Below are 288,358 nucleotides of genomic sequence, written 5' to 3'. Positions count from 1 at the left end.
CAGAGAAAGAGGTGGGTATTCAGGACCACCAGTGTGGCACCGTTTCAAGCCAATATCATCTAATATTTGTTCAATGTCTGTTTAGAGAAGAGCCTGAGCAGTGTGAGGGGGAAGGGCTAGAGGGACCTATCTGCTGAGAAATGTCTTCTGCTTAGTAGATACAATCTTTCTGCAGGAAGACAAAATTCTGCAGTTCATGGAGCACGCCCTCTTGAAAGGCAGCTTGAACATGCCCTAAGGCATGTCACCCTCACCACTTATCAAGTGTTCCCTCATCCACAGAAAGTGGTCTCTTTAAAGGTCAAGAGAGTACAGTCTCTCATCTCCTGATAGTTGTAGAGTTTAAGAATAGGCAGGTCTAAATCAGGCTGCACTTGGTAATGCCGGCTGCTTCCAATTTCAGACATAAAGTTGTTGTTTAGTCACTAAGTCACGTCCGACTCTCTGAAACCCCATGGACTTCAGCACAATGAGCTTCCCTGTCCTTCACTATCTCCTGGAGTTTGCTCAACTCATGTCCATTGAGTCAGTGATGCTATCCAACCATCTCATCCTCTGTTGTTCCTGTCTCCTGCCTTCAATCTTTCCCAGCATCAGGGTCTTTTTCAGTGAGTCAGCTCTTTGCATCAGGTGGCCAAAGTATTGGAGTTTCAGCTTCAGCATCAGCCCTTCCAATGAATATTCAGGGTTTATAACCTTTAGGATTCACTGGTTTGATCTCCTTGCTATCCACGGGATTCTCAAGAGTCTTCTCCAATACCACAGTTCAAAAGCATCAGTTCTTCAGTGCTCAGCCTTCTTTATGATCCAACTCTCACATCCATACATGATTACTGGAAAAATCATAGCTTTGACTATAGCACCTTTGTTGGCAAAGTGATGTCTCTCCTTCTAAATACGTTCTGTCTAGGTCTGTCATAGTTTTCCTTCCAAGAAGCAAGCAGTTTTTAATTTCACGGTTGCAGTAATCATCCACAGTAATTTTGGAGCCCAAGAAAATAAAATCTGTCACGGTATCCACTTTCCCCCATCTACTGGGCATGCAAATTTGCAAAACTCAGCAGTGACCACAGGACTGGAAAAGGTCAGTTTTCACTCCAATCCCAAAGAAAGGCAATCCCAAAGAATGCTCAAACTACTGCACAATTGCACTCATCTCACACGCTAGTCAAGTAATGCTCAAAAATCTCCAAGCCAGGCTTCAACAATACATGAACCGTGAACTTCCAGATGTTCAAGCTGTATTTAGAAAAGGCAGATGAATCAGAGATCAAATTGCCAATATTCTCTGGATCATCGAAAAAAAAAGAGAGTTCCAGAAAAACATCTATTTCTGCTTTATTGACTATGCCAAAGCCTTTGACTGTGTGGATCACCACAAACTGTAGAAAATTCTGAAAGAGATGGGAATACCAGACCACCTGACCTGCCTCTTGAGAAACCTGTATGCAGGTCAGGAAGTAACAGTTAGAAATGGACATGGAACAATAGACTGGTTCCAAATAGGAAAAGGAGTACATCAAGGCTGTATACTGTCACCCTGCTTATTTAACTTATATGCAGAGTACATCATGAGAAACTCTGGGTGGGAGGAAGCCCAAACTGGAATCAAGATTGCCGGGAGAAATATCAATAACCTCAGATATGCAGATGACACCACCCTTATGGCAGAAAGTGAAGAACAACTAAAGAGCCTCTTGATGAAAGTGAAAGAGGAGAGTGCAAAAGTTGGCTTAAAGCTCAACATTCAGAAAACTAAGATCATGGCATCTGGTCCCATCACTTCATGGCAAAAAGATGGGGAAACAGTGGAAACAGTGGCAGACTTTATTTTTTTGAGCTCCAAAATCACTGCAGATGGTGACTGCAGCCATGAAATTAAAAGATGCTTGCTCCTTGGAAGGAAAGGTATGACCAACCTAGACAGCATATTAAAAAGCAGAGACATTACTTTGCCAACAAAGGTCTGTCTAGTCAAGGCTGTGGTTTTTCCAGTAAGTTACGTATGGATATGAGAGTTGGACTATAAAGAAAGCTGAGCACCGAAGAATTGATGCTTTTGAACTGTGGTGTTGAAGAAGACTTTTGAGAGTCCCTTGGACTGCAAGGAGATCCAACCAGTCCATCCTAAAGGAGATTGGTCCTGAGTGTTCACTGGAAGGACTGATGTTGAAGCTGAAACTCCAGTACTTTGACCACCTGATGTGAAGAACTGATTCATTTGAAAAGACCCTGATCCTGGGGAAGACTGAAGGCAGGAAGAGAAGGGAAAGACAGAGGATGAGATGGTTGGATGGCATCACCGACTCAACGGACATGAGTTTGGGTGAACTCTGGGAGTTGGTGATGAACAGGGAGGCCTGGCGTGCTGCAGTCCATGGGGGTGCAAAGAGTTGGACATGACTGAGTGACTGAACTCAACTGAACTGATTGGCCATGAAGTGATGAGACTGGATGCCATGATCTTCATTTTTTGAAAGTTGAGTTTTAAGCCAGCTTTTTCACTCTCCCCATTCCCTTCATCAAGAGGCTCTTTAATGCCTCCTGGCTTTCTGCCATTGGGGTGGTATCATCTGCATATCTAAGGCTGTTGCTATTCCTCAGGCAATAAAGTGATTTGTTTTGGCTTAAAGATGACCTACCCAGCCTCACCCCTCCCCTCTTACAGCTTGTATACACGGTGTCTTGTCTGAGAGGATGCAAGCCTTAGAGATGTGGAAAGATGGTGGGCTGTGAGTAAGAGGCCCTATCCAGGGACTTCTGCTCCCTAGGCTTCCAGCCCACTCTCATCCTTGCCATGATGAGTGATTCTCAAAGGACTGCATATTCCCCAGGAGACAAGGAGACAGACATAAAGTGAAAGCAAGTTTCTAGGCTTTTTCCCCTTTGTATTCACCCCAGAGAATTTTGTCACCTGGATTTCTTCCAGAAAGTTCTGACACCTTTAATTATTCCTGCTTGCCCATCAGGAGCAGACCAAGTGCTACTGATGGAAGGTTTAGGGCTTTGTATTTGCAGCATCCTAACATAAGGCAGCCAGTAGATTCCTTTCAGGGATGAAGGATTCGCTCTCTATCGACCTGCGTGACCCCTGCCAGCATCTCCCCTCTGGAACAGATGATGAACCGTTTATAGCTGAGATCTCATTTCTTCTCTTCCTTTTTCTTGGATTTCAGCTGGGACTGGCATCTTCCCCTGAGTTTCTAGCGGCTGCAAAATAAAACTCCAAAATGGTGTTTGGCCCATTCTATAGAAGCCAGTTGGCCAAGTCTGGTCATTCCAAGGTGAGGGGCAATTGTGGTGTCAGTGATGCTCATTCTGGGGGTATCACGTATCATCAGCAAATCGGGGGCTTCACCCTCTTTCCAGTGGAAGGGTGGGAGAGTCACTGTCTTTGTGTTAAGAACATTTCCAAGTCTTCTCCCCAGGCTCAGTTTATAGAGTGTTTACATTTTAGTATACTGCCCCATTCCCAGTGAAAGTGGCCATCTTTGTTTATTACCAACTTCCACTTTTAGCTGAAACATGATTCTCCTGAGTTTTACAACCTCATTCCATGATATCCTATCATGCAATGCTGTAAAGTGAGATGAGATCATGTAAGTTAAAGGGGTCATTCTAAGGAAAGAAAGTATTTGTATTCATACCAAGTTTATATTGGACTCACTTTTTTTTTTTTTTTTTAAACATTTCAAAAACACTTCATTTGAACCCTTGGCAAGAATGGATAGTGGAGCATTGTATGAATGCTCTGGATGACAAAATGAAAATGATAGGTAAGATAGCTTCTGTGAAGAAAAACGATCAAATGCTCTAAAATGTTCTCCACTTTTGTTTTAGTGATATCAAAGTTTCAGTTAATGTGTATAATTCAATATCCCTCACCTTCTCCTGAGACTTTAAATTTAGGGCTTGGTGTTTTGGGAAACGATCATCATGTGCTTTACAATTATAACTTTATCTTCATATCCAGGGGCACCTGTGTGGTCTTCTTTTTTAAATACAATTTAAAAGTTTTGAGTGTGTGAGCTCACGTAGTACATACAGCTATAGAACCAAATGGGAAATTTCTGAGGCAAATGGGCCTTTTGTTTATAAGAGGAAAGGATCAGACTCAATAAACAGATCTCTAGCTCTTGAATAAATCACACTAAGGGTTGCTGTTGAACCTGAGGTGGAAGATTGGAATAAACCACATTGATCCAGCAATGATACTGAAATACTCTCTCTCCCATTTCCCCTTTCTCTTGTGGTATCTCCTTTCATCCATTTGTTCACTGATTAAACAAATATTTATTAATATTCCAGAGAACCAGGCACCAGCCAGTCAGATGCCAAATAGACAAGGTCTAAAAACTATTCATCATCCATAAGGTAATAAATAGGTGTATAATCCTTATCATTTCCCAAGCCTACCACCTAAAAATATGTCCAAAATACTTGGTTTTAGCTTTGAGTAAATTCACTCAGCCCAGAATTTTGCAGTCACACTTAAGAGAGACAAACCCAGTAACACTGTCTGGAAAAACAAGTTCCCCTTCTCACCCTTTCTGATCTAAGATTCTATAAGCCAGAGCTTAGATATTAAGGTATAGTCATTTTATCAGACAGAGTACTTATGACAGCAAATAATAGAAAATGTACTTAAATGACAAAGGGTATATATTTACTCATGGAAAGAAAATGCCCAAAGATAGGTTTGGCTTCAGGCACAGATTTTTAACCAGGTCCCCCAGAGACACTGTATCTCTAGAGAAATGTATGAGAATATAATTTCACATTTTTGTTATATAACCTACAGTGTCCACACTTAGTTCTTTCCTGCATGTCAGATCCTAAACAAAAGAAAACCAACAACTAATAATAATTATAAAAGTAAATATAACTCAGAAATTCAATTGGAAAAAGTAGAAAAGAAGAATCAAGCTAAACCATTAATAAAAGTTAGAATATTAAACTGATGGTGTTATTTGTAAAGACTGTGCCTGTGTGTGTATGTGTGATAATTTCAGGAAAAATCCATGTAAACTATACACTCTACTTTATGGAAATTATCTATATCACACTTGCTAGATGGATAAATGGTTTATTAAAAAAAATCTGTTAGTTTTACTTCCTAAAGTTCATTTTTCCTTGTGCTGTCATATAATAGTTCATCTTCAATAAGTATCTGTAATGTGGGACAAGAACCTCTGAGGGCCAGGCACATAATTTATAACCATAATGGAAATGGCATGCTTAGCAGTGATAGTCAGGGGACCCCTGTGTGTTTGGAGGAAAGGAGAAGTTATATCACCCATGAAAAGGCTAATGAGATAGGCAGATTTCAGGGGAAAATGATCTTATTGTCCTGGTCTTAGACCTTGTTCTACTATTGAGACTCGTGTCTGATACATAATGATTCCAGCATGTTCTAAGTATAACGTTATATGGCGTACAAGGCAAGCTATGCAGAAGTCAGAGCCCTCACCAATAAATGCCAGCTTCATTGCTAAGTCATTTCAGTTGTGTCCGACTCATTGTGACCCCACAGACTAAGCCCCAGCTTCACTGGATGCCTTAATTATGTCACCTTCCCTACCAGGACACACCCCCAGGGACAGACCAAGGATTAGTTTTTGGTTTGAAATCTGTCTCCTGGTCCCCAACTCTCAGTATAGTCTTTAGCTATTGTCTTCTGCAATTCAGGAAATGTTTGTATATTTGGCAGTTGGAAATGCAATTCTGAAGCTCAGGAGAGGTTGCAGGGGAAGGAATAGAGATCTGAGAGTTGAAACACGTCTAACCCAGGTTGGCCTGTTTTACAAGGCCATCATGACCCCATTCCTCCTCTTTACTCAGCAGCTGGGAGTCAACCATCTTGAAGCAGGTGGAGCGGAAGGATGCTATTGGTCCTCTTCCAGCCAGCAATTACTCCCCTTTGTATCCAGATGTTGCTGCACTGCAGGACTGTTTCAAAAGGACCAGAGAATTTGTTATTGTTTCAAGTTTTTCTGAAACTTTAGGATCTTAAACTGAAAGTCATTCGCCAGGCTTACAATGTGTGAGCTGGTGGGACACAGGAACTAATAGGTGGGGGTGGGAGGAAGGGGCATTTGGGATACATTAGAAATTCAATATCAGCTTTGTGGAGTTGTTAATAATTAGCCACAGCTTTTGTCTCTACCCCTGCAGCTAGTGACATGAAAGTGCTTAGGTTTCTAAAAAACAGATTAAGCTTACTAAATGTATTAAGTAACAAGGTTTTTAATCAACAGCTTATTGATTCCAGCAGGACAGTTGTGAGAGCAAAGAGCTCTGAATGTTGGTGGAATGAATTTGTAGCCCAGTTCACTGGTACTTAGAAAAATCAAAGTAAGAGATATTTTAGAGGAAATTAATTCTACCCTCCCCCAACCCCACCTTTGGTAATAACTCCATGACAAGTGGAAAAGTTACCATATTATTCAAAATAATACTCTAATATAAAACTAACTTTGTGCCTCTCCTTCTTCCCCCTCTTTTCTGATTTACATTTTAGATAAAAGAGGTTAATGATGTGCTACTTTTAGAATCAGTATTCAATAAGCATTTCTTGAGATTTTCAATTTGAAGTAATATTCCAACAGAACCCACCAAAATAACTGAAAACTCAGAAATTAAAAAAAAAAAAAATTTGCAACCATACTAAAAATGACAAGAAACAGGATGTCTGAAATCTATAAGCAACACAATGCCTGAAACTTGAAGGATTATCCCTTAACTATGAAGAACTGAATTGAGAAAGACAAGTGCTGGCTTTTCCACATGAAGCACAGTCCTCCTGCAAACAGATTGGAAATTCAGGGCCATACTGATCAGAAGACCAGATGGCCATCCCCTTATCAAATGGGTTTTACTTTTTGAGACTTTTTCACCATTGGTCGCCATGTTTATCCTGGGCCACTGCCTGCATTCATCCTGCATGGACTCCAAGTATTTCTAAACAAGTCATCAGCAGATTATGTTTCTGAAATAAAATGACATTTTCACCCACAACTGTGTTTCTACAAAGGCAAAGGGATTTCATTTTAAATGACTCTCTTCTTGCTGAAACTAGAGCAATCAACAGCTGGGAGACTCATGGAGTCCTGCGTCCATTTGTTTAGGGATGGTAAACATCTGCCTTGCAGCACCAATTTCCACTTAAAATTTGGGCCAGTGCCTAAACACTTCGTTTTCCAAACACATGCCACAAATCATTGTTTAGAGAGCTACATTTTTACATTTACCTTGGAGATCAGTCAGTAGTTCCCTGTGGCAATCTCCGAGGTGCCATTCGCAAATGCACCTTTGTGGAAATGGAAGATACATCAAGAATTTCATGCTGTTACCAAATATGAATACTTTTAAAATCCCTTCCTTCTTTCTTTCATGTTTGGTTGTGCTGTTTTTGCTTCTGCACACGGACTTCCTCTAGTTGCAGAGAGTGGGGGCTACTCTCTAGTTGTGATGCTCCGGCTTCTGTTGTTGCAGAGCACAGACTCTAGGCACACCAGCTTCAGCGGCTGCGACATCATTGGGCTTAGTGGCTCCTTGGAATATGTGGAATATCCCAAGACCAGGGATTGAACCCATGTCCCCTGCATTGGCAGGCAGATTACTATCTATTGCACCACCAGGGAAGCTCCCAAATACTTTAAATTCAGCATTTGGATACTGCTGTCATGAAAAACGGAGTTTGTGTAACTACCTACCAGGCCCAGGTTGGGGGATACAGTAGCAGATTCTGACCAAAAGTTGAAGACAACATTGAAAACAAAAAAGAAAGCTTAGGCAAAGTAGAAGGGATACTGTGCCATAATGTTACACTAGATTTCTTTTCAGTTTAAAGAAAACCCATGATTGCCTTCAGGAGCCATGAAGACAAAGAGAATAATTTCTGTCATAGAAGAAGAAAGTGCAGTTTTATGAGGTCTCTGAAGGGAACTGGGGAATTCTTTTTTGGGCGGGAATGAGGTAAACATGGACTTTGCAGGTGGCTCAGTGGTAAAGAACCTGCTTGCCAATGCAGGTGACACAGCGGACATGGGTTCGATCGCTGAGGAAGAGGGGAAATGGCAACGCACGCCAGTATTCTTGCCTGGAAAATGCCATGGACAGAGCAGCCTGGCGGCTACAATCAATGGGGTCGTAAAGAGTTGGACATGACTGAGTATGCATGCATAGGTACTCTTGATATTTTACAGTTTAATAATTCCCAGTGGAAATCAGTTCTGGACCTCCAGTTCTACCTTTATTTGACTTCTGAGTTTTGTGTTTCTCAAGAGCTATATCTTTTTCTTAAACACAGGAAAACTTAACGTAAGTTTATAGTTGCCAAGTGAACAACTATTTTCTTAAAACGTTATTTGGAAATTTTTATCATGCTCAAGCTAGAAGTTCAGGTAGCCCTTGACAGTAGTTAGTGACAGCTCTCTGGACATGTGTGTTGGTTACAAACATTAGGTGGTGATGAAATCCCTCGTCTCTTCCCATCCCAACCACCTCTGCACACAGACAGACACACCACACAATACACTTAAGAATTCTTAAGCAGGAAAACCCAAATATTTGGGGGAGGGAGGGAAGAAGGAAGGAAGGGAAGAAAAAGGAAGAAGTGTCCTTGAAGGCAGAAAAAAAATAAATATACTTAGCACATGCAGCACAGAAAACTAAAAATCAAATCAGATTTCAAACACATATATTTGAGTAAAATTAGAAATAAATGACTAGGTGAGAGGATTTAGGTTTCATTTTCAAAATAGTAAAAAATTACATATCACTAAGGTGTACATATTCAATAAAACGAACCAGACACCTTCAGATAAGTGATAGTTGTTATGAAGGTAGAAGAGAAGGAGGAGCAATTGATTTCAAAAGGAAGGACTGAGAAATCTTCATGCAATAACTAAGGAATGGAAGAGCCAAAGCAACTAAGTTTTACTGAGTATGTTCAAAAATCTACACTAGATATTTTCATAGGCATTAACACATTTTTTTCCTAAGATCTGTCTTACAGATTTAAATAATTTAGTCAGGAGAAAGGGCTTCCCAGGTAGCTCAGTGGTAAAGAACCCATTTGCCAATACAGGAGACACAGCAAATGTGGGTTCGATCCCCAGGTCCAAGAAAATGTACTGGAGGAGGAAATGGCAACCCACTCCAATATTCTTGCCTGAAGAATCCCATGGACAGAGGAGCCTGACAGGCTACAGTCCATGGGGTCGCAAAGAGTTGGAAAAAACTTAGCAACTAAACAACAATTAGGACAAAGGGGATAATGGTGGCCTGGGAGAAGGAAAGTGCATCAGTGAAAATATTTTAAAATCTACTATTCAGGAAGGAAAATCGGATTTGTCTGCATTATAGGTCTATAGAAGCGTTGTTCTTTTTTGGAAATGTAAACCAAAAGGTGGGCGATAGCGTAATTTGTAATTTATGTCCATCCAGCATCTTTGAACATGCATCCTAGTTTTGGCTTATTTTTCACATTAAGCGATATGCCCAAGGTAGAGTCCAGAATACTTGCATCTTCACCTAAATTTGTAGAAAGGATACAGATGGCAGATGGGGAGAGGGGGTCTAGGTTTTACCAACTGAAATCATTAAGAAGACCTTGGAAGCCAAAAGCAATTTCAAGAAAAGTCAAAAGTGATGTCCATACAGTCACGTCCTAGCAGGCATGATGCAGAGTGTCCAGCTCCTCTGGACAGCAGTCCTAGGACTCTTGGTATTCAGCCTGGAGTTATGTATTTTCATACCTTTCATAAAAACGGACTCTGGCTCTCCAGGAGAGTCTCAAAACTTCTTAAAATCCTTTAATAAATGCTTCTGCATAAAGAAAGCATTGAGGATTATTTCATCTACAAATAAAAACCTCAAATTGTATATATTATTCTTGCATAGCAGAATGTACAATAGTTGCTTAAAAATGTGCTTTTCAATTTTTAAAAAATGTGTGTGTAACAAAATACACAAAAAATGATATTTGGGGCTGGGGGGGACTTCCCTCGTGGTCCAGTGGTTAAGACCCCACACTCCCAATGCAGAGGGGACCGGCTTCAATCCCTGGTCAGGGAATAGATCCCACATGCCACACCTAAGAGTTCGCATGCCACAGCTACAGATCCAGCACGCCACGGTGAAGATCCCGTATGTTGCAAAACAGACTTGGCACAGCAAAATTTAAAAAATATTAATAAAAAATTTAAAAAACCTGTAGAAATCTGAGTGGTATCATTTTGTTGTTGTTTTGTTGGTTTTCACTAAATTTTAATTTCTTATCATTAAAAATTCACACAAAGCTGTAAGAAATAATATAGAGAGATCTCTTCTACTCTTCACCCAGTTTCCCCTAAAGATAGCATTTGCAAAACTACAGTACAACATCACACCCAGGATACTAAAAACCATACAGCCGGTAATCTTTTTGGTACTGGCTCTTCTCACTAAGCATCAAGCCCCAGACACTCATGATTTGCGGAATTCAATAGTCTCTCCTTTTTCCTGCCGAGTAGTGCTAATATTTCATGGTGTGGATGGACCACAATTTAGTCATTCACCTGCTGAAGGGCATCTGGGTCATTTCCACTTTGGGGATATTACAAATAAAACTGCTAAAACTGCTACAGTCTTTCAATGTGCATCATTTTGTACATAAACATCAGTTGTCATTTTTCTGGGATAAATGCTCAAGAGTATAATCACTGGGTTGGTGATCATTCTGTTTAGTTTTATAAGAAACAGCTCAACTGTCTGCCAGAGTGGCAATACTATTTTACATTCTCACCTGCAATGCATGAAGATAGTTCCTCTACACACTAACCAGGCTGCGATGTTGTCAGAGTTCTATGTTAGCCATTTTGATATGTATGCAGTGGTATCTCATTATGGCTTTATTGTGCAGAACCTGGGCCCAGTCATCTCTTTATCCCTCTCTGTCTACTCTCCCCAGCTCTATGCTCCAGCCACTGAACTTTTAACCATTTCTTAATCTACCCTTTTCCCTGGTGGCTCAGCGGTAAAGAATATGCCTGCCAATGCAAGAGTGCAGGAGATGTGGGTTTGATCCCTGGGTCGGGAAGATCCCCTGGGGGAGGACGTGGCAACCCACTCCAACATTCTTGCCTGGAGAATCCCATGGACAGAGGAGCCTGGTGGGATACAATCTATGAGGTTGCAAGGGGTTGGACATGACTGAGTACGCACACACATAGGTGTTTTCTAAAGGAGGAACGGACTTGGAGGGGAGACAGAGAAAGATAAATACTGTGTGATGTCATTTATACATGGAATCTAAAAAATACAACAGACTAGTGAATATAATGCAAAAGCAGCAGACTCACAGATACAGAGAACAAACTAGTGGCTACCAGTGTGGAAAGTGGGGAGGGAGGGCAGTATAAGGGTCAGGAATTAAGAGGCACAAACTATTAGGTATAAAATAAGCTACAAGCATATATTGTACAACATGAGGAATATAGTTAATATTTTATAATAACTGTAAATGGAGTATAACCTTTGAAAAGTATGAATGACTGTATTGTACACTTGTCACTTAAATAGTATTGTACAGCAACTATATTTCCATTAAAAGTATATACTCCAGGGGATCTTCCCAACCCAGGGATCGAACCCATGTCTCTTGTGTCTCCTGTATTGGCAGGCAAATTTTTTACCACCTGGGAAGGCCTCAAAAAACACCTACTCAGTCTCAGATCTCAGCTCAAGGATCACTCCTTCTCGGATGCCTGTCCTCATTCTTGCTTATGCCTGACAGAATTGATGCTAACCTTCTTTGTGAACTCCCTGAAACTCGAGCATCCTTCAGGCCCTGCAGTGGTCCCAGGCTCTCCTGCTGGTCCAAGGAGCAGGGAGCATGTGTTTCTTTACATCATTCTCAGCATCTAAAACAATACCCATCTCACTCTATCAAAAGCCCTTGGTAGTGCTTTCCACAAATACACACAGAGTCCAGGCAGAGAATCTGGGTGTCCCCCAACATTAACGCCAGTTACTGTCCCAACATCAAGCTCTGTAACAATGGGCCGTGCAGAGGACAGCATGGCACACACTTTCAGGTAGGGGGACAACACTCTGCAGGATTTTCAAAACATCTTCAAAGTGGGACCAAGTGAGGGGCTCCCCTGGTTGTCCAGTGGTTAAGAATTTCCCTTGCAAAGCAGGGGATGTGGGTTTGATTCCTGGTCTGGGAGCTAAGATCCCACTTGCCGTGGAGAAACTAAACCTGCAAACCACCATTCCTGAGCCCTCACGTCACCATTAGACAGTTTGTGTTCTGTAACAGAAGATCCAGCATGATGGAACAAAGACCCCGAGTGCCACAACTAAGACTCGACACAGCCAAATAAATAAATGTTAAAACACACACACAAATCAGGGCTTACCTGGTGGCTCGGTGTTAAAGAATCCACGTGCCAATGCAGGAAACAGGCTCGATCCTTGGTCCAGAGATATCTCACGTGCTGTGGAGCAGCTAAGCCCACGAGCCACAACCACTGAGCCTGTGCTCTAGAGCCCAGGAGTAACGAGGCAAGCCACCACAACGAGAAGCCCGCAACTGGAGAGCAGCCCCCACTCTGCACAATTACAGAAAAGCCCATAGAGCAACGACAACCCAGCACAGCCAGAAATAAATAAATAAATAAAATATAAACATTTAAACACACACACACACAAATGAGGTCAAGTGAGATAATGCCCCCCACACACACACACAATGATTTGTCCTTGAAATATATATTCACATATTTCCTTAATTCTGTCCCTGCAAAATTTCTACAAGATGGGTATGGGTTCATCATCATTTTACTAATTAGGAAACCGAGGCCCCAGCACTGACTAAGATCATTGCTAATAAGGGGCAGAGCTGTGCTTCCCCCCCATGTCCACCTGATTCCAAAGCCCATTTGTTTTTTCTTTGCCACACTGTCTTCTGCCCTGGAATTGACTCTCCTTGAAAAGTGAGACGTAGCCCAGGCCACCGAAACTTCTTGAGTATCAGAAGCACATAAAACAATTCTCCATGGTTGCCTGTCTTGAACGGTGATACCATTATCCTCTTACGGATCGATGGGTGTGAAATCAGATCCAGCCTGGGAGCAGGAGAAAGAAAAGAAAGGGACGATCTGGCTCCAAGCTCGGCAAGACACAAAAACTTACTGGGGTTCTGCGGAGGTCTGTTCAAAGTCTGGGTATATTCTGTCATTTGGCAAGAATTAAATAGAGCCTTGTGTCTACGAAGATGATTCTGTTACCTTCAGGATTAGGTTACCTGTCATTATATTTAACCTATGGGAAAAAGCAACACAAAGCTGTGCTAAAGATGTAATAGAAAACATACAATAAAGGGCCCTCGTGTCAGAGACACACACGTTTCCCACAGAGAGCTGGTGCTGAATGAAGTCTTTCTGCTTCGGCCTTGCATTCCCTAGGGGAATGCAGCCTCCGAGGCCCAAAGGGATGCAAATAAAACAGCTCTGACCCCCCCACCCCGGACAGATACAGGTGCTCTGGTCTTATTCATCCGTGAGGTGACTGCACAGAGGGGTGCAGGAAGAAGAGAGGGGAGTTCAGAGCAGACCTTATCTTGCTTAATCTGTTAGAATTCCAGAAGGCCCTGGGGAACCTGAGATTCCTAGACTTTTTCCCTTCTCACGTTTCCTCCTGGAAACCCCTCCAGCTGGCGGGATGCTAAAATAAGGACCATTTAGCTAGCCGGTTAATGAAGTCCATATGCAATTGTTAGAAACATAACTGACACTTCAGACTTGGGACCTACATTTTCCTTTGTGAGGTCTTCTCATGCCCGGCGCGGCTGCCTGCTGCGATCGCTTCTGTTTTCCAAGCTTCTTGGCCCTGGCTGGAATTAAAAGTAGACGCTTGATGTGCTAATGTCGGGTTAGAATAATACCTATCTGTTATGCTGATTAAATAAAATAACATTTGTAAAGCAATATGCCAGACACAAGGTGGACACTGTCTAAATCAGACCGTATTTACAGCCTGACCCCTACCCAGCTTCTCCTTTCTCAAGTCTTCATCCGGCCCCTAAGGCCCAGCCCAGCACACCTTACTGTCTGTCTGCACTGAGATGGTTGTTGTTCCCAGCCTAACAGCCTGCCACAGAGAATGCTGTGTGGACCCATGATTCACCTCCAGAACAATAAACTCAAGATGCGTGAGGGTCTGAGAACAGTCTCCACGAATTTGGACCCTCTCTGTAATACATAACCCTTTTGACTTTGGGGATAGAGTTGGTACTCAATAAGTGGTTGTCAAATGAACGAACACATAAAGGAATCAGACTGCAGCTCTCATGTATCAGTTTTCAAGTCATTTAAATCATCAAACACAATCTCCCTGAAAAGTACAGCTTGGCTTAATGCACAGGGTAGGACATAGATAGCTTGAGCCAGCAGTCTGGCTGTATTCCTACGTCTTCCACCTTCCTGGCACCAGAGGTGCCACCATTGTCCCTCTAGAATAAAATACTCATTTACAGAAACAAAATAAATGAAACACATAGAAATAAACTTCAGAAAATGCAATCTCTCAAAGACAAATGTTGTATGATATTGCTTATATGTAGAATCTAGAAAAATGGTACAAGATGAACTTATTTACAAAACAGAAATAGAGTCATAGATGTAGAAAACAGCATTGTTAATCAACTCTACTCCAATATAAAAAGATAAAGAGAGAGAGAGAGAGAGACTGTGTTATCAATATAAATAGTATATTAGTTGAATTTGGTACAAGATCGGCAAGCTTTGGGGCTTCCCTGGTGGCTCAGTGGTAAAGAACCTGCCTGACAATGTAGGAGAAGCACAGGTTTGATCCCTGAGTCGGGAAGATCCCATGGAGAAGGAAGTGACAACCCACTCCAGTATTCTTGCCAGGGAAATCCCATGGACAGAGGCGCCTGATGGGCTACAGTCCACGGGATTGCAGAGAGTCAGACATGACTTAGCGATCGAACAAGAGCAGCAGCAAGTTTTAACAAATTGTTCCTTTGTCACTGCACAATCCAACTACTTTGAACTTCTTACAAAATAAACACAAAATAAACATGTAACTAAATTAAGTGCATGTTGAATTTAGTATTGTTTCAGCCCCAGCACTGACCAGTGTTTTTCACCTCAAAATGTCTTAATTTCCTGCCTCACCTGCATTGCACCTGTGAACCCAGAAGCACATTATCTATCTTAACTCTCAAACACTTAACTCATACAAAATAAATTACACCTACTTCTTAAGCATAAAAAACCCCCAGCACTTCCAGACCTCACTTGTGGACATTATTTAATGAGAATTTAGAGGTGCCAAAATCCTTCCTCTTATAAACCTTTGAAAATACATTAATAAAATTATATATTAATAACCATTTTATCCTGAACTCATAAACATTTTAGGAAATACAGATTAGCAAAATAAATAAATCAAAAGAAATCTAAATCCTGCTACGTATTCAATATTATTGTGCATGCGTATCTTCCTGGACTTCAGGTGCATATTTATCACTAGATTATCTCATACAAATCTACATTCCAACTGTAAATAACAATCTTTAATTTTCTTTTATCATTTCAGAGGATATCAAGTCTTCCCAGGTCATGAAAAGTTTGCAATCTCTTTTTTTTTAAGTAAAAGACTAAAAAGCAAGATTTTTAATTTATTTAAATATATATGTTTCATAGACTGTTTAATCCAAACTTAGAAGTAGGTAAACCTTCTTCCATAATCTTAGAGTTATAATTGTTATTGCTACAATTATAATCAGATACATTACTATTTACCTTATCATATACACTTGTTGCCAGAAATACCATCTGTAAATGCTTGATGCAATCTCAGTTAAATGGCACAGAACAGCAAAATAATAGATGCAGATATAGGTGCAAAGATCATCATCTATGTGTATATGAAGGCATACATGTATAAATATATAGGTACAAAATATATACAAAATATAAATATTATTTAACATATGTATATAGAGACAAATCTGTTTACATATACTGTGTAAAGCTAGGCTTCATTTTAAATAATCAAGCCATTAATCTTTTATAATGTCTGTTTGTCCTTGTGATTAAAGTTCTATGCATATGTTAAAATACAAAATGACTATAGCTTTTTCAATATATTTTAAATCCATCTAACAACTGCTTCTGGCACCTGCTGGGGAAAAGGCATTTTAGGTGCTACCAAGATGGATCAAAAACAGATGCTGCCACAGGCTCTCAGTCAACTCTGAGACAGGTGTGGGCACAAAGACTTCTGAGAGATAAAGTGTTATAATTATTATACCAAATGCTAGAAAAGCAACAAGAAGAAAGCAACCATACTCTCTGGAGGTAGAGAGAAGGATCAAGAAAGTTATCACAGAGGGAATGGCTTTGCACAGATGTTCGATGGGTGGGGAATGAGAGGAGAAATATTTGGGCTAAAGGAAAACATGAGCAAAGACACAGTGAAGTTGAGTCCCAGGGAATTTATCCCCAGATGAAATCTTTAGTCAGTTTAGTTCCAAATGCCACGACAAAGCAAAGTGGTTCTTGAACAGTGCTCAGTAAGAGACACCAGGTGGGCAAAAAGCACAAAAATCTTTCACGACGCACTTAAGACTGTACATACTGTGACAAACCCTTCATTGAGGCCAGTTGGCTTCTCTGACAATACATCCTTTCTTTGGAAATATTAAAAGTGTGGAATAATACCCACCTTTGGTTTATCTTTAGGTGGCCAAGGAGACGGAGTTTGGTATATCTGCGCCTACCCCACCCCTGATGCTAATGACTGGACAGAAATGTGCTTGCTGGAATTCTCAAGCCATCCCTGAGTTCGGAGTGTAACTAAATTCCCTATTAGAGAGCCAATTTGTTGTGAGGGAAATTAAGTTATTATTGCCTCTTGAATGTCAGCTGGCAGGCTCCATCTCTGGCTAATGCCTGTAATTATACCAGCAGCCTGCTGAGCACACCCCGTATGGCAGCTGCATATGGCATTTACAGTTGTTATAACAGCACAACAGCAAGCCGAGAAGCACAACACAAGTACACCTCTAACCTGCAAGTGACCTGCTAATTAGCAGCCATGTGGGGTTAACCGACAGAGCAGCTCATGCAGGACGATGTGTGACCAGGGTAAACAGGGACCCTGGTAAGTGGGAAAATATATGCCAGGAGGAGTCTCCTTGCTCCCTGACTGCGCTGGTCAAACAATTGAGAAAAGTGCACACTCGACGGAGAGAGCCTCTAAAACGAATACCGCGCTGAGAAGAGGGAACCTGCTGTCCTTTCCCACACCACTCCCACTCCCCTGAATCAGAGCCGTGGAATCAATCTTTAGGTTTGGGCACTGGAGTTAAATACAACCTTTCCCAAGACCCACTCTCTACCCTAGCTCTGATGATGGCTTCATCTCCCATCCCCTCGGATGCTTTCAAAAGCTTCTTTTGTTTCCCACACAGAAGTTGTGTGTGTTTTGTTTTCTGTGCTCAGAAGACTGTTTGTATAATTGCACTATCACTGAAACCCATAATGAAAAGTAAAATGCCTCCTGATATTTCTCTTCCTCCCATCCAACGACTTCAAAAACAAGTGTATCTGCTTCAGTCTGGTCCCTTCTAGGTCTAATTCCAGATTCTGCTGGAGTCAAACATTTCAATGTTATTCTTTATAACCGTCATTGACAAAAGTCATTTGTAAACCAACTTCTGAGGTAAAACACATGTGGATCACAAGTGCTGCTGACGGGCCCTCCGCTTCTCATATTTTGGGTTTTATATACATATATATATATATATTTCTCATTGCAGCACTTATTTTCCCTCTTGAACTTTCTTCCTAACAAAGTTAAACTCCTTTCTCCGTTCCCTTTTACAACTTTTATCACTTATCATGTGACAAAGTAAAAGGGTATCAAATTAATATGTATATGTATGGCTGGTTCACTTTGCTGTGTAGCAGACACTAATATAACATTGTAAGGCAACAACAGTCCAATTTAAAAAAAGATATTGTTAATAAAATAATCAATTTTGGCAAAAAAGAGAGGATGTTAAATTACGTGATCATCATTAACCACAAAAACAAATGTTTACTGGGTATGCAAGTAGTGTCAACTTAGATGATAATCATAATCAATGAAAATAGCAATATTTATTAGGCTAGATCACTTATAGCCCTGTGCTGAGAGCTGTATAATCTGATTCTATCCTCACATCAACTCCAAGACGCATGTTCTGTTTCCTCATTTTATAGATAAGAGAACTGGGTCTTAGAGAAATTCAGTACCTGCTCAGAACCTCCCAGCCTACTGGACCCACTCATTCCAAAATCCAAAGACCTGAGTCAGTTAAGGGCTCTCTGCTCAGAGCCCTGGTCTTCTTGTGTATTATTTATAGAGAAGAACAATTACACGAAATGATTTCTACAAGAAGGTGACTAAGATTACAAAATGCAGTCCTCAAATGATTTCCCATCTATTTATGAATCAGATAATGAAGACAAATTAGCAGGTGTACTATTTTGTGGTGTGAGCATCTTATTTATAAAGTCTTCCTGTTTAAAAAATGACTTGATGCTTTCATTTCAGAGGAGCAGATCTGTCACATGCCTCTTCTTCCTGTTCTCTCTCAAAGCTCGGGGAAATGTGGGTAGAATTACACTCCAAGAAAATAAATTCACAACCAGAGAGAGAAGGGAAATGGCAGTTATCAAGGGATGTCCAGGATGGTTTCAGATGTCGGAAACAGATGGGACTGTGCTAAGGAGAAAGCTTCGAGGTAAGGGAGAGCCCAGTCAACAGAGAGATGCATGACAGGCTCCCAGTGTGGAGGGGGCAGGTACGGATGCTGGCGTGGGACACAAGGAAAGATGGGGATGACCAGGAGGTTTAAGCAAGACTGGCAATGCCACTTGCCCCACCCTCACCCTGAACCCAAGAAACCTCCTTTCTCCTGCAGTAAAAAATATACAAGTCTCTCCTGCAAATAAATAAAGCAAACTGCCAAGAAAGAGTTTGCATTACTGGGTGTTCCTGGTACAGAGTATAACCCTTCTGATGCTGTATTTGAATGACCTTAATCTCACAGGTAGTCATCTCCCTTCTAAGGCACCTTGAAGGGAAGCCAGCCTGCTTCTCAGAGCCTGCCAAAGTATTCAAGAATCTCACATCAACTCTAGCAATCATCAACATGGTCTTCATCCTTAAATATAAAGAGACAACCAAGAATTACAAGAGATATGAAAAAAAATCAGCAAGAAAAAAAGAAAAAATAGCAACCAATGAATCAGATGAGTAAAAAGATAACAGATAAGACAGACATTTTTTTAACCTCAAATTTGAGAGGAAAATTATCTATTGGGAAATAGGATGTTGAGAAGTAAGGTAATCAGAAAATATGAGTTCTCAGAAATTAAGAATAACATTGCCAAAATAAAAAGTGTCAATAGAAGGACTGGAAGATAGAGTAGGATACCTCTTCTAAACATAGGTCAGAATGATAAAGGTAGACAGAATGAAGAAAACAGTCACAAGTAGGTTCCATGTAGTCCAGCATCTTACTGATGGAAGCCACTAAAAAGGAAATCAGAGAATGCAGAGAAAAGTAACAAACACAAAATGAAAAAAAACTCAGACATGAAAAAACACAACATTCTTCAGAATAAAAAGGCTATAGTGTGATGATCAAGATAAATGACAGAAGACCACATCTAAAAGATTGTCATGAAACTTAAGAACAGTCTGGATTTAACAAAATAAATAAAGTCTGAAAGCTTCCAGAGGAGGGGGGAAAAAATCTTATCTCCTCAAAGGAGCAACAATCTGATTTTTCATGAAGATCACTGGTTATAAGATACTACCTTCCAGCTTCTGGGGGTAGTTAAAAAAAAAAATACACTGTGTATTTCAGAGTTCTTGTGGATATACAGAACTGAGAAAATAGCATAGGCAGTTCCCATAAATCATCTTACATCAAAATGGTACATTGTTAGAATTAATCAACCAGTCCTGATACATTCTTATCCAGATTGGCTTAGTTTCTAGCTAATGTCCTTTTCTGGGATTCCACTCAGGGTGGAATCTACAGGACATCACCTGTAGTTGTCCTATCTCTTGAGACAATTTTTTTTCATTTTTTTTTTTTAATGTGAACCCTTTTTAAAGTCTTTATTGAATTTGTTACAATACTTCCTCTGTTTTATGTTTTTGGCTTTTTGGCTGGGAGGCATGTGGTATCTCAGTTCCCCAACCAGGGATCAAACCAGTACTCCTTGCATTGGAAGGCAAAGTCTTAACCACTGGACCACCAGGGAAGTTCCTCTTTAGGTAACTTTTGACTGTGATGCTTTCTCAGGCTTCTCTTGTTTCTGATGATGGGAACAGTTTTGAGGAGCTCTGACTGGTATTTTGTAGAAAGTCCCTTTATTGGAACTTGTTTGCCGTTATTCTACTAGTCTGCAGTTAGGTGTTCCAGGGAGGAAGATCACAGAATCAAGCACCAGTCTCATCACAGCAAGGGTAAATACCACCAGCATGATTTATCACCATTGATGCTGGCTTTGATCATGTGCCGAGGTAATGCCTGCCACGTTTTCCTAGCGTAAAGCTGGTCTTCCTGCTTTCCATACTGTCTTGTGCACAACCCATATGTCAGGCCTGGGGGCGTATGAAAGCAGAATATCCATGCTATTTTTCGGAATATTTCTCCGTGGGGGGTTTGTCTCTCCCTCTCCATCAATCAATCATTTCTTCACATCACTATGGATTCATGGCTGCTTTTTCTCAACCTTTTGTTTTCTATTGGAATATAGCCAATTAACAACATTGTGGTAATTTCAGGTACACAGCAGAGAGACTGTCACATATACACATGTATCCACTCTCCCCCAAACTCCTCTCCCATCCAGGCTGCCACATGACACTGAGCAGAGTCCCCTGTGCTATACAGTAGATCCTGGCTGGTTATCCATTTTAAATATGATAGTGTGTACCTGTCAAGATGGATGCTTATTTTGTCCTTTGGGTCATAATTCACTTTATTTTCTGGCTTGCATTGTTTCAGTTTTGGGCATAGAAGCTCTTTCACTTAGCTACTGTGTCCTTCAACATAATGTGGATGGGCTGTGGTTTTATTTTTGTATTTTTTTAGTTCTCCCTAACTTCCTGTCACTATAAGATGCTCCAGGCCCATCTTTGTATATCTTCTGCCCAAGTCCTAGAATCCACTATTTCTCCAACGCCCCCTTTTTTGGAAATGGTATTAGAAACCAAAATCTGAGTGAGAAGTGTATTCATAGATACTGAGATGTCACTGCTTCTTGGCTCTTTAAGCTGACAAGGCAAGGATATATGAGTTGTGTTTACTAACACATATGTATACACATATTTGGAAATAGGGCTTCCCTGATAGCTCAGTTAGTTTAAAAAAAAAAAAAAAAGTGCCTGCAATGCCGGAGACCCCAGTTCAATCCCTGAATTGAGAAGATCCCCTGGAGAGGGGAAAGGCCTAGAGAATTCCATGGACAGTATAGTCCATGGGGTCACAAAGAGTCAGACATGACTGAGTGACTTTCACTCAAGTAAACATGAGTGTGTTTACTAACACATATGTATACATATATTTATAAATATTTCTATATGTAAATATCTGGGTCTAGGTTACACGGAACATGAGTTCATACTGCTGTCTCCAAACATAACCCATTAGCATATGGATTATTCTAGCTCCCTTCCCTTGCTTATCTGTAAAATATGACTCTCACAGTAAGAAACTTGACTCCTCCCACCTTCCATTCATCCACTTAATTGTTCAATTCCAGTATATGCATACGTACACAGTGTCAGGATTGTTCAATCATACCTTCATGGGAAAGAACTTCAACAGTTAGGATATAGCACTTACGTGCAGCTCCTTTTGCCTTGATGTTTGCAGACTCCACTCACTTCCAGGGTTACTTAAATCAATACCTTTTCCTCTGGTTGAATTGTTCTTTCATTTGTATACATGAATATTCATTATGTACTATAACAGTCTATGGTTTTGACAACTGCATAATGTCTTGTATTCTGCATTACAGGATCATTCAAAATAGTTCACCACCCCAATAGTTCACCACCTCTTGTGCTTCACCTAGTCAACCTTCCTCACTTCCCCCTAAACATCTGGCAAACAGTAATCTTTTTACTGTCTCTGTAGCTCTTCATTTTCTAGTGTGACATGTAGCTAAAAATCATACAATATGTAATCTTTCCAGACTGACTTGTTTCCACATAGCAATGTATCATTAAGATTCCTCAATGTGTTCTTACAGCTAAATAAAGCATTTCTATTTAATGGGAAAAATAGAAAATGATAGATCATTTTGTTTAATTATTCAGTAAATACACTAAATAACATTTTGCTGTATGGGTGATACACAGTTTCTTTATCTATACTTAAGGACATCTTAATTGCTTCTAGTTTTTATAGATTATTAAAAAAACTGTCATGAACATTTTCATGCAATGCTGGATTATATGGTAAAACTGTAACTTTGTAAGAAACTGCCAAACTGTCTTCCAAAGTAGCCTGTATCATTGTACATTTCCAGTTTCTCTGTATCCTTTCCAGAATTTGGCATTGTCCACGGTCTGGACTTGAGTCATTCTAGTAGATGAACAATCCCTGATGTCCTAAGGTTTCTCTAAGCACTCCTCCTTATATAAAGTCTGTTATCTTGCAGCTCTTTCAGTTTTAATACATGGTTATTATACTAGAGCCACTACTGATGTGGTAGTCAGATGTGGGGGAACAAAAGCGTTCTGTACTCTTATGATTAAATCTGTCTTTCAGTGGCCTGTCCCTGGGTTGTGACTTTCACAAATGTTTCTTAGTATTCTCCTTTCCCTCTTAGGTGAAACAGAAAGACTAGTGGGGGTGGGAGTGTGTAAATGCCTCTAACCTAGGTTTTATAAGGTTCTGGTGACATCTTTCTCCTTGGATAGTAGGTCTTTGCTATAGAGACAGCTTTGGGCATCTTCCAAAGTTTGCTTTCCCCTCTCTCTACCGGTCACCAGGGGATCTTTCTTAGCTCTTCATGATGAGCACCTGGTGGGGCCCCTGGAAATAAACTCCATGATTGTGGAGGAGGACACACTAGACTGCAGGCTCTAGGAGGTTTCCACTTCAAGCTATTCTACATTGTCTCCAGCAAATCATCAAAATTACCATGTCATTGCTTCTACCAGTTTAAGGCTCTAGTGACTCCTGCTCTATGAAACAGATGTCAGCTCTGGATTCACCATTCCTTCCAGATTCAAGAGTAGCAATCTGCCCTGAGACCTCAATTCTCTAATGGGCCTGAGAAAAGCATGATTTTTCAGTGTTTCAGCACTTTTCCTGTTATAAGGACAAGAATGATGACCTCCAAGCTCTTTAAATTTTGGAACTAAAACCAGAAGTCTGGATCATTTATTTTGAAGCTATATTCAATACCTAAGCAAACCAAATGGTGACTGCAGCCATGAAATTAAAAGATGCTTGCTCCTTGGAAGAAAAGCTATGACAAACCTAGACAGCATAATAAAAAGCAAAGACATTACTTTACCAACAAAGGTCCATCTAGTCAAAGCTATGGTTTTTCCAGTAGTCATGTATGGCTGTGAGAGTTGGACCATAAAGAAAGCTGAGCACTGAAGAATTGATGCTTTTCAACTGTGGTGTTGGAGACGACTCTTGAGAGTCCTTTAGACTGCAAGGAGATCAAACCAGTCAATCTTCAAAGAAATCAGTTCTGAAATATTCATTGGAAGATCTTGTGCTGAAGCTGAAGCTCCAATTCTTTGGCCACCTGATGTGAAGAACTGACTCATTAGAAAAGACACTAATGCTGGAAAAGGCAGGAGGAAAAGGGGACTACAGAGAATGAGGTGGTTGGATGGAATCACCGACTCAATGGACGTGAGTTTGAGCAAGCTCTGGGAGTTGGTGATGGACAGGGAAGCCTGGCGTGCTGTATGTAGTCCATGAGATCGCAGAGTCGAACACAACTGAGCAACTGAACTGAAATGAATTGAAGCAAACAGTCAAGTTTGAGAACTAAATAATGACATTTTTAGATGTGAATCAACTGAGAAATGTCCAATAATTGAGGAGTTCTTTCATGAGAGAATGAAGTACAGAAATAAAAAATTGGAAGCCATTGGATCTGAGAAATAGTAGGTTTACTTTAGCAAGCAGAGATGGGTGATCTCAGGATGACAGCTGATGAATCTGTGATCTGTAGAGAAGCAGAAGGTTTGGGGAATCTCTAGGGAGTTGCTATGAAGGAAGCAGGTTCCATATAGATAGGCTGCATAATTTGAGAATATGGCAAAGACACACCATTCTCTTGTCAACAAGAGAAAAGAAAGGCAAATTAGAAACTGCGCTGCAGGGCTGGGAACTGTTTAAGAAGGTCATGGTTGGCTTCCAGTTTCAGCAATAACCTGAACAACCATCCAGCAACAAAATATCAAAAAATGATTATTTAACATGTGTGCCTGAGCTGGCAAGAAAATAAGGGAAAATCCTCAGAGGCCAATTACAGAGCAAATGCATGGAAACCAGCAACGTGAGCTCTGAAGCTGTTGACTACCCAAAGAGCACCCATGTCACTCTGTTACCAAAATACTCGCTTTTAACAACTGTCCAGGGAAAGGAGACAGCCTCTAGGAATGTTCCTTCCCAGAAAATGTCCCTTGCCAGACAGAGTAAAGAATTACATACAAAAATTCCTGTGAATATAGGACATCTTCAGTGAGAGAGAGAACTGGTATCGGGGGTGAGCAGGAATACTGAAATACACCCACTAAAGCAGATACCAAAGAAAATTTCCCATCATCTCCTTATCTCTGGGCGAAATGAAAACAAAAATCTTTCTTCATAATTTGCAACTATGAACTGGCTTTTATATGGATTTGAGGTCCACATTTATGTTGTAGTAGTATTATAAAAACAAGCAAAGTAAATAATAAGCTAAGAAGTTAGTTTAAAATGATTCCATGAATTTATAATGCCTGCAGGCAGGATCAAGCGAAATTTTTTTTTTTCAAAGAAATTGTCTTTAACTTAGACCTCAAAGAATTCTCACTCTCCTACTGATAAATTTTCAATGAGTACAAGTCCAGAATAAAAAACAAAATAATACATAATGACAAACCATACAAGGAAAAAGACAACATGAGTGCGAATAAGTCAATATAACAAAGAACAGAATTATATCTGAAAAGACTTCAGATAGGAAAGTTGGATGAAGGTGGCCACAAAGGACAAATTTCCAATTGTAAGATAACTACTGGGATGTAATGTACAATATGATGACTATGGCTGACCATGCTGCATGGTACATTTGAAAATTGCTAGGAGAGTAAATCCTAAAAGCTCTCATCACAAGAAAAAAATGGTAACTATGTGAGATGACAATATTAGCTAAACCTACTGTGATCATTTTGCAAAATGTATGTATGTCAAGTTATTAGGCTGTACACCTTAAACATATACAGCATTGTATGTCAAATATACCTCAGCAAAACTGGAAGAAAATAACAAAATAAAAAATTATGATTGTATTATAAAATATTTTCAAATTCAAGATGTGGTTAAAACAAATTCTATTTAAATGCAAATTATTTTTAAAAATGACTTCAGAGGTTATTTTTATTAGATATAATAAGAATATTTTAAATGATTGTAGAAATAAAACTGGAATAAAAAAAGTATGAGTAAGGAAGAAAAGATTAACAATGACCAGAAGAAGGATAATAAAAAGAAACAGCTAGGACTTACATAGAGGCTTCCCTTGTGGCTCAGCAGTAAAGAATCTGCCTGCCAGTGCAGAAGATGTAGGTTCAACCCCTGGGTCAGGAAGATCCCCTGGAGAAGGAAATGGCAACCCACTCCATTTCTTGTCCAGGAAATCCCATGGGGTCCTAAAAGTGTTGGACACAACTCAGCGACTAAAACAACATCTTATATAAGTGTGCTGGGGTGGGGGTAGAAATCCTGATTTGTTACTTGGTTGTGAACTGAGACAGCTGGTCTACTAAAGACCTATAAAGTTTGGGCCCAGGAACTTTTACCACAAAACACGCCAAATTAAGCTGAATGGAAGGCTTGGTGAAAACTGTGAGTGAGACACTCAAGCCGGTACATGTGGAAGAGAAGAGTTTGGCTCAGGCCAAGCTTGCAGTGACCTGCCAAGGTCGTTAACCTGGTTTTCTACCCTACTCGAGGGCTGTTCTGGCTGCAGCAGTGGCCACTGCCTGGCTCCAGCTCCAACATTCCACTGATGGTCAGCACCACCAACCTCCCAATCCCATCACTGCCCCCACCACCTCCCAGGTTTCTCTTCAGACCAGTGTTGCCAACCCAGTTATCACTGGGCCCTTCTCAACTCAGTCACGTTCACAAGTCTACCTCCTAATCATGTTTTCGTCTCAATGACAATCTCCTCCAGCTACTCAAGTCAGAAAGCTGAACCATCCATCTTTCATACTTTTCCCCCTCCCCTAAATAGAAATCACCAAAACCTATCACTTATGTTCCCCCTTAAAGGAGAGCTATAAAGTACTGTATTTATGTTAATTCCAAACTCCTTAGTACAATACATAAAACAGATAACCAACAAGGACCTACTATATATAGCACAGGGAACTATACTCAACATCTTGTAATAACCTGTAAGGGAAAAGAATCTGAAAAAGAATTATATATATATGTCTAATAGAACAATATTAGACATATATTATAAATAATATAACAATATAATAATTGATATATTAATTAATAATTAGTATACTAATTAACAATTATTGGGCTTCCCTGGTAGCTCAGTAGTAAAGAACCCACCTGTCAATGCAAGCGATTTGCATTTGATCACTGGGTCAGGAAGATCCCCTGGAGAAGGAAATGGCAACCCACTCCAGTATCCTTGCCTAGAGAATTCCATGGACAGAGGAGCCTGGAGGGCTACAGTCCATGGGGTTGCAAAGAAGGTGACAGGACTTAGTGACTAAACAGCAATAATAATTATCAATTAACATATGTATTAATAATTAATTATATTATCAACTATATTAATGATTAACTATATATTATTAATATATGTCTGAATTGCTATGCTATACACCTGAAACACAACATTGTAAATCTACTATACTTCAATAAAAAGATTTTAGTTAAAAAAATAAGAGATACAAAAATCAGATATGCCTTTGTTTTCATTCGCAGGGACCCACCTTAGGTCAGAGCCCCACTGAGGTGTCTGTGTCTCCAGGCAGGATCCCTTCAGCCCGTCTTCACCTTGGCCACCCTGCAGCAGATGTTCTCTGAGGCTGGTAAGGTTTGTTTTGTGGTCCCTCATTTGCACCAGCCTCTGCCAAGACTTGGAAAGAGCCCTGGTAGTATGCCCATTGGCCCTGTGCTTTGTAAAATTGTGCAAAAGTAAGGTGCTGTAACCACAATCGGTTAAGACTGTTGACACTCCGCCCTGCTTCTCCTCCATCACACTTCTTTTGTTTTGGGTGGATTTGGGCATTGAGCCAAGGAGAAGTTAAGCTGGGATTACACTTGGAGTTTAGTTAGATACACGTACATGGTTTGTAGTCACTTCCACATAGAGGTAAGTTACTGTTCACGGCTCCCAAATAAGAATGACTTCCAGAAATATCAATACTACTACTATCTCTGTGCCCACTGTTCCAGTATCATGACATAAAGCCATCAAAGAAAAGGTGAATAATTAGTCATCCATTCAAAGAGTATTTATATTAGTAACCACACAAGAAAATCTGATATGCTGTGTCAAAATCATATGGCTCATAATACATACATAACTTTGAGAGGTTTTCTCAGATTTGATAAACAAACCTAGAAACTTATATAAGACCACCGGTAAACTATAAAGATGAAAGAAACTTTTAAACTCTTAATAATAAATAAAATTTCCATTAACCATGCTGGAGGATAAACTATCTTTCTATTCTGTCAATGGGAAGTGATGTAACAAAATTACTGTCATGTGAAGAGGTGAACCAAAGGTTGAATTCTGCTAACATAGAAGTGTGTTGGCAGTAAATTAATAAAATATGTTACTTTCCCAATTTTCGTCATTTTTCTCAGCATTTTAAAATTTATAATTTGTTGTGCTTTCTCTCTCATTCTAAACACATATTCACTTTTATATCTAATTTTGTATTTGTAATTTTTTTTTTTCTTAAAAAGAGAACCTCCCCCATTACAGAACGAACTTTTGATTATCAGAGATAGGGGAAAGACTGGGGGTGGAAAGTTTGAGAGTTTGCGACTGACATGTCCACGCTGCTATATTTAAAATAGGTAACTGACAATGACCTACTGTATAGCACAGGGAGTGAAGTGAAAGTCACTCAGTTGTGTCCGACTCTTTGTGACCCCATGGACTATACAGTCCATGGAGTTCTCTAGACCAGAACACTGGAGTGGGTAACCTTTCCCTTCTCCAGGGGATCTTCCCAACCCAGGGAATGAACCCAGGTCTCCCTCATTGCAGGCAGATTCTTTACCAGCTGAGCCACAAGGGAAGTATAGCGTAGGAAACTGCTCAATATTATGTAATGACAACCAAAACGGGAAAATAATTTGTAAAAGAATGGACACACGTAGAACTGAATCAGCTTCCATACACCTGAAACTATCACAGCAGTGTTAGTCAGCTCTACTCCAATATAAAATTATGAAGTTTTTTAAAAAGGCTATGTGTTCAGTATTTTTGTTTTTATTAAGTGAAATGTCTTCATCTTAAAAAGACTCCATAAACCAAGCTATGGTTTTTCTAGTAATCATGTATGGATGTGAGAGTTCATCCATAAAGCAGGCTGAGCACCAAAGAATTGATACTTTTGAACTGTGGCGCTGAAGAAAACTCTAAAGAGTCCCTTGGACTGCAAGAAGATCCAACCAGTCCATCCTAAAGGAAATCAGTCCTGACTATTCATTGGAAGGACTGTTGCTGAAGCTGAAGCTCCAATACTTTGGCCACCTGATGCTAAGAGCCTGCTCATTGGGAAAGACTCTGGTGCTGGGAAAGATTGAGGGCAGGAGGAGAAGGGAGCAACAGAGGATGAGATGGTTGGATGGCATCACCAACTCACTGGACATGAATTTGAGCAAACTTCAGGAGATAGTGAAGGACAGAGAAGCCTGGCGTGTTGCAATACACAGGATCTCAAAGATCTGGACACTACTTAGCAGCTGAACAACATCATCAAAACTCATCTTTGGAGCCTGGCACCTGGGGTGTGCATGTGACCTGCTTAGCTTGGCTTTCCCTCCCTCACCCCTGTGTCTTCATGGAAGTGAACTGAAGTGAAGTGAAAGTTGCTCAGTTGTGTCCAACTCTTTGCGACCCCATGGACTTAAGTCCATGGAATTCTCCAGGCCAGAATACTAGAGTAGGTAGCCTTTCCCTTCTCCAGGGAATCTTCCCAACCCAGGGATCAAACCAAGGTCTCCCACATTGCAGGCAGATTCTTTACCAGCTGAGCCACCAGGGAAGCCCAAGAATGCTGGAGTGGGTAGCCTATTCCTTCTCCTGGATCTTCCTGACCCAGGAATCAAACTGGGGTCTCCTGCATTGCAGGTAGATTCTTTAGCAACTGAGCTATGAGGACTTTCCCAATTAACCTGTCTATATGCAGTACCTTCCTCTGGGTTCTTCCCCACAACACATTTCTTTCAGGTGTCAATCATTTATCACATTCATCAACGTTATATTTGTTTTCACTTTGATTTTCATGTTTTCCTTAGTAGATTTCAAACTCCCTAGGAGCAGAGCTCAGAACTGTCTCAGTGTCAGTACCTAGCATACAGCAGGTACTCCATAAATACTTCTGGGATGAATGAAGTACAGGGCTGTGGGTGTGAAAAGATAGTGTAAGATGAAGTAGAACTAAACAAGGTTCATTTCAGGAGGACTTCCTGAGCAGGACTTGAAGCTAAATAGCCTGAATAACTAGTGAGCCAAGTAGTTGTGATTTTACTATACTCTCCAACACCACCCCGCCCCCCCCCATCCCCCCAGTGTTCTATTCTTGAAGAAAAAGTGAAGTCACTCAGTTATGTCTGACTCGTTGCAACCCCATGGACTGTAGCCCACCAGGCTCCTCTGTCCATGGGATTCTCCAGGCCATAATACTGGAGTGGGTTGCCATTTCCCTCTCCAGGGGATCTTCCCGACCCAGGGATCGAACCCGGGTCTCCTGCATTATAAAGAAATTCTTAAAGAAATGCCTGGGGAAACAAAACACTAATGAATAGAAATGCCAAATATCACTGATGAACATAGAGGTAAAAATTCTCAACAAAATTCTAGCAAACAGAATCCAACAACATATTAAAAAGATCATACATCATGACCAAGTGGGCTTCATTTCAGGGACGCAAGGATTCTTCAATATTCACAAATCAATCAACGTGATACACCACGTTAACAAATTGAAAGAAAAAAGCCATATGATTATCTCAATAGATGCAGAGAAAGCCTTTGACAAAATTCAACACCCATTTATGATAAAAACTCTCCAGAGAGCAGGCATAGAAGGAACATACCTCAACATAATAAAAGCCATATATGATAAACCCACAGCAAACATTATCCTCAATGGTGAAAAATTGAAAGCATTTCCCCTAAAGCCAGGAACAAGACAAGGGTGCCCGCTCTCACCACTACTATTCAACATAGTTTTGGAAGTTTTAGCCACAGCAATCAGAAAAGAAAAAGAAATAAAAGGAATCCAGATTGGAAAAGAAGAAGTAAAACTTCCACTGTTTGCAGATGACATGATCCTTTACATAGAAAACCCTAAAGACACCACCAGAAAATTACTAGAGCTAATCAATGCATACAGCAAAATTTCAGGATATAAAATTAATACACAGAAATCCCTTGCATTCCTACACACTATGAGAAAACAGAATGAGAAATTAAGGAAACAATCCCATTCACCATCGCGATGAAAAGAATAAAACACTTAGGAATAAATCTACCTAAAGAAACAAAAGACCTATATATAGAAACTATAAAACACTGATTAAAGACATCAAAGATGACACAAATAGATGGAGAAATATACCATGTTCATGGATCAGAGGAATCAATGTATTGAAAATGAGTATACTACTCAAAGCAATCTATAGATTCAATGCAATCCCTATCAAGCTCCCAACAGTAATTTTCACAGAACTTGTAACAGATAATTTCATAATTTGTATGGAAATACAAAAAACCTCGAATACCCAAAGGAATCTTGAGAAAGAAGAATGGAACTGGAGGAATCAAGCTGCCTGACTTCAGACTATACTACAAAGCTACAGTCATCAAGACAGTATGGTACTGGCACAAAGACAAAAATATAAGCCAATGGAACAAAATAGAAAGCCCAGAGATAAATCCACACATCTATGGACATGTCATCTTTGACAAAGGAGGCAAAAATATACAATGGAGAAAAGACAATCTCTTTAACAAGTGGTGCTGGGAAAACTGGTCAACCACCTGTAAAAGAATGAAATTAGACCACTTTCTAACACCATACACAAAAATAAACTCAAAATGGATTAAAGATCTAAATGTAAGACCAGAAACTATAAAACTCCTAGAGAAGAACATAGGCAAAACACTCTCTAACATAAATCACAGCAAGATCCTATATGACCCACCTCCCAGAATATTGGAAATAAAAGCAAAAATAAACAAATGGGACCTAATTAAACTTAAAAGCTTTTGCACAACAAAGGAAAACATAAGCAAGGTGAAAATACAGCTTTCAGAATGGGAGAAAATAATAGCAAATGAAGCAACAGACAAAGAATTAATCCCAAAAATATACAAGCAGCTCATGTAGCTCAATACCAGGAAAATAAATGACCCAATCAAAAAATGGGCCAAAGAAGTAAACAGACATTTCTCCAAAGAAGACATACAGATGGCTAACAAACACATGAAAAGATGCTCAACATCACTCATTATCAGAGAAATGCAAATCAAAACCACAATGAGGTACCATCTCACACCAGTCAGAATGGCTGCTATCCAAAAGTCTACAAGCAATAAATGCTGGAGAGGGTGTGGAGAAAAGGGAACCCTCTTACACTGTTGGTGGGAATGCAAACTAGTACAGCCACTATGGAGAACAGTGTGGAGATTCCTTAAAAAACTGGACATAGAACTGCCATATGACCCAGCAATCCCACTCCTGGGCATACACACCGAGGAAACCAGATCTAAAAGAGACATGTGTACCCCAATGTTCATTGCAGCACTGTTTATAATAGCCAGGACATGGAAGCAACCTAGATGCCCATCAGCAGATGAATGGATAAGAAAGCTGTGGTATATATACACCATGGAATATTACTCAGCCGTTAAAAAGAATTCATTTGAATCAGTTCTAATGAGATGGATGAAACTGAAGCCCATTATACAGAGTGAAGTAAGCCAGAAAGATAAACACCAATACAGTATACTAACGCATATATATGGAATTTAGAAAGATGGTAACGATAACCTTATATGCAAGACAGAAAAAGAGACACAGATGTATAGAACAGACTTTTGGACTCTATGGGAGAAGGCGAGGGTGGGACGATCTGAGAGAACAGCATCGAAACATGTATATTATCAAATGTGAAACAGATCACCAGTCCAGGTTGGATGCATGAGACAAGTGCTTGGGGCTGGTGCACTGGGATGATCCAGAGGGATGGGATGGGGAGGGAGATAGGAGGGGGGTTCAGGGTTGGGAACACATGTAAATCCATGGCTGATTCATGTCAATGTATGGCAAAAACCACTACAGTATTGTAAAGTAATTAGCCTCCAACTAATAAAAATAAATGGGGAAAAAAAAAAGGCATTGTCGATAGCCATTGCACAATTAAAAAAAAAAAAAGAAGCATGCATGTCTGCATGCTCAGTCATTTCAGTCACATCCAACTCTTTTGCGACCCCATGGACTGTAGCCCACCGGACTTCTCTGTCAATGGGATTCTCCAGGCAAGAATACTGGAGTGGGTCACCATCCCCTTCTCCAGGGGATCTTTCTGACTCAGGGATAGAACCCCCATCTCTTAGATCAGCAAGAGGGTTCTTTACTACCAGAACCACTGGGAAGCCCATAAGAAGCATACCCTCATCTATTGAATACATTCAAGGTTCCTGTTTGATTCTATCATTCACTCTGGAGCCTTTAGGAAAATCCACTGGCCTTGGACAATGAGTCACGGGACATCTTTCTGAAGGAGCTTTGTCTCCTGTTTGTCCTGCCACAGGATAAGGGAGGGAGAAAAAAAGGGGAGGAGAGAAGGAAGAAAGAAAACCGTAACCTGTTTGATAATGAAGATCACAGCATTCAAGATCTGAGCTAAAAGGCATAGATGAAAGTTTAAGACATATTTTCTGAAATATTCTATACATCACATGCATTGAATTGGTACCGCAATCTCCTAGGCACTGTCAGCAAAAAGGTGGAAGGGGAAGCATTGAAACGAGACTAAATGTTTTTCTCCTTGAGGCCTATTTCTACACTGAGAATGCCCTTGGATAAAGCTGCCTTTAGGAGACCGCAAAATCAAACAACTGGGAAGTGCCTCAGGGGAGCATTTGGTCCTATTCATTGGATGAGCAAAGATTCAGAGAGCTGAAATGATATAGCCAAGTTCTCAGAGCTAGTGAGTGTTAGTCACTGACTCTTTGTGACCCCAGAGACTGTAGCTCACCAGGCTCCCCCGTCTAGGAAATCCTCCAGGCAAGAATACTGGAGTGGGTTGCCCTCCCATTCTCCAGGAGATCTTCCCGACCCAAGGATCAAACCCAAGTCTCCTGTACTGCAGGCAGATTTTTAACTATTAACCACCAGGGAGGCCCGGGGTAAGAGCTAACCAGAGGCTCCCCAGCTCCCAGGCTGACTTACTTTGCACAGACCAGGATCACTGATTTGTAAAAAAAAAAAAAAGAAAAGAAAAAGAAAGAAATCTTGAGCAGCAAAAGGAACATCAGGAGACCACTTGGTAAAAATGGGCAAGCAGAGTGACTGCTTAGACTAGGAAAAGAAACATAGTTGCCAGAATCACCAGATGGAAAGAGAAGCTATTAAAACTCAATTTTACTATTCTATTGATTCTAGCAAGAATATAGCAGCAGGATAGGTTTGCCCAGAGATGCTCAAGCTACGGAATTACTAGAAGAAAGTAGCCCATAACGTAAATGCTCATTTTGCACAAACTCAAAAGAGAACTGATTTTCACTGCAATCTGTTAAGGAAACAAAGAGATTACATTTTAGCATTAGCTGCCATCAGCTACAAGTACTGATATTCTGGAAAGGATGTAAATGATTGATACAGCAAAGCCCCAGATTGGAATGCGTCCTGGGAGCTTAATGCATTCTGTGACTTGGTTATTGTTAGGTAGTTAGAATAGGGAAAAGGAGTCCAGAATGGCGGTGGCTAAAAGACCTGGAAGGGAAAAGCCCGTGAATACAGAACAAAGGAAGGTCCGAGGACTGGAGTGAGAACCTCAGGTAAAACAAACAGCACTCAAACACCTGGCTGGTCCAATTTACATAGGACAGGCCCAGGGAGAGAGAAACATATAAAAAGAGGAGCCAAAGCTCTCTTCTCTCTCTCTACCGCGCGATGGGGCACTCTTCTCTTCCCGTCTTTGGATCGACATGCCCTCACGCCTCGAAGATGGATTTTCCTGCTATTATCTAAATAAAATAGAGCTGTAACACTGATTTATTTAAGAGCTATAACACTGTCCGTTCGAGACCTGAGAGGTATAACACGGTCTGTCCAAGACCCGTGCCCTGTGACACGCCGAGGGGGGCTTTAATGTCCGTCACTCCAAATCTTTGTTGTGACAAGACAAAAACCGAGGAGCATACACTCGCCTGACAGTTATGACTTCAAGGAAGTTGTCCGCATGTTCTAAGCAAATGGCTCACAGGGCAACACATTCAGGATTTATCAGGGTTAGGTTGCTAGGTGTAAATTGTGTCAGTCAGTCAGTTCAGCCGCTCAGTCATGTCCGACTCTGCAACTCCATGGACTGTAGCACACCAGGTCTCCCTGTCCATCACCGACTCCCGGAGTTTACTTAAATGCATGTCCATTGAGTCGGTGATGCCATGTAACCATCTCATCCTCTGTCGTCCCCTTCTCCTCTCGCCTTCCATCTTTCCCAGCATCAGGGTCGTTTCAAATGAGTCAGTTCTTCACAGTTAGTAAATTGTGTAGATGTTTGCAAATGCTGATATGTGTATGAGTTCTTCGAGGACAAGATGGAGATTAAAAAGAATGGGTACACTGACCAATGGATGCAGGCAGATCTTAAATTTGAAATTAATACAATAGTCCTAGATGTCGCGGTCCCAAACAATGAGATTTGGTTGAAGTTTATCAACAGCATTGCTAAGCTGCCATATTTCTGAGCCATGGATCAAAATCTATGCTTTTTTTGTTTGCTTGTTTATGTTCATTTTTGAGTGAAGAAATAGGTCTTCACATGAAACTGTTTTGTACTGTGAAATGGAATACCTCATGCCATATCGATAAACAAGCATGTCACACCTATCTGTGATTCTGACCCTCCATGTGTAAGCCGGTGAATCCTAAGGGAATTCAAGAAGAACCTGCTGGCAAGCTACAGTCTCTACAGACACTCTCAACAGACAGGTGGGGGTGGGGGTGTAAAAACACAGGATGCTGGCCCCAAATAGCTGAGATGCATATAAAAGAAGTGATTTCAATAAACCCAGAGGCTTGCATTTCCCCATACACAGAAGAGGGCTAAATTCTTTGAGATATCTGGTTTTCCTTAATTAACAGTAATCTTTTGATATTCAGACTGCCTGCCCCTTGCTGCAAACTTCTATATAACCTGACTTCTTCCCCCATCTCCTCAGAGCAATTTCTCAGGGCTACCTGAGTGGCTGCCTCCTGGGCTTGAAGTTCTAAGAATTCCTGCTGAATAAAACAGAACTCTTAACTTTCTTCTTGGGCTTCCCTGGGGGCTCAGTGGTAAAGAATCCTTCTGCCAATGCAGGAGACACAGGTTCAATCCCTGGTCCGGGAAGATCCCACATGACGCAGAGAAGCTAAGCCCATGTGCTGCCAACTATGGCAACTGTGCCCTAGAGCCAGGGACCCACAACTACTGAGCCCACATGCATAACTACTGAAGCCTGCACTCCGCAACGAGAAAAGACACTGCAATGAGAAGACTGCACAGCGCAACAGAGAGTAGTCCTTACTCAACACAACTAGAGGAGAGCCCACGGACACCAACGAAGACCCTGCACAACTAAAAAATAAATGAAATTAAATAAAAAGAGCCTGTGGCTAAAAAAAGAAGAAATAGGTCTTCTTGACATGGTTACAAAATTTTAAAAAATGGGCAATTCAGAAAAATTCCCTGAAGAGCACCTTCCTATCCGCAGCGTGCTGGTTACTTAAATAAGTGAATAGGTTTCAGGTGGTCCTAGCATTGCTGTTATTGGAGTCACACCACCAAGCAAGACCCTGGAGACCAAGCTTCTCCACACCCTTGGCAGAAGTCCATTCACAGTGACTGCTGACAGTGTGTGTTTGTGAAGACTGAGCAAGGGACCAGAGACAGCCAGCTGGAATATTCTGAAAGTAAACGCTTTCTTCAAAAGACATCAAATACTAGCAAAATATATCAACCCGGCTACCACCGTGAGCCCCCAAATATTCGTTCACTCTTTGGTGTCTCATTTTCATAATCAAAGCCTTAACACCATGTTGAAAAGAGAATTTGCTGGGTAGGATTATAACAATAAGGAAAATTTTAACAGGAGCATAAAACCTTAAAACTCCTATAAATCTGCTGGATACTGAGGTCAGGACAAAAGAGAGAAAGGAATGAGGAGAATTTGCCAGATACTCGATGCAGAGACGAAACACATCCAGGAAAAGTCTAGGGCGTACTTCATTCTCTTGTGAAAAATATCCAATAGAGGGCTCAAAGAAGATTCTAAACAGAACTCATTTGACAATTTTTGCAGTAGGCAAAATACCTTCAATTAATTAGAAAGGCAAAACCATGTGTGCACATATACAAACTGCAGATGTGCAGAAATAAATACCATCTTGGGCTGGCCCATATCCAGGTAAACATGGGCCCTGAAGACCTCCCTAATTTCAGTGGACTGAAGTCTGGAAAAGTGATTAACTATCTAAATGCAAGTGTAACTGCTCCATGCCCCCAGAGAATGCGAGGAGAGAAAGGAAGGCTCTTATATCCTAATTAAAAGTCCAAGCTTTTGCCCCATGGAATGCAAGACTGCTTTGGACACAGGAAACTGTTCTTTATCCAGCTACACTCATAAAGCTGTCAATAAGTTGAGAAAGTGGCCTTGATGGTGTGAAAAAAAAAGAAAGAAAGAAAAAAAACTTCTTTTAAAGCACTGGCTGTAATAAAATTCTTTTCTGTTCAATGAAGTCCAGCAAATCATCTAGGATCATATAAATAGCAAATTTAACAGCAAATTAGCAAGGCTTATAAAATATATGACCACTTAGGCAGCAAGGAAAGCCAAAAATCAAGGTTGGAGAATTACTAAATTATGGTTAAAAGATATCTTTCTTTCTTTTGATGCCTTTCATTGGAAGTCTTTAAAAATCTATTTTGAGAGACCAAACTGCTTTTCAAATGGGACATTATTAAACTAGCTGTGTTTGACAGGGTCAGGACCTCTCACCCTTGATAACCACCCAAAAAGAAGTGATGACCTGCACGGCGCGAGGGATCTGTGCAGAGCATCCAAGCCTGCCCGGGTCCAGTGTACCATCTTCTGGTTATCTGGTAATGGATTTTAGACTTTTGCACAAAGTCATTGCGGTTATGAAGAAAACATGGCCCTGTCTCTACATTTTCTAATACCTTCAGAAAAATAAAATAGCTACTTCCCTTTATGAAACTGGCAACCATTTAAAGAGTTTCTGACAAAACGAGGAGTCAGACTCTAAAGAAGTCATTAAAACAATTCATACATTAATACCTGGAGATCTAGCTTAAATTCTCAATTTTCATCCCCCCCCCCCCCCCCCCCGTTAAAGAGATTCTCATTAGTTATGCCCTAGAACACACGTAGGGTCATTATTAAACTGGCCCCTTTCTAATGTTTCATGGAAGGTGATGGAGACTCTTTATTTATGAGGACCAAATTCTCAGAGCTGGTAACTTTGCAATAAAAAGTTCTTTTCACCAAATCTTGGCACACACAATCTCTTCTTGGCTCTGAAACATTTTTAGAAAAATTTAAAAAGGGAAAAATTCAACACTTTTGAAGTTTCCATCTTTATTAAGAATTGGAATAGTTGATGTGTTGAAGGTAAGTTCTCAGCTGGTTATTCTAAGGTATTGCTATGATTCCCAAACTTTTAGTGACTTAACATAATGATTAAACTTAACACATATACTGAAAACTTGTCGTTGTTTAATGACTAAGTTGTGTATGACCCTTTGCAACCCCATGGACTGTGTCCCGCCAGGCTCCTCTGTCCACGGGATTCTCCAGGAAAGAATACTGGAGTGAGTTGCCATTCCCTTCTCCAGGGAATCGTCCTGATTCAGGGATCGAACTCATGTCTCCAGCATTAACAGGTAGATTCTTTATCGCTGAGCCACCAGGGAAGCCCTGAGAACTTCTTAAGAGCCCCCAAATTATGCTAAGTGTTAGGGATATAAAAGCTCCCTAGGAGATCCATTCTTGGTTGAGGGGAACATAGAAACAGAAAAAAGTTGAATAACAAGGAAATAAGCATGTGATTAGCCACCAAAATGAAGATGGGAAGAGTAGAGCCAATGACCAAGTTAGAAGAAACAGACCAAACAGACCATACTGCAAATTCAGAGCATATCACAGTTCAGGCTGCTATAATAAAAATGCCCCAGACCGGGTAAACTTCTTTCTCACAGTTCTGGAGGCTGAAAGGTCAAGGAACCAGCAGATTGAGTGTTTAGTGGGAACCCATTTCCTGGTTCATAGACAGCTGTCTTCTCGCTGTGTCCTTGTGTGGCAGAAGGGGTGGGGGAGGTCCCTGGGGTCCCTTTTCCAAGGGCACTCATCCCATTCATTAGGACTCCACACTTATGACTTCATCTCCAAACGCCCAACCTCCAAATGCCATCACTTTGGGGGGTTAGGATCTCCACTTATGGATTGGGGAGGGATAAAAACATTCAGTCGATAACAGGTGGTTTCCAAAATCATGCTTTGCTGCTGTTCAGTCACTAAGTTGTATCTGTGTCTTTGCCACCTCGTGGACGGCAGCATGCCAGGCTCCTCTGCCATTCACTATCTCCCAGAGTTTACTCAGAGTCATGTCCATTGAGTCAATGACACTATCTATCTCAACTTCTGCCACCCCCTTCTCCTCCTGCCCTCAATTTTTCTCAACGAGTCAGCTCTTTGCATCGGGTGGCCAAAGTATTGGAGCTTCAGCATCAGTCCTTCCAATGAGTATTCAAGGTTGATTTCCTTTAGGATTGACTGGTTTGATCTCCTCACAGTCCAAGGGACTCTCAAAAGTCTTCTTCAGCACCACAATTTGAAAGCATCAATTCTTCATCAGTTCTTCAAAATCATGCTTAGGTCTGATAACTCATTGAAAGCTGTTACACTCACAGTTATGATTAATTACAGGGAAAGTACACAGATTAAAATCAGCCAAGGGAAGGAACACCAAGGGCAGAGTCCAGGAAATTTCCAAATGCAAAGCTTCCAGTTATCCTGTCCCTATTCACTTCTGGATGGAGTCAAATCCTCCCAGTTGCTGTGTGTGATAATATGCCGGGTGTACAACCAACCTAGCATGCTAACCTCAGCCTTTGGTGTCCAGAGTTTCTACCGTGACTCAATCCCATGCCACCTACACGACTGACCTTTACTACCCAGTTTCTCCCTGAGGTGGGGGCACTCCCTTTGGTCTCCAGCCCCTCCAGGGGCCAGAACTGATGCCACATAAGGCCTCAACATGAATCACATTAATAAGACTGTCCAGTGGCCAGAGCCCCCAGGCAAACAAAGATACTTCCATGAGGCAGGATATTCCAGATGCCCAAAGATCACTTTCCAATAGTTGAGGGCAAAGGCCAGACACCCCTTTGGATAAGGTTATATCGTCCTTAACCACAAAGGTACAGAAACTCAACTATGGAAAGATCAGGGTGGACTGGAGTGATTAGAAAGGATATAGAAATTCCGTTCAGTACTTTAAACATTAAAGTGAATTACATGTTAGTAAAAAATGGAAAAAATTTAGAATCATTGAGCAAGAAAGCAGGAAAACAGCCAGTAAAAGAGTATTTTTAGAAGATTAAAGTGATCATGAAGTCCACTTTTCTGTCTCTCTCTTTCCACTCTCTTCCTAGGAAATCAGGTGTAGCCTCTCAGTCTCTTGTTAAACAAGTTCGCAGGGCTCTAACTGACATGTCTAGACTTGAACTCCACCTAGAGCTGATCTAAAACTTCCACTGGGATGTCAAATGGACATCTCAAGAGAACTTGTCCTATGTATCTCTCATCTCAATATGGTGCCATGAGTGATTCACCTGCTCAAGCAAAGATACCAAGCCATCCTTAATTCCTCTTCCTCTCTCAACCAACATCTATCTAATCCAGAAGCAGTGACACCCCCAATTCAAATTTTATCTTAAATTCAACCATAATAAGCCATAATAATGTGGCAATTCCACTGCCACAATCCAAGCCAAGTCATCATCATCTCTCATTTAGAGAGATGCTCAGGAGGTGCCTTCTTTCCCTTCACAACCCATTTATCCTCTGCACAGCCTAAGTGATCTCTATAGAGTATAAATCATATCATGTTACACCTGTACTTAAAGCCCTTCAGTGGAAGCTCCCAACTCCTTTAAAATAATATACAAACTGCCACTATCGTCCTCAAAACTTTGAAAGGCTTGACCACCTTAGATTTCACCGTGCATGGTTCTTTGCTGTCTACCAGTCACACTGGCCATTCCTTGAACACAATGAGCTTCTTATAGTTGGGTATCTACAGGCTATCTTCTCTCTCTTTGGAACACTTTTCTCTCGAATCTTCTGTTGGCTGGTATCTTCTTATCATTTGGGTCTCAGGTCAATGATAAACTCCACCAAGAGGTCTTCCTTGGCCATCTAATCTGAGTGGCAGCCACTTTCAATCACTATCAGAGCACCCTGTTTTAATTCCATCATAGCAAGCATCACTTTATTGACTCATTTGTGAATTTTGTTTGTTTACATGTCTATTGCTTTTCTCTCTTACTAGGATATAAGCAAGTAAAAAGTTGTCCATTTTGCTTACTTCTCTGTGTCCAATTTCTACTACAGAGATGGACACATAGTATCTGTGTTCTCATCAGATCCTTACTGAATGAACAGGATACGGTATTTAAGATTTATCATAGGCATTCAAAATAGTTAAGAAGGAAAAGCCTGTTTTTTTTACACTCCCTCCTTCTTTGAATTCTTAGTTTGGTGTATGATTCCTCCTCTTTAACAGTAAATTTTAATTACTTTTACCCTCCACCTTATTGTGACTGGCTCCTTCAAAGAAGCTAAGGCATCCATTTACTCTAAAATGTAAATGACTGATAAAGTTAAATGTGTTAAGGCCTTTGAAGTTGGAACAAAGTATGAAATCAGTGATTTTCAGACCATGACATTCCCAGACCATGTAAGGTGAAGTTCTCAGTCCCTCAATTCATCCAGTTTGGTTTTTTTTTTAGTATTTTTTCATGCTGAGCTTGCCAGAATACCTAGTTGCCTCATATCTTTTCAAGTTAATGTTGATTACAGAAGTGATTTTACAGACAAGTATCAATGGAATAGACCCTCGATGATACACTTTGTAGCCAACTCAGGTGGGGAGTCTGGGATCTTCCTCTGTATCCTTAAAACTGTGTCTACCTGAGTACACACAGCCCTAGTCAGGGGACTAGGAAAAACAGAAGCACAAAGTATGTTAATACCACTTTTGGAGGCCTAGTGAGATTCTAGACTAAACTTTAGGAAGTAGTGGGAGTCAAAGGAAGGGGATATTTTAAACAAACAACTGCAAAGGGCAACTGCTTGGAAACAAAGGACAACAAATAGAATAATCAGATGTGAGGCCAAGACACTGAGCCTTGTTGCAAAATGAACAGTAGAAAGTTTTGATGAATGTAGAAACATTGAGATGCATAGATAATCTTGTTAGGGAAAAATGTATCAAGATGGAAGTCGTGGCAGAACCACCGGCCATAAATGTCAAACAAGCAGTCAGGAAACATAAGAGTGGAGTTACATGAAGCTTGAGGCTAGAGATCAGACACTGGGAAACCCCCGGCCACACCTGCACATGGAAAGCCCCCAAGTGATGTACTTGAGAAATTTCTAGGTCCTGAAACAGGCACAACCAGAAATATCATAACTTGTGCTACAGACACAGAAAATTGTAGTCCCATAAATATGAATCACCAAGTATTTAATGACCTGAGACCCAGACATGAGGCTTGGGTGACATCATGTTCCGAGCGGCAAAATCACCATGGTAACAAACTATTTCTAGGTCCTGATGTGGCTATTCCAACAGGGTAGATGATAAAAATCTGGGAGTCCCTTTGTTCAACTCTCTTCAGATCCACTAGCTTCAAGTGGGCAGCCAACTGTCACAACTACCCTGGGTGCATACATGCCCATGAAGCACAGCAGGAGCACTGAAGGCTCCTGCTCACTAAGACACAGTCTTTCTCTAGGCTGGTTTCCTATCATTTTTGATTCTTAGTAAAGCTGATGCATAGACATAGAAAGTATTTCAGTCTCTCATTTCTAAAATACTTAAAACCCAGTGTTTGTGTTCCAGGATTCAAGCCTAAGACACTAAAATTTTATATTAAAAGTAATAAAACACTTTTATATGAAAAGTAAAAAAAAAAAAAAAAAAACCACATAAAATCTTCAGAAAAGAGAGAGAAACAATAAACCTACACCCTCAACTTTCTCAAATGGGATTATATTAGAAGGCATGGGCTCCTGCCAGCCAATGAGGTAAAACTGACCCCATTCAAATGGAACCCTAGCTATTTCTGATCTTTTGCTGTCAGGGATTTCAAAACACTGCATTTAGGTTTCTTCACTTTGGCTTTCTTTCTAGCTTCACTGCTTATTCTAGGCTGATGACCACCCTAGGAGAATGACCCTCTGATGAGCCAATGACCTGTCCGAGACCATGGAGGAGGCCCCACTGTCTCCTTGAGTCCAAACTTGAGTTTCAGTTGCCTAGACCACCCACCAGTGGAGCTGGAAGTCAGAGTTCATGATCCTGGAGAGAGCTGCCCAGAAACTGCTTCCTGGGAGTGGTTGACTGACACATCCCTCCCTCGGCTTCTGGCAAAGAGTGAAAGATGGAGGTCTCACTAAGTTACCATCCTTGTGCCTAGAGTAGGAAGCTACTCCTAGTCGCAGACTAAAGGTCTTGTCCCAGGACTGAGCACATCTTTGAGTGACTATGGATTGATGAACACTACCCTCTGCCCTGAAAAGAGAACCCCACCCTAATCCCTGGAACCTGGGAAAGTCACCTCATATGGCAAAAAAGACTCTTGAGAGTCCCTTGGACAGAAAGGAGATCAAACCAGTCAATCCTAAAAGAAATTGACCCTGAATATTCATTGGAAGTACTGATGCTGATGCTGAAGCTGAAGCTCTAGTACTTTGGCCACCTGATGTGAAGAGCTGACTCCCTGAAAGAGACCCTGATGCAGGAAACGATTGAAGGCAAAAGGAGGAGGAGGGCAACAGAGGATGAGATGGTTAGAAAGCATCACCAACTCAATGGACATTAATTTGAGCAAACTCTGGGAGATTGTGGAGGACAGTGGAGCCTGGCATGCTGTCATCCATGGGGTCGCGGAGAGTTGGACATGACTTAGCCACTGAACAACAACATGGAAGAAAATGGATTTTTCAGATGCTATTAAAGATCTTGATATGACCAGATTATCCTGGATTAAGAGGATTTAGGGGTGGGCCCTAAATACACTATAAAAGGGGAGCAGAAAGAGATTACAGCACAGAAGAGGGGAACGCATGTGACAACAGAAGCAGAGATGGGAGAGATGTTTCCACAAACCAAGGAACAACCACCACCAACCACCAGCAGCCAGAAGAGATGATAAACAGATTATTCCTTAAAGTCCCCGAGGGAGGGTGGCCCTTCTGACACCTTGATTTCAGCCCAGAGATACTGATTTCAGACTTCTAGCTTCCAAATCAGTGAGAATATAAATGTCTGTTGTTTTAAGATACTAAGTTTGTGGTAATATGTTACTGCAGACAGTGTATTGAATATAGTGAATACAGGTAAAACAGTGATTGAAACAGAAACAAGATGTACCACTTCAAGAAAAATGCCTTCCCTACCCAAGCACCCAGCAGAACAGACACAAAATTATCCAATACCTGTATGTTATTCAAGGGCAAGGCTATTCAATTCCAGCTATGAAAAGAAATACATGTGTAAGTACCCAATGCTTAATGTACATTATAAGGATTTTTTCCCAAATTTTTGCAAATAGAACATAAATATAATCTTATAAAGATATTTGGTATTTAAGATTTTGACTTTAATATAAACTACCTAAAATAGCCAGTAGTGGTGCAAACTTGAAAAAAGTACTACTTTTCCCCCTATTTTTATGATATGTGTATTGAGAACTACAGAAAAGCTCTAAAAAAAATAAAAATTGACACCATAGGTGATTTCTTTGCCTTGAAATACACAATTAATTAATTTTTTCTCCACTCTTTGCTCCTCCACTCTTTGCATGTATAAATATTTTTATTGCACAATAAGGATTGTAAGATCTTCTACAATCTTTTAGTTTAGGGATTAATAATGTGACATTTTGTGATTATTTTCCTTTCTCCTTAAATTCTCATCTAAAGCATGTTTTCATAACCACATAGAGTTTTTCATCTTTGGATCTTACCATGAGGATTTTAATTTTTACATAATCCCTCCATTGGTCTATTTACATATCTATTTACCTTTGAAAATATGCTTAGAAGTCCATTACACTCTCTTTTAGTATTTTATGGTGTCTGGTCTGTTAGAGTGTTAACCCACCTGGAATTTACTTTAATATATGATTTGGCAGCATGATCTAATCTTCCCTCCCCCAAATGGCTCAGTAGTTATGAGTCAACAAGTTGTGAGATGACTTTTTAATGAAGGACGCTTTCTCCACTAGTTTGACACATACTAACTTCTGATTTATGTTTCCAGGCTTACTCCTGAAAGTGAGTTAGTCGCTCAGTCATGTCCAGCTCTTTGTGACCCTATGGACTGTAGCCTGCCAGGCTCCTCTGCCCATGGAATTCTCCAGGCAATAATACTGGAGTGGGTTGCCACTCCTTTCTCCAGGGGACCTGCCCTCCCCAGAGATCGAACCCAGGTCTCCCACATCATGAGCAGATTCTTTACCGTCTGAGCTGCCAGGGAGGCTTACTCCTGATATTGTATCCTGCTCCACTGGCCGTTTTGTGTGTTCCTCATTATAAAAAATTACAAAACAAAAACAAAAAAAAAATTACAGAAACTTTATATGATGGAACAACTCCCTCCTCATAACTGTTATTTTTCAAAACCATCCCAGTTCTTCTTAGGCATTCAATTTGGTCAAATTCAACATTTTAAATGATGACATTTTAATGAAAAACTACTTTTTAATTGCAGAGGTTCACTTGGAGATGACAAAGCATATTTACAGATCCTGTTATCTAAGTATAAGTTTTCTAACCAATTATGAAGGATCTCTTTTCTTCTTCATCCTCAAACATTTTCCCCCAGCAATAAGCTCCTCTCTCCAGCATAAGTAATTGACCCCTTCCTGGATTATTTTAATCAGCAAATAAACACAATTTACTTTCTATCTTCCTTGGGGAAAAAAAAAATTATCCCAAACTCCACACTCTCATATCTCTCTTTCCTTGCACGTTAAAACCTTTGGGAGTAGAGTCTCAGATGTAGAAAACAAACTTTGGCTACCTGGGGATGGAGGGAGGGATAAATTGGGAGATTGGGACTGACATATACGCACTACTATATATAAAACAGATACTTAACAAGGACCTCCTATATAGCCCAGAGAACTCTGCTCAGTACTCTGTAATGGCCTATATGGGAAAAGACGCTTTAAAAAGAGTAGATACATGTATACATATAACTGCTTCACTTTGCAGCACACCTGAACTAACTCAACATTGTAAATCAACTAGACTCCAATAATGGAGAAGGAAACAGCAACCCACTCCAGTATTCTTGCCTGGGAAACTCCATGGACAGAGGAGCCTGGCGGGCTACCGTCCCTGGGGTCGCAAAGGGTTGGACATGACTTAGCGACTAAACAACAAATACTCCACTAAAAATTAAGAAAAAAAAAAAACAACCTTTGGTGAGAGCTGTCTGCAGTCTGCAATAGCTACCACTTATTCACCTCTCATTCACTGTTTAACATACTTAAAAGGAGATTTTTCTCCACGAAATCACTTTGTTAACACCAGAAATTAACACAACGTTGTAAATCGATTATACTTCAATTTAAAAAGAAAAAAAAAGTTTTAAAAAAGGTAAAAAACAAAAAAACTTTAAGATTCTTCTCACGACGGTCATCCACCATGATTTCTGAAAGGACATCAAAAACCTCCTCATTTCTGACCTCCCAGCAGTAGGCCCCTGGCTGCTAGGAAACGCTCTAGCTCCTGCTCCTGGAGTCCCACAGCAATGCTCCTCCTCCGGCCTCATCACTGGCCAAGCCCATGAACAATTCACGGGAAATAAACATAGAATCTGGGTAATAAAATAAAAGTCTTACCTTTCTTTCCCTCTGTGCGGAGTCTAGTCTCTCTGGCTCACAGCGGGCAGCTTGCAGCAGAGGCTCGGATCCGGGTCTTCAGTCCAGACTTCCTGGTGCGAAACAGGCTACACCTGCACCTTAGCTACGGAGTGGGGCGTGTGCAGAAGCTCCGCCCACAAGGCTCCATCCAAGATGGCGGCCACGGGCAGTGTGCAGAGACACTGCCTGGCACTGAGATCTCGCCCCAGCTCACGAGAACCCAGTCGACTCTCCCAGCCTAAAGGCAGAAAGACCCTGGTGGAGAACCGACTCAGGAGGGTCAGTAACAAAATGCTGACACCCTAGATGGGACAGGCTGGCCTTATTCACCTGCACTCCTCCCTAGGTTCCAGGCCCACCCTGACTCCAGCGGGGAAGATAGCGGAGGTTTGGGGAGCTTCCTCTAATCCCAGAGGACACTGTGACTGAGTGGAATGCGGCTGCCTGGGGCCAAATCCAGAGCAGCTCTGCCCAGGAACCTGATGCTAGGGTGTGGAGCACACACGCCTTAGACCCCAGTCCCCCTTGAGGGGACCACATTGTGGCATATTTGGGGTTGGAGACTGAAATGACATGACTGCCACTGCCTCCGGCTGGCCTTCCCGTGGTGTCAGCCCCAGGGGCGGAGGGAACCAAGGGCAAGAGGGAGACAGGGCAGCCTCGCCTGCAGTATCGCTGGGAGTGTGGTAGTCTCTACCTTTCTATGCCACACCAGTGCGTTGTGTCCTCTTTGCTCACCTCCAGGGGTCAATGGTAGCATCCTCCATGGTCACTTCTGGTTTGGTGAAGGATGGGACAGCCCAAGAGCCGAGAGGCAAAACTGGGAAAAGGCCCAGGTAATGGGGACACCTGACAAAACGGAATAAGGACTCTTGATCTGAGTTCGGGAAATGACATGGGGATGCCCAGGGCAGAGGGTCCCAAGGTGGGTACAGACCTATGAGGTGGCCCCACCCAGGCAGTGCTGGTTTCTCAGAAGTGAGCTGGGGGTCCTGGGGGCCCTGGGAGCCCCTCAAAAGGCCAGGGAGCTGCTGGCAAGAACAGGAAACACTCATCGGCCAAGGTTCCTGGGCTCTTCTCCCAGAATCAAAACAGGAGGATCCCAGCTGCCCTGGTGATCAGGTGAGTACCACGGGGAACCCCCAACCCCACCCCATACCTTTAGCTTTCACCTGGCAAGGGGTCTGAAAACTTCTCCTTTTCGACCCAAAGGAGGAAAGAGAAGAACTCCCCCCCACCCCCATCTGATAGCAGTGCCACCCCCTAAGGGACCAAGCTGGTCAGGAACTACAGAGGCCAACCCTCTCTGGCCAGATGTTCTGACTGAGGAAGGACTAACTAGCTCAAGCTCCAACCATTACAAATAGAGGGACCCCAGTTACATCAGAGTTCACACCATTTGGACACCTCCTATTTGGATCTTTTGAGGAATCCATTAACTGTTTGCTGCTGGGTCCAAATGTCCCAAGCCAGAAATCTTCTCTGGGTCTAATCTTATGGCATTTGTGTGACGACAGGTCAGTCCAGCTGGCCCCCTTGGAAACAAATCTAACATAGAGCATCTAAGGGATGGGGCACCAAGGGTCCACTGAGCTGAAGGGTCGCCCATTAGGGTCCATCAGGAAGAAGCATCTTACCATTCTGTGTGGTACAGCCTGGGCCCCAGACAGGCTGGGAGATGGGAAGGTGGACCTGGCAGTGGGTAGCAAACTTGGGTGACCCACCTCAGCTTCATCCTCACGGAAAGCTGGAGAAGCCACTCCAGAAAGGAACCAATCCATTTGCAGCCTCACTCCTCCTAAAAATGGAAGACAGCCTAAGGGTGTCCTGGGAGTGTCCGGGTCCTGAGCATCTGGGTCTGTAACTATGGCCTAACAGCTGGGCCTCTAGGTGGCAAGTTGAAAGGAAAGGATAATGATCTTTTTGAATAGAATTCAGAATGCAAAGGGGCCTTTGGAGAATTGAAAAAGCCATTAAATCCGGCACTGACCTTCTCAGATGGAGCTAAACCCTTTGACCTTTACTTCGAGAGAGAATGGGATCATCATGACTGTCTTCATATGTGTTAATATATGATCTTTGTCTTTTTCTGACTTACTTCACTCTGTATAATAGGTTCCAGATTCATCCACCTCACTAGAACTGACTCAAATGCATTCCTTCTTATGGCTGAGTAATATTACATGCCACAGGCCTGGAAAAGATCAGTTTTCATTCCAATCCCAAAGAAAGGTAATGCCAAAGAATGCTCAAACTACCACACAATTGCACTCATCTCACACGCTAGTCAAGTAATGCTCAAAATTCTCCAAGCCAGGCTTCAACAATACATGAACCGTGAACTTCCAGATGTTCAAGCTGGATTTAGAAAAGGCAGAGGAACCAGCGATCAAATTGCCAACATCGTCTGGATCATTGAAAAAGCAAGAGAGTTCCAGAAAAACATCTATTTCTGCTTTATTGACTATACCAAAGCCTTTGACTGTGTGGATCACCACAAACTGTGGAAAATTCTGAAAGAGATGGGAATACCAGATGACCTGACCTGCCTCCTGAGAAATCTATATGCAGGTCAGGAAGCAACAGTTATGTCCAACTGGACATGGAACAACAGACTGGTTCCAAATAGGAAAAGGAGTAGATCAAGGCTGTATTGTCACCCTGCTTATCTAACTTATATGCAGACTAAATAGTGAGAAATGCTGGACTGGATGAAGCACAAGCCGGAATCAAGATTGCCAGGAGAAATATCAATTAACCTCAGATATGCAGATGACACCACACGTATGGCAGAAAGTGAAGAAGAACTAAAGAGCCTCTTAATAAAAGTTAGAACTGAACGTGGAGCAACAGACTGGTTCCAAATAGGGAAAGGAGTACATCAAGGCTGTATGTTGTCACCCTGCTTATTCAACTTATATGCAGAGTATATCATGTGAAATGCCAGGCTGGATGAAGCACAAGCTGGAATCAAGATTGCTGGGAGAAATATCAATAACTTCAGATATGCACACACCCACACTTATGACAGAACTTAAGAGAACACACTTATGGCAGAAAGTGAAGAAAAACTAAAGAGCCTCTTGATGAAAGTGAAAGAGGAGAGTGAAAAAGTTGGCTTAAAACTTAACATTCAGAAAACTGAGATCATGGCATCTGGTCCCATCACTTCATGGCAAATGGATGGGGAAACAGTGGAAACAGTGGCAGACTTTATTTTTTTGAGCTCCAAAATCACTGCAGATGGTGACTGCAGCCATGAAATTAAAAGATGCTTGCTCCTTGGAAGAAAAGCTATGACCAACCTAGACAGCATATTAAAAAGCAGAGACATTACTTTGCCAACAAAGGTCCATCTAGTCAAAGCTATGGGTTTTCCAGTAGTCATGTGTGGATGTGAGAGTTGGACTATAGAGAAAGCTGAGTGCCAAAGAATTGATGCTTTTGAACTGTGGTGTTGGAGAAGACTCTTGAGAGTCCCTTGGACTGCAAGGAGATCCAACCAGTCCATCCTAAAGGAAATCAGTCCTGACTATTCCTTGGAAGGACAGATGCTGAAGCTGAAACTCCAGTACTTTGGCCACCTGATGTGAAGAACTGACTCATTAGAAAAGACCCTGATCCCGGGAAACATTGAAGGCAGGAGGAGAAGGGGATGACAGAGAGTTAGGTGGTTGGATGGCATCACCAATTCAATGGACATGAGTTTGAGTAAACTCTGTTAGTTGGTGATGGGCAGGGAGGGAGGCTTGGCATGCTGCAGTCCGTGAGGTCGTGAAGAGTTGGACACGATTGAGTGACTGAACTGATATGTATCACAACTTCCTTATCTATTTATCTGCTGATGGACATCTAGGTTGCCTCCATGACCCAGCTATTAGAAATAATACTGCATTGAACACTGGGGTACATGTGTCTTTTTTCAATTATGGTTTCCTTGGGGTATACCCCATAGTGAGATTGCTGGGTTATATGATAGTTTTATTCCAGAGGTTTTTGTTGTTGTTTTAAGAAATTTCCATTTTGTTCTCCACAGTGGCTATGTCAATTTGCATTCCCAACAGTGCAAGATGGTTCCCTTTTCTCTACATCCTCTCCAGCCTTAATTATTTGTAGATTTTTTTGATGATGGTCATTCTGACCGGTGTGAGATGATACCTCATTGTAGTTTTGATTTGCATTTCTCTAATAATGAGCGATGATGAGCATCTTTTCATGTATTAGGATTCAGTGGGGGAAGGGAAGAGTGGGGTGAAATGAGAGAGCAGCACAGAAACATACACATTACCGTATGTAAAATAGATCACCAGTGGGAATTTGCTGTATGATGCAGGGAACCCAAAGCTAGTGCGCTGTGACACCCTAGAGGGGTGGGATAGGGAAGGAGGTGGGAGGAGGGTTCAAGGAGCGGGGGACATATGTATACCTTTGGCTGGTTCATGTTGATGTATGGCAGAAGCCATCACAATATTTTAAAGTAATTATCCTCTACTTAAAACACACACACACACACAAAAGAGAGAAGGGGAATCGCCCTTGGGTGTTAGCTCAAAAAGTGAGGCCCCTTACTCAGGTGGTTGCTTATTTCCCTAAACAATCACATCGATTGATAAGGAATGGTGTCTGCCTACGGGCAGTAGCAGCTACTACAACCCCACTAAGGAGGCTGGAAAGTGAATGGTTTGCTCAGCTGATAACTATATGGACTCCACTCTGGGTCCAGGCTTTGGTAAGTTCTAAGGGAACAGGATGACTATCCCCAGAAAGTCAAGTTCAAGTTCAGACTTGAACCCAGTGGCTACCTTAAAAACGTGTGTGTGTGTGTGTGTGTTAGTCATTCAGCTGTTCCCAAATCTTTGCAACCCCATGGACTATAGCCCATCAGCAGCTCTGTCCATGGGATTCTCCAGGCAAAAATACTGGAGTGGATAGCCATTCCATTCTCCATGGGATCTTCCCAACCCAGGTATCAAACCTGAGTCTCCTGCACTACAGGCAGATTGTTTATCATCTGGAGCCACAAACTTGTCACATGCTAAATCCTGCTATCCACAGAAATGGATATATATACTAAGATATATATGTCAAAGAAACAGAAGATTTTATTCGAGTCATGTTTGAGGATTATAACCTGGGGAGAGCATCTCAGAATGCTGAAGAACATTAGAAATCCAGGCAGTTATAGAAGTTTTTTTGAGATGGAAGGTTGAGCATTAACTGATGTGTTATAGATAGTTTACATGATTCAGATCTGCAAGTACAAAGTGGTTGGTCATCGTAATCCCTTATAAGAACAGAAGGAGTGTTATCTTTTAAGTTGAGTTGTTGTTGTGATGAGAATGTTTCTCTTTATGGTTGAGCAGGTGTTTCTGCCAATGAGGGAGGTTTGGTCAATACCTAATGCAGACACAATACACAGTGGGGAGAGGAGAGGCCAAAGGGCAAAGAAAATTTCTTATATTTAAATTATTTTTGTCTTGCCATAAAATATGAATTTATTTCTCATATGCATGCCAAGTCACTTCAGTTGCGTCTGACTCTTTGCGACCCTATGGACTGAAGTCCACTAGGCGCCTCTGTCTGTGGGATTCTCCAGGCAAGAATACTGTAGTGGATAGACATTCCCTTCTCCAGAGGATCTTCCCAACTCAGGGATCAAACCTGTGTTTCTTGCGTTGGCAGACAGGTTCTTTACCACTTAGTGTCTGTGTGTGTGTATGTGTGTGTGTGTGTGTGTGTGTGTGTGTGTGTGTATACGGGTATATATAGTGGTATATTTGTTGGCATTTTATTTAGAATATTTGATTTTGCATATGAATCAGTCTCTCTATTCCATTTTTTATCCTATATATGTTAGGCTCTATGATCAGAGATATGAATTTTTTTCATTTCTTTCTAAAGATTTGGCTTGCTTTGTAACATAAATAACTGTTTCACAAAAAATGAAGTACTGACCCCATAGACTATCTGTAGTTAACTCTTTTTTAAAGAGGATAGAGGTTTGGGTTTTTGTCATAAATATTTTTTCTTTACTGCATTTCTAAATTCAGCAATCCTGTTTGTTACTAGAAAAATTTCTGATCTCATGTCAGCTTTCATTCCCTAGTTTTTGTTCTGTTTCCATTTTTATAGGGTTATTAAAATCACAAAGATTAACTTTGATGTTTTCCCTTTCCAACAAAAGTCTAAGAGTCTGATTATTCTTTGAAATGTATTTAAGATGAAAAATATTTTCATATGCTTTTATCAAGATTACTTCATTTGCTCCTTATCATAAGCCAGATAGGGCAATTTATATAAGATAAAACTTAGAAATGCATGAAATATCACAGCTTGGACACGAATTAGTTTGATAAGAATTTAGGAAAATGAAAGAGGAAGTGAGTTTATAGACATGTGTAAAAATGGAAAGTTTAAAAAAGTAAATGATTAAGTCCAACATCTGGAATACTATGCAGTTCAATAAATGTTATTGAATGAATGGACAAAATTCCCTTAGCTGTTAAGTCAGTTGGATTTAGCAGTGGAAGATAATTAAGCCTCAGTCTGACCTCTTATTTGGGATTAGTATTCACATCATGAGCCTCTTGTGAAAAGCAGAAATTTGAAAACCCAGATAAATACACCCAGTAGAAAAAGAAATATTTCTTTAAGTCTTTTACAATTTTCTTTCTATTATTGGTCTTACTGTATATTTCCCTTTTCCATTTGTCTTCTGTTTTATTTCTATGACAAATCAGCCTTCATTTCTGGACAAATTGGACTTCACTGTTATCAATATTGTTTTTCCATATTTTCATTAACAAGCTTAAGGGCAGTGATGAGATGCGAAGTAACCTTCACCTTTGGACTGAAAAAATCAGGTTTGCAATAACCGCTCAATTTCAGGTTCATCCTCTCCTGCAGTCAACCTGGAGAGGTGATCATGGGTCTGCATTGGGGGCAGCCTGGAGGGTGGTCTGCGAGAGTGAGGTTGGGGTCATTGCAGGGGCAGGGTGATGGGTCAGGCTTTCCCTGCTGCACCTGGAGGATTTATAAATGGGGATATTTTAGTCTTGGCACAGGCCACTCCTTAGCCTGAGAGAGCACAAATATTTACAGAAGGAAAACCAAATAAGAGCACACTGCATTGCTGGGCTGGGCTGCTGGACTTAATGACGGGTTTCTTTCCCCCTATGGATTTCAAAGCAGCCTGCACTAAGGATACCAAAGCAAACAGCATATCTGAGATTTAATGGAAAGGAAAACAGGCGTGTGGCATAAAAGCCCCATTATCATCCCTTAGCACTTAATTTTGGGTGAAGTGCGTTGCGGTGACTTTTTGATGCACCCTTCTGTCCCCCTGCCTCTGAAGCAGCCCAGCTCCTCAGGCAGTGACTGGGTTTGATGGCATCCATCACCAGCCTCAGCCTATTGAGGACCAGGAAGCGGTGATGTGCACCTAGGCTGGATGGATTTATAGAGCTACAACACCTACCAGCAGGGCCAGGGAGCAAGCCCTGGAGCCTGCGGTGATCTCAGAGAACCTGTCAGCTATGATGAGAAAGCCAGGTCTGCCAGGTGCCCTATAGTTTTGGGACGTAACTTGATAAATTGCTTTTTATCCCCCTCTCCTTTAGTCTTTATGTTTTTGATTGGCATAATTAACAAGTAGTAACAAACGTTACCACAGCACAGAGCAAGATAGAAAATATTTCCATTTCCCCAGAAATTTCCTTGAGTCCTTTCTCACCAATCCTCCCCCAAAACGAACCACTATTCAAATTTTGATGACCAAGGATTACTTGTGCCTCTGCTGGCATCACACAACACACACTCTTTAGAGTCTGGGCTTCTTTCAGTCAATGTAGTGACTGAGATTCATCTGTGTTGCTGAGTGTAACAGTAGTTCATTCTTTTTATTACTGAGTAATATTATTTTGTACAAATGTGTAATAGTTTACTCTCCTATTGCTAGATGTTTGGGTTGTTGAGTTTAGGCTTTTAAAACAGCTGATTTGAACTGGTTTTGTGAGAATATCTTTTGATAACTTGTATACGTGGAACAACAGACTGGTTCCAAATAGGAAGAGGAGGACGTCAAGGCTGTATATTGTCACCCTGCTTATTTAACTTATATGCAGAGTACATCATGAGAAACTCTGGGCTGGAAGAAGCACAAACTGGAATCAAGATTGCCGGGAGAAATATCAATAATCTCAGATATGCTGATGACACCACCCTTACGGCAGAAAGTGAAGAGGAACTGAAAAGTCTCTTGATGAAAGAGTTGACTCATCGGAAAAGACCCTGATGCTGGGAGGGACTGGGGGCAGGAGGAGGAGGGGACAACAGAGGATGAGGTGGCTGGATGGCATCAACGAGTCGATGGACATGAGTTTCAGTAAACTCCGGGAGTTGGTGATGGACAGGGAGGCCTGGCATGCTGCGACTCATGGGATCGCAAAGAGTCGGACATGACTGAGCAACTGAACTGAACTGATACCTTCTTTGCATACAGTTTGATTGAGGTTTTTTGCATATTTTTAATTGTGTTCTTTGTTTTTGGTTTGCAGGATTTATTTTTCTTTATCATTCTGGCAATGAGTTCTTTGCTAAATATAATATTTAGTAAATATCCCTTAATTTTGTACTGTAATCTATCAGTACAGTTCAGTTCAGTCGCTCAGTCCTGTCTGACTCTAATCTATAGAACAGGCCTAACACTGCTAATGAGGTGTTATGTATGGTGCCTAGTATCATTAGGCTACATTTCCATAGCCCTGAACACAGCTTCCAGGACAACAAATCTTGGGTATAGCTTCCCTGGTGGCTCAGATGGTAAAGAGTCAGCATGTGATGCAGGAGAGCCAGGTTCAATTCCTGGGCCAGGAAGATCCTCCAGAAGAGGGAATGGCAACCTACTCAGTATTCTTGCCTGGTGAATTCCACAGAAATAGGAGCTGGGCAGACTATAGTCAATAGGGTCACAATGAATTGGACATGACTGAGCGACTAACACTTTCACTTTCCCAACACTCTGCTGTTAGATGGAGAAATTATATTAGATATAAAATATATCACAAGTTATTTTTCACTCAAATAAGTATGACAAAAGGAATCAGGATGCCGAGCAAGTGCTCAGTCAGTGTTGTTATTGGTGGTGTCATTGCTGCTGTAGCTGTGAACATCGTCAACAGAATAAGGCTTCAAAACTGCCTGTTACACTTAAGCATGAGAGAAAAGGTTGTATTTTCAGTAAGTTATTGTTGAAAGCTAACTATGTTACCAATTTCCAAGTAATATTCCAGAAATATTTTAATTATAGTCATTAATTCTCTTATTTATTTAAAAAAAAACACTTGAGCACTTACTATGAGCCAAATACTAAGGATTTGGTAATAGAGATTTCCTCAAAATAACTTTGCCATCATAGGGTTTTTCATTCTATTTGGAGAGATGGGGAGGGAATTAAAATGTAAAAAATGTAAGTAACAACAAGTGTTACAAAGGAAAAATATCAGAAAAAAAATGGGTTTGAAATATTAATGTGGGGGTGGCTTGAAATATTAGAAATAGAAATGGAGGTCAGGATAGCCCTCTCTAAGACAAAAACTTTTGAGTCAAGACTTGAAGAAATGGGATGAACTGCCTATGTGGGTGTCCTGAGAGGAGCCCTCCAAGAAGGGACCAACGGCAAAAAAAAAAAAAAAAAAAAAAAAAACCTGGAAGAGAAAAGATGCTCGTGAGGGATGCCATGAAGATTCCTATGGCTGGAGCAAAGTGGATGGAAGTGAGGAGAGGAGCCGTGGTTCTTCAGGTCCCCTTTAGGTCTCTGCAGAAGATGGGAAATCCTTGAAGGGCAGAAGAGACATGTTTTAAGAAGAATAGCCCTGTGTTGACAACAGACAACCCAGAAGCAAGTACAGAAGCAGTGAGTCACCTGGAGAACCATCTCGGTCACCCTACAGGAGATGAGGGAGATGTGGACCCAGGTGGTGGCGATGAGACTGGTAACAAGAAGTCATTTCCCAAATATATTTTGAAGGTGGGTGGTGGTGGTTTCATCTCTAAGCTGTGTCCAACCCTTGCAACCCCATGGACTGTAGCCTGACAGGCTCCTCTGTCCATGGGATTCTCCAGGCAAAAATACTAGAGTGGGTTGCCATTTCCTTCTCCAGGGGATCTTCCTGACCCGGGATCTTCCTGACCCTGACCCAGGTCTCCTGCACTGCAGGCAGATTGTTTACCAACTAGCTAGGAGGGAAGCCCATTTGAAGGTAGAGCAGCTCTAAATTTATTCCCCTGTCCCTTTCTAAAATATGTAGCATCAAGGTATATTGTTCTAAAACAGCCTTTTAGGTTTCATAATGTATTGTGGCAAATTTTTCCACTTGAGTAAATGAAGAGCTTTCTCATCTTCTTATGCTTATGCTTTATTCCATCATATGAGTGTTGCCATAATTTATTTAAGCAGCCTTATACTGATGGATATTTGGATCACTTTCTGACTTTTGGCTACCACTCTGTGTGCTGAAATGAATAATCTCATATATGTGTCACATTAGACATTTGAGAATGTGTTGACAGGATAAATTCATGGAACAGAATTTTCTTAGTCAATGAGTTCTTGTATTCATAATTTTGACAGATATCTGACCTAATGATTGCCATCCATTAAAATTGTTCAAGATGACACTCCCACTAGAATGCAAGAAAGTTTCTGTTTCTCTAGAAATTTGAGACTAGATCCAAGATCATAGAGGTTTCTTCTGGCCCCACCTTAGCAACAATGTAACAAAGATTTTCTAGCTTTTTGCTCCATGTATTTATGAAAACTGAGTATTTATGTATCACTGTAGGGAATTCACTTAAAGATTGTCCACAATGTTGTAATACAAGTTTGACATTTGATAAAATTCAGTATTCATTCCTGACTTAAATCTTAACTCAGAATAAATGGGCATTCCTTGTACTTAAAAAAAGATTTTCTTGAAATTGAAAGTAAGCACAGTTTTAATAGTGAAATACCTGAAGTATCCCCACTGAAGTCAGAAACAAGGCAAAGATGCCCTATATTACTGCTCAGAAAGTCCCTGACAGTGCAAAAATAAAACACAAGAAAGTAAAAGAAAGGAATCAAATCTGATTATTTATGAGTAGTGTAATGATCTACATAAAAATAACATCAGAGTAAAGCTTTTAAAAGTTCCTTCTGTCAAAAATGAAATATCTGACATTATTACAAATTCTATTTAAATTAAATTTAAAAGTTAAGTATTTAACATAAAACAATTTAGCTTACAGTGATTATATGGATAACAAATTATGGTGCTGCATCAGTTCAGTTCAGTTCAGTTCAGTTGCTCAGTCGTGTCCAACTCTTTGCAACCCCATGGATCGCAGCACGCCAGGCCTCCCTGTCCATCACCAACTCCCAGAGTTTACTCAAACCCATGTCCATCGAGTCAGTGATGCCATCCAGCCATCTCATCCTCTGTCGTCCCCTTCTCCTCCTGCCCCCAGTCCCTCCCAGCATCAGGGTCTTTTCCAATGAGTCAACTCTTTGCATGAGGTGGCCAAAGTATTGGAGTTTCAGGTTTAGCATCAGTCCTTCCAATGAACAACCAGGATGGATCTCCTTTAATACGGACTGGTTGGACAGTAAAGCATCTGCCTGTAATGTGGGAGAACTGGGTTCGATCCCTGGGTTAGGAAGATCCCCTGGAGAAGGAAATGGCAACCCACTCCTTCCATGGATGGAACAGCCTGGTAGGCTAAAGTCCATGGGGTCACAAAGAGTCAGACACGACTGAGCAACTTCACTGATTCACTGGTTCATTGCAAAACTGAATTCAAAGCCATGACATTATATTAATTGAAATTGAAGCTGTGCTTGCCAAAACTTACCAATGTTTAAGATAATTTTAAAGATTAAGTCACATTGAAAAATACATTCTCAAGGAAAATACCAGTGGCAAGATATTACAACAAGAGATGGCTAAAACATTGGTCATATAAATATGTATCAAAATATTCATTGTGTTTGTTTGTTTTAATTTTCAAATAATTTATATTTGTTCTGCTCTTAGAGGACTCTTCCCAGGCATCTTATTTTTCAGTTTTCTCCTGCACACTAACTGCCCCATAGTGTAGGATACACCTTCATTAGATTCATTGATCTCTTCCTAGTTTCCTTCACCGTAGTCTCTCCTGCTTTTTGAGAGGTCTTTGGTTTGAATTTCTTGGATGTGTAAAATATGGACAAAGAATATGGATAGACATTTCTCTAGGGAGAATATAAAAATGGCCAAGAAGCACATGAAAAGATGCTCAATGTAATTAGTCAGCAGGGCAATGTAAATCAAGACCCCAATGAGATACCACTTCTCATCTACTAGAATGAGTCAAATCAAAAAGTCAGATAAGATGTAGGGAAATCAGAACCATCATACACTTGTATGAGGGGATGTAAAGTGGTCCAGTTGCTTTGAAAACCAGATTGGCCATTCATCATCTTATTCATGGTCGAACTCTACTGGCAGGTGCCTACAGTCACCTGAGTTGTCTTCATGCTCACCTGTGGCACTTACTCTCAGCTTTAGTATACTCAACATTACCAAAAAACAAACAAAACCAAAACAAACAAAGCAATGTTTCCTGTATGAATTTGTCTTGTAATTCTGTCTTATGTATTATAAGTCCTGTCCCATTTTCACTTGCATTTTAATGTCCTCTACATAGTAAAATATGACCACAGGGAGTTGAATGTGACCCCAACAAAAGACACATCCACCTCTTGAGCCCCACCCTCTGTCCGTATGACCTTATTTTGAAAAAGCAACTTTGTAGATGTAATGAAGTCAATGGTCTTGAGGTGGGAATCATCCTAGATTATCCACTGGGACCTGATACCAATGACAGGTGTCCTAATAAAAGACAGAAGGTGAGAAGACAAACACAGAAGTGAATGCCATGAAGATGTAGGCAAAGATGGGGGTTAGGCAGGTGCAAGCCAAGGACTGCCAGGAGCCTCCAGAATCTAGAAGATGCAAGGAAGTATTCTCCATCTTGAACCTTCAGAGGGAGCATGGCCCTGCCAACAGCTTGACTTTGGACTCTTGGTCTCCAGGACTATGAGAGAATAAATTTCTGTCCTTTGTGAGAATTTGGTATGGCAGTCCAAAGAAACTAAGTGACATTCCTGCTATGGCCATCTACAAAATCAACTAATCTCTAGACTGACTTTGTTGGCCCTGCCTTGCAGCATGCTGGATCTTAGTTCCCCAACCAGGGATGGAACCTCTGCACCCTACATTGGGAGCTCAGACTCTTAACTGCTGGACCACCAGGGAAGTCCCTACTAATCTCTAAATTTTTGCAGTCATGTATATGTGTTAGTCACTCAGTCATGTCCAACTCTTTGAGACCCCCATGGACTGTAGCCTTCCGGGCTCTTCTGTCCATGGAATTCTCCAGGCAAGAATACTGGAGGGGGTTGCCATTTTCTCCTCCAGGGGATCTTCCCCACCCAGGGATCGAACCCAGGTCTCTTGCATTGCAGAGAGATTTTTTTACTGGCTGAGTCACCAGAGAAGCCCCTTTGTGCTCATAACTAAGTTCAATTTCTAGCAGCTAGAGATATTCTAAGCTAGACCAAGAGAGTCAATATGAGCCTGTTTTCACATTTTTACATCAAAATGAATCCTGCTCTTATTCTACGTCCATGATCTATTCCACTAATCTTCCAAACTGTGGATTCAGTTCAGCTCATTTCCCACTTATTGATCCAGGACAACAGCTTTATCAGGCTGAGTTCCAAATTCAGATTAATTTTCCTTTTCACTAAGCCTTTTTAAATGGAGTTTAATGATAGCAAAGTGCACTTTCCAAACTCCTTTTGAAAATTTTAACTCCATACCTAGTTGGGAAACCCGAGAAGATTTGAACAAATTATCAATAAATATCCCATTTTCGGCCATGGTCCATCCCTATCCTGTGTCTCACAGCTGGTTTTCACAGTTTAGAAATCTAGTAGTCATTTGCTTTTTAACCCAAAATTTAGTGTATCCCCACAGTCACGTTCTGATATGCTTTTCCCAGTGGAAAAAAAGAGACACCTCAAAATTGTTGATATTTATACAGAAGTGTGTCCTTGTATGGAGCTTCCCAGGTGGCTCAGGGGTAAAGAATCCACCCACCAATGCAGGAGATGACGGCTCGATGCCTGGATCAGGAAGAGCGCCTGGAGGAGGAAATGGCAACCCACTCCCATATTCTTGCCTGGGAAATGCCATGGACAGGGGAGCTTGATGGCTACAGTCCAGGGGATCGTGAAGAGTCAGACACAACCTAGCAACTGGGCATACATACAAAAGTCATTGTGAGATCATCTTTCTCACATACCTGAGAAGAAAGAGGGTGGGGAACCAGTGCTTTATAGAAAACCACTGTGGCAGGAAGAGGAAATGCAAGAATTTAACCCTGGCTTCTCCATGACTTGTGTAATCTTTGGGAGGTTTCTTGAGGCCTAGCTTCTTCATCTATAAATGAAGTTGGTAATAACTGTCTTGTAGGGTTGGAGTGGATTAAATGGGATGTTCATGCAAGCAACAAGGACCAGTGACTGGCACATTATAGGCCTTTAAAAATGACAAGGCTTCTTCCCCGAACTTCATTCCCTCTTTTTCTCCTTCCCAAGCCTTTCTGAAGTCCTTAAGCTTGAACACACATGGCTCCATTTGTAGACTTAGTGCTGAGAAACTCAGTCCTGTCTGACTCTCTGTGACCCCATGGACTGCAGCCCACCGGGCTCCTCTGTCCATGGGATTTCCCAGGCAAGAATATTGGAGTGGGTTGCCACTTCCTCCTCCAGGGGATCTGACCCACCCAGGGATCAAACCCACATCTCGTGCATCTCCTTCATTTGCAGGCAGCTCCTTTACTCCTGAGCCACCTGGGGTTTGTGGACTTAGTTTCCTTTAATTCCTAATTGAAGACCATCAACATCAGGACTTATAAGTCCCTCACCAACCTCATTGTTTTGGAATGAAATCACCCTACCAGATCTAGGATCCAGCCCCAGAATTCTTCTAGACCACCAAGTTGACCCAGAATCATTCCCTTTCCACCCCCTCCACCCCCTGCCATGGTTCCTTATCCACTGGAGTTTTTACTGCTTTCTCTTTATAGCATTCCAATCCATGCCCTCTCCAAACTCCAAAGTTGATTGGCCACCAGAAAACTACTAGAGCTAATCAGTGAATTTAATAAAGTCATGAGTTACAAAATTAATACACAGAAATCTTATATTACTCTACATTAACAGTGAAACATCAGAAAGAGAAATTAAAAAAAATAATCCCATTTATCATTGCACCAGAAAGAATAAAATATCCAGGAATAAGCCTACTTAAGGAGACAAAAGACGTGTATGCAGAAAACCATAAGATACTGATGAAAGAAATCATACGACACCAACAGATGGAGAGATACACCATGTTCTTGGATTGGAAGAATCAATATTGTGAAAATGACTATACTGCCCATAAGGGTGATAGGTAGTTTCCCAGTTACTGCCAACCCTCTCCCCTAGGGATAGGGTCAAGTTCATATTAACTCATTCCCCTGACACCCGCCCCAAGTTTTGGGCCACCACCTATATTACCCATTTGCCCCTCTTATCTGAGTGGATACTAGTACTGAGAATTCATTGATTCAATTATTCAACAAAGTGAATAGCAGCAGATACTGTCTTAGGAGCTGTGTGTGTTAGTCATTCCAAAGTGTCTGACTCTTTGTGATCCCATGAACTATAGCCCACCAAGTTCCTCTCTCCATGGAATTCTCCAGGCAATAATACTGGAGTGGGTTGCCATTTCCTCCTCCAGGGGATCTTCCCAACCCAGGGATTGAACTGTGTCTGCTGCATTGGCAGGCAGATTCTTTATCACTAATACCACGTAAGGACATACTGATAAAATAACGGTGCTCTCATGTAGCTCATAGACTATGGAGAAGATGGAAAATGTGTTCATAAGAAAAATTATAAGAAAGATAAATGAAAAGTTCCTTGAAGAAAATAAATAGGGTGATGCAGTGGGTGGCAGGAGGGGACATTTGACCCAAGAGCTTAGTGAAGGGAGAAAGCTAGCCTTACAAAAGTCTGAAAGCTGAGCCTTCCTCCAAAAGGTTAGAGCTCCTTGTGCTGCCATGACTGGGGCTGGCTTTCAAGGCCAGGTAATTTTTTGAGAACTCCAGTCCCCTCCAATGAGTAGATGTCTGTGGGTCACAGTTCTCAAAATGCCATCCAATCTCAAGTCTCTGAGGTTTTAGAATACTTTAAGCACTTTTTTCACACTCACAACAGCCTCAAATCTTTATTCACTCATTAATCCATTCATTCAAATGTTGATCTAATGTCAACAGTAATGTAAACAAAATAATAGGTGATGTGGGTTACAAAGATGAATAAGACATGGACCCTGGTCTCAAGGAACTTACAGGTAAAGTTGACCTTAATCATAGGTTGAGGGACTTCCTATCCCTGGGGGTCTGGTGGTTAAGACTTTGCCTTCCAATGAAGGGGCGTGGGTTTGATCCCTGGTTGGAGAGCTACAGTCCCACATGCCTCGCAGCCTAAAAACCAAAACAAAGAACAGAAGCGATATTGTAATAAATTTAATAAAGACCTGAAAAAAAATGGTCTACATTAAAAAAAAAATAGGTTGCATTTAAAGGTTCAGTAGAGATACTGTTGGGTTAGCATTAGCTAAAACATTGGGAGGGTGAGTGGTTAGAAGCCAAGTAAAAGCGATTGAAATGAGAACCACTGAAGAGTTTAATACACAATAAAATGATGATCAGACAGGAGAATAATCAGATAGGCCAGGTGAGAGCTGACGAGCGTCTGAACTAAGGCAGAGGCAAAGAGCATGGCATGGAGGGGCTGGATATAGAAGGTTTTAAGGGGTGGAATAGATTGGGTATTTCTAAATATCTGACAGTCTAATGAGGAAGACATTGCTGCACTCTTCTATCCTCCCTTAACTGAACATAAGACAACATGGAGTTGCTAAAGCAAAGAGCTGGAATAGAGATAGAGTGACAGATGAGACCGGATCCTGCCTGGCAAGGTTGAGAAATATGTAGCCTTGGGCTTTCACTCCCAGATACCACATCATGGCAGACATCCCCTATCAATCATGGTGCACCTTCTTATTGAGTTCAGATGTAGCATCAAATCCCTTTTCAACAAGAGGCTCCAGGCAGGGAGGGCAAAATCCATCAGGGTGGGTGCAGTAACTGAAACCTAATCACCAGTTTGGGTGCTGGGCTTAGAATGCCGTAAGACAAGCCTTTGTCATTACTCAACAGGCAACAGGAAGCTATTGATGGCTTTTGAGACAGAAGACTGACATACAAAGGACATTATTTTTGGTGAAAATGTGAAAAAAGGCAGGAAGAGTAAGTGACTGGAGGCATGCAGATGGGTCAGAACATTAATTACTGTCTTTGATGGCTAGTAACCAGGAAAAGAGAAAATGATGTAAAGATTAAGCCATAGTACATCCTCGTGGGGCTTCCCCAGTGGCTCAGCAGTAAGGAATCTGCAATGTAGGAGATGCAGGAGATACAGGTTTGATACCTGAGTCAGGAAGACCCCCTGGAGGAGGTCACAACAACCCACTCCAGTATTCTTGCTTCGAGAACCCCACGGACTGACAAGCCTGGCAGGCCACAATCCATGGGTTGCAAAGAGTTGGACACAACTGAAGTGACTGAGCATGAACGCATCCTTGTATTTGCCAAAACATCTATATTTGTATTTGCCAAAACATCTATATTTCATGACGCTGGGTACCAATTTATCTTTATGTATCTTATCTCTGAGTACGTTTATGCACATGAAGCTTGATTATGTTTTGTGTCTACCTGCCACACAGTGGCAGTGAAACTGACAGTGAAATTTGATGAGAGCTACTGTTACAGAGGGGCTTCCCTGGTGGCTCAGAGGTTAAAGCGTCTGCCTGCAATGCTGGAGACCCAGGTTTGATCCCTGGGTCGGGAAGATCCCCTGGAGAAGGAAATGGCAACCCACTCCAGTATTCTTGCCTGGAGAATCCCATGGACGCAGGAGCCTGGTAGGCTACAGTTCACGGGGTCGCAAAGAGTAGGACACGACTGAGTGACTTCACTCACTCACTGTTGCAGAAGGTCAGCAAAGCGGACAAGATTTTGCTAACAGGTGGCTCTGGGTTTTCCTCCCAATACTCAAGTCCAACTCAACCTGCCAGCAGCTTCTGATCTGAGCATTTCAATGCTGTGGACTTCCCTTTGATTTTCAAATCAAGATGACCTTGTTTAAGATGACACCTGCTACAGACAGGCCATCCACGTGTGCAGAAAGGGCATTGGATCAGAAATTGGGAGGCAGTCACATGAGGTCTCTTTTGTAAGGGCACTAATTCCGTTCCCGGGGGCTCTATGCTCCTGACCTAATCACCTCCCAGAGGCCCCACTTCCTGGCACTATTACATTGAGGGATCAGGATTTCAACATGCAAATTTTGGGGGGACACAAACAGTCTATAGCAAGTGTCAATAATCAAGAAGATGCAAAGAAGTGGAAATGGCACATTTCTACAAACTTCATTTTTATCTGACTTCAGCATAAATATTTTGGCACTTGGGTTAGAAATTTTTGTTCTTTTCTTTTGCAAGCATTCTTCAGGGGTTGAGTTTAAGAGAATGGCAATTACAATATACTTTCCATAAACACAGACCAAGTGGTGATTGCAGAACTATACTTGGTAAGAGGAAGAAGCCACTCTCGGATGAAAAACCTGGATAAAAGAGAGGACAGTGGTAGATAATCAGGAGTTGGCTTATTGTATATCTCCATATTACATATGTAAGCATGTATATACATATGTATGTAGCAAATTAACATAAATATTATATGCATCAAGAAGATAATTGGGAGGCAGAAACCCTAAGATATGAATAACGGATGAATTACGTACCCTTGCCTTTTTCTTACTTGGAAAAATAGAGTCGAAATAAATGTTCTCTAAACACACTCCAATACTTTGGCCACCTGATGCAAAGAGCCAACTCATTGGAAAAGACCTTCATGCTAGGAAAGTCTGAGGGCAAAAGGAGAAGAGAGCAACAGAAGATGAGATGGTTAGATAGCATCACTGACTCAGTGGACGTTGAGTTTGAGCAAACTCCAGGAGATAGTGAAGGACAGGGAAGCCTGGCGTGCTGCAGTCCATGGGGTCACAAAGAGTCGGACACAACTTAGCAACTGAAAAACAACAGAAGACCCTCATGTGATCCTAATTCTCTCTGGCTCTCCAAGTATCGCTGAAAGCTGCCATGGGAGTGGCCTTCAGCTGTAACCAAGAGGAGTGGGCACCTCCGGTTATGACATAAAACCCGAGGAGGACAGCAACACAGAGGATTCTTACCCCTGCTTTGCATCTCACATCTCCAATTTCACCCCAAACTTCTGGCCATGGACTGAGGATTCTGATAAGATCCCAGAATACATGGGGTCTTTCCAAGGCACTGACATAATCATTTATATGTTTTACAGAGAGCCTGTCCTTAGGGTGTGCCCCCACATCTCCTTATCCCACAGAAATCAGGAGGCATTTGCCGTGGGGACCTCCAACTCAATGAATGATGAGGCCTTAAACAATTTACCAACTCTTCTGTAGCTAGCAGAGCAGCCAGTGTTTCATCTTGCATCACTCTATCACGACACCAAATCAGCTCCATATGGTGGGTGAGACCCAGATCACAGAACAGAGGGCCTGCCCATGAGGACATCTGGAAGTCCTTTAACACGTGCGCCCAGAGAGACTTGAATGGATCATTTATAGTCGGTCCTGGGCCCATGTGCTGGAGATACCATTACCGTGCTTTATCTGCCATGCAGAGGACTTCCTGCCCAAATAATGCTTTCATTTTGGTTTTATCATTGCTGTGTATTGGAGGGCTTGCTTTCTTTGGAATATGTGATCTTTATGTGGTAAATGACTCTGAACCCATCCCCAGCCCCCAACATTTAGAGCCAGATGGTGCCAAGTATCTATGGTTACAATAACCCAGGGAAAAACTAGACATGGATCCCAAGGATTCTGGGGATCACTGATACTTATTGGGGTTTATGAGATTATGGAGGGAATGAATCAGCCTGTCTTGGAAAGCAGCCTGGGCATCAGGAGATGTAATTCGGTGTTCAAGTTTCTGTGGAAGTTGGAAACTGGGAGATCAACTTGACGAGTGTTGGCTCTCTTATTGGGGTGGCCCACTTGATTTCCCTCTCCAAAATTTTACAGAGCACCAGATATCATAATGTTGCATTGGCCAGTATACCATAAGAAGATGATATGGGCTTCCCTGGTGGTCCAGTGGTTAAGAATCTGCCTGCCAATGCAGGGGACACCGGTTCAATCCCTGGTCCAGGAAAATTCCACAGGCCATGGAGCAACCAGGCCCGTGTGCCGCAACTACTTGGCCCATGCTCTGCAACAAGAGAAATCTCAGCAATGAGAAGCCCGTGCACCTAGAGAGTAGCCCCCACTGGCCTCAACTGGAGAAAGCCCACACAGCAACGAAGACTGATGCAGCCAGAAATCATTAAAAAATTTTATAAGAACATGTGTACAGGCACAGATACATACTCTGAAATTCATAATTACTATAAAAATGAAGACCAACCAGCAACATGTTCATAGAACCCCAAAGAATTCACCATTGTTGGAATTTAAGGAACTAGAATTATCCTTTTATTATACACCATCTCTGTGCTATAAGTACAGCAGAAAACTCCTGAAAGTAGATGGAAAATATTTACTAAGCACCTTAGTAGGCTGAGGGGCTTCCCCAGTGGCTCAACAAGAAAGAATCCTCCTGCAATGCGGGAGACACAAGAGACACATGTTTGATTCCTGGGTCAGGAAGATCCCTTGGAGGAAGAAATGGCAACCCACTCCAGTATTCTTGCCAGGAGAATCCCATGGACAGAGGAGCCTGGCGGGCTGTAGTCTATGAGGTCACAAAGAGTCAGACACGACTGAGCAACTGAGCATGCACACACACACACACAAATACACACACACCTGGTAGGCTGAATAATGCCCCGCAAAGATGCGTGCATGTGTGCTAAATTGCTTCAGTCATGGCCGTCTCTATGCGACCCCATGGATTGTAGCCCACCAAGCTCCTCTGTCCATGGGATTCTCCAGGCAAGAATACTGGAATGAATTGCCATGCCCTTCTCCAGGGGATCTTCCTGATTTAGAGATCGAACCCAAGTCTCTTCTGTCTCCAGCACTGGCAGGTGGGTTCCTTACCACTATCACCAACTGGGAAGCCCACCCCACAAAAATACCAGGTCCTATTTCCCGGAACCTATAAATGCTACCTGATAAAGAAAAAGGGTCTTTGTAGGTGTGATTAAGTAAATGGTCAGGAGTCGGCGAGATTATCCTGGATCATCTGGATGGGTCTTTGAAACAGCCACAAGTGTCCTTATACAACAAAAGCAGAGGGAGATTTGACGCAGAAGAGAGGAGAAGGCAGCGTGGCTTCAGGAAAGCCCAGTAGCCTCCAGGAACTGGAAGAGGCAAGACGTGGATCTCGACCACAACCTCCAGAGGGAATACAGCCCAGTTGACACCCTGATTTTGGCCTAGTGAAATGAATTTCTGACCTGTGGCCTCCCAAACAGTGAAAGAATATAATCCTGTTATTTTAAGCCACCAAGGGTGGGGAAATTTGTTAACAGCAGTGACAGGAAACTAACATTGGAACTAACATAGGTACATTAAAGTTGCTCTGGGACTTCCCTGGTGGTCCAGTGACTAAGACTCTGAGCTCTCAAGACAGGGGGCCTGAGTCTGAGCCCTGGTCGGGGAATTAGGGGGCTTCCCAGGTGGCTCAGTGGTAAAGAATCTGCTTGCCAATGCAGGAGGTGCAGAAGATTCCAGTTCAATCCTGGTTGGGAAGATTCCCCTGGAGAAGGAAATGGCAACTCACTTCTGTTTTCTTGCCTGGGAAATCCCAGGGACAGGGGAGCCTGGAGGGGTACAGTCCACAGGGTCACAAGAGTCAGACACAACATACACACACACACACACACACACACACACGGAATTAGATCCCACATGCAGCAACTAAAAATCCCACGTGCTATGTGCTACAACTAAGACCCAGTACAGCAAAATAAATGAATTTAAAAATGAAGCAGTTGTTTTGTGAATTCCCTAATGGTCCAGTGGCTAAGACGCTGCATTCCCAATGCAGTGGTGGGCCTGGATTCAATCTCCGGTCAGGGAACTAGATCCCACATGCCACAGCTAAGCCCTGGCACAGTCAAATAAAAAAATATTTTAAAGGGGTTGTTTTACACTAGTCGTCCGTTGTTGTTGTTCAGTCGTTAAGCTATGTCTGGTTCTTTGCGACCCCATGGACTGTAGCCCACCAGTCTCCTCTGTCCATAGGATTTCCCAGGCAAGAATACTGGAGTGGGTTGCCATTTCCTTTTCCAGGGGATCCTCCCATCCCAGGGATCGAACCCACCTCTCCTGCACTCGCAGGCGGGCTCTTTACCATCTGAGCCACCAGGGAAGCCCCTGATTTATGCTAGTACTCCTTCCTGAAACTGCTCTGCCTAAAAACGTGCTGTGGTAGAGCTGCATGTAGATCTCCTCTCTCTCTCTCTCCCCCTTGTGGTGTCCCCTTCACCCTCTTTTAGAGAGAAAAATGTACCTCTCCTCCACCCTGAACCTGATTGTACTGCAGTACCCCAGGCTGTGAAAATGTCCCAGGGGACAGACCTTTCCAAATGTCGGTGTCTGAGAAACTTCTTTTAATCAAGCCACTATAACCTCCATCTGAGGGTTGAGTCATTTCCCACATTGGTGATACTTCTATTAAGGTCAAAGCGTAGTGATTCCCCCTAGGTTGAGACACTAAATCCAGACACACTGTAGATTGAGGTGGCAGGAGGGATGGGAATGGGAACTTAATGGCTTTACCTCTTCGGCGCCCCGACTACAGTCTTGTAGTCATCACCCCTTAGGGAGAGTCTGCTGAGAGCAAAGCAAAGGAGCTGTCAGTGTGAAATACTGGAAGCCGTGGAACTTCACTTTAACACGGCCACAAACCAAGGGCAAGGGTCCCTGCCTTATCTCTTTATCTGTCTGTCGTGCTGTTAGAACGGTCAGGATTTACACACACAGATACACACACACACATATCAGGGGAAGAACCATCTGCTGCAGGCACGTCTTCTCTGCATTTTCACCATTCTCAGGAAAAGTAAAAAGTCAAATGAGTGTGAGGTGCATATTTTATTTCATTTCAAGCAGGAGGAAGTAAAAACTCCTCCCCCTCCCCCGTTTCTTCCAACAGATCAACGTTGTGACTTGGAGGAAAAGGAGAATAGATCAGAAGAAAGAAAGAATTTTATATCTTCTTGATCATTTGTTGTTGTTGTTCAGTCGCCAAATCATGTCCAACTCTGTGCCACCCCATGGACTGCAGCCCACAAGGCTCCTCTGTCCTCCGCTAGTTTATGTCCATTGAGTCGGTGATGCTGTCTAACCTCTCATCCTCTGTTACCCCCTTCTCCTTTTGCCTTTAATCTTTCCCAGAATCAGTCTTTTCCAATGAGTGGTCTCTTTGCATCAGGTGGCCAAAGGATTGGAGCTTCAGCTTCAGCATCAGTCCTTTCAATGGATATTCAGGGTTGATTTCCTTTAGGATTGACTGTTTGATTTCTTGATTATTTACTCAGCCCACGGAAGAAATGATGTCATTAACTTTTACCAGTTGGCTGTTGGAAATCTATATTTACCTCTTACTGGCAACACATCTTCTGCTGTGTTTTCCAACACCTCCTCCTTTCTTCACTTTGCTTATATACTTCTCAGGTCTCTATTAGCATGATTGGAATATTCTCCAGGGGATCTTCCTGACCCAAGGTCAAACCCAGGGCTCCTGCATTGCAGGCGGATTCTTTACCATTTGAGCCACCAGGGAAGCCCATATATATATGTATATATTAACATAATGCTTCACAACAGGACCATTAATGTGCCTGTTATAAGCTCCTCAACTACTAGCTAACTAGCAGCCTCGAATTGTCTCTTCTTTATTTGCAATTTATTTCTACAAGTCCATTAAACTCCTCCTTCAAAATGAAAACAATTATTAATGTATGGATGTATAGACAAAGCATTCCAGTATGCAGTCTAAATGATGTATGTTGGGGAGTGGCTACAATTTAGAAAACACCTTTGTTTAATTTGAATTACTTCCACCTCCTCAAATTTTATATCACTCTAATTCTGTCAAATTGTTTTCAACCATGAAATGAACTTGATAGTATGTGTTATGTGTATAAATTCTCAAGTGTCTGACTGTCATTTATAAAGATATCTTGAGATAACATGAAACATAAAACTTTGAGATGAATAAACAGCTCATTGTTCACAACTTATTTTAAGAAAATATAAAAATGTGAGATTTCAAATTTCATAGGGACAATTTAGCTCTGATTTATCTAATTTTAGCTTTAATAAAAGGTGACTGTCAGTACAAGAGTAGCAAGTAAAATTAATATCATCTGATAAGATTCAGTAAAGATTTGTTGTGCGTTCTAGAAATTAAGAAGATTAATGATGAATGATTGCGTTAACAAACTTGAAGTCTGAAAATTTTACTTTGATTAATAATTACTTATCAAAATCCTATTTGCTATGGAATATATCTTATTAATATGCAAATATCTTATTTGATCAGTTACTTTGTAAGAATTATGATGATTATTTAATCCTGAATAAACATTTAACACATAAAGCCTTATAGTCAGAAGAAGGAAAGTCAGGCCTTCCCTGGTGGTCCAGTGGTTAAGAATTCACCTCTCAATGCAGGGGATGCAGGTTCAATTCCTGGCCAAGGAACTAAGATCCCACATGACACAACAAGCAGGCACAAGTACTGCAGCTACCAAGCCCACGCCCGCCAGAGCCCGCTTACCGCAGGACGCAGCAAAGATCTGGCTTGGGACACAACTCGGCAGCTCAACAGCGATCACTGAGCTAAGAGCTCTAATGGATAAAGCGGACACTGTGGGAGAACAGAGGGCAGGGGACAGTGGAAGCAGGGAGATGAAAAGTCGAAGGAGGACTCAGAAAGAAATGCTAGAGATCAAGACGCTGTAACATGAACAAGGATGTCTTTGATGGGTTTATTAGTAGACAGGGCTTGGCTGAAGAAAGATCTCTGAGCTTGAGGATATGTCAATAGGAACTTCCAAAATGAAATTACAAAGAGAAAAAAAACTGGAAAAGAAAGCCAGAGTATCAAAGAACTATGGAGACAGGTGCACAAGGTATGACAATGCATGGGGGGGTAGGGGGTTGGGGGAGAAACCAGAAGAGAGATCTGAAGCAGGATGACTGAGAATTTCTCCCAAGCAATAATGTCAGACACCAAGCCACAGATCAAGGAGACTCAGAGAACACTAAGCAAGATAAACACAAGAGAAAAAAATGACACCTTATGTGTATACTATTCAAACTGTGAAAAATCAAAATTTAAAAAAATTCCTGAAAGAAGTCAGAAGGGGAAAAATTAAAACCTTACTTAAAAGAGTAGGAAAGATAAGAATTACCTGACTTCATCTCAGAAGCCATGCAAGCAAGAATAAAGCAGAATGAAATATTTAAAGCTTTGAGAGGAAAAACAAAGCAAAACTACTAACCAGGATTCTATATCCTGAGAAATTATCTTTCTAAAGTGAGGAAGACATAAGACTCTTTTGGATGAACAAAAATTAAGCGATTAGATGACCATTAGACCTGCCTTGTGATTGAAAGAAAATGATATAGGTCAGATATGTGGATCTACATAAAAGAAGAAAGAGCATGAGAGAAGGAATAGTGAAGACAAAACTTTTATTTTTCTTATTCTAACAGATAACAATTTGCTGTTTGTTCAAAATAAGAGCAACAACATAGTTAATGATTATAACTTATACAAAAGTGGAAATGACAGGAATGACACAAGGAACAAGAGGAAGGAATCAGGAATATTCCATTATTATATGGTACTTGAACTGTTCATGAAATGGTGTGAGGTTACTTGAAAATAGACTTGGATTTGTTGTAAATGTATATTGCAAACTCAAGGGCCAACACTTAAAAGTAAAAAAAAAAAAGTATAATTGATATGCAAAGAAAGAAGAGAAAACTGAATGATGTTTAATTAAAACCACAAAAGGCAGAAAAAGAAGGAAAGACAAAAATAGAAAAAAAGAACAAGGACAATAAATAGGAAACAGTAATAAACATGGTAAATATTTTTTAAGATTTTTTTTAATGTGGATCATTTTTAAAGTCTTTATTGAGTTTGTTACAATATTGTTTCTGTTTTCTGTTTTGGATTTTGGCCACAAGGCTTGTGGGATCTTAACTTCCCCCCAGGGATCAAACTGGCACCCCTGTTGGAAGGTGAATTATTAACCCCTGGACAGCCAGGAAAGTCCCAACATGGTAGCTATGAATCCAATAATATCAATAATCATGTCAAAAGTAATTTGTTTCAATATGCCAATTAAAAGAGTAAAGTCAGTGGATGAAAAAACAAGACCCAACTATATGTTGTCTACAAGGATCCCATTTAAAATATAAAGATACATTAAAATTAAAAGTAGAGGAAAGGAGAAAGACATGCCTTGCTAACACTAACCAGAAGAAAGTTGAAGTAGCTATATTAATTTCAAACAGACAAGACTTCTGAGCAAGGAAAATTATTAGGGTTAAAGAGGGGCATTTCATAATGCTTAAAGGGCCAGTTCTCCATGAAGACATAACAATCCTTAATTGTTAATTTGACAGAGTATCAAAATACATGAGGCAAAAACTGGTATTGTTGCAAGAGGAAAGAGATGAATCCACTACTCTAGCTGAAGACTTCAACATGACTCTATCAGAAATATACATGTCCAGTAGCCAGAAAATCAATAAAGACATAGTCAAACTCAGCAGTATCATCAATCAACTGGATACAAAGGACATCTATCGACCACTTCATCCAACAACAAAACACACTTTCTTCTCAAGCTTATGTGGAACATTCACTAAGCTAGAGCACATTCTGGACCATAAAGCACACCCCTTTACAAAAAAGCAGAGAAATCATTCACTCTGCCACTTCAGCCACTCACAGCAACATCTCTGAGCCCCTTCTGCTATTCTGCTGCTTCAGCCCAGCAAAATTCACACCATGGATCAGCTTAACTTTCACTTTCTCTATTTCTACTTCTCACCTTTAAATAGTGAAGGACAGGGACTTCCCTGGTGGCGCAGTGGTTAAGAATCTGCCTTGAAATGCACAGGATGTGGCTTTGATCCCTCATCAGGGAACTAAGATCCCACTTGCCGCAGGGCAACTAAGCCCGAGTACTATAACTAGAGTCCACGCAGCTCAAGGAAAGATCCCAAGTGCTGTAACTAAGGCCCGACACAGCCAAATCAATAAATGCCTTTTTTTAAAAAAAAAAAGTAGCACAATTATTCTCCACTTAAAAATACATAAATTATGTACAGCACATAGAACTTTGATAAATGTTACATGGAAGCCTGGATAGGAGGGGAGTTTGGGGGAGAATGGATACACATATATGTATGGCTGAGTCCCTTCACAGCTCACCTGAAACTATCACATTGTTAACAGCCTATACTCCAATACAGAATAAAAAGTTCAAAAAGAAAAAAAATAATAAAATTTTTAAAAAGTAACAGTGAAGAAATCATACAACCTCATGAAATGGTAGGATCTCAAATCCACAAGAAACTTTTCCTGAGTCTTCACTACGCTATGACAATTTTTCTGTGTTTCTCTCATAAGAGTTTATCTCCTGTTTTTCATGGTCACTATTTCAAACCTACATCATAGAAAATCTGTGCATTGCTACACCCCATCTCTTTCTCAACAGACCCCCAGCTTCCCACATCTCTGTAAAATAGAATTGATAAGATGGAAACACTTTATACGTTCCTGTGTCTCATCTGCAAACTCACCAGTCTCCCTACAGGTCATATTCACCTTACTTATAAAAAGATGGGCGAGGGGTCTCCTCTTAACCTAAAACTAGTCCTCCTACTTATGACCTGGATCTCATTCCCAACAGTATCTTTGGGGACTTAATTCTATTAATTACCATCTTTCTCACCTCAAGTTTCAACTCTTCATTCTATACTCTTTTCCCCCTTTAGAATTTAAAGGTGCAGTTTTTTCATTTAAAAACTCCCATAAGCACATGTCCCTCATCAAATCTTGCTCTCACACCTGATCCTTTGCACAGACTTGAGGAAAGTGTTGCCTGCAGGAGCTGTGCACACCGCTCACCAACACCCGTTGCACTGAGGTCTGTTGTGCTCAAACTTCACTGAAAATCCCAAATTTGTGATTGCCAAAGACTACTTATTGCTGATTTCTATCATACTTGACAAAGGCCTCAGTAAAGATCCTCAACAAAAATAACATTAAGCTCTTATGTTTCCTGCATTGGCGGGCAGATTCTTTACCACTAGTGCCACCTGGGAAGCCCAGTGATGATTATACTTTAAAAAAAAAAAAAAAAGTGACAAACATAGAATCAAGCATAAAAAAATTCAAAGCAAAAACTATGACATAGGAAAGGAAGACTCATATTGTATTCATAAAGCTTAAAATTGGTAGAAAGGTTAAACTGATTTGAATCTTTATAGACGAGTTGTACTGAAATATATAAAGGGAAAATAATTTGTAATATTTGGAAAAATTGGCCAAAAAATTGAAGTAAAAAACTGTGATCCAACTCTCTAAGTCTTTGTATAATTAAGTAGTTCCCTTAATTAGTCCCTTCCCAAAAGTACAGAAGATATAAATAAGTCTAAATTAAGAGATGGATAAAGTCAGCTTTTAGTTGCTTTAATAAGCACTATTAACCATATTTTAGATCAAAGAAAATGTAAATAAATTCCTCCCAAACCAAATCGTTCATGCCATAGTCTTTGGCCCCTTATTTATTAAAACTGGGTGTTAAAAACAAAAAAATTTAATGAAATTTCAAGTGAAAAACTCAACCACCTTGAAATAGTAAACTACTGTGTTACATGTGTGCATGTATGCTAAGTAGTTTCATTCATGTCCAACTCTTTGCAAGCCCATGGACCGTATGGACTGTAGCCCTCCAGGCTCTTCTGTCCAAGGAATTCTCCAGGCAAAAATACATGCCCTCCTCCATATATAACTCCTATGATACATAACTGCTACTTTAAAGACAAAATCCAAGCTGAGATCATAGTAATATTAAACATCAGTACTTATTGAATAAAAGCAAATTTGAATTCCAAGAAAACTCAAGCTTTAAATTGTTTTACTGTAAACCAGATATATTGAAAATAAATAATCTAAACATACAACAAAAAGAAGTTAATAAAAGGAAAACAAGGGAATTTCCTGGCAGTCCAGTGTTTAGGATTCCATGCTTACACTGTGAGGGCTGTTTCAACCCCTGGTGAGAGAACTAAGACCCCACAAGCTGCATGGGACAGCCAAAGTGAGAGAGAGAGAGAATTCATATGGCATTTTAATGGTTCATGATCAAGTACACGGACAGAAAGCTAGCAAAATCCTGATGCCATAATCTGAAAAACATTGCTTTAGAAAAAAAAAAAACTTAGTCAAACTTTTATTTGTTGGTATAGAAGAAAGCTGCAAAATATTAGCAAAGCAAATCTAAACCATAGTAAATAAATCACATGCAATGAAAAAGCACAAGTCTTTCTACAGAGTTGCAAAAATGAATCAGTCCTTAGAAAGATCTATGAACATAATTAACTATATTGATGGATCAAAGGAGATTTTTCTAAAGCATATAATCATCCTCAGAGTTGCTAAAAAGATTTTTGAAATGGAAGAGTTGCTCCTAACCTCTTTGAAAGTATGGTTCTTTGTCAAATAAAAATAGGATATTCAATTAATGTGATACATTATATCTATCTAAAACCAACAGCAAATATTACTCTTAACTCTAGGAGTCCAGAAGCATTCTTATTAAAATCAGGCGTGGCATAGATTGCTAGTAACTGCTGTTATTCAAAGTGAATTTGGAAATCTTTGCCAACACAGTCAGAAAGGAATATGTGTATGTGTATATGCATATATTTACATGTGAATATGTGTCTATGTATATATACACATAAATATGTTGGAATTATGGAACAATATTGTCATCATTCACAAATTAAATTCATGAATCCATTTTGAAAATCTGAAAAACCTATTGAAAAACCATTGACATTAATAAAAGATCTTGCTTTGGTCACTTGTGGCAGAATATGTGAAAATCAATAGCCATTTTACATTTCATTAATGATCAGTGTATTATTCAGGATTGCTTTGGTTGCAAATGACTGAAATCATTCTGAAAGAAATTGGGCGAAATAGACTGTTTTGGAAGGACATTTAGTAGCCCACGTGACCTTCAGTCCTTTGGTCCCATGAGCTGTCAGGTAAAGTCAAGGGCAGCTAGGAGCCTCTCGACCACGAGTCTCCTGGAGTCAGGTCCTGAACACTGGTGGTCTCGACCCAACTCTTGTTTGCTTTGATCATCAGTATCTGTCACTATAACTTGGGTTTCTCCACCTGGTTTGAAGTATGGTATTCCTCAGGTCCCATGTCTCACCTGCTGTATCTTCCACCACCAGAAGGGGTCTTGTTCTCTGTGTCCCAAGTTACAAGACATTGGGAAAAGACACTGGCTAGAATAATTTATCCCCATCAGTTTCCTAAAATCCTTCAGTGGATCGGTGGTGATGCAAGAGATGCAGGTTCAAACCCTGGGTCAGGAAGATCCCCTGGAGAAGGAAATGGCAACCCACTCCAGTATTCTTGCCTGAGAAATCTTCCATGGACAGAGGAGCCTAGTGGCTACAGTTCATGGAGTCAAAAGGAGTCAGACATGACTCAGCGACTAAACCGAAACAGCAACAAAATCCCTAAGAGAGTTGGAAACAAAGGTTGAAGCTGAAACTATCTACATATCTTATTTCAGAGTGTTTCACTCTAGATCCCACTTAATTCTGGAGCCAAGAGAAAACAGAGAGGTGAGCTGTTCTGATAACAGGGTCTCATCTCACCTCCAGAGCCCAAAGGCTGTTGAGTTTCCCTGAGATTTCCCTCGCAAATAATTTAAAAAGAATACATTTCTCAGAACAAACAGTTTAGGAAATATCTGTTGCGGTAATGACTGGCAGGGAGCATTGATCTGAGGTAGGATATTGGCTGTCAAACTGCCACCCAGGCAGGCAGAGAACCTCAGCCCGTCTTTGATGTGGAAATCCAGAGGGCGAGGTTCCTGTTGAGTGGGCTTCTGCAGCCTGTGTGCAGACAAAGGACAGACGCAGAGTCAATAAAGTCCTTTTCTTGTTGGTGGCAGCAGCTTGGAATCTGGCTTCCTGTGGACCAGATCCTTTTGATTCTACTGACATCTATGGGCTGTGACTTAGCTATGCTCTTTTCTTTTCTTTATAGAAAGAAAGAAAAGCAATGCTCCTATTTTTTTTTTTAAGGTTTTCTTATACATATGTAGTTTTCTGAAGATGATAGAGTAAAACTACTATTTTTCAAACATGGAGCTCTTGCCTTTCTGTCCCCCAGAGATAAGCGAGGATGGAAAATTCTCAAATCAAAAGCTGTACCCAGGGAGAGAAGGGAAACCTCCTACACTATATGTGCATATGTAAATTGGTACAGCCACTATGAAGAACAGTATGGAGGTTCCTTAAAAAACTAAAAATAGAGCTACCATATGACCCTGCAATCCCACTCCTGGGCATATATCCAGAGAAAAGCATGATCCGAAAGGACACATGCACCCTAATATTCATTGCAGCACTGTTTACAATAGCCAAGATGTGGAAGCAACATAAATGTCCATTGACAGAGGAATGGATTAAGAAGATGTGGTACATATATACAATGGAATATTACTCAGCCATTAAAAAGAAGGAGACTGCCATTTGCAGCAACATGGATGAATGCAGAGATTGTCATAGTCCATGAAGTATTAATAAGTCAGACAGAGAAGGAGAAATATATGGCATCCCTTATATGTGGAATCTAAAAAAAATGATACAAATTAACTCACAAAATAGAAAACGAAACTATGACTGCTAAGGGGGAGGGATAGTTAGAGAATTTGGGATGGACATATACACATTGCTATATTTAAAATGGATAATCAACAAGGACCTACTGGGTAGCAGCCGGAGCTCTGCTCAATGTTATGTGGCAGCCTGGATGGGAGGGGAGTGTGGGGGAGAATGGATACATGCATTTGTATGGCTGAGTCCCTTCGCTGTTCCCCTGAGCTTCCACTACAGTGGACATGGGTTCAAGCCCTGGTCAGAAAATTAAGGTCCCACAAGCTGCACAGCAAAAAAATAAAGAAGAAACAATCAAAACTGCACCCATGATTACCCCCTTCTCCACTCTGCTTTCTTCAGTCATGAGGGATCTTAGTTCCCCCAGTTCCCCAATCAGGGATCAAACCCAGGCCCCCTGCACTAGGAGCATGGAGTCTTAACTTCTGGACCACCAGTGAAGTCCCACTCCATCACTTTTTAAAGTGGTTGACCACATGTGAACATTTAACTGCAAAAGGAGGGAAGAGATTTTCTTTCTCAATCAAGCAACCTTGTTTCTTCACTGAGGGTAGTCCCAAATAATCTTTCATTCATGATGAGAAAATTAGCAAACCACAAATAAAAATATGAACAGCAGCATGTTCCAGTGGGCTAGGCTTTAGCCAAGAACTTCAGTGGTCCATGACCTCTGATTTTATGCTCAGTGATTGGTCAAGGATGTATTTGCCAATTGGAAAGACACCTTTCCATCCTGGGATGACCTGAAATCACAGCCACAACAAACATTGGAAGGTTGTAAGAAGACAACACTCGGCTTGATGACCACCTAACAAGAGGAACCATGGAACACCTCATTTCCTCCTTACTTTGTAGGCAGGATGTAGTAGAAAGACCATGTACTTTGCAGTCTGATAAAGCTGAGTTTGAAACTTACTTCTGCTCCTAAGTGTGTGTACATGTGTTAGTTGCTCAACCATGCTTCTAAGTATATGTCATTGTTGTTGTTTAGTCACTGAGTCATGTCCAACTCTTTTGCGACCCCACGGACAGTAGCCCACCAAGCTCCCCGTCCATGGGATTTCCCAGGCAAGAATCCTTGTGTGGGTTGCCATTTCTTTCTCCAGGAGATCTTTCCAACCCAGAGATCAAATCCACCTCTCCTGCATTAGCAGGTGGATTCTTTACCACTGAGTCACCAGAGAAGCCTACTAAGTATATAGATGAGCCTAATCAATTGACTTACTTTCACTGAGCCTTACAGTCATCAGCTGCGAAATATAAAAGCTAAGGATTTTAACCACTCAGTCAGTTCCATCCCCATTCTCACTTCTGGGCCGAGGAGAAGTGACAGCCCCCACAGGGCCCTGGGTGAACAAAGGACCCTTGTGAGAGATGAGTCTCAGCTTCCCCTCATCCCAGGAGCATCCCAGTCTCTGGCTCCTTAGCCTGGTATTTCAGGTCAGGGTTATTTTATCCTCAGGAATAACTGCAGCCTTCGGATGATGAACGCTAAGTCTTTAGGGGCCATTTTTAAATCCACTGTTAATATGGAGTGACACTGAATTCCCTGATAATCGGATTAGTGTATATTGCTCAAACTGTCATTCAGAACTCAAGCCCCTTTATCTCTTTGCTGATATGAAGCTAAGCTTCTTGACTCACTTTGCTGCTGTCTCTTCGGAGTCATCAAGAATCTGACTTCTTCGAGCCAACAATTTTATTTGCTTAATCTTGGGTGAAGAGATTAGGGATTTAGAGAAGATTTTTCAACATCCCTGCCATTCCTAGAGAGAAGGCAAATTCCTTCCTCCTGCACCCTTCTCTCTCTGCCACCAGTGCACACACACCAACTAGAGGAATGCAAACACCCAACACACACAACACTACACTCAGGTACAACATGCAACACAACACACAAAACACAGATGCTGCAAAAACCAGTTTAGGAGACGAAGAGGAACGCACACCTGCTGCTTGTTTCATCGAAAGGTGGCATTTCTGTGGCTCCAAGAGAGCAGTTCTCAAAGTTTAGGAGGCCACTGAGATCACTTGGCTAAAATGATGCCCTTCCATTGTAAGACCTGTGAACAAAAGGGTGCTTATATCCATATACTCTGCCAGAGGCCAGCTTTAACCACAGCCTGGCAGCTTTCAAATGTGGATGCCATGAGATTAGAATGGGAGAAGATACAAAACTTCATACTATTGAGACCTGTTCAGTAATGCTCAGCAAATCCCCTGATGCCCATGGATCCTTCATTCACCATATTGCATTAGAATATGTAGTGCTCAACTCAGACTGGGCTTTGCAGCTTCACTTAGCCTCCTTCCAGGGACAAAATAAGACAGCCACGTCGTGAAAAACAAAGCTCTTTCCCAACTTAAGGACTGACAGTAACATTTTTTATTCAAAGAGGTGTTTTTGTGTAGCTAGACCAGGGTGGTCAGGACTCGGCAAAACCTAGTTTTAAAAATGGGATGTAGGGGCTTCCCTGGTGATCCAGTGGTTAAGAATCCACTTTGCAATGCAAGAGACAGAGTTCAATCCCTGGTCTGGGAAGATCTCACATGCTGTGGAGCAACTAAGCCCCTGAGCCTGCTCTCTAGAGTCCAGGGAACTGCAACTGCTGAAGCTTGCATGCCTAGAGCCTGTGCTCCACACCAAGAGATGCCACCATAATGAGGAACCCATGATCCACAACGAAGAGTAGCCCCAACTCGCTACAACTAGAGAAAGCCCACACACAGCAACAAAGACCCACAAAGCCAATAAAATAAAATAAATAAATCCTTAAAAAAAAAAAGACAGGGACAAAACACCTACTTAAAAGAAAAAAAAAAAAAAGATGGGCATGTGAGTCAGATGAACTCAGATCCCCCTGTGTACCTGGCACACATCCAGGTGTAGATCCACTTTGCTTTCGTACTGATGGGCTGGGCTGCATCTTCCTCCTTCAGCACTAGTTGTGCATCTAAACATTCAGTAACTCTGAATTTATGGCTCAGAGTTGCAGAGTCCCTCCTCCTTTGACTCTACTTGTCTCTAGGAACCAGGGTAGACAAGTTAGAAATCAGATATATAAACATAAGTTACCCAATGTCAGACAGTCTTTCTCCACCCCTCCTTCCACAGCGTGCTGGGTTATGTTACCCAGGCCCTGCCCTGGATAGTGTCACACACTGTCAACTCATCAGACATCATATACCTCCACATCTCCCAGTGCTCTATGCCTCAAAGAGGTGAGGAAATGACTCTCAATTCCCAACGTGCTTTCCTTTAGCTGTCTTTATCTCTCCTAAGTTTCCTTGCCAAAATCTACCTGTCATTCTGCTATCTACTTTACCTCCTACTCTTGTGTTTGAGGGACACTAGTTTTATATGCTAGAGCTTCAAATTAGCAGAAATTGAGCCTCATCATCGCAATGAAATGTATTAGTAGTGCTTCAGAGGCTGTTCTATAGTGTCCGCAGTTCTACAAACAGGTGTTCGGGAAGCAGAATGAACAATAAACATGGTATTGTATCCATAACAATGTTCTGAACTGCCAGAAACAAAATACTTGACTAAAAGTGGCTCTGACAATATTATCTTCCATAATAAGATGTCCAGAAGAAGGTGGGTGCTGAGTTAGTGCAGTGGGCCAACCAAGGCTTCAAGGACCAGGCTCCTTTCATCTTTCTCCTCCATCAGCCCACGGATCTGGTCCTTAAGCTTACTGGCTCATGATCACAAGATGGCTGCTACTGTTCCAGGCATCATATCTTCATCCAGAGGCATTCAAAGACAATGAGAAAGGCTGTTATTTTTTCTTCATCTCTGTTAATTGACTTCCCAGAAGCTTCCCTGTGTATTTCACTTTGATCCCACTGACCTACATTAGATCATACACTCAAACCCAAGCTGCAAATAAAGCTGTGGAAACAAATGTCTGGCATGGTCAGCTTTTATGTTCAGGGGAAACCTCTATCTTAAGCAGGCAAGCCCAGTAGGTTGACCATCTCATCCTGGTTTTAAACCAGAAATTTCCTGGTTTTAAAACTGGAAGCTCCACATCCTGGGAAACCCCTCTGTCTTGGGAAAACTGGATAGCATCACCCATCTATCATGGTGGATGCCTGTAGGGTGTTGGCAAAGAGGAACAGGTAGTAAGGATATGCCTACAGCCTCAGGAAGGGGCTTAGGTACAGTAGGTGGCACTTAGGAGGGATTTGAGAGGGGGAGGAGGGGCTGTTGCATGAGCTACTCTGACTAGAATGGATGGGTCAGGATTAACATTTAGCTGTGAAGCAAGAAGGGGTCATTCATGACTCAGGGGTGGGGGGAATCCTGTCTCAAGTAGCAAGAATGCCCACTTATTATCTCATAGTTCCACGAGTCAGAAGTCTGGGCACAGAGTGGCTCAGCTGAGTCTTCTGTTCAGGATCTCACAAAGCTGAGATCAAAGGGTCTATGCTTTTTCAAGTTGTTGGAAGAATTATCTTCCTTCTGGTTGTGGGACTGAAGTCCCAGTTTCCTTGGCATATAATTTTCTTCATCTTTCAGCCAAAACAGTACATTCTACCTTTTCCTGCCTCAAATTCCTTATTTTCCCTTATGGTACCAGCTAGGGTAGGATTTCTACTTTTAGGGGCTCATGCGATTTGATTAAGCCCATTCAACAACCCGGGATAATCTCCCAGTCTCTTAAAGACATTTGATTAGTAACCTTAATCACACCTGCAAAGTCCCTTGGCCATGTAGCGTAGCATATTTATCAGATTAACACCGAAGGGTGAAGGTCACGGGAGACAAAATTCTCCCTACAGATGGTTAAGTAGACAAGTTAGGAGATCGCTGGTCACATTTTGCCACAATAAAGAAGAAAAAGGTTTCTAACAATAGAAATAAGCCTTAGGTTAGATGGTCTGTCTTATGAAGCACTGAGCCCTCAAAATCTAGAGCCACCTGAAATGCTCTTAAAGAAATTCTTGCAGTGAGCAAGACGGGACTGGATGATTCCTAGGATTCCATCTAACTCTAAGATCCTACAATTCCAGTTTTCAAACAGTTATATACCTGCCAAGTAGAGAAAAATATAGTATGTTTGATTGATGAAAAGACAGAAATTTTCAGAAAATGATCAAACCCTTCTAATACAGGTGTTTTTACTTTCTCTGCAATGACTTGCAGTAAAACTTGAAAGTAAAGACTTGCAGAAACTGACCTCTCCTTTCGCATTTCATGGAGTTATTGGCTCTGAGAAAAAGCTTGGAGACACCTAGAGATCCCCAATATTGCCTGTCTTAGACTAGACCCTGGGTGATTGGGAAATATTATGAAACACTCCCTCAGAAGAAGCTGTTAGGATAGCTCACCGATTTGTAGTTGTAGGGACCTTTCCCCTTTAGGTGACAGGCAGAGTGCTGAAAGTGGAAACAGACTCTTGTGGCCCGCCCTGAGACCAGGCTTTTATTGATGGTAAGGCAGGAAGTGGTTGCAGGCTGGATGGAGCTGTGAGGAGCTGGAGATGATGGATCATGAAAATCTGCTTTGAAAAAGGAGAATTCTCATGGCTCTAAAACTCTGTGAGAGTGGGAATTTAATTAGGATATCTTTAGCTACTCAGTTCAGTTCAGTTCAGTCGCTCAGTCGTGTCCGACTCTTTGTGACCCCATGATTCGCAGCACGCCAGGCCTCCCTGTCCATCACCAACAAACACTAATATCAAAGCACAGGACACTAATTTCTGTCATATTCTTGCCAAGTGTTCATAACCTCAATAGAACCTGAGAGAGCATTAGACAAACCCAAACTGAAGGGCGTTTTATAAAATGACTGACCAGTATTACCCAAAAGCATCAAGGTCCTAAAAACTAAGGAAGAGTCCAGGTTGGAGGAGGCCAAGGACATTTGAAAACTGAACACAATGTGAGGCCCTGGATTGGTACACACTAGTCAAAACATTGCACAGGATGATTAAAGTCTGGTGTTTAACCTAACAGTATGATGCCAGTTTGAATGTCCTAGCTTTGAGAATTGTACCATGCACATTCATTCCATTAGAGAAAGCTGAGGAACTCCATACTAATTTTGCTAACTTTTCTATAAACCCAAAAATGGTTCAAAATAAAAACTTTAAAAATGCAATGACAGGCTCTTAAGAAAATAACAATAATATTTAAAGTTGTACTCTGCAACCAATGCTAAACTCAAACAGAAATCCCTATTCTTCAATGCCTTTTGTTTTTGCCACACCATGAGGCATGCGGGATATTAGTTCCTCAACCAGGGATCGAATCCATGCCACCTGCAGGGGAAGTATAGATTCTTAACCACTGAACCACCAAGGAAGTCCCTTAAATGACTTTTATTATTAGAAAGAAAGACTGGAAATAAAAGAATCAAACATTTTTCATTCAGAAAATTTGAAACTAAACACAGATAGCTGTACATGCATAAAAGAAGAAAGGAAAAATTACAAGAGCAAGTATTAATAAGCTGAAAAAAAGAAAAACAGACTAAAGCTAAATGAATCAAAAGAGAAAACATAAGTACACAATCTAGAGTCAAAGAAAGGGATATTACCATTTATATCCATATATAGCCGTGGATAGAGAGATAATTTTTAAAATCCTAAACAAATATTGTGTATTAACCTTTCATTTTAATGAGTGGAAAATATTCCAGGAAAACATAAATTATGAAAATTGACATAGGAAAGTTAAAAGGCCTAATAACAATGGAAGAAATGGTTTTTTAAAAATTGTTAAAAACCACAAAAAGGACAATAGTCTTTAGTTTTATGAATGAGTTTTTTCAAGTGTTCAAAGAATATTGAATTCTCATGTCAATTAAACTATTAAGGGCATGGAAAAATATAGAAAATTTATCAACACATTTTCTGAAATGAGAATGATTCTGATGACATAAATTTGGTAAAGTATAAAAGTGAAAGTGTTTATCTTACATATGCAATATAATTACTATCTCAGAGAGCTTTGCTTCCCACTTGTAGAATTTTCTTCAGTTTCTTTTAAATTTAGAGATTGCAAAATATAGAAAACAGAATAAAAATAAATTTTAAAAATATTTGAGTCATTCTTATTTTACTATATTCTCTCTTAACCTATTACATCACTTGCCCTGGGGAGAGGCCTTATATATTCCTTGTAATTCTTGTTCTGGATGCATCTTAGGAAACCCCAGTCTTCTTGGTGTTGTTTTCAAGTCTCAGCATCTTTCTATTTTTACACATTCATACCAACCTCTCTATTTCATGTGCCCTCTGTTTTCTGTCTCTCCTTATACCTCTTGTACATGTTCTTTTAAAATGGGAATTATGAGAAAGTCTAGCCACATTGATTTTTTTATAGATGTCTCCCCCTTTTCTTCTTCATCAAAAAGATCATTCATAAGTATATTGTCAGAATTTAATTTTTGAGAGCGTTTCATCCTTTGTGGATGAAAGGGACCATTGTTGTTGTTGTCGTTGTTATTCAGTCACTATGTTGTGTCCAACTCTTGCACCCCATGGACTGCAGCACACCAGGCTCCCGTGTCCCATCTCCCAGAGTTTGCTCAGGTTCATGTCCATTGAGTTGGTGCTGGCATCCAACCATCTCATCCTCTGCTGCCCTCTATACAAGCACAGATATGTATGTATGAACAATATCGTAATGTTTTGTGAGTTTTTGAAAGCTGTATAAAGATACTGTAGTTCACATTCCTCTCTCTCCCTTGCTTTCTCTCTCTCTCCATACATATATACATATATATATACATATATGTATGTGTCTATATGTGTGTATATGTACATATATAGATAAGCCATAGATAAATGGAGGGATGGCTAGAGGGAGGGATGAATAGGCAAACAGACAAAGATAGATAGGTAGATAGAGATAGATAAACAATATATATAATGCTTTCTGGTTTTACTGAAATGTAAATAAATACAGGCATTCATTGTCCCCTCCACCTGGTTCACTCACTGCTTTTCCTTTGTGGAACCTGGTACATGAGTCACCACGGTGTATCCATCAACACCCCCCTCCCCCCACTGAGAGACATTTGCCATTTCCAGGTTTTCTGATTACAAACAATGTCAGTAGGGGCATGTCTTCCAGCCCCTGTCTGGGAGAGTTAAGTATCCAGACCTAGAAGTGGAATTGCTCATCGAGAGCAGAGGTCAGCACAACACGTAGGAAATATTTTGGTATTTTAGGTCTTGGTCAAAGCTACTCAGCTCAGCTCCTGGAGCACAAATGCAGGCAATGCAAAAGGGAGTGAGGGCCCTTGTGCACTGGAGAAACTCCCACCTCTGCCCCCAGCAGAGCATCTTCAGCATCACTCCCATGGCCAAACCCCTCCCCAATGGTGCCCACTCAGCCTTCCCTACAGTCTTGCTTCCATCTATTTCCCTTCATCATTTCTTGTCTTAGAGATGTTTGCAGAGCTGAAAATAGAGGCTGCCCAAGTCAACAGTTTCTCCTATATTTTAGGAGCCTGGGTTCATTGAAAAGATTGCATGCTTGAGGTTCAGAGTGAAGAGGTGTATGTATGTTTGTGTGAGAGAGAGAGAGGCTTTGAAGGCCACCAGAGGGGTAAAGGAGAGATTCCCCAGACTGTGATCGGTTGCTTGCTCCCTTGAGCAGGGGCACCCTTAGTCCCTGGGAACAGGATGTGGCAGGATCACAGTGGAATGACTCAGAGGTGGCCCAAGAAGGTTCCCAGCCTCCAGGAAGAACAATCCCAGTTAAGGTGCCAGACTATATCCCAACCATCACCAGGGTGGGAATAAGAAGAGAGAGACTCCCCGCCCCCGACCACTGCAATGACCTGAACTGTTAACCGTCTAGGATTATTATGTGATCTGGAGGAGGAGAGAAGGAGGAATCCCCATTTAAAAATGTCTCTTGAGCTTGGAAAATTATTTTCCAGGTAAAGAAAGAACTTTGATATTTACACATTATATTAATGGAAATGTAATCATAGATTATTGCTTGGTTCTGCAAAGAAGAGTTGTTACATTATCTAAAAAAGGATAAATGCTGTGGCTGAGTTCTCAACTTTTAGAACCAACTCTAGACTTCATGGGTGGAAACCTTGCTTAGATAACAAAATGTAAATTTATAAACCTTGATGAAGGAAGCATAAAGTTGAGGAGGTAGATGGGAGCATTGGTGAAGTATGGGGGAAGAAAATTGCCAGTATGCAATGGAGACATCTTGGGGTATCTAGGAAAAGAAATGGACATCAAAGGACTACTTTGAATATGTAGGTGTGACTAAAGAAGGATCTGGGTGATGCTAGTCATACACTACACATAGGGGATAGGATTGGTGGTGATAAAAGTGACAAAAATCCTTATCTATCAAACTGAAAGGCAACAGGTAACAATTAGAGTGGATTAAGGGACTTCCCTAGTGGTCCAATGATTAAGAATCCACCTTGCAATGCAGGGGATGCAGGTTCAATCCCTGGTCAGGGAACTAAGATGCCACATGTGGCAGAGCAACTGAGCCTCCAGGCCACAACTAGAGAGTCCACCCACCACAACTGGAGAGTCCACGGACCACAACTAGAGAGGCCACGGACAGCTAGAGAGGCCATGGACCACAACTAGAGAGTCCACACACCGCAACTAGAGAGTCCACGGACCACAACTAGAAAGGCCATGGACCACAACTAGAAAATCCACATGCCACAACTAGAGAGGTCACAGACAGCTAGAGAGGCCATGGACCACAACTAGAGAGTCCACAGACCACAACTAGAGAGCCTATGCACCACAACCAAGATCCTACATGCTGCAACTAAGAACCAATATAGGCAAATAAATTTTTTTTTAAACTGATTAGAGTAGATTTATTTGGAGTTGGTAGCCTAAATGTACTCTTTAACTGTGGTGTATGAGAAGACTCTTGAGAGTCCCTTGGACAGCAAAGAGATCAAACCAGTCAATCCTAAAGGAAATGAACCCTGAATATTCATTGGAAAGACTGGAGTTGCAGCTGAAGCTCCAATACTTTGGCCACCTGATGTGAAGAGCCAACTCACTGGAAAAGACCCTGATGCTGGGAAGGATTGAAGACAGGAGAAGTGGATGACAGAGGATGACGTGGTTCAATGGTAATCACCGACTTGATGGACATGAGTTTGAGCAAGCTCCAGGAGACAGCAAAGGACAGGGAAGCCTAGCATGCTGCAGTCCATGGGGTTGCAAAGAGTCAGACACAAACTGAACCACAAATCTATAAAGAGACAACACCCAAAAGAACAGATACACACACAAATACATATCTGTTAATCAAGGAGTAAACTAATGTCAACCACAGACTGCAACCCTTTTTAAAAAATATAGTAGGAAAAGTACAATATGCTGATGTCATGAATTTTGCTGGGATCCTTCATACTTTGGTGAAAGCTATTTTCTTCCATCAAAATCTGAGGGTAGAGGGGAGGAGTGCAGAGCCAGGATTGAAAATGAGAACAGGGGAGGCAGGCAGACAGACCAACTCAGGGGAAGCTGCCCCACGCAGGTGGAGACACTCCCAGCCAGATGGACCTTAAGTTGAATCAGGGATAAACTTCGGAATGGGAGACGGTAACCAGGAATGCAACGTCTGGCATTTTGTAATTTCTGAAGAATCCCAGTTAAATTCCCTTTCCCTTCAGTAAACAAGATGAAAACCACTGTCAGCCATGTGTGTGGTCTCCGTGGCACATAGGAGTCAAGGTCACAGCCAGGACAGTGAAAGGGAAACCCAGCGGCCACTGGACCCCAGGTGCTGAGAGCAGGGGGCATCACCCCCTCTACTGGCATCCTGGGGGGACTGCCACTGGGAGGCTGAGCCCTGGCTTGGAGATGGGAAACCTGGAAGCCAGGAAAACTTGGACAGCGAGCTTCTCGGCCAGTAGCAAACAAGGTAACACCTTCCTCTACTGGGAAATTCCATTACGGAAGAGGAAACAAACCGAAGCCATCTTCACAGCCGACTAGAAATTTTGCAAAGAAATGATTTATTTTTAAATGATTGTAAAACTGGGTTAGAATCATCATCATCATCTTTTATTTGCCTGTGACAGTTACTTTGCAAACACTCTGACATTTGTCATCTCATCATACCCCTAGCAATTACTATTTTCCTCCTTCGCAGAAAACACAGCATCCCTAAAGTGTGACAACAATGCATGACTAAGGTCCTGCATCAATCCCAGGCATGCCCTTTAGTTTTGTCTCTGCTGTACCATCCAACCCAGAGGCCCTAAGAAGAGCCCAGTAATCAGAAAACGTTTGTGACTGCCCCTCAGGTCCACAGTGATTCCTACATCTGTAAGCACAGAACCCTCGAATGGACTGGAACCCAAGGGTGATTCCTGTTTACTCCACCCTGGTGCAGGAGGCTGCACCAGGAAGAAGAAATGAAGCCCAGGTTTTGGGATTTGTGGATTATTCACAGGCACCCACACGCGACCCACACCTCCCCTGCTTTATGGCATTGCAGGAGAGTTCATAAAAGAAACAGGCTTTTCTCCACAGCAGAGTTGCATGTTTTGAAATTATAAGACAGTAAAAGGAAGCTCAGATGAAAGAGTGGGCTGGCTGCACTTTTTCCCTGTACCCACCATTTAAACTTTTGACACCCAATCACCCTGCTGTTTCAAATGGGGAAGCCGGGTCGAAGCTGGTGAGATGAGAACCGTCAGTAGCAGATCAAGCAAAGCCTGCTTGTCTTAGCCCAGCGAGGTGGTGAGCCCCTTAGCACCTTGTCAAACACTAAATTTAATCCCAGCTTTATTTTCGAATCGCTTTTTAAAAATACACTAACCATTAAGCAATCTGGGGAAAGGTCCTTTTAAAATGATTTATTACGTGTTAACAGCTAAAGAAAACCTAAACAATGTCTCCATAAAGACCCACGATCACGTTTTTAATTAAGAGCCACAACTTTTAATGGAAAGCATAATATGCCCATTCATTTCAGGGTGCTGGTGGCAGCGGGGCCAGGCAGCTTCGGACTCCGCGGAGCACCGCAGCTTTGATTCACACCTCAGGGTCTTCTGCTAAAGAAAATAACAATAAAGTCAGATCCCTTTAAGCCTTGAGTTTGGGAATTGCAACCCAGAGAAAGGACACATTTTGTTCCACTACAGAGACGTTTGTTAGACTGTTGCTAAAGTGCCCACAATAGCTCACTCAGTGCTCTGAGTAACTCAGACGCCCCCTGAGTTTTAGTATGTGACTAGGTTGTTCTAAATGTGACCCCGGGACTTTCCTGCCCAAGCTCAGGGGAGGCTCTGCCCTCTGAGAAACAAATCATCACTCTGTCTTTCTCACACTGGCCCCTTAGATGGTTTTTCTTCTCCAGCTCTTTTATTTAAGGTTAAAATTCCATGATGGGGGAGAACAGAGCTGAGTCCCTCTGTATGGTCCTGCAGGGAAGCCACGATAGTACCACCAGCACAGATTGGCTGCTTCCCACGATCCTGGTTCTGCAGACTCTGATGAGGGCCCCAGAGCATCATCTCACGTGACCCTGGTGACAAGGCAGTAAACAGCGTATCACCCCCCGTTTGCAGATAAAACACTGAGGCTTGGAGAGGGTGAGGAATTTCCTCTGGTTGCTGAGCAGCCTCACAGTGGCAGGCTGCGGATGGGTAGGGTGGGGCTGGACCCAGTCCTTGCCCCAAAAGAGGTTTAGGTCTTGCTGGGAAGACAGGACTTGAGCACATTGAAACAGAGCCAGCCACACAGGACTGCGGCTGGAAGAATCCAGTGACAAAGCGTACAGATAGCCGCGTTGTTCCTAGGTACCTACGGGGAGTTAGTTCCAGGACCCCACAGATCCTAAAATCCATAAGTGCCCAAGTCTCACATAAAATGGTGTGGTACTTGCATATAGCTTACACACATCCTCCTGTGTCCTATTTTTATATTTTTAATATTTTACTTTTATACAATATAAAGCTTATTTTCCATTTACAGTTATTACAAAATATTGGCTATATTCCCTATGCTGGACATCTTCAAGCTATCTTTTAAAAATAAATAATTTTATTTATTTATGTCTGTGCTGGCTCTTCGTTGCTGTGGGGCTTTTCTTTGTTTTGTTGGGGGGGGTCTTCTCTCTTGTGGTTGGCAGACTTCTCATTGCGTGGCTTCTCTTGTTACAGAACAAGGGCTCTGGGGTATGTGGGCTTCAGTAGTTGTGATTCTCAGGCTCTAGAGCACAGGCTGAACAGTTGTGCTGTTCCCATCCTGGGGGACCTGGGAATGTATATAGGATATACCACGCCTTTTATTTCAGTAGCTTGTACACTAAAGAATACTACTTAGAGCATAAGTCAGAGGTGACAGTTAAATTAGATATGAAAGAGGACTAGCAGCTGGACAGGCAGGAAAAAGAGTAGGACCTTCAGCCTAAGGAAACATTTTGTATGCAGGCAGGTCTAAGGAAGTTTCTGTCCTGAGTGGCTTGCAGTGTACGGCTTTCGGTCCCGGGAGGGTATGGCCACGGAGCTCCCATTTGGCATTCTGCACAGCTCTCCTTGTCCCTCTGCCTGCCCGGCTAGCTCCAGAGGGTGGATTGAGCTGGGGTGGAATTCTAGGCGCAGGATGAGCACCAGGAGAGCATTGCCCAGAGAGCTGTGTGGAACAAAGGTGCTCAGAGTCCAGACAAAACCCCACCCACAAATGTCCACAACCATGGTCTCCACAGCAGCAAAGGTGGACACAGCCCAAACGCCCAACAGTGGATGAGTGGATAAACAAAATATAACCTGTCCATGTAGCAGAAGACTTCTCCACCTTTAAAAGGGACCAAGTGCTTTACAAGCTGTAATATGGATGAACCTTGAAAACATTATGCTCAATGAAGGCAGCCAGGCACAAAAGCCCTCTTATTAGGTAATTCCATGTGTATAAAGCACCCTGAATAGGCAAATCCGTAGAGGCAGAGAGCAGATTAGGGGCTGCCAGGGGAAAAAGCGAGGTGGGGGGGGACATAGTACCACTCAACAGAGTGGTAAAGAAACTCTTTACCACTGAGCCACCAGTAAAGCCCCTTCAACACAGGTTTTGAAATGCAAAAGCTATCTTTTTAAAGTGGGTGACGAGAAAACTAGACCTCGCTGTGGATTTGCGGAAGGCCCTCGGGAGCACACAGGAGAGCCACAGTGAAGGCGACCGTGCTCCCTGATCTGGTAACCAGAGCAGTCTCTTTCCTGTAGCAACTCAGAAGGGATGTCTCACGGGGTGGAGGGATGGGTGAGCTAGGAAAGAATCAGAACCTGGGTTGGTATGTTCACTCTGCCCCTCTCGAGGTGTCTGATCTTTGGCAAGATGTTCACACTTTCTTTGAACCCTAACCAGTCACCCAGGACATCCGGCTTCTAGTCAGCCTGCCCCCAGCCTCTCCCCTCCCCAAGCCAAACAGCTACCATCAGGGCAGCCCTGAGCCTTCTCTTCCACCCACTGTGACTCCTCCTCTCCTCTGCCTGCCTTGGAGTCTCTCCAAACTCCAGTGCCAAGCCTACTGCCTTCCCAGGGCCAGGTCAGCATGAAGAAGAGACTTCGCTGCCCCATTTGGTTGGCCTGCATCACAGTTCTCAGACATGATCCAAACCATAGTTATCGACCTGAGGGTCACGGGTGTCTCCTCCTCAAAGACTCCTCCCCACTCCACGTTGGGTTAGATCTGTCTCCCTTAGAGCACCTCTCCTCTCTCCAAAACCCAAGAAGACAAACTTCCAACTCAAGATCTGCACAACCTTCCCATGATTCTTCTGAAATAAAAAAGCAGAGAAGTTCAAAAAGCACTGGGACCAGAGCATTTAAAATAACAAGTCTCCTGCAATGCAGGCAGATTCTTTACCACCTGAGCCCCCAGGGAAGCCCACGAATACTGGATGGAGTGGGTAGCCTATTCCTTCTCCAGCAGATCTTCCCAACCCAGGAATCGAACCAGGGTCTCCTGCCTTGCAGGTGGATTCCTTACCAGCTGAGCTACCAGGGGAGCCAATTAAAGTAACAGGAGGGGAAAACCATCAGTGCCCACAGATTTCCAGAAGCTGTATATAATAGAAGGGATATGAGCGTATTGACAGGTGAAGCAGACCAACAACGAAGCTGAAAGTGGCAGCCTGGAGCCCGAAGTGAGCAGTTCTGAGCAGATGGAGACTCCCGAGTGGGGAAAGATGGGGTAAAATGTGATGCCCCAGAGGGTCTTGGGAAGGTCTGTGTGTGGAGGGTCTGTTAGCATCAGCATCCCTACCCCACAGGCAGAGCTCAGGCAACTGATATTATCCACCAGTGGGAAAAATCATGAACATCTCTTTCTCTTAAAAAAAAAATGTTAAAAATATTAAATGTAGTAAAAGTGTCTTTAGGAAAGTCGATTTTTAAAATTGCTTTAAGACCCCCAAATTTGCCTCACTCCTCTAGCAGGAAATGCTAGAATTGCAAATTCTCTCAAAGGGGGACTGATTTTTAAAGTAAATCAATTTAAGGACTTCCCTGATGATCTAGTGGTTAAGAATCGGCCTTCCAACGCAGGAGACCCAGGTTCAAACTCTGAGTTGGAAAGATCCCAGGAGAAGGGAATGGCGACCCACTCCAGTGTTCTTACCAGGAGAATCCCATGGACAGAGGAACCTGGCAGGCTACAGTCCATGGGGTTTCAAAGAGTCGGACATAACTGAGCGACAAACGCTTTCACTTTCACTCTCCAGGACTCTTGCCTGAGAAGTCCCATGGACAGAGGAGCCTGGCAGGCTACACAATCTATGGGGTTCCAAAGAGTCAGACACGACTGAGTGCACATCCACACAGAGGTGGGCTGACATTCATGCTTCTGCCCCATTCTGCCAGCAGAGTAGCTCTGACTTGGGTCTGACACCCACAGGGCAGCAGCCATGCAGCAGGTGGTTAAGGGCAAGGCGTGTTCATGGACCTCATCTCAGCTGCACACAGCTATGTGTCTTTGGACGAGTTATTCACTCATGTACTTCAGCTTCTTAAGCAGTCAAGTCGGGGATAATAACACTGTCTCATCATGAGATCATCCTGGAGGACTGATTCCTCTAAATGCATAACGTGTTGACATCAGTGCTTGGCACTCACAAAACCTGAGGGAAATCTAGGCATCTAAGGTCTCAGCCAACTCCTCGCCCTCCACCAAAAGCCTGTCTGCACTCGGGCCATGCTGGGGGGAGGACAGAAAGGCTGTGGCGCTGGGAAAACCAGCCGGAATGTCCATCACTCACATCTGTGATTGTGTAGCAGGGGACAAGGTAACTTATTCCTCCCCACACATTTTCCATTAACAAAAAGAAAAAAAGGAAAACCTCTGGCACCATCCGGTACGGCCGTCCCCTGGGTTTTGTTCAGGGAATGGCGAGCAATGACTAACTTAATATCAGAGGAGCTTGACAGCCAAGGACTTAATTTATGAAGTGTTTAGTACGTTTCTGACGAAAATCGGCTCCAAAGTATGGACACACGTTCATTCATGCCTTATGGTTCCCAGCTGCGGTGCTGCAGCCATAAACACACGTTGTTGGAAGGTTGGGGGAGGCTTGGAGTGGATTTCCAGGAACGACCGTTTCTTCGAGGGAACGGGCCAGAGAGCAAGGCTCCCTCAAGACCAGGGCCCCCCTGGCTGGAGCAGGAGGAAGGGGGTGGAGTCTTGGTCTCCAACTCTGCAATTCTGTTGATGACCATAGCGGGCTGGGGTACAGGCCATGTATTTCCCTCTAATTTTCAGAGAGGAATGCCGAGACCTAGCATTTCCTGGAGTGGATTTACATAAAAGAAGTGTCACCCACTTTCGTTCTTGCTGTTGTTCAGTTGCTAAGTCATGTCCAGCTCTTTGAGACCCCATGGACTACAGCACACCAGGCTTCTCTGTCCTTCACTCTCTCTCTGAGTTTGCTCAAATTCATCTCCGTTGAGTCAGTGATGGCATCCAACCATCTCTTCCTCTGCTGCCCCCTTCTCCTTTTGCCTTCAATCTTTCCCAGAATCAGGGTCTTTTCCAATGAGTCAGCTCTTCACATCAGGTGGCCAATGTGTTGGAGTTTCAGCATCAGCCTTTCCAATGAATATTCAGGGTTGATTTGCTGTAGAATTGACTGGTTTGATCTTCTTTCTGTCCAAGGGACTCTCAGCCATTTAGTAGATCAGAAAACAAAGACAAACAGGGGCTTATCTGGTGAGCCAGTGGTTGAGAATCTGCCTTCCAATGCAGAGGACTCAGATTCAATCCCTGGTCTGGGAACTAAGATCCTATATTCTGTAGGGAAACTAAACCCTTGTGTCACAATGCGACCCAACACACCCAAATAAATGTAAATAAAAATTTAAAAAGAAGAGAAAAAAAGAAAACCAAATGTGTTTTTAAGGCAATTTGGGACAGAGTCTTCAACAGGCTGAGAAAAGGTGATTTTAGTGGGAAGATAGGAGATTGAATTGTTGTTATTCAATTACTAAGTGTCTGACTCTTTGTGACCCCATGGACTGTAGCATGCCAGGCTTCCCCGTCCTTTGCTATCTCCCAGAGTTTGCTTAAACTCATCCATTGAGTCAGTGATGCCAACCAACCTTCTTGTCCACTTCTCCTGCCCTCAATCTTTCCCAGTATCAGGGTCTTTTCCAATGAGTCATCTCTTCACATCAGGTGGCCAAAGTATTGGAGCTTCAGCTTCAGTGTCAGCCCTTCCAATGTATAATCAGGGTTGATTTCTTTTGGGGTTGATTTCTCTTATCAACATTAATCTTTTGATATTTGATTACCTTGGGTTTTATGTGTTTTTTTTCCTTAAGGTTTTTTTTTTTTTTTTTTGATGTGGACCATTTTTAAAGTTTTTATTGAATTTGTTACAACATTGCTTCTATTTTATGTTTTGGTTTTTTGGCAGTGAAGCATATGGGATCCTAGTTCCCTGACCAGGGATTGAACCTGTACTCCCTGCTTTGGAAGGCAAAGTCTTAACCACTGGACCACCAGGAAAGCCCCTGTTTGTTTGTTTTTGGTTTTGCAAAAACTCCTACATACCCTGGATATGCCCTGGCTCTTCCTTCATGTTGTTATTAAATAACTTGGGGAGGCAGAGGATGGCTCATCACATACAAAACTTCATCTCCTCTGAATCCACCCCTCACCTCATGGGGAGAATTATCTTTACTCACGTGATACTGCTGCTGCCTGAAGTTTGAATTAAATAACGGAATGTCATCCAGAAACATCCGTTTGTTTATAACTTCTTTACATAAAAGTCTATGAATTAAGGAAGAATTAAGGAGGAAAAGTGGGATCTCAGCAGGGGCACACAGGGTGAATTGTGGTGGTGAGTGCTGAGTCCTTGATGATTTATAGCTCATAAGATGAGAAAAGAACAGAGCTGGGGGGAGGGGTGGTGAAATGCCTGGGCTGTGAGGCACTTGGGGGCCCAAGACCCCCTTGTACCAGACACAGGTTCTCCCAGGTCCATCCCCCTATTCAAGGGTATTATCCATGGACACACCTATTTTAGAGACAGGAAAATTGAGGCCTGGGAATGATCATAGGAACTGACAGCAGGAGGTCTCCATGGCTAAAAATCTATGGGCTAAACCTAGAACTTTAAACGACCAGTGACTTAGTAGTCAGTTCATGTGTAAAGTTAAAAGGACTACCTAGGGACTTCCCAGGTGGTCCAGTTGTTAAAAATCCACCTGCCGGACATGTAAACTGATACAGCCTCTATGGAGAACAGTATGGAGATTCCTTAAAAAAAAAAAGCTAGGAATTAATCTACCTTATGACCCTATAATCCCACTACTTGGCATATATCCTGAGGAAACCCTAACTGAAAAAGACACATGTAACCCAGTCTTCATTGCAGCATTATTTACAATAGCTAGGACATGAAAGCAACCTAGATGTCCATCAACCAATAAAAGGATAAAAAGGTTTGGTACATATATACCATGTGATATTACTCGGCCATAAAAAGGAACAAATTTCAGTCAGTTCTAATGAGGTAGGTCAACCCAGAGCCAATTACACAGAGTGAAGTAAGTTCAGAAAAACAAATATCATATATTAATGCATATACATGAAATCAAAAAAGATAGTACTGATGGACCTATCTGAGGGCAGCAATGGAGACACAGACATAGAGGACAGACTTTGGACAGTAGGGGAAGAAGAGGGTGGGACGAATTGAGAGAGTAGCATGGAAACATATACATTACCATGTGTAAAATAGACAGCCAGTGGGAATTTGCTCCATGACGCAGGGAGCTCAGGCCTGGTGCTCTGTGACAACCTAGAGAGATGAGATGGTGTGGGAGGTGGGAGGGAGGTTCAAGGGGGAGGGGACATGTGTAAATCTGTGGCTGAGTTATGCTGATTATGAAACCAGCACAATATTGTAAAGCAATTATCTTCCAATTCAAAAATAAATAAAATTTTAAAAAAGAATCCACCTCCCAATACAGGGGACATGAGTTTGATCCCTGGAAGATTCCACCCGCCACGGAGCAACTGAGGCCATGCCCCACAACTACTGACTGAGCCTGTGTTCTAGAGCCAGTGCTCCAACACTAGAGAAGCCGCTGCAATGAGAAGCCCACACACAGCATCTAGAGAGTAGTCCCTGCTCACTGCAACTAGAGAAAGCTCGTGTGCAGCAACGAAGACAGTGCAGCCAGAAAACAAACAAGCAAAAACCCATGTGCTCAGCTCATAGCAGCCAATTCTCCCGGCAAGTCTAGAAAATAATTCACACAACTGCCAGCTTAGTCGTTTCTCAAGGCAACCTAAGCGGCAGGGTCGTGGCTGAGCTGCTGGGAAATTAACATCACATGCTGTCCTGTGTGCGTCTCATTACGACTAGTGTACACACACACACTTGCACACGCCCCACCTTTTGTGGGCTTCTTGGGAACCCTGGCTATCCTTTAATGGGAAGAGTTGGTGCTAAGTTGGATCTTGGCTCCCCTGGCATTTTATTCTCGGTAAATGGTCCATCATGGCACATAGGTCCTCTGGCTTGAAGCAGAAAGCCCATTAGCGAGGAGACAGGCTCCTAGTGGTGTTCAGCAATGCCTCACTGACTCCCTCCAATCTGTCTTTCTTCTGTTGCACAGCTGTCCCCACATAGCGCCTGGAGAAGCGCCTGAGGACGGACCTGGCTTCTAGCCGTGGTCTTCCCAGCCCAGCAGGAGGGCTTGATAAGCTGCTCTCCAAGATCCCTTCCCACTCTGATGTTTTATGAGGCTGCGATTACCTAAGATTTGTAAAACTGACACCAGGGTCTTTTATGCACGTAAAAAGAAACAGAGCTTTTAGCTCAACAATTCCACTCCTAGGAATTTATCCTAAAGAGATAATCTAACATGTGTGCAAAGCTGTAGGTATAGGAATGTTCACCGCGGTGTTATTTATGGCAGCAAAACTTGGGAAAGCTCAGGATTCAGCAATAAAGGGCTGGTTAACTCAGCATTTCCCAAAGTATGTTCCGTGATATAAATAGGTATGACTGGGAGAAAGAAAAAAGAAGAAGGAGGAGGAGGTTGTGACATGACATTCCGTGGTCAACGATTTTAAAGAAGCATCACCTTAAACAAAAGAAGAGTTTAAAGGGTTTCTTTCAACCGTATTTCATTGGACTTTTATGCTGCAGATATGAAGTACTCGATAAAAACTGTTGAATGATTGAAAATCTGTTGAATGATTGAACAGGAAGTGAATGTTTATAGTCAGCCAAAAAAACTATTGGCTTCACTGTTTCAAAGCCATGGAACATTATACCTTCCAGTATGGGAGAATGGTCATTTATAGCACCTAACGATCGTAGCCTCTAGATTATGTTTATTTCTGTCTTTATTTATTTTCAGCCTCTTTTTTTTTTTTCCAGGAAAAGATTTAAAGTGGGTGAGTGGAGGGGTTACACCTTATAAAGTTCCTGGAGGGCAAAAGACTTTGCCCCAGGCACTCCTTCAATGCAAAGACCCAGGCCTGGAGAACAGACAAGCAACAAAATATATTGTTCATATGCCCCTCCAACAAGCCCCTTCTGTTTCCTATAAAAATGATTAGTTCAGAATGGAAATGTATATTTGTTTGGAATCCCAGATCTCAGAGTCTTCAACTAGCACCTACTGACATTGCCGCTTTTCACAGGCAGTATGTATGTTCTAAATAAGACGAGGGATATTTATATTATTTATGACCACAAGCCTGCACTCCCAGGCTCTTCTCCAGACTCGTATTCCTGGTGAGTCAGGCTGGACCACATGTGAGGTAGAAAGACTTCTTTGTGCTCCTGACCCAAGACTGAATCTAAAAGTAAACATAATATATGGCAGAATCAAAAGTTTATAAACATCTTAACAGGCTGGAACATAAGACCCAAAGCAAAAAAAAAAAGTTATTGGCCACAGTATGCTGCTAACATTTATTGAGTGCTTTGGGTATGCCAGCATTGTTCTAGGCAGCTTTATAAGAATTAACTCAGAATTCTTACAGAAATTCTGTGACCTGAGAACAATAATAACCCCCTTTTTCACAACTGAGAAAAACTAAGGAACAGAGAGGTGAAGCAACTCACCCAAGGTCACCCAGCTAGTGACAGAACTGAGGTTTAGACCAGCAGTCTTTCTACAGACTCCATGCGCTTAGCTAGCCTACAATGCTCTTAAGTGAACCTAGGTTAATAATTGTTTAAATTGTCCTGTAGAAAATACAGCAAATTTACAGCACAGCTTGAGGAGTTTTATAAAGTGAACACAGCTGAATAGCCACCATTCAAATCACAAAATAGAACATTAGCCACAGCTCAGAAGCCTGCCTATGACACTACTTCAGGTAACCACCGGCTTGACCTTTATCACCCTAAGTTAGTTTTGCCTGGTTCTGAACTTTATTTGAGTGGAGTCATAAAATCTATGTTTCTTTTTGTTCAGTCTTTCTTCACTCGACACTATAATCTGTGAAGTTCATCTATACTGTCGAGTGTGTAGCAGCGGTTAGTTTCTCTTCATTTCTTTTTAAAAAAATATTTATCTATTTGGCTTCTTCAGGTCTTAGTTGTGGCATTTGAGATCTTTTTTGACTGCAGCATGTGACCTTCTAGTTATAGCATGTGGGATCTAGTTTCCTGACCAGGAATCGAACCCAGGCCCCCTGCATTCAGAGAGCAGAGTTTCAACCACTGGACCACCAGGGAAGTCCCCTAATTTCTCTTCATTCATTCCCAAGGAGAGAAAATGTTTTTGTACAGCCTACAAGCTAAGAAGAGTCTGTATAGTTTTTAATGGTTGAAAACAAATGCTTTTAAAGGGTAACAGTTTGCAATGTGAAGATTATATGAAATTCAAATTTCACTGTCCATAAATAAAATTCTAGAGGCACAGCCATACTCATGCATTTGTGGGTTATCTGTGGCTACTTTCACACTAGGACAGCAGAGATGAGTGCTTGTGTCAGAGGCAGTATGTCCAGCAAATCCTAAAATATTTACTCTCTGACATTTACAGACACAAGGTTCAATGCATAGCTGCCTAGGAAGGTAGTCATGCCCAAAGACAGAGCCTACCAGTGCCTTGATTCTGGATGTTCCAGCTTCTGGAGCTATAAGAAATATATGCTGTGGTTTATAAGCTGTCTGTCTGCGGTACTTTGAAGTAGCAGCCCAAACCTGCTATACAGTGCTCCATGGTACAAATGAACTATCATTTTTTTGTTCCCTTTTTGTTTTGTATTGGAGTATGGCCAGTTAAGTTGGACACAATTTAGTGACAGAACAACAAACACAGCCAATTAACAATGTTGTGATAGTTTCAGTGCACAGCAGAGGAACTCAGCCATACATACACATGTGTCCATTCTCCCCCAAACTCCCCTCCCATCCAGGCTGCCATGTAACATTCAGCAGAGTTCCCTGTGCTACACAGGAGGTCCTGGTTGGTTATCTATTTTAAACACAGCAGTGTGTGCATGTCCGTCCCAAACTCTCTAACTATCCCATCCCCCAGCCTCCCCGCCACCCCCACCCCCGGCAACCCTAAGTTCATTCTCTGAGTCTGTGAGTCCACTTCTGTTCTGTTAATAAGTATGAATGAGCTATAATTTATTATCCATTCAATTGCTGATAGGCATTTGATTTGTTTCCAATTGGCAGCAATAATAAATAATAAACAGTGATCTCATGTATATTCTTGTACTTATGTACACATTTCTGTTGATATATCTAAATATGGAGCTGCCATTAAATATTCATGTGTCTAAGAGATCAAACCAGTCAACCCTAAAGGAAATCAACCTGGAATATTCATTGGAATGATTGACACTGAAGCTGAAGTTTTACTACTTTGACCTGACGTGAAAAGCCAACTTATTGGAAAAGATCCTGATACTGGAAAAGATAGAGGGCGGGAGGAGAGGGGATGACAGAGGATGAGGTGGTTGGATCACTGACTCAATGGACATGAGTTTGAGCAAACTCCCAGAGATGGTGAAGAGCAGGGCAGCCTGGTGTGCTGCAGTCCATGGGGTCACAAAGAGTCAGACATGACTGAGCCACTGAACAACCACAGTCTTATTAGATACAATCAAACGGTTTTCCGAAGCTGGTGATCCAGTTTACACTGTCCCCAGTGACATAAGTGGTAACCTTGTTTAGGTCATGTGACTGAATATATATCAGGCACATATGTCTTATGTCTATTCCACTTCACTGATCAATGTTCCTATCTGTATATTAGAAAAACCACAATCTTCATTACTACAGCTTTTTCATAAATCAAAAGTATAATCCTCTTTATTCTTCTTCTACCACAGCGCTTCTTATCATTTTCTTTTCCCATATGAATTTTAGAACCAGTTTGTCAATTTCCACAAAAATTAAATCTGCTGGGGTTTTGATTGAGATGCCAGTGAATATATAAATTGATGTCAAGAAAAGAAGATAATGTAACAAGATTGAATTGTCCAATCCATGAACATGGTATTTCCTTCCATTTACTGCCAGTCATTATGTAGTAGTTTTTTGTGTACAAGTCCTGAATATCTTTCTTTGGTCATTTCCTAGGTATTTGATTTTTTAAAAAATACTCTTTTGAATCACAGCTCCCCATGAGTTCTCCAAACCAATGAAACAGCTTTATTCATTGGTGCCTGAGAATCTCTGAGATGTCCTTTTCAGATCTTTTTTTTTTTTTTTTGAATATTTATTTATTTGGCTGTGCTGAGTCTTAGTTGTGGCATGTGGGACTTAGTTCTCTGAATAGGGATTGAACCCAGGCCTCCTGCATTGGGAGCAGAGTCTTAGCCACTGGATCACCAGGAAAGCCCCTTTTCCAGGTCTTCTGAGATGACATCCTTTTTGTTTTTCCTACCTTCTAGGATTTCAGTAGGAGATGCAGGTTAGATCTGTGGGTCAGGAAGATCCCCTGAAGAAGGAAATAGCAACCCACTTCAGTATTCTTGCCTGGGAAATCCTATGGACAGAGGAGCCTGGCAGGGTGCAGTCCATGGGGTTGCAGAGTGTCGGACACAATGGAGCACACACACACGCCAGATTTCAGTTATATCTGAAGTCCAGGAAAAAAAAAAATTTCATCTTTTACTTGAAATCCTCCCAGACCTCTCCAGTCCTATGGGAATGCCCCATTGCCATCAACTGGTGGCACCTATTAACTTATTGCTGATTTGCTAATTAATGATCCTCTGTTACTTGGCCTTTTCTTGGGAGTAAATTTTTTTTTTTTTTTTTACTGCACCACAAAGCATGGGGGATCTTAGTTTCCCAACCAGGAAGCAAACTCCCATTCTTTCATTGAAAGTTCAGAGTTTTAATCACTTAATCACTGGACCATCAGGGAAATCTTCTGAGTAAATTGCTAGAAAAAAATTTTTAATGTATTTATTTATTTTTGGTTGTGCTGGGTCTTCATTGCTGAGCAGGCTTTTCCTCTAGTTGCGGTGAGCAGGGACTACTCTCTAGTTGAGGTGTGGGGGGCTTCTTATTTCAGTGGCCTCTCTGGTCTCAGGGTACACTCTCAAGGGTGCACGGGCTTCAGTAGTTGTGGCAACTGGGCTCTAGAGTGCTGGCTCAGTAGTTGTGACAGACAGGTTCAAGTTGCCCTGCGGTATGCGGGATCTTCTCGGACCGGGGATCAAACCTGTGTCCCCTGCATTGGCAGGAGGAATCAACCACTGGACTGCCAGGGAAGCCCCGCTAGAAGCCTTTTCAATGTCAACACACAACTTCTGAAGTCTTGTCTCCTTCCAAAAGTACACATCCACTGAAGATAAATATTCACTATCTTTTACTTTTGGTGCCCCTTAAATATTCTTCTAGATTAGTGTGTTCAGAAGGAACTTAATGTTAGCTCCTTCTTTGACTGAATCCTAAATTAATTTTCCTGAACATAGTTTAGCTGGAGATTGATATGAAATGGTTAGCTATTTCCTATTCTTTCTATAATTGGCTCATATATCATACACATAGTAATTCATGGATTTAAACTTGTCTTGTGCTTTAAAGCTAAACTCTTCAGTGAATTAAGACAAACATATTTTTTTGTTTTTCTTTTTGATGAAAGAGGTAGGCAGCTTTTTCAAAAAGAGATTTGAGGAGGAAAAGAAACCATTTTATCATTTAGCCTATTTTTTTTTAAGTTCCCTTGAATGACGCCATGAAATTATGGAAGATGCAAATCTGTTGCTCATAATTTGAAGTTGTTGACATGCAGGACGGCCCTGTGTGGGTTCAGAAATCATTTTTCAAAATGCCAGGCAGCAATTTTTGGCTCATAAACAGCAACGGTGGCCTGTGTGACCCAAATAATTTGTTTCTTCAACTGGGAAATCCTTAGATGTAGCCAGGCAAGTTTAGAAGAAAGAAAAGCAGAAATACAGAGAGAAGGAATTGGATCGGGATTGGATTCTATTTTACTCCCACACTGACTTCCATAAACTGGGATCAGGCCAAATGATGGGTGAATAAAAATTAGAAAGATTGAGTTTTTGACAAAGGGGATTTTCTGGAGAGTCTATACACAGATCACTTGGGGCTTATGTTTTGTTTAAAAAAAAAAATCACATCACAACAACCAGCCCGATCTCTCAAAATGTTCCCAGCAGCTGGCAACTAGAGATAAGCAGAGGTATTTCACAGTCTAATACTAATCATATTTGAGCACTTCAAGTAAGATTGGACCATCTATTTTTTTCTTTCATACTGTTTATTTTTAAGTTCAAAGCAAGGGCTTGTTATATATATGAAAGATCCTCTTGAATCTAAAATATGAAACAGAGGGAGAGAGAAGTGGGGATGCAGCCTGAAGGGGGGAGGGTAAGAATGAGAGAAAAAAACTTGTCTCCTTCCAGCAGAACCTAGTCATTAATGTTGGAACTCTTATAAAAATCCAGGCTGCCCCAGCTGATACCCACATGAGGGTGGAGGCTGCTACTGAGGCTGCCAGACCTCTGGGATGAGAGGGTGGAGTTCAAAGACCAGCAGTGTCCTGGGATGTTCTAGGATGTCACAAAGAGGAGGACCCGAAGGGGAGGAGACCCATTCTGAATCAAGATGAGCAGCTTTATTCCTCTGCCAGCCCTGCAGACCCATGCTCCCCACAATCAACCATCCTGTAATTCTACATACTCGATGCTTCATTTACTTGGACCATGATTGAGGGGAAAAAAAAAAAACCTGTTGTCTATGCCAGAAAGTCTCATTATGAACTCCCTTTACACAAAACCATCCCTTCCCAGTCTTGTCCATGCTACAGGGCTCATATGTTTTCCTTCGTATATGTTAATCCAGGTATGAGTCAATGGCTTCAGGCTAAAAAAATTTTTTTTAAGCCCATCATTAAATTAGGTCAACCTCGGGACTTCACTGATGGTTCAGTGGCTAAGACTCCATACTCCCAAAGCAGGGGGCTCTGGTTCAATCCCTAGTCAGGGAACTAGATCCCACATGCTGCAACTAAGACCCAGCACAACCAAAAAAAAAAAAGGTCAACCTGGAGATAACCTGCTACTAGCCATCTTTAAAGCTGCTTCATCCCACTATTCTAGCTTTTTGTTCCAAATTATCTTATGAAATCCTACCACTCCCCAATCCCGAATCCATGTGGGATCAAAATGGGAAAATCCTCATCTGCTAATCCCATTCACCGTCACAGAGATGAGACATCACACCTCTGTAACTGTTGTCGGTTGTGTTCCCTTCAGGACCTAAAATGCTTACACTTCTGTCTCTGCTGGTTGAACTCCTGGTGTTATTCAAGAGCAGCACAGACTGTTGCCTTCTCAGGGAAAATTCCTCTAAAATTCCTAGAAAGAAAAATCTTTCTCTGTTGTGCTGTCTTAGCCTTCTCCGTATAGCACAGTTGTGATACTTGACAAATAATCAAATATTTAAAAATCAACTCAGTGGTCAATCCTACCAGGTAGTGAGCACAATGGAAGGCAAAATTATTTCAGTAATATTACTGTATCCGTAATCTCCAGTTGTGGCTGATACACAATGGATATGCAGTAAAATATTGAATGAATAGATGGGTAGATGGAAGGATGGATGGATGGGTGGGTAGATAGAAAGATGGACAGCTATGTGGAAGGATGGGTGGATAGGTGGATGGAAGGATGGATGGATGGATGGGTGGATGGAAGGAAGGATGGATGGCCAGATATGTGGAAGGATGGATGGATGCTTAGATGGAGCTACAGGGAGATTGGTGCATTGATCTTCTATTGTTGAGTAATAAAGTCTGATTCCAGTTTTTGATATTTGACTGCTGACAGCATGTAAGCATCACCCCACACTATCCTCTTTCTGCCCCACATCTGGGAAAGTGGATAAGAATTGGTAGTAATGGGATAGGAAATTCACTCTGTCCCCACTTCCTACCCACCACAAAACCTCCACCCAGTCTTCTTTTCCCACTTTCTCAGACTGTTTTGGGACCTGCTTGGGAGCCACCCTGAAAGCTTCACTATGTAAGTAACAGATCTTTTCACATCCTTTTGTTGTTTGTGTGGCATCATCAGTCTCAACATCTGAACCAAATTTTGGGTGGGGGTCCACCTGTCCCAGAAGGATGGCTATCGCATGCTGTGACAAATTACCACAGACTTAGTGACACAGCTCAGAATATTATCTACAGCCCATGAGGAGGAACTAAAGGTCTTTGACTTTGTTTAATGACTTTATTATTATTGAGTTGGCCAAAAAGTTCATTTGGTTTTTAAACCCAAATGAACATTTTGGCCAATCCAATATTTTGTCCTGCTTGACTGCTTTTCTTTGCCTTTGTATGTTTTTTCATTTCTCTGATTAAATTTATTCTTTGGCAAGAGCAGGCAGAGGACATGGTGGGGTGGGTGCGGAGGGAGATCTGTTTTGGGAAGGCCCCACAGGGCTCTGCTCCATGACAGAAACCTGCTGCTGAATGAGATTCTGGGATTGGAGGAGGACAGGCCTGGGTAGAGAAATGGAAAAACTGAGCAAATTCAAAGTTAATATCTCATCGTTTTTACACAGAGGCAGTAGAACCTTTCAGTTCCTCATGTTGTCCCCAATCTTTTCCCAGAGAAAGCTATATTTATCTTTGTTTTGCCCCAGTAAGTAGCATGAATATGAATGTTGAACAGGGCACAATGGTTTTCCTTGTCTATTCTGCTGACCCCATTATACCATCCAAGATTTTTAAGCTATAAAAAATGATACAAAGATTAAGTCATCACAATTATTACTATTATTACCATTATTAGACCAGAAGAATGTAACAGAGTGGAGGAAACTTTGGACCACGCATCAAGAAACCAAGTGCACCCATAATGAACTGGGCGATTTTGGGCATATCAGCTGACCTCTCTCTGCCCAGGGTTCTCCATCACCAAGAGGGGAGTTAGGTCACATGATTTCTTACGGTCCCCCCCGCCCTTAACTCCAAAATGTTCATTATTTTTGGCATATTTGGTGGCTTGTCTAAAATGCTGGTTCTGGATCTTGTAGTCTGAATGCATCTGCCATCCAGTCCATTTTTAGCATGGGTGGTCTTTTTGATGTGTTGGCCTCAGCAGAAGCACGTGTTAGCAGCAGTTGCTTTACCCTGGGCCCAGCTGCCGGATTAAAAGAACACAGCAAGCATGTGCAGATCTCCATAACCACTGTGTTACTGCACAGAACGCTTATGTTCGCAGAGTCAGGCGTGGTCATTCCCAAAGAATATTCCTAGAGACGTCAGCATCATTTGAAAAGAAGGGAAGCTCAGGGCTTCCCCGGTGGTGCAGAGGTAAAGAACCTGTCTGCCAATGCAGGAGACACATGGGTTCGGTCCCTGACCCAGGAAGATCCCACAGTCACAGAGTGGCTAAGCCTGGGCACAACTATTGATCCCACGTGCCCTAGAGCTGGGAGCCGCACTAGAGAGCAGCCCCCACTTACTGCAACTAGAGAAAAGCCCATGCAGCAACAAAGACCCAAAATAAATAAATAAATAAAGTATAAAAAAAGTAAATAAAGTATAAAATAAATAAATATAAATAAATTTATAAATATATAAATAAATAATAAATAAACTATAAATAAAAATATATAATAAAAATATAAATAAATAAAAATATATGATAAAAAAAACAAAGTATAAAAAAAGAAAAAGGAAAAAAAAGGGGAGCTCGGGTCTGAGTTCTGCTCCCACTGGTACCACTTAGAATGTATGGAATGATGGTACCTCACCCATTTCCCTCCATCTCACTCAATCTCTCAATAGCCCTGGTGTGTTTATAAACTTTTACACGCCACAAAGATGAATTGAGAGGGGGGGGGGGTGGGGGGTGGGGAGGAAGAAGAAATCATCTGGCCAGCTTCCACTGTTCCCTGCCCACAACCATCTGACCCACTGTTTGAGCCCTCTAGCTGGGCTCAGTTCCACTATTCAGTGTTTCCGCTGTGCTGTGCTAGTCGCTTCAGCTCTTTGTGACTCTGTGGACCAGAGCCCGCCAGGCTCCTCTACCCATGGGGATTCTCCAGGCAAGAAGACTGGAGTGGGTTGCCATGCCCTTCTCCAGGGTGTCTTCCCAATCCAGGGACTGAACCCGCATCTCTTACGTCTCCTGCATTGGCAGGCGGGTTCCTTACCACTAGTGCCATCTGAGGAGTGAGCTTTCTACTGTGTTATCCACAAGTTTCATGAGCCTGAAATCCCCTGAAAACTTGACATAAGTAAAAACGTCCCATGGGGTAGAGTCCTGTATGTCATCATTAGAGATGATCTCCCAGCTTGAGGCTGATCTTTGTTCTTCATCTTTCAGACCCAGATACTCAACAAGGTGCAATTCTTCCTAATTATTTAGTCATTCAAGTTGCTGTTTTCTGTGTATACGGAGACATTAGGAAAGCACAATTCTAATACCTTAACTCAAATTCAGTGAATTAGTTAAGCAGGAAATGGGAGGTAGTGGGAAGGGTGTGTGTGTGTGTGTGTGTGTGTGTGTGTGTGTGTGCACACTCAGTCCTGTCTGACTCTTTGCAACACCATGGACTGTAGCTTGTCAGGCTCCTCTGTCCATGGAATTTTCCAGGCAAGAAGAGTGAAGGTAATTAAGAGGCACAAACATTCACTTATAAGAGAAGTTCTGGGGATGTCATGTACAACATTATGACTACAGCTAACAATACTATATTGTATATTTGAAAGGTGCTAAGAGAGTAGATCTTAAAAGTTCTCATCCAAGGAAGAAAATTGGTAGCTATGTGAAGTGATGAGCAATAACTAAGCTTATTGTGGTAATCATTTTGCAATATATACCTGTATCTAATCATCACATTGTACACGTTAAACTTATAGAATGTTATGTGTCAATTATATCAGTAAAACTGGGGTTGAGGGAGAGAAGCCAGAACAATAGCAAAAATGCAAATATACAAAATAAGAGATGTTCTAGGATTGCTGTATTCCTTGATAGATCCAGTCTAGCAATTCCATCAAAAAATGAATGGGTCCAGGACTTCCCTCATGGCCCAGTGGCTAAGATTCTGCGCAACCAATGGACGGGGTTCAGGTTCGATCTCTAGACAGGGAACTAATTCCCACATGCAACTAAAACCTGGTACAGCCAAATAAATAATCAGTTCAGTTCAGTCACAGCATGCCAGGCTTCCCTGTCCATCACCAACTGCCAGAGCGTGATCAAACTCATGTCCATCCAGTCAGTGATGCCATCCAACCATCTTATCCTTTGTCGTCCCCTTCTCCTCCTGCCTTCAATCTTTCCCAGCATCAGGGTCTTTCCCATGGAGTTAGTTCTTTGCATCAGGTGGCCAAAGTATTGGAGTTTCAGCTTCAGCATCAGTCCTTCCAATGATTATCTGGGGTTGATTTTCTTTAGGATTGACTGGTTGGATCTCCTTGCAGTCCAAGGGACTCTCAAGAGTCTTCTCCAACACCATAGTTCAAAAGCACCAATTCCTCAGTGCTCTGCTGTCTATATTTTAAAAATCGATGGGGTCGCAAAGAGTCAGACATGACTGAGTGACTGAACAACAATTTTAAAAATGAATGGGTCCATTCTGGTACCACATGCATAACAAACAACTTTATCTGTACTTTATTGTATTTTATCTGTATGGTCATTTCTATCTGTAAGTGCTCCGAATGCCGTCAAAAGTCAGGCAGGCAGGTCTGATCAAAAGCCAGACAATGGGTTGGGCTAACAGCCTGGCCTCAGGCATTTTTAGGCACTGATTGTGGTCTGGTTCATAGGAATAGTTTCAGTGGTTTCAGTCCTGTCCAACTCTGTGATCCCATGGACTATAGCTCACCAGGCTCCTCCGTCCATGGAACTTTCCAGGCAAGAATACTGAAGTGGGTTGCCATTTCCTACTCCAGGGGATCTTCCCGACCCAGGGATCCAACCCAAGTCTCCTGTGTCTCCTGCATTGACAGGTGGGATCTTTACAACTAGCACCACCTGGGAAGCCATAGGAGTAGTGAGTTGAAAGTCTCTCTTGATAATCTGAGTACTGGTCTCTCTCCAGTTTCCTCCTTTCCACCCAGTTCTCTCAATACCTCAGTGTGCCCTGGTAGCAGTTCTGATCCAATAACATTTAGGAATTTACGGAGAATGAGCTACAATTTCAGAACAAGATCAACCTTAAACCCTTACTAGGCACTGAATCAGGATATTTATATAAAAGAACCGAGGGTTAAGCTATTCAACCTAGAGATGGGGAAGATGGCAGTGGAATTTCTAAGAGATTTATTTGGTATGAAATGCTTTGCACAGATGTAAACATTGATCAAATTCACATGTTAATGATCTGACTGGCCACTTCTGTTTGTATCTTCTCAAGACGCCTCTGGTTCCAGGCCAGGAAGCCAAATTGCTTGCAGCTTGGCACAGGAGAAGCCTCGCTCCTAGGACAGCCCTGGGTGTAGCTAGCTTCTTGATGATGTTAACCAGAGCTGGCTTCTGGGATCTTAGAGGATCAAAAGGAATTTTTAAAAATTGCACATGAGCCCAGAAGAAAGTCCATAAAATCACTTCCTTGTGTCTGTGGGTTCCACCCAATAATAGCCTGCCAAACCCAAATACCTGAGAAGGAAACAGGATAGAGGGAGAGGAAAAGGAGAAGTTGACTGTAGAGGGCAAATGAATCAAACCCCAAATTCTGTATTCGTCAGCAGACAATAGAGGCCAATGGGGAAACGTCCTTCCTGTGTGCATCGTTGATGTACGACTTTAGGGAGAAATTTGCATTGTCTTCTACCTCTAGCTAATGGTCCTCATCAGTGTTTTAAGAAATCCAGCCAGCCTAGAAAACTGCTGCTGAATGAGGTCTAGGAGAAGAAAGTGATAAGGACAGAAAGAGGAGTGGAGACACTGAGCTAATTCAAGGACAATGAACATCTCCCCAAAGCATTAGATTCCTTCTGTTCCTCGTTTTGTCCCCAGTCTCTTCCCATTATTTTGCTTTGCCCTGGTATATCTCTTGACTCAGAATATTAACAAGGCACAATTTGTTCGCCTTATGCTGACCTCATTAAACCATATAAGATAAGCTCTGACTTTGCAGTCTTCAAATTGAATTTAATCACAAAGTCCACCTCCTTTCAGCTCAAGTTCTCTGCAAAACAGACTGTTAGGCAGGTTGAGCAGTCGGCTCCAGTGTGCTTGTGTGCATTTGCATAAGCTGTGCCCACAGTTCGCCTGCTTTTCTCCTTTCCCCACCTAGTCTCATGACTCCCCCAGTCCCGACTCCCACCCACCCGCTCTGTAGCTCTGTCTCCTTGCCACCCCCCAACAAGCAGGCAAGCGCCCGCCTCCCTGCACCAACATTTCTCTATGTTCTCATTAATATTTGTACTTCTGCTGGTGTGATGTCCTCTGTTGTTGTTCAGTCGCTCAGTCCTGTCCAGCTCTTTGGGACCCCCATGGACTACAGAACACCAGGCCCTCCTGTCCTCCATTATCTCCTGGAGTTTCTCCAAACTCCAGTCCATTGAGTCGGTGATGCCATCCAACTGTCTCATCCCCTGTCGCCCCCTTCTCCTCCAGTTCTCAAACCTTCCCATCCTCAGAGTCTTTTCCAATGAGTCAGTTCTTCACATCAGGTGGCCAAAGTATTTGAGCTTCAGCTTCAGCATCGGTCCTCCCAATGACTATTCTGTGGAGTGACTCAATGGCAAGATTCTCCTCTTATTCATCTTTTTTATTATTAGCACCAGCAAATGATGGTTAAACGAGTAAGCTTTCATCAGAGGAAAGCCAGTCTGCCCCCTGTTTTTTTTTTTAAATTTCAGCCACACCCCATGGCATATGGAATCTTAGCTCCCCAACCAGGGACCAAACCTGTGCCCTCTGGGTTGGAAGGCAGAGTCTTAACCCCTGCACCATGAGGGAAGTCCCAGCTAGCCTCATTCTTTATCTTATTATGAATCTTGCCCGTCATCTTTTGTTCTCAGTGAGGACAGTCCATACATAATGGACAGGAAAGATCACGGGTAATGGTCACTGTACCATCGTCTGTGCATGTGTGTGGTTCTATAGGTGGTCTGTACATGGAGCATAGGTGCCCTTACCTTCCAGCATCTGTTTATTTATTTGTTTCTCCCCTCATCATCCAGCAAGTCACACTCAGTTCAAAATGACTGTAGTAAGAACTGAGGCATGTGAAGTGACAGTTTTGGTGCATGCTCAACAAATGATTGTTGAATAAATTAATTGAATGATGGAAGGAATGAATAAAATGTAATTTTATTAGGGGCAAGTTTAGAAGATGTTGGAGTCATTTCCTGCCATTGTCTTTATAGCATATGTGCTGGATGGGGCACAAATGCTGAATAAATGTTAGTCATCATCACCACCATCATCATCAACATTGTCATCAGCAGTGCCTGCTATTTCTATTTAGCAACAAACCCCTTCCCATTAGAGCCTGATGTCCGCCATTACAGTTAATAGTCAAGGTTCTGGGACCTCCAGCCAACTGCAATCAGACAAGCAGTAACAGACTGTGTCTGTGCCAGGTACTAGGCTGTGCCTTATGGACAATATTTCATTTAATCCTCAGAAGATCCCTATAAAGTAGGTATCATTATCCCTTTTTACAACTGAGGAAACAGCCTCAGCAACTGGGTAAAAGGCAGGAGGTTTGAGTTAGTAGGCAGTGCAATAGGAATTTACCCAGGTCTGTCAGTCTGAAACAGTGATGCTTCTTCTTTTTTTAAGTACTACACTATATTGATCTAGAATAAGAAAACAAAATGTCAAAATTCTAAATATTGACATATATTTCTTGCAAATAAAACGATCATCTCTTTGCCAAGCCCAAGATATTCAATCTAAAAATGATTGCAATATCACAAAATATAATGGAATTGAAAGACTTCTCTCCCTTCCCCCTCATTCCCTTTGGTAATCATAAGCTTATTTTCTATGTGTGTGAATCTATTTCTGTTTTGTAAACAAGTTCATTTGTATTATTTTTTTTTAGATTCCACATATAAGTAATAACATATGATATTTGAAAAAAAATAAAGGTCTCATTCAAAACAACCGTTTTTTGAAAAATTAAAATATTACATCATGTGCCCCAGTCCAGGAAATTTGCTTTCTAGCATGGCTCCCAGTCCAATTCACCCTTATTTTCCAGCACCACTCCAGAAACTAGGGCCAAGTTTTTGGCTAGGTGGGAGTGAAATTTATAAGCAATGTTCAAGGCTGGGAGAAAGAAAACAACTAATAAACTTCAAAAAGTGACATACAAGAATGAGAACAAAAGATATACCATATTCCTAGATGAGAAGACTCAATATTTATAAAAAGTCAAATATTCACAAATTTAGTTTTTATAGAAACAATGCCAATAAAAACTCTGACAGGACTATTGTCTGACATTTCACAAAATAGTTTCAACATTCATATTGGAGAACATGCAAACTAGAAAAGTAAAAAATATTTTAGAAAAGAAAAGTTACAAGAAGGATTTACCACACAAATATTAACATGTAATATATAGCATAATAATTAAATCAATATGTTATTTGTTCCAAATTAGAAAGAGTAATAGAATAGAATAGGAAACATACAGCAGACCCAAATATGTATATAAATGTAATATTTGATAAAGGTGAAATTTAAAATCAGTTAAAGAAAAAGAATAATAATTCAGTTGGTGGTTTGAGTGGCTAGCCATTTAGAAAGCAAATGTAAGTATCAAACTCACATTACACCCTAAATAAATTCCAGATGTACTAAGGTTTTAGGAATGTTTAAAAGGTAAACTATAAAATATAGCAAATATTTATATATAATTTTAAGCAGGGTATATCTAAGTGTCTTATCAAAAGTAGAAATCTAAGGAAAAAACCAGAGATTTGACTAAATGCAGTTTTATAATGTTTGTAAGAGAAAGGAAAAGAATTGACAAACGAACAACAAATCAAAGCAAGCCTTTGGTAAGTGCTATGGTAAGAGGTAAGTTCTATGGTAAGAGACTTAATTCCTCCACATATAAAGACCTTACATGAATCAATTAGAAAGGTATAAATATTTCAGTTAAAAGCTCGGCAAGGGGTCTTCCCTGGCAGTTCACTGGTTGAGGCTCTGTGCTTCCAACCCAGGGTTCAAGAGTTCAATCCCTTATTGGGGAACTAAGATCCTGCATGCTGTGTGATGTGGCTTAAAAAAAAAGCTCAGCAAAAGCAGGTCACAAAAGAAATGCAGGTGATTTTAAACCCAAATAAACACTAGAAATCCAAGAACTGCAAAGCAAAGCACCTTTGAGATACTGCAGTTTTGATTTTAAAAAATTATTATCGAAGTGGCAATAATTTTTTAGATTATTGACTAGATTAGAGTAAGGAGTGCTTTTGTATCCTGCTTGGGAGGAGTATAAATTCATGCTATCTTCTGGAAACTGGGGTCCCCCTGGTAAAGTGCCTACAATTCATGAAATGCAGGTTCAATCCCTGGGTTGGAAAGATCCCCTAGAAAAGAGAATGGCTAACTACTCCAATTCTCTTGCCTGGAGAATTCCATGGAGAATTCCTGGCAGGCTCTAGTCCACCAGGTCTGAGTGACTAACACCTTCATTTTCTAGAAGTTAATTTTGTCATAGGTGTGAAAATGACCTAAAAACCCTGTAGTCTGCTTTGGAAGAAAAAGTAAAAAAGCAATCACACATAGCAATCAATATTTAGCGTTTAGCAAGTTTATTCAATCACAGGGACAGACCAGAAATTATCTGAATTTTGAACCTTAGAGAAATGGTTTAAAAAGTGACTCAATAGGGACTTCTCTGGTGGTCCATTGGCTAAGACTCTGCACTCCAAACGCAGGGAGCCCAGGTTACATCCTTGGTCAGGAAACTAGATCCCACATGCCTCAACTAAGACCTGGTGAAGCCAAATAAGCAAACTTTTTAAAAAAGTGGTTGAATGTGGTTGAACACAAAGGAATACAATGCAGTCGTGGAAAAGGCTAATGTACAGTCATATTTAATGAAAAGAAAGACATTCAGTAAGTGAGAAAAGCTCACAGGACTGTATATATGAACAGTGCCATCCAGCAGAGTTTTCTGTGTGGATGGAAATGTACTTTATCTGTACTGCCCAGTGACTACAAGTGGCTTTTGAGTATTTGAAATGTGGCCAGTGTAACTAAGAAACTGAGTTTTTGTTTTTATTTAATTAATTCTAACTTGAGTGGCCACATGTGGCTATTGGCTGCCATAATGGATGGTCAGATCTATAGTGTGATCATACTTTTATCTACATATACCATTTTGCTGGTAGCTCAGATGGTAAAGAATCTGCCTGCAATACAGGAGACGTGGGTTCAATCCCTGATTTGGGAAGATCCCCCAGAGAAGGGAATGTCAACCCACTCCAGTATTCTTGCCTGGAGAATCCCATGGACAGAAGAGCCTAGCAGACTAAGTAAATGGGATCAAAGAGAATTGGACATGACTGAGCAATTATCACTTTCACTTTTTACATCATTTCGAAGTGCTTATGATCAGTCATGTCCAACTCTTTGCAACACTTTGGACTGTAGTCCGCCAGGCTCCTTTGTCCATGGGATTTTTCAGGCAAGAATACTGGAGTGGGTTGCCATTTCCTCCTCCAGGGGATCTTCCAGATTCAGGAATCAAACCCCTGTCTCCTGTGTCTCCTGCATTGCAGGTGGATTCTTAACCCACTGAGCCATGGGGGAATACATGCAGTAATAATATCAGAAAGGTGTCCAACAAAATGTAAGCCATGGTTATACCTAAAGACTGGGACTGTGGGTGTTTTATTTGTTTAAATATGATTAAATTTGCTTTAATATGGGGGTGGGAAGAGTTATGTCCCAAATAAGAGTACAAGGTGCTAGGAACTGTTTTGAAAACACTTTTCTGTGCAGAGAGTGGTGAAAACCCTGGGTCTACCTCATGGGTCCCCATGGGTTTGCCTGGCCACCCAGGCTAAGTCATATTTCACTGGAGCTCCCAGTTTTTTCCCCAAAGACCATTCTAGATGTCACTGCCCCATATCCTGACACACCAAAGATCACTTCCCCAGCGTCATGGCCCTGGGCTTTGGTCAATGTTACTTTCATAACAGTTTTCTTAACTGATAGGCAGAGAGAAAGACAAACTAGTGTGAGTGACGGGGACGGAGGCCTGGTTTTAATAGAAGTTGTGGGATCAGCCGTGCATGCTTCCACTCAGCACTTCTTATCTCATCCACTGCCAGAGCTTTTCATCACATCACGGGCCTCGATCCTGCGAGATTTGCTTCTCATTATGGCCCCCGGCCCTGTTCTCCATCCCAGGAGGCAGGCCCAGGCATGCCTCTAGGATGAAAGATTACCCAAGCTGCTGGTACGGTGGGAGGACTAATCCTCCCACTACAGGCACTTCGATACACTTAAGAACCCCTCTGGTGCTGAAGGAAGTATCACTGGGTAGTTGTGCCAGATGCCCACACCGTGGGCTCCTATAGAACTTTTATCTTTTTAGATATTCATTTATTTATTTGGCTGCATCAGGTCTTAGTTGCACTATCCAGGATCTGTCTTTGCAGCACACAGACTCTCTAGTTGCTCTTCAGCATGTGGCATCTTAGTTCCCTGACAGAGATCAAATCCACATACCCTGCACCACAAGGAGGGTTCTTAACCACTAGACCACCAGGGATGTCCCTCCTCCAGAACTCTTGAGAGACATCACAGGATACTCATTTTGTCTTCATGTGTCTCTGCTGCCCCCCAACACCAGCACGGAGCAATCAGGCGTGACTATAACCTTCCTCCCCTCTCCTAACTGTTTCATTTACAGTCACTGTACCCTCCTCTGCTGAGTCCAACAAGGCCTCAGCATCCTTCTTGACAGAGGACAGTCTTCACCCATCACACCAAAACAAATCCATTTGACCCCCTCCACCAACTTAAACTTTGTTGTATGATTGTTCAGCAATAGTAGAGCCCCTATTCCAGGAGAGACTCTGGAAGCCAGAGTCTATATTTTTGTGTATATGCATACTCAGTTGCTCAGTTGTGCCGACTCTTTGTGACCCCATGGACTGTAGCCCACCAGGCTCCTCTGTCCATGGCATTTTCCAGGCAAGAATACTGGAGTGGGTTACCATGTCCTACTCCAGGGGATCGTCCCCATCCAGTGATTGAACCTTCATTTCCTGTGTCTCCCGCATTGACAGGCAGATTCTTTACTACCTGGAAAACCCATATTTGGGGGGATTTGAGAGCAAATAGTAATTTTCTATTGTGTTATATTTATAACCTGCCAGAGGTTTATAAGGCACTCTGTGCACATCTCTTGTTGTTCTTGTTCAGCCGGTAAGTCATGTCTGACTCTTTGGAACCCCATGGACTGTAGCACACCAGGCTTACCTGTCCTTCACCATCTCCCAGAGCTAGCTCAAACTCACGTCCATTAAGTCAGTGATGACATCCAACCTTCTCATCCTCTTTTGTCCCCTTATATCCTGCTTTCAGTCTTTCCCACCATCAGGGTCTTTTCAGTGAGTCAGCTCTTTGCATCATTTGGCCAAAGTATTGGAGCTTCAGCATCAGTCCTTCCAATGATTATTCAGGGTTGATTTCCTTTAGGAGTGACTGGTTTGATCTCCTTGCTATCCAAGACTCTTAAGAGTCTTCTCCAGCACTCCAGGCTTTTGTGTTCGAAAGCATCAACTCTTTGGCACTCAGCCTTCTTTATGGTCCAGCTCTCACATCCTACATGACTACCGGAAAAGCCATAGCTTTCACTATATGCAGATTGCTAGGTTGGTACATTTTGTCTAGATCATGTGACTCTAAACACAGGGTTCTCTCTGCAACATTGCACTGCAGCTCCACTCAGATGGCAGCAGGAAAGTCCCCAGGATCCCCAGGGCTGTCCACATCCAAGAGTAAACCAGGGGAGTGGTGAGGAGTTGGTTAGCCTCTAGCACTGGGTTCACAATTTTCCTTCACCACTTGCTAGTTGTGTGAACCTGGGAAATTCCTCAGCCTCTATAAACTTTAGTTACCCTAGCTGCAGAAAGTGAATAATCACATTATCTCCCTCACAGAGTTGTTGTGGAAACAAAATCATATTTAGCATGCTGCTGGGCATACAGTGGGCTTCCCAGGTGGCACTAGAACCCACCTGCCCGTGTAGGAGGCATAAGAGACATGGGTATTTGATCCCTGGTTTGAGAAGATCCCCTGGAGAAGGGAATGACAACCCACTCCAGAATTCTTGCCTGGAGAACCCCATGGACGAAGGATCCTGGCGGGCTACAGTCAATGGGGTTCCAAAGAAACACACGTGACTGAAGTGACTTAGTGTGCACGCATACACGCAGGAAAGCTCTATCACCAGTCCAATTTGAGAGCAACCCCTGGAAAGTGACCTGCCTTCCAGCCAAAGAAGATGATCTTTGCACCTGGAATCGCTGAGTATATTCCATAGAAGACTGAGAAACCACCCAGAAGAGAAGGACTGGGATTTGATCCTGGATCAAGAAGAAGGTCGCTTCTTAGACTGGAGTCATCTTTCAGGTTCATGCTGACATAATCGGGTCTGCCTTGTGACCTTGGGGACATCAAACCTGGGACCCCAGGAGTAAAAGGGGATCCAGTATGCTTGGAGGTGTGTGTGATGTGCAGGCACCGCCTGGAGGAAGGTGCTCTTGGGTTATTGTCAGCTCTCACTGGATGAGCACAACGAACAGTTGCTTCCTCTCTAGGCTCCTGCATCACAACAGGAAGACGAACCTTCTCCCAGAAAATCTGACATTTGACAGTATGCCATCCCATGCCCACCAGTGGTCATTGCAATCTTATGGGTAGCCAAAATATTTTTGCTCCAGAGGGAGCTGGGCTGGCTGGAGAGTGGGGGAAAAAAGTGGGAGCTCTTTAACCTTTTAATCTTATAATGATGAAGTTCCTAATAACACTTTGTGGTACAAAGTAGAGATTATTTATTTGTTGACACTAGTTCTTATTTGACTACATCCTCTCTCTGTCTTTTTTCCCTTACCACGTGGCATACGGGATCTTAGTTCCCCAACCAGGGACAGAACCAGTGCCCCCTGCAGTGGAAGCATGAAGTCTTAACCACTGGACTGCCAAGGAATTCCCATATTCTCCATTATTTCTACATTGGCTGAGAGTAATTTCTTTCTGGGAGAGGCAATTCACCATTCCCTGGGCTCAGTGTCCCTGCATGCTCTAACTCTGTCTACCTAAAAAGCAGCATCCTGACCACTCTCTGCCTGGTAATCCATTTCTCAAGGTTGTGTTTGCAACAGGCAAGCTTGAGCAATGAAGTGCCAATCCCTCTTGGCCAGAGAGCGACCATGCTTACCACTCACACCAAGTTCAGGATTCCTCTTCTTTTATGCGACCCACTGGGTATGAAGGCATCCATCTAGGTTCATCAGTGTGACCCTCCCATGGGACTGGGGAGCCAGGGGAATGGACATGACAGGAAGCTTGTGCTGCTTGCTATACTATGGTTAAGACCTTTGCCTCTGACCCAAGAATACCGGGTCTTCTGCCAACATCCATGAACTAATAATGGGTTTGCCTAAGAGCCTACAAGTAGGATAGACTCCTAGATTCTTTATAGTTCTTGGCACTTATACATTAACAAAATTTAGCAATTTGTTGTGTTATGTCCTGTATGGTTTCCTAACTGGAGGATATTGTAGTAGAAAGGATTACCATGGTGCCTCCAAGACCACAGCCTCTTCTAAGTGGAACCGTGTCATGAAGATGCAGTTTGCTACAGGCCAGCTGAGTATTCCCATGTGTGTGTGTGTGTGTGTGTGTGTGCTCTCAGAAGTGCCTGACTCTTGCAACCCTATGCACTGTAGCCTACCAGGCTCCTCTGGATTTCCCAGGCAAGAATACTGGAGTGGGTTGCCATTTCCTCCTCCAGGGGATCTTCCCCACCCAGGGATTGAACCCACATCTCCTGCACTGGCAGGCAGATTCTTTATCACTGAGCCATCAGGGAAGCCCCATTTTTCTATTATATCCCACTTTTTGGACCATGTCACCCTAAACCATGGACAAAACTATTCCAAAAAGTAGCAGCCTATGACACATTCCTCAAAGCCACAGTCACATTCACTGACTCTTTTTCCACATTCTCATTTTCCTTCTTTCCAAGCTTCTGTCCTACATTTCACATCAAATACGACAAACCACATCAGCAAAACCCAATCCAAACCACACGTCACTCTAGGGCAAATTAATAACAGCCTCAAGTAAAATAATAGCAGTATTGAGCAGAGAGTTACATTTAAAATGAGCTTAAGTCATTCCGATGGAGAAAGTCAGTAAACCATCATGCGAAATCAAACCCAGCAGTCTGAGAGGAATCAGAGCAAATGATTTTAAGGGCATTTTCTCAGAAACGTGGACAAGCCTTTCCAGTCAAGCATAGCCCGCCCTAGTCCATAATGCAGGTAGCATCTGTTGAACATGAAATTCCCTTCCAGTCCCCATGTTAACATTTCAGGGTTGATACCAACCACAGTTTGTAACCAGTGCGGTTCAAGATTTGCATTGTTTCCAGGCAGCTCAGCCCTCACTGGATGAGTCATTTTCAAGGGATGGGATGCATGCTTATCTCAACGTCTCCGAAGCTGTAAATTTCTTCGTGATGTCCATTTACTCCTCCGAATGAGCTGTTAGAAGGCTGGACTGATTGTAGAGGCAAATCAACCTTTAATGGGCTGCAGCATAATTACAAAACAAAAACAGTTACACACGTTCGATTCCTCTGCATATTGACGAGGAGTGACTGCAATGATTCTTCCAGACCCATACCAGTTCCTCGGTGTTTTGATGAGGTTGAAACATTCTGGTTTGGTCTCAGCTTTCTCAGGGGTGAGGGATCCTGCTTCTGCAGGAATGACTCTGTGTTTTACCAGTTTTTCCTTTCCCCCAAGAAACAGTACTTATTTTATGATCTTGTGGATGATGCATCATTGTATAGTAATATTTCATTCAAAAGCAACTGTTGAGGATCAGTGACTGAGAATTTGGGCTTCTGGAAACAAATGACCTGGATTCAAACCCTGGCTGGATGACTAAATAGCTGTGTGACCTTGAACAGGGGGTTTAATCTTTTTTACGCTTTAAGGTTGACAATCATTTAATGGATAACACTTTCACTTAGAAAAACACAATTTGCGTGTACAAGGAAGATTGGTTCTGAGAACACAACAGAATATTAGAGACAGTCAAGCAATCAGAAAAAAAGATCAAATCTCGTGGGGGAAAAATGAACTGCATTCCATGCCGGTGACTACATTAACTTGGGAAGGAGGAAGAAAGATGACACAGGATCACAATCTATGTAGAAAACAAATGTGGGTCACTCAGCCTCAATGGCAGGAACTTCTAGGATCCAGATCTCACATTCTGGCCTGACCCATTTCATGAATGATGATCTGAAATATAGCCACTGGTCTCTCCCTTCTCTTTACTTCTAAGACCCTAAAGATAACTCAAGAAATTAACTCAGTTTCCTCAACGCCAAAATAGGGATAATACTGTGTGCCTCAGGGGATTTGGGTAAAGATTGAGTCTTTCTTGGGACTCAGCTCCGTATCTGCATGAGGGGAGCATTCAGTAAATGTCAGCTACATCCTGCACAGAATATTCTTTTTTAAAAGAATATATTTATTTATTTGTGGGGTGGGAGGGAGGTTCAAGAGGGAGGGGACATAAGTATACCTATGGCTAATTCATGTTGCTATATGGCAGAAACTGACACCACAATATTGTAAAGAAATTATCTTCCAATTAAAAATAAATAATTTAAATTTAAAAAAAGAACAGTGCTAAGACAAAAATTAAAATTTATTTGGCTGTACCAGGTCTTAGTTGTGGCATATGAGATCTAGTCCCCTGACCAGGGATCGAACCCTGGCCTCCTTGCATTGGGAGCAGAGAGTCTTAGCCACGGGACCACCAAGGAAGTGCCCCACACAGACTATTCTTTCCTTGTTTTAACACAGAGGATCACACAGAACATCCTACACTTAAAGCAAGTGTCTCACTGATTTCCCCCTCTAACCTGTGGAGGCTCACGGACCCCAGAGTCAGAAGACAATGTTACAGATGGGCTGCGGCCACAGGTCTGATGATGCTGAGGTTCCCCAAGGATGGATTTAGGACTCTGCCACGGCCATTTTCCAGGCTACCCCACTGTGGGAACATTCTCCGTCATGCTGGCCAGATACCAACTCCACGGAACGTGACCTCTCACACACTCCGTGTTTTAATTAACCTTGGATCAGCAAAGCACTATCTGTTCTCCAAATACAGTCATATTTTATGCAAGCAGTGACAAACTAATTAAGTTAATTATTATAACACCTATCTGTATAATGAAACTAAGGTTGGATGATTCCAGCTGCTCCTCCTTAAAGTGCCTCCCAGTGATGATTAAAAAATAATTAATATCGCAGCAAAGACAGGAACAAGAAGTTAATTAAAAGACGGAGGTGCAGTCTTAATGAAACATATCCAATTGTGTTCACTACAATGCTCCACGGCCAAATCCTCCTCTGAATAAAGATGAACAGCCGTGAACACCAGTTGTTTCCTGAGAGCATTTAGAAAACCTTAACATCTCCCATTGGCTCCATCCGGCAAACATTCTAGAAGTCTCGTTTTGCCTTTTAACAAGATAAAAGAAACTTGTATTTATTTGGGCAAAGTCAGTTTGTTGAAATGAATTCCAAATCTGGACCAGGAATATTACTTTGGGGTGGACCTACGTTATCAAAGATTGGGCTTTCCTGGTGGCTCAGATGTTAAAGAATCTGCCTGCGACACAGAAGACCTGGGTTCAATCACTGGGTTAGGAAGATCCCCTGGAGAAGGAGTTGGCTACCCACTCCAATATTCTTGCCTGGAGAATTGGAAGGACTGATGCTGAAGCTGAAGCTCTGACACTTTGGCCACCTGATGCGAAGAGCGGACTCACTGGAAAAACCCTGATGCTAGAAAAAATTGAGGGCAGGAGGAGAATGGGGCAGTAGAGGATGAGATGGTTCGAGAGCATCATTGACTCAATGGACATGAGTTTGAACAAATTCTGGGAGACGGTGAAGGACAGGGAAGCCTGGCGTGCTGCAGTCCATGGGGTTGCAAAAAGTCAGACATGACTTACCAACTGAACAACAAATTACCAAACCTGTCCCTTCACTGGTGGTATCACAGACTCCCAAACACGAAAGTTCTGTTTCCATTTTTAGGTAGTTAATTGCCCTATTGGGACTTCCCACTGGCTCAGTGGTAAAGAATCCCCTTGCCAATGTAGGAGACACGGGTTCAATCCCTTGGTCGGGAAGGTCCCTTGGAGAAGGAAATGACAACCCTCTCCAGTATTCTTGCCTGTAAAATCCCAATGGACAGAGAAACCTGGTGGGCTACAGTCTGTGAGGTTGCAAAAGAGTCTAACACAATTTAGCAACTAAACAACAACAGTTGTCCAATCTTCATACAGGAAAAATTAAATAAAACATCATAGTTAAGGACATTTGGAACTCTACTTTGATTTCAGCTAGTTCAGTGTACTTGTATTGCATTCCAGGCACTGGTTTTACTGGCAGAAGGGGCCAAGGATGCTTTTGCTGGCTGGCTAGGGTCCCCAAGGCCATGTCTGTAGGCAGTAGGATGGCTTGTTAGGTGGCCATGTGGGTGACTAGAACAGGTGTGGTGAATGCAGAAGTCAGTGGAGAATTCCAGGGCATCAGCCACACTCGGCCAAATCACTTTGCTTCTTAGGCAGAGGAGACAAATTTCATTTGTGAAGGAGGAACATCCCTGGAGGTCCAGTGATTGCAGAGTCCACATTTCCACTGCGGAGGTTGCAGGTTCCATCCCTGGTTAGGGAAAACTAAGGTCCCCCATGCTGCACGGCCACAACACTTTAAATAAAATAGTCATTTGCAAAGGGAAGGATTGGGAATGAGCAAAGTTCTATTTTAGCCAAAATAAGAGTCAACAACCAATCTTCCTCAAAGTTGGGAGACCGTGTTTCTGGGCGTCCTTCGACCCCTGAGCAATTTGTGTCCTTGGACAGAGAGCTTTGCTCCTCCGAATTTCCATCTCCTCGCTGATAAAAGGAGGAATCAGGATGTTACTCGAACTACGGTTGCTTTTCATGCTCTCGCTCTATGGACCTGAGCCATCACCTTGGTGTTTGTAAGGTTAAAATGAGATGACGGGGGAGATATCATCAAACCTATTCTACAGGTGAACAGCCTGATCATCATAGATCTTTCAGAATTTTTGTTCAAGTTACTCAGTTCTCTGAACCTCAGATTTCAGACTCAACAACAGATACTGCATTCGCAGCAGGTGCCCAGTTGTGACGTTCAGAACAATGTATCCAGGAGCGTCTTCCAGCCCTTCCCCTCTAAGGAAACCCCCTGCCTTGACAGATCACAGGATCTGCGGGTCCACCGGCAGCATTCCACCACAAAGCCAGGTGGGTGGGGTGTGTTTTATTCCTTCTGCTTCCCTCATGTGGGAGGCTCCCTCACAAAGGGGAAGGGGTTCTGCTCAGGACCACATAAAAAGCGAATGTAGTCCATCATGTGGGACTTGGCTACAGTAACAGATCCTGTGGCTCTCATCATTAACACCTCATTTGCAATGAGGTTCTCACGGTCTTCCTCTCAGGAAGCAATTACACACACGTGCGCCGCCGCCTAGAAATTGTATCCTGGCTTCGGGTGGCCCGGGGCACCGGCAAAACCTGGCGGGAAGGGGTTTCTTTCTCATTTATTTGGAATGGGGGATATGCGTGCTGGTGTCCCATGAAAGGTGAAGACATTTTAGAAGGACTTTGATGCCTGGAGAAGGATGGAGGGGGAGGAGACTGTTCAGTGGCAGAACCCCGATATGTAAACGGAATTCTAGAAATTCAGACAGAGAAGGTCATTGTTTGCTTTTGTTTTGTTTTTGTTTGGGTTTTTTTTGTTTGTTTGTTTGTTTTTGCCTGCACGGCATGCGGGATCTTAGTTCCTCGACCAGGGATCAAACTCACACCCCATGCATTGGGAACTTGGAGTCTCAACTACCAGATGGCCAGAGAAGTCTTAGAAGATCATTATTTTGAGGGTTGGGATGCAAAATAGCATGGCATCCTTGGGGGACCCTCTGCTCCTCCCTGGTCAGCACCCTTCCTCTTTAGAAAGTTCCTGTTATCAAAGGACCGAGGACAGGTTTCCAGGCTCAGAGGATCAGGCCGGTGGGCTGCATTGACTGGGTGCTGAGAAATGACCCTCCCGTGTTCCTGGGAAGGGAGCACAGGCAGGGAAGAATCTCAGGCAGGTGGGCACCTCCTCCACACCTGTGCTGGTCATGTTGCCAAAATCTTGACTCCCCATCCGCCCATGCCAAATAGAAAAACAGAGACTGAGTTGGAGGAAATAGAAAAGGAAAAGGAAACCCAGCAGGATAGTGCCTCAAGGACTGTGCCCCCCTTTCTCAGGAATAGGGAGAGGTTTTATATCCTCCTGAAGGTCTTGCTTTTTTATTTTCGTTTTCTTTTGCAAAATTTCAAAACAACCACAGCTGGATCAGGCAACTCAGTAACTGGGTCTATGAACCTGAAGTTATCAGCCCATGATGTTCTTTCTGAAATGCAGTATACTCTAAGAGAGTAGGGGGAGAAGAATGCCAGGTGCAGAGTGTAATCTATATGGAGTCAGAGTAATCAGCTCTGTGGAGGATGAATCCAGCTTCAAGTGTTTGTTAGTAGTAACAGTTAAAGAGGGCTTTCCAGGTGGCACTAGTGGTAAAGAACCCTCCTGTCAAAGCAGGAGATGTAAGTAGATGCAGGTTCGATTCCCTGGGTCAAGAAGATGCCCTGGAGAAGGGCATGGCAACCTACTCCAATATTCTGGCCTGGAGAATCCCATGGATAGAGGAGCCTGGCAGTCTGTAGTCTGATCACACAGAGTCAGACACAACTAAAGCGACTTAGCTCACACACATGTACAACAGCTAAAGAATAACCAAGATTGTTTAATTCTTGTAGGAATGGTTGAGTGGTTTATGCCAAAGGCTGTTCACTCATGTGTTTTTGCTGCAATAGTCACAGCAAAGAACAGGCACCTCTCACAGCCACCACCTTCTCCCTACCGCACACAGATCAAACAGCTATTTTCATTATCCCCACTTTACAGATGAAGGGACTGAGGCCCAGAGGGGGAACATGGCTTGTGGCCAACATGTTACATGGATCCCAAGCAGCACGGTCACGACCTGGACTGGGTGGTTTGAATTCAGGCATCTCTACCGGTGGACCTCCTCTTACTGTGCTTCACAGATACTTATTTCTAAAAAACAAATTGAAGGTGTGTAGCTACCCTACACTGTCAGATGATGGGTTAGCATTTTTTAGCAATAGCACATTTTTAAATTAAGGTACATATGCTGTTTTTTTAAGACATAATGCTATAGTACACATAATAGTCTACAGCTAATATCACTTTTATATGTATAGGGAAACCAAAAAATTCATGCCACTTGCTCTATCATGATATTCTGTTTTTTGCAGTGGCCTGGAACTGACCCCCAAATCTCTCCAAGATCTGCTTGTACCCGAGCCCTAACCCACAGAAATGTCTCTCCCCCCCAACTCCCCTGAAGACTGCACTTTCTGATGCAGGAATTCAAGACATGCAGGTATCTTTAGAACCCTTCCGCACCATCCCTGTGTCAGAGGTCAAGACACCTGGATCTGTGAGGAATGAAATGAAATGGGTTTAATAATTCAGTTTTGCTTCCCTAAGAAAACCATGCCTTCCTTTCTGCCTTCCCTCTTCCCCTAAGCTGCTCTGTACACAGACTCGTTTACATTTTAGCCTTTTCCCCCAGGTGGTGCCCGGGAGAGTCCAGGTGGTCCGAGTCACTTCAGTAAGCAAGTGCTGAGTCGGAGGGCCTGGGAAGGAAGACCTTGGTCAGACCCCAGGGGTCACATCCCAGCTCTCCCAGGAGGTAGCGTGGATTCTGACCAAGTGGCTTCATCTTCCCTCTCCTGCGACCTCATCTGTAAAAGACAGGTAATAATTACAGTACTGCCTCCGAGGCTCCTTCTGAGGGTAGAATGAGATGGATGCCCCTCTGGCATACCACAAGAATTCAATGTTTGCTATTGCCTTTACAGGGAGAGCTCAATAATGTTCGCTCTTATTCTTAGCAAAAGTGAGGTCCGGCTGCTTGCCGCTCTGAAACCGATAAAGAGGCAAGCTTGGTGGAAAGTTTGCTTTATTTTGGAGGCCGGCAAATGGTGGTTGGAAATCGGGGGGTGGACTCCTGTCCAAAGATTGGCTCCCCTTCCCGGACAACCAGTGGGCAAGAGCTTTTATAAACCCAGGGAGGGGCTCCATGCAGAGATTGCACAGTCAGCTCTGACAGTCATCTTGAAAGTGGTCACCGGTGGTCTGACCAGCATCATCTTGATTGTTTTAAGTACATTTAGTCTTCAGTTCCAGGATCGCTTTGTCCCCATTTTTCTCGAGGGCAGCTCTCTGAATTGTGGCAGCTGACGTCATAGCTACAGTCTGGTCATTATGTAGTTAACTTCTTCCACTTGGTGGGGGGTTTCAGTATCTACAGCACAGCCCATAGTATATGGCTTGGCTTCCCTGGCTCGGTGGTAAAAGAATCCACCTGCCAGAGCAGGGAATTGGGTTCAATTCCTAGTCTGGGAAGATCCCCTGGAGAAGGGAATGGCAACCCCCTCCAGTATCCTTGCCTGGGAAGTCCCATGGACAGAGGAGCCTGGCGGGCTACAGTCCGAGGGGTCGCAAAGAGTCGGACAGGACTGAGCACGTAAGCACAGCCAGCAGCCTACAACAACAACACCATCCATCGCCCTTGAGGAGGAACCAAAGGTCCTGTCTGTGCTGACCGACTAAACTCTTCTTCTTATGTCTTCTAGGGCTGTTTTCTCTTGCTCCTGCATTTTCTCATTTCTCTGATTAAACTTATTCGTTGATTAAAGTTTTCCCACAGACGAAAGGCAGGTGGAGGACCTGGGATGAGGGGAGGACCATAGGCCAAAGGGTTCCCTTTCACTAGTATTAGATTTCATACAGTGGCCTGCTCAGAGATGAAGGAGGCAGAAGTCTTGCCTCAGGGAGTTTACAGTCTAGTGGCTAGAATAACGCACAACGCAGGACCCTGTACTTAATAGGGAAGAGTGATTTTCTAAATTGTGCCAGCACCTGAGTCCTCTGGCAGGGACGTCAAAACTTAGGGCCCTCCTGTGTTTTTATTTTTGATTTATATGCTGCGCCCGCCTAGAGAGTGTCTGTTTCAGAAAGTCTGGGGTGGGGCCTGAGAACATCCATTTCTAACAAGGTCCCAGGTGACGCTGCTGCTCCGGGGGATCCCACTTTGAGAACCATTGCTATGGGCACGAAGGCACAAAGCCTGGTCTGCCCTTGAGAGCTGCCTGATCTTGAACTGAGCTCCTGTGATGGGCACGTTAGCAGGGAGGATGAATGTAAGTGAGCTCATGGGTGAGGACCCTTGCTGCTGGTTGGTCCACGTTGATCTTTGCCAGCCAGGCGAGATGTGGCAAAAAGAAGAAGAGAGGCTGATCTGGTCTCGGGTGGAGGCCTCCAGCAGGAAGTTAATGTCCATGGGATGAAAAGCATCTGGGAGTCACAGTGACAGTCACAGAGATGCTTTGAGCCCTTGAGTAGCAAACCCCTTGGCTCCTGAGTCCGGGAGCAATTGCAGACATATTGAAGTATATTTTGATTGACTTCCACCCATCTGAACCTTGAAATATGAGTGATGGCTGGAAGCCAAAAGGCCCCCAACTCTTTCCACCGTAATCCGTGTATAAAGTCTTCGGTGTAGTGTGGCTCCGCGAGGCATGAGGGCAACATTTATCATCCCTGCAGCCAAGCTCCAGAAAGGGGCACCACAGCAAGGAATTTTTTTTTTTTTAATTAAAAAACAAGTTGCTTTGTAACCCGAGCCTGTTCGCCGTTGGCACCATGATCCATTCATTCCACTCACTCATTGTTACAATTCAACACTTCATTCACTCGCAGCTCGAAGATGTTGATGTAAAATGTGGCAGCCATTTCCTGAACACACCAGAAATTTGACAACCAGCTCCCAGAAGAGTCATTTCGAATCGATCAGCGAATGTGCCCACAACCGAACCCAGGACCCTGTAGTCAAGCTGTGTCTCTGTGGTTACAGTCCTCCCATTCATGGACATTTGCCGGATCCTGAAGTCACTGAGAAAGGAGTCATTTGACATTTGGCAGCTCCTGCAAAGATGCGGAGATGTCGGCCGGGAAGAGGGGTGGGGGGCTCAGCCCCACCTGAGAAGGAGCTGGGGCGAGGGCTGCACGCATTCTGGGCTTCCAGCTGCAGCCAAGTGAGCTGAGCCTCAGGGAGGGCCTGACGCCGGGCCAGCGGAGCCCTCCGGCTCACACCTGCGTCCGGGACCGCAGGGGCGGAGCCTGGGCGCGACTGGAAGAAATTGAGAGTCTGGGCTTTGCTCCAGCCCAGAGCCCGTCGGGTCACTCCCCTTCAGGAGCAAACCAGCGTTTCTCAAACACTATTTCCCGAGGTGCCCATGAGCAAGAGGTCTGTGGAGGGCCTGTCATTTCCACACACACACAAAAAAAGTCAGAATCGCTGTCTGTTTCCTTGAGACCTCAAACCAGATGTCTGCAGGCGGCTACTGGCAAGTTCCTCTCTGTCTCCCAACTCCTTCCCGGCTTCTTCCTTCCACAGCCGTCACTCATTGCCAGTCGAACTACTCCGTCAAGAAGATGGGCAGTTAGGTGGGTACATCCTGCCTGGTCCTCCTCCTCGCCGCCTGCAGAGCCCACCACATAAAAGAGCAAAAGCCACATCTCTGGACGCCACAGCTCCACAAACTGACAGGCTCTGAATCACCTGGGGCTCTTGCTGAAACATACACTCTGCCCTCATTCAGCGGGTCTGGGATGGCGCCCGAGCTGCTGCTTGTTGGATACGCTCTCAGGCGATGCTGGGGCTGCAGGTCTGCAAACCGCACCTTGAGTGACACGGGTGTAAAGGATGACAGGGAAGTATTGAAACCACAGCAGCTTCGCACTGTTATTCCGGGTCATCCCCGGGGACACGGAGCACAAAGCTAAATGTATGACTCTTGTCTTCATGATGGTTTAATGTAAATGGATTTTACTTGTGCAGTGGCTGCCTGTGGCCATGTTAAACTTCAGGGTCATGCATGTCCTTTTGGGGGCATTTCTGGGTTATACTGAAAGCAGAAGTGAATTATACGAAATGACGCCCAACATGATGGGGTGGACACTTGGAATCAGAAGTTGATGGCATTTGAGTGTTAACCTTGCCCCATCGCTAGTGGGCGCTGAGTGAGTCGTTAACCACTGGACAGATGGACGGGACCAGTGACTGTCTTACTTACCCTAACAGGGCTGCTTAGGAGATGAAATTGGGGAAAATTTGGAAAATTTCCAATGCAGTTTCAAATGGTAATGTATTGACAACCCCCTTTGGACTCTGGGAGGATTAGCAAATATAGGATGTAAAATAGCCTTCTTAGGGACTTCCCTGGTGGCCCAGCGGTTAAGACTCAGAACTCCCAATGCAAGGGGGATGGGTTCAGTCCCTGGTCCAGGAACTAAGATCCTGCATGCTTCTCAGCATGGCTAAAAGAGCAAAATAAAAGTTTAAAAATAAAATAAAATAGCCTTCTTATATAGAAGGCAGCAAAATTTTCACTGTCACACATGGTGCCACTCTATCCCAAACTGCATCTTAACACACCACCCATATTTTATTATTCTTCTTACAGGATAATAATGGCTCTTACAGCCAAAGGAAATATTGTATTATTCCAATAGCATTCACATAAAACATAAAGAGATCAAAGTCCAGCTCATTTTCTTAATATCATAACAGTGAGATTTACACAAGTCTGTCTTAATTCAGCCTTGGCCATCTTTCCGACTAAAACGTCCCTGGAGAGTGAACATTTTGAAAAAGCATTCTTTTTGGCCTCATGTGAATTCCTTTCTAATGTCAACCCTTCAGGAAGTAATTATTGGAAGTCCCCCAGCCAACCACACATCCAAGTGTTCCTCTTTGTTTGGGAAGATGTCACATTCTTGGAAACCTTCAGGAGGACCAGAAAGGATAACTTGAAGGTGCTCATTTGCAGAACTGGCCATCGGAAAAATGAGTCTAGCTTCCTAAGACTGAAGTCCGGTCAGAAATAAAAATCTCTCTGAAGATCATCCCTGGGTAGCATTTACCAAAGGGCCCCAGCTTCTGCGTCTAATTTGTATCACATTTAGACAAGCGATGTTACAGTGCTGGTCCTGTGTATTATACGGTTACGGAAATGTGATCTGCATTATGTTGTTAGAGTGTGAGTTGCTTCTTCTCTGGCCATGCTCTCTGCAGACCATCTGCCTATGCAGCACGGTTATTGCTGCTGCTGCTAGGGTCTTGGTGCCATATTCGTCCAGCCCCTTTAAGTCCTGTTGGGGCAAACTGGAAGTCCTCCTCGGCCCCCTGGGTTGGTTTTGATTGGACTCAACTTCTGGGAGAAACTGGACTCCTGCAAAGCCCAGCCAAGTAAACAGAGCTCTCCCTCCCTGGTGTCATTAACCCTTTTCTGGGCAGGCAGCGATCCACACAAATTTAAACCAGATGGGTGAAAGAGTCTTTGCAAGGGGGAAGGAAGCCCTTTTTTTTTTTATGGGTTCCACATGGAAAACCAATAGGAGTGTGTTTCATGCATTTGTCGTCTGTTTCAGGAAATCTGTGCCGAGCATAGTGTGATGCTGGAATTGGCTGGAGGTTCAGACCTAGTGGGGAATGCGGTCTTCACGAATCATGGATGACGACCCCTCTGACTATCCGAACAGACTTCAGGACCAGGATGTGGCAGGTCAGGCTGGGTCAGTTGCAAATCAAAACTTAGGTTGATAATATCAGTTCAATCATCCAGCAACTATTTATTGTGTATATTCAGGGCAGAAGGGTCATCAGGCTTCAGACAGGGTTCAGCCTCAGGATTTCAGAGCAAGGTCAGGAAATGTCACCTTTGCAAGCTGAAGCTAATAAGAAGAAATGTGAAGTTGAAGCAATTAGCCATCTGCAGGAGGAAACCACCCTTTGGCAATGTGCTGCAGATGAGCCTGGGGTGTGCCCTGAATCTCCACCTAAGAATGGACACCCCTGAGGTCTTCAGAGGCGTGCAAGAGCAATGAACTTTAAGGAACACAGAGCCCTGATTATCCTGATGCTCTCAGAACTGGTGGGAGGTGCCCTGGCAGGTGGTGGTTTGAGAGAAACATCTCAACATTGAGGTCAGTTCATCTAGGTGCCTCACCTGGAGAGAAATAAAAAACAACCAACGCCCTTTGAGTTGTTCTGTACTTGACAAGCAAACGACCCCACTGACTGATCCCAGGACCCCTGCCCCAAATAGTTCCCGTGGTGAAATAAAAAGTGGATATTCCAGTAAGTGAGACTTGCTTGATTCTGAGGAACAAATTTACAGTAATTAAGTCTGATTGTCCCTAGCTAGATTCATAAAACTGAAACTGGTGCCAGAGAGGACCATACCCCAAATCAGACAGCTTCATTCATTCATTCTCTCACTCATATATTCCATGAACTTATAATGGAAATTCACCTGTGTATTGGAGACTGCCTGAGGCATAAGGGACCTCAAGGAACCTTCACTCACCCTGTTCCTTCTACAACGTGAAGGGTCTGATTCCTATCATGAATCCTGTATTCTGTGATTTTTTTTAAAGCTTGAAAACACTTTACTAGAAGAAATATTAGACAGTATTTATAATGATTTGTGTCCATGTCCCTGGTGGCTCAGATGGTAAAGAATCTGCCTGCAATGCAGGAGACCAGGGTTCAATCCCTGGGTTGCAAAGATCTCCTGGAGAAGGAGGTGGCAACACACTCCAGTATTCTTGTCTGGGAAATCCCATGGACAGAGGAGTCCCGTGGCTACAGTCCACAGGTCACAAAGAGTTGGACACAACAGAGAGACTGACGCTAGCAGTTCTATTAAGAGATGTAAAACATACAAAGAAAGTCCAGACAGGAAGTGACATTAACAGGCAGGAAAGGCTTCTTAGAAGAAATAACCTTGAATGAGGTCTTGAATGATGAGCAGACACCCAACAGTGTAGAAGAAAAAAGTATTCATGTCACTTGTTAAAAAAATGGTGAGGAGGGGTTTATTCAAGGGGAACGACTGTGATAGGTGGATGGATCGCTGCAACGAGTTTTTTTTTTAAATTTTTTTTAAATTTTTTTTTTATTAGTTGGAGGCTAATTACTTCACAACATTTCAGTGGGTTTTGTCATACATTGATATGAATCAGCCATAGAGTTACACGTATTCCCCATCCCGATCCCCCCTCCCCGCCTCCCTCTCCACTCGATTCCTCTGGGTCTTCCCAGTGCACCAGGCCCGAGCACTTGTCTCATGCATCCTACCTGGGCTGGTGATCTGTTTCACCATAGATAATATACATGCTGTTCTTTCAAAACATCCCACCTTCACCTTCTCCCACAGAGTTCAAAAGTCTATTCTGTACTTCTGTGTCTCTTTTTCTGTTTTGCATATAGGGTTATCATTACCATCTTTCTAAATTCCATATATATGTGTTAGTATGCTGTAATGATCTTTATCTTTCTGGCTTACTTCACTCTGTATAATGGGCTCCAGTTTCATCCATCTCATTAGAACTGATTCAAATGAATTCTTTTTAACGGCTGAGTAATATTCCATGGTGTATATGTACCACAGCTTCCTTATCCACTCATCTGCTGATGGGCATCTAGGTTGCTTCCATGTCCTGGCTATTATAAACAGTGCTGCGATGAACATTGGGGTGCACATGTCTCTTGCAGATCTGGTTTCCTCAGTGTGTATGCCCAGAAGTGGGATTGCTGGGTCATATGGCAGTTCTATTTCCAGTTTTTTAAGAAATCTCCACACTGTTTTCCATAGTGGCTGTACTAGTTTGCATTCCCACCAACAGTGTAAGAGGGTTCCCTTTTCTCCACACCCTCTCCAGCATTTATTGCTTGTAGACTTTTGGATAGCAGCCATCCTGACTGGCGTGTAATGGTACCTCATTGTGGTTTTGATTTTCATTTCTCTAATAATGAGTGATGTTGAGCATCTTTTCATGTGTTTGTTAGCCATCTGTATGTCTTCTTTGGAGAAATGTCTGTTTAGTTCTTTGGCCCATTTTTTGATTGGGTCATTTATTTTTCTGGAATTGAGCTGCAGGAGTTGCTTGTATATTTTTGAGATTAATCCTTTGTCTGTTTCTTCATTTGCTATTATTTTCTCCCAATCTGAGGGCTGTCTTTTCACCTTACTTATAGTTTCCTTTGTAGTGCAAAAGCTTTTAAGTTTCATTAGGTCCCATTTGTTTAGTTTTGCAATGAGGTTTTGCAGTGGAGGAGAGAGCCTGGACTCAGTGCTGTAAACGACAAGGAGAAGTGGGAATTTATAGCCAAGGAGCAGGATGATGGGGTGGGGGGTCGGTCAGTGCATGGGAAATCGGGGTAGCTCTGGGCTCGGACCTGGGCTGTGGCAGAATGGCGAAACACAACCAGAATGTTGGAATTGTGGGCAAATATGGGGCCTGTTATGGTGCCCCCCTCGGGAAAATAGTGAAGAAAATTCAAATCAACCAGCAAGCCAAGTACACTCACTCCTTCTGTGGCAAGACCAAGATGAAGAGACGAGCTGTGGGCATTTGGCATTGTGGTTCCTGCATGGAAACAGCAGCCGATGGTACCTGGACCTACGACACGACCTCTTGTCACCGTGAAGCCTGCCATCAGAAGACCCCAGGACTGAAGGACCACTAGACGCACCATCATTTGATAACATTGCTAGCCTATGATAAATGGGTTACTTTGTGTATCAACAACAACAATAAAACAGCGCCTGGGGAGCAGGGATTCTGGTCGACTGACCAACAGGATTCTCTCTGAAGGAGGGCAGGTGGTCAGACATGACCTGGGAGACGGTGGAGGATGAGGCTCTTGGTGGTAGAGGGTAATCAAGTGTGGAGGATTGGGATGCTGGCTAAACTGACTTAGCCAGATTCTTGCTAAAATTGGACAATGCGGAAATGAACATGCAAGTCCCAAAGTCAAAGCCTTGGTGGAAAAGGTCTCAGAGAAGCCTGCACAGAGAATCTGGTCAAGGAGAGCATCTTTGTCACCAGACAAGGACTCTCAGCTGGAACAACAAATCTGCTTCTTTCTTTATCACCCTATTTTCTCTCTCTTCTTTTTTTAAAGACATTTATTTATTGATTCAGCTGTGTCTGGTCTTAGTTGCGGCACATGGGACCTTTTGTGATGGAGCAGAGACTCTCTAGTTGTGGAGCATGGGCTTAGGTGTTCTGTGGCATGTGGGATCTTGGTTACCCGACCAGGGATCAAAGCCAAGTCCCCTGCATTACGAGGTAGATTATTAACTACACTGGACTGCCAGGGAAGTCCCTCTCACCCTATTTCTTAACATGAGCACCTAACTCCAACCCTAGGGGCTTCCCTGGTGGCTCAGAGGGTAAAGAACCTGCCTGCCAATGCAGGGGACATGGGTTTGATCCCTGACCCGGGAAGATCCCAGATGCTCCGAGGCACAACTATCGAGCCTGTGTTCTAGAGGCCAGGAGCCGGAACTACTGAGTCCACAGCCTGAGCACTAGAGCCAGGGCTCCACAAGAAGAAGCCACTGCAATGAGACGCCCACGCACAGCTAGAGAGTAGCCCCCACTTGCTACAACTAGAGAAAAACCCACACAGCAACAAGGACCCAGCACAGCCGATAGATAAATACATAAAGTTATTTAGACAAAAAAGGGGGGACACACATTTCTCTGGGGCAGCATGTCCACTGACCACAAGGAGAGAAAACCAGATGTCTCAGACTGGGTCTCTGGAAACAGACATTGAGATGGGAGTTGTGTGCAGAAGGGTTTCCAGGAAGAGCTCTCTGGTTGCCTGTAAGGATGTGGAGGAGGCAGGAATGGGGAGGACACAGTGTGGATGCAACTGAGGCCCCGGCTAGTCCAGTGGGGAGCTCTGCATTTGGGTGGTTAACCTCGTTTCATTGACTGTGGGCTGGACCTTAGCAGGGTGTGTATCCTTGGCTGAAGGAGGGCCCTGTAGCACAGATATGGACAATGCTCAGTGAAGGACCTAGCTCTGATCCATCACTCCCACAAGCAATATTCCCAGGACCTAGAAGATGGGTGCCTAGGCCTTGCGAAGGGCAGCTGGACACTGCATACCAGGATCTAACACAGATCTAGTTTCAGCTTGACTCTATGTTCCTGCTGACATTCGGCTCCAAACCTGAGTGTGGCTTCCAGGTGAGTTGGCTGGCCTGGAACACAGGACACGTTTTTGCCAAGGCTGGGCCAGATTCAGCCCATGTGACTCCACTGCTATAAACACAGAATTCAGAAAAGCATGATGAAGAGAAACACAGCCCCCCAGCAGGAAGATATAGCAAAGCCCTCTGGCAGAAGAGGTGTATCTAAGCCCAACCCAGAGAGCGCAGCAGGTCCCCAGAATGACCAGCCCCAAGGAGAGGGTGTGAAGAACCATCTGTCATTTTTGGATGCCCAGAGTCCACTGGCTATGGAAGGGCATAGCGTGCATGCTCAGTATTGTCTTGACTCTTTGCAACCCCATGGACTGCAGCCCAGCAGGCTCCTCTGTCCATAGGATTCTCCAGGCAAGAATACTGGAGCAGGTTGCTATTTCCTTCTCCAGGGGATCTTCCTGACCCAGGAATTGAACCCACATTCCTAGCATCTCCTGCATCGCAGGCAGCCCTGGCTATGGTACCACCATTCTGATTTTCCTTTAGCGGACCATCACTCTTTTGCCATCATCAGTCTCTGGGGTTCAGGTGGACTGACCCTTTCCCTTCACTCTGTATGTTGGCAAGTTGACCAGTCTTGGCAGAGAAGAGTGAAGTGTCCCTAACCCCTGGCAGCCTTTTTCTGCTGGAGTTGCTAAGATAATAGACCATCTTTCTGGAACTGTGGATGCCCATCTGCTCTTCCCTGGGTAGAGTCCATCTGAGGATGAGGCCAATAAAGAGAAGCAGGCAGCTCAGAGGCAGAGAGCAGGACAGGTTCCTGGGGATACCTTGAGAGCCCCTGGAATCCAGCAGAACCTGAAGACGTCTTACCAGCTCTACCGCTGGACTTTGCAGTCAGTTGAGCTAGTGATTGTCCTTCTTTGATTAATTCTTTAAGTTGTTTTTTGTCACCAAAATATTGGGATGGTATATTCTGATCCCTTTCGCAAGCACAGAGAAAACTATCTGGTCCCAAGTGCAGGTCTCTGCAAATCTGGAGATGGATTCTGAAAGCCGTGGAGAATGCGCCGTGTTTGTTAGGAGGCAGGCAGCCTCCTTCATTCTAGAGTTAATCCCTGCTCTGCCATCTAGCTGGGTGACCTGGGATGGTTCCTTATACTACTTGTGTCTCAGCTTCCTCAACTGTAAAACAGGAATAAAAACGACTTTCGCCTTCTACACTTGCCTCAAGGATTAGGTGAGTTAGGGGACATGAAGGGCTTAGGAAAGGGCCTGCGTGTGTGAGTGCTCAGTCACTTCAGCCATGTCTGACTCTGCGACCCCATGGACCATAGCCCTCCAGGCTCCTCGGTCCACAGGATTTCCCAGTCAAGAATACTGGAGTGGGTTGTCATGTCCTCTTCCAGGGGATCTTCCCGACCCAGGGATCGAACCTGCATCCCCTGCATTGCAGGCACTACCGCTGAGCCACCAGGCAAGCCCTGGCACATAGTTAATGAAGAAATAATATTGGTTAGAATTATACCTCAATTGACTTGAAAGCAAATGTTCTTCAAAGACAGATATTCCAGGGACTTCCCTGGTGGTCCAGTGGTTAAGAATCCACCTTCCAATGCAGGGGATGTGGGTTCAATCCTTGGTGAGGGAACCAGGATCCTACATTCAACAGGGCAAGTAAGCCTGCAGGCCGCAACTAGGGAGCCCACGGCACACAGCTAGAGAGAAGCCTGCATGCTGCAACAAAACATCCCACATGCCACAGCTAAGACCCAATGCAGCCAAAAATAAATAAATATTTTTTTAAAAAGGAAAAAAAATATTCCTTCAATTTCTTAGTTTCTCTAGTTCTTCCTACTAAGGAAGAAAGCAAGACTGATCGCTGGATTCTGATCTTTACTGGGGAATCATGTCCCATCTCCACACTGTTAGGGTGTGGACTTGGAGGCTCAGAGACAGGAAGTGACTTGCCCCGGGGTCACACCTCAGTTCTGCCCCAGCACACACGGGGCTGGGTGAGGATTTTGCTTCCGACCCAGGGCTCTGCTTCTCTCCCCTCTGATGCTGGGACACCCAAGAAGGGCAGGGGGACCCTGTCCCCTCAGCGATATACTGCCCACTTCCTGCAAACCCAGCACCTTCCTGGTCCCCGTGTCCTGTCCCCAAATGCTGAGCCATCCCACTCTCCTATTTCCAAGGCGAATGAGCATCACCTCGCAAAGTTCCCAGCGGCAAAGCAGGGACACAAGCCTGGGGGGCCACCTCCCTTCCCCCACACCTCAGGGGCCTCAAAGTACCGTCTCAACCCCACCCCCGCCCCCGCTTCAGTTTAATCCATTTCCAGAAGGAAAAGGAGGCGAACAGCCCCTCGGGTGTCACTCTAAACCTTTTCATAACAATAGACTTTTGGAGATCATAACCCTAATTAAAGACACGGAAGAAGTCCGTTGCCTCTGTGGCTGGAAAAGCAAAGGGTGCAGCAACCCACGCTCACCGCTAGGTGGCGATTGTGGAAGCAAATGCTCAAATACGGCGACCGGCCTGGGGGCCTATGTTTGGCTTCCATGCCTCTCCTTTTTGGCCCACAACGTGTTTATATATGTTCTCAGGAAATTTTGCATACAAATCTAGTGTTCCAGGCTCACTTGTAAAACAGTCCCAGGATCTGGCATCATCTGGGCCTGCGTCTCTTGGGGAACCAAGTCTTGCTCTGGGCAGAGCATCGCTCCCATCGGGAGCACCAGGCCAGGTTTGCTCGTCCTCCCCTCATCCTCACCTCCTCCTCCCCTCGTCCTGTTGATCGTTCACTCATGCCACCTGCCTGGCTCTGCAGGCTAACAGTCTGCCACCCCAGTGACCCCAAAACCTCCTAAGGGGGTGTCTGGTGAGGCATGTAGGTGTTTTTTAGACCATTGCTGACTCAGAGCAGCACAATGGGGGTTGAGAAGTGCTTGTGTATATTTTTTTGTTGGTGACTGCAGCCTTGAAATTAAAAGACACTTGAAGAAAAGCTATGAAAAACCTAGACAGCATGTTAAAAAGTAGAGACATCCATCACTTTTCCAACAAAGGTCTGTATAGTCAAAGCTATGGTTTTTCCAGTAGTCATGTACAGATGTGAGAGTTGGACCATAACGAAGGCTGAGAGCCAAAGAATTGATGTTTTCAAACTGTGGTGCTGGAGAAGATTCTTCAGAGACCCTTGGACTGCAAGGAGATCAAACCAGTCAATCCTAAAGGAAATCAACCCTGAATATTCATTCGAAGGACTGATGCTGGAGCTGAAGCTCCAATACTTTGGTCACCTGATGCGAAGAGCTGACTCATTGGAAAAGACCCGGGAAAGACTGAAGGCAGGAGGAGAAGGGGACGACAGAGGATGAGATGGTAAATATGATAGGATAGCATCACCGATTCAATGGACATGAGTCAAATTCTGGGAGATGGCGAAGGACAGGGAAGCCTAGCGTGCTGCAGTCCACTGGTCACAAAGAGTCAGACACAACTGAGTGCCTGAGAAACAACACGGTTTCCCTCCTGACTCAGGTCTTACTGTCTGCAACCTCATTTCACTGCTGCTCAAAGCTGTGAGGGGCCTCAAACTTGTGCCCACAGCACACAAGAGGTTCTCTACTGTCATGATCACGGGCCTAGATTTTTACTGTCTCTCCCATTAGTCTGTAAATTCTCCGAGGGCAGGGACCAAGGTAATCCTGTACCTGGCTCTTCAAAGGAATTCAACAAAGAAAGAAGGTAGGGGAAGAAGATAAGAGTGCTAAGTCCCTTCTGTCGTGTTGGACTCTGTGCGACCCTATGGACTCTAGCCCACCAGGCTCCTCTGTCCATGGAATCCTCCAGGCAAGAATGCTGGAGTGGGTTGCCATGACCTCCTCCAGGGGATGTTCCCGACGCAGGAATCAAAACCGCATCTCTTCTGTCTCCTACATTGGCAGGCAGGTTTTTTTACCACTAGCGCCACCTGGGAAGCAGGTAAGGTGGGGGAGGGTGTACTCAAACACCCTGGTTCTCAAGCCCAAGTGGGCATCAGAATCCTCTCCCAAGACTTCCCTAGTGGTCCAGTGGCTAAGACTCAGAGCTCCCAATGCAGCGGACCCAGGTTCAATCCCTAGTCAAGGACCTAGATTCCACATGCCCCTACTAAGAGTTTGCATGTTGCAACTAAAGATTACGCATGTCACAACTAAAACGAAGAAGACCCCACATGCCGCACCTAAGACCTGATGTAGCCAAATAAATTAATGTTTTAGAAAATAATAATAAAAAGATGAATTTTATGGTAGGCAAATTACATGTCAGAAAAATAAGAACCCAAGAATCCCCTCCCTGGAGCAGTGGCTATAGCTCCAGGCCACTGGTGCCCCCCCACCTCTCCACCTTGGAGTTTCAGATTCAGTAGATCTGGGTGGGCCTGAGAGTCTGCATTTGTAGTAAGATTTTGGGCAGTGTTCATGGTATTGGCCCAGGAGTCACATCTTTGAGAACGTCTGCTCTTGGTGGCTCTTTTTCAAAAGATAAGTTTCCAGAAATAGCTTACAGATTTTTAATAATTCACTCACCCTTGTCTTTCTATTTTAGAATTTAGCAGGCACTCAATAAAGACTGACACACATGGGTGCCTTTTGCTCCCCCTGCCTGCCGGGCTCTGGAGGAAGAGGGCAGCTACAGTGATTTCCTCCTGCCTGAAGCAGAGGAGTGGGTTCCTGTGTGAAGTGAGGAAGGCCTACCACCCTTCTGCCTCAAGCAGTAATGTTCTGGACACAGAGGACAAGAAAAAAGAAAAGGAAGGAGCAGGAGATCAGATTAACGTGCTACTCTGTATCCAGTGGCTTCCCAGGTGGTGCTAGTGGTAAAGAACCAGCCTGCTGATGCAGGAGGCCTGGGCTCGATCCCTGGGTTGGGAAGATCCCCTGGAGAAGGAAATGGCAATCCACTCCAGTATTCTTGCCTGGAGAATCCCTGGGATGGCAGAGCCTGACAGGCTACAGTCCACGGGGTCGCAAAGAGTTGAACACAAACACGGCTAAGCGCGCGCACATTGTTGTCCATTCCTTGTGTCCTGTATCAGGATGCTACTCTGAACCCAGCATGTCCCCCTGCTACGCCCCGCTTCCCAATCACATGGTGAAGTGCAAGTGGCAAATCTGGGTGATCAAGCCTCAAATTCCTGCTCACGGAGCCTGGACTTAGGTGGGGTTTAGAGCAGCCACCCTCTGTCTGAGATGTGCCCGCTCTCTGCCTAACATCCTGGAAAGATGCTTGTTGAGAAGAGATTCCAGAAACCACTGCCCTCCTTAAATCCTGGACCCAAACGCAACATCAGGAGAGACGGAGAAATCCATGATGTTCTGGGGGGTCAGGGAGGGGTTACGCTAACAGAACACAGTGCCACCGAAAGCCTTGGTTAACTTCAGGGTGTTGGTCACACGGATGCAGTCGGCAAAGGAATTCTGTGGAGAACTGAGTAACAGATGTCAAGCGAAGCCCCCTGAGAACAAAGCCCAGACTGGCAGGAACTCTTCTCCCTCCTGGGGAGGCTCAGCTGCCAGCCAGATGGAGGAGGATGGGTCCGGGCATTTTTCGCCCCCAACCGCAGCCCGTGGGCGAAAGACGTGGGTTCGCTGCCACCAAGTGGTCACTGCTGGTAACACCCCGCGGCTAAGGAAATAATGAAAACCAACCAAGGCCCGAAGAAGGGATGCAAGAGAGGATAAAAACTGTAATTATTTTAGTCTGTCCTAGTGAACACATGTGTCCGTTTCTTGTGTATAAAACACTGGGCGACAGTGATATCCAAGGAAGAGAGTCGAACTCTTTTTTAAAGATCCCAGAGCAAATATTACTGACCAAGAAAGAATGGACAGATCAGGAATTCAAGCCTCTTGGATCCCATCCAGATGTTCAACCAGCTGGTCACACCGAGTCCCCTCCAGTCAATTACTTTTCTTGATGTTTCTAATCAGCAGTATTATATATGTGATGCTATAAACTTTTATATTTAATATTAGCTCATAACTCAGGATCCGAAACCAGATGTTTTGGGTGAGAAAGAAATTGATGACTTATCAGTAGATTGAACCCAGGCCACTGGCTGCTTTCCAGGCGTTTTACCAGCTGAGCTGCAAAGCAGAGGAGTTGCTACCAGCTCCCTTCAGTTATGGAGACAGAAAAAACGAGAGAGAGAAGGAAAATGCTTATGAACAAAAAGCAGCATTCAAGGTCTTTTATGATTTTTTTTTTTCTCTTATAAAGTAAGAACTTGTGGTGTTGAGTCAGTAACAGGCAGGTGTTTCCAGACCTCAGAACGCATCCTCCTCTTCTCTATGACGTCACGAAGTGTGGGTGCTGGGGACGCAGAGGAGAAGAGAGTAAAATACAGGGGGATGTGGCTGACAGTCACGAATCAGGTGGGATAATGTTGTTAAATTGTAACTGACTTTTCCCCCCAGGATTCCCGTCTGCCTTGGGATAAAAGGAGCCAGGCCCACTGACGGGATGCATTGGGCCAAGTAGAGAGCAGAGAATGAAGAAATTTTCTGGACGGTGGTTTCAGGCTCCTGAAAGAGAGGAGGAATTCCTGCCTCAACATCCCTCTGGAAAAATAACCCCCAATCTGTGGATCTGGGAGCAGGACTTCAGGTGGGTTTCAGAGAAAGTTTCTGCAGCTGCTTTCCTGGGTCAGAGTCCCCGGGAGGCCGCAGAGCCCAGACAGGGTGTGGCTGTGTACACGCTCCCACATGCTGCAGCATCTAGACAGTGGCGGCCAGGGAGCTTCCCAAGGAAAAGAACTTATCAGGTCCAGAGGATGAGTTCAAAAACCTACAGCTGACACTGCTTTTGTGTGGGCACTCGTGTTTCAGATGCCTCTAAAATCACCAAAGCCAGCTCCCTGTGGGATGCCTGCCCAGCAAAGGACAGCTAGCAGAGGTTACCTGCCCTCCCCAACAATCCTGGCATCTTTCTTTTCTCCTCCCATCAGACAAGACTACTTTTAATTCAGTTTCGTAAATAAGCCCATCTAAACCAATAGGTGATGAATTTTATATGTCAACTTGCATAGGCCATGTGAAAGTCACAGTCGTGTGCGACTGTTTGCGACCCCATAGACGGCAGCCCACCAGGCTCCCGCGTCCCTGGGATTCTCCAGGCAAGAACACTGGAGTGGGTTGCCATTTCCTTCTCCAATGCATGAAAGTGAAAAGTGAAAGTGAAGTCGCTCAGTCGTGTCCGACTCTTCGCGACCCCATGGACTGCAGCCCACCAGGCTCCTCCGTCCATGGGATTTTCCAGGTAAGAGTACTGGAGTGGGTTGCCATTGCCTTCTCCATACAGGCTGTCTACTGGTGAAAAATTAGAGTAAATCTCTCTATTACCTATGAGGTTTTTAATCTTGGGTGAATTACTCCCTTTCTGCCTTGGTTTTCTCATCTGTGAAATGGGATAATAATAGGCTAGAGGCAGCAGGACTGTGGTGAGGATTAGATGAGATATACATTTAAATTCACAGAGGCATGCCCATCACAGAGTAGACACTCACGGGATACATCCCCATCTTTCATATCTCCTTGCTGTTCCCTCTGGCTGGAATAACTTTCCTCATCTTGCCACCCTAGACATTTCCTGTTAATTTTCCAAAATCCCAAGCATGCCTTATGTTCTGTAGACTTCCCTGGCGTTATCCACTGTGCCCAGAAAATAACCATCACTAAGACACATACTTATGCTATCAGTGAAAACAACAACAACAACAACAAAAATGACTGTGTAGAAAGCCATAACTAGAGTTCTTCTACCTTCACATATTTCTTCATCCTTTTAAAAATATTTATTTGGCTGCATCCAGTCTTAGTTGCGGCACGTGAAATCTTTGGTTATGGCCTACAACCTCTTAGTGGCATCATGTGGGATCTAATTCCCTGACCAGGGATCAAACCCAGGCCCCTGGCATTGGGAGTGCAGAGACTTAGCCACTGGACCACCAGGGAAGTTCCTACCCTCACATATTTCTGTTTTAAGCCACCATGCTGGGTTGGCAGAAAATTCAGACCTCACGGTTTCTGAGTCCTCAGGCTCCCCAGGGGCCATGTCAGCTTCCTGGAAGTGGGGTGTGTCAACTTTCTAGGCTGATTGCTATACTAAACTACCACAGACAGAGCAGCTTAAATAACAGGAACATGTTTTCTCACAGTTCTGGGAGCTGGGAGAGTGAGATCAAGGTTGGGTTTCATGAGAAGCCTCTCTCCTTGGCTTGCAGATGGCTGTCATCCCCTGAGGTCCTCACTAGGGTTCTCCTCTCTCCTGGAGCATCCCTGGTATTTCTTTTGAGTCTTAATTTCTTTTTCCTACAGGGACACTAGGAGGATTGGATTAGGACCCTAAGGACTCATTTTGACTGAATTACCCATTTAAAGGCCCTTTCTCTGAATACAATCAGGGTACTGGGAGTTAGGCTTTAACACATGAAATTTTGAGTGGGGCTTCCCTCGTGGCTCAGATGGTAAAGAACCTGCCCGCAATACAGGAGATCCTGGTTTGACTACTGGGTTGGGAAGATTTCCTGGAGAAGGGAATGGTAACCCACCCAAGTATTCTTGCCTGGAGAATCCCATGGACAGAATAGCCTGGCAGGCTACAGTCCTCGGGGTCACAAAGAGTTGGACACGACTGAGCGACTAACACTTTGCGGGGGTGGGGCACAATTCAGTCCATATGTTACCAAAAGCTCAACCTCTCTGAACACTGGTGCCGAATCAAATCCCGGAGACAAGGTTTTGGGTAAAGCAGAAAAGGATAGCTTTATTTGCCAAGCAAAGGGAGACATACCAGGCTTCTGCCTTGAAAAACTATGTGACTACTCTAGAAAACTTGATGAGGGTTTTCATTAACAGTGGGTCAAAGGTGGGGTCTGACAAGATCAAGGTGTGAGCAGGGCTTGCATGCCCTTAGTCTCAGGTGGTCCATCTCCTAATCTTTAGGAACTTCTCTGGTCCCTTTAATCATGCTTTGGGTGGTTTCTCCTCCCTTGACTAGCAACCTGCCCTTTGGCACTCAGGGAAGGTCATAATGACTGGAAAGAAAAGAAAGGGTTAGTCACTCAATCGTGTCTGACTCTTTGCGACCCCATGGACTGTATCCCGCCAGGCTCCTCTGTCCATGGGATTCTCCAGGCCAGCATACTGGAGAGGGTTGCCATTCCCTTCTCCAGGGGATCTTCCCGACCCAGGGTTTGAACCTGCATCTCTTGTGTCTCCTGCATTGCCAGGCGGGTTCTTTACCACTAGCACCATCTGAGCGAAGTGAAAGTCCCTCGGTCGTGTCCGACTCTTTGCAGCCCCACGGACTATACAGCCCATGGAATTCCCCAGGCTAGAATACTGGAGTGGGTAGCCTTTCCCTTCTCCAGGGGATCTTACCAACCGAGGAATCCAACCCAGGTCTCCCACATTGCAGGCGGATTTTATACCAGCTGAGCCACGAGGCAAGCCCACCACCACCTGTGGGTGTTCAATGAACACTTGAAATATGTTTCAGTATATACTGAAGGGGGGAAATATTACAGTTCACATTTGCCAGCCTCCCACCAGTCCGTAAACCCTTGGGTAAAACACCCTAAGTTTTTCTTACGGGCAGCAGCGTGCTAAGCACACTTGGTCGCGCAGGAAGTGAACTCTAAAAGGAGCTAACACTGAAGGGAGGAGCCACCGCGCCCTCTAGTGGCGATGGCGCGCGTTGCACCCCTCTAGACTTTGCCTGAGCCCTGACCCTGCGCGGGGACCAGTCTGAGTGGGACCGGTCCTCCGGGTCTGACGGGGGGCTCCGGGCAGCCAGGGTCAGAGGGCAGGCACATGGTAGGAGCCACCCAGAACATGCTCCGTGGAGGATGTGGGACGGCTCTGAACACGCGCTGAGGATCTGGACGGTTTTGTTGCTGTTTTTTAATTGAAGTAAGAGTTGATTTATAATTTTGAATCAGGATCTAGAAGACTGAACTGCTCCAGTCTGGCGCCAATTGAGAGCGCCTACCGCCTGAGGGGAGGAGCTCGCTCCCCTGCCGCGGAGAGCAATATTCCCATCAGATGTCACAGCCTGTCTCAGGCAAGAGACTGTGAGGCCCTCATTTCAGACCAGGTTCAGAGCTACCTGCTGGGCTCATAGCAAAAGAGGAACCAAAACGTTCTCCCTTTGAAGGTCGAGGGGCAGTAGACACAGGAATGCTGAGGTGTCCTGAATAGAAGGGCGCGTGGGAGAGGAGAGCTGGAGTCAGCTGTTAGGGGCTGAATTGTGTTCCTTCCCTGAATTAATGTGTTGAGGTCCTAACTCCCGGGACCTCAACATGTGACTGAATCTGAAGAGATGAGACACCCTAGTCTGATGAGATGGGTGTCAAGAAATTCAGACACACAGAAGGTGCCGCCAGGGATGCACAGAAGAGAAGCCCAGGGAGGAAGCAGCGAGGAGGTGGCCATCTGCAAGCCAAGGAGAGAGGCTTCAGAAGAAATCGGCCCTGCTGACATGGTGAGCCTGTACTTCCAGCCTCCAGAACTGTGAGCAAATTAATTTCTGTTTGTTAAGCCCCCTGGTCTGTGCTGTTATGTTATGGCAGCCTGGGCAAACGAATACTGGGCAGATCCTCTGTGCCCTCAGCAGACGTGTACGGGATTCTCTCCAGGTCTCAGCTGTTGTTGTTTAGTCGCTAAGGGACAGTGCTTAATGCTGAGCATCTAAGGATGGATGGAGGGACTTCCCTGGTGGTCCAGTAGTTTGGTATTGTTTCTGTTTTCTCCCCAGCCTTATTGAACTTTGACTGACATATAGCATTGTGCAAGTTGAAGGTTTACAATGTAATGACTTGATATAAGTACATATTGCAAAATGATTACCACCATAAAGTTAGTTAATATATCCATCACCAAGCAAAGTAACCTTTGTGTGTGTGTGATCTTTCTTCGTAACTTTCAAGTATACAATACAGTATTGCTAACTATAGTTACTGTACTGTACACTACATCTCCAGAGCTTATTCATGTTGCAACCAGAAGTCTGTACAGTTTGAACACCTCTACCTATTTATCCATGCTCCCAGCTTCTGGTAATCACTAATTTCCTCTCTGTTTCTATGAATTCCTTTAAGAGTCTCTATATAAGTGAGATCATATAGTATTTGTCTTTCTCTGACATTTCAGTTAGTATAATACCCTCAAGTTTCACCCATGGTGTTGCAAATCTTTGTTATGGCTGAGTATTATTGCATTGTATATATTTACCATATTTTATCCATTCATCTATTAGGTTGTATCCTTGTCTTGGTTGTTTCCATGTCTTGGCTATTGTAAATAATACTGCAATTAACATAGGGTTGTAGATATCTCTGAGATACTGATTTCATTTCCTTAGTGATTTCATTTCTATATATACCCAGAAGTGGAATTTCTGAATCTTATAGTAGTTCCATATTTAATTTTTTTTAAGGAAACTCCATACTGTTTTCCATAGCAGCTGCACCAATTTACATTCCCACCAACAGTGCACAAATTTCCCTTTTCTCCACATCCTGACCGATACCTGTTATTGCTTGTCTTTTTGTTAAAAACCAGTCTGACCAGTGTATGGTAATAGCTTACTGAGGTTTTGACTTTCATTTCCCTAATGATTAATGATATTGAGCAGTTGTTCATATACCTGATGGGCATTTGTATATCTTCTTTGGGAAAATGTCTCTTCAGGTTTATCATTCATTTCAAAATTTTGACTTTTTGCTATTAAGTTGTATGAGCTCCTTATGTATGTTGGATATTAACCACTCATCAGATGATTGGCACATACTGATTGATATTTTTCTCCCATTCCATAGGCTGCCTTTGGTTTTCTTGCTCAAATGTTTATTTTGAATACTTTTGAGGATGGTAGTGTCATTATTGTTTCAGGATTAAGCCCTGGAAATGTTTAAAATAACAGAAATGTGTCGGGAGCCGCCAGGATGCGCCCAGTCCGTGACAAAGTCATGGGACGAGAGAGGACCCTGCAAGGCAGCTCTTCCTCACACGGGGCTGCCCCAGGGACAAGGTCACGGGACGAGAAAGGAATCTGCAAGGCAGCTCTTCCTCTCGAGGTTGTCCCGGGGGCCCGGTATGTCCCTTTCTTCTGTCTTACTGTTGTTGGGCTTTCTATTATTTTTTGGAAATATAATATATAGTAATAAGGCCTCCCTGGAAAAGTCCAAGCCTTTTTGGAAATGCTGATTGCTCTGGTTCAGGACATGACCATAAACATCAAGTCAAAAAAAAAAAAAGAAAGAAAGAAAAGGCCACAGGTATAGTTTGGCTGCTTGCTTAAAAGATTATAATGTTTTAGAATAGAGAAGAGTAGAGGCATTTAGATTTAGAAGTAGATATACTGCTTCAGTTTACTTGCTCCTTGGTTGAGAGGGTTTTCATTATTGCTATTTCTATGCTGCTATTTGTTCATTGTTTCCCTTTCTTTAAACAACATGGAAGAGTATGGGTATTTTTGTAGAGTTAGGAAATGGTGTACATAGGATTTCAATAGAAGATTTATATTAACGAGCTTCACTGCCATTATCTCACTATTTTTCCATTATCTCACTATTAATAGAGGTGTTTTGCTGCTTTAGAGGTGTTTTTGCTGTTTAATAGTTAATCATTGTAAATTGAGATTTTGTGATTTCAGGTAAAGAAAAATATCAAGGTTTTTCTCATGGTACTATTCTCAGAAATGTCAAACATGTTACTGTGAGCCTTCCCATGTATTGTTTTATTGTCCAAAGAATTTACACTATACCTGAGATTTGTAGAACATTGTTTTGTTAGAATGAAAATGTTAGGGCATTGAGGCAATTAGACTAATGTACGGGACATTTAAGAAAAAAACCCTGGAAACATTCTAGATGAATGCATAGGGGAAAAACATGGGAAAGAAAAATATTGACAGAAGCACGAAACCAATATCTGATGTAATATGTGGTGACTTATGGGGGAGGCAACGTTCATTCTATAAAAACTGAGCTGTCCTAAAAATAAAAAAAGCTGCCTCTTCTATGCAACCTTCTGTGTCTTGTCTTCTTCTTCGCCGACGCCATTCATCCCTTGGGTATTCCTGGACCCGCTGGGGCTGGACCCCGGCAGAAATGAAGTTTTCCTGATCCTTTCAGCAAAGATTGCTTCAAGAACAAAATGTTTTTACACAGTTGTGTGGTATTCTTCCACAGAACCAGTTTCATATTTGATTAGAATGTCCAGGTAAAGGAAGGGTCATCCCCATTTAAGAAGTTCCTTGTATTCCAAATGGTTTAACTGAGATCTCTCAGGGGCTTTGAAAGGGGACCTAGGTATTGTTTGGCTTTTCAAAAGGTCTCTATTGGGCCGTCTACCCCATGACTGTCCCTGGCAACATTTCTTTAACTCCCAACAGCTTTTAAAAATATTTTATGTCGGTTGAAACACTTTATTTCCTTCCCAATTTTTACCACCATTCATTGAGTGCCTGGTCCATGACAGTGCCACTCAAAGCTATTAATATACCATTAGGTGATTTAATTCTAAAACCTTATGAAGTATGGGACTTCCTCATGGTCCAGTGGCTAAGACTCTATGCTCCCAATGCAGGGGGCCAAGGTTTGATTCCCTGGTCAGGGAATTACACCACACACGTTGTAGCTAAAGATCCTGCGTGCTACAGCTGAGATTTGGTACAGCCAAATAAATACACAAAAATATTAAAAAATAAAACCTTACGAAGTAAAAACTGACTACCCCCACTTTACAGTTAAGGAAACGGGCTCAGAGAGGTCATGATCACTCGACTAATAAAAGACTCTCTTATCCCAGAGATTGTTCTCTTAACTCCCATTCTTGCTTTTCTTTCCAAAACCCAGTAAAACACATCTGAAACGTGTATTCATACGAACTGCAACGTAAAAGTTAGCAAAACTCCTATGGTAAAGCTCTATATAGTTTATCTCCTCACATCTAATCGTAACAACCACCACAAGGGGTTGACTCGTCTAAGGCAAGAGCTCAGGCGGCAACCGCTGACCAGCGCCTGAACCTAAGCCGACTCCAAGGACTCGCTCCTCCGCCCGCATCTCCTTTTCCGGTCCTGTGCCCCTGGAAGTTCTGCCCCGCGCCCCCGGAAGCCCCGCCCAGACGAAGGAAGATTTCCGGAAAGAAGGCCGGGGAAACCAGAAAGAGACCAGGGGCGGGGCCGTTCAGGGCGCTCTAGCATTCTTCCTCTCTATGACCACCGCCAACTGACAGGGGCAGGGCGGAGCGGTCCCTCCCTATTGGACGTGCGGCCTCGCGAAGGCGGGCAGCTAGGCTGGCGGCGCGCTGATTAGCTGGGGCGCCCCGCGGGGCTGGAGGGGCGGTGCTCACGGGGCATGCGGACGGAGGCCGCCGGCTGCGCTCGGGTCCGGGAAGAGGAGGCTGCGCATGTGGGCGCTCCGCTCGCTGCTGGGGCTGCGGTGCGCGGCCGGGCGCACCATGTCGCAGGGGCCGGCGCGCCGCCCGCGGCCGCCCAAGGACCCGCTGCGGCACCTGCGCACGCGGGAGAAGCGCGGCCCGTCATGGGGGCCCGGGGGCCCGAACACCGTGTACCTGCAGGTGGTGGCAGCCGGCGGCCGGGATGCGGGCGCCGCCCTCTACGTCTTCTCCGAATTCAACCGGTCCGTGCGCCGCGCCGGGGCCCGGTGGTGGTGGTGGTGGGGTGTCCCCTGGCCGAGCCCCTCCTCCCTAGGCTTGGTCACCCAGTTGTCAGTGTGGATGCGAGAGCCCGCACCCCGTACTGCCCCGTCCGTGCGGCTCCGGGAGGCGCCCCTGATCTTTAGGCAGAGCCCTCTCGTGTGCGCCCCATGGCCGGGGCCTCTTAGTCCGTGTGTGAAGTGGGCAGGTGTGCGGAGGAGATGATGGGAGAGGACCCCGGCACCGGCCCACCCCAGCCCCCTCCCCGCGTCTGCCGAGGAGGGTTCAAAACCCAGCGTCCTAACAGCAGACTCTCGGCCGGTAGCACCACATGGGTTTTCAGGGTTTTTTTTCCCCCCTCTACCGTGTACAGCAGAGCATCCGATCGGTGGCAGAAGCTTTACAGACTCTGACTCTCTGGTGCGATGTTCGTCTTCTAGGTATCTCTTCAACTGCGGGGAAGGCGTCCAGCGACTCATGCAGGAGCACAAGTGAGCCAGCCCTCTTCCTGCGGGGCGGGGATGACTGTGCGGCTTTGACACGGGGGTCAGCAGAAGAGAGGGGCCCCGGCCAGTGTGTTGTGTCCTGCTCCAGCGCTTTCTCTTTCTTAGGCTGAAGGTGTCCCGTTTGGACAACATATTCCTGACCCGAATGCACTGGTCTAATGTTGGCGGGTTGTGCGGTGAGTCTGTTCTTGTCCAGGTCAGGCTGGAGGGAGGTCTCTGGGATTTTAACCTGCCTCCTCCCCCCACCCCCTATTTTTTTGCCCATCGCTGGAAGTCCAGGGGAGCTGGAATTCTTTTTAATCCCTGCCCCTTCAGCTATAGTAGGAAGCATCCAAAAGTGTGGCTCAGAAGAGTAGGTGTTAATGTGGAGGCTGCCTTTAGGTGTTAACCACCTACCTCATTTATTGAGTTGCTGGACTGGAGGTGCGGGACTGACTGGAGTGTGTGGTCACAGTAAATCACAGGAAATACTGGGTTGGCCAAGAAGATGGTTTGGGTCTTTGCGTAACAGACTTTTTGGCCAACTCATTATGTCTGCCACTGGTACCATCAGCTACACACAGAGACCCAGTATTCAGATTTGTTGTATAGTCGCTAAGAAGTGTCTGACTCTTTTGTGACCCCATGGGCTATTATAGCCCACCAGGCTCCTCTGTCTGTGGAGTGGGTTGCCATTTCTTTCCCCAGGGGATCATCCCCACCCAGGGATCAAACCCAAGTCTCCAGCATTGGCAGGCGGATTCTTTTCCACTGAGCCACCAGGAAAGCCCGATATCCCGATTACCCTCTTGTTTCTGCCCAACAATTAGAAAGATGGAGATTGTTTTGCTGCCACATTCTGTAACATTGTGGAGCGGGTAGGAAGGAGCAGAGGCTGGCCCCGTCTCATCCCCCAGGACTGAGACTCAGATGAGGTGAGGATGCACCCAGGGTGCAGAATTGGTGCCATCCTTTGACTCAGTGGATTTTTGCCCCCGAGGTGCCTCATTCTAGTATCAAGTCCTGAGTAAGCGTCCCTTGAACCTCTAGCCAGCACCAGGTCTGCTCTGCACGTGTTCCCTGTTAACTCTGGAGTGAGAACAAGTAGAAAAAGCAGCCAGTTAAGTCAGGACTGCACTTCCTGGCGGTGACTGCGAGTCAGGGCTATGAGAGATCTAAGTTTATTCTTTTTTTTTTTTTTTTTTTTTTAGGAATGATCCTCACTTTAAAGGAAACCGGAGTTCCAAAGTGTGTGCTTTCTGGACCCCCACAACTGGTGAGTCTCGAAGCTGAGCCTTCCACTTTAACTTCCACAGGAATTTCCAGTTTTGCACATCGGCCCTCTGCCCTCCAGAGAAAACTCATAGCAGTGGAAACACTTTGCGTTTCAAGCTAAAGATAACCCGAGTCCGAGCCTTATTGACTCTCTGACTGGGCTCAGGTCGCAGTCCCTCCTGGACCCTCCGTGACTGTGTCTGCGAAAGGGTCACAGGGGTTACGAATTAAACGAGGTAACACAAAGCACTTGGTCACTTTGTTTCACACCACGTGGACACAGGATAGATGTCAGCTTTTATTCTTTTTTTATTTAGAATTTATTTATTTTTTTAATTGAAGGATAATTGCTTTACAGAATTTTGTTGTTTTCTGTCAGACCTCAACATGAACAACTTTTATTCTTATTTATTAAATTTCAGACATCTCTGTTGTACCTTCTAAGCCAGCTTTACAACACTGTTGAGAGGTTATAAACACATTATTGGTGTAAGGGTTCACTTCACTTCCCAGGTCCTAAGGTAAAAGGCAGCCAGACACCAGCCCTGCCTGTGACATCTGTCTCCAGAATAATGCCTTGCAGCCGTATGTCTGTATCCTCCTCATTAGCTCTGTCCCACCATGGTCTCCTGCCATCACTTCCCATGTCCATTCCTCCACCCCCGTGACTGTCCAGCACCGTGGCCACAAGGATCCCTCTCCAGTGGAACGGAAGGCAGGTCACCTCGTCCTAAAAGCCTTCACAGGTCTCTGTAAACATAGTCCAGACACCGTCACGTGGCCCCCAGGTCCTGCTGGCCCTGGCCCTCACCTGCCCTGCATCCATGCCCGGCCCCACGGCGAGGCTGTGGGGCCAGCTCTGAGCTCTTCACAAAGCCCCCGCCTGTCTCAGGCCAAGATAACTTTCTCCCTCCTGTGTCCTCCCAAACTTCAGGGCTCAGCAACAGGGCTTCGGCTTGGGATGCCCCCGCGCCCCGCCAGTGACTCTACAGACTGGCTGGATCCCAGTCTCCTGTGTTGTTTTATGTGTACAGGACGCTCAGCCCCATGGCGGCTTGTTGTCATCTGTATGATTTCTCTCTCCTCCCCTGGTTTCTAAGTTCTGTGAGCACAGGTACCCCATATTCTCATTGCTGACCCCCAGGCATCTAACCTGTGGTGGACACTCAGCAAGGAAGTTGGAAGTGTTCTTTGAAGTGTGTTTTATGTTGCTGCCTCCAGCACCTCTCATGAATTGACGCTTGAACATGTGTTTCATCCTCCTCATTTTTCTTTCTTAGGAGAAGTACCTGGAAGCTATCAAAATATTTTCTGGTCCACTGAAAGGAATAGACCTGGGTAAGTCCTTGATTACTACTCATATGCCCCCTTCTCTCAAATCAGAATCCATAAAAGCTGACCAAAGTAGACCTTAAAAATCAAATGCTTCATCCATGTGAGATGAATTTTGAACCTATTGCCGATTGCACTTTCTCTGCCCCCACCTCATCCCCTTAAACATGGGCGGGAAGGTAGGAGTGAGTCAAAAGCTGCCAGTTATGGGGTGTGTGCAGGGTGGGGTCTCCCTTGGGGCCCTGAGGCTCCTTCCTGGCCCTGTAGGTGGGTCTCACCATTGAGTGGCCTTGGATCCCTCACAGAGAGAGGGGCTGGGAGCAGTTTTTCTGGGAGCACATGGCTGATTGATGAGAAGAGGCCTGAGCCAGGTACTGGCCGGGCCAGGGGCATCTCTGGTTGGTTCTTCTGTAGACGGACGCTGGTGTTTTATTTCAGAACATGTCTTGGCTCTCAGAGTTGAGAGCATAGGTTCCCTGGCCTGGCAGTGCTGAGTGTCAGCCTGTGTCTCTTACACTTAACCAACGGCTTCATTTTCTTTTGGCGGTTCACCACCAGTGATCCTCGTACGTCTTCTCACATGGCTGTGCTAAACGTTAAGAGCTGAAGATGTATTTTTGCTGCTTCCCTAAATATTTTCATTTACCTAGAAATTCTTGGTTTAATGCAGATTTCTGCAAAATTCCAGAGTGCTCCCATTGCTTGTGGGTGGTGATCTGAAGGTGATTCTCGTGCCCATGTTTGCTGCCCCGGTCACTATCCCGCGGTCTTTTCCCCACAGCTGTGCGGCCCCACTCGGCACCAGAATACAAGGACGAGACCATGACAGTGTTCCAGATCCCCATCCACTGTGAGTACGAAGCCACATGGCGGGGACCTCTGGCGCTCCAGTGGTTAGGGCTCCGTGCTTTCACTGCTGGGGCCCAGGTTCGATCCCTGGTCAGGGAACTAAGATCCTGCAAGCTGAGCTGCACAGGCAAAAATTAAGAAAAGCCACGTTTTCTTGGAGTGGGAGGAGGTGGGTCCTAGTTGAGGAAGGCGGGGAGGGGGGGTGGTAGAAACTACTGGTGGCCAGTGGAGGACAGGCCAGTGAGATGGGCAACTCACTGTGAGTTGCAACTGGCTGTGTTACAACTCGCCCGAGGGCTGTGTCATCTGCTCATTTCCCCTACTGACCAGGCGAGCAGACGAGTGATCAGCAGCCACCCTCGCAGAGTCCAGAGCGGCTGAGTCCACAGCCGCCTCCACACGCAGAACCAGCTGATGCGGAGCGGCGCCCGAACGGTAATGGTGCTCCGTCAGTAGCGTGCTGTCGAGGGGGCTGGGGTGGACGTGGGGTCTGTTTTAGTCCCTTGCTTGCTTCTGCTCGTCATTCAAGTTTTTGTCCTAAGGAAGCTCTCTGTGCAGAACAGACACTTCTTCCTTGTCATGTTAGGACACCTGTGGGCAGCTGAGAAGGCTGTTGTAAAGGTGGCCGCATGGAGGCTTAAAGGCCAGTGTGCAGCCAGGGGGTGGGGGCCCAAGCTTCGGGTCCAGTTTGCCCAGGGAGAGCAGGACCTGGCAAATGATTCCTACAGAGGCTTTTGTGTTTCCCATTTTCTGGTACAAAATTATGTTGTTTATTTCATTATACGGTACAGATCATTAATTAAGTCTTTACAGTTCATTACCGAGTCTTTGGAGTTTTTTGAATTCCCATTTCACATGTAGCAAGTCAGAATTTGTGTGTGCACCTGTTGTGTTTGCAAAACCGCACACACAGGAACACTGCTCTGACACCGTTGGTGTCAGCAGATGGAGAAGGCTCAGTGAACTGTTTGTGTCTCATGGAGGCAGCAGTAATGCCAGTTAGTTTTTGTGACTGCAGGACCTATCAGCCAGGCTGACAAAGCGGTCAAAGACTGGCTTTGGGCCCCCTCTTTCAGAATGACAGCCCACTGGGAAACGGGATCAGAATTCCAGGATGAGACCTACCAGAGGAATCGGGCTGCTTGAGGTGGTCCAGGGATGGGCAAGCTTGATAAGCTCCGGCCTCTGCCCTGAGGCCACGTCTGTCTGAGGACCGAGGGGCCCCAGTCCTGTGAACTGTCCTCCTTGGATGGCATGAGTGAGGACTGATACCCACGTCATTTTTGCAGGCCTTTCAGCTTTTATGTTATTTCTCACAGAGTTATTGATAAAGCACATTACAGCTTTTTTTTTTTTTTTCTCTCCACTTCTTGGTAAAACTGAAAACATTTTAAAACACTTCACTTGGTCTTCTCTGGTTTGAGTTTTTGCATTTTTGTTTCCTCGAATCTCACCACGAGTTAGAAAAAAAAGACAGTTCTGCTTGAGGGCAAAACGAGTGTGTGTGTGTATCCAAAGTTCCTTCCGTTTACATTTGTGTGACGCCAGATTAGGTGTCAGATGACGGCTGACCTGTGACACCTGCAAGACTTGCCATCCACCTTGTCATGGTCGGACTGTCTCTCCTCAGGTGTTGGCCAGAAAGTACGCGGCAGGGACACCTCCTTGGTGGTTGCTTTCGTCTGCAAGGTGAGCATGTGTCCGGTGACCTCAGGGTTTTTGGTGATCGGAAGGCAGCAGCTGTCTCTGTGATCAGAGAAAACACACCCTGGTTCCCAGTAAACAGCTTGTGTTCATCAAATGTGTCCAGATTGTCTTCCGGCCAGAGTCAGTCTTCAGAGACAGGTTTCATAGTTGGCTGTGAGCCTCACTCTTGAACTTCAGAAATAGTTAAGAAAGGTTAAGTCTCTGAAGTCAGTGGAAATAGAGTTGATTTACAGTGTTAATTATTGCTCTACAGTAAAGTGATTCAGTTATACACGTGTGTATGTATACTCTTTTTAAAAATATTCTTTTCAATTATGGTTTATTGCAGGATATTTTCTTGTGCTATATGGTAGGACCTTATATCTATTCTATATGTAATAGTTTGCATTTGGTTATCCCAAGCTCCCAATCCTCCCCTACCCTCCCCCACCCTGGACTTCCCGCTTGGTGACCAGTCTTTTTCTTAGGTTCATTTGTATCCTATTTCAGATTGGATGTATAAGCGATAGCATATGGTATTTGTCTTTCTCTGACTTTATTTAATATGATTATCTGTAGGTCCATCTGTGTTGCTGCAAATGGCATTTCATTTTTTATGGCTGTGTAATATTCTATTATATGTATACCTATATATATTTATATATCACATCTTTTTTATCCATTCCTCCATCAATGGATGTTTGGGTTGCTTCTATGTCCTGGCTATTGTAAACAGTATTGCAATACACACTGAGATGCATATATCTTTTTAAATTATGTTTTTCTCCTGATATTTACCCAGGAATGGGATTGCTAGGTTGTATGGTAATTCTGTTTCTATTTTTCTGAGGAACCTTAATACTGTTTTCCACAGTGGTTGCACCAACTTACATTTTCACCAACACTGTAGGAGGGTTCCCTTTTCAGCACATCCTCTCCAGCAGTTATTGTTTTATAGACTTTTTAATGATGACCATTCTGATTGGTGTGAGGTGGATATTTCATTGGAGGTTTGATTTGCATTTCCCTAACAGTTAGCAATGTTGAGCATCTTTTCATGTGCATGCCTATGGGCTATCTGTATATCTTGTTTGGAGAAATGTCTATTTCGGTCTTCTGCCCATTGTTCTGTTAGGTAGCTTTGTTGTTGTTGAGTTTATGAGCTGTTTGTATATTTTGGAAATTAAACCCTTTCAGTTGCATCATTTGCAAATATTTCTACCATTGTGTAGGTTGGCTTTTCATTTTGTTTATGGTTTCCTTTGCTCCGCTAAAGCTGTGAGTTTAATTAGGTCCCATTGGTTTATTTTTACTTCCGTTACTTTGGGACACTGACCTAAGAACACACTGGTATGATTTATGTCAGGATGTTTTGCCTGTCTTCTCTTGTAGTAGTTTTATGGCATCATGTCTTATATTTAAGTCTTTAAGCCACTTGGAGTTTATATCTATGTATGGTGTGAGGGAGTGTTCTAACTTCCTGACTTACATGGATCTGTCCAAATTTCCCAGCATCACTTGCTGAAGAAACAGTCTTTTTCCCCATTGTGTTAATATATTTTTGCCACCTTTGTTGAAGATCAGTTGACTGTAGGTGTGTGGATTTACTTCTGAGCTCAATTAATAACTTTTATTATCTGGAGATATGTTCTCTCTATACCCACTTTGGTAAGAGGTTTTCTTTTTTAATCATTATTATGTTTATTTATTTCTGGCAGTGCTGGGTCTTCACTGCTACATGGGTCTCTCTAGTTGTGAGCGGGGACCCTTCTAGTTGTGAGCAGAGGCCCTTCTAGTTGTTGAGTAGGACCCCTCTAGTTGTGAGCAAGGCCCCTCTAGTTGTGCAAGTTTTTAAGTACAGAATGATGATTATGAGGTTTTGTGAAGGATTTTTTTCCATTTTAACATAATAATAGAATACTGGGACTTTTTCATTGTAACTTTTCTCTGGTATAAAAGCAGCAGCACAGTTTTGCCACATATGTGAAAAGTCGATGAGAGAAACCACCCAGTTTCCCTGTCCCTGGAGCGCCGGGTTGCACGGTGGATCCGTGACTGTTTCTGTTGGACTCTGTTCTGGTGACACTCTGGCCGTCGCTTGACCAGCACAGGATAACAGAACGAGTGTCTCTCCTCCAGGTGCTTGGAGAACGCTTCTTACTTGGGATGGAATAGACGGCGTTTTATTAGATGTACAAGGAGTTATCAGGGTTGGGGAAGTAGGCAGCTCAGTCTTAAATTATTCGGTTTCCCGTGCTAAACTGCTTCCAAAACTGTGGTGGAATCCAAGCTTCTCCGTCAGACCCTGGCCTCACATGGTGTCCTCTTCCTCGCAGCTCCACGTGAAGAAGGGAAACTTCTTGGTGCTCAAAGCGAAGGAGCTGGGTCTCCCAGTGTGAGTGGCGGGGCGTTTGCGGGAGGGCCTCGGCGGGCACAGGGCAGCCCCGGGGCCCCGTCCTCACCGAGGCCTCGCCTGTCATTTCAGCGGAACAGCTGCCATTGCCCCCATCATCGCTGCCGTCAAGGACGGGAAGAGCGTCACCTACGAAGGGAGAGAGGTGGGTGCGGTCCCGGCAGCCACAAGCCGGGCCTGGACGCTGGACAGTCGCTGTCCGGTTTGGCCCCACTTGCAGGGGAGTGAGCAGCTTGGGTTTCATCACTGAGCCGAGCTTGCCTGGGTTTGCCCCACATGTCAGTGCTGGCCACGTGGGGGCGTTTCTGGGGGTTTCCCTTTAGGATGTGAGGGTCCTCCTCATAGGATGGGGGCTGTCCCTATCCCTGAACCCAGGGGAGACCCCTTCAGGGTGGACTTCAGGGGTGTGGCCCCAAGGAGCGACATCCTCCCCAAGGTGGGAGAATGAGAGGACGAGACTCCGCCAAGAGCCGGGTGTGAAATGCCCTCTCGGGCCAGCCGCCCCGTCTGGTGTCAGTGGAGAGAGGGCCGGAGGTGTGGGCGCTCCCCGAGGGGGCTGCCCTGGGAGCACGTGGTGACCCCGGGGACTTGACAGATTCTGCCTGAAGAGATATGCACCCCTCCGGACCCCGGGATCGCCTTCATTGTGGTAGAATGTCCAGACGAAGGGTTCATCCAGCCGCTGTGTGAGAACACCGCCTTCAGGAGGTGAGGAGAGCCCTCCGGGCGGGAGGTGAGAACCGACATTGCTCGGGAGAGCTGGGCCCGGCTCCCGCCTCCCCGTTCGAGGTCTGCACTCTGTGCCTCCCTGGCCCCAGCAGAACCCCCACTTGCTTCCTCCCAGTTACCAAGGGAAGGCCGACGCCCCCGTGGCCCTGGTGGTCCACATGGCCCCGGAGCACGTGCTCCTGGACAGCAGATACCAGCAGTGGATGGAGAGGTATGAGGGCCCCTGGGTTCCTGCCCTCCCTGGAGGCTGGGGGCATTTGTGCCGTGAAGACTGTCCCCACGAGGGGGCGCTGCGGGCACATGTCCACTGGCCTGGGGCTGGCTTCCTGCCTGCACCCTCCACACCCTCACCTCAGGACAAACCCTGCCTGTGTTGATGATCATGTGTGTGTTTCTGAAATAAGATACATGGAGGATAAAGTAGCACTCTCGCTTTAGAAGCTTTATCCATATTGGGCACCTTCCTGCTCTTCCACCGCCCACCTCAGGGCCGGGTGGCTGGGGTTGGACTGGGCGCGTGGTGACTTCTCTCCCACTGGTGCCCCTGGTCCCCTGCACCTCGGGGTCTGAGTGTTGGCATCCATCACCCTTTTCCTTTCCTTCCCTCATCCCCGTGCTCCCTCGTGTTCCCGAGTCCCCAGCCCTGGAACTGTTCCTGGTGTCCCGCAGGCCTTGAACTGGGCTCTTGAGGAGGACCTGGGCTGTGTCTGGCCACTCGGGGTGACCCCTGGACAGGTCGCTCACCCTCTTGAGCACTCCCAGTACATGACCACTGCGTGGGCAGGAGTGCCCCCAGAAAGACACCATGCCGACCGTGTGTCCATCCATCTTAGGTTCGGGCCCGACACCGAGCACCTGGTTCTGAACGAGAGCTGCGAGTCGGTCCACAACCTGCGCAGCCACAAGATCCAGACCCAGCTCGGCCTCATCCACCCCGGCATCTTCCCCCCGCTCGCCGGCCCCCGCCCCCAGGTAGCCCCCCGCCACCTCCACTTGCCGGCCCCCGCCCTTGGGTAACCCCCTGACCTCCACTCACCGGTCCCCACCTTCAGGTATCATCCCAACCCACCTCCACTCGCTGGCCCCTGCCCTCAGGTAGCCCCCCGCCCCCAGGTCGTGGCTCGCCTCTGTCCCTGTTGTCCCCACCCCCATGGGTCACAGCTCTGTCTCTTGCAGGAAGGCAGTGCTGCCCAGGGTGTGCCCACAGTCCGAGGCCAGTGTCTCCTTAAGTACCAGCTCCGGCCCCGGCGGGAGTGGCAGAGGTCAGTGTGGTCTCAGGGTGGGGGGTGTCAGTGTCTCAGGTCTGCAGCCACGTGGCCGCTGCCTCCGAGCAGAAAGTCAGTCACCCGCCATCCCATCACCCTGAAACACTGCCTGTTACCAGTTTGTGATTTCTGACCAGGTGTGTGGGGGCATGTTAAGATGTGGGTTTAGGGCCTGATACACTGTCGGGCTTTTCCCAGGTCTTGATAAGAGTCTTCAGAACAAGGTTGTCACCAGGTTTCCAGGTGTGGGTGCTTGTTCATTGGAGGCACTGCAGTCCTCCTGCTACGTTAACAAAACAAGTGCCTTCCATAAAAATCCTTGGGTGGAACAGGGTTTCCTTGGAAAATGCTTAAGCGGGGGTGGGGGAGTACTGGGTCAGAGGCTGACCCTGCCTGAAGCACCTGGTGAACCCAGCTTACCCTGCAGCTAGTCACGGAGAGGTGCTTACTGCCCTCTGTCTTCAGTTTTTAAAAATTTGAAGTGTCCTTTGCACACCAGTGTGGTCCAAGTGGACCACGTTTGGAAAGGTAGCTGGACCCTGGCACCGTTGTGGTGAATAGTTGGGGCTCTTTAAGAGCCCTCCTCCCCCACGGGGATGCCCAGCACGACTGGGGTCTAGTGAGTAGAGGTCAGGGAGGCCCCTGCCCCGTGGATCAGTGCTGCCAGGGCCAGCCCGGCCCGCTTTGAGCTGTGAGGTTCTGAGGACCGGAGGTGTGAGACCCGTTGGGCTGGGGAGGGAAGTGGAAGCACTTGCAGACAGTCCCTAGGGTCGATGCTGACTTCAGGTCTCATTCACGGCCACGGCGCCTTTCCATCCCCTGATTCCACCTCCTTGCAGGGATGCCGTCCTGACCTGCGACCCCGAGGAGTTCATCGCCGAGGCTCTGGAGCTCCCCAACTTCCAGGAGAGCGTGCAGGAGTATAGGAAGACGGCCCAGGATGGCCCAGAGGGTGAGGCAGACCAGGGACCAGCCCCTCCCGGGCTTGCGTCTCACCTCGGGGCCTTCTGGTCTGTTTCCTACCAGTGCCTGCCCCACCCAGCCCAGTCCGCTCAGTGGTTAGGTGATGAGGCCCACACAAGCCAAGTGGGAGGGTCCTGGGACCTTGGGTGAGGCTCTGGGCAGAACCTGGGGTCTGGTCCCAGCGTTGCTTTAAGGGTCCACGGGAGGACTCTGGCCCCATCACTCACCGTGTTGGGCTTCCCCTGCCCCAGTGGGAAGACAGTTTGGGGAACTCTGTGGCCTCTCTGCAGTAGTTGGTTTCTCCAGTGGTGGTGGTCTAAGCTCACAATTGAAGTGGAAAAAGGAGGCTGGACTAAACGGCGGGGTCAGGTTCAAGCTAGTCAGCACCAGGCTGGAGTTTCAGGAATATGCCTCCCTGGCTGCGCTTGCTGGGGTAGGTTTCTGGTTTGCACAATAAAGCTCCATTGGTATCATCGCTCGCACATGTGCACACGGGGCCTCTCTGGCTGAGCAAGGCCTTGCGGGGCCTCAGGCTTCAGAATCCAGAAGGCTGGTCCTGCCAAAGCGCAAACCTCCCGAGCTCCTCCCAGTAGGGCGGGACCTCTGCCAGGTGGGCTCAGCCCTGAGGTCTGTGCTGATTCACACCACCAAAAGGGGCCCCTGTTATATCATCTAGTAGGAGACTTAGGGGCTTCCCTGGTAGCTCAGTTGGTAAAGAATCTGCCTGCAATGCTGGAGGCCCTGGTTAGATTCCTGGGTCGGGAAGACCCGGTGGAGAAGGGATAGGCCACCCACTCCAGCATTCTTGGGCTTCCCTTGTGGCTCAGCTGGTAAAGAATCTGCCTGCAATGTGGGAGGCCTGGGTTCGATCCCTGGATTGGCAAGATCCCCTGGAGAAGGGAAAGGCCACCCAGTCAAGTATTCTGGTGTGGAGAATTCCACGGACTGAGTTACTTTCACCACCAGGAGACTTGGGCCTGCGTGATTGCTTTCTGCCCCTTCTGGTCTAACCCCAGCCCCTCCTGGGTATCTGGACTTAACCCCAGGGCTGGCTCACGATGTGTTTTTCCATAGAGACTTGCAGCCAGTACCCAGAAGTGGTCTTCCTGGGAACAGGGTCCGCGATCCCAATGAAGATCCGGAACGTGAGCTCCACGCTCGTCAATATCAGGTAGGAGCCCTTGAAGGGAGGCGCCACCCGCAGGAGGACCCTGCCCCACTCCCTGGTGAATCAGAAGGTGCAGCCTCTCCTCCCTGGAGGCCGGTCTTGGCTGGAATGCCCGGGGAGGGGTCGGGCAGTAAGGTGATAGGTGGTCTGGGTAGCCGACTTGGACGTGGGGGGTCCGCGCAGTTGGACACCCGGTGCATCTTTGGATGAAGCAGGTGCTGCGCTGTGAGCCATCACCTGGTCACCTGGCTGAGACGCAGTCTCACCAGGCTTTCAGCTCCTCCTGTGAACTAGTCACTAACCGCCCCCACCGCATCGTTGGTGTACCCGCCCCCAGGCTCCGCTTCCCATACAGACCCTCTCTTGGGTGCCCAGCGTCTGTGTGACTCCGGGGACGCTCGTGTATGTCCCGGGGCATCGGACGTCCTCTGATATGAGGAGGAAAGATGTGAGGCCACCTTCACCTTGAGGGCAGCCCCCCGGGTGGGGCTGAGGTACCGCCCTGCCCTCCTCCCTGAGTGATCCCCCGCCTGGCCCCCCCACAGCCCCGACACGTCCCTGCTGCTGGACTGCGGGGAGGGCACCTTCGGGCAGCTATGCCGCCACTATGGGGACGGCGTGGACCGGGTCCTGGGCTCTCTGGCCGCCGTGTTCGTGTCCCACCTGCACGCCGACCACCACACGGTGAGTGGGCTCCCTCCTCGGGCCCCGTGCCTCCCACCCGGCGTGATGTCTTAGGAAAACCTGGTGGCCTAATCTCAAGGCCACAGGGTTTCCCCTGGCCAGGCGGCTGCTCGGAGCAACCTGCAGCCGGAGGCAGGCGGCAGCTTTGTGGTGGGCATCAGAAGGGGGTGGCTGATGGAGACCAGGGACTGCAAGCTGGGGTCCCAGGGCCCCAACTCAGGAGGGAGGTCGGGTCTGCATGAGGCTGATCGTGTCTCCTCCTCCTCCCAGGGCTTGTTGAACATCCTGCTGCAGAGAGAGCGCGCTCTGGTGAGTCCACGGGACTGCATTGCTCCCTTGTTTCCGGGGATGATACACACACACACACCCCTCCTCCCACTCCACACCGTTTCCGCTGAAACGTCCGCTGTGCTGGCGGCACTCTGCTCTCCCCGCTGCAGGCATCGCTGGGCAGACCCTGCCACCCCCTGCTCGTGGTCGCCCCCACCCAGCTCCGGACCTGGCTCCAGCAGTACCATAACCAGTGCCAGCCACTGCTGCACCACGTCAGGTGGGTGCGGGCCGGGCGGCAGAGCCGGGGAGGGAGGAGACCCTCGGGTGGTCCCCTTATAAAGGCCCTTTGCTTTTGGTTTCTCCCGGCCTCCTTCACTTCCAATCCCAAGTCCAGATCTCTGCCAACATTTCTCCATGAAACGGTTTCCAGGCCTCGCACCCTGCTTCCTCAGTGAGAGCACTGAATTGTTTTTTGTAATAGTGGTACTCTCTAGTCAGTGGCTTGAACATCAAATTAAATGTCTCTTTTTCTCAAATGTTTTATCTTCTTACAGTGTTATCCCTGCCAAATGCCTTCAGAAGGGAGCTGAGGTCTCCAGCCCTGAGGTGGAAAGGTTGATAAATTTGCTGCTGGAAACCTGTGGCCTGGAGGAGGTAGGGGGAGGCCTGGGCGTGGGCAGGCAGGTGGGGGCCACGGACGCGTGTGGCCGGCCGCGAGCCCACCGCCCCTCCTCCAGTTCCAGACCTGCCTGGTCCGACACTGCAAGCACGCCTTCGGCTGTGCGCTGGTCCACATGTCCGGCTGGAAGGTGGTCTACTCGGGGGACACCATGCCCTGCGAGGCTCTGGTCCAGATGGGTAAGTACGGGCGCGTGCCGTGCGGCCCCCAGACCCCTGCAGCCCCCAGGCAGAGAGCTTATTTTCAGCATCTGTGCTGCTGCTTCAGGGAAGGATGCTACCCTCCTGATCCACGAGGCTACCTTGGAAGACGGTCTGGAAGAGGAAGCTGTGGAGAAAACACACAGGTACAGAGCGCCCGGTCCCTCTGGCTCCCCAGGTGATGCTGGGCCAGCCTGCTTCCCACCGAGGGCTGTGGGGGCTTCTGACCCTGAGCAGCTGTCTCCCGAGCCTCCACTTTTATTTCTGTGGCACCTCTAAGGCAAGGCTCTGGAGGAGGTGTGGCTCAGGAAAGAACTGGGAAATATGCTGAAGCCAAGGAAGGGGGGCTGGGGTAGGGTCATGGGCGATCTCAGGGAGGAGTGTGTCGCCCCCAGTGGGAGACCCGTGTCCCCCGAGGCCTCACCGGTGGGCAGTCCTGCAAAGCAGAACCTGGGCTGCACTGGGGGTCTGGGGGGAGATGGGCTCTGCGGTGGCTTTGTATCGGCCCGTGGCCCCCAGGTGCCCAGGTGGGCCGGGTCTGGCCGGGTTTTGCGCAGCCCGCTCCTCCAGCCTCCCGTCACCCTATGTGTGCAGCACCACCTCCCAGGCCATCGGCGTGGGCATGCGGATGAGCGCTGCCTTCATCATGCTGACCCACTTCAGCCAGCGCTATGCCAAGATCCCGCTCTTCAGCCCTGACTTCAACGAGAAAGTGGGCATCGCCTTCGACCACATGAAGGTGCGGGGACCCCTTGGGCGGGACGGGGAGAGGCGCCTCCATCCATGTGGACGACCAGGCTCGGCCTGCTGCCCACCATGGCCGGCACAGCCTCGGGGCACAGGCCCCCGAGGGCCCCGTGGAGGCCCACCTGGTCCCCAGAGTGATGACACGTGAGCCGCCCTCCACGCGGGCCCCGGGGACAGCGTTCAGCAGTAAAGCTGGGCCCTGGGAGCCTGGCTTCCTCTCCCCACAGCCGGGCCCGTCTTCCAGCCGAGTCTGCCTGTGAGGATGGGCGGTGCCTGTGAGCCCTGACAGCCTCGTCTTGCCTCGTAGGTCAGCCTGGGGGACCTCCCGACGGTGCCCCGGCTGACGGCGCCGCTGAAGGCCCTGTTTGCCGAGGACCTGGAGGAGATGGAGGGGCGCCGGGAGCGCCGGGAGCTGCGGCAGGTGCGGGCGGCCCTGCTCACAGGGGAGGACGTGGAGCCACCGCAGAAACGCGCCCCCACAGATCAGCCCCCCAGCCCGCAGAGCAAGAAGGCCAGGGCCCAGTAGACGCGGGGCCAGGGAGCGTGTGGAGGGAGGCCGCAGCGTCCATCAGTCTTGTGCACGAGTGCTGGGCTGGGGCGCAGCCTCAGGAACAGCGTCTCCAAGGACGAGACACTGTGAAGGTGGCGTCTGGACCCTGAGTGCTGTCCCCCTGCTGCGGCCGAGCAGGGTCTTGGGGCACAGCTCTGCGCTGCAGGTGCCCAGGGCACCTGGAAGCAGCTTGATCCTGGCAACGACCTTCAGAGTCCATCCCTGGGGAGCCAGCACCCCTCTGCAGCCTGGTGTCTTAGCCAAAGTCAAATCGTGTGGACTGTCAGCTGTGGATGGCACTGGGTGGGCGTGCAGTGGTTCCAGGAATGCAGAGACGGGCTGCCGTTCTTGCCGCGTAAACAGACTCACCGGGGTGTGGAGTGACACCGCGCGGGGCTGGCGGCCGGGCCTCCCCTTAGAGCTGGACAGCACTGAGGTCAGTGTCTGGAAAGGGGGTGGATTTTCACAGATGCCTCCAGTATTCGCATATTCTTACCACCCAGGAGGAGAGCGGGGGAGCTTTAAAGAGACACAAGTGCTGAGACAGAGACCAAGGACTGGACTCACCATGACCTCGGGGTCCCTGGCATAGCCTCCTGTGTCCTCTCAAGCTTGTTAAGACAGGAAGATAGGCCACGCTCAGGGATAATAAATCTATTTTAATAACATTACTTTTGACAACTATTTGTACACGTATTGAAAGGTAATTGTCAACCCCCGGGCTCCATTACAAATTGGGTACTGAGCTGCCCTGCCAGGAAGCGAGCAAAGCCGGGAACGTCAGAAATCAGCAAGTCCCACTGTCGGAGGAGGGTTACTTTACACTTTGTTGGGAAAAATAACGAAGCATTTAAATCTCTCATTGTACACCTGTACATGGGTTTAGATTGAATGGCTCAAATTAAACAAATATAGATTTCATATATACAAATATTATATCCAGTTTAGGTATATCTATTTTAAAAGGATAAAACTGTAAGGTTGGACTCTGCATGCATGACCGGAACCTTCTTCTCTCTCCCTCCGTCCCAGGTGTGACCAGAGCCCCCGGGGTCTCCTCCCCCGGGGTGGCTGGGGGCTCTGTGGAAGGGGGAGCCAAGCTCTGCACACTGCACAGCTTGGGGTGCGGGCCTGGGGGCTCCACGGGCCATGCCCCCTTCCCCTCTGGGCTTTGGGTGACAGGATTATTGCTATTCACTTCTGACCTCCAGAAAATGACCCCATTTCTTAGTGAGCTGGGGACCCTGGAGGGCTGCAATTACTAAGACACATCTCAAATTTTGGGGGGGGGGGTGCCTGGGGAGCTACATTTGGGCCCCCCAGACACACTCAAGATCGTTTTTAAAATTCAGAAATAGAAAACCATAAGATAATAAAGGGAGCTTCATTCCACAGTGTGGAAGAGTAAAACTGTTAAATTTCGTCTTCAGCCATTTACATCAGAGCCCATGGAGGAAGGTCCGCCCCAGCCGGCCCCTCGCTGTGAAGAGGAAGGCCGGCCAGGGCTCCAGGCTTCCAGGCTCCTGAGAGCGAGACCCCCCCGCCCCCTGTCTCTTCCCCTCCCCGCTCTGCACCATCAGGCGGACCTCGCAGGACTCACGGAGGCCGTCAGCACGGGTGACAGCCCCAGGCTGACCACCACCGCGCTGTGCACACCCACGCTGCAGAGGACGTTTCTGACACAAGCCCTCGGGTGGGGAGGGCGGTCACCTGGCGTGGAGGCCGGAAGTGGATCAAAGTAGGCACGAAGTCAAAAGGCAAAGATCAAACAAAAGGCCAGCGTCACCACCCGGAGGGGACGAAAAAAATCCGCACCACAGGAACCTGCCACACGGCCATTCGCAGGAGTCCCGCCTGGCGGCGCTGCGACGGCATGGGCCACGTGCGCACGCGCACGCAGAGCTGCTCAGAGGGCCACGTGCGCACGCGCGCGGAGCGGCTCACAGGGCCGTGCTCTCCGACTCCTCCTCCGAGTCTCTCTTCTCAGCCACCGAGTGTCGCCGCACGTGCTCCAGGGGCCCGAGGCGCAGCGCCGACCCCAGCTCCACGTGGATGGAGGGCACGTCGAAGTGGACCAGATCTGCAAGGCGGCAGGGGCGGGGGTCGGGCTGAGAGGCTGCGGCCCAGGCAGTGCTGGGGGGCCTGGGGTGTCACGGAAGTGCTGGGGCCAGCTGATGCGGGGGTCCCTTGAAGCAGCCTCTCGAGGGCCCCGCTCCGCCCATGGGCCCAGACATCCAGATTCGTACCTGTGGTTCAGGCCCACAGGATCCTTACCCCCTGGAACCAGACTCTGCATATAGAGGACGCCCCCTGGCTGGGCCAGCTGACACCGGATTGGGGATGTCAGGCCTGCGTTTAGTTCCCTGGCGTTTGCAGGGATCGGGTCACAGGCTGGAGACACAGCTGCCTCCCAAGTGCGTGGAAGGACAGGGGGTCCTGACACAGTGGCCCAACTCGAGACTCCACGTGTATGCCTGACAGGCTGGTGGAGGTGGGGCGAGGGTCTCCCTCAGGACCCCGGGAGTAAGGGGGGCAAGCTGCTCCCTGTGGGCACCGCCACCCCCGCCCCGCTCGCCTCCAGTTAGGCCTCTGCTTATACACTGAGAGGTCACTTCCTGGAAAAGGACCAGGAGGAGGGCTGGTCCCCAAGGCAACACGCACAGTGTCTGTCCAGACCTCAGCGGGCAGCCCAGGCATTGGACGGCGGGGCCTGACTCCCCAGGGCCGCAGGGCTAAGGGGACCTGCCACTTCCTCCGGGCCTGCTAAGCGGCCTCCGCTCAGCCTCGCTGTCCCCTGAGGTTGAGGGGGGGGACTGAGGACCCACACCACCGGGGAGCAGACCGGGGGTGGGGCTTCCTGTTTTTGTCAAACATTCCATCCAAGGAAGACCACGGCAAGTGGACAGACAGACGCGTGGACACTGTCTTCAAAGACACACAAACATGGAAGCTCTAGGACCAAGGCCCTCCTTTCCCCTGGCCCCCCATCCCCCCAAAACAGCCCCCTGCCTGACGGAGCAGAGATGGGGGGTGGGGGGTCCGCGGCTCCACAGCGCTCCTCCAGCTGCTGGCCTGCCCTGGAAGGTGTGGCACACCCTGCGGCTTGGGCTCAAAGCCCCGCCTCTGTCCCCAGGCGGAGTGTGACCTTGGGCGCCTTCCGACCCCGCCTGGGCCTGGCAGTCACTGTGGTGACACAGGTGGGAAGGTGCCCGCAGGCGAAGTGGGTAAAGGATGCGCAGCTGGAGGAGAGCCGCCCGGCGGCCACCTTGGCTGCTCCTTAAACCACACTGAGCAGGAGGGTAACTCAGGCAGCCGGGAGGCAGTGGGAGAGAACACCCTGCAGACCGCCGAGAAAAGAGAGGCCCATCCTTGGGACAGAGGCCCCAGGAGGCCTGTCAGGGGGCCCGTGTGGGCGGTGGACACCGCAAAGCCACTCCTGTCCAGAATGTGCAGCTTTCCCGGGGGGGGGTGGCGGGGACCCCTTGCTTCACTCTGGCTGCCCCATCTGACTCGGGCCCCAACACCTGCTTCCTGCCTGTTCTTACCTCCACTTTCCTTACGAGCTTCTGACCCTTTACAGGAGCAGGAGGCCTGGCAGAAACTGCTAGGAGGGCTCCCAGAGTATTTCATTGAATTGGACAGAAAGGCCCTGGCTAGCTGCATACCTGGGACAACATGAGCTCGGAGTGAATTCTAGAACGGACACTAGGGGTTCTTTAGAACCTGCTGACCAGCTCCCCGGGCTGGTCCTCTCCCCGGGGAGCCCTCCCCTAAACCCTGGGTACTTGTGCCTCCCCCAACACTGGGCATACGTCGTCAGCCAGCGGACCATCCAATGAAACAGGCCCGGGAGGAGGGAAGGGGCTGTCACCTCTCCCTTCTAAGCCTGTGTGGGCAGCAGCTGGGGCTGGGTGACCCTGGAAGGGGACAGTGAGGGAGAAGCTGAGCGCAGCCTCTTTCTCCTCCTGTGAAAAGCGAGGAGGCGGCCGGTGAGCCCCCAGGCCGCGGGAGGCTGCCGTGCAGGTCGGGGCGCATGCAGAGCGCGGGGTGCGGCCTGGCTGCGGGCGGGAGAGGTGAGGCCGGGACCGCTTACCCTGCAATCCCCCTCACGTGTCCACAACCGCGTCCCCCGTGTCACACAGCTGCGAGAACACAGTGACAGGAGTCGGAGAGAGGAAGAAACACGATGAGACGACAACGAACACAGAGCACGCCCACCATCACAGTCAGAGGGGCCGCAGCAAACCACGCCGACCACGCCGCTCAGACCACTGCCCTGCGGGACGAGGGGCCGGGCTGCCGCCCCCCAGGGGACATCAGGATGGGACAGGCCGGGCCCACAGGACTGCTCAAGGGCAGCAGCTCTGAGCCAGGGGTGGCCGGGGCCCCCTCCATCCATCAGGGACTCTTCCAGAACCACCAGTGGGAAGGAAGTGGTGCTCACTGTGGTTCTCCAGGGAGGGTTCTCCTTAATGTCTTAAGAGCCTCAGGGTGGACAGAGCAGCTGGGCCTTCACCATGAATCACATCCAAAGAAAGCCAGATCGCCAGACGGCCGCTCCCCATGATATATACGTCTGCTCCCCTGACCCCAGGCATGCGCACTGGACTGGTGTCTTCTAGTCAGCAAAGCACTAAACCCACAGGCTCACCTTCCATCTGGTCAAGGGAACCCTCACTCCCGAGGACGGACGTGGGGATGAATAAAAGCACAACCTGGTGTAGTCGGGACCCAGGGCCAGACCGCTCCCTCCAGTGTGTGTGTGTGGCATGTCTACGCGGAGGCAGCTGTGTTTGTATATGTGTGTGTGGTGTGTGTATATAGTAGGTGTATATATGGTGTATCTATGTGTGATTTATGTGTATCTGTGGTACAGGTATGTGCAAGCATGCTTGCATGCATGTATCTGTGTGGTGTGTGTGGGTTATGGTTACATGTTTTCCTAGAGGAAAAATAGCTCCACCTTTGATGTTAAATTTTAAAGTAAAACTAATCTTAGTTGTTATGGGCCTGTCCCACAAAGCGCCTCAAAGAACCAGGCTTACAGAATCTTTTCTGAAACTGCATGCTCAGTCACTTTAGTCATGTCCGACTCTGTGACTCCATGGAGTGTAGCCCTCCAGGCTCCTCTGCCGATGGGATTCTCTAGGCAAGAATACTGGAGTGGGTTGCCATGCCCTTCTCCAGGGGAAACTTCCCGACCCAGGGATCAAACCCATTATCTCTCACATCTGCACTGGCAAGCAGGTTCTTTTCTGAGCCTTTTCTAAATATATTTTGCTAGGAAAAAAACCCTTTTACTAATAAGGCTTGTTTGAAGTGAAGTGAAAGCCGCTCAGTCATGCTCTTTGTGACCCCATGGATTCATGGAATTCTCCAGGCCAGAATACTGGAGTGGGTACCTGTTTCCTTTTCCAGGGGATCGTCCCAACCCAGGGATTGAACCCAGGTCTCCTGCATTGCAGGCAGATTCTTTACCACCTGAGCCACCAGGGAAGCCCAACAATACTGGAGTGGGTAGCCTATCCCTTCTCCGGGGATCTTCCCGACCCAGGAATCGAACCAGGGTCTCCTGCACTGCAGGTGGATTCTTTACCAACTGAGCTATCAGGAAAGCCCATAGGGCTGTTTAGTTAATAGGAAAATACGTCTTTGTCTCTCAGTCTCTGTTCTCACGATGAAAACTGGTACCTGAACTGCCAGTGCGGAGCCGAGCAAAGCCCCAGACACACCTGTGCTGTGATCCTGCTTTCTGCCATCACAGTCCAGTCCCTCCTGAAGCCTCCTCTTCCTAGGATGCAGGGTGCTCAGCCCCCAGATGCAGGATCAGAACCCAGGCTGGCGGGTGTTCAATTGGGAGAAATCCTCTAGGGAGCCCCCTCTCTGCAGAACAACTGGGCCCGGGGCTGTCCACGGCCTCAGGGGGGCTTCTAAGGTGACCACCCCATATGCCACAGGTGGCTCCAGCACAGTCAGCCCCGGCAAACAGGGCCCACCTGCTGCAAAGTCCCCAGTGGTCCCTGCATGCTAAGGCTCACACAGGTGCCACGCGTGCCAAGGTTACCTGTTGACATGCTCTCCCCGGGGGACACGCCGTCCAGTGCGGGATGCTCTGACGACTGCGGGCTGGAGGCGGCGAGGCTGACGGTGGGCGGCTGGGGTGGCGGCAGGGTGGGCCTCTGCCGGGGCTTTGGAGTGGGCCGTGACTTGCTTAGGGCGCCCGTGAAGCCAGAGGGGGAGGCCAGTGGGGGTGCCGGGGCTGCGGGGGAGAGCTGGCCGGATGCCAGGGAGTAACCCGGGGGATAGCTGAGTCCATAGGGCGACGGGGTGCTGGGGGGCGTGGGGGACAGGCTGAGTGGGGATGGCTGGCCGGCAGGCTGCTCAGGGAGGGGCCCTGGCTGGCCGAAGGGGACCTTGGGTGGAATGGGTGCCAGCTTCTTGGAAACTGAAAGACAAACCAGCACACAGGGTCATTAAGTGGCACTCACCATCCATCTGTGTGGCTGTGAGCACCTTTCCCCGACTCCTCACCACCAGTGTCCCCACGCCCAGCTCCTGCCACCCTGAGGGCAGCTGATGCCATTTTAAAAAATTCACCTAGAATGGCAGATTTTCATATCTGCCCACCTGTTCACTAATATTTCCTCCTCTTCTCTGGATTCCTGCTGTGATTGGCACGCATGCATGTGCGCGCGTGCACACACACACACACACACCCACCCCAGCCAAACGGGAGAACACACGTCCCACCCCCAGGCAGCGGCTGAGTTCAGGGTCCTCCCATCGCTTCACGGTGATACAAGTACCAGGGTGGCTCGGAGAAGGTGGGAGTCGAGGATGCACTGTCCAGGAGGGGGTGATTAGAGATTTGGCCTGGACACTGGACCCTGGACAAAGCGATCATCCTCCAGGCAGGAAGCTCTTCTGGCTGAACCTCCAAAGGCTCTGGGATGCCGTAACAGTGACCTCTGAGCCAGAACGGAGGCCCAGAGCCTCAATCACTCAGCCTGTCTCCTCCCTGTCCTTGCCCTCAGTCCCATGTACTTGCCCCGGAAGTGTTTTCCCTTTAAGGATCCCAGGTGTAGATGTGGACAGATCTGCACTGCCCCGACCCCTCTGCACTCTTTACTTTTTTCCCTCTTTTGACTTTTATTGACTCAGGATCCTAGTTCGGTGATGACCAAGGATTGAACCTGTCCCGCTGCAGTGGGAGCAGAGTCTTAACCACCAGATCCCCGGGGAAGTCCCCACACTGCCTTCTTTCATTTATTCAGTGACAAGGGTGGTGGGGAACGTACCTTTCCGGAGAGTGTGAGGGCTCTGGTCCGCAGGTGGCTGGCCCGGACTCACGCCCGGCTGTACCCCGGGCTGCGTGCCTGCACTGGGTGTCCCCTGGCTAGAACCCGGACTTCCCTTCTGCCCTGATCCTGGAGAAAGCTCTTTGCTTTTAGAAGCGCTATAACATGAGAGTTACAAAACAGAGTCAGTCCCTGAACTCAGGCAGCTGAATCGTGAACTGAATATATGTTCTCTGGGCAGACGTGGTCCTCTCAGCCCTTCTTAAGGCCATCAGAGATGCCTGTGGAGGTGACCGGTCCCTCCTGGGGACTCTGAAGGCCCTGAGCTCCACTCCCATCTCCAGGTGGCCCCCTTACGGCCAGCTCCCTTTCCTGGCCTCGGCCCTCTCCCCAGCAGACCATCCCAGCAAGTCTCCTCTTTGTCAGTTTCCTCCTCCAGCCAGCAGCCCCTGCTTCCTCTCCCCCCCCCCCCTCCTGCATCCTGAAACAAAACCAAAGCCCGTGATTCCATGGCCGGAGTAAGCCAAGCGGTTCCTTGTCCTTTCTGGTGGAGCCATCAGTGACTACCCCATCCAGGGTCATCGCCAACCCCTGCCAACTCTGTCATTTCCTATCTCACAAGGAAAATACTTTCTACACATTAAAAAAAAATCCTGCAACCCCTTCACTTAGGGGATTGGCATCTGTGTGCGTGTGTGCACACACACAGCTGCATGCAAAGACTGGCTTAAAAGGTTCAGATTTCCAAAGTCTCCAAAATTTTCCCAATTCCTAACAATGCACAGTGGGCCTGGTGAAGTGGCTTTCTTAATTTTCTGAATTGTTGTTTAGAACAGAGACAAACGGCCAAGGGGTCTGTGCAACCCCGCTGGTAGAATCCCCTCTGACCATGCCCCTCTCAAGGGGGGCTGGGGGGACCTCCTCCCATGCGCCCATGGGGACCAGTGACCCTGTACTGGCTCAGATCACACTTTCCATCTTTGGAGGAACAAGGGCCTTTCTCCATAAAAGCTCATGGAACCAGCACTGGAACGAGCAGGCTCCCCAACTCTTCCTCCTTCATGAGGATGAAATACATGATCTTGTCACCTCCCTTCTTTACCTGACTTGCACCCATTTTAGCAGTAAAAATGGCCCCTATGCATCTAAAGGAAGAGGAGTGCAGAGGAGAACCACTGAAATTCTAAATTTCGAAACAGGCAACAAGCTGTAACAGTACAGGAGGGGACAGAGGAGCTGGGAACTCAGCTTCCTCGCCTGCTTTAGCAAGCTGCCACCTTACACGTGCGCCTGGGATGCTATTCTCAAAAAGCCTGGGCTCTCTGATCATACAGGGGCTGTGAATCCCTACCTGCTGCCAGCATGAAGCAGAAGCCAAACCAGGATGCTTAGAAAGGGGACGGGGGACATGACCAACTGCATGCGGCGCTGAGCTTGTTCAGCAAACCCGACACCCCTCATCCACGTGCACCGCAAGCTAGCCTACCCGGGGGGTCGGGTGGGGGGCAGCGCCCCGGACCCGGACTTACCTGGTCCGTTCAGCAGCAGGCTGGAGGCCGAGGCCGGATGGAGAGAGCGCGGGCACCACGGGGCCCTCAGGGGACTGCTCCGGGAGGGGCGACGGCAGGGGCGGGGTGAGCTCGGCGGGCGGGGCGGGGGGCTGCATGGCAGGCGGGGCGCAGGATGCCTTCCGGCCGGCCGAGGAGCCTCTTCGAGCCACCCACGACGTGTCCATGACCCTCACGCCCATGCTGGCCGGGGACAAAGACACCCAGGCTTAGCTGCGCGCCCAGGGCGCCAGGCTCCCGTCCCCACGAAGCGGCCAGCAGCGCAGCCCCGAGCAGCTCCTGGACCAAGGAAGCGAGGCGGCGGCCGTGCTCCTCGGAGCATCCCGCAGCTCCAGGCTGGGGCGGCCCGGGCACTGCTGGCCTTAGGACCGCGGCGTGCCCGTCAAGCTCCCTGGAACCCAAGCTTCCCTCAGAGCAGAGAGCGGCTTCTCTGGGGGTGGGGGGTCACCCACTCCTCCCAAGTGGAGGGTGGAGGTGAGGCGGGGCGGGGGAGGGGGGCGGGCAGCATCCGACTAGAACAGAGCACCGACCAGCAGGGACACCTGAACATCCATCCTTTTTGTCACCTGGGGGTCCGGGAGCACAGGACCGACTCAGGACTCCCGGGCCAGCCCCAGGACGTTGTTTTACAACCTCTGCAGGGTCTAGAGAGCAGGGCGAGGCTGATCATGCTCTGGTCAGTCCCCGCCCCCGATTCCACTTCAAGAAGGGAGGGGACACAGCTCTGAGTACATCGGCCAAAGCAACCAGACACGCACATTCACCCCTGCAGAGCTCGCTAAGGCACCGCTCGCTATTCCCATGGACTGCACGTGGCCTCGTGGCTACCCGAGGATACTGTACCTTTGGATTTTCCTAAGGCTGCAGGGACAGAAACACACAGACATTAGTGTGGTAAACACTGCGCCTGCCTCTGGACACACAGCGGCTCTCTGTCAGGGTCAGGGGCTAAGCCTGGGGCTTCCACGGGGCCTTGGAATTGTTTGTTTAGTCCGTCTCTCCAGTTAAAGTGACTCCTGTCTGCACAGGTGAAGAGCATCCTACCAAGCTCACAGGTGGATAAAGACAGAAGCTGAAGAGTTGACACTGGTGCTTGCAGTGGGGGTTGGGGGCATGTCACAAGGAAGGGAAAAAAACCCACAGAAGCAGCCATCCACTCTTTTCTAAGTTATATGACTTAGAAGGTGGTCAATCTCCTTTCCTGTGGTCTAGGAGGTGACTGGTTCCATGATACGTAGTCAAAGCCTTCACTGACTATGGCAAGAGCTAATACTGCCAGTGTTAAGGGAGACACAGATGTTCACGCAAGGAGAACCCCGGCCAGTCCCCCGTCTCCACCGGGGATAAGCAGAGGGCTGCCCCTTGCTTACTATCACCCACGCTGGCCAGAGGCACTGAGCTCCCACACCGTGACAGTCTGCCCATCTTGCAGAGGTGCAGCGAGAGTCAAACCAAAGGTTCAAGGCTGGGGACTGGTGGTAGCAGGTGGGATGTGGTCCTTTATGGAAATGTACAGGGAGGGAGCCTCCAGGAGGGGCACAGAGGAGGATGGTGGTACAGCGGGCACACAGAAAGGGACAGCCTCTGACACACTTTCCCCTGGGGAGGGCAGAGGGGAGACCCCCGAAGGGGAGACACCCCCACCACCACCACGCCACCCCTGTCTAGTGTCACTGTTAACACATTATTGACCGGGGCATTTTTGCAGAAGCTAACGCTTGTGGTGTTAATACACCTCTGGCCAATAATGTGTTAATAGTTCTCTTCTCCAAAGCATTTTGGGGGCAGATGGTCTCTCTCTGGGATCCACTACCAACCAGCTTGCAAGTCGTCTTGGCTCTGAGGACCCCCCACCAATAAACAGGCACCTTCTACAGGGGATCCAGTCACCCCCGTAGGTCACTCAAAACTCTGCAGCAGGGTCCAATGGCATCCCCTGGTATTTAAAGTAAGCTGTGGGCAAGTATCAAACTGTGCTCTTTGGGCTTCTAAATTTATCAGGATGAAAAAGAGCAAAAAGCTTAACATTCCACTTGGAGAAGCAAACTGACACCACTTTGTTGCAATGGTTGGTGATGCTGTTCCCTGTGGTTCCTAGAAGAGCCCTAAAGAAGGGCAGTCTCATACGCGCAGGTTTTCTTTCTTATCATACTCTCTTTCACTTAGAAAGACCTTCCCTGTTTGAGATGGGAGGCATGGGCTTTGGGATCAGGGCTGATGGGGGGAACGCCTTCTATTATCAACCGCATCTCCCAGCACCATAGACCCCAGACACCAGGCTACCTGGTGATCTTCTCCTGGTTCACCAAGGGGAGGAGGCGGAGGGAGGACTGACACCATGGGGAGGACGCAGAGGGAGGACCGATGAGACCCACTAAATATCAGCAGCAAAGCATCAGCAACCAAAAATCAACAGGTGAATGGACGCTCCTGCTTTTATAAACAGCTAAGCCACCTGTCATCACCACTCTCCCAGCTGAAGTGACTTTTGTGGGGCAGGTAGCATGCCCTGTGCCCAGGGAACAGGCATCAATGGTTCATGGATGTCTTCAAAAGGCAATAAAAATCTTTACGGACCAATGAGTCACAATGACAACAGTGACAATCTTGGAGGCATCAGAGCATGTTTACCTTCAGAGGCTAATGAAAATTTTCTTGGAACACTGGCAGATTTAAGTGTCTGAATGTCTAGCTAGAACTCCACCCAAAGACAAAATTTATAAAATTGCTTGGCATGTGGCCAAGAGCAAGGGAGCTACTCAGAGGTAGTAGAATACAACCAGAAGGTCACAGAAGCAGGTCACAAGTTTCTGCTCATTGTTCTGTCACACAAAGAAGTAATAGTCACAAGAATCAAATAACTTTGTGTTATTTTAAATAAACACCAGATTCAGCAGCCGCCCAGCTAGCTCAGTCGGTAGAGCATGAAACTCTTAAATAAACATCAGATTCAATCCATCGAAAACAACCAACTCCCTTAGAAACTTCACAGATACCCACATCGCTTATGGATGTCAACAATTCCCCACAGCCACTGCTTCTGGTGAGAATGAGAAGAACTTGGTTTTCAGATCCCTTTATAGTTGAATCAAGGCAGAGGCGAGAAGCCAGAGGCCATGAAGAACGCCTGAGAAGCAAAGGGCTTGGAGAGCAATTAGCAGAAAGCAGGATGACGTGGCAAGAGTCCAGGAGGGGACCCGTTCAAGGTTCTCATCTGCTTCCCCTTGGGATTCACACAGGGCAGGCTGGCTAGCAAGGCAGCTCCACTGAAGGCTACTGTTCCCTGCTTCACTCCTAGCCTATTGGGACCTCGTATTGCAGAGTAGCTTATCCTAAGCTAGGCTTTTCTAGTGACTCAGAAGCTTAAGAATGTGCCTGCCAATGCAGGAAACCCAAGTTAGACTCCTGGGTCACAAAGATCCCCTGGAGAAGGGAATGACTACCCACTCCAGTATTCTTGCCTGGAGAATCCCAAGGACAGAGGAGCCTGGTGGGCTATAGTCCACAGGGTCGCAAAGAGTTAGACATGACTGAGTGACTAATACTTCACACTATAACCTGGCAGGCCACACAGGGAAAAGATAAGATGCAGGACCTTAAAAATTAGGAGACAAAGGCCTGCCCCAGAAAAGAAAAATCTGAAAGTTGGAGATTTCAGCATAAGAACAGGTGTCTACAGAAAGAAAACATTTATCACTGGGAACAGAAGTTTGCTCTGGACCGTTCCAAGTGATGAATTGTCAGGGGTTAGCAGCTATATTTCTTTTTGACCTTTGTAGGATAGACATCTGTCATGCTGTTTTTATTTTTTATTTTTGGCCACATCATGTGGCATGCGGGATCTTAGTTCCCCAACCAGGGATCAAACCCACGACCCCTGCAGTGGAAGCGTGGAGTCTTGACCACTGGATCACCAGGAAAGTCCCCGTCATGCTGTTTTTGAATCCTGGTCAGGAAAGGTCTTACCCAGAGGTGTTGGCCAGTGTATGGATTTAAGTATACAGAGATCTGATAGACCTTGATTTTTCATCTAGAGATTGGTTACATTTGGAATCACTGGAAAAGACCCTGATGCTGGGAAAAATTGAAGGCAGGAGGACAAGAGGGGACAGAGAATGAGATGGTTGGATAGTATCACCGACTCAATGAATATGAGTTTCAGCAAACTCCGGGAGATGGTGAAGGACAGGGAGGCCTGATGTGCTGCAGTCCGTGGGGTGGCAAAGAGTCGGACATGACTGAACAACAAGTCTATCCTCATCTGGAAGGTTTCGATTTTTGTTCTGAAGATCAGTTACATTTGGCAAATACTTGCTGAGAGAAAGGAAGCAAGAAAGCCTGGTATCTCCCCCAAAATCCACAGGAGCTTTGGGAGCTCCTGGACCATTTAAGATGAACTTGGAGGCTGGGCAGCAGTGGCACAGTAGATGCCAACATGAGAGATGAGTAAGAAGGATCCTAAAGATCTTGGCTCAGCCTTGCCCACACTCCCCCAGGAAGGCCAGAATCAAGTATTTCTAGCTCCTCTAGGGATCATTCCTCTCCTAAATGCATAACTAAGTTTCTTTACCTCCTCAGGACAAATAACAAGCCGGAGGCACCAGGCAACATTTCACAGACCTTGTCTCAGCACCCACAAATGTGTGAATCCAGGAAATGTGGAAGCAGAGGTGGAGCCTGGGCCAAGAACACGCCTCCTGAAGGCCGAGCTGACAACCCAAGCCCCAAATATGAGTCAAGGTTTCCATGGTACCCAGAACCTCAAGCTCTGTCTGAAGAAAAATTCCTGCACCCTCTCACCACTCCACAACCCTGTTCAGAGTAGCTGCATTTGGGGTTCTCCATCTTTCTACTTGGTCTTCAGAGGACCCCAGTATCCACAATCACAACAGCAAGCTCCTTGGAACACAAGTTCTATCTCATGACAACAGGCTTTTTGATGTAATAAACTTGGGAAAGGATGCCATAGCCCCCTGTGAAGAGTGACAGATCACAGCATGTAAAAGACCCCACAAACTCATACATTCAGGAAAGAGGCTTCAATGTGTTGAATCACGTGTCTCAGGAACTCACGAGACCCGGGTGTCTATCTCCTCCCCGCTGCCCCAACATAACCAAGCATCAGTGGAACCTGTGTTCCATAGAGCACCTCAGGTTGCTCCTGAACCTCTCAATTACACATGCTTATTCCAAATTACAGGCTTCCCTGGTGGCTCAGGGGTAAAGAATCTGCCTGCCAGTGCAGGAGACATGGGTTCCATCCCTGGGTCAGGGAGATCCCCTGGAGTAGGAAATGGCAACGCATTCCAGTATTCTCGTCTGGGAAATTCCAAGGACAGAGGAGCCTGGTGGGCTATCATCCAGAGGGTCGCAAAGAGTCAGACATGACTTAGCAACTGAATAACAACAACATTACAAATCACAGCACCTCCAGGCTAAGGTCTCTGTGTAGACATGCCCGTGGGTTCAGTTGCCGCTGTCAGCTGACCTGGTGAGGCCCTCTGAGGGTTGGAGCAGAAGAGGCATTGCTACAGGCACGTCAAGTAGGACTGGACAGAGCAGCTACACAGGGGGGCACGGCCTCAGTATCCTTTTTCTTTTTTTGGCACACTGCATGGCATGTGGGATCTTAGTTCCCTGACCAGGGATTGAACCTGCACCCCCTGCATGGAAGCTCTGAGTCCTAACCTAAACTGACAACCTAACTTGACCACCAGGGAAGTCCCCAGTGTCCTTTTTCTTTTTTTTTTAAAAAGCTTGTTCTGATTCTCTTTCGTTGCATAACAAACCACCCTCAAAATTTAGTAGCTTATCGATCCAGGCCACAAATCCACAATTCTGACCAAACTTGGCAGGGTCAGCTTGACTAATCCACACAGCACTAGCTGAGGTGGCTTGACTTACGTAGTTTTAGCCTCTGTACCCCTAAGGCTCCAGCAGCACCTGCGAAACTGCCTGCAGACCCTGGGGTCCCAAAGAGATGGCTCTCTATCCACAGAAATCCTGACCCTGGTTCTTTATACTCAGAAGACCATACTATAGGGGCCAGTGGACACTGAACGCCCCGAGATGCCACAGTGACAACTTTCTCGTAGGGGTCATCTGGATGGCTTTTCAGAGGGGACTGGGAGTCAGACGAGGTCTGGCCAGGGAGACGGGGAGCCCAGCTCTGATGCAGAGACACCTGGGAGCGAAGGACCACAACTGACCCTCCAGGGTATTCCCCCAGCTAGAGACGCCTCATGCAGGAACGGAATTGCTTAAAAACCACATTTAAAAGACAAATTCCAAAGCATTTGCTGGCATCAGGAATGAGGTGACAGGGCCACTTAAACTGCTGGTGGTTAAGCGCCGCCTTCCTGTCGTTCATCTCAGTCAACCCCTCCCTCCCCCAAAGCCGAGAAAAGGGACGCGAGTTCATACCCATCCTTTTTGTAAAACTCCAGCATCATGTTATCTGTGGCCACACTGAGGGGCCGGCGGGCCTGCTCGGGCTGGCGCCGGTCGGCGGGGTCCATGTCTGGGGAGGGCATTGAGCTGTAGTTGGCGTTGTGGTTCACATGCACCGGACTCCCGTAATTGCCCGTGATGTTGAACTCTATCTCTGCGGGGAAGACAGAATAGATGCACACGGTCTGTGAGTCGGCCAAGCCCTTCCTGGGTAGGAGGGAAACCAGTAGAGAAATGGCCACTCTTTTATGGGTCACCCCTGAAAATCTCATCCCATGGTTCAATGTTAGATCATCTGTTGATATTAACTCATCTTATTATATTTCGTCCTATTACCAGGTGAGCCCATGTGCTCACCTAGCATGTAATAGAATAGGGACTTAATAAAGCACTTTTTCATCTGTGATTCACAAAACAAATTCAGTCAAACAGGAACAGATGGGTATTTTCTTTTTGAAAAAAAAATGGCAGAATCATCTATCTCAATCCTCACATTTAAGACTGAAATAAATGCCAGAGTGGTCTAAATCAAATCAGGAAAAAGGGCAATGCCCACTCTCAACACTGTTATCTGATATTGCTGAAGTGCTTGCCAATGAAATTAGTCAAGAAAAGAAAATAACAGTCAATATTACTATCTGTAGACAATGATGATGGGATGTCTTTTCAGAAAACCAAAGAGAAAAAAAAAAATTACAGGATTAGAAACAGAAAGAGATCTCACTAAAACTGTGGGCTCTCAAATGGAGTCTCATCTCATCCCCTCCTGACTACAGCCGATTTATCTGCAGTGCTCATGAGCTCAGCCACAGAACCTACAGAGTTTTACCTTGAACTCCTATCTCCTTTGTTTCTTTATCCTGATTTTCTACCACTGGCCAAAGGTGGTATGCACAGGGGGCTTAAAAACACACACACACACACACACACACACACACACACACACACACACACACACACACACACACACACACACCCCCCCCCCCTTGGCCAGTGGTACTCGATTTCAAAGATTCAGAACTCACAGTAACCTCCCATTTCCCACAGAAGCCTACTCCCACATCAGATGCTGCCACGTACCCCCGGGGAAGAACCAGTCTGCGTGCTGGATGATGGGCTCGATGATCCCGACGATCTGCAGCGAGACTGTGGTCATCATCTCCGTGATGTTCCTGAGGGCACAGGGCAGAGGAGGGCAGGCGGGGTGAGCAGCCGAGGCAGGGAGGGGGCCCTGGACCATAAGCCTGCACACTTGGTTCTGAGAGCATGTGTCCTCTTGGGGAGGGCACTTCACCTTTCTGAACCTCTCCCCATGTCTACAGAATGGAGACATCCCCCAGAAGTCCTCCCTATAGGAGACGAGTGAGTAACACACACAAAATCACCAAGTCTGAGGACTGATTCTCACAACTGCCAGACTCATCCTTTCCCAGCTCTGTTCTCTCTGTCAAGACAGCACTCTGTCCTTCTGTATCCCAGTGCTGGGATGTGCTTTCCACAGAGGGCCCAGGGGCCTGGAAGAGCTTGCCAGACCTGGTGCTGACCCAGATGAGCTCAGAAAAGACCCTGGCTATAGGCCTGGCTCTGAGACTATCAACAGGAAAGATCTGAAGAATTCTGGGCCTCCTCCTGAGTCTAAAGAAGGACCAGCTCAAGACAGGCATATGACCTGACACATAAATAAGGCTAGTTGTTATCTGGCCATCCCACCCAGGCCCCCACAGCCCCCAATGTGACCCACACACCCCTTCCTCCCTGGACTCACCCTTCAGCTTGTGGCCATAGCAGGTTGGGTCCTAATACAATGGCCATGTTACTGGGTGTCATCTTGTTGACATCTTGGTATTCTGAGAGCTTGGATAAAAACTTGATCAAGTATCTGAAAGGATGTGAGAAGGACCAGGTTTAATGAGGGCTCGATACCAGCCATGGTCCCCTAACACCAGCTGGAATCATCTTTTACTGACAAGAAGACTCATACATCCTACAATATAATCAAGATGTGTCACATGTCACGACACAAGAATGCTCCAAAAACAGACAGAGCTCTTCCTGGGCTGTGTCCTGGGCTAGCTGTAAATGTCTGCTTCAACAAACTGTGGCCAGGATAAAATTCTCCATCCTTCCTTTGACTCAGGGCATGATGCCAGAAATTCCCTCCTTCTTTTCAAACCTCTGTCACCTCCTATCTTCCCTGTGTGTAGAGGTGAGAAGTAGTGTGTAGCTGTCACTAGTGGGGACATTTTCATGCTAGGAGCAGTGTCTCAGTGGGGCTATGAGAGCCAGTGAAGAAAACGTTAGACCTAGACTTAGCATGTGGCCCAGCAATTCCACTCCTAGAGAAATACGTCCACACAAAAATGTGGACGCAAATGTTCCCAGCAGCATTAGTCATCATAGCTGAAAAGGAGAGACCACCCAAATATCCATTAAGGGACGAACAGATGAATAAAACGCGGTCCCATCCATACAGTGGAGTACTACTCAGCCCTGAACAGGACTGAAATACTGACACATGCTACTGCATGGATGAACCTCGGAAACTTGATGCCAATGGAGAAAAGCCAGACACAGAGACCCCAAGGTGAATGACTCCATCTGTATGAAAGGCCCGGCGCAGGCAAATCGACAGAGACAGAACATAGATGAGAGTTTGCCAGGGGCTGGGTAAGCAGAAATGGGGAGTTACTGTTGATGGGAACAGCATTTCTTTGTGGGGGTGATGAAAATGTTTTCAAATTACACAGTGGTCATAGCTGCACAACTCTGCAGATTTACAAAAACCCATTTAATTGCACACTTTTAAAAGGGGACAATGGCATATGAATTGTTATGTCAATAAAGCTATTATTTAAAAAAACAAATCAGTGAGTGAGTAGCTGTGCACAAATGAAGCATAAAGAGAGCTTTCCCAAACTATACCAAACCTGCCTGGTCCCGCACAGGCCCCAGACCCCAAAGTCCATCTCTTCCCGGGCTCTTGGTTATATAGACAGTGGGTCCAGCCCCAGGCTGCCTGGACCACAGCGAAGCGGCTCCTTCAGCGACTGCTGCCCACAGAGCACAAAGACCCTAAGCCACTGATGGGCCACCTCCACCCACATCCGGCTGCATCACACCCTCCAAGAGGCCACACATGCCTTGACCAGGTATGGGGCCTGAGCCGAGCATGGTCAATCCACGGACTGGCCAGTGGCCCAGCATCACTTCAAGAATCATTCTTGCTCTTGATCTGATTCTTGCTCGTGGGATGCTTTCTTTCAATTTTGTATATATTTAACACTTTAAGCATTTTACAGTGTGCAGTTCATTAGCATTACTTTCCATTGTGATGCAACCATCACCACCATCCATCCCCAGAATTTTTCATTACCCCAAACTAAAGCTTGACACCCATGAAATCACAGTCCACCTCCTGCTCCTGACCCCTCCCCAGTTACCTTAGCCACCATTCTACACTCTGGCAACCACCATTCTACTTTATATCTTTATGAATTGACTACTGAATGTACTGCTTTTGAGTGGAACTGTTCAGAATCTCCCCTTTTGTGTTTGGCTTCTTTCATTTACCATATAGCCTTCAACGTTCACCCATATTGTAGCAAGAATGAGAATGTCTCTTCTATTTGAGGCTGAATACTGCATTGTATGTACTTTTTGTTCACCTATATTTATCCATTGCTGGACATGTGGGCTGTTTCCACCTCTTGGTTATTGTGAATAACGCTGGCATGAATGTAGGTGTACAAAATCAAGTCCCTACTTTCCAATCTTTTGGAAATACACCCAGAAGTGGAATTGCTGGGTCATACAGAAATCCTATGTTTGTCTTAGGACCCGCCATGAGAAGTCACTCCTGGGATTTTTAACAGGAAAACAGAAATAATCAGGCAGATGGCAGTAGGAGCTGCAGCTGAAAATATGCATCTAAGGAAGCTCCAAGGACGGGGGGAGGGCCAGGAGCGATGCTGGTGCAAAGTGATGAGGAAGCAGAAAGTGGAAAAGAGCATAAGCCTGGGAGGGAAAAGATGCGCAGAGCAGTGGGAAGTGAAACCTGGGTGAGGGTGAGAAAAGTAAGAGACAGACACATGGAAAATTGCTGGTGACAAGTGGAAACCAGAGAACATTCTCCCAGCCTCTTCTTCCTGAAGCCTGGCTCCAGGACACAACTGCCAAGTCCAGCTCAGGATCTGGTCAGCATGGCCCCTGGGATCCACAGGCACCTGTCTTTACAATAAACCCTGGTATCTGAAAGCAACCTGCATTCACCCTTGCTCCTTGCAAACCAAAGAACTGCGTCAGCCAGCAGCTGGTCAGGTAGCCCGCAACATCCCACAGCCCCATTCAGTCTGTTTCCTCATCTTCAGGATGGTAATTCACAACCTCCCAGGATGGCTTGAAGTTGAAAAGAGAGCCTGCTTGTTAAATATGGTTTGGACACTGTGTAACCCCAAGCTTGCCAGTGACCATGCCTTTTGGCCAGGAAACGTGTGTCTGAGGCTTAAATAACCTTGACCCAGCGTCTCCAGTGTCCACTCACCGGATGTTGTTGTGATTGGCTTTGGGCAACTTCTCACATGCGTTCCACAGCGCCTGGAGCCTCTTGTCCTGGTCCTGGATGCTGGAAAATTAACAGGAAAAGCAACTGGTTGAGTACGGACCAATGAAGTCTTACCAGTACTCAGACTCACCAGCCATCGAAATATTTGAGAAAAGGAACCAGCCGTTGTCAGTGACCATATCAGTAAACTATTTTCATTCATATCTTCGGTTTTTATTATTTCCCCCTCAATAATCTTTCAGTCTTGGCTGTGCTGTTTTAACAGTACTTCCCCTGCACACATCACATGGCCCAGGTCAGTGTGAACTGGGGCAGCAGGTGAGGACGGAGGGCAGACACCTGCACCTGAGTGGGTGGGGCTGTGATGTCATCGGGAGGTTGGTTCTGGCACAGGACACCAGAAACAGGTCAGCTCCCCTTCACGCCACCACGGCGTGGTGCCCAGGCCCACAGATAGTTTAATGCACATTAAGCTTCTCGGCATGTGGAATGTAACAGACGCTCAATAAACACCTTCTGAACAAGTAAACGACATGAACTCATATAGACATAAGGATATCTGACCCTTGAAGACACAACTCAGAGGTGGATAGTTTCCACAACCAAAGGATTCTACATTCTACAGAGAGACTTGCTCGAAGGGTTTCTCTACTGATAGGTCTTCTAAGGATTAAAAGAGATTACTGAAAGGTCTATATATGTATTTGCTGTTGTTAGGACTACATTTTTAAATATACATTTTTACGAAAACCTCCATCAGGGTTTACAGGGTTAGGAAGGCCTTATGCTGAAAGAACCTTTTAACAAGAAAAACTGAAAAGTAAACAACCTCCCTCCCCCCCGCCAGGAGGCTCAGCTCTGACCCTCTGACTCACAACCCAAGGTAGGGGACGGCCATCGAGGGGGCCCCCAGAAGTCCCTGCTTCCATCCTGACCAAGCCGAGAAAAACTCCCTTTTCTGCTCATCAATCCTCTCTAAGGTCAAAAGGCAGATGCTGCCAAGGTCTTTCCTTCAATGAAAAATCAACATCCATATGGGACTTTCTTTGTAGTCCAGTGGTTAAGACTACACGCTCTCAATACAGGGGGCACAGTTTGATCCCTTTTCAGGGAACTAAGATGCCACATGCCAAGCATGGCAAAAAACAAAACAAAACAAAACAAAAAACAGGCAAAAATAAAATAAAATCAACACCCACATCCTGAGGGTCTTTGGCGTATCAGGCAGTGTCACAGGGGTTAGGGAGTGGGAGGCAGTCAGAAGAGACGGTCATCCCTCCCTGCCCCCCATCAGCTCACAATCCAACCAGCTACACAAACACAGCCTTGAATTTGATCAGTCCCTGCAGAGAACCCGGGGGATAGGGCAGACTCTAACTACCAGCTGCTGGGCACCAGTTGTCAGGAAGGACGCCTCTCTGAGGTGACCTTCAGGGTGGGACCCAAAGAGTCAGAAGGAGCCTAGGAGGCAGAGGTTTTGGGAAACCAAAACCTGTCACATGGCAGGGAATGGGCAGCGTGAAGAGGGGTCTGAGAGGTGATGGGAGCCCGGGGCCTCCCTGAGTCCTCTCGAAGGCCCAGCTGGGGCTCTGGGCCACTCTGTGGCTCCAGCCTGCGACCCACACCAGGGGACCTGGCTCTCCGGGCACACGTACAAGCCTCTCCCTACGACACACACCAAGATGCAGACTTGCCGGATCCCACGTGGCACACTCGCACAGTTTCAATCAAGGCTCCACATAAACCGCACCCACAGGACACGTGGAGACCCAGCGTACTCACTTGGAAGCCTGAATCCACTCGTCATAGAGTTCAAAGGTCATCAGAGGTTCTGGCAGCTCCCGGAGGTAAGACTTGAGAGCTCCTGGACGTGAACACCGTATGGGCCGTGAGCTGCCGGGATGCGGCAGACACCTGCTACCAGCCAGTGTCACCAGGGGGGCCAGGTTTGGGAAAGGTTTCCCAACCCTCGTGACCAGGTCACATGGTGGCTGCCACATGCCTGGATCCAAGGCTCTGGCGTGGCCGTGAGGGCCTCCCCTTTCGTGTTACCACCATCACCCCCTCCCCTGGCACCTTGGGGATGGGGAGGCCTTCCTTCAAGGGCACAGCAACCAGGCCTAAGGTGGGGTCTTGAGCGGACATGCCCGGAGCATGGCGGGGAGCCAGGGGCCGAGTGTCCCCGACAGTGGCTGTACGTATTCCATGCCCACCCCTTCCCCTGGAGCTCCTCCAGCAGCAGGGCCCACCTGCGATGGCGTGGGGGTCCGCCGAGCACTCCTGTACATCCACCACACAGCAATCCAGGGCTGCCTTGAGCTTCTTCAGCTTGGAGGCAGATGGGGCTACTCGGAAGAGGCCCTGCCGACAGGACAGGGGTCACCAGACAGCCTGCACCTTGAGGGCACCACAGCAAGACCGGCGGCAGGCAGTCTCCCCAGCCCTTTCGTCCACCATCTCCCAGGGGCCTCCTTCCCATCACCATGTGTCAACACTGGGGCAGCAGGACCAGGGCCTCATCCCTGGCTGTGGCCTCGGCACCTCGTACAGGGTGACCCGGCGTTCTGCTTCAGTATGTACTTGATTAAATGAGCCCTGGGCACTTTGACATCCTGTTCTGTGTATTTAAGATATATTTTGGAAAAACAAAAACACTAATTTGAAAAGATACATGCACCCCTGTGTCCACAACAGCATTATTTGCAATTACCAGGACATTGAAGCAACCTACGTGTCCATCGGCAGATGAATGGATTAAAAAAGATACGGCAGGTCTATAAAATGGAATAGTACTCAGCCATAAAAATGAATGAAAATTTTGCCATTTGCAGCAACATGGATGGACTGAGAGATTATCATACTAAGTGAAGACAGACATAAGGAGAAATATTGTATGACATCCCTCATATGTGGAATCTAAAAAGAAATGATACAAATGAGCTTACTTACAAAAGAGAAACAGAAACAGATTCACAGACTTAGAGGACAAACTTACTGAACTGATGGTTGCTGGGGGAAGGACAGGAGGAAGGGATAGTTAGGGAGTTGGGATGGACATGTACACATTGCTATATTTAAACTGGATAATCAACAAGGACCTACTGTATGGCACATGGAACTCAACTCAGTGTTATGTGGCAGCCTGAATGTGAGCGGGTTTGGGGGAGAATGGATACATTTGTATGTATGGTTGAGTCTCCTTGCTGTTTGTCTGAATCTATCACAGCATTGTTAATTGGCTATACCCCAATACAAAATAGAAAGTTTTTAAAAAATGGGTAAAGAAAAGGCCCCATTCACCTTCCTCCATGAAACTTTCCCTCAGGGACTAAAAAGACCTCATCTTTTCATTGGAATTATACATGAAAATGCCTGGCATTTAAAACGGGGTAAAAAAAACCTGTTTTGAATAAATCAGGCTTATTTGACAGACACTACACTTATCTGCTCCATAAGCTCATAAGCCCCCTTTTATACTTTTTAAAACAGCTCACTCTCTTATACTTTGCTTAGTAATAAAATACCACTGATAAATATTGATTGGTTGATCAGATCACAGGAAAGTAGAGTCATGATTTTTAAACTGCCTGCATAAGAAACTAAAGATGAGGTCTACCTCCCATGAGCCCACTGACACAGCAATAAAAACAATGGTTGCCAATGTCTCATAGGATTGTTTTTTAATATGTGGCTTATAAGGAGTGCTTTCTAATGTCTGTATCAATTTTCAGGATGTCTATAAAAAAAGTTATGATCTAAAGGTTAAAAGGTCTATGTTTTAAATTAAGGAGAGAGGAGGTGGAGAGTGGGGTGGAGGAGGAGGAAGAGGAGAAAGCCCCAATCTCATTACATATGCAGACAGGAGGGCCGGAGCGGGGCTATAAGGTCCTCAGGGCAGGGTATCATGTCCCACAATCCTCCACTGTCCCTGGAGAGGGAAGGCTCATGGGAGAAGCAGGACCAGTTTGAGGACAGGGGGCTTGTACTGCGTCTTCCCAGGCTTGGGTTTGTGGGGCCGGGTGAGGATGGTAACAGAGGAGGAGAGACCCCAGAGGCTCCATCTCGCGGGCGAGGAGACCCGCTCGCGGCGGAGCTCGGCTGCACCCAGACGCACCTCCTCCTGCATCCCGCATTCCAGCAGCATCGTCACGCACGCCTCGATGGGGAAGGCGATCTCCCGGCCGCTGATTGACAGGTGCTCCTCCAGGGGCTTCCCAAAGGAAGGCTTCTCCACCCAGGCCTCTGGGGGGGGGGCGGGGGGGGGATTCGGGTGGAGCAAGAGAGGGGTCAGCGCAGGTCACCCCCGCGGGAACCTTCCTTTCCTCCGGTCACACTGCTTCTCCTAAGTGTCCCAGGGACACGGAGCAGTGGACATGGAAGCCCCGTCCGACAATGTCCATGGAAGCACTGTCCAACTGCAGCATCTCCATTCCTGCAGTTTCGGGGGATGACGGGGAGGAACTGGGGGAGGCGGTGGAAGCCAGCCCGCTGTAAGCAGAGCTGCTGGGCTTCCTGTTACACACGCACCTCCACACACGCCCATGCACACCCTCGCTGGGGTAGTGTGTGTGTGTGTGTATGTGCTCTGCTTTCCTGCCACTGGTCAAAGTGCCTGCAGGCAGAGGCCCAGGGCTCACGTGAAGGCAGCCCTGCCGGGGAGGAGCAGGTGAACCAAGCATAGGGCCGTGGACGGCAGGCTCCCCGCCCTCCCTGCCCCAGGCAAGCCTGGCACTCACCCTGTTGTGCTTTTATCTGAGGCAACACGGCCTGCAGGAGTGTCAGGGACTTCCTGTGGTACTCGGCCTGCACTTCGATGAGCTGAGGGGACATGAGGAGAAGCGTCAGCCTTTGCCGGAGGATGGAGGGCATGGGCTGCCACACCACTGCGGTGCCCTGCCCCCTCCTCCACCCATCTGCAATGACGGGCATTCGTCCCCTCAGCCTCTGCAGCAGAGGGGTGACCATAAAGGGAAGTTTTGGAGGTGGGAGACTCGGGGAGGAGGTGACGGGGACTCTCCAGAGTTGGGCCTGCCTTCACTGCCACCCCAGCTGGGGAGCACCCTGCCCCCATTTCTCACAGCAAAAGGCACTGAAGGGGTGCAACCATGAAAAGGCTATAAACAGAGAACACATTCAGAAATCCAGGTGTCCATGAGAGGGCACCCAATGCCATGAGCCTCAATGTATCTTGATCCCCACCCCCTCCAAAAGAGTTCAAGATACAACTGGTGGGAAAACATGTGCTCGATCCACAATCCTCTTCCACCTTGGGAGGCAAAACTGCTTTATCGTGATGTGATTCAAAGGACAAAGTCCTTCAAGATGCTCTATTCTGCCCCTCCCACTACTGCAAAAGCTGCTGAAATGGTAAAAACAGCAGAGGAAAAGCAGTGAATAACTGGCACTTCATTTATTTTCTAAATCTCTCCCTGTTCCAAAAAATAAGGAAAGAAAATTGGGTATGTAGGAGGAAAAAGGAGAGAGAGAGAGGCACTTTGCTCAAAAGTCTGGTGTGATGAGTAGCTATTATCCCCAAGGAAAACTAAAAGGGAATTTTTTCTTTTTTTAAGTCATAGTGTTGAAATAAGTGGTACCCAAAGACAACTAGGCAGTCCAATAATGCTTGGAATGCCAACAATCATTTGTTTTAGATATTTTAAAATGAAATATTATCTTCACAAATAAAACCGATGGTATTTTAGACTTGAAAGAATAGACTTGAAAAGAGTCCCACTATTTTAAAGTAAACATTTCAAGTTGGAAGGAATATGTATCAGCTCTCTCTCAGTGGGGGAGAAACCCTGGACTTCTTGGCCATTGATGCTGAGCATGTGGGGGAGCACTGACTACCCCCAGTTCTGCCCCACGCTTATCAAAGCATCCAGCTTCTCAGGATTCCTCTTCTCTCTTCATCTTCTTTCCCTGTCTTTGTATCACTTCCTTGACCCTAAAGAGAAACTTTGAGTTTTATTCCCAACGTTATTTTTCATTTCAGGGTCCTAATTATTTGGGCCACATGATTCAAGTATCGATGACTCAGATCCTGTGTCTCTACTCTGTAAATCTGCTCCCATAGAGGAGAGGCAGTAAACAGGCATCAACCCTCATTTACCAACTTGTCATCATCTGGGACAAAAAAAATCTCCATTAATAACCAACAGATGCTGGGGTGCAGCTAGCTTCTTCTTCCCGAGTTGCTTCCTGATGACAGTCTCAGGTTTTGCAACCCTGACCCTGCTGACATCTGGGGATGGATCACCCTCTGTCGTGGGAGCTGGCGTCCTGTGCACTGCGGGATGTTTAGCAACAAACCTGACCTCCATCCTCTGAATGCCTGTAGCACCTGCCCCTGATAGTGACGGCCAAAAACATCTCTGCTAAGCGACTTCAGTTATGTCCGACACTTTGAGACCCTACGGACTGGGCCTTCCAGGCTCCTCTGTCCATGGAATTCTCCAGGCAAGAGTATTGGGGTGGGTTGCCGTGCCCTTCTCCAGGGCATCTTCCCGACCCAGGGATCGATCTGGTGTCTCTTAAGTCTCCTGCAGTGGCAGGTGGGGTCTTTACTGCTAGTGCCACCTGGGAAGCCCCCCTCAAATGTCTCCAGACTCAGCCAATCATCTGCTGGGAGATGACAGAATCACCTCTGGTTGAGAACCACTGCCATCGATCACAGAGGTACAAACATCTTCATGGGTGAGGCTGAACTTTATTCTCAGGGTTTTGGAGAAATCCACACAAAGGGGACTAGACGGCAGGATTTATTCACAGGTCGGACAGTCAAAGCCCCACCTGTTCTCAGGACATGCTCAACTGAGGGATCCTTGATTCAAGGCCCACGTTCCTTCCCATCCCCACTGTGACACCTGCTAACAGACTCCAAGCAGCCTCACCTTTCTGGATGCTTACCGTCTGAAAGTAGTTTGCATAGTCGATTTCTTTGGCCACAAAACTGTACATGTCAGCCGACAGCTGGTCCTGTGGGGGCAAAACACAAAAGGATAGAGAGTAGGAATCCACACATCAGAGGAAAGAACCATAACCATGGTTTAACCTCATTTTTCATAATACTAAGCAGATTACAAACTTTGCCTGTGGACATTCCGTCTCCCAACCACGGCTCTAAAGGATGACTAAGTGGAGAAAGAACACCTATGCCAGTGTTTTCCTAGCACTTTTAACGTGGGCCACGTGGAGAGTTAGGAAAGCTGATGTGGGGGAATGACACGCAAATTGCTTCCTTGCATCTCTGTGGCGTGCCCTGCTATCTGCAGCAGCCCCGCCAGGTACACACTGCTCTTCTGCTTGCCTCCCCTTGCCGCTTCTTCCCCTTGATGATGCTACTGCCTTGCTCCCTTCATCTCAATTCTAACTGGTTGATCACAGGGAAAGAGAGGCGAACACACCAAGTCGAAGGAAGCTGGTTAAGACAGGTGGGCAGGGGATGGACCGCTGATTCCAAACTTGGCAAAAAAAAAAAACAACAAAACCTGGACTCAGCCAGTATCATACATGAATCTCAGTGTGAAAAGCCCTTCACCACTCAGCTCCCTGAGGGGCTGAGAATAGTGGCTGAATGCTATGTCTAGATCACGTTCCCTTCAAGGAGGACAGTGGTCAGTTTCACTGAAACACCCCCAGCACAGCGCAGTAGAAGTCCATTCGAGTGGATGTAGACTCTGTCACACTAACCGTATCTTTGAGCATGTCACACTCTCTAAATGTGTTTGTACAAGTCATGTGGTCTCTGACATCCCTCCCTGCTTGGTAGCCTTTGAGGCAGAGCTTCAGAAGAGGTGCTGAGTTAAGAGAAAAAGTATCTATCACGTTCAGGTTGGAATAAATAGGAAAACATCACCCCAACGCTTATAGCAGTGCTATTTCCAACTGCCAAGATATGGAAGCAACCCAAGTGTCTACTGACAGATGAACAGATCAAGAAGTTGTATTGTATAGACAATGGAATACTACTCAATCATAAAAAAAAGAATAAAATCTTGCCGTGCGTTAACAATGAATGGACCTAGAGAGTATTATGCTAAGTGAAATAAGTCAGAGAAAGACAAATACCTCATGACTTCATACATGCAATCTAAAACACAAAACAAAAACAGACTCATAGATTCATAGAACAAACAGTAAGGGGAGGGGATGGGGGGATGTGCAAAATAGGTGAGCGGGATGAAGAGGCATTAAACCTTCAGTTTACTTAATAATTAAGCAATGGGGATGTAACGTACAGCACAAGGAAGACAGTCAATTATACTGCAATAACTTTGCATGGGGACAGACGGTTACTAGATTTATCATGGTGATCATTTCATAATCTGTGCAAATATCAAGTCATCATGCACCACCCCAGATACAAACATGGTATTGTATGTCGACTATATCTCAATAAAAAGGGAAAAAAAGCACAGGAAAGCTGACCCGAATGCTGAAGGAGTTACAGCAGACAACTGCATGATTCAGGAAGAGTCTGATATACACGGAACCTCAAGCATTCTGCACAGACCCCGATAACCTCAGCAGCCCCTCCAGCTGGTGATCAAACTGTCCTCTGTGAGCAGGGGGATGGGAGGAGTAATCTGTTTCCTTTTCCAGGATCCTCAACAGGCAAACATCCTTAAAGCGTTCTTGCACACAAGATGATAGAACCAAGACACCAATTTCACATGACTAGCTACCAAAAGTTCAAGGTATTTTTCCCAAAGAATAAAATGGACTCCAGGACCACCCACCTCAGGTCCCCTCCACTTCAGCATCCTTTACAATGAATGCCTCCGGGAGGCTGCTGGACCTGTCAAAGGTGCTAGAGTAAGTGGTTTTGTCGGAACTCAACCTCGCCTGCCATGGCCCCAGCAGCCTTGGTCTGGAAGCATCCATCACCAGCCTGACAAGTGTGAGGGAGATAGTTCAAGTCAGGGAAAGACAAACGGTGGGGTGATAAAAAAACGACTCGGTAGACGGAGGTAAGGAAGGGAGCCTTGGGAAGGATTAAATGCCACATCAGCTCAGTTAAGTGCAGTTGCTCAGTTATGTCCGATTCTTTGCAACCCCATGAACTGCAGCATGCCACTATCCATCACCAACCCCCAGAGCTTGCTCAAACTCACGTCTATTGATGCCACATCAAATCACTTTCAACCACTCAGCAGACAATCTCCGTAAAGCCAGCCCAACGGAGTATGCCCTCAGGAACATGAAGGGGTTTTCTGAAGGTACAATCACATCACTGTCTTATAAAGTTAACAATATAGATTCCAAGTAAGCCACACAAGTGAGAAATAAAAGTGGAAACTCTAAACCAAATTTTCATTTGTCTAAATAAAATATTTATAATATTATTAAATATTTTATTCATAAACATTATCAATAAAATTTAATATTTAAATAAAGTGTAGGGAGCCCCTATACTTCTGCTGAATTTTTCCTCCTGCAGTACTACCAAGTTCTTACAGTGAACAGCAGAGAAAAGTCCTCTCTCGTTTTTCCCAAGGGGAAGGGAAAAGATTGCCATTTTGAAATGCACTAGAGCATTCTACTGTTAACAAGACCTAAACTTAGGAAAATTTTTCTTTTATTCCTGGCTGTGCCATGCAGCTTGTGGGATTTTACTTCACCAACTAGGGATTGAACAAGGGACCATAACAGTGAAAGTGTCAAGTCCTAACCACTGGACTGCCAGGAAACTTCAAGGATAAATTATTTTATCCCAGTAGAACCTGCTGGGATGCTTTCGAATTGTGATGCTGCAGAAGACTCTTAAGAGTTCCATGGACTGCAAGGAGATCAAACCAGTCAACCTCAAAGGAAATCAACTGTGAATAGTCACTGGAAGGACTGATGCGGAAGCTCCAAGACTTTGGTCACCTGATGTGAAGAGCCAACTCATTGGAAAAGGCCCTGATGCTGGGAAAGACTGAAGGCAACAGGGGAAGCGGTCAGCACAAAGGATGAGATGGCTGGATGGCACCATCAACTCAACGGACATGAATCTGAGCAAACTCCAGGAGACAGTGAAGGACAGAGGAGCCTGGTGTGCTGCAGTCCACGGGGTTGCGAAGAGTCAGACATGACTTAGCAACTAAGCAACAACCTGCTGGGGTTATATCAGAGCCCTACTAAACACTTGCTTTTAGCAGACCCTAGCCTTCCTCACGTTGAGAAAGAATTAATCAGCTCCAGCATCCTCTAGCCATCCTGTCCTACCAAAACCAAAAACTGAGAGGCTGGAACAGAACGAAAGACAACAGAGAAGCACTCAAGTTCAGGGCGCAGGGTCGCAGGTCACCCACAAGACTCACACCCAATCACAGGGCTACAGGGGCTTCCCCTGCTCCCACACCTGACCACTGCATCACCAAACACCTACGCACCACAGGGCCCTCTACCCAATCCTTCATGTCCACCTTTCGACAAAAATTACAAGGCATGCTAAAAGGCAAAAACACAGTTTGAAGAAACTGAACAAGCATCAGAACCAGAGTCAGAGGTGTCAAGAACGCTGAAATTAGCAGGCCAAGAATTTAAAAAAAAAAAATACGATGAATTCTGAAAGCCCCAGCTCTCAGGGTTCATCCTGGGCTCTCTCCACATGCCAGCTGACAGGTCTGAGGACACAGACTCAACCAGAGGCTCACTCTTAGGGTTTTCATAGACCTCCAGCACACAAAAGGATCCTCCCTGCGGGCCTCCCATTTTTCTCCGTGGAGAGGAGCATAGAAAGGGGGTACCCTGCAGATCTCCACTCTGTTGGCAGCCTCCTCCATCTCCTCCCTGAGGGCATCGGCTTTGGCACCCGCAGGCTGTGAGCTGCTGGACAAACCTGAAGACTTGGACGTCTGCTGCCACCTGATGAGAAAACAGGAGAAAAAGAGGAGAGGTGTGAATAGACCTTGGTCCCTGCCTTCGAGGAACTTAGATTCTAGCCAGATTAGGCATAAAAATAAGTTGAATTTCAGTACAGTGTGGGTGTTTTTTTCTTCTAGCATTTTCAGACATTCTACATCTAAGTTGATGAGCCTTACAAATTGGAGTTTGTGCACATACAAACTAGTCAAAAGCACACACTCTTAGCTCTTTAGGGCTCCCACCCCTTTGCCACTGATACACGAGGCTCCAAGCTTTTTCCCTGTGCAGCTTCATAATTTCAGTGTCTTTTAGTGACAAGTTAGAATGGTGGTGAAAGCAAACACTCTGGGATTAGAAAGGGAAAATGCATGGTGAATTGGACTCAACGATAACTTTTGGCAAAGAACATTTTCCATGTAGCGTGTGGAATCTGATGCCTTATGAACCCTGACAGGGCTTCCCAAGTGACTCAGTGGTAAAGAATCCACCTGCCAATGCAGGAGACATGGGTTCAATCCCTGGGTTGGGAAGATCACTTGAGAAGGCAATGGCAACCCACTCCAGTATTCTTGCCTGGAAAATCCCATGGACAGAGGAGTCTGGAGGGCTATAGTTCATGGGGTCACAAAGAGATGGACATGACTGAGCATGCATGCATGTGAGAAACAGAACACCCTGGGGACACTGTGGGAGGCAGGGAAACAGCTGGTTATGGGTATCGCCCAGGGAATGACAGCCTCATTGCTAAGAAGAGATCAGGGAAAGGTACCTAGTACCAGACCAGGAGAAAGGGGGCCCCAGTGTCCACATGGCAGGACTAAGAGAGGCTGAGGACAGTGGCCCCTTCAGACAGAGCAAGTGTTCTCCAATCTGCGACACCTTCCCTACTGCCTCCCGAACCCTAAGGCCGAATGACATCACTGCTACTTTCTCTGAAGCACGGTCCAGGCTTTTTAGTTCCCTGCCCATCCTGCAGGCATTGAGTTGGGAAACCTTCATCTACTTGGCCAAAGTCAACCATTGGATGCTAACAGAGAGGATAAATGGGTAGGATGAAAACAAATGTGAAAGTCAAAATCTCCACCAGGAAGCGCCAAGCAGCCTTGGACCAGCATTCTGATGCCTCATGTAAATTTTCTTAAACATTTATCTCCGGGCAGAGAACACTGGCCTTCTAAGGAGGCCCCTTGGGAAACTTTCAAGGGGAAGCACAAATATTTCTGGTTGCTCCTCCAATTAAAAAATGAATTTAAAAAGCTATTTCCAGTTGCTAAGTTATCATCAAAGAATTACCAAAAGCAGGCCCTGACAGAAGGTTCTAATTACACTAAGATGCTAGTAGCTATCGCAGGGAATAGCAGTGGGGCCTCTCTCACTGTGGCAGTAAACTCAACAGTCTATAGACTCCAGCAAGTGGGAAAAATAAGTCAAATGGGTCATTATCTTAAAAACTCACCCACCCAATCATTTATTTCCTCCTTGTAACAGGGACACGAGATACAAGCTGCTTCTCGGCTCTAAGGCAAATAATCGAGTCATCAGGGTGGCAAAGGCAGCTGATGCCCGGCTGCAGTCTTGGGCAGTCGGGGGGTAAGGGACCTGGCAGGGACTCAGTGGGGGTGGGGATGGGGATGGTGGGGCCCAACCAGGAGCCTGGGCCTTGGGGAGCTGGATGTTTTCATGGACAAGCTGGGAACTGTCAAGTGTACTCATCAGATGAAATGTGGCAACAGATTAAATAGTGTCCTCTAAACACCATGCAGCCCCGGGGTGGATGGGACAAACCAGAGAGCCCTGCCGGCTTCATCTGGCTCCCGGACCGTTCACCCAACGTGGAGGCAAAAAGTACAGCCTTACCCTCATTGTGAGAATCAATAATAGACTCACCAAGTGTTTTCTCTGCACAATTCTTTCTTATTGTGTTATGTGCAAGAAAAAGATTAAGGGAGTGGAGCTGTATCACAATACCAAAAAAGAGGAAATCAGTTCTCTTTGTCATTAGCAAAAAGTAGCAAAATGAAGAATCTTCTGTCACTTAAAAAAGTGCACCCATGGAAGAATTACTTTGAAAGGCTTTGGGACATCAAGCTGGCTTGAAGCTACAGCGATGGCCACATGTGTCATGAGAAAGATTCCTTACTCATGATAAGAATTTAGGAAAAATTAGAAAGGAAATATTCCACTCCAAAATGTCAAAAAAAAAAAAAACTAAGCTAACAGGTAAGGATTAGTAGAAACACCTGGGTAATTCTTTCTTATAATGGCTTGCCCTACAGAAATGATGTATTTATTATTTCTTTTTTTTTAATTAGTTAACTAACTAAAGTTCTGGCTGCGCTAGGTCTTCATTGCGGTAAGTGGGCCTTCTCCAGTTGCTGCACGTGGGGGCCTCTCTTCGTTGTCGGCAGGCTTCTCATTGGTGGTGGCTTCTCTTCTTGCAGAGCACAGGCTCCAGCAGGTGGAGCACGTGAGCTCAGGAGTTGCACCAGGGCTTAGTTGCTCTGTGGCATGTGGGATCTTCTGGGACCAAGGATCAAACCCATGTCCCCTGCATTGGCAGGGGGATTCTTATCCACTGTACCACCAGGGAAGTCCAACAGAAATGATCTATTTAATGAATATCTCCAAGCCACAGCCAAATAAAATAGGGTATGTCATGGATGTAATTTGGATCTCAGATAATGAATGTACTTCCATAGTAGATTATGGGACAGACCTACAACCACCATCTGACTCATCCTGCCTGAAAAAAAGAAAGTAACCAATAAATAAGCATAAAAAATATAGTGGCCATAAACACTAAACTGATTTTTAGGGTATTATAGATCTGGATTGGTCTTTTTTTAAACCCCAAATTACATTTAATATATGTATATTAAAATGAAGACATTATTTTTCCCCGCAATTCTGTCCTGGTACTTTAAAAGCATACTCCTTTCCCCTCCCTCTATAGGGAATTTTACTTGTAATGGATAAGTTATCTATTCTGACATTATAAATACCCACCAAATGGTCCCTTTGTGGAAACTGAATAGCACAATATCAAGGAAAACTAGGCAACATTTTGTACAGGTAGTAATTTGTTAAGAGAAGTGCCACTAATCATGAATCTCGACGAACAACAGATGCTGGAGAGGGTATGGAGAGAAGGGAACCCTTCTGCACTATGGGTGGGAATGTAAATTGGTACAGCCACTATGGGGAACAGCATGGAGGCTCCTGAAAAAACTCAAAACAACCATATGATCCAGCAACGCCACTCCCAAGCACATATCCAGAGAAAACCATAATCTGGAAGGAAACATGCACCCCACTGTTCACAGCCGCACTGTTCACAAAAGCCAAGACATGGAAGCCACATAAATGTCAATCGACAGACGAATGGATAAAGAAGATACGGTACATATATATACATGGAATGGGACTCAGCCATAAAATGGGATGAAATAATGCCATTTGCAGCAACATGGAGGAACCTAGAGACTATCATACTAAGTGAAGTAAGTCAAAGACAAGTATCATGTGATATCACTCATATGTGGAATCTAATTTTAAAAAACAGGGAAGCCTGGCATGCTGCTGTCCATGGGGTCGCAAAGAGTGGGACACAACTGAGTGACCAAACTGACTGAATTTTTAAAAAAAAGGATGCAAGTGAACTTACGTACAAGACAGAAACCGACTCAACAGATATCAAAACAAACTTAGGGTTACCAAAGAGGAAAGGTGGGGCGGGTTATAAATCAGGAGCTTGGGATGAACAGACACACACTACCATATATAAGACAGGTGACCAACACGGACCTGCAGGGAATTCTGCTCACTATTCTGTGATAACCTATGTGAGAAAAGAATCTGAAACAGAACGAATCTATGTACACACATAACCGAATCCCTCTGCACTACACCTGAACCTAACACACCACTGTGAACATCTATACTCTGATAAACTTGAAATATTTTAAGAAAATCATAAATTTCAAGGAGTGATGATATTCTCAGCCAAAGGCTCTATAAATAAACTCGACAAGTGTCCTGCTCTGTTAAGGGGAGAAATAAGGATTCTTGTCCAAGAAGAGTTTGAGCTTTGAAGCTGGAAGAGGAGAAAGTTCATTTCTTCCCACTAAGAGAGCTGAGGTGACCCACCATTCTCTGGGAAAGATGCTATCACTATGATTTAAAGAAAGCTGAGCGTCCAAGAATTGATGCTTTTGAATTGTGGTGTTGGAGAAGACTCTTCAGAGTTCCTTGGACTGCAAGGAGATCCAATCTGTCAATCCTAAAGGAAATCAGTCCTGAATATTCATTGGGAGGGCTGATGCTGAAGCTGAAACTGCAATACTTTGGCCACATGATGCAAAGAACCGACTCATTGGAAAAGACCCTGATGCTGGGAAAGATAGAAGGCAGGAGGAGAAGGGGACAACAGAGGATGAGATGGTTGGATGGCATCACCGACGCGATGGACAAGAGTTTGAGTAGGCTCTGGGAGCTGGTGATAGACAGGGAGCCCTGGTGTGCTGCAGTCCATGGGGTCACAAAGAGTCGGACATGACTGAGCGACTGAACAGAACTGAACTGATGATTTGGGGATGATGAAGATAGAATACAAGGTTTAAGGAGGGACTTCTCTGGTGGTCCAGTGGTTAAGAATATACCTTCCAATGCAGAGGATATGGGCTCCACCCCTGGTTGGGGAGCTAAGATCCTACATGCCACAGGGCAACTTAGCCCGCATACCGCAACTATTGAAGCCCGCCCACTGCAACTAGAGAGATGTCAGAGTGCTGCAACAAAGAGCCAAGGCAAGGACAGATCCTGCAGGCTGCAACTAAGACCTGATGCAGCCAAATACATAAATATTTAAAGAAACAAAAAAGCCTTCAGGAAAGGCTAATGGAAAGAAAAGGGCTGGAAATAAGGGTAAGACATTTCACAGACCAGGAGAAGGGTATAGAAGGCAAAGTCATGATGACTTCAGGGTGACAGGGAGTCCAGAAGTTCTGGAAGGAAAGGGGAAAGCTGCGTTAAGAGGACATGTGTTGTTTCATCTGCCCCATCTTCTCTGCTCCTCTACCACTGGCATCCTCCATTTTCTGAGGGCCCAGGAGGAGGAAGCTGCAAGGAACAGATCCTAATGAGTACAGACTGACCAAATGTGGAAGTGGGGTGGGGCAGAGGTGGGGGCAGTGAGAACCCACCTGCTCTCCAAGAGCAGCTGGTGATGTCTGCATTTCCAGAGCACAGAGCCAGGTCTCACTCTCTGCTCTATCTTGGCAGAGTCCTCATGCTGACTCAGGGTGAAGGGTTAGAGGGAAAGGCAAGAAGTTGGGGGAAGCTGGCTTCAGAAAGGCTGTCAAGGGTCTAAGTTCAAGGTGAAAAAACACAGAAATTTGGATGGGGTGATATACACTGCCTTACCAATCCCAATACCCAAGAGACGATAAGCTGGAGACATGAAAACACTTCATTAAATACTGGAAGAGGGGTCCCTGATGACACTTCTCTACGGTTTCAAAATCTACAAGCCACCTCTGGTGTCACCATTAAACACATGAGACACATTAGATGGACCACGTCTGTTACCCAGAAGAAATTTTCCTTTACGGAAGCTGAGCGAAGAAATGTAAGTGGGCAAGGCAAGGACGAGCTCTGATGCTAACATCCACCTCTGAGCAGAAGCTGAAAATTCAGGTTTTCCATACACAAGCAGAGAAAAGACCTCAGAGCTAAAACCCAGGGCCTCAGAGGAGGAAATCACTCTGCAAACCCAGGAGCATAGTGTCCACCACCATTCTGACAGTGCAACGAACAGCATGTCTGTAATCATCTCGTGGTGGTGTTCCGTGGCTCAGTCCGACTCTTTGTGACCCCATGGACCACAGCATGCCAGGCTTCCTTGTTCCTCACTACCTCCTAGAGGTTGCCCAAGTTCATGTCCATTGAGGCAGTGATGCCATCCAACCATCTCATCCTCTGTTGCCCCCTTCTCCTTATGCTTTCGATCTTTCCCAGCATCAGGGTCTTTTCCAATTAGCTCTTCACATCAGGTGGCCAAAGTATTAGAGCTTCAGCATCAGTCCTTCCAATCAACATTCAGGGTTGATTTCCTTTAGGATGGACTGGTTTGATCTCCTTGCAGTCCAAGGGACTCTCGAGAGTCTTCTCCAACACCACAGTTCAAAAGCATCAATTCTTCAGCACTCAGCTTTCTTTAAGATCTAACTCTCACCTCCGTACATGACTACTGGGAAAACCATAGCTTTGACTAGTCGAACCTTGTCAGCAATATAAGGTCTCTGCTTTTTAATATGCTATCTAGGTTTGTCATAGCTTTTCTTCCAAGGAGCAAGCATCTTCTAATTTCTCATGTGACTCCCCAGTGTGGGACTACAGAAGAGAAATCTACACTATAGGAAGCAGGAAAAGGTGACTGAAAGTCCCCAGATTCAGAAATTCTCCTCTTTCTTCTCTTTTTCTGGCTGAGCCACGTGGCTTGCAGGATCTTAGTTTCCCATCTAGGGATGGAGTCCTGGCACTGAAAGCAGCAAGTCCTAACCACTGGACAACCGTGGAATTCCCAGAAAACCTCCTCTTATTACAGACGCTACACATCACCCAACCTCCTCTCTGATCTCTGCTCCCACCACTCTCCCTTTTCCCCTTCCACCCCCACCACGCCCGCCTTCATTCCGCTTCCTGAACACGTCACCCTTATTTCCACCCACAGGGCCTTTGCTGTTCCCATTGTCATGGACAGTTTTGCAGTGTATCTCTGCATAGCTGCTTCTTTCTTATCAGATCTAGTGTCATCTTCTCAAAAAAAAAAAAAAAAAATTCTTCTCTGTTTCACTATTTATGCCATAGCCTGTTTCTCCAGAGCCACTTCCAAACTTACACTGTGGTGTCTTCCTGAAAGGACTTATGGCTGCTGAAATGGTCTTGTGTGTTTGTGTGTTCTCTTGTCCAGCGTCCAACTCCCAAATCAGGCCACAGCCTCTCTAAGAGCAAGGCCCCTGTACTCCAGCGCCCAGCTCACAGCAGAGGTAAGAAACACTCAGTGGATGAACACACATACACACACACACACAAGCCACTGCCTTCCAACTAGGATCGCTGCTCTTTCAAAGAAGCAGAAACGGAAGCAAAGAAAACCCACCCTACCTCGTTCGTGAAGAGTCCATGTCCAGCACCAGCTTGGCTAAGTGTTTCCTCTGTTTTTGGATATTTGGGATTTCTACCTGTGGGTACAGGAAACAAACAAAGAAAACCCAGTTGATTTGAAGTCCAATGATAGATTTTTAAAAAAATTTTAAAGATTGAAGTATAGTTGAATTTCTAATGTTTCAGGTGTAGAGCAAAGTGATTCAGTTATATATATATATTTTTTCAAGTTTGTCTCCATTATAGATGAACTTGAAAAAAAAAGATAGATATATATGTATAAAATTGAATCACTTTGCTGTATAATAGGTTTGTCCCATTATAGGTTATTATAAGATATTGAGTATAGCTCTTTGTGCTAGACAGTAGGTCTTTGTTGGTTGTCTATTTTATACATAGTAGAGGGTGTAGGTCTATCCCAATCTCCTAATTTATCCTCCCACCTTCCCAGGGAGCGAGCCTGAGCCTCTTACGTCTCCTGCATTGGCAGGCGGGTTCTTCACCACTAGCGCCACCTGGCCGCACTACACACATTTCAAGGGCTCAGCTGTCACAGGTGGTTAGTGGTCGCCAAGCAGTGTAGACGGAAACATCTCCAGCACCGGGGAGGTTTGTAGGACCAATTAAAGGGGAGGATGCGAAGAGGGCCAGGGTTCACAGCAAATAACATCCCCCAACCATTTTATCTCTTACTTGAAAAAATTTCACTTGGTTGAAGCTGGCAAAACTGTCACCTATACATTAAGGCTTCTTCTAAAAAGACAGTTTGCTTTAGTGTCCTTTAAAGTAGACAGAGAAGGGCCCTGCCTAACAGAGACAGTGAAGGGGCTGCACAGAGTCTCTTGGACACGAGCCCTCATATCCAAGAACAGGGGCTTATGAATAGGGGCTGCTGTTCATTTTTTAAATTTTTTTAATTGAAGCACAGTTGATTTACAATGTTGTGTTAATGATGGCTGAACAGCAAAGTGATTCATTACACATATATATATATACATACATATATATATATATAGTTTTTAAAATATTCTTGTCCATTACGGTTTATAACAGGAGATTGGATTTAGTTCTCTGTGCTATAGAGAAAGATTTTGTTGTTTATCCATCCTATATACACTAGCTTGTGTGCTAATCCCAAACTCCCAATCCATTCTTCCTATATCCCCTCCCCCTTGGCAACCACCAGTCTGCTCTCTGAAGGGAGTCTGTCTCTGTTTCACAGACAGGTTCATTTGTGTCCTATTTGAGATTCCACTGTCATTTCACAGAAGCCTGAAGATAGGTGGAGGGCAGGGAGGAAGATGGGGCGGAGACCCTGCGGGGGATGAAGTGATGCCACCAGCCGTGGAGTTTCACCCTCAAGAATGGCACAGGTGGGAAAAGGGGACAGCCTTCAGCTCCAAGGGCTCCCAGGCTGGGGAACCCCCTGCAGTTGGGTAGTAACGCTCCCCAGTGAGACACTGTGTCACAGAGAGGGTGAGGGGCAGAAACAACCCTGAGGCTGGAGCCAAAGGACCCCAGGGACCACCACTCTGCCCATCCCAATCACATGGGTCCAGTCTCGCTCCCACTTCTGACCTCGGCCAGCAAGAAGAGCGGTTCGATCACATCCCTCTCAACCTGCAGTTCGAAATGAATCAGCTCCTGAGCCAGCTTGTCTTCTGTCTCGCCGCAGAGTTTCAGCATCTTCCTGCAACAGAAGCGGAGGAAAACCATCCTGAGCACTCTGCGGAGAAAGACGTGACCCCTGTCCTAATGCAGTCACCTGCCAGCCAGGTAAACACCCTTGAGAAAAACCTGCTTCATACAGTTTCGTTTCTGAAACTGTCCACTTTCTAAAGGATGTTGAGTACCTACTATGTGTCTGGACTAAAAGAGGGTCTGTGGGGAATTAAGAAAGATATAGAGGGGCTTCCGTGGAGCGGTCCAGTGGTTGAGACTTCGCCTTCCAATGCAGGGGGCCGGGGTTTGCTCCCTGGTTGGGGAACTAAGATCCTGTATGCTGCAATGAAAGATCCTGTGTGCTGCAACCAAGACCTGGCAAGGCCAAATAAATATTTAAAAGGAAAAAAAAAAAAAAGAAGCTCTCTCCTCTTACCCTGTTTGCCTAAAGTGAAAGTGAAAGTCACTCAGTCGAGTCCAACTCTTTGTGACCCCATGGACTATACAGTCCATGGAAATCTCCAGGCCAGAATACTAGAGTGGGTGGCCTTTCCCTTCTCCAGAGGATCTTCCCAACCCAAGGATCGAACCCAGGTCTCCCCCATTGCAGGCGGATTCTTTACCAGCTGAGCCACAAGGGAAGTCCAAGAATACTGGAGTGGGTAGCCTATCTCTTCTCCAGCAAGTCTTCCCGACCAGGAATCAAACCAGGGTCTCCTGCACTGCAGGCAGATTCTCTACCAACTGAGCTATGAGGGAAGCCCTAAAAGCGGGATATGAATCTGTAAAGGGGTCCCCCTCCCATCTCTACCAGATGCTAATCACCAGAGACAATTCCAGACCCTTATCAGCCCAGAGAAGGCCCCAGTGGACTCCACATTACAAACTTTACTAACTCTTATCTTCTACTAGTTCCCCATATATTTACCTTCCCACAATTTGCTGCCCTAGAGACTAACATTTCTTTTTCTTTGTCTTGTCCCATCTTTAAAAATCACTGCTCTTTTGTTAAAAATGCTACATAGGTCCAAGTTCAAGCCACCCCTTTTGAGTTCCTCATCATTGAGTTCTCCCATGTGTATGATAATCAAACATGTATGCTTTTTCTCTTACTCATCTGTCCTGTCAATTTTATTTGTAGGGCCTGTGAAACAGCCTAAGATGGGAAGAGGGGAAAAGAATTTCTTCATCCTCTCCAGCACATTCACTTTGTTGTTTGTTGTTGTTCAGTCACTAAGTTGTGTCTGACTCTTTGCAAGCCCATGGACTGCAGCACGCCAGGCTTCCCTGTCCTTCACTTCCTCCAGGAATTTGCTCAAACTCATGTCCATCAAGTCGGTGATGCCATCCAATCATCTTATCCTCTGTTGCCCCCGTTTCCTCCTGCCCTCAATCTTTCCCAGCATACCTTTTTTTTTTTTTTTAAATGCTTTCTTACTATTTGCATTTCATTCTTTTCTTCAGGACATAATCTGCCTCACATGACCTTAACTAGTTTTTCAGTGAGAACATGCAAATAGTAATTCCTCTAAATCTGTGCCTGAAGATACCCTATTTTCCTCTTATTCCTTAAGATATTTTAAATATTTTAAAAAATATTTGCTTACGTGGTTGTCAGGTCTTATTGTGGTGCACGTTGGCTCAGGAGCTGCAACACGTGGGCTTTGCTGGCCCATGCCACGTGGGATCTCAGTTCCCCAGCCAGGGGTGGAACTCTATGTTCTGTGCATTACAAGGAGGATTCTTAACCACTGGACCACCAAGGAAGTCCCTTCCCCTTATTCTTGAATGACCATTTAGTCCATCACTGAATCTAGATTTCTCACATTTTTCACTCACTACTTGAAGATATTCCTCCCTTATTTCCTGGCATTTATTTTGGCTCATAGTCAGTTATCAGTCTAAGTGCCCTTGTATACATACTTGGTGACTGAACAACAACAAGCTTTCTCTGCTCGACTTTAAGCCTCTCTGTTGTGTCAATGGTGTGTGGTTTTACAAAGGCGTGTCCAGGGATGGATTTCTTTTTGTGGATCTCTGTCAGGACTATTTGTGCTCCTTAAATCTGAAGACTCATCCTTTTCTTCAAATCTAGAAAAGGAAAATTCAACCATAAACTTACCCTTCTATTTTCTTCTTCAGGAGCAACTACTACACATTACTGCTCTATATTTATAACCTGCCGCTTGAGTTTCTCCACTTAATGTTGCCTGCGTCTCTAGTGCTTCTATTGGGTAGTCCAAGACTTTCATTCAGGATTTTCTGTAAGCTCTTACAGGAAAACCCAAAGGAATTGTACTTTATTCTGGTCATTCTCGTGGCGACTCCAGATGTTTTCAAGGTCACCAGTTTCCATATCTGTGTGCAACTTCCAGTCTCTCTCAAGTAAGTTTTTAAAGTATAATAAATATAATTTAAAGTTTTAAAAGTTCTGTTTGGTTTTCTTTGATTCTGCCTCTTCTTTTGCCCCCCTCATATTATTTGATTTTCTTTTCTGTCAAGAATTTTTCTGTGTTTATTAAATTTTTAAATTTCACTTTAGACGTAATTCCTGTCCACGTCCGTTCATGCCATCCTAGTATTTTTAGCTCTCAGGGTCCAATTCTCCCATCAGCTGTGCCTGCTGACCCTCCCTCATGATGCTCCTATTTTTAGCTTGTTTTTATTGTGAGCTCAAAATCAGCAAGTGTTGTTCTTCTGGGAATCCTATAAGTTCTGACATCTGACACAGAGAGATTTCATATTTGCTTCTGCTGGGGCCCAAGGGATTCTGAGTGCTCTTCAACCATTCTTTTTTTCTTTTTTTTTTGACCATGCCTCATGGCATGTGGGGTCTTGGTTCCCCAACTGGGGATCAAACCTACGCCCCCTGCAGTGGAAGCATGCAGTCCTAACCACTGGACCGCCAGGAAAGTCCCCCCAGTTTTATGTTGGTTCCCCCCCTTGGGAGCTGCCTCCTGCGCAGACACTACGACTCTGGGGCCTGGGGACTCAATTTCTCACCGGCCGCCGTCCCTTCTCCCCCATCCAGCCCCCAGCCAGGCTGCAGTGTAGGCAGTGCCTTGCTGAGATGTGCACATCCCCTCTTTAAGGACGGGGACTTTCCCAGATTTGGCACGAACCCAAGCGTGGTATCTCCTTACCCAAGAAGTGTGTCATCTCCCAGGATAGCTGACCCTTCCATCAGACACTGAGCCAGTGTTGTCAAAGGCAATTTTTTCTGAAAAGGGAAAAAAGAATGTGGTGATGCAAATGACTTCAACAGTCACCCACTTGTATGAAAATAGTGAGAAGTCAAATACTTGCCTAGATACTCTGTTAGCTAAGAAACAAACTGACTTTAAAATATGTATAAAACCTAAAAATTCAGAGGATACAAAGGTGGGTTAGACTCAGAGATGTCAAAATTCAGAAAATTAAAACAAAATCTGCTAATTTGGAAAACAAGGCTAAGGTTTACATGCTGCGTTTTAAAATCTAGTAGGATAGCAACAGGGAAAAAAGAAGACTTCAAAATTATGCTAAAGACTTGAGCCATGCTTTAATTAGAAATCAATCTCTTTCTTAAGAAGTATATTAGCCCTAATTTATAAACAAGGCAGCTTATGATCAAGAAAGACAGAAAACGTTCACCTAGAATTACAACACAAACAAAGTAATCATCAAAATAAGGCAGACTCCAAAGAAGATATAAAATGGCCAATAAGCACATGAAAAGATGCTCAATATCATTAGTCATTAAGGAAACCAAATGAAAGCTGCAATAAGATACCACCTCACCCCCACTAGGATGGCTATCATAATATTAATAACATATATTTTTCGATACATAAAATAAATATTGGTGAGCATGTGGAGAAATTGGAACCTTCATGCTTTGCTTGAAGAGATGTAAAACAGTCCAGCACTGGGGAAAAGTTTGGCAGTATTTCAATAAGTTAAACAAAATTACCATATGGCCCGGCAATTCCACTCTTGGGTATGTACCCAAAATACTCTGAGACAGATGGCTGAATAAAAACATGCATGATGTGAAGAGCGGCCCAATGCACAATAGCCAAAAGGTAGAAACAGCACCAATGTCCATCAACGGGTGAGTAAAGAAACACAATGCAGTCTATCCACGCAAAGGAACTACTACACAGCCGTAAAAAGAGAATGAAGTCCTGACACAGGCTACAATGTGGATGAACCCTGAAGGCATCGCCAGACAAAATGGGCACATGATGTATGATTCTCTTTATATGAGATCTCCAGAATAAACAAATCCATAGGGACAGGAGCTAGATTTGTGGTTAAGAGATGAGGGGGAAGCTCCAATACTTTGGCCACTTGATGTGAAGAACTGACTCATTTGAAAAGACCCTGATACTGGGAGAGATTGAAAGTAGGAGGAGAAGGGGACAACAGAGGATGAGATGGTTGGATGGCATCACCGACTCAATGGACATGAGTTTGAGTAAACTCTGGGAGTTGGTGATGGACAGGGAGGCCTGGCGTGCTGCAGTTCATGAGGTTGCAAAGAGTCGGACACGACTCTTCAGTCGGAGCTACTGAACTGAACTGAAGAGCTGCGGCGGAGGGGGATTAATTGATGACTAAGGGGTTTCCTTTTGGGAGACGGAAATGCTCTGGAAGTAGATTATGGCGGTAGCTGCACAATACTGTCCCTGCACTAAATGTCACTGAATTGTACTCCTTAAAATAGTTAAAATGGTAAGTTTTATGTTATGTGGGAAGTGAGGGAGAGAGAGGAGGAGGGAGGCAGAAAGGCAGAATGATCTATGATTACAGAATGATACATCTTGCCTCCTTACTAAGTGTGGACAAGCCCTGTCCTTCCTGAGCCTAAACCATCCAGCACATGCTGAGAACAACAAGGTGACAACCACCGGATCTCCTTAGATCTTCCAGTCCACACGGCCACACAGACCCCCTCCCATCCCACAGCCTTTGCCCCAGGACCCAGAGACCCTCAGCTGTCACTTACTTCCTCCCCAGAGTGAACGGGGTGCCTGCCTACCTGGGTACCACAGCTGTGATGACTGAGACCAGACGCTGCTTTCACGGAGCTTACATCCCAGGGCCGGGAGACAAATACTAAACACAGACACTATGAAGGAGGCTGTTTCGAGAGTTGCAAGTGCTGTGCTGGCAACAGAAAGCAGGACAACAGGTGGAGTGGGCAGCTGTGGCGAGGGAGCGATGATGAGAAAAGACCCTCCCCCCAGAAAGGGTACCTTTAGGAAGCACCCTGAAGAGAGAGAAAGTCAGCCAAGCCTCCAGATGACCTGGGACAGAACATGCCAGGCAGAGGAATGGCAGGTGCAAAGGTCCAGAGGTGGGCTACCTGGCCCGCTCAGCATCCATCCCCAGACCAGCATGACTGGAGCTACGTGAGCGAAGGGGGAGCAGTCAGGAAGGAGGTGGAGGCTAGCCTGTGCAGGTCCTCATCAACCAGAGGCAGGCACTGGAGTTGGATTCTAGGGGACCTGGGGACCACTGGGGGCTTGTTAAAGAACAACATGATCTGTTAAAAATAACTCAGTCCTGAAACACGAAACTGGATGATGTGAGAGAGGAACCAAGATGAAGGTGGATTTTTAGGAATCTGGTTTGAACATCCCCAGGAGAGCGGCAGGCTCCAGGTATCTCCAGGGAAAAATCGCAGGAGACAGGTCAACCCCAAGAATGGGATGGAGTTCCTGGGGCTCCAGGAGGAGGAGAGACCAGGACACCTGAGAGATTATTGCTCTCCAGCCCAGGAAAACCCAGGATACCCTGGATGGGTGCAAGCCACAGTCGCCTCCCTGCCCTCAGAGAGGACGTCTAACTTCCATGAATGGGGTGCCTACCTACCCGGGTACCACTTCCCGGTTAGACGCCTTTCACTTGAGGAATAATCCTGCTACCCCACCATTTCACATAAAATGAGACATTCTTCTGGGTAAAAATGAGACCAGGCAACCAAGAACTAATACATCCAAACTTAAACACCACTTTCTAGCTGTCCTACAAAGCTATTGGGTCCAAGTTTCCAGAGATTTAATTAAAGGCACAGGAACAATATCTTTGGAGAGAATCTGCTCCCCCCTCCCCCGCCACCGTTCAAAAGAAGTTACTTAAAGCACATTTTAGAGAAATGTCTAAAATGGTTAAAATAGAAAAGAAAGAAAAGCAGAAAGTCTTCTTCCATCCTTAACCCTCAGCCACTTGGTTCCTGACTCCAGAAATCATGACAGTGATCAGTTTTCTGTGTCTCCTTCCATAATTATTCTAAGAAGATCCAATTATGTATGGGAGTGTGTGTCCATTTTTAATGGACACATTTTTCCCCTCACACTGTCAGCACACGATATACCCAACCCTACAGTTCAATTTTCCTTTTCACATAGAGATATCGTTCATGTCATTTCCTATCAAGACATAGACAGAACTGTCTCATCCTGTTTTTTTTTTTTTTCTTTTAATGGCTACACAGATCATTGAATGATGATGACAACTTTTAAACAAGTCCTGTACTGATGGTGTAATGGTCACAAGACAGGGTCTGTGCCTGTGGACCGAGTGATGCTCCTAAGAAAGGATGTGCTGTGGAGGAGACACTGAGGGCCTTGTGAGCACATGGACTTCAAGGGCATCAGGGTTAAAGGGGTAAAACCACAATTAGTGAGATTTTGCTTGTATAGATGCTGTAAGAGTCCAGAAACAAGAGAAGAAAAGAATCAAGAAATTAAAAGGAAGCTACCAAAAGAAAAAAAAGGAAGAAATGGGTTATACCTTCATGTCAAAAATGAGACAGTGACAATCTATAACCAAAGGCAGGTGAATAGAAGAAGTTAATGGACTACAACTCACAACAGACTCCAAATCACTTCTATTCCTAAAGACATTTTCTAAGACAAAAGGAAAAGCTAAGGGCTCAGTAGACACAGGGCACCATGCTGATTAATTTACCCTAATGCCTACCTGTTCCTGAGATATTACTTGCTCTCTTCCCCACCCTCTGCTCACCCTCACTTCACTTAGAAAGATATTGAGACTTTGAAGGATCCAACTGCCCACGTGTCTAGAAAAGCCACCATTCTCTGGCTGACGAAGATCCAGGCTGAAAGAACCACACACTATTCCAGGGACTACTGGGTTAGTCGCTCAGTTGTGTCCAACTCTTTGTGACCCCATGAACTGTAGCCCACCAGGCTCCTCTGTCCGTGGAATTCTCCAGGCAAGAATACTAGAGAGGGTTGTCAATTTCTTCTCCAGGAGATCTTCCTGACCCAGGGATCAAAACTGCATCTCTTTTGTCTCCTGCATTGTAGGCGGAATCTTTACCGTCTGAGCCACCAGGGACCATTAGTGCCCATGTAAGAGATCTTAGCAAGCTTCACCCTGACCAGTGGCTTTCCAGGTCAAAGGGAAGCTGTTAGAATATACCTCCTCCTGATTCTGGAGTGCCAAGAGATGCTTAAGAGTTAAAGAAGGGGACACAGAATGTTCCAGGGTTTGCAAGCAGTCGATCTGACTTGTCTGAGATGATTGTTCTCTCCAAAATTATCTTGGGAAGAAGCAGCACAGTTTGTAGGATGACTCAGAGACAAAAAGTCTCATTCTAATATCCACCCTGCTTCCCAAACATACGCACACACACTCACACACAGCCCCATCTCTGAGAATTGCTGTCTACTATTCTCTAATCCAGGCATACTTGTTCCCTGGGGCTCAGCAGTTCTCAGGGGAGATTCCGGACCAACAACAGGGCCATAATAACAGCAGTTTCTGTTTCTTTACTATGTAGTTAGGTCAAGCACTGTGCTAAGCATTTACATGAATGATCTCACGGAATTCTCAAACAACCCTACTAGGTAGGGATTCACTGTACTACCATTTTCCAAGTGAAGAAACCAAGGCTTATATATAGAGGTAACCAACTTGCTCTCTGTCAGGCAAAATTTGGAAACAGCAGAGCTGGGCTTCAAGCTCAGAGAGTCACATCCCAGCACTTGAACTCAGAACCATCAACCTAAATTGCTTCTGTGAAGAATAGCAAAGATTTGGGACTTCCCTGGTGGTCCAGTGGTTAAGAATCCACCTTCCAATGCAGGGCATGTAGGTTTGATCCTTGATCAGGGAACTAAGATCCCACATGCCTTGGAGCCAAAAAACCAAAACATAAAACAGAAGCAATAGTGTATCAAATTAAATAAAGATTTTGAAAGAAAAGAATAGGAAAGATTCAAATTGGCTTGATGGTGTTGGGCAGGTCCTGTGCCTAAAATACTCACGGGCCATCCAGTCATGACACATCTATTTTTAGCACTGCCTTCACGTGGCAGGCCCCATTAGAGGCATTAAGGATGCAGCCGTGATGGGAAGATAAGATCCCTGCTCCAGTGGAGCTCACATACCAGGACTGGGAACGGACACAGGAGAAGATGAAGGAGCACAGCGATTTTAGAGAATAACACGTGCTAGGAAGAACGTGGAATCGGGGGGTGTGACTGGGGGAGGGAGCAAACACATCAGATGGTGACAGAAGCTGCACCGAGAAGGTGGCCTCTGAGCTGAGAATCAAACAGTAAGATGTTGCTGGCCTGGCTAAGCTGCAGTAGCCAGGACATGGATGCAATCTAAAAGTCCATCAACAGATGATGGATAAAGACGTGGTTCATATATACAAAGGAATACCAAGCAGCCATAAAACAGGAAAATAATGACATCTGCAGCACCATGGATAGACCTAGAGTTTATCACTCTAAGTGAAGCCAGACAGGGGAAGACAAATACCATATGCTATCACTTAAATGTGGAATCTAAAAGAGGACACAAATGAACCCATCTAGGAAACAAAAGCAGACTTGTGGACACAGAGAACAGAGGGGTGGTTGACAAGGGGGACGACTGTCAGGCGCCCCTCGCTGAAATCCCCAATACACATCGAATTACTTCCACAGACACTCTGCAAAGCGGTAAACATTTTATTTCTACTACTCATCAGTGGTTCCTGCTGGGAAAGTTAAGAAAGAAGAAACCAGGGCTGGGAGGAGAAAATGGAATGATCGATGGAGCAAGCAGAGCGGTCTGGCCCTGCAGTGTGAGCTGGGAGGACGCATCAGGATAACCAAGAGAGGCGAAGTCAACAGAGCCCTGAGGGGCTCAGGGTGACCACCAGGAAGAGACGTCAACAAGAATTCCCGGTCAGAGAAAATCAGACAGACACCAGACACACTGATCGTCAACTCAAGGAGGAAAGAAACCCCCTAGACTGACCCTCCTCTGGAACAAAGCCAAGTGAACGCTTAAGAATATCTTTTTGGGGGGCTTCCCGGTGGCTCAGAGGTAAAGAACCTGTCTGCCAGTGCAGGAGATGCAGGAAATGCAGGTTAGATTCCTGGGTTGGGAAGATCCCCTGGAGTAGGAAATGGCAACCCAGTATTCTTGCCTGGGAAACCCCATGGACAGAGGAGTCTGGCAGGTGATAGTCCATGAGGCCTCAAAGAGTGACTAGGCACAGTAGGCAAACAAAAAATAAATTAATATTTTTTTTTTAAAAAGAGTATCTTTTCATCTCTGTTGGATTTGGGGGAGGTGGGGGTCAAGAGGGAAGTGAACCTTCAGGATCATCCACCCCAAGGACTGTCCAATGGAGCTGCATGAAGCAATGCCTTCAGCACTAGTGCAGGTTCTAGACAGAGACCCTGGAGCCCTGTTATGCATCACGTTATCTTTACTGCATCATTGCAACAAAAATGGTCTTCATAAGAGTCTTTATAGGTCCCTTGTAACCCCCAAAACCACAGTGTAATTTTTTTCCATGTGATCTTAAGATACAATGGAGGCAAATGGAATCTGTAGATGAGCAGCAGGGGTAAGGAAAGGTGGCAGCCTCCTCAGAAGTGGGATCTAAGCCCGTCCTGCTCTCCTCGGGGGCTGCCCCAGTCTGGGGAGGACAAGGATGGGGACCACATCTTAGTGAGCGTGGGGGTGCTTCCGGCAGAGGTACGATTCTCAAACACTGGCCGGGCGGTCAGCAGGCAAATTCCACCTCCCCCGGGGCCGGGAGGGCACTTACGGAGCGCTTGTCAGCCTCGGCCCCTTGCTGGCCCTGCAGACATGCCGTGAGCTTCTTGTGTGTGCTGTGGGAGACCTGCTTCACCAGCTCCAGCCGCTTCTCTACCTGCGGACAGAGCAGGGGGCGGGGCCCCCGGGTGAGGGGAGGTCAGAAGTGGGGTAGTGGGTCTGGATAATCCAGGGACAAGATTGACCCCTGTTCTGCAGAGACAATGTCCAATGCAGGAGAGAAAAGGAGGGGATCACAGACTTTGAGACACTCTGCTAACCGTGTGGTGAAATGCCTTCATGTGTCTCCTGAAAAGTCCCACTGAGACTGCTGTGTACCATGCAGGGTGCTATTGTAAACAGGAAAAGGTGCATCTCTAAAGGGACTGGGAGAGGAGCAGTGGAGAGTCTGAACAACATCGGGAAGGGCTTGGCTGTAAAAGGGAAGACGTCTTTGCCATCTACAAGTTACGGGCCAGTGACAATCTTACCTGAAGGAGGTCTTCGCTCAGAACTTCAGTCTTCTCGGCCCTAAAGGGAAAATGGAGACACACATCAGTTAAAAAACAAAAACTAGGAATATGGTCTCACAGTTACTCCCCACCCTCTCCACTTATCGAGTGATTCAGTGTTACATCTATACATTCTTTCTTAGTCTTCTCCATTTGTGGTTTATTACAGGATACTGAACACAGTTTCTTGTGCTACACAGTAGGACCTTGTTGTCTCTCCCTCCTGGATATACTAGCTTGCACCAACAGCAACGATTTCTAACAAGAGAAAATGTAGGCAGTACCGGGATTGACAAGGAACATCAAGTAACCAGCATTTCCAGCAAAAACATAGGCTCTGAGGGGTCTCCCGCTACTGTGTGGAAACCTAGATGAAGCACAACAAACACACCTTTTCTGCCTCCAGGTATTCTTTTTTCAATTAATAGAATTAGGTAGGTTCCCTGACCCGTTCCCCTTGGTGTCCCCCAAACAAGCAAACATGACAGAGATTGATCAACAGCAAAGACAGAGAAAGCGTTGAGTTGAGTCCTGGTAACAAATGCAAATGTCACCACTTAGATCTGGCCACTAGTATGAGGCACCTCCCCCCGCCCCAGAACATGAAGAGCTGAAACCAGAGGCTAACACTTTCGGGGAAAGAACCTGGATGCTGGCTGGAGTGTCCCAACCTGTAAGCAATCCCTGTCTCAGCATTAGAGGAAAATGCAAATCTTCCTGGAGCAAAGCACAAAGAGGCATACTCAAAAAAATCAAAATATAAAGTAATCCACAGAAAAGAAAGAAAAAGAACACAAAGCAATTTAAAAAAAAAAATAGACATAATACAAAAAATTAAACGGCAGGCTTAAGTCTTAACATATTCATATTTATATTAAATGCAAATAGCCTAATAAATATGCCAATTAAAAGACAGAATGACAAGAGTGGACTGAAAGAAATCATGTGGGCCACAAGAATCTCACTTCAAATATGATATGGGTAGACTGAAGGTAAAAAGGACAGGAAAAGATATCATGCAAACATTGATCAAAAGAAAGCAAAAGTGGCGGTATTAATACAGATAAAGTAGATTCAGAATAAAGAAAACGACCAGAAATATAGAGGAGAGTATAGTGATAAAAGTATCAATCCATAAGAAGATGTGGCATCTTGAATGTGTATGCACTAAACTACAAAGCTGCAAAATATGAGAAGGAAAGTACAAATGCATGTAGAGACTTCAATATTTCTTCTCTCAACAGCTGACAGACCAGCTAGAAAAAAAAAAAAATCAGCAAGAGTATATATGAACACAATCCCAGGGGCTTCCCCGGTAGCTCAGCCAGCAAAGAATCTGTCTGTAGTGCCAGAGACCCAGTTCGATCCCTGAGTTGGGAAGATCCCCTGGAGAAGGAAACGGCAAGCCACTCCAGTGTGGGCTCCCCTGAAAGCTCAGTTGGTAAAGAATCCGCCTGCGATGCAGGAGACCCTGGTTCGATCCCTGGGTCTGGAAGATCTGCTGGAGAAGGGACAGGCTCCCCACTCCAGTATTCTTGGGATTCCCTTGTGGTTCCCGCCTGCAATGCAGGAGACCTGGGTTCAATCCCTGGGTTGGGGAGGAGGGAAAGGCTACCCACTCCAGTGTTCTGGCCTGGAGAATTCCACGGACTGTATAGTCCATGGGGTCACAAAGAGTCAGACAAGACTGAGCGACTTTCACTTGTCTTTCACTCCAGTATACTTGCCTGGAAAATCCCATGGACAGAGGAGTCTGGCAGGCTACAGTCCATAGGTCACAAGAGTTGGACACAACTTAGAGACTAAACCACAACCGCCACAAAAGAATTTGACATTTATATAAGAACACTAACACTCCAACCAACATTAGCAGAATATTCTTTTCCAGTACATATACCAAGATACACAACATCTGGGCTCATAACATTATTAGTCTGAAAGAACTGAAATCATATACAGTATATTCTGCTATCACTAACAGAAGGATAAGAAGAAAGGATCCAAACACTCAGACGCTAAACAGAATGCTTCTAAATAATTCCTGGAACAGAGAAAGTCTCAAAGGAAAAAAACGAACGAACTGAATAAAAATGAAAATGCAATATATCAAAATGGCAGACACAGCCAAAGCAGTACTGGGAGGAAATTTTATAGCACTAAAATCATACGTTAGAAAAGAGAAACATTTTCAAATGAGCAACCCCTGATGCAACAACTTATAAAAGAAGACCAAAAATAAGCCCAGAGCAAGCAGAAGGAATGAAATCATAAAGGGCGGAAATAAAGAAGTCTGAAACAAAATAGTAACAGAGAAAACCAAGAAACAAAGAGCTGGTTCTTTGAGAATACAGCTGAAAAAACCTCTAGCACAACCGAAAGCAGGAAGAAAGAGAAGACAGAATAGGAATGAAACAGGAAAATATCACTACAAAATTCTGTAGATTTCAAAAGGATGTCTTTGAACAATTAAACACATACATGTAAATTTGACAAGTTATATGAAATGGACTAATGTACTTAAAAACAAATTACAATACACTCAATATGAAAAAAATTATCTAAATAGCCCTGTAACTATTAAGAAATTAAACCTGTACTATTAAAAATCTTTGAAAAAAAAAATTCAGATCCAGAGACTTCACAAGAGAACTTTACCAAATATTTAAAGAAGAATTAGCACTGATTCTACAAAAGCTCTTCCAGAATACAAAAGAGGAGGAAATACTTCCCAATTGATTTTATGAAGCTAGTATTCCTCTGATACCAAAACCAGACAAAAAAAAAAAAAAACAGTAAAAAACAAACAAACAAACAAACAAAACTAACTATAAACCAGTATTCCTCATGATATAGATGCCTTGATCCAAGTTTGTATTCAACACTCACTCAATATAGTGCTAGAAGTTTTACTTAGGGCAATAAAAGAAATAAAAAACATACAGATATGAAAGGAACAAATTAAAATGTCCCTATTTGCAGATGACATGTTTGTTTATGTAGAAAATACCAAGGAATCTACCAAGAAAAAAAAAAAAATTCCTAGAGCCAATGAATTCAGCAAGGTTACAGGACATAAAGTAAACAAACAAAAAAAAACATTTTTTTCTATATACCAGCAATGAATATATATTAGGATTAAAAATAAAATACTATTAACAACTGCTTTGAAAAATAAAATACTTAGGTATAAATTTATAAATATATAGGCACAGAAAGTACATGTCGAAAACTATAAAATACTTATGAAAGAAATAAAAAATCTACATCAAGGGAGAAATACTGTGTTTGTGGACTGGAACACTCAACATAATAAAGATATCAATATTCACAAAATTAGTTGTGATTAAATACAATCCCAATCAAAATTCCAAAAGGATCTGTTGTAGATACAAACAATCTAAAATCGATACAAAACTGCAAAGGAAGTAGAATATACAAAACAATTTTTAGAAAGAATAAATTTGCAGTACTCATTTTAAGACTTACTATAAAACTAAGTAATCAAAAGAATACGGTAGTGAAAGGACAGAAAAACAGATCAATGGGACAGAATAAGGAAAATGGACCTAGAGAGATATAAGCAACTGATTTCTGACAAAGATGTAAAGAGGAAGAAAAGTCTTTTTAACAAACTATGCTGGTACAATCGGACATTCATATAAAAAATATGAACTTTGTCCTATATATCACATCATATATAAAAATTCATAAAGGTTCACAGACCTAAATACAAAACAAGAGACTATAAAACTTTTGAAGAAAACATGAGAAAATATCTTTGACCTTAGGGTTAGGCAATGAGTTCTCAGAAATACCAAAAGCATGATCCATAAAAGAAAAAAAAGGATACATTAGACTTCATTTAAATTAAAAGCTTCTTCTCTGTGAAAGGCATGTCTAAAAAATGAAAAGACAATCCACTGAAAGAAGAAATATTTAAATATTTGTAGTTCACATAAAAGAACTGTATCGAGAATATATGCAGAACTCTCAAATTCAACAGTAAAAAAAAAAAATCCTGTTACAAAATGGGCAAAAATATCCAAACAGAGACTTTTTAAAATTTAATTTTTAGTTGAAGGATAATTGCTTTATAGAATATTGGAACAGAAACTTTACCAAAGAAGATGAATAAATGGCAAATAAGCACAAGAAAAATTGTTCAACGTCAGTATCCACTAGGAAAATAGAAATTAATACCCAAATAAGATAACACAGTTAATATAACAAAATGACAACAAAAAATGCAAAACCCTGACTATATCAAGTTTTGGAGAAGATGTGGAACAACTGGAATCCTTACACACAGCTGAGGGTGGGGCAGTGGAAGGCAGAACAGTCACTAGGGAAAACAGCTTAGTAGTTTTTTATGAACTTGAACATACACTTGCCACATGACCCAGAAATCCCACTCTATAGAAATGAAATTTATGTTCCCCCCTAAAAAACCCTCATAAATGTTCATAGACACTTTACGTGTAACAAGCAAACATCCTAAATGTACTTCCTCGGGTGAGTGGATTAATAACAGAATACACTCAACAATTTGTAAAATACTCAGTCAATCTTAAAGGAAATCAACTTTGATTATCATTGGAAGGACTGATGATGAAGCTCCAATACTTTGGTCACCTGATGTGAAGAGACAACTCAATGGAAAAGACCCCAATGCCGGGAAAAGTGAGTGAAAGTCTCTCAGCTGTGTCCAACTCTTTGCAACCCCATGGACGATACAGTCCATGGAATTCTCCAGGCCCAGAATACTGGAGTGGGTAGCCTTTCCCTTCTCCAGGGGATCTGCCCAACCCAGGGATGAAACCCAGGTCTCCCGCATTGCAGGCGGATTCTTTACCAGCTGAGACACCAGGGAAGCCCAAGAATACTGGAGTGGGTAGCCTATCCCTTCTCCAGCGGATCTTCCCAACCCAGAAACTGAACCAGGGTCTCCTGCATTGCAGGCAGATTCTTCACCAACTGAGATATAAGGGAAGCCTAGTGGGAAAGGTTGATGGCAAAAGGAGAAGAGGGCAGCAAAGGATGAGATGGTTAGATAGCATCATCAACTCAATGGACATGTATTTGAGCAAACTCCAGGAGATAGTGAAGGATAAGGAAGGATGGTGTCCTGCAGCTTACGGGGTTGCAAAGAGTCAGACACAACTTAGCAAGTGAACAAGAACAAACACTCAACAATAAGTAGGGAGGATCTATTGATACAAGTGACCATATGGATAGGTGTTTAAAGACATTATGCTCAGTAAAAAAAGGCCACGTGTCCTTATCTGGTACTCAAATGAAACATCTTTTAACAGAACAATGCCTATTACAATAATATTTTAGTAAGCATTGTTCTGCTAAAATATTTTCTAATATTTTCTACTGTGTTCACTGTATTAATTTCACTATCACTAATGGGTTCAATTCAGTTCAGTCGCTCAGTCGTGTCCGACTCTTTGCAATCCCATGGATTGCAGCACACCAGGCCTCCTTGTCCATCACCAACTCTCAGAGCTTACTCAAACTCACGTCCATTGCGTCAGTGATGCCGTCCAACCATCTCATCCTCGGTCGTACCCTTCTCCTGCCTTCAATCTTTCCCAGCATCAGGATCTTTTCAAATGAGTCAGTTCTTTGCATCTGGTGGCCAAAGTACTGGAGTTTCAGCTTCAGCATCAGTCCTTCCAATGAGTGCTCAGGACTGATTTCCTTTAGGATGGACTGGTTGGATCTCCTTGCTGTCCAAGGGACTCTCAAGAGTCTTCTCCAACACCACACTTCAAAAGCATCAATTCTTCAGTGCTCAGATTTCTTTATAATCCAACTCTCACATTCATACATGACTACTGGAAAAATCATATCTTTGACTAGATGGACCTTTGTTGGCTAAGGTCCTAGTTTTTAATAAGCCAGATTATTATTTAATAATAAGTTGTCTCTGGTTTTTAATAAGCTTTCTAGGTTGGTTGTAACCTTTCTTCCAAGGAGCAAGCGTCTTTTAATATCATGGCTGCAGTCACCATCTGCAGTGATTTTGGAGCCACCAAAAATAAAGTCTGTCACTGTTTCCACTGTTTCCCCATCTATTTGCCAGGAAGTGTTGGGACCAGATTCCATGATCTTAGTTTTCTGAATGTTGAGTTTTAAGCCAACTTGTTCACTCTCCTTTTTCACCTTCATCAAGAGGCTCTTTAATTCTTCTTCGTTTTCTGCCATTAAGTGTGGTGCCATCTGAATATCCGAGGTTATTGATATTTCTCCGGGCAATCTTGATGCCAGCTTGTGCTTCCTCCAGTCCAGCATTTCACATGATGTACTCTGCATATAAGTTAAATAAGCAGGGTGACAATATACAGCCTTGATATACTTCTTTCCCGATTTGGAACCAGTCTGTTGTTCCATGTCCAGTTCTAACTGTTGCTTCCTGACCTGCATATAGATTTCTCAGGAGGCAGGTCAGGTGGTCTGGTATTCCCATCTCTTGAAGAATTTTCCACAGTTTGTGGTGATCCACACAGTCAAAGGTTTTGGCATAGTCAATAAAGCAGAAGTAGATGTCTTTCTGGAACTCTCTTGCCTTTCGATGATCCAACAGATGGTGGCAATTTGATCTCTGGTTCCTCTGCCTTTTCTAAATCCAGCTTGAACATCAGGAAGTTCAAGGTTCACGCACTGCTGAAGCCTAGCTCAGAGAATTTTGAGCATTACTTTGCTAGCATGTGAGATGAGTGCAATTGTGTGGTAGTTTGAGCATTCTTTGGTATTGCCTTTCTTAGGGACTGGAATGAAAACTGACCTTTTCCAGTTCCGTGGCCACTGCTGAGTTTTCCAAATTTGCTGGCATATTGAGTGCAGCATTTTCACAGTATCATCTTTTAGGATTTCAAATAGCTCAACTGGAATTCCATCACCTCCACTAGCTTTGTTTGTAGTGATGCTTCCTAATGCCCACTTGACTTCGCATTCCAGGATGTCTGTCTCTAGGTTAGTGATCACACCATCAAGATTGTCTGCGTCATGAAGATCTTTTTTGTACAGTTCTTCTGTGTATTCTTGCCACCTCTTCTTAATATCTTCTGCTTCTGTTATGTCCATACCATTTCTGTCATACCAACTATGGGTTGGGACTCTGCATTTTAAAAACGTTGTCCGAGAGAAACCCCTGGGCATTTATCAGGAGACATTTTCAAAACGTTCAGCAGATTTTTCTTCTTTTTTGGTTAAACAAAAAATTAGGGGGAAAAGGTCATCAATAAGAGAATTAAAAAAATGGCATATATTTACATAATGTCATACCATATGTTAATACACTAATAAAAATAGTTAAATAAAATTTACCCAAAACAACATTGATGAATTTAATAAGCACAGTGATTGAGGAAAAACAAAAGACTACTTTGATATGATTTTCATAAGGCTCAAAGCTAAAAACTACTAAACGACATATTGTTGTAGTATGAATACACATGTAATAAAATGAAAAATGATGCATTTCAAATGGTGGTTATCTCTAGAAAAAGAAGGGGGGTGGGATTTGAATAGGATAAACAGGTAGCTCCAACATAACTGTTAGTGTTCTGGTTCTCAATTTGTATAGTACATTCATAGCTTTAACATGTTTCAGAATATACATATGAAAATACAGGTAATCTATGTTCGAAACAATAGATAATATAAAAAATAAGCACCAAGTATTAAGCATAAACTTGCATAAATGGTTCCTTGCATAAATGATTTATATACATATACATATATAGTGACACACACACACATATATTTAAGCCAGAATATAGGGAATCTAATGGCTAATTTTTATTTTTCGTCTTCTGGGATTATAGGACTCATTTATGCAAGTTTATATACATATACTGGAAAAGGGAATGGCAACCCACTCCAGCATTCTTGCCTGGAGAATCCCATGGACAGCAAAGCCTGGCAGGCTACAGTCCATGGGGTCGCAAAGAGTCGGATGTGACAGTGACTTTCACTTTACTTCACTTCATATATACATATATTTTATATATAATATATATATAATATATGCAATATACATAAACTGTGACATTATAAACATTTTCTTTAAAGATATTACTACTTTTTCTTTAAAAGAAAGAGCTGAGTTTTAGGGCATCTTGATTGCTAGCTAATTACTCACAGTTCAACTGCACATAAAATAAAATAACCAATCAAAACAATGTAACTACATAATTGATAAGGCGGCAACAAACTCCTTTAAAAGAAAAGGATCTTGTGCGGGAGACAAATTTTGCTCTTAAAGTGTGGGGTCATACATACACTTATTTGGAAAGCAAAAGGATTTAAGAAACTCCTAGAATGTTTTGCTGACCTGGGAAGACTGATCAATATTGAATTGATTGGAGGTCGCTTAGCCCAACTGTCCACTCGCTGGAGACTTCCTCCATTACACAAGAAGCACTTCAACAGAGCACTCAAGACTGACCCAAGCAAGGTGGTGGGCTAAAAGGTGATGCTAATTTTAGGAAGCCTGGTAATTTTGGTCTCATCTTTGTAATCATAAGAGTTCACTACTAAGACAATGAACACTACCGTTTTCAGAGAGTGTCATTCTACAGAGTGATAGGCACTCTGTAGGTGACACCTGAGTACAAGTCGTGTATTTTTATTTTTTACACCAAGAGACTAATGTAAAACAGAGCCTTCGGCAAACGGATCTAAAAATGGTGCACTGTTTTCCTTAGGGGCTTAGGAGAATAATCACCACCACCCACAAAAATCCTGCCTGTCGCCAGTGTCATAAATGAGCTTGTCAGGTCACAGAATGTGTTCCATGGAAAAATAGTTATTAGACACTCGGAAGAAAAGGGCTCTGTGGAAAAAATCCTAGGAAACCCTGAAGGTTATATTATCCATTAACAGAGTCTTATTAAAGCATTAAAGGCTCTGAGACATCCTGTAGGAAATTAAATGGCTTAGCCAACTCGTCATTTCCCAAATCTATAAAAATATAGTTCACATAACACCAGGTTGCCGCCACACCCTGAGTGCGGAGTATGACAGAGAAGGAAACATTCACTATGGACATGCTGGAGATCTTACCTGACAAGCTGCCTTGGAGTTCCAGCCTCATCACAGAAAGACATTTAGTGGATAGAGAGCCAAGCAATCATTCTCAGCTGTCATTACAGAAGTCACAGAGCGAAGCTGCCTTTAAAGCCGAGACAGTCTCATTACAGGGTTTCCCTGGTGGCTCAGCGGGAAAGATTCCCTGGAGGAGGAAATGGCAACCCATTCTTGCCTGAAAAGTCCCATGAGCAGAGGAGCCTGGTGGGCTACCGTCCATGGGGTCACAAGGAGTCGGTCACAATGGAGCACACACGCATTGGGCTATGGGGAGTCCCTAACAGTCCAGTACCTGAACCTGCGGTGATTCAGCAGTAGGAGAATAGTGTCCAGACCACAGGAGCCTGAGAACAGGTGAGTGGATGTATGGATTCGTGACTGGTTGTTTGCCTATCAAAGGTGTGCTTGCAGGCAAACTGTCTGCTCTCTCCAGGGATCAGCCAGGCCTGGGAGGGGCAGTCTCTCCTGAGACAATGAGACTTCAAATGCCCAATCATGAAGTATACAGAAAATATAGTGAATACAGTCAATCACTTTCTTTTTTAAAGGCAGAAGATGTTATTATCTCCAATTTTTAAAAAAAATTAAGTCAACTCTAAATTAAGTCATCATCTTAGTATAATATGAAGTCCCTGGTGGTTCAGATGGTAAAGAATCTGCCAACAATGCAGGAGACCTGGGTTCAGTCCCTGGGTGAGGAAGATCCCTTGGAGAAGGGAATGGCTACCCACTCCAGTATTCTTGCCTGGAAAACCCAATGGGCAGAGGAGCCTGGTGGGCTGCAGTCCATGGTGTTGCAAAGAGTCAGATACGACTTCCTGACTAACAGTACTAATACACCAAAGCATAGTCCTGGACCCACAGTATCAGCATTACTCCTGCTAGCATTCAGCTGGTGTTCTTTGAGAACTGTATCTGCAGATGTATTCTTGATGCACCCACGGAGAGAAATGTACTCCACGTCCACGTCCTCCTACACCATCTTGACTCCCTCCTCCTGGAGGGCTTCTTAAAGCAGACTGCTGGAGCTCACTCCCAGAAGTTCTGACTCAGTAGGTCTGGTTGGGACTGGAGAACTGGCATTTCTAACAAGTTTGAAATTAATGTTGATACTGTGGGTCCAGGACTATGCTTTGGTGTATTATACTGTTAGTCACTAAGTTGTATCTGACTCTCTGTGACCCCACGAACTGCAGCACGCCAGGCTTCCCTATCCTGCACAATTTCCCAGAGTTTGCTCAAACTCAGGTCCATTGAGTCAGTAATGCCATTCAACCATCTCATCCTCTGTTGCCCTGCTTCTCCTCTAGAAAATCCTGCTGAGTCAACAAATTTATCTCCTCAAGGTCCCCAAACGGCCCCCGTCTTCCACGCCCAGGCATCTCCCGCTCTTCATACCGATCCCCTCCAACCCTGCCTGCCTCACACACTCTATGCTGCAGGCACATCCAACCTTCCCTTGTTCACCAAACAAGCGCCCCTGGGACTCCTATCATGCCCAGCACCAGCAAAGCACATAGACACAGCACGTGCTCTATAAACGCTCATTAAAATGTAGTGACATCTTTGATACAATCGGGCACAGCGGCTTTCCCTACTCAGACTTGCTCATTTTGGTAGACTCTGCTAACTGGCTCTCTCCTAAAGCCCATCCCCACCTCTGCTGCTTTGCTCTCTCTCACCAAAGAAGGTGGGAGGCCAAAACCGTCCCAGTTTCTCCTGAAATTAGGAATACCCATGTGTCCTGGTTCTCGGCCTTAAGACAAAAGCAGAAGGATGCTTCAGAGTCATCTGGAAAAGTTCTACTTTCCTGCTAAGAACGAAGAGGACACCGCTGTCAAGCTCTTTCTCCTCTTCCTGCTTTAAATACAGACATGATGGCAGGAGGGGTAGCAGCTATTTTGTAATTGTGGAGAATTGTCAGAACTGCAGAGATGCTGGCTTGACATGACTGAATCACTGATAGAACTCCACCCACCATTTACACTTGGACATATTTTTGAGAGAAATCAACTCTTTTCAAAGCCATTCTAAGTGGATTTTTCTATTACTAAGCTCAGTACAACTCAGCTCAACATACTGGTTGCAGAGGGTCTCATCCTATAGCTTATCTTATTCTGATTAAAAGTACAATTATTTGGTATTCCTGAAACTGCCCATAGTCCCATCTTAAAATCAGTACAGCAATTATTAATTTTTCACTGAGAATCTTCATTAACTACCAGTCTGAACATGAATACATGTGGGGGGTGGGTGGTGTGAGAATTACTGAGAAAGGCTTCCAGAGGAGGTAGCATCAGCAGGTACTGAGGGTTGGGTGGGATTTGCCAGACAGAAACAAGGGAGACAGTCCAAAGTGGCAGAGCAGCCACGAAAGGCATTCCCTTTGCACCAAGAAAAGGCAACTAAATAAAGAGAAGTAGGGTAATGAGAAGAAAATCACCTCTTGGGAATAAGGGGAGACACACGTGGCCAAGTTATTCTAACGCCAGGACAAAGCTGTATTTTCAAAACAAGGCACAGACAACGCTTAAATTGAGAAAGAAAACACTTTATTAACTAGTTTCTTCTGAGACCTTCAAGAAGAAAAAGATACCTATTAAAAACATAGAAAGCTACGAAAATAAGAACAATTAGAACACCAGAGAGATTTCTGGAAGTAAGCCCTATAGGAGTTCCCAGGGGAAAATGATGGGAATTTAGTGAGAGAGAAAGAGAGAGAGAGAGGAAGATTCCTAGAGCGAAAGAGACACCAAAGACCTCAAATTGCTAGTGCCTGGACTGTGAAGGACACAATAAAACAAAGAGATCTTAAAAGGCTGTCACAGAAGAGGAAGCTATCAAGTTGTAACAATCAGACCATCAGCAGAATTTATCAGAAATAACTGATGATAGACTACCACAGACCAATTCCAAAGTTCTGAGTGAAAATCCATCTCAATCTAAAAAATTTTTTATTATGGTAACTTATCAGTCAAGAACAGAGGCAAAATAAAATCATTTTTAGAAATAGAAAAGGAGGTTACCTCTCTTTCTGAGAAAACTCCTTAAGGATGCACTCCAGGAAAAAAATAAGGATAAAACTTCAATCCAGCAAGAAATGATAGAAATAAACCTGAGACAGGCAAGAGGAAATCCCAGGATGTCAGACCCTCAGGAAGCTTGGTGAGCAGTAAATCCAAGTCATAACTCAGTGGCCTCGAAGATGAAGAGCGCAAACAAGATAATAGATGGAATGAGTAAGTTGGAAGGTGTGAAGGCATACAATTCTCCCAATAAGAAGAAACAAGATAATCCCAAAGAAATTGTAGGAAAAGTGCCCAAGAAAGACAGGATTCAAATATGAATTAAAAAAAAATATGAATTGAAGTAAAGTGATGCATGATCAACTCATTTGTAGAACATAATAGAATAGTATGCATTTAACCTTGGTACTCGGCAAAGTCTCCGTGATCTGAGTAGATATCTTTATGTTGGAACCACACAGCATGAAATATTATTGACATGTTACTGGGCTCTGCAATGAACAATATTTAAGTAGCTACAAAAGAAGTATTTAATTGACTTGACTTTTAGAATCAACCCATGATCAAAGCATAGAGTATGTAGTTATGGGGATTACAGGAGAGAATGAATGTAAATTTTATCAGTCTTTGAGATGTGAAAAAGAGAAAAAGAGGAAGGAAAGAAGGGAAAGAAAGGAAAAAGAGGGAGAACAAAAGAGCTGAGAAAGAGAGGTGAATCAGGTTCACTAAAGCCATACAAGAGAAACTGTACTTGTGGCACCTGCAGAGAGATTTAAAAATAAGTTAAATGCTGTTTGTTAAAACAACTTCAAAAATGATAATGCAGGAGGAGGCAGGTCGTTTCATAGAATCAAAACCTCATCTCCCCAATAGGAAGGAAACTGTGTGTGTGCGCGTGTATGAGAAAGAACCAACAGTACAAGCATATTATTTACAGATGTGGGGACAAGTTACCCAGGAATCAAATACAGAAGCCATAGCTGTCTGCATGGCCTTCCCTGATGCCTCAGTGGTTAAGAATCCTCCCAGCAATGCAGGGTTCAATCCCTGGTCTGGGAAGATCCCACATGCTGCGGGGTGACTAAGCCCTTGCGCCACAACTATGGAAGTCTGTGCCTAGAGTCTGTGCTCCTCAACAAGAGAAGCCACCACGACGTTCTCATTTAGATGTTCTCAATTAGAGAAAGCTTGCACGCACCAACCAAGACCCAGCACAGCCAAAAATAGAAGTTATTTTAAAAAAAAAATGAACTGTCTTCAGAGAGCAGGCCTGGGCATGGGATCAGAGTAACAGGGCTGGTACCTTTTCGTGATAAGTCCTTCTCTACAACTTAATTTTTTGAAGGCACATCCACCTATTATTTTAGTTTTTAAGGGACAAGGGTACCTGAGTCCGGGAACGTAGGTGTGTTGACCCACAGCTGTTGGAAACACGAAATGGTTCGATCTTCATTGAAGGCAATCTGGGGTCACAGAGTCAGACACAGCTGAGCAACCAACGCACTAACACAGCTGATTAACAATGATACGCTAGTTTCAGGTGCATGGCAAAACGTCTCAGTCATAAGCAATATCTTTTAAAAGCCTGAACATAGAGGAAATGTTTCTCCACGTAACTTAAAAGGAGGATCCCTTCCCAAAGAAATAACTGAGGATGTAGACAAAGACTGAACTGTAAGAAAGTTATCAGAGCATTGCTGAACAGAGGTCTACGTTTATACTTAATCTTTTGTCTCTGGCCCGTTGGAACATGGATATACTGGGGAAAAATCCAAAGACTTACCCCCCAAAATGAAAAGGAATTGTTTAAATGGATGGACTTTCAGGTAAGTATTAAAAATGATGACATATTTGACATGCAAAGGTATTGATATATTAAGCAAGGAGAAGCTATAAAACAGTACATGCAGTAAAACACACACACACACACACACATATATATATACATATATGGATGATGTTGTTTAGTCACTAAGTCATGTCTGACACCTTGCCCTGACTGGAGCCCGCCAGGCTCCTCCGTCCATAGGATTTCCCAGGCAAGAATACTGGAGTGGGTTGCCATTTCCTTCTCCAGTGGATCTTCGTGACCCAGGGAGCAGACATGTATCTCCTGCACTGGCAGGTGGATCCTTCACCACTGAGCCACCAAGGAAGCCCCGACTCAGAGGCAAAAGGAACATGCTAAGGTGTATGTCAAGGTGTTGTGAGCCCTGTCTTCCTCCCTCGTGTTAAATATTCTAATTCTTCTACAGCGAACAGTGTAAGTGTTGTAAAATGTATTGCAAAGGTGGTTACCAGGGATTACTGGGGAGTTACTGTTTCAGGGATGCAGAGTTTTAGTTTTGCTAGATGAGGACTTCCGTGGAAGGATGGATGGTGGCAATGGTAGCACAAAACTGTGAGTGTGATTAATGCTGCTGATCTGCATACGGGATGACTGCGTGAGGACGCACGGAGCAGACGGCTGTCTGCAAGCCAGGGAGAGGGGCCTCAGAAGGAACCAACCCCATGGATACCGTGATTTGGGGGTTTCTAGCCTCAGAGAAGGCAATGGCACTCCACTCCAGTACTCTTGCCTGGAAAATCCCATGGATGGAGGAACCTGGTAGGCTGCAGTCCATGGGGTCGTGAAGAGTCAGACATGACTGAGCGACTTCACTTTCGCTTTTCACTTTTATGCATTGGAGAAGGAAATGGCAACCCACTCCAGTGTTCTTGCCTGGAGAATCCCAGGAATGGGGTCGCACAGAGTCGGACATGACTGAAGTGACTTAGCAGCCTCTGAAATTAGGAGGAAAATAAACTTCCACTGTTAAATGCCCTGGCGATACCACTTGGTTTAGCCGCCCCGGCAGACCCCACAGGAGCCCATTCTGCATCTTTCTACCTCCACCCCGTCGTGGTCACTGAACTCTGAGTGCCGTGGACCTTCATGGTTTTAAGGATGGATTACAACATGATCACAGGGCTGCAGAAGAGAGTCACAAACCCTGCATGACTCTCATGCTCTCCTCTGCTCACGGTTGGGGTCTGTGTTTGTCAGAGACCAGGGTCTGGTGACATTCAGAACAAGACCTGATGTGCTTCCTGAACATGAAGGGATTGATCGGCTCAGGATGAACAGATTCCGAGCTGTCCGTGGGGGCAATTTCCAGGATACCTGTCATTGCAGAAAGGTTCTCTGGGGTGGACTTTAAGTGTGATTCTCTCTGAAGTTAAAGCCTGGACTCAATGACTTGCCAAGGTCTTTTTCTGGTCTATGGTTTGGGCACAGTTTTAAAAATAAACCTGTGATCCAGTCCAACGGAAAGTGGCTTGGAAGTACAGCTCTCCGAGGGGCCAGTCTGTGACACTGAAAATGACAGAATACCCTGGTGCCCAGCTCTGGTGTGACTGGCAGATTTTATACAGGGGGGCCGGCCCCAAGGTCCAGCAGGTAGGAATTTGGACACTATTCACTACAGGGAGGGGACCGGGGCCACAAACGTGGGTTTACACTCCTCTGGCCTCCTGCTCTTGGCAGTGCTGGTCAGGCAGGGCTTAGAGGGACCAGTAAGATGTTATTTTTCCATGATCAGTGGTATTCCAAAAGTGTGCCCATCCAGACAAAATGCTGATATTGGGGCCTGTGGCCTCTCTTCTGGGGTCCTTCCCAAGCCACACTGTGAACGGTCCCAGATAGAGATGCAGCCACAAGTGAAGCCAGGCAGACCATGGTCCAGGCTGATGCTGTGAGCTGCGCAGACAAGGGCTCCAGTGATGCTCTCAAGGTTAGGGGTTGGTGTGTGTGTGTTCGAGGGGGGGCACTTTTCCAAGCTCACCGGACAGGTGAGCAGGCCTCAGCATCTGAACCACCACAGCTGACATCGAGTGCAACAGAAGTGAGCTGACCCCTCTGAGCCTTGCCCAAGAGCAGATTCATGAAGAAAACGTCACTGTTACTTTGTTCGGTCCCTAAGTCGTGTCCGACTCTTTGTGACCCCAAGGACTGCAGCACGCCAGGCTCCTCTGTCCTCCACTGTCCCCTGGAGTTTGCTCCAACTCATTAGGTCGGTGATACTGTCTAACCACCTCATCCTCTGCTGCCCCCTTCTCCTTTTGCCCTCAATCTTCCAAGCATTAGGGTCTTTTCCAATGAGTCGGCTCTTCACATCAGGTGGCCAGAGAATTGGAGCTTCAGCGACAGTCTTTCCAATGAAGGACTCATGGCTCACAGCTTCATATGAGTTGAGCCACGCCACGCCATGGTTATTGTAGACTACTAGAGTGGGGCTGGTTTGTTATACCACATTCCTAGATAACCAGAATGGTCACCATGGTTCACCATGCTAGTCCACATAACAAATAAGGGACCTGGACTCAGACAGGATTCTCTCTAGAATCCTCCGGGATTTATATATATATATTTTATTTCAAACTTTAAACTTTTTATTTTGTATTGGGGTACAGCCAATTAACAATGTTGTGATAGTTTCAGGTGAATAGCAATGGGACTCAGCCATACATATACATGTATCCATTTTCCCCCAAAGTCCCTTCCCATCCATGTTGCCACATAACATTGAGTAGAGTTTCATGTGCTATACTATACGTCCTTGCTGGTTATCCAAGGATTTATATTTTAATGAAAAATCTCCATAGTTTTCAAGGATTCACGTTATCTCCAGCTTTCTTGGTCTTGGTCATAGAGATATCTTTGAGAAGATTCTAGAACCATCTACTTCTTTGGTACTAAAATGACTGCCATTGAGAGGTAAAATGGGAAGAAACTGGCATAATATAATAATTCTCTTTTAAGCAAATACACTTAGTAGAAGAAGACATGTAAATGTTATGTCAGTTCTCAGGTTGAGATGCAAATATTTTGAGTTGGCTCAGTGAATGACATTAAATCTTACAAATTTTCGGGGAAAATACCTGTGCGTGACAAGAGTGAATTCACTTAACTAGGTCAAGGAGTTTCAGAAACAAGGTGTAATGGGATCTGAAAGCAGGGGTCCTGGCTTCTGGCTAAGCCATTGGTTCTCCAGGGAAGAGTCTCAGCTTCTCCGAGTTCCCTCATCTGTTAAGTGAGGAAATTGGACTCAGTGACCTTTAAAACAATTCTGCAAGCACGACCATTCTGCAAACCTTTAATAAGTGTTCATGTGTCAAGAACAAGAACATGCTGTCCACCCAACCCCATCATTTCCCAGATGGAAGAACCGAAGAGAGCCCGAGAGGTTAGCAGGCAAGTGAGAGATTAGGAGATGGAGGAGAGGAAGAAACAAGAATTCCCATCATCGGAGGAATACACAACCATGAAACTGCTTGTGGGGATCAACCCAGGCATTCTCAGTGATATTTCCTGTTTAATTCCTATTCTTGGTAATGCAATCTCTTCTCTTTCTCCTTCTTTCCAATTGCACTAGATTATCAGTTTACCATAAAAGGACGGAACTCAGGAGCAGCCAGATGGAAGAAGTGCATGGGAGAGGTGAGGAAAGGATGAAGAGCTTCTCTACACTCTGAGTTCCCTACCCCACCCAGAACCTCCACCTGTTCACCAACCCGGGAGCCTCTCTCAACTCCATCCTTTTGGGTCTTTATGAAGACTTCATTACACAGGCAAGACTGATTAGCTCATTGGCCAGTGATGATCAATACTACCTCAGACTCCTCTTCCCCAAAGGTCAGGGGTGGGGCTGAAAGTTCCAACCCTCTGATCACAGGGTTGATCCCCCCGGCAACCAGCCCCATCCTCAGGTGCCATCCCAAAGTCACCTCATTCACACAACAAGCTAAACAGTAAGAAGACACCTTTACAGCTCTCATTATTTTGTAAATTCCAAGGGTTTTAGAAGTTCTGTGCCAGAAAGAAAACCAAGACTAAATTTCTTATTATAAATATTAAATTCCTTATTACAAATATTTTTATTACAAATCACAATATCACAGGCTGAGAGCTTCAACTGTGGGAAAGGGGCCTGGAGGGCTGCTTTATCTGACCTGATGCTAGAGCTGTGAAAGGAATCCTTGCACACTTGCAGGATTCCCGCTGAAACAGTTACACCCCAGGCAGTGCCACACGGACTCGCCTAGTCCAGAAGGACTCTCCTGCCTTCTGGGCACCAGAGTGGTGGCGAGGGAGGGGGCTCTGTTTGGGGGATTCCACAGCCCCATCACAACTAGCAGAGGGCAAGGCAGGAAAAGAGAGGGGGTAAGATACAGCTGCTGTATACACGCTTCCTCTATCTGGCTGACCCCAGTGTTTTTACAATAGCAGACGTGCTCAGAACCTTCCATTCATGAGATGCCTGTGCCCACACGCTGTGGGCTAATACAGCCAAAGGCTTACTACAGACTTGGCGGAAGACTTACTCCTCTTCCTCCTTCCATGCTCCAGCCGATGCTGGCTTCTCAAAAGGATAAACTTTCCTTTTCTGATGGGGTCTGGATTCACGTTTCATTAAGCTCCTGAGTTTCACCTGAGCTGATGTTTGATATTTCAAGGCAGTTCATTCCTTACACTTTCAAAATGCTGAGGAAGCGATGCCTAAAATACCACGACGAAACACCCCATCCTTCGGTGGCTTAAGTCACTATCCTCTGCTAGAGATCCTTAGTCACTGCGGGGCTCCCTCAGGGAGGACTTAACCAGGTGCCTGCATAAGAACAAGCTTCCAGGAAAAGAAGCAGGAAGTGGGGACAGAGGTCTCCATAGGATTCTGGAGAAATGGCTTTGCCTCTAATTAGCAGTAGGGCAAGGAGGTTCGGAGAAGTGAGGCAAGCTTTTTTTTAAGTCTGGCAAGAAGTGGGGGAAGATTTGCTTGAAAAGAGTATCGTCATTATACTTCTAATGACAGGTTATTTTCAGAATACAAATTACAGAAAGTAAATCTCAAAGTCTGCAGAAGGCACAGAGAGATGTAGAAAATGCAGGAATGCATAATCACATGTATAGTCTTAATTCATTAAAAAAAAGAAAAACACACCACCACCACCAAAACAAACAGATATTTATTAAGTTCCCACTAAGTGCTTCCCTGATGGCTGAGATGGTAAAGAATCCATCTGCAATGTGGGAGACCCAGGTTTGATCCCTGGGTTGGGAAGATCCCCTGGAAGAGGAAATGGCAACCCACTCCAGTTTTCTTGCCTGGAGAATCCCATGGACAGAGGAGCCTCATGGGCTACAGTCCATGGGGTCACAAAAAGTTGGAGCTGACTGAGCAGTATGTTAAAACTTGACATTCGTTTAACTTTCCTAACAACCCCTGAGGTGGGGACTATTAATAACATCATTTTATTGATGGGGAAATGGAGGGTTAGTGAGTGCAGAGAACCAGCCCAAGGTCACAAAGCTTGGAGAGGCAGATAATGAACCCAGCCTGAGCTCAGAACCCACTTCCGTGACCTCTATATCATCATGGCTTTTTAAAAAGTTTAGAGATCCTGGCAATCCCTAAAATACCTTCCGAATAAGACCTGACTGTGGAAGACAGTGAGGAGGGGATGGGAAAGCACAACTCAACTGTGCCTACTTCACTGCTCAGGGCCCACTTCCGGTAGAGCTCTATATATAGTCTGGCTGCTTTTCAAAAAACAGCAGAAAATCATTGCTCTCAGGCTACCTACAGGGAAGCAGAGAGGAAGGACATTTCCCCGCCAGGTCTAACAGACTGCGGGTTTCATCTGCCCTAACAGCTCCAGAGGCAGCCACCCCACAGACAGTGTGACAACTCCCACTCCTGTAGCCAGAAAATAAATAAACAAGTACAGCAGAATGAGACCAAAAACACAGAGAAAAATACACATATAATATGAATGTATTGTATACAGACATATATGTAAACATATACAAATGTATTACTTATAAGTATATATTTATTATATGTATAAATATATGTACAAATATAAAAGTATTTATAAATAATACATATTATATATAACTTATATGCTTCCCTCATGGCGCTAGTGGTAAAGAATTCACCTACCAACACAGGAGGCACTAGAGACATGGGTTTGATCCTTGGGTCAGGAAGATCCCCTGGAGCAGGAAATGGCAACCCACTCCAGTATTCTTGCCTGGAAAATCCCATGGGCAGAGAAGTCTGGCAGGCTACAGTCCATGGAGTTGCAAAGAGTCAGATATGACTGAGCACTACTTATATATATTATACATATATATGTATATATAATTATAAATTAATATACCACATATATTTATAAATAATACATTTATATATGTTTACATATATATGTATATAAATGGGCTTCCCAGGTGGCACAGTGGTAAAGAATCTGCCTGCCAATGCAGAAGATGCCAGAGACATGGGTTCGATCCCTGGGTTGGGAAGATCCCCTAGAGAAGGAAATGGCAACCCACTCCAGTACTTCTGCCTGGAAAATTCCATGGATAGAGTAGCCTGGCAGGCTACAGTCCACAGGGTTGCAGAGTCAAACACGACTGAGCAGCTAAGCACACATGCTAGATATTTAGCTGCAGGCTTGTAGTTGTGCCTGGAGAAGGAAATGGCAACCCACTCCAGTATTCTTGCCTGGAAAATTCCATGGACAGAGAAGCCTGGAGGGCTACAGTCCATGGGGTTGCAAAGAGTCAGACACGACTGACTGACTGAGCACACATGCTAAATATGTAGCTGTCAGCTTGGAGTTGTGCCTTCATGGTCACCAAGACAGTCATGATCATGATGTATATAAACATAAAGGGGAAAAGATAATATAAGCAACAGAGAGAATTATCCAAAGCTAATATGGTTTCTTTGAAGAGAAAAGAAACAGACAAGCCCCTGGGAAAACTAATCAAGAAAAACCAAGAAAGACACACATGACAAATATTGTGAATGAAAATGGAGAGTTTAAAAAAATTGCCAGAAACATAAAAACTACTCAAACTGACAAAAAGTCTCTACAAGCAAAGACTTGCTGGTGAAAATATACTTAACCAGAATGTAAAATCTATCCTCCACATGATCACCACACCCTAAGATAAAGCAAACAGCTCACATATTTCGATAATCTTGCAGACAAGCTGAGCACTGGCCACTTCCATCCTATCTCCTCAAACTCCTGCAAAGAACAGTGGAAGTAAGGCCCAATGCCTTCTACATCCTTGAAGCCAGAATCAAATAAAGGCAGCACAAAGACACTGATGAGACAAGCTCATCTTTATAACCACAGAGTTTCTGCAGGGTATGCTCCACTCCACTCCACCTAAAAGATTAACTTACCCAACAGCCCTCTGTCCCTTCATGGATCACAGCCTTGTCAGGGCAAAGGGGCTTGTGTAACTCCACAAAGCCATGAGTCATGCTGTGCTGGACCACCCAAGATGGACGGGTCATAGGGGAGAGTTCTGGCAAAACGTGGTCTACTGGACTGCAAGGAGATCAAACCAGTCAATCCTAAAGACAATCAACCCTGAATATTTATTGGAAGGACTGATGCTGAAGCTCCAATAGTTTGGCCACCTGATGCAACGAGCAGATTCATTGGAAAAGACCCCGATGCTGGGAAAGACTGAAGGCAAAAGGACTCAACAACAACAACCGCACTCTGACTCAGATGGTGCCTATTTGAGGCCCAGGAGATGCAGACGAAAAGGATGCACAATCTGATTTCTGGAAAGTTTTCTCCCATTGATATTATCTATTTAGAAAGGAATTCCCTTCTTCTGTTTAGAAAGTAAGAACAATCACCTGCACAAGGGAGCCCTGAGAAAGAGTTCTGGGGTGAGAGTTTTTGTTGTTCCTTAGCTTCTAGCCTTCTCTGTAGGAGATAAATAGGCTTCTGCCTTTTTCGAGGCTACCATTTTGTTTAAAGCTCTACCATTTAAGACTTCTCTCTTATATGCAACCCAAGCTGATTCCAATAGCCAGTTGAGCAGGAGAGGCCCTGAGAGAGGAGACAGGGCAGCTACCAGCCTGTCCACATAGCTGAGAAAACCCTGAGGGCTGTGCTTCCTGCGATGCTGGAGATGCTGTTCACGCTCACCCTGCATGGATGCCTGAGCACAGAAACAGGTAGCTGGGAGGGATCCAACAGAGAGCCACACCCAACCCTCTCATTTTACCCATGAGCAGAGTGGAAATGACTCACAAAAGCTGAGGCACTGGCAGAATGCTGATTCCAGTTCCCATGTGCGTGCGTGGGTTCCTTCCACTCCACTGAGCAATCGTCTGCAACACCAGCCAGGTTTCCTACAACTCAACTCTGACACCTGGAGATGATGTCAGATCCCACAGGTGCAGGGCTCCATCCCACGAGACTCCCTCCCTTCAGATGCCAACCCCAAGTCCAGGTTTTCTCCGTGCTTCGGACCAATCTGCTACAGATCCAAGGATCCCAGGATCCCCTCCTTAGGTTCGATCAATTGGCTAGGGGGCTCACAGAATTCAGGAAAACATTTTATGGTGGACCCTTGACCAATGCAGGGGGTTGGTTCTAGGACTTGCCCTGAGACCCAAATCTGAGGATGCTCAAGTCCCAGAGTTGGGCATCTTACCTGCAACTCTGCCCCCTGAGGACTCAACCAATTGCAGGCGTAGATGGTATAGTACTAGAGTATTTATTGAAAGAGTCCACATATAAGTGGACCCACACACTTTGAACTCATTGTTCAAGGGTCACCTGTACTTAGTAGATGCTGGTTTAGAGTATGTAACTCAGGAACAGCAGAGTAGAAGCAATGCACAGGGCAAGGTATGAAGAAAGAACCCAGAGCTTCTTCCGTGACCTCTCCAAGGATGCCATCCTCCCAACACTTCCATATGTTCACCACCCCAGAAGCTGTCCACACCCAGTCCTTCCGGGGCAATGTGGAAGCTTCATTACATTGTCATGGATGAGTAAACCACTGGCCATAGGCAATGGATTCAACCTCCAGCCCCTCTCCTCTCCCTGGAGTTTAAGGAGTGGGATGGAAAGTTCTAACCCTCCAATCACAGGGCTGGCTTTGCTCTACCAACCAGCCTCCAGGCTCCAGATGCTTTCCAAAGATCTTCTCACTTACATAAGCTCAGGTGTGGTTGAAAGGGGCTTGTTCTGAATATCAAGACACCTTTACCACTATTACCACCTGGGAAAGTCCGAGGGTTTTAGGAGTTCTCAAATGTATATTTAGGAGCTCTAGGGACAAAGACCAAATGCATGTTTCCTATTAAAAATCACAGTATCACAAGTGTCCAAAAGCCAAAGTGGGAAAGAAAATCCAGTTCCTCTGATTTCTACCCAGGTCCCAAGCTGTCTGTGACATGCATGAGTCTCAGTGAGTAGAAGTAGCTTCTTAGAGATGATCATGCTGAATGAAGAAGTCAGACTGAGAAGGAACAGTATCATAAATATCATATGACATGCCTTATATGATGAATCTAAAAAGAAATGATATAAGTGAACTTATTTATGAAACAGAAACAGACTCACCGATTTAGAGAACGAACTTATGGTTGCTGGGAGGCGGGGGGCAGAATCTGGGGAAGGGATAGTTAGGGAGTCTTGGATGGCCATGTACACACTTTCCTATTTAAAGTGGATAACCAACAAGGACCTACCATATAGCACGGGGAACTCTGCTCAATGTTACGTGGCAGCCTGGATGGGAGCGGAGTTTGGGAGAGAATGGATACCTGTATATGTGTGGCTGAGTTGCTTTGCTGTCCACCTGAAATTATCACAATATTGTGAATGACTATACTCCAATATGAGAAGGCAAAGGATCCCAAATGGGTCAGTGAAACTAAGACAATTGCAATTTTCTAAAAACAATAGTGCTCTACTCCTGCCTCTGGCTTATTTAAAGTTAGATTCCATCAACATATAACACACACAGTGAAAAGCAACTGGCTATGTATAATTGTCATTATGAAAACCCAACTCAAGCCAGGCTCCTTACCTGCCAGCTCTGGGGTGGGTCTTAGGCAACTCTTTTCAACCATCTAAACCTTCATGCCCTTGACCTTAAAACAGAGCTGGCTGGAACATATTCCCCTGAGCTTCCTTGACTCCATAACTGGATCATTTTATATTTATATTTGACTTATCCCATGACAAGTCATTATATGTCCATGACATTTTACTTTGGCAATGCTTACTGACATCCTTCCTAGCAAGCAGAAGTGAATCTGGTCCCTTGACGAAGCATAAGGACAATCTGAATGCTCTTTTATGGGCAATTTTGTTCCATCGTGGATAAAATGAACATTTCAGTAACAGACAAACTGAATCATCCCAGAGTCATACGCTCACACCAACACATTGTGGACAAGCTTGTCATCCTTGATCAAGCAGCATCAAATGCTGCCTGGAAAAAAAGGAAGTAAAGGAATACATGAGAAAATGTTGCACATCATTTATTAAGTGCCATCATGTTTTTGGACATGGCAGGAATTAATATTTTCAAAAGCCAATAATTGGCAAATACAGTAAAAAATGTTATCATCAGATGCTTTGAGAGCCCAGGTTTGGGCAATTCTTTTTTTTTTTTTTTTTCCCTTGGCTGTGCTTGGCACGTGAGATCTAGTTCCCGACCAGGGTTCAAATCCATGCCCCCTGCAGCGAAAGCATGGAGTCTTAACCACTGGATGGTCAGGTAAGTCCCCCTCTTTTTTAATTGTAGCTGATTTACATCATTGTGTTCATTTCTGCAGTGCAAAGTGATTCAGATACACATACACACACACATAGAGACAGTCTTTTCTTATATTCTTTTCCATTAGGGTTTATTACAGGATATTGAATATAGTTCCCTGGGCAATACAGTGAAAGTGAAGTCACTCAGTCATGTCTGACTCTTTGTGACCCCATGGACTGTAGCCTGCCAGGCTTCTACATCCATGGGATTTTCCAGGCAAGAATACTGGAGTGGGTTGCCATTTCCTTCTCCAGGAGATCTTCCTGGCCCAGGGACTGAACCCGGGTCTCCCACACTGTAGGCAGACATTTTACCGTCTGAGCCACCAGAGTATGACCCTGTTATTTATTCATTCTATATATATTATAAAACTGCATTGGAGAACCCCAAACTTCCAATCCATCCCTTCACCCACCACCACCTCCCCACCAACCACAAATCTGTTCTCTATATCTGTGAGTTTGCTTCTTAATGATCAGTCAACTTAGGGTTCATCGGGGCCAGACAAGGTGAAAACAAGGGCTTAAAAACAAAAATGAACAAAAATTGGAAGGAAAGACTAAGTTACTGAACTAACATCGGAAGCCAGAGAGATCCAAGCAGCAATCAGGATTCAAACCAGAAAATCAGATTCAGGTGAACAAGCCAAGCAGGGTTAGCAGCAGTACCGAGCATCAAGCACCGTGAGCACCACGCCCAGACACGGGGTCAGGCTGGTGAGGTGGGAGATGAGCAGGACAAGGAAGACGACCCAGGGCCAGGGAAAGGGCCGGGTCACACAGCTCTGTCCTCCCAAATGCTTTTGAATGGACTCTGTAAAGCACATGAGACAGACTATGAAAAGTCCATGCACAGAAACCTCAGGGAAAGTTCCCTGACCTGCAAAGCCTAGAAGTAACTCATTCTCATGACAACATAAAAGCTGTATTTTTAATGCTCTCTGCACCTAGATTCTGAATGTCCTTTTGCAGGCTAGAATCTGAATACAGCCAACATTTAGTTTGCTAAACAAACATGTATTTTGTGTTCCTTCTAGAAACACAGGATACTGCCCAATAAGAACCACCTCTGGGGACTTCCCTGGTAGTCCAAGGCTAAGACTCTCTGCTCCCAATGCAGTGGGGCGTCCAATGGCTAAGACTCTCTGCTCCCAGTGCAGTGGGGTACGGGTTCAATTCCTGGTCTGGGAACTAGATCAAACATGCCACAACTAAAGACTCCGCATGCCACAACTAAGGCCTGGCACAGCCAAGTAAACAAATAAATAAATATTTATTTTTTAAAAAAAGAGAGGAAGAACTCTCTCTGCCCTCATGGATCTCAGAATCTAGTAGAGATGCTGAAGCACTCCAGGGTTTCAGAGACATCTAAGTGTGCTGATACAGGTTTGACTAACCTTCCCAGAGAACTTGGTAATTAATTTCCAGAAGTAGCTTCTGACTTTAAAAAAAAAAAAAAAAGGCGGCAAGCTTTGGCAGGAACTGCAGGAAAAACATATTAGCAAGAATACTTGACGGATATTCATGTTTCATACCCAATCAACAAATTTAATAAGAAGTGAGAAATGAGTGGGTTGGTGCTGCTGACAAGGTGACTGAAGAAGCACAGAGAGTTTCCATGCAGAGATAACAAATCATTTCAAAGGCTGGAAATCGACACCCAGAAAAAGGCAGAACAGGAAGTGCCCGGGAAGATGGCTACTTGAAAAATGGCACTTCTACCCTTTGATTCAAAGTTACCATTAATATAACATTGAACAGAAAGATTTCTAGGCTGTACCTCAAAGAACATGAATATGAGTTTCCCCATTTTTCATTCTATTCTTATTGAACACAGCAGGGAATAAGAAGCAGGCTGAGACCTGACTGTATCCAAGAGCACCTTCTGCCATAAAAAAGAATGAGATAATGCCATTGGAAGCATCATGGATGGACCTGGAGACGGTCATACTAAGTGAAGTAAATCAGAGAAGGACAAACATCATGTGAAGTCACTTATATGTGGAATCTTAAAAAAAAAAAGATACAAATGAACTTGTTTAAAAATCAGAAACAAACTCACAGACATAGAAAACAAACTTATGGATACCAAAGCAGATAGCAGAGGGGAGATAAATGAGGAGTTTGGGATGAATTTATACATACTACTATATATAAGAACTATATATAAAAGACAGATAAACTATAAGGACTTACTTAAAGCACAGGGAACTACTTTGTAATAACCTATAAGGGAGAAGAATTTGAAAAAGAATACACACAGCCATATATATATTTATATATATATAAATACATATAAATAGAATTCAATTATACACACACATATATATAACTTAATTGCTGTGCTGTATCCCTGAAACCAACACTATATTGTAAATCAACTCTACAATAAAAAAGTAAACTAAAAAATAAAAATAACAGCTACAAAAAATCATTAACATGCTGGGAAAACTGCCTTGGCAACAGTGCAACCACCACACTCTACAGACATCACCCCTTCACTCACCAATTGTGACCTAATTCACTTTTTTCCCCTGGTTTGTCCAAACATCAGTTCAGTTCAGTTGATCAGTCGTGTCCGACTCTTTGCGACCCCATGAATCGCAACACGCCAGGCCTCTCTGTCCATCACCAACTCCCGGAGTTTACCCAAACTCATGTCCATCGAGTAGGTGATGCCATACAGCCATCTCATCACCTTGTCGCAAACCAGTCTGTTTCCCTAGTATTATTTTAAAGAACTTCCTGTATCCAGTGAGATAAATCAGATTGCGCCGTAGCACACTGTACCAACGCTGGGTAATAAAGATGCAGTTCAGAGTGGGATAAAGCCCAGGTAACACTGCGGGCCACTTCAATGACGACTTTGTCAGCTCAGCATAACTTCGTGGGTTAACCTGGAACAACCTGAAGAGACCATGATAGAGCATTCTCAGCTCCATTCCAGCAGGATACACGTTCTCTCTTGAATGAGAGAAGATGACGTGAAACTACTTTGTAGCATAAGCAACACAATGAGGAATTACACCTGCCTAGTTAAAGGCACTATAGGAAACATACCATAAAAACGTTCCCCTGTTGAAATTATTTTAAGCAGACCCCAATCTATCCTTTTCACTCATTCTATTTCTGTCACTTCTACTCAAGCAAGGCTTTAGGAGAGATGGCATGGCATTTGAAGGTGTCTCCGGTTGTCAAGGTAACCAGAAACCCTGCAAAAAAGGAACTTACATTACTACTTCTTTGACAGACATCTTTCCCATTTAAATAAATTCTATTTTCAGCCTAAAATATTTTTCCACAGGAGACTGAATAAATGCATTATTACATAATTTGTGTAATAAGATACTTGCATGCATGCTAAGTCATTCCAGTCATGTCTGACTCTTTGCCACCCTATGGACTGTAGCCCACCAGGCTCCTCTGTCCATGGGATTCTCCAGGCAAGAATACTGGAGTGGGTTGCCAAGCCCTCCTCCAGGGATCTTCCCCACCCAAAGATCGAACCCCCATCTCCTGCATTGACAGGTGGGTTCTTTACCTCTAGAGCCACCTGCGAAGCCCGTAACCAGATACTACGCAGTCATAAAAAAGCACAACACATTGATATGGGCTAATACATGTAAGGATGTACAGACATACGTGTAAAGCATGGACGCATATGTTTTTCAAAAAGGTTTATGGCAAACTGGGTACTGTGAAGGGCTACTGTCTCTGGAAAGGGGAACCTGGGAGCCAAAGAGTTGGGAAAATGCTCACATTTTTCTTTTTGCATTTTTTTTTTAAGTTATCAAGTTTATGTATTTGCTTCTCAATTTAAAATCAGTAAATGAAAAACAGTAAAGATTTGCATGTCTACCTAGACAGATCTAAGTCTGAAATCTTTTAGTTAAGCCTCCACAGGTCCTAAAATTTACCCATCCATTTGCCAGCTGAAGGTTTTCCCTAGAAATAACTTGCATCTCCCTGCACCATGACTCTGAAGAAAAGGGTGAAAAGCAAGCCTAGAAACAAGGTCAAACGTTTTCACTAACCTATTTTTAGATATTTTTCTTTCGTAAATAGATTTTTAAATCTGGAGACTCTGTCTTCTATTTATTTCCAATCATCCTCTGAAGCTCGGGTCTTGCACACTACCCAGGGGCTAGTTTCATACCTTACACAGAGGAAATATACCACTGACATTTTCTGCACTGAAAGGAGTACAGCTTTAGAAATAAAGATGTAACAGACCGACTGCAGCCTTCCCAGTTCAGTTCAGTCACTCAGTCGTGTCCGACTGTTTGCGACCCCATGGACCCCAAGCTTCCCTGTCCATCACCAATTCCCAGGGATGGATAAATATCTGGTGACTCAATGGGAGAGTTCTATGTCACATTGATCAACTTAATAAATACTGAATAAGTCAATTATAACTCAATAAACAAAAAAAGAATACTTTGAGAGCCTGTTATGTACAAAGATTAAGAGGCGCAGAGCACAAAGTGATGAACAAGGTAAACAATGTCATTGTCCCCATGAGTTTACGTTTTAGCGAGGAGCTATTATTCAGTTGCCCAGTCGTGTCCAACTCTTTGCAACCCCACTGACTGCAGCACACCAGGCCTCCCTGTCCCTCACCATCTCCCGAAGTTCATGTCCATCTCATCAATGATACCATCAAGCCATCTCATCCTATGACGCCCTCTTCCCCTTCTGCCCTCAATCCTTCCCAGCATCAGCGACTTTTCCATTGAGTCTGCTATTTTTAAGAGGTGACCAAAATACTGGAGCTTCAGCCTCAGTATCAGTCCTTCAATGAATATTTCAGGGTTGATTTCCCTTAAGATTGATTGGTTTGATCTCCTTGCTGTCCAAGTGACTCTCAGGAGTCTTCTCAGCACACACACACACAGCTTTCTTTTCTTGTTCTTAAGGGTTTTGGTAAGCTTCTACTCAATTTTTTTCTTCCAGTTTTATTGATATAATTGGCATACAGCACTGTATAAGTTTAAGGTGTACAGCATAATGATTTCACTTGCATACATCATGAAGTGATTACAATAAGTTTACTGAACATCTGTATCTCATGGATACAAAATAAAATGAAAAAAGAAAAATTTTCCTTGTGATGAGAACTCCTAGGATTTACTCTCAACAATGTTCATATAAAACACAGCAGTGTTAATTATCTTTACCATGTTGTACATTACATCCCTAGTATTTATTTATCTTATAACTGGAAGTTTATACCTTTTGATCATTTTCATTTAAATCCCCTCACCCTTACCTCTGGTAACAACAACTCCAATCTCTTTCTATGAGTTGTTTTCTTTTCTTTTTTTTTTAAAGTTAAATGACCTACAAAGCTTTGTTAGGTCCTGGTGTACGATATAGCGATTCAATATTTCTATATATTACAAAATGATCATGACTCGTGTGGGCTTTTCCAGTTTTTTCATACTGATTGTCACCATTGGGTCATTTACAGGTTAGCTGAAAATCTCCTCTGGTTTAGTTAAGGTCTTTCTAAATTAAACTTGCAAAAGACTACAGCCGGAAACCAGAAGGGTTTCTGTGGGACGTTCTCTTTTCTCTGGATCACAATGAATTAATAATAAATCTCTCTCTCTCACACACACACACCATAATCTGGAATGAGGAAAAATGCATCTAATTTTTCAGACCTTTCCAACCCTTGAAGCAAGCCTGCCTTTCAGTCTTCTTAGTAACCAAAACCTTGTAATAATTAGAAGCAATTAAACCTTCAATGATTAGAATAAACTGCACTTATAAAACCTAATACACTAAATATTATGATAGGAAAAAACAAAATTATATATCATGTATTTACGTGATTATTAAAAAAGGGACACCACAGCATTATAAAAGAAACTTTAAAAAAAAATGTATTTGATATTTCCCCGAGTTGTCTATTTCTCACTGATTTCAGCCAGTTTCAAACACCCAAATGTTATGCCTCTTCTGAGAAGATCACTTTTACTAGAAAATAAATTCCCTGAGGGAAAAGACTATTGTATCCTTAAGGTCGACCCAGCTCCAGAGACGGCAGACACCCTACTAGATGGATGAATAAGTGAAATCCACAACCTGGTGCAGGACTTTGGTTTCACACAACTAGTGTCCAAGGCCGCAGCACTCCACAGCAGCTCTGTTCCTCATGCAGAGAATGTGAACCTGACACCTCTATGTTTGGTCAGTTCGTGGGAGAGTACTACCAGTTAAACACTTGGAAGAACAGAGGAGGAAAGGGTCAAGGTAAGGAAGTGAGTGGCCGGAGAGTTGGTGGGGAGGGGATGAATGGTCCCTGGCATTTAGGAAGTGCTTCCACCTCCTCCAAAGGAGGTGGGGAGGACGAGAATTCAAAGAAGAGGACGAACAGGACCAGGTGATGATGCCCAGGAGGCCACTGAGAAAGGAAAACTTACACACATCTCAGTGCAGATGGAATCTGAACTGTGACCACTTTCTTTTTTAGACATCCACAACAGCTGCCCAGATATGCATCAGATCCATCACTTTGCTGACAAAGGTCCCTAGAGTCAAAGCTATGGTTTTTCCAGTAGTCATGTACGGATGTGAGAGTTGGACCATAAAGAAGGCTAAGTGCTGAAGAATTGATGCTTTCAAACTGTGGTGCTGGGGAAGACTCTTGAGAGTCCCCTGGACAGCAAGGAGATCAAGCCCATCAATCCTAAAGGAGATCGACCCTGAATATTCATCGGAAGGACTGATACTGAAGCTGACGTTCTAAATATTTTGGCCACCTGATGTAAAGAGCTGACTTATTAGAAAGGACCACGATGCTGGGAAAGATTAGGAGCAGGAGGAGAAGCGGGTGACAGAGGATAAGATGGTTAGATAGCATCACCAACTTAATGGACATGAGTCTGAGCAAACTCCGGGAGACAGTGGAGGACAGGGGAGCCTGGCATGCTGTGGTCCATGGGTCGCAAAGAGTCAGACACGACTTAGTGACTAAACAACAACAACCCTAAAATAACTCTTGACAGCCTACCCCTTAAGGACAAATATTCCCCTTTTTCATCACCGTCAATTATAGTTCTTTTTAAAATATTTATTTATTTGACTGACTGCACTGGGTCTTAGTTGCACCACACAGGTCCTTTAGTTGTGGCACGTGGGATCTAGTTCCCTGACTAGGGATCAAACTGGCCCCCTGCAGCGGGAGCATGGAGTCTTAGCCTCTGGACCACCAGGGAGGTCCCTCAATCACAGTTCTTGAACAACTTTATAGTTTTTGTCTTTATAAATCCCTGATCCTTCCTCTTCCTCAGAATACTTTAATACCAATCTATGTACCCCTCAATCACAATTCTTAAAACCCCAGATAAAGCTCTCTGTTCTCTAAGGCCTCAATACTGATTATTGTTCGACTTTATGGATTAAAATCTGTCCTTACTGCTTCACTTTGGTGAAATTAAGGAATAAATGGTGCAAGGGGTGAACGGGCAGTCAGCCAGGCTCTGCCCACTGGGCTTGGTCACTGACAGTGACCTCAAGATGCTTTCCTGAATGTGTAGAAGGAGACACCAGCCCTGCCTCACAAGAGCTGCTAAAGAATGAAGTAAGATATGGCACAAATTTAGGGCCATGTCTGGAATATCAGAACTGCTAAACAAATAATTAAGAAGGCAAATAGAAATTAACCTCTGGAAGGATTCACTAAAACTAGACAAGCCAGGCAGGGGCGGGGCGGGTGGGGCAGAAAACCAAAACCAGGGGCGTATAACACATTGAAAGAAAAGACACTGTAAAGTCAAAAGACGTGTCCCTAAATAAATCAAATTTGCCCTCCATTCTCTGCTCTAAGACAAGGGATAATGTCCCTTTAAACAACCTGACTAAACCTCTTTCCTCGTTGCTAAGTGTCGCCAAGGGATACAGGCTAAGCTTGTGTGTAAATTAATCATTGTCTGCAAATTAAGCAAAACACCAGATGAGAGCAGTCTGGAATAGCTCCCTATCCAAGGGGAAAAAAATATAACAAATTTCATAGGTTTTTTTTTTTTTCTTGGTTAGCTGCTGGAAAAAAAAGAATTTACAGGGCACTCAGTCTGATTCCTGCATTATATAGGAGGGCAGCTTGAAGCCTCCAGAGGTAAAGTGACTTGCCCAAGGTCCCAAGGCAATTAGCAATGAAACGAGACCTAGAAGATAATTTAACCATGACTTGTCGATTTCTCATAACAGGGAGATGTAACACAGACCCGGGAAATATCACCAATAAGGACAAGAAATTTGAGTTACAAGACATCAGGTTCAAATCAGTGTGAAAAGTAAAGATTTAAGAATCTTGCCGATCCCTAAATAAACTGAAGAGGGACAGAGCTGAGAGTCTGAGCTCAGAGCAGAGACTCAGGAAAAGGAAGCATCTACTCCTGTTACCAGCACCAGACAGCATGTAAGCTGAATATCTTGGCAGAGCATCTCAAGACATAAGATAAGTTCCTTGGCCTAACAGAATTTAGCAATCAGAGCAAAAAGGCCCATTGCTCTTTGAGGTCAAGAAGGAAAGCATTCAAATAAATACTTATGAAAAGATTTCAATCTCTTCAAAATCCCGAACGCCCAGAGCCCAAACCACCAATACTTCTTTGCTGCCACACAGGAGGTCTACACTGCAGGACAAGTTCTTCACTTAAAGGCTGGTAGTCTTGTAGCTCAGTCAGTAAAGAATCTGCCTGCAATGCAGGAGACCTGGGTTCAATTCCTAGGTCGGGAAGACCCCCTGAAGAAGGAAATAGCAACCCACTCCAGTATTCTTGCCTGGATAATCCCATGGACAGAGGAGCCTGGCAAGTTGCAGTCTATGGGGCTGCAAGAGTTGGACACGACTGAGTGACTAAGCACACACACACATTTGATTTTATTCATTAATTCTAATATTTATTGAGTGCCAACTATGTTACAGGCACACTTTTAGACAACAAGATAATCAGTGAATGAATACACCAAAATTTCTGCCTCTGAGGGCCTTATATGACAATGGGGAGTGGGGCTGGGGGGAGAAAGAAAATAAACATAATACACAAGTAGAGTAAGTAGGTGATAAGTGCTAAGCATGAATGCTGCAGCACTGGGATTGCAATTTCAGGACGTGGTCAAGAGAGGCTCTATCAAGAAGGTGGCCTTTGGGCAAAGATCTACTAAATGTAGGGAAATACTTGCAGGGGAGGCAGAAGAACATTCCAAGGAGAGGAAAAACATAGTGCAAAAGCCTCAATTAAAGAGAGGAGACTTTGGTGTGATTATAACATCCAATAAAGAAAAGGAATAAAGTTTGTATTCTTTAACAGTTTGTAGGAAGGACTAATAAACAGGTTTCAAGGCAGTGACTGGGTATTGAAAGTTGGGGAGAAGAGAATATGTTCAAGATAATATTAATACGTCAGAAGGCTCACCTGACACTGGGTGTTACAATGGAAAGCTGGAAAAGAACAGTGTGAGGAGCACCAGTGATAAATCTATTACCATGGCACGGGCCCATGAATCCTCGCAGGAAGACATGGAAAAATAAAAGGACCATTTTGAGGGACCACATCAAGAAAGAATCCAAAGAATCTTGGAAGTGAGCGGGGAGAGTGGGGGTGGAAAAGACAAGGATGACTCCCAGCTTTCTCGTCTTGGTGTCTGGCACCCCTGACGGAAACAGAAAGCTCTGGAGACAGGGCCAGAATGACAAGTTTGATTTTAGAAATAGAAAAATCAGCATGATGTGCTGCTGCAGCCAACATTGCCAATAAAATGTAAGCGCCTTGGGAAATTTAAATGCAACCACATCCTTAAGTCAAGTCACGGTCCAATGACACTGGGAATGAAGTTAGCGCACTGGTTACTGCACTCAAGAAAACAGGAGAAAGGCACAAAGAGGAAGACCAGAGAAGAGGAAATCAAACAATTAAGTCAAATGGCTGACACAACTTCTTTATCAGACTCTAAAAGAACTGGTAAAGAAACAATCTAAGAGGGGATTATAAATGAATTATAAAGAGGCAAATTTGTTAAAGGGATCTGTTGAATCAGGAAAGGGTTTATCAAGAATATACTTTAGAATGAACACAAAGAATTACTCTAAGAGCAGTGCATGCAGCCACAAGACATCACTCCCACTGGCATTGGCTATAGGTAGAAAATCTAGACATCTAACACTCCCAAAGCTACATAATTGATGTTTATCTATGTATCATGATGCCTTCTATGTATCATGCACTGTGACAAGCAATGAAGATGCAATGATGGGGTCAAACAGACATGGTCCCTGTGATGGTTAATTTTATGTGTCAACTTGGCTTGGCTATGGTATTGAGTCTTGGGTTAAACAACAGTCTAGGTATTATAGTGAATACAATTTAAATTGGTAAACTTGAAGCCAAGCAGATTACCCTCTGAATCCATTTGGGCAGCTATAACAGAATAGCCTAAACTAAGTGGCTTAAAAACAACAGAAATTTATCTCTCAAAGTTCTAGAGGCTGGTAAGTCCAAGATCAAGATACTGGCATAGTCCATGTCTGGTGAGAGCCCACTGCCTGGTTCTACCGTCTTTTCCCTGCATCCTCACACAGAAGAAGGGGAGAAGGATCTCTTTGGGATCTTTTTATAAGGGCACTCATCCCATTCATGAGGGCTCCACCCTCATGACCTAATCACCTCCCAAAGGCTCCCATTTCAAAAAACACCATCTTGGGAAATAAGTTTAAACAAAAGAATTTGGGGAAGACACATTCAGCCTACAGCACTCTCCAATGTGAGTAGGCCATCTCCTTTACAGAAGTGAGGGCCTTTACAGAAAAGCCTGAGTTCCTCTGAGGAAGGATGAATTCTGCTCCCAGACTGTCTTCAGACCCAAGACGGCAACATCAACCTCCCCTTAGGTCTCCAGTTTATTTGCCCTGCCTCACACACTCCAGACTTACCAGATCCAACAATCACATGAGCCAATTCCTTAAAATAATTCTCTCTCTTTTCTACACACATACATCCAATTGGTTCTGTTTCTCTGAAGAACTCCACTGAACATAGTCCTCCATGTCATTAAAAAAACAAAACAAAACACCAATCAAATGACTCTATAAGTGAAGTGAAAGTCACTCAGTAGTGTCCAACTCTTTGCAACTCCATGGACTATACAGTCCACGGAATTCTCCAGGCCAGAAAACTGGAGTGGGTAGCCGTTCCCTTCTACAGGGGATCTTCCCAACCCAGGGATCGAACACAGGTCTCTCACTGCAGGCAGATTATTTACCAGCTGAGCCACCAGGGAAGCCCAGAATACTGGAATGGATAGCCTATCCCTTCTCCAGTGGATCTTCCTGACCCAGGAATCAAACTGGGGCCTCCTGCATTGCAAGCGGATTCTATACCAGCTGAGCTCCCGGGGAAAGCCCCAAATGACTATATAAAAAACATATATTTGCAAACTAAGATTAGCCTACAAAAAGGAAAGAAATCAAACTCTATAGTAACAAAAAAGACGATCGACCTAAATTGGGGTCAAATGTGATGGGCAGTCTTCACCAAAAGTGGTATTTTGGCCAAGATTCTGGAAGAATGGGAGATACATAGGCAACAGTAGTTGGGCAGGCAGAGAATGACTCAGGTGGAAGGCAGAGCAGTGAAGAAGCAGGAGGAGGCAGGTGGGAAAGGACGTCAGCAAAGGACATCAAGGCCAGACCATGAAGAACCTTATATGAGGTTCACTATCATCAGAGCAGTGGGAAAGCACTGAAACGAATCAGCGTGGGGGTGACATCAGATGTGCACTGTGAAGATTATTCAGGCTACTGTGTCAGAAACAGGGTGAAAGAGGGTCAGAGTGCCTAACAACTGAAAAGAAAGTGATGCTAGGATTTGAATGTCGGTTTTAGAAAAGGCAGAGGAACCACAGATCAAACTGCCAACATCTGCTGGATCGTCGAAAAAGCAAGAGAGTTCCAGGAAAACATCTATTTCTGCTTTATTGACTATGCCAAGTCTTTGACTGTGTGCATCACAATAAACTGTGGAAAATTCTGAAAAAGATGGGAATACCAGACCACCTGACCTGCCTCTTGAGAAACCTGTATGCATGTCAGGAAGCAACAGTTAGAACTGGACATGGAACAACGGACTGGTCCCAAATAGGAAAATGAGTACATCAAGGCTGTACATTGTCACCCTGCTTATTTAACTTATATGCAGAGTACATCATGAGAAATGCTGGGCTGGAAGAAGCACAAGCTGGAATCAAGATTGCCAGGAGAAGTAGCAATAACCTCAGATATGCAGATGACACCACCCTTATGGCAGAAAGTGAAGATGAACTAAAGAGCCTCTTGATGAAAGTGAAAGAGGAGAGTAAAAAAGTTGGCTTAAAGCTCAACATTCAGAAAACTAGGATGATGGCATATGGTCCCATCGCTTCATGGCAAACAGATGGGGAAACAATGGAAACAGTGAGAGACTTTATTTTGGGGGCTCCAAAATCACTGCAGATGCTGACTGCAGCCATGAAATTAAAGGATGCTTCCTCCTTGGAAGAAATGTCATGACCAACCTAGACAGCATATTAAAAAGCAGAGACATTACTTTGCCAACAAAGGTCCATCTAGTCAAAGCTATGGTTTTTCCAGTAGTCATGTATGGATGTGAGAGTTGGACTGTAAAGAAAGCTGAGCACTGAAAAATTGATGCTTTTGAGCTGTGGTGTTGGAGAAGACTCTTGAGAGTCCCTTGGACTGCAAGGAGATCCAACCAGCCCATCCTAAAAGAAATCAGTCCTGAATATTCATTGGAAGGACTGATGCTGAAGCTGAAACTCCAATACCTTGGCCACCTGATGCAAAGAACTGACTCACTGAAAAAGACCCTGATGCTGGGAAAGATTGAAGGCAGGAGGAGAAGGGGACAACAGAGGATGAGATGGTTGGATGGTATCACTGACTCAATGGACATGAGTTTGAGCAAGCTCCAGGAGTTGGTGATGGACAGGAAGTCCTGGTGTGCTGCAGCCCATGGGGTCACAAAGAGTCAGACACGACTAAGTGACTGAACTGAATTGACCCCTAAAATTCAATGTTTAAATCCTCACTCTCAGAGATGATAGTATCAGGGGATGAAATCTTTGGAAACTGATTTGGTCATGAGAGTAGTGCCTCTGTGCCCGACATAAATGTTCTTATAAAAGAAGCTCCAGAGAGACCACCCCTGAGCTCCTTCCACAATGTGAGGAAACAGAAAGAAAAAGTGCCAGCTAGGAAAAGGAAAAGGGGTTATACCAGAGCCAGACCATGCTACTATCTTGATCTTGGACTTCCACCCTCCACAACTATGAGAAGTAAATATCTATTGTTGATAAGAGCTCCAGTCTATGGTATTTTGTTTCAGTAGCTGGGATAGACCAAAACAGGTGTGGTCAATGTCTCTAACCCACCCAACTGGGTGGATGGTGATAGCAGACATGACAATAGGGAAGCCTGGGAAGAAGACCATGAAATAGGCCTTAGAGATGCTGTGTTTAAGGCACATCTGAACACCTAATGAGGCCCCCATGACCTCTTTTCTGGATATTAGTTTCCTAAAAGGTTTCCCTGCTTCCACTTGTATCTCTCTACTAAGTATTCTGCACACATCAGGAAGACTAATTTTTTAAAAATGTCGATAAAACTGTATTATTCCTTCATCAAAAATTCAAACTTTTCCACAGTGTATTAAAGACCTGGGGCTTCACCACTGGCAGCTCCAAGACAGCTTACGAGAACTCAGTCATCTGCAGAGAGTGGTCGCGGAAGTCAAGGGTATGAAGGAAATTGCATAGGGAAAGACCATAGAATCCATGAGGAAATCCATTATTTCCTGCAATGGAGATAGATAAGGAACAGTCAGAAAAACAGGAAGAATCGCAGCACAATATCATATCACTGAAGCCAAGGGAGAGGAAAAAAAGCACTTCAGGGAAAAGTGATCAACCAAGGCTGCTGAAAGGTTAAAGTGTAAAGACTCAGAGATGTCAGTGGATTTAGCCATATGGAGTCCGGCACCTTTTTGGTACCTCACTGAGTTCAGGCAGAGGGATGTGGGTAAGGAACAGGACCAGAGGCCAGGCAGAGGGAAACAGGGTGAAGAGGGGGCAAAGACGTTTGCAGCATCATGGATGGACCTAGGAACAATCGTACTGAGTGAAGTAAGTCAGAGAAAGACAAATACCATATGATATTACTTATATGTGGAATTTAAAATATGCCACAAATGAACCTATTTATGAAACAGCAGCAGACTCACAGACATACATAGAGAACAGACTTGTGGCTGCCAAGGGGGAAGGGGGTGTAAGAAGGTGAACTGGGAGTTTTCGATGAGCAGATGCAAACTGTTATATACAGGCTGGATAAACAAGGTCCTACTGTGGAGCACAGGGAACTATATTCAATATCCTGCGATAAACCATGATGGAAAAGAACGTAAAAAAAAAATGTGTATATGTGTGTAATAGTCACTTAGCTGTACATCAGAGACTGGCACAACACTGTAAATCAACTATACTTCAGTAAAAAGTTTATATTTACCAAAAAAGAGGAGGCAAAGAAACAGAGACTGTGAATACAGGCATCTTTCCCAAAAGTCCGGCTTTAAAAGACAAGAGATAAGTCACTGTTGGAGGGAATGTCAGGGGAAATTTTATTGTTGAGATGGAAGGGATTCAACACCTTCATTGTTGATGGAACAAACTATTTGAAAGAGCAATTAAATATACAGGGGAAAGAAGGGAGACTTGACAACACAGTAAGGTTCTAGAGATGAGACCCAAAGCACAGATGGAAGGACAGAAAGAAGATGAGAAGAATTCCTCCTCTGTTGGAACAGGTGAGAAGGTAGAGAAGCTACAGACAGGAAGTCTTGACTTTCACAGTGGAAAGTCATGGCCATCTCATTCATCTGATAGAGCACCAGCTTTCTATAGGAAGTAGAAGGTGAGGTTAGTGAAAGTGCTAGGGAGGAGGCAGTTTGAGGAAAGTAGAAAAAGGAAGTATTCTTGTTTTGGAGAAGGACAGAAGAAGCTGATCTGACAACAGTAGGATTTAGAGGGAGCCATGGGGGGTGCGCCCATTTGAACTGGACAGTAAAGAATTCATAAGGTACCAACCGGCCTTGTTGAGTCACCCACAACAGCAGAGTGTATGCCTCAGTTACAGGCACAGAGCTCCCCAGGAAAGACTTTAAGAGGGTTCAATAGTCTGCAAGTTGATTGGAAGTATTAAAGAAGCCTGGAGTTCTGAAGATTCCTATTATCATAAAGACAATCCTGCCCTCCCAAGGAACCAATGCTGCTGCTGATCTCCAGGGTCAAGAGTGCCAGACAGAACATTACTATATAACGAGAGAGTCTACACTAAGTTGGTATTGAACCACAGCAGATTTCTGAGTTAGGAGACTATGCAGATGAAAAAAGTTAGAAAGAAGAATCTACCCATGCAGCACAGCAGATCAGGAAAAAGGTCTACCCAGTAACCCACCTTCCTGATACTTTAAGAAAACATGATTGATCCAGCACCTCTTGTTGGCTTTGACATTACCTAGTGCAGAACAACTGCCTCTTTCACAGACATAACATTTCCTAAGGCCAGCCTCTGAGTCACAGATGTGCCTTGGGAAGAGAAAGATGGAGTCACCAGGCAAGGAGGGTGGCCAAGGAAACCAGTATTTTAATATCTAAGATATCTTTTTTCTGGCTCTAATGCTGTACACAACTGCCTTTGTTCAGCTCTCATCACCTCCTTCAGCTCTCATCACTTTTGCTCAAGACATAAAGTGATGAGACAATTCTATCCTGATTTGCAGACGGCTTGCATTCTAGACTTTGGTTTCTTTCCATGAATAATTAACAGTAATGGTTTATTAAATAGAGTATGGTTTTACTGGAGCTCCACACACCTACTGGCATTGAACTCCCTGAGGCCCAGAAGTGTGAACCCAGGTACTCAAAGTGGGGCCACCACTCTCCCTCACAAGCTAGGAAGTCTATGACAACCTACTGCAGGGTCAGCAAACTATGGCCGGCAGGCAAATCCAGACCCACATGTACTATCATCTGATTTTTGACAAGGAGAACACAGCTATGTAACAGGGAAAGGATAGGTTTTTTTAATAAATGGTGCTGGAGAAACTCACTATTCATCTAGACATATCATCTTTGTTGGGCTCACTGCCCCCACCACTAAGCTTGGCACAAAAATATGGTTAAACCTTTTTATCCTTGTTGAAGGATAAATATGTGTTTCATTGGTTTTGTTGACTGAACTGTGTCACAAACAACCCCACCCCCACCCCCGCAGAAGTTACAGTTAGAATGTGACCTTAGCTGAGAATAGGGTTGTTGCAGGTGTAATTCACTTAAGAGGAGGATATGTTCGGGGTATGGGCTTCCTAGGTTGCACTAGATTCTTCCTAGGTGAAGAATCCATCTGCCAATGCAGGAGACACAAGAGATGTGGGTTTGATCCTTGGGTCAGGGAGATCCCCTGGAGTAGAAAATGGCGACCCACTCCAGTATTCTTGCCTGGGAAATTTCATGGACAAAGGAGCCTGGTGGGTTACAGTCCATGGTGAAAGTGAAAGTTGCTCAGTCGTGTCTGACTCTTTGCGACCCCGTGGACTATACAATCCATGGAATTCTCCAGGCCAGAATACTGGAGTGGGTAGCCGTTCCCTTCTCCAGGGGATCTTCCCAACCCAGGGATTGAATATTGCAGGCAGATTCTTTTTACCAGCTGAGCCAAAAGGGAAGCCCAAGAATACTCAAGTGGGTAGCTTACCCCTTCTCCATCAGATCTTCCAGACCCAGAAATTGATCCAGGGTCTCCTGCATTTCAGGCAGAGTCTTTACCAGCTGGGCTACTAGGGAAGCCCATACAGAAACACAGAGTTACAAGAAAAGTCAAAAATGACTAAGCACACACTATCACGTGTGCTGGGACAGGTGGACCCTTAACCCAATATGACTGGTGTACTTATAAGAAGATGAAAAGAGACAGAGTCAATGATAATGCCATGTGATGACAATGGTAGAGATTAGAGAAGTGTGTCTACAACCCAAGTATTAATAACACCAAGGATTGCTGGCAACACCAGAAGTTAAGAGAAAGTTCTGACACTGCTCTCTGGTACCAACCAGATGTCCTACAGTTCTGTTAGGAGAAGCACACTGATTGAAACCGCCCACCCCGGCCAGGCACCCTAGTAACCATTTGCATGAGTTGTTTTATGACAGGAGATCCTGATAAGGAATACGAAACTAAAAAGCCACCACCAACCAGAAGAGTTCAGGAAAGGTCGAAAGGAGACACCACATGTCCGTCCACTTCCCAGAATCCCTCTTGCTAGCATCCATCTTGGCTGAGCGATGCGTGCCCCACCAGGAAAGACTCTGAATTAGAATGATCGGCCAAAGACTACCCGGAAACGAATCCCATCACCATAAAACCCAAGACTGCGAGTCACGTGATAGAGCAGTTCTCCTGGGTTCCCTCACCCTCATGCTCTCCACCTGGGCGCCCTTCCCAATAAAATCTCTTGCTTTGTCAGCACATGTGTCTCCTCGGACAATTCTCTTCCGAGTGTTAGACAAGAGCCCACTCTTGGGGCCCTATGGGGGCCTCCCCCTTCCTACAACAACTGGCGACCACAAAGGGACACCCCCATTTTTACTGGGGCTGACACCTAGACTGCTCGGGGTACTCCAGGACCAGCTTGCCTGCCGACGGATCTGACCCAACGGCTGCAACTGGGACTCGTTTGCCCCTGGTCTCCTCCTGACGCAGACAACTGGCCAGGGTGCCCCGACTGGGTAAGGAACAAGAGATTTTGTTGACCCCTTTTATCTCACCCCTCCTTTCAACCTATCCTATTTTTCTAGTCCCCTGGTCCTGGACGCAGGAATCTGGCTGAAGGGCCTCAGCCTGAGCTGAGGATTGGAGACTGATCACCTCCTCTTGGCAGAGAACTCGAATTCTGGTAGGGCTGAGTTCCAGTCTTCCCTTATCTGGAAGCCCAGGGAAAAATCCCGTAAACCTGAGGCAGGTGGCAGGAGGCATCTGTAAGGCCACCCCTTTTTCCCCCTCTTTCTCTCCCCCAACTCCTAGACCTTTTCTCTCAACCTGGCCTTTTTCCCTCTCTTTGAAGACCCAAGGTATTTCTGTTTACTCTATCAATACTTGGACCTGAAGTTTGGGTCTTTCCAAGAGATTTTCAGAGAGACTACGCTCTCTGCTCCCCATCAATTGTGCTTTCTGTTCTTGGGGAGACAATAGGGCATTAGAAGCCCTCCATCGGGTGCCCTGTTTCTATAAATTCAGCCATTTAATTGAGCATTTGGCTGAGTGCTTCCACATGGACGTGATTGATGGGGTTCAGTATAGTCGCACCTGGTCTTGGGTGAAAATTAACACCCTAGACACATCCTTAGGGGTTAATTCACCTTTCCGGACCAGACCTACAGCCCCACTGATTGTGCTTACTAGTGAACATTTCCTTTGGCATATACAATCAGGCCATTTGGGATAAGGAGAGAGTTTATAATCTCTCTAGAGTCACATATAGAGGCATCCACCCCAATACTGGTCCCCTGGGAACAAGATATAAACCATACCGTCGCTAAAATGAGAAATAAGCCTAGCTTCCCTTTAGACACCCCGCTGGGTTGTCTTTTGGCCCACTGGGAGGGATACCAACTGGAAGGGCTGAAAAAGAAAAAAACTTATCAAATACTGTACTCAATATTGGCCTACTTACTCCCTGGGAGGAGGGGAAAAATGGCCCCAGTAGGGATCACTTGGATACAACACCATTTTATAGCTCAGTCTATACTGCAAACTCGAGGGTAAATACAAGGAGGTTCCCTATGTCCAGGCCTTTATGGCCCTCTACCAGGATTCCAGAAAAAAGGGAAAATATAAGCTTGAGGACTTTGATGAATGCTCTTCCAAAATCCTTTTAGCAAGGTCTGAAACAGAAGATCCCCTTGACCTTCTCTTGACCTCCTCTGCTTTAGCAGAGAGGCCACGGGGAAAGGAGGGTCAGACACAACCGGAAGTCACGAGCCCAGACCGGAAGTCAGGAGGCTAGGCCCAGAAGTCACGGGATCCGAAGGGAAGTCACTCCCGATTGCCTCGGCTCCTCCTCCATATGTCCCCTCGCCCATGGGGTTACAATCAAGAAGTAAGCTTTGTCCTCCACAGAAGGAAAGGTCATCCTCAGACAAAATCTGCCCCCTAAGAGAGGTACCAGATGGGGAGGGGGGAACTCTGCACGTTCATGTTCCGTTCTCTATGCAAGACATTACCCAATGCAAGGAACAATTGGGCTCATATTCTGAGAACCCCCGAAAGTTTAAGAATGAATTTGAGTGTCTTAGCCTTAACTTCTCCCTCACCTGGAGGGATATAATGGTCATCCTCACCCGGTGTTGTAATGATGAGGAAAAAGCTCAAATCCTAGATCAGGCTAGAAAAGTGGCTGATGAAAGACAGCGGGTAGATGTCAGTCTGGCCCCTGCCGAAGAGGCAATCCCCTCTACAGAGCCAGACTGGGATCCTAATACAAGGGCAGGAGAGGAATCCTTAAGACACCTCATTACTTGCCTACTACAGGGAATGACCCAGGGTGTCCGAGAGGTTGTTAATTATAATAAGATAAAAGAGGTTACACAGGAAGAGAATGAAAATCCAGCTATTTTTTTGGGCAGACTCCCAGAAGCCTTTAAAAATTTTACTGAGACAGATCTAGAAAGTATGGAAGAAAGAGTCCTCTTGGCCCATTCCTTCATAACCCAGGCAGCCCCATACATAAGGAGAAAATTACAAAAACTAGGAAAAGGACCAGAGACCCCAATTTCCGATTTGGTGGAGGAGGCAAATAGGGTGTTTCTGAACAGGGACCGGGAGGAAGAAGCAAAAAGGGAACAAAAGGAAGCCCGAAAAGACAGGAGAATAGAGAGGCAGACCCAGGCCTTGGCCCAACAACAGGCTAAAATCCTGGCCTTGATTCATCCTGCCACTATGTGAGAGTCCCGGGGAGAGCAAGGAAGAAAAGAGGATCTTAACAATCCACCGCGGCTGAGCCACACCCAGTGTTCCTACTGCAGAGAGGATGGGCATTGGAAAAGGACGTGTCCATATCGCCCTAAGGGAAGGTGTATGGAGATCCCTACACCCGCTCCCTCTGTGTTAGTCCTGGGCGACCGGGACTGACGGTGCCCAGCGGCTCGAGAAACCCCCGTGAATGGTGAGATCCAGATCACTCCTCTGTACCAGCTCTCAAATGGACACTATTAAAACTCTAAATTTCCTATATGAAAAGGGTTATCAATTATCCCCCAAGAAAGCTCAGATTAGCTTAACCCAAGTAAAATACCTTGGATTTATAATTACAGAAGGAAAAAGAATGCTCGACCCTCAGAGGAAATCCCTCATCTTAAATACCCTGTACCCCCAAACAAAAAAACAGCTTAGGGGATTTTTAGGAATGACTGGGTTTTGCAGGATCTGGATTCCTAATTATGGCAATCTGGCCAGACCCCTATATGAAAAGTTAAGAGGGAAAGAGGAAGAGCCACTCGACTGGGATGAGACCTGCAAGGTTGCCTTTAATGCCCTAAAAGAGTCTATCACTACAGCCCCAGCTTTAGGCCTCCCAAACCTGGAAAAGCCTTTCAGGTTTTATGTTTCTGAAAGGATAGGAACTGCTCTTGGGATGTTAGGGCAAATGATGGGGCCTGTATTACAACCCATGGCTTATCTCTCAGAACAACTAGATGAAGTGGCCAGAGGGTGGCCCACTTGCCTCCGGGCAGTAGCAGCCACCACTCTTATGGTTAAAAAGGCATCTAAGCTCACCCTGGGTCAGCCCACCACAGTGTATATGCCTCACCACGTGCAAGCAGTCTTGGAAACTAAAGGGGATAGGTGAATGACAGGGGGAAGGATCACCCAATACCAAGCCCTCCTCCTTGACACTCCAGAAATAAAGTTGAGGGTCTGTCAGACTTTAAATCCAGCAACCTTACTGCCAGATCCCCCTACTTCCTCTTTGGATCACCAATGCATACAAATCATAGACGAGTTATACTCTTCTCGCCCGGACCTATCAGAGACATCTTTATCTGACCCAGAGGAAAAATGGTACACAGATGGCAGTAGTTTTGTAGAAAAAGGAGAGAGGAAAGTAGGATATGCTGTAGTGAGCCTAGAAGAAACTAACGAAAGTGGGTCTCTTCCCCCAGACACCTCAGCCCAGAAAGCTGAACTTTTTGCCCTGACAAGAGCTTTGGAATTAGGAGAAGGAAAGAGGATTAATGTGTATACAGACTCTAAGTATGCTTTCCTCAACCTGCATGCCCATGCAGCAATTTGGAAAGAAAGAGGGATGCTCAGTGCCCGAAGCTCTCCTATTAAACACAAAGAGCTCATTCTCAGGCTCCTGGAGGCAGTCAAACTTCCTGCAAAATTAGCTGTCATCCACTGCAAGGGTCACCAAAAGGAGCAAGAGGAGGAGGCCCAGGGAAATAGGGAAGCTGATCAGGAGGCAAAACGAGCTGCTAGGGAAGCTACCCCTGTCACTGCTATCTGCCCCCTTTTCCCCAAGGAAACCCTGACTCCAGATTATACCCCAGAGGAACATTCCCGATATGCTGAGCGGGGCTGGGAGATTGGGTCACATGGGTGGTTTCAGACTGGTCAGGCCCAAATAATACTCCCTGATTCTCAGGTTTGGAAAATTACTAACTCCTTACATAAAAGCACCCATTTTGGAAGAGATAATCTGGAAATCTTGCTCAAGCCTATTCTCTACCATCCCCAGTTAGCTAAGGTTGTTAGACAGGTCACACAGAATTGTGACACCTGTCTAAGAAATAATCCAAAAACCAGACCCTTGCCACCTCCTCTAATTAAACCTGTCCAACATCGGGGATCATACCCAGGAGAGGACTGGCAGGTGGATTTTACCATGCCAGTCATGGTAAAGCCAGCCATGCCAAAGACCCAAGGGTTTTCTTATTTGCTAGTCTTTATTGACACGTTCACAGGATGGATTGAAGCGTTCCCTACTAAGACAGAGAGCCACAGAAGTCTGTAAAGCTCTGCTGAAGGAGATAGTGCCTAGATTTGGGCTGCCTCGATCACTTCAGAGTGACAGTGGGCCCTCATTTACAGCCACGATATCCCAGAACCTAGCCGCATGCTTAGGCATAAAATACCGGCTCCCCTCATCCTGGAGGCCTCAAGCTTTGGGAAAGGTAGAGAGAGCCAACCAGACTCTTAAAAGGGCTCTGGCCAAGCTACGTCAAGAAACACGTAAGTGGATACATATACTACCCATAACCCTCATGAGGGTACGTACATCCCCCAAATGGCCACTATTATTAAGTCCTCATGAAATGATGTATGGACGTCCATTCTTAACTTCTGATTTGTTTTTTGATGAGGACGCCAATACACTCTTAAAACATAGAATTGACCTGGGAAGGTTTCAACAGGAACTCCAATGATATGGAGGACAGATCCTCCCTAAACCACAGGAAGACTTGAAAAATCCCCAGGTAGAGCCGGGGGATCAAGTATTAGTAAAGACCTGGCAAGAAAAAGGGAGTCCAAACCAGCTGTCCGAGAAATGGACAGGGCCATATCAGGTTGTCCTAGTAACTTCAACTGCTGTAAAAGTGAAGGGTCTATCTGCCCGGGTCCACAATTCTAGAATAAAACCCTATGGCCTACAGGAGGGGGAGACAGGGACTGAGACTCCAAAACCAGAGGACAACTATTCCTGTGAACCTGTTGAAGATCTCAGACTCTTGTTCAGGTGGAACCCCATCAACTCTCCCTCAGATAAGTAAAATGCATCATATGATGTTCTTCCTCTTTCTAATCATATCTCCCTGTATGGCTATTAACCTCTCCCTAAATGAGGCATATACGCTTGCAAACCACACTGCTTCTCGACTCAACCTAACTAGCCCTTGCTGGATCTGCATTAATGGCAGAAGTTGGGGGGTATGTCCAACCTATCCCAGGGTATCAATGGCCCACCCTTCCAGCCGAGCTACAGGCTGTTACTCAGCGCACCCCATCTGGTTGCAGTATGGCCTTTTGGGAAAAAGGGGAAAAAAACTTCATGCCTTGGTATCAGCAACAACTGTCTATATTTACCCCCTCGAGAACATCTGCAATCCCACCTGAGCCCTATTTTCTCACTTGACTAACATCCCCCAAGTGACCTTCCCTATCTGTCTAAAAAGCGACTCCCTAACAGGGGTGTCAGTGGGAAATCTAGACAACTCACAATGTGGGGTGACCTTCACTGTTGATACTGATGGGAAAAACTGGGACCTAGAAATTTCACTAGGGTATTACGATTTAGCCCAAAGTTTGGGAACTAGAGGTTCTGGCAGAACTGACACACGATACCTATCCCCGAACATGAGGCTCTCCTCGAATGCTATTAACTAGTCTCGAAAATCCATGTTCTGTTCTGGACAACCAAAGAACCACACCCATTCATCCTGGTTTCTAAATCGGGCAGGCAACTCTGACCCGTTATTCCCTTGTAGGGGTACCCACCCCTGAAAACCTAACCCTATGGTGGGAGCCTAAACGAAATACTCTCTACCTTGAGGACAAAACCCAGGATGCCTCACAACACTTAAATCCCTTCCTGAATGTCCTCACTGCTGCCGGTTTTGCAGCAAGTGGAGTGGCAGTCTCCCCCCAGCTGCTAAAGGACTGCCCCTGTTCCATTATGCCATGTTCCAGTTGTAAGGCAGATGGAAATCCTGTTCCTCTTTGGCAAACCCGTTTTGCTGCCCAACTTAAACCCAGTCACGGTATCTATTTCATATGTGGGCATAAAGCCTATTTATCCCTACCACCTTTTTGGTAGGGAACTTGCTCCCTAGGGTATGTCACGCCCCACATAGATCTGGCCTGGAGTAATACCTCCTTGCCTTTACCAGTATATAGCAACCAGAGGATATGTCATGCCGTAATACTTACCCCTCTTTTCCTGGCATTACGACTGACCGCTGGTTTGATAGGAGCTGCCATGGGGGGAACTTCTTTACATAAATTTCAGCAGCTTTCAACAGACACTGCTGTATCCATAGAAAAAACAGCGAGGACCTCCAACGCCTACAACCCCAGTTAGACTCCCTAGCCGCAACGGTCCTACAAAATCGTCGGGCCCTAGATTTATTGACGGCAGGACAGGGGGCACTTGTCTATATCTAAAGGAAGAATGTTGTTTTTATTATAACCAGTCTGGGCAGGTCCAAGAAGATATCAAGGGGCTTTTGGAACAGGCCACAAAGATCCGGGATTTGAGTTCAACAGGTGTATGGAGTTCTCCTTCTTGGCTCTTACCATTCATGGGTCCAGTGATAACTATCTTATTAGGCCTCCTATTTGGCCCCTGTATACTCCAACTCCTTACAAAGTTTATTTCCAGCAGACTCCAGCGGTTCCAAGCCAAATTGATGTTACTACAAGGGTGGAAGCTGGTTTCAGATGTGGAACACCCCAACTTAGATCAGGGAGAGAGAGACTTCTGCTTGCTAGGCAGGCCTACGCCCAGGCACAGCAGGAAGAAGTTACAGAAGAAAGAGACCTCTGCCCCAATTCCCAAGAAGCATCTTGAGTATGAAGTCTCTCAGTGGGGAGTTGTTAGGGGAAGCACACTGATTGAAACCACCCACCCTGGCCAGGCACCCTAGTAACCATTTGCATGAGTTGTTTTATGACAGGAGATCCTGATAAGGAACATGGAACTAATAAGCCACCACCAACTGGAAGAGCTCAGGAAAGGTCAAAAGGAGACACTGCGTGTTCGTCCACTTCCCAGAATCCCTCTCACTAGCATCCATCTTGGCTGAGCGATGCGTGCGCCACCAGGAAAGACTCTGAATTAGAATGATTGGCCAAAGACCACCCGGAAACTAATCCCATCACCATAAAACCCAAGACTGCGAGCCACGCGGCAGAGCAGTTCTCCTGGGCTCCCTCACCCTCCTGCTCTCCACCTGGGCGCCCTTTCCCAATAAAATCTCTTGCTTTGTCAGCACATGTCTCCTCGGACAATTCTTTTCTGAGTGTTAGACAAGAGCCTGCTCTTGGGGCCCTGTAGGGGGCCTCCCCCTTCCTACAACAGTTTGACTCCATTCTGACACTAACTACCCAAAGTCAGAGCAGACCCCAGAAGTTAAGGACAGAGGGCTACGCAAGACTTCCCCTACTTCCGGTGCCAGCCCCGGTTTTGGGTGTCCCCAAGCCACCCGTGATCTGCCCAGCTGGCTGCAAATTCAGGGCTTCCCCCATCTCCCTTAGGTGGGATCATTTCTTAGAATGACTCACAGAACTCCCTTAAAGTATTCCTCTTAGGATTACAGCTTTGTGTATATGTATGATGGAAATAGCTCAGTTGGGATTAGCAGATGCAGACTATTACATACAGGATAAATAAATAACAAGGTCCCACTGTAGAGCACTGGGAACCATATTCAATCTCCTGGGATAAACCATAACGGAAAAGAACATGGAAAAGAATATACATGTGTACACCTGAGTCCCTTTGCTGCAGAGCAGAAATTAAACACACAACATTGTAAATCAACCATAGCTCAATAAAATAAAGAAGGATACAACTTGGGAACAACCAGAGGAAAGGGGTACACAGAGCCAGGTGTGGGATGGGGGGAGATGCTGGGTTTCCACGGCCTCTTCTCGTGGAAATAGGTGCCCCACCCCCAGCACCTCAATATGTTCCCATCTAGGAAGCTCTACTGAGCTCCACTGTCCAGAGATTATATATGAGTTTCATCACATAGACAGGATGGATTGAGTCACTGGTCACAGCACTAGACACCCAGCTCCTCTCTCCTCCCAGACGTTGTTGCGCCCGCCCAATGTTCCAACCCTTCAATCACAAGGTTTCTCTTTCTGGAGACCAGCCCCCATCCTGAAGCCATCTAGGGGCCCACCAAGGTCACCTCATTAACATAAGAAAGGACAATTAACTCAAGAAATTCCAGGGACTTTTGAAGCTTCCTGTCAGAAATAGTTGAAAAGGAGATGGTGGTGGCAGTTTAGTGGCTAAGTCAAGTTCGATTCTTTTGTAACCCCAATAACTGTAGCCCTCTAGGTTCCTCTGGCCACGGGATTTCCCAGACAAGAATACTGCAGTAGGTTGCCACTTCCTTCTCCAGGGGATCTCCCCAAACCAGAGATGGAACCCGAGTCTCCTGCACTAGCAGGCAGGTTGTTTACCTGTGGGCCACCAGGGAAGCCCTGAAAAGGAGATTCTCTTCATTACATCACAGCAAGGGATCTATCCTCCCCCGAGCCTTCTGAGAGAGCATGGCCCTGCCTACACCCTGGATTTTGACTCAGTAGCCTTTAGAACTGTCAGAAAACAACAATCTGTTATTTTAAACGCCCCTCCCACCTGGGTGTGTGGTAATTGATTACAGAAGCCATAAGAACTGACAAAGTAGGTGGAGCAAGGCTTTCTCTGTTGTAACTCTGAGCTAAAATGGGGGCTCCAGTGTAATCCCCTCACCCCCACACCATCTATTATTTCCTGAGGTTCCTCCCTTCTCTTTTTAGCAACCTGCCCCCCGCCCCCCCCCCCCCCCCCGCTTCAATGCTTTGATTCCACCCACCTGCTGAGGACTCCTAACTCCATCACCACTAGACCTCCTCCTGAGCTCCAGACCCGGATGCCCACTGGAACATCTTCCCCTTGTGTTTCTCAGTGACTGGCAGGACTGCCCACCCTTTGCCCCAATCCCAAACCTCAGGGCAGTTTTATCTCCTGCTGCTCCCTCAAGTTCTACCAAGGTCCCCAAGTCAACAACTACCTCTGTAATCTCTCTGCATCTCCCCTCTTCATGACCACAGATCTGATCCAGGTGGCCATCACCTGGCTTGAATGACTTACCTAGTCTCCGAGTTCAATAGCGTCATCTCCTCACTGGTCCCTTTGCCCTATGCTTGCTCCCCTCTCCATTTGGTTTCCCATTCTGCATCCAGAGTGATTAGCCTAAAACCCAATCTCCTCCCCTGTTTAAAATAATAGCAGAATCTTACGCTTAGCCGGCTTATACTGTCCCAGAAACTATTTCAAGTGCTGTGTGTGTATTAATTCATTTAAAATATTATCCTTTATCATATCATAAAATATCATATTTTATCATTTAAAAATCATAAAATATCTGGCAATTATTAATATACCCATCTTGCAAATAAGACAATTGAGGCTGACTGAGCCTAAGTGACACGTCCAAGATCTTACAAACTGTTAAGGGATGGAGGCAAGATCTAAACCTGTGGGAATCCGACATCAGAACCCTGGTCATGACCCCAAAAGTGTGGAAAGAGGTCCAATGATTTGGTAATTTACTGAGCAATTTACCTCTGGTCCTTGTATAAAACCCAAATTCGCTGAGTCATGACAAAAGTAGGCTATCCATACAATGTGTGCCCAGGCTTTGCCCTGTTGTCCCTGGCACTGAATTATGCAACCAGTCTCAGAAGTGTCCCACTTTGGACAGTAAATTAGACAGTCTAAGCCTTACTCTGACTGCCAATGACATTCCAGACACAGAGAATTTATTTGACTTCCTTGCGGTGCCACGCTCTACATCCCTTGGCATTTCCACTCCCTTATCCTGCTAGAAATGCCTCATCCTTCGGGTCTCAGCATCCATAACATCCTCCCAAACCTCACTCCATCCAAATGCCATGATGTTCTCAGGATGCCACGAACAATGGACCTGTCACCCAAGACACCACCCACTGTCCTGGTTTAAGTGCTCTCCTCCTCACGCTCATGTTTCTAGCAAAGGACCCACCACCTGGTAGGTACAGTGGACACCAGACTCCCCTTCCGGAATGAAAGCTATAGGCCCCATCTCGTAGGAATGCTGCCATATGACGCCTTCAGCGGTCTACCCTCTGGCACTGTGCCGGCTGAAAGTCACCCTGTGTTCCAGTGAAAGGTGCAATTCCAACGACTGATCAATATAGAGATAAAAAAGGGCTCAACGTCTTCCCCCCAGCCAAGGATGACTCTGAAGAGACATCCGAACTCCAGACGCCAACCCAACGGGGAACCAGCTGAGACCTTTCCTGGGACTGCATCACGGCTTCATTTCTCCTTCTGCCAAGTCCTGTTTCCATTCACTTCTTCCACACCTGCTGACGTTAAGAGCACTTCCTAATAACCACTCTGCGTGTTACTCTCAGTATCTGCTTCCTGTGAACCCACCTGTCACCTACAGTAGGTGGTCAATAGTTATCTGTTAATGAATGACTTCTTTACTCAATACATTTCCACAACGACACCTTCCTCTTTGCAAATATGACAATGCAATGGCCTGGGTCTGGCTTATGGAAAAATCATACTTTCAAATTAAAGACATTATACTTACTAGGGACCGATTCTAAAGCCATGTCCTATTTTTTTGCTTGCAGAGTAAAATCCTGGTGATTAGGAAGGCACGACTACAAGCCTCCAGCTAAATATTTAGCGTGGAAAACCTCAATTTAGAGGACTCCAAAAACCCATTCTGACACCTGTTAGAAAAGCACACATGCCTCACTGCCAACCCGTTGAGAAGTGCCCACTCCCACTGTTTGCACAGCACCTGGGACAGCTCCGGACACGGAGGTATCAGCCTGGATCCCTGCAAAGGGATCAGTCCAGTCCAGTGAGGGGAACAGAACTGACAGCAGCTGGAGAGACCAGAGCAGGATGAGAGAACGGGTACAGAAGCAGCAGAGTGTGTGGAAGCATAAAGCAAGACAGGATCGTGGGGAGAGACAGGCAGGGGTGGCATCCGAATTGAGCTCTGAGAATGAACCTCCCAGCTTCCGAGCCCCTTCTGTATTCCAGACAGCGCTGGGGTCCACAGACTACAAGCTGAACTCTCATGATGATTCAGTACACCACATTTCATATGTTGATACGAACCAGAGCTCTGGAACACGGAAGAAGGGCCCTGACAAATACAAAGCAGAAGCAACGACATTCTGACTCAAGGTGAAAACATCACCAAGGTTAAGACTTGAACTTCTCTGACCCACACTTCCAACGACAGTCTAAAAACTCTAGTTTGAAGCATGGGTGGCCCCTGAAAAATTGGTTTTCACACTCAAAATGCTGGGTTCAACCTAGCTGCAGTCTGACTATCTACCCAGATGCCCTTTTCCTCCTCCCTTCTGGACAAGTACCCATCCCTCCCCCATGGAGCACTCCATCTCTACCCCCAGGGGTCTCCCTGCCACTCATCATCACAATCCTGCCTCCCCTGCTAGGGACTGAGTCAAAGATGCAGGCTTGTGCCCACCAGCCCCCGGCACCTCCTCCCTCAGGCACGTGGTAAGTCAATGGAAAACATGTAAATATGCTTCACAGGCTGCTTGGGGAAAAGAATTTGCTGTCCATGCAGGAGATACAGGAGATGCAGGTTTAATCCCTGGAGGAGAAAACAGGCAACCCACTCCAGTATTCTTGGGCTTCCCTAGTGGCTCAGACAGTAAAGAATCCGCCTGCAATGTGGAGGGCCTGGGTTCGATCTCTGGGTTGGGAAGATCCCTTGGAGAAGGAAATGGCAACCCACTTCAGTATTCTTGCCTGGGAAATCCCATGAACAGAGGAGCCTGGCAGAGTCCATGGGGTCACAGAGAGTCAGACACGCTGAGCACATGCATATAAACTGCCTTAGGCACCTAACTGCCTTAGGTGAGAGGAGAGGACCCTTATCCCATGATGGAGACCCTAGGGACTGCCCCACTTGTCTTAGTCATTTTGGGGCTGCTGTAACAGAATGCCTTAGGGATTCAAGTGGCTTCACATCAGCAGAAACGTCTCCCAGTTCTAGAAATTGGCAAGTCCATGGTCAAGGCGACAGCTGATCTGCTTTATGAAAATGTCTTCTCCTTGAGTCCTCATGTAGTGGAGGGGCCAAGGGAGCTTTCTGGGGATTCTTTTTTGGCTGCACCACACTACATGTAGGATCTCAGCTCCCTGATCAGGGCTTGAATCTGAGTCCTTTGCATTGGAAACTCAAGAGTCTTAACTACTGGATCATCAGGGAAGACCCTCCAGGGATGCCCTTATAAGGGCACTAATCTCATTCATGGCAGCCCTGTCTTCATGATCTAACTCCTAAAGGCCCTACCTCCCAAACCACCACCTTGAGGGTCAGGATTTCAATATGAATTTGGGGGGAACACAAACATTTAGACCCAAGCATCTCTCTCCATGTCCTCTCATGGGTTCATGAGCATGAAGACAAACTACCTCAGTTGCTGCTAGCAGCTGTATTTTGACCATGAAAAAAAGCCAAAATGCAGGTGAAGGCAAAGCAAAGTGAAATGGTGAAGCAAAGTCTCCTTACAAAGTCTCTCTGAACTGACATCTGCTACTGTAATGAAAAGCACTCTAGGTGATACAAGTGATCCAGTTTTCTTTACTGCGGAACTTGAGGACCTTAAATAGAAATATAGATTGTAAGTCTCTAAGAGGAATCGACAGTATGCCACATTCCTTGCAGTCCGAGGATTTTTTTCCCACAGAACAAAACTTGATAAAGAAGGAAAAAGGCATTCTTCTGTCCATGAATTCAAAAATATCATCTGTCCTGTGTTGCAGGAAGCCAGAGAGGAGAGATCCCAGGCAAGAATACACATAAAGAGGACGCTGCAGTAGGCGACGGTAGGGACACAGACGACAAGGAAGAACCAGGAATGTTGGGATGGACATGTACACACTACTGTATTTAAATGGATGACCAACAAGGACCTACTGTATAGCACAGGGAATTCTGCTCCACGTTATGTGGCAGCCTGGATGGGAGGGGAGTCTGGGGGGAGAACGGATACATGTATGCAGACAGCTGAGTCCCTTTGCTGTCCATCTGAAACTATCACAACACTGTTAATCGGCTACAATTAAATACAAATACGATACAATACAAAATAAATACAATACAAAATAAAAGGTTTTTTAAAAAGATACAGGAATGAAATAACATATATAAATTATGATTCACAGAGAAATTTTGAGGAACTGACTGGACATAGAGGGGTGAGGAATGACCTCAGAATACCAGGAAACAAGCTCTCCAGGTCACTGCTAAGGTCACAGCTGCCTGACAAAGTGACTGAGGTTGAGTCTTTGATGTCGCTGATTAGAGTCTCGTCAACCATCTGAGTGGACTGAATGGCCACCATCCTTTCTTGATCCTTTGGGTAGAAGTCTCTGGTGTTCCTTTTGGGAACTGCTTCTCCCCATTTGGTCTGTGTGGACATGCGATGTAGTCAACTCCTTACCCTTCCTCGGTCCCCAAAGGGTTGGCCAGGTCACATGACCCACACCAAGCCAATCAGACTCTCTCCTGCAGTGGAATCCTGAGTGGCCCAATGACAGAAGACAACTGGGAGCTAACCCCCTTTTTAAAAAATTTTTTTAATTGAAGTATAGTTGATTTACAGTGTTGTGTTAGTTTCAGGCATATAGCAAAGTGATTCAGTTATACATTTATATAGTTTAATATACGTGTGTGTGAGTATGTGTGCATGCTAAATCGCTTCAGTCATGTCCAACTCTTTGAAACTCCATGGTCTGTAGCCCTCCAGGCTCCTCTTTCCATAGGATTCTCCAGGCAAGAATAGTGGAGTGGGTTGCCATGCCCTCCTCCCAGGGATCTTCCCAACCCAGGGATCAAACCCTGGGTCAATCTTGCACTGGCAGGCAGGTTCTTTACCACTAGGGCCACCTGGGAAGCCCTATACGTGTGTGTGTATATATATATACTTTCCAGATTCTTTCCCCATATAGGTTATTACAAAATATTGAGTAGAGTTCTCTGTGCTATACAGTAGTTCTTTGTTGGTTACCTGTATTAAATATAGTAATGTGTGTATGTTATTCCCAAATCCCTAATTTATCCACCCCCCCCACTTTTCCCCTTTTGGTAACCTTAATTTTGTTTGCTAAGTCTGTGGGTCTGTTCCTGTTTTGTAAATAAGCCCGTTTACAGGGAAGCAACCCTTCTGAAGGTGGCCTCTGCAGGGCTGTCCTGTGGCCCCTGCACCTGGTCATTCCATTGATTTTTCTGAGCTGCCCTTCTCCTTTCCAAAGCTTCATTTTGACTTAAATTAGCTCTTCCTACGGCCGCAACCAGAGAACCCCAACTGGTCACAGGGATCCACTAGACCTCAGCTCCAAGTCATGCAGACCAAGTTTCAAAATGTGATGTGTCTTTCAAAAGTAGCCATGCACAAAGGCTATTAGCTGATCACTTCCTGTTGCTGCTACTGCTAAGTCGTCTCAGTCGTGTCCAACTCTGTGCGACCCCATAGACGGCAGCCCACCAGGCTCCTCCGTCCCTGGGATTCTCCAGGCAAGAACACTGGAGTGGGTTGCCATTTCCTTCTCCGGATCACTTCCTAGGAGATGACTATTCTGTTCTGTAAAATGAGATCTAACATGAGGTCCCTTCCAGAGCATGAAGATAAGACGTTTCCCATGTTTGAAAATCAAGGCTGAGAAGAACTTCAAACATTTCTATTTAGACCTTCCAGGGCCCCAAACTTAACAGTATCACATGAGAACTTCCAGCTACATTTTACATTTGCCCACTTTGAAAGGGTTTGATTTTTTGTGTGTGTGTTTATTTTTAAAGAATTTGGAAATTTTTAGAAAGTGCAAGCAGCAAGAAACCAAACCACTCCTAATCCTACCCAGAGATAAAACACTGCATGCTGAACTGTCCAGGCTTTCCTGATTTCCTTCCAGTCTGTTCTATGTACTCTTTACAAAAAAAAAAAAAAAACAACTGTACAGTCTCAACTCTGTATGCCTTCTGTATCCTGTTTCCTTATCTTAAACATTTCTCCCAAGTCATTACATTTTTTTGAATGTTAGGGAAACGCTAAGATTGTTACAACTGCATAGATGGGCCAGAATTTAGTCATCCCACTAACGTTAGACATTTCAACGTTTTCCAAATTTTTCCCTCCTGCAGACTCAAAGTGAAAAGTTAAAGTGTTAGTCCCTCAGTTGTGTCCAAATCTTTGTGACCCCATGGACTGTAGCCAACCAGGCTCCTCTGTCCATGGATTTCTCCGAGCAAGAATACTGGAGTGGGTAGCCACTCCTTCTCCAGGGGATCTTCCTGATGCAGGGATTGAACCCGGGTCTTCTGCATTGCAGGCAGATTCTTTATCGTCTGAGCCACCAGGGAAGCGCAGACTCAAAGTACAGCAATAAAGAACATCAGTGTCAGAACCAGCAAATCCGGGAGCAAATCTCAGCTGCCGTCCTTTCCTTACCAACTCTGCACCCAGAAGCATCACACGCTCACCTGCTTGGAGACTTGTGCAAACACTGGGGGTGTCTCCTGAGGGTGGATCTCTGCAGTCTCAGGGCCCCTCCTGCTGCTTCAGTAACTATGCTGAAGAGTCATGAAGATGAAACAGGAACATCTGTAAAGTGCATTCAAGTGTCTGCGGCAAGACATAGGACACACACCACCAAGAGCAGGTATGCACACGAAGCTTGTGCCCGCAATCCCAGCAGTATCCATGCCATGCCAAGTCGCTTCAGTCATGTCCAACTCTTTGCAGCTCACCAGGCTCCTCTGTCCGTGGGATTCTCCAGGCAAGAATACTGGAGTGGGTTGCCATTTCCTCCTGCAGGGGTTCTTCCCGTCCCAGGGATCGAACCCTTGTCTCCTGCATTGCAGGCAGATTCTTTACCATTGAGCCACCAGGGAAGCTCCATACCAGTATCCATAAGCAAATGACAAAATAATAAAAGTTTGGTCCGCTTTTCATTTCCCTGATATGACAAACAAGCTATGACTATATACTCAAAGTTTCTCCTAAGTTTTAAAATCACAAAAAAATGAATGCTTTTCTACAGCATTTGTTTTGTAAAGGTCCCTGCTCAGTTTATTTGTCATGTAGAAGTTGGTAGAGGCTTTTGCAGATACAGAAACTGCTTTTCTTCCAATACAAAGCTTTTTAAAAAAAAAAAAGTACTTACAATAGGCACTCTCTCCTTATCCTTTCTGATGAAACTGCAATCAGAAAACAAAATGAAGAATTCTCTATCGGCAGATGTTCATAGTATGCTCTTTGTGGATGGCTACCAACAAGACACTCTGTTACCTTGAATGAATGTGACAGTGTTATTTTTATTCATGTCAAGAGCAGTTCATTAGCATTTCCAGAACCACCTAAACTGAAGTAACAGGAGGGACCCAGAGGCTACAGAGATCCACCTTCAGGAGAGAGCAGATGAGAGGGAAGCATTTGCCTGCACTTGACCTACTTAGGCCATAGCTCTGATGTGGTCTGCTCCTGTCTTAGTCTGCTACTTCCACAAAATGGAGCTACACGGGCCTGGTGCACTGACAAGACCCAGAGGAATTGGGTGGAGAGGGAGGTGGGAGGGGGGATCGGGATGGGGAATACATGTAAATCCATGGCTGATTCATGTCAATGTATGACAAAAACCACTACAATACTGTAAAGTAACTAGCCTCCAACTAATAAAAATAAATGGGAAAAAAAAAATGGAGCTACAAAGAGCACCCAGTTTCTAGCCATGCTTCCATGCTAAGTCATGTCCCACTCTTTGCGACTCCATGGACTGTGGCACACCAGGCCCCCCTGTCCTTCACTATCTCCTGGAGTTTGCTCAAACTCATGTCCACTGAGTCAGTGATGCCATCCAACCATCTCATCCTCTGTTGCCCTCTTCTCCTCCTGCCCTCAATCTTTCCCAACACCAGGGTCTTTTCCAATGAGTCAGCTCTTCACATCAGATGGCCAAAGTATTGCTGCCATGAGTCAATAAAAATAAAGCCTATAAAAGACACTGCCCAGTCCTTGGTGACAAGAGACAGAGCTGTGGCTTTTGCGGTTCTCCTTTTCCGGGCCCATGAGGGACTGCCTTTCCCTGCCCCAGCTCCAGTTGGGGTGGGGCAGGAGATTTGCTCTAGCCACTGGATGTGAGCAGAAATGACATGTGTCACTTCCATAAAGAACCAACATATGATTCATCACATCCTCCACCATCACAGAGGTGCATGTGGGGCATGGGAAGAAGGAAAACCTCTGGCAAAGCTAGTCCAGGTGAAAAGAGGGAAACTCAAATTTGGCTGACAAAGGAGGTATGACTATATACTCATAGATTCTATTGGGTTTTAAAATCATTAAAAAAAAAAAAAAGAATGCTTTTCTATAACACAGGTTACTAAAAATGACTCAGGAAAAGATAGAAAACATAAATAGCCCAGTGATCACTGAAGAAACTGGGAAAGCTGCCAAAGAACCACCTCCAAAATCTGTCCTGGAAAGGTTGTTTTGAACCTTCAAAGAACAAGTAATTCCTCACCTGACCATTGCACAGGAAAAGAAGTGAAGAGTCTGTTTAACAATGTTATGGCTCAGTGGTAAAGAATCCACTGGCCAATGCAGGAGACATGGGTTTGATCCCTAGGTCGGGAAGATGTCCTAGAGGAGGAAACGGCAACCCACTCCAGTATTCTTGCCTGGGAAATCCCATAGACAGAGGAGCCTGGAGTCCTGCAGTACCTGGGGTCACAAAGAGTCGGAGAAGACTTAGCAACAAAAGAACACATAGGAATACTGAATGCCCAAATCCTAAACAACTAAATCTAGCATTGTATAAAAATAACTAGCAAACATAGTCAAATAAGATCAACTGCAGGAAGGCAGGGAGAGCTCAATACTAGAAAATCTACTGAGGCTCAAGAAGGTAAAGCACAATGTCTTCATGTGTAGGAACTGGAGGAACTATCATTGGTGTATCACCAGCACAGAAAACAATGCCTGGAACATAGTAAGTGCTCAATAAATATCTATGGCATAAATTATTGAGTGAATATCATAATAAATTAGAGGAGAAAAATACATGATTACCTCTAAAGACCATGACAATATAGTCAAATTTAACTTCAGTGCCAAAGAAAAATTCAAAATAATAAATTTATGCAACATGTAACATGATTAAAAACAAAGTCTCTCAAACCAATTATCATGCATTTCCAGAGATAATAAGACAGGGAAGTTCACATTTCACCATATATTCATCAGTAGTTTAACTCTGTTCTACAAGTCCTAGACAAGGCAATTAGACAAGAAAATATGGTAAGTATAATACTGGAGAGGAAGAAACAAAATTACTATTTGTAGAAAATATGATTACTACTTGGAAAACTCAATAGACTCAATTTCTTTTAAAGTACTTATAAGCAATGAGAAAGTTTGGATGAAGGTGATTAAGATAATTATATAAGAATCAACAACTTTCCTACGTTCCAACAATAAAGAGTAAGAAAATATCACTTAACAAGATTCCAACCATTAAGGCTACAGTAATGACAATAACAAATTACCTAAACATAAAAGCAAGATTATTCAGGACCTTTGTAGATAAAAAACTAGATTATAGGATCATAAACAAACTTGAATAAACATGTCATTCCCAGACAGAATTCTCATCATACTAAAAACTGCAAAATTGTCAATTTTCCCCAACTTAATGCATACATTTTAAAACATACTAAGAATAAACCAGAGAGCAAAGCCAAAAGAATATAATCAACATTTTTTTTTTTAATAAGGAAGCTATTTGTAGTTAGCTGTGATTAAAGCACAAGATCTTTAGGCAAAGCTGTTGAGTCCTCATTGTCAAGCCAAGGAGTTGCCCCAGATGAAGCTGGGATGAGGGGCCCAGACCAACTCCACTGCACTCCTGCCCAAAGGATGGGATGTACCGATCCACTCCTGCTCACCTGGGCAGCAGAGCCCACCTCAAATCCCTGCTCAGTGCCAAAGAATTGATGCTTTTGAACTGTGGTGCTGTAGAAGACTCTTGAGAGTCCCGTGGACTGCAAGGTGATCAAACCAGTCCATCCTAAAGGAAATCCACCCTGAATACTCATTGAAGGACTGCTGCCGAAGCTCCAGTACTGTGGCCCCCTGACGCGAAGAGCTGACTCACTGGAAAAGACCCTGATGCTGGGAAACATTGAGGGCAGGAGGAGAAGGGGACAAGAGAGGATGAGGGGTTAGACAGCACCAACGATTCAGTGGACATGAGCTCTGGGAGAGAGTGAAGGACAGAGGAGCCTGGCGTACTGCAGTCCATGGCGTCGCCAAGAGTCAGAAACAGCTTAGCAACTGAACAACAACTGCTGTTTAGAAAGAAAAACTAAACATGACACCTATGGGACATCACACACCAAAATCACAGAATTTGACAAATAAAAGATCTGGTGGCAAAATAAAATTATATAAATGGTAATGAAAATGTGTCAATATTTATGTAGTCTTAGGCTGGGAGAAGTGTTCCAAAGCATAACATTTAAAGCACAAACCATAAATTGATAGACTTGAGGTCATGAAATATTAAAAATGACATAAAACAAAATATCAAAGGCAGAGAAAACTATAGCGAGAGTGCATGGAATAAGACAAAGTGTACATGCTTAATAATATTAGCAACGACCTTAAAATCAATAAGAAATAGTCATGAACACGACTGTAAAGAAATGGGACAAAGACCTATGCAGGCAACTCAGAAAAGGCCACAAACATCCAACAGACATAAAAAATGCTCAACCTCACTATAGAAATTTGAGAGGAAAAAGGTTTTGGTTTTATTCAGGTAATTAATGAAGTCATAAAATTAGCTACTGATGTAGTTGGGGAGAAGAAATTAACAATTCTTCTGAAGATGAAAACAGAAAATGTGAGTGCGATTCATATATATGAAATATATACTCACACAGTCTTAAAAACTCACTTATTCTTTGGTCGAGAAATTCCATTTCTAAGACTTCATCCTAGGAAAGTAAACCCATAGGAAATACTTGCTACATGAGTACCAAAGGACCTCAGTGGACTCTAATGTAATATTATATAGCTTTGAAAAATCATGCTGTAAACACAGCTATTGACATGGCATGATATTCAAAATATAACACAAAGGGGGAAAAGACAGGTTGCAAAAAGCACATAGCCAATGGTCTCTATTTCTTTAAAAATAGAAACATACCTATTAAAAACTTGGAAGACTACATCCAAAATATTACTGTGGTCTCCAGGTAGTCAGATTACTGGTTTGGGGGCTTTCTGTTTTGTTTCCTGGCCACACCATGTGGCAGGCAGGATCTAAGCTCCCAACTAGGGATTGAACCCGAGCCCCCTGCAGTGTAAGTGGGGAGTCTTAACCACTGGACCTCCCGTGAAGTCACTCCAGGTAGTGAGATTGATGATTTTTTTTTTTTTTTGGCTTTTTGCCCACCCACAAGTTTATAACTTTTCTACAATAAACAAGTATCATCTACATAACCAAAAAGAAAGCTTTAAAAAAAGTAAATTGAATTCTGTGGGAAAATAAACATTTATCCTAAAAATAAACTCTGAAGTTGGAAAATGAAAGCAAAAACATCTGCTTCCTGGACAGAAAGGAGAGTTTAAAATTGTTAGACAGCCACACACTTCCCAAAGGCAGCGGTGTGTCAGGTGCCAGCTTGCTGGGACTCTCTGCACCCAACGGGAGAGCCCTGACTCCCCCCACTACCGGTCTCCCCACACTTCTCTCCAAATTACCACTAACTCGGTGCAGAGTTGAAGCTTAACTGTATTATTTCCCATGGTCGTCAATATAGCATTTGAAACAAATGTTATCAATATAGCATTTGAATTTCTTGATTATTCTTAAAAGAGATCAAGAGATCCTTACTAATCCCCTCTAAAAGAAACAACCTTCAACTGAATGACTGTTTTGCTCAGCTACTGATTCACTTTGTCTAGAGGGGAAACAGTCCTTATCACCCATCATGATACATTTCTTCGATGGATGGACAATGGGAAGGGGAGTCATTATCTGCTGCTGAGAAGAATGGCTCCCTGGCAGTGACTTGCAGGTCTGGGAGAACAGTCCTGCAGGAAGTCCTCACAACCGGGAGCAGCCCAGCCCGAGGCTGCAAGCTGGCAGCTTTGCATAGTGAGGAGCCTGGAAGACTAAAGCAGAGAATACGTTCCAGATCTGCTAGCCTGTTCATCCGTCGGTGAGTACATTCTGTTTCTCTGTCATACACATACCGCAGCAGGTGGCCTGACACAGGCTTCCATAAAACTAATGAACAACTTCACTCTGAGACCTTACAAATGTGCACAGTGCTCCTTGGGAGACAGGTTTGGGTCTGCCCAGCCCTGTTGCATAAAAGAAAGACACAGGGAAATACAGGCAGGAGCTAAAGAGTCCAATGACTAATCTGGAGTTGGTTCTGACTTTTCCGTGACGCCCTATCAACTGGGCCATGGCTCTTAGGAGGCCTGCTGATGGGCAAAGTAGAGTCTCAGAGACACCTTCAAGGAAAAGATCCTCGTTGGTCTTGGCTGCTTTGGCTCGAGCCAAGATGTCTGCAGTACCAGTGCTCCTGGAGGCGGCTGCATCCTCGGCATCTCTCTGGGTACCCCAGGTGGCGGCTGCATCCTCGGCATCTCTCTGGGTACCCCTGGCGGCGGCAGTGGCACCCTGAGCGCTGCACAGAGGCAGTGATGCTCAGCCCGCCCGGCTCTGCCCCAGAAACCAAGCCTGCTCAAGGTGGCAGGGTGAGCAGTCTAGGAGTGGAAGACGGGGCTGTGCAGACCAAACTTGACCTTCCACTCCCCCAACTCAGAGCTTCAAGAACCAAAGAATCCAACCCAACTGGACTTGCTCCCTCCCACACTTCCAGAGCTCCTTGTCTACTCTTGAGTCCCTTGAACATCACCCTGTTTTGCACATGAGCACTGAGGGCTTCCCAAGTGGCACCTGCCAATGCAGAAGACATAAGAGACAGGGGTTTGATTCCTGAGTCAGGAAGATCCCCTAGAGAAAGAAATGGCAACCCACTCCAGTATTCTTGCCTGGAGAATCCCATGGACAAAGGAGCCTGGTGGGCTATGGTTCATGGGGTCACAAAGAGTTGGACACGACTGATGCGACTTAGCATGGAGCCCATTGACAGCCACCACTGGCCAGTGGCTGTGGGCATCTGAGAAGCCCTTTACACTGGGGAGCCAGTGTTTTCAGAGGACTGAATGGGCACAAGGAGCCTCACCAACCATTTCCTGGGTCCTCGATATAAGCCAGGCTCCCGTTTACTCTTAATAGACATCTAAGGCAGGGGCTGCTATGATATCCACCACCCCTCACTGGAGACTGAAGAAACCTCCTCCTCACCAAGTCAAGGGGCCAGTTTTACCTCCATTTTCTCAGTCACCTAGTGTGTTAGTCGCTCAGTTGTGTCCGACACTTCTGTGACCCCATGGACTGTAGCCTGCCAGGATCCTCTGTTCATGGAATTCTCCAGGCAAGAATACTGGAGTGGGTAGCCATTCTCTTCTCCATGGGGATCTTCCTGACCCAGGGATCAAACCCAGGTTTCCTGCATTGCAGGCAGCTTCTTCCATCTGAGCCACCAGGAAGGCCAGTTTTACTTCTATTTTCTGGGTCACCTAGCAGGTCTCTAAATCTTAGTTCAGGCTTCTATTTCCACCCAACACAAACCACATTCCATTTGCAGAAAAAAATACTCCATGTCTTTCAGAGTGCCTCTCACCCCAGCAGCCGATAGACTCTCTGGAAGGTAAAAAACCTGGTATCCTAAGTCAGCATGAACTGATTCCTCCCTTAACTCCTGCTCCATCCTTCCAAAGCCCAGGCGTGCAGCTGTGCTCACGCATCGGTACCCCATCACCATCCCAAAAGGAGAGAGGGGCTGTGTCCGGAGCCTCTTGCATCCTCGTCTATGACACCGGGATCTCTCGTTCATTTATTCAGTTGCCAAAGAATTTCAGAGAACCAACTATATGCCAGGCATCAGGACAGCTGTCCCTGCCTGCAAGGAGCTTAAAGTCTACTGGGAAAGGTAAACGAGACAAGATAAAAGTTACAGTACACAAGAGAAACAGGTTTTGTTTACTCTGCATGGCAACAGTTCATGAACCAGCACAGAGCCCGGCAAATAGCAGGCATCCAATAAGCATTTACTGGATGAATGAAAGAATGAGCATACAAGCCAGGAACAGCATCTGCCCAAAGGTACTTGTGGCTACTATTCACGAAGCATGCACTGGCTGAGCATGGTTTTGGGTGCTTTCTGGGGGTAATCCCATGACCTCATTGCCACAATCACCACATCACTGGTACTCAGTCCAAGCTTGTACTGCTCGACACAGAGGAGGCCAATAAATCGAGAGATGAGCTGTTGGAGCAAGGAACAGTGACTTTATGCAGAAAGCCAGCAAACCAAGAAGATGGTGGACTCGTGTCCCAAAGAACCATCTCGCCTAAGTTAGAATTCAGGCTTCTTTTACATTAATACTAAAAAAAAAAAAAAAAAAGGGACAGTAAAGTCAAACATTTCTTGGTTTGGGTTAGCCTCCAGAGGGGATGTGTTAATTTTTTCCTCCCTGCAGTCATTCACAGGTGGGCCTGATCAGGAAGTTTCCTGGAAGCTAAACAAAGGTATTTTGGCTTTATGTTCATGACCTGGGGGGCAGGACTCCCAGAGATGGGCCATTATGTGTAATTTATGCTTATAGGCAATATCCCTTTAGTGATGAACTTGTCATAGAATACAAAAGGTCCTTCCTTATTACATGACCTCAGCACAACACTTATTATGCCCATTTTGCAGATAAGGAAACTAAGGAGCAGGGCCCAGCTCAAGATCCTGTAGTCAGTAACCAACCAGCCAGATCCATCCCACTCCAAAGCCAGTGCCACCCGGAACCACCAGGCACTTGGTGGTACAGTCTGGAAAGTCGAGAGATGCTTCCCAAAAGATGGGCTGAAGTGAACGGAGAGGAGAAGGAATGTGTGCACAGATGGGAGAAGCAAACCAAGGAGGAGACGACACTTTTCCTAGTTAACTGCAGTGGGCTTGAAACTTTTCCCAGTTGCTGGCACCCTCTCTATGGAGAAATACTGACTTCAAGAGAAAATAACTGCTAACTCCATAAGGTATGTGTAAGTACAGCATTTCCTCGTTGTTAAAGAGACTGAATCTGATCCCTGGCAGTTTTATATTCAGAAGACATCCAGAACCTACAACTTACAGAAGGCAAGCCGGGTGAGATGCCAAGAGGTAGAACCACACTCTAACCCATCTCTTAGCCCTCCCTCAAAGACAAAAATGTCATCCTTTCAAAGACACAGGGAAAGCATCCAGTGGCTTGTTAAAGCATCACTTGGTGGTCCACCAAGGCCACACCTAAATTCCAAGCATCCAATCCCACTGCCTCTACCAAGTCAAGAAATCAAGAAGCAATGTTAGGATAATGCCTTGGTACATTCTCCATAAGAGAAAGTGAAGGCTGCCCCCTTTTACTTATCTGCATGGACCCCACACTCAACTGGATTAATCAACCATGAACTGAGCACCAACTGCCTAGAAGGCATTGCACTATACAGACTGAGCATACAATGGCAGTCCGTACATTCTATGGACTTTCAAAGAGTGATGAGTGCTGTGACAAAAATGAACAAGATGATGGGGGGAGTAGGGCCTCTCAAAGGTCTCTGAGCAAAGACCTGGATGAAGAGGAAGAGGCATGCAGGAAGAGCAGACCCTCAGCCAAGCAGGAGAAGTGGGAAACACCTGGAACAAGATCCCCAGATAGAAATGAGCTTGGTGCGTTTGGGGCAAGGAAGGCCGTTGTCGATGGAGCACAGAGGAGGAGGGGTGGGCGGAACAGAATGAGAATGAAAAGACCAGGAGGGAGTCAAGTCTGGCTGGGTCTTGTAGGCCCCTGGAAAGATTTGGGGCGCTCAGTGCAATGAAAGGCCACTGGAGGCTTTCTAGCAGCAAAATAATACAAACTAGTTTTTGCCCTAAAAGGTTCACTCAACTCAGAATGTCATCAAAACAGATAGAGACTAGTGATTAACACAATAGCGGACTAGTCCCCACACTACCTGATAGAGAGTCAGAATTCATCCACATGCCAGCAACCAGCAGTGTCTCCATAAACAAGTGGAAAGTACCTCTTAGTGACCAGCTGCTTGGAGCTCCAAGAATATGTTTTCAAATTAGTAAGAACACCTGGTACCTATTCTGAAACCCAACCTCCATTCTCCCTTGGTCATTCCATCCATGGATGAGGCTGGAAACCAGCTTTTATGCCCAAGGTTTGTAGTAAATCTTCCTACTTTGAAACAAGTCCTGAAAAGATACAGCTGGGTTTTAGGGGTACCGGGGAGAAAGCATGAACACCTGGCTAACATTTTGCTTCAATGACCGAAGTGGAACCTCAAGACCAAGTGAGAAGGGAGATCCAGGTCTAAGGTTATGGGTCCCCAGTAACGTGGTTGGTCTGGCATGAAGACCTGAAGACCCATGCCAACCCCTGGGGTGATGCAGAAGTCAATCACTAAAGACAGGTCAACTGGACCGTCATCTGCTAAATGTCCCAGACAGGAAAACACGGTTTCCGCATCCAACATACCGAAAGGCAGCCCACGTGAGGCTCTATCTGTGGCAATACCATGCCAGAAATCTGGGCTAATCTGACTCTGCTATTCATAAATTCTCCCCCCTGTGAAAGCACATGTGTTTGGGAAAAAGGAAAATGCATCCAAGTCCATTTTAGACATGGTTGCTTGGGAGCCATCTGGAAGCCTAACAAGCCGCCCGCACCCCCCTGCCCTCAAATGCCCACCGTAATTAGGGCAGTGTGCTTACACGGGTGTTCAGTGTCCCCCAGGAAGGTCCCCACTCCCGACTGGCCAGATGCCAGTTGGGGCTCCATTTCCCACCCAAGAAAGGTATTCGGTTTCTTGGTAAACCTAGTGGAGGGCCCTCGAGGTATTGAGCTCCTACTTGAACGGCACCCAAGACTGGGTTCTCCGCTTTCCGCCGGCGTTAAGACAGCACACCCAAATTCCTTGGCCACAGAAGCAACGGAAATCTCTCTCCAGGGACAGAAGTTTCACGAAAATCCCTCTCTACCTAACCAGTCTGTGTGCAGAGCTTGGGAAGAGACCCACCGGAACCCTTATGTAACAGGAATAGACGCCGGCACCCCACACAGCGGCCCCAGGAGACACTAGCCCAGATGTAGCCCATTTTGGTGATGACAGCCGGCGGCGGGATCTTGCGCTAGGATCCGGTTCTTTCCAACACTGGGGCCGGGGTCCACTCCCCCGCCTCCCCTACCTGGCTGTGATCTTCTTTCTGCTTATCTCATCTTCCAGAGGAGTTGGGCCTCCTCCTCTGCAGCCTTCACCGCCAGCCCGCCCCCCCCCCCCCCCGCCCCGCCACTGAAATCAGTCTCAGGACCGAGCGACTGCCGCGCCATTCCACCAGCACCCTCCCTGCAGCGGCCCCCACCCCTACCGATCTCTCCCCGCCACCTAACACCTCGACAAACCCGGCCGGGAAAAGAGATCCAGCATCTCGCCCAGCCAGAGCCACCGGAGGGGCAGGCTCAGCTCTGTCAAGCCGACCCACCAGGCCCAACACGCACCCCCCGCCCCGCGCGCCCCCGGACCCCCCGAGGAGCCCCGAACTCGGAGCAGGAGGAGCATGCATCTTCGAAGAGCGACCGCGGGTCGGCGGCCTCCAGCACGATCAGAGCGAACACCTGTTTCCAGGACGCTCTGGTGCCAGAGGGAGAAGGCAGTCCCGGGGTGGGGGTAGGGGGCGTACAGGGAGGACGAGGTGAAGGGGCAGCTGGGGACGCAGGTAAAGGATGCGTCATTCTTCGCGCTTGGCAACCGGAGCCCCGGAGCGGCGGGCAGAGCTCCAGAATGGCTCCGGGGTCCGAGAGAAGTTCGGGGAGGGGGATCGCGCCCGCGAGCGGCGCCCAGAGCTAGGGGAGAGGATCCGCGGGGGCCGGCGCGCCCGCTCCATCACCTACCTGCGCGCGCGCGGGGGGATACAGCCCCGCCGCGCTCCCGGCCCGCGGGTGACCTACCTGCCCACCGTCTGGTTGGCCAGCTGGCGCATGCGGTTGAACTGCTTCTTCATCGTGGCCCCGCTGGCGCGCTAGCCCGGAGCTGGGGAGGATGGAGCAGCCCGGAGCCCGCCGCAGGGTTACATGGCTCCCGCGCCGAGCCTCCCGGGTGGCGGCACTGCGGAGCCTCCCGAGCCGTCTGGGCCGCGCGCGGCTCCCTCCCGGGGGCTCCACCGCCTACTCCTCGTGCAGCCGCGGAGCCCTCATGGCCACGCCCGGGCCGCCCTGGGCGCCGCCGCCGGGTCCGCCCCGGCCGCTGCCCCCAGCCCCGCTACGGCGCGGGACCCGGGTCTCCGCAGGCTGGCCGCTGACCGGCTGGCCCGGGGAGGTGGGGGGTGCGGGGGGGTGTCCCCGCTGCGCCTGTGCGGAGGGCGCCGTGCATTCTGGGGCCTGTAGTTCCGCGCCCGGCGCCCACCTCGCCACGGTCCCGGGTGTCCACGTGGGGCCAGCGGCTCTGCACTTCAGCGTTCTAGGAAGGGAAAGGTTTTCCTGCTTTAGAAATAGCAAAGTGGAACCGAGAATAGAACAGCAAATAAGGAGCATCCGTTGCCTTTTTTTTTTTTTTCTCTTTTTAATGAAATACAGGGCATATCATGTCGGTTTCAGGTGTACTGGGCTTCCCTGGTGGCTCAGAGGGTAAAGAATCTGCCTGCAATGCACGAGACCTGGGTTCAGTCCCTGGGTTGGGAAGATTCCTTGGAGAAGGGAATGGCTACCCACTCCAGTATTCTTGCCTGGAGAATTCCATGGACAGAGGTGCCTGGCCGGCTGCAGTCTACA

At 45.2% G+C, this 288,358-nt stretch overlaps 2 protein-coding genes and 1 pseudogene across 5 annotated transcripts; 2 read left to right on the top strand and 1 right to left on the bottom strand.

Moving 5' to 3' along the window:
* Positions 1-135,836: 135,836 nt before the first annotated feature.
* Positions 135,837-136,101, top strand: LOC122693441 (annotated as a pseudogene).
* A 15,861-nt stretch (positions 136,102-151,962) lies between these two features.
* On the top strand, positions 151,963-168,269 carry ELAC2 (elaC ribonuclease Z 2). Its single transcript, XM_043903892.1, has 24 exons — positions 151,963-152,284; positions 152,741-152,791; positions 152,912-152,982; positions 153,997-154,061; positions 155,341-155,398; positions 156,174-156,242; positions 156,572-156,676; positions 157,872-157,930; positions 160,264-160,322; positions 160,413-160,485; positions 160,936-161,048; positions 161,185-161,280; positions 161,903-162,041; positions 162,246-162,331; positions 163,174-163,286; positions 164,372-164,468; positions 165,011-165,149; positions 165,420-165,458; positions 165,590-165,699; positions 165,977-166,076; positions 166,160-166,280; positions 166,369-166,447; positions 166,896-167,040; positions 167,356-168,269. Exons 1-24 carry the CDS (start codon positions 152,052-152,054, stop codon positions 167,572-167,574), a joined length of 2,439 nt encoding a protein of 812 aa, XP_043759827.1. The 5' UTR covers positions 151,963-152,051; the 3' UTR covers positions 167,575-168,269.
* ARHGAP44 (Rho GTPase activating protein 44) lies at positions 168,238-287,914 on the bottom strand. 4 transcript variants are annotated; one of them, XM_043903890.1, is made up of 23 exons: positions 287,540-287,914; positions 217,703-217,742; positions 217,225-217,329; positions 210,299-210,375; positions 207,072-207,183; positions 205,494-205,570; positions 201,046-201,072; positions 198,212-198,329; positions 194,385-194,453; positions 192,212-192,293; positions 191,590-191,717; positions 189,725-189,836; positions 189,258-189,339; positions 187,455-187,535; positions 184,680-184,793; positions 183,995-184,086; positions 182,888-183,068; positions 177,308-177,325; positions 176,426-176,647; positions 174,897-175,054; positions 173,663-174,043; positions 171,692-171,740; positions 169,549-169,678 (listed from the first exon to the last, which is right to left on the bottom strand). In XM_043903890.1, exons 1-22 carry the CDS (start codon positions 287,590-287,592, stop codon positions 171,733-171,735), a joined length of 2,337 nt encoding a protein of 778 aa, XP_043759825.1. In that variant the 5' UTR covers positions 287,593-287,914; the 3' UTR covers positions 169,549-169,678; positions 171,692-171,732. The 4 variants fall into 4 exon arrangements, with proteins under 4 accessions (XP_043759822.1, XP_043759823.1, XP_043759824.1 ...); XM_043903887.1 differs by lacking the exon at positions 171,692-171,740 and having other exon boundaries at positions 168,238-169,678; XM_043903888.1 differs by lacking the exons at positions 171,692-171,740; positions 201,046-201,072 and having other exon boundaries at positions 168,238-169,678.
* Positions 287,915-288,358: the final 444 nt, after the last annotated feature.

The sequence above is a fragment of the Cervus elaphus genome, chromosome 5, assembly GCF_910594005.1.
Source record: "Cervus elaphus chromosome 5, mCerEla1.1, whole genome shotgun sequence".
Taxonomy (NCBI): domain Eukaryota; kingdom Metazoa; phylum Chordata; class Mammalia; order Artiodactyla; family Cervidae; genus Cervus; species Cervus elaphus.
The sequence above is the reverse complement of the archived record's forward strand: the minus strand, read 5'-3'. Positions and strand labels throughout refer to the sequence as shown.

Coding starts and splice junctions, on each gene's coding strand:
- ARHGAP44 (XM_043903887.1), bottom strand. CDS start 287,592: ATGAAGAAGCAGTTCAACCGCATGCGCCAGCTGGCCAACCAGACGGTG. Junction 207,184..210,298: donor GGAGATGACACACTTCTTGG/GTAAGGAGATAC, acceptor CTTCTGTTGCAG/GAAGATGCTGAAACTCTGCG. Junction 198,330..201,045: donor GAGTCAGATGGTGGTTGTAG/GTCTGTCCCATA, acceptor TTTTCTCATCAG/GTGGCAGCAGACGTCCAAGT.
- ELAC2 (XM_043903892.1), top strand. CDS start 152,052: ATGTGGGCGCTCCGCTCGCTGCTGGGGCTGCGGTGCGCGGCCGGGCGC. Junction 155,399..156,173: donor ACTGAAAGGAATAGACCTGG/GTAAGTCCTTGA, acceptor TTTTCCCCACAG/CTGTGCGGCCCCACTCGGCA. Junction 160,323..160,412: donor AAGGAGCTGGGTCTCCCAGT/GTGAGTGGCGGG, acceptor CTGTCATTTCAG/CGGAACAGCTGCCATTGCCC.